Here is a 288358-nt window from a genome sequence, read left to right on the forward strand (position 1 = left end):
TTGTTAGTCTCATAGGCGGATCTCTGTCTCTATAAATGTCACACAAATTAACTTATTCTAAGACTTGTTGGATTGAATATTATAAGGTTTTAATATCTGAGTACATGGAACAGCAAGCGTGGCGTTCGCCAACGTGCTTTTCGCTATAAAGTGCGTTTTACTTGCGGCGGTGTACCATATATTTCTGTAAGTAATTTCAGTGGTGTTCTTTTACACCAGCACAAGTTTATTGCTGATCAGGTTTGAAAAGATATAAAATATATATTTACAACAGATGGCTACTTTTAGCATTACTGGAGAACTTTCCAAAAGACAAGAGAAATGGTTGCCTGGTGCAGACGTTGATTTTCTTACGGTCATAATTTTGACTACCAGCTCAGAGGGAAGCTGGACGCAGGATCTTTTTGAACTTAAACATGTTATGGTCAAACAAACAAAGACATTTTGGAACAAGACTATGTTCACCAACTATGTTAAACAGAGTGTGATCCCTAGAGATCTTAGACCTAAATTTTACCCAGCATTTGAGCTTGTGAATGAAGATCTTAAAAAAGAATGAGAGATTACCCTAACAAAATGCTCGAATGAGTTCATCAATATTCTGATTAGATATGACAAATTATTGTTAGAAAAGTATGACCAAGAGATATCAGTGCTGGGTGATAAACTTAAAAGATTTGAAGGATTGGAATCATTTCAAAAATTGTATAAAAAATTCCAGAATGAACTAGATAGATTTGAGAAAATGATTGTGTAAAAAAAGCATAATAAATTTACCCGCGACAAGAATGATTATTTACATAATAAAGTATTTAAGTGGGATATGAGAAAGCCGAAAAAATCTCCATCTACATATGGCACTTCTGATGTGCATTCATCGCAAGGTCAAATGTCTGATAATTTGAATAGTAATAGAACTGATCCCACACAAATCAGGGATTTTTTAGGAATGGGCACCAGAAACAGGAGAGGTGGAGGCTTGAGAAATACAGGAAGATATGCAGAGGGGAGGGGGGGGGGGGCGGTAATTTAAGAGATAGAAAGAGAAGGCAGATGGAAGTACAAGGGAATCTACAGTCATACAGTTATTTTCCAACAAATGAAGAGAGAAAACATGTCCCATCAACTATAGGGATGTTGCTGTAAAAGAAAATATGACTACCTTAAACACAGAGAAAGAAATTAAGGCACTTACTATACTTGAGGAACTAAAGCAACTTAATCAACTTTCTGATGTGTGTGACAATAGCTCAAATGAAGATATATGTATGACTGAAGATACAGTTAAGATTAAACAAAGATCAAAATTTTTCCCGGATATTTCAATTTGGCCCCAAGTCAAAATCTATAGAGACTTAGGGGTAAATGTATCAATCTCCGGTTTCTTCAACTCGCGGGAGTTTGGCGAGATGACAGCTAAAATTAAAAGCGGCGCTGCCTTGTAAAGGCAAGTTTCCCTTTACAAGGCAGCACCGCTTTAAATTTTAGCTGTCATCTCGCCAAACTCCCGCAAGTTGAAGAAACCGGAGATTGATATATTTACCCCTTAGTACAGTGGATCCCAAACTTTCTTAGTTCGAGGCACCCTTCGGGTCTCCATAATTTTTTCAAGGCACCCCTAAGCCAAAATAATTACCAAGTTGTCACCTGCCTTGCTTTCCACCAGCCCTGGCCACGGCACCCCAGAGAGGTCACCGCGGCACCCCTGGGAGCCACGGCACCCAGTTTGGGAACCACTGCCTTAGTATTAAAGGATTTGGATAAACTTTTCTCAAAAACTAAATATCAGAATTCCTGTACTGGGAATCCAGATAAAAATGAGATACAAGCACAAATTACATCTTGGGACAATATAGTTATCGAGCCCTCTGATAAGGGGGGCAATATTGTCCTTTGGCCACGTCCACTATATTTGAAAGAAGTATACCGTCAGCTAAATAAACGGCCAATTCTGGTCATTATTTGTTTATAATTTTTTAACATTTCGCTACAAGTTTCTTTAAATGTAATATGAAGCATTTTCATATGAATGTTTTGATTTTAATAGATTATAATAAAGACTGAGATTGTATCTATATTTTTGTCATTTGAGTGCCTCCAGAAAAACACACACCATATACAGCTGCACAGCCATTCTCCCACTATCATCATATGTATGTATTTTTACATATCATGCATACATACAGCATCATAAACAGGGTTTAGAAGAAGGGTTAATATGAAATTATAATATTAACTATTATAATAAAACAGGAGTGTAAGGATTAATAATTTATTTATAATTTAATTTAACTGCACGCCTGTCGGCAATACAAGTGCATATCAGACTCAAACTTACGTCTGCCAGTGACTTAGCTAGAGAGACAAAGAAAAAGGCATCTCTACGTGTGTCAATTTTTTTACGTAACATAAGTGACCTTAGTACCCTTTAAAACGCCCTTTAAAGCTTTGTCCTAAAACAGAATTGCCTCTGGTCCCTTCTGTGTGGAAGCATGGGGCACACCTATATGCTCCAGTGTTCCTTTTCCAGCTGCACCTAACCATTTCTGTGCTTGGTCTTTGGAATAATATCCCCTCTTCCTTGGCCACAACAAATAACAATGAAAAGTCAGCTTAATATATTCAGACCCCAGATATGTTAAAGGTCTCAACATTTTCACATATCTAAAGAAAAATGTATACTACAATATGCCTCTATGGCACTTGCAGGAAACAACAGACGCACACAGAGTTCTTACCTGATCACGATCAGTCCACTTACCATTCACACCGAACCCCCAGCATAGCTCTTCATGCACCACTTTGGTCTAGGGGAAACAATTATTCATGTGAAATACAGGAAGGAAGGAAAGAGGGAATATCCGAGTTGATGGGCATGAGTAGAGACATTGCACACTACTCATATTGCCAAGAAAGATGGGCAATAAGTTTTGAATACGGAATGTTTATATGTCCCTTCATCCCATCAGGGGGAGGAGAAATGTTTGAGATCTCCCACTTTGGATAGAAATAGATGCAAGTGGTTTCCTGGGGAGAAGGAAAAAGAAATATCTGTAACAGACTGGGTAGAAGTAAGAAGAAATCATTTTCAGTATAGAAACAGAGGGGGAACTATTTAGAAAACAATATCGTTATCAAGAAGAAAGGTCTTTCAGGAGGCATAGATTGGATTCAGTGGACCGCTTTACACATAAAAATAATTTTGAATGGTAAGATGGCTCATGAAGCAATATGAATGATATTTTGTACAAAGGAAGGAAGCCATTCAGAATGAAAAGATTTTAAAGCGTATTAGCTGGAAGGGAAGAGGGAAAAGAGGAGGGAAGGTTAAGTATCATAGATGTAGAAAGAAAAATAAATGCAAGGTTACAGATAAAAACACTGTAGATCCATCTGTTGAAGAGGTTAAAATCATCAATGTCAGTAAATATGCACTTACAGAAGAAGAAAGATCAGTATTATCAAAAGGACTTAAATTTGCCCCCCACCAATCATATTAATTCCTTCAAGGTTTTCATAGACCTACAGAAATTTTTATGCACTCTATCTCTAAGAAAATTCTTCCTTGAGAAAGAAAAAACAGGTTTCAAAGGAGAGTTTGAAAATGGGGTTAACTACAAAGATATAGATTAAGAAATGAAGACGATTTTTAGGAAAAAGTCAAGTTTTAATCCCATCCATAATAGGAATGTTTTATTGAAAGTTTTGTTAAAATAGTACAGGCAGAGATAGAATTCCTGCAAGGGGCAAAAAATTGGAGATGAAAAAAAGAAAAGGCAGTCTTGAAACAACTTCAGAACAACCCAGAGTTGATAATTAAACCGTCTGATAAGGGGTCGACATTGTCCTTATGGACAAGGAGTTATATATGAAAGAAATTAAAAGGAAATTAAATGATGTTGTAACTTACAGTATTTTGAAAAGTGACCCTACTGAGAACATTAAGGCAAAATTACATTCTTTCTTGGAGAAGCATAGAATAAATGGTGTTTCAGTTGTAGAAGAGGTAGAATATTTAACTATTCTCTACCCTACAATACCAGTTTTGTACATCTTGCCTAAGGTACATAAGGATATTACTAATCCCACTGGATGACCTATAATGGCCAGTACTAAGTCACTAACATCAAATTTATCTGAACTGATAGATTATCATCTACAACCTATGGTGATTAAAAATCACTCGTATCTTAAGAATACGGGAGATTTCATACGAAAGCTTTGGATTATAAAATGAGCAGAAAGGTTTTTTTTGGTCACAGTGGACGTTAAGTCCTTATACACATGTATCGATCGTAAGGACAGCCTAAAGGCAGTAGAATTTTTTCTTGATAGAGAAGAAATATCACCATTGATGAAAGAGTTTATAATTGAAGGAATAGATTTCATTTTGAACAATAATTATTTTTATTTTGAAGGACAATATTATTTACAGTGATTTGGAATGTCCATGGGCACCAGTTTCGCCCCGAGCTATTCCAATCTCTCCCTTGCTTATTGGAGGAGCAGACCATATGGAATGAGCGGAACTCCGGGGCAAACCTGGTGTTCTGGATGAGATATATTGATGATGTGATGTTTATTTGAAGAGGGGACTGTCCCAGTTTGGATTCTTTTTGTAATTCCCTTAATGCCAATACGATCCATGTTTGAAATTAGTAAGAGTTCCACAAATTTTTTGGACCTCACTATTTATATTTCTGAGAACGAGATCTGTGTGAAAACATATAAAAAATTGACAAACTTAAATTCGTATATTGTGGCATCAAGTGCACACCATAATAAATGGCTGGAAAATGTGCTAGTAGGCCAGTTTTTATGGTTCAAAAGAAACTGTATGAAACACGAAATTTGGGAAAAACAGACAATGGTGATGAAAGATCAATTCTTAGCCAAGGGCTTTAAAAATTTTAGACAAAGCCTTGGAAACAGTATATTTTTTAGATAGGGACTCTATTTTAAACATTAGTAAGAAAAAAGTTATGAGGGGTGATTTAGCTTTCATTACTCTATTCAATTCCCAGTTTAGAATTATTTAGAAGATAGTGGTCAAGCATTGGGACATATTGAGAAAGGATCCCGTGTTAGGCTGTTTTATTACTGAGAGACCTAAATGTGTCTATAGGCGTTCCCTGAATTTATATGACAAACTGGTAAAGAGTACCCTACTGGAGCCTAAAAAAATACAAATTACTTCTAGTGGCTTTTTTTAGATGCGGCCTGTGTGTTGCCTGTAGGGCAACTTATGTGGATCAAAAGAATAAATTTCATCTTTTGAAGTGAAAGCAGTAAAGTATGATATTAAGGAATTTGTGAGCTGAAATATTTGCAATGTAGTACTTGAGTGCAGGTGTGGATTGCACTACGTTGGGCGTACTTCACAACCTTTGAAAGGTAGGTTAGTGGAACATCTCCGCAACATTAAAAAGGTATTCGAAAATCATTCTGTCTCAGCCCACTTTAAACTTAGTCATAACTGTTCAGTCAGTTGTCTAAACAAATTTTGGGCTATTGATAAAGTTGAACATAGCAGGAGGAACAGGGATGCTTCTTTGCAAAGAAAGAAAATGTGAAATGGAATGGATTTACTGATTAAAGACCCTGTCTCCAGGGGGACTTAACTTGGATTTTGAACTAAAGTGGTTCATCAGTGAGGGTTTAATGTTGTATATGCTTTAGATTGTGTAGCAGTCAGTCTAGGAGGGATTTATGTAAGAGTGGAGTAATATCAGTTGGGCACTCATTCTACAGAGAAAATCTAGGTGTTTTTTTATTTTGACCACCAGAGAGTATTATCTTAGAAAAAAGGTTGATAATATGAGAGTATTTATTAACACAGGATTTGAGATGTTGAAAGGAGACAATATTGTTCCACATAGGAATAAACGCTTTTTGATGTGAAGTATATACACTACATTAAAACTGTTATTGTTATAATAGCGCATACTTTTTATCATACCTAAGTTGTTTCAGTGTAAGAAGGCATTCCAGGAAGAGTATAAGAATAAGTTTTTAAATATGATACTCAATTTAATGATATTTGTATGTTTTTTTTGCTGTCTTGTTTTAACCTTTAACCTGGGATATGTATGGACTCAATTAAAGGAAATGTATAAAAAAGCATGCATTGCCCCTCCCCTGCATCCCTTTGAAAAAGACTTTACAAGTCGGTGTGCAGCAGGGGAATCTTTTGTTTCATGTGATGTGCGATTTGTGATCTTGGACTCAGTAAAAGAAACCTATTGGGACAGCGGCATCCTGGGTGCTATTTATTTGTCAATTGGAGGCTTTTAACCTTCTTACATCTGGTATGAGTTTATCAGTTCACTAAGCACTGTTTTTAATCTGCTTTATGTAGGAACAAATAAATATGATGCTAGTTGTTTGAAGATACTAGCATTTTGTTATCCTTTTAAAAAATGGGATTGCGCTATGTTTCTATGTATCTCTTTGTTTTCATGCTTATGAGTTTATCAATTGAAGCCTGCATGGAAATTTTTACGTTCTGAACGGGGAGAGAGAAATTCATGGATTGGAAATATTCTGAATGCCTTTAATGATCGAGATGCTTTTTATCTCATGTAATCTGGTATGAGTTTTTACCTTACCGATTTTATATATGAACAAAGTCTTTTCTGAAGATACAGCTATTTTTATGCTCTTTTAAACAAGATTGCACAATGTTTGTATTTCTCTTCATTTTCATATTTCTTAACTGGAGTTTACATAACAGTATGGTACACGGTCTGCGTGGAGAGAGAATAATCATTTAATTAGAGGCACATTCAACGTCCTGGACAAATGGAAACAGGCAGTGTCTCTATCTACCTATGCGTCTCGGCTGGAGGATGGTATTTTGAACATTTGAAGTGCGGTTTAAGAGTATTTTTCATCTAAGTATAACAGCCAGTTCATGAGAAGACTTTTAAGTGGTTGCTGAAAAACGTTTATTGATTGTTGTTTATTTTAGGCTGAAGCACCTCGGTCCTATCAACGCTCTATATGACCGGTATGCTGTGCAACATTAACTTCTAACACTAGGTGTTGTCTACTAACCTTTCTGAATCACCCACAATGCCATACAGCCAATCCACAGAGCAACAGACAGAAAAATAAACAGGATACCAAAAGCCTACCTTTAATGGGGGGCCTCACTAATGAATCCTATCTCTAGGAAACACCTCAAAATTCTAGCTTATTAGTGGCATGACTAATGAGGGTAAGGACACATTACCATAGTTAGTCCAAGGTCTCTAAGATCAAAATAGCCACCAGGGATTTAACAGGCAAATGGGACCAAACTGGGTATGGTCTCTAAAGTGACAGATGATTTCCTATTGGTGACAGGCCTAGCACCTAATATTGTCTCTATAGGCCTAGTGCCTGAATTACCGGTGGCCACAGTATCTTGCATAACTGTATCCCTCAGGCTTTTAAGCCTGAAATTACTGTGCTATTGTGTTATTCCTGAGAAAAATGTGGCCATAGGCTGCTAAATAAGAATGAAAATTGCGCCCAAAGAGTAAAATTCCTACAATACCTTAGGCTGCCACAGGTCTTGTGCCCACTTGTGCCTACTAACTGTTCCACTAGCCTAGTGCCCGAAAATGTGCCAACAGGCCTTGTGTACCTTGTGTACACCATAGGTATCAGTGGGTAAGGGAGCAAACAGACCTTCTTCCCGCCATTTTCATCTTTTTCCATCTCTCCAGCTGGCAGCACCTCTTCTTTTATTCACCTCTTCACTTGATTGAAGAAACTCAGTTTTATTTAATACTCACCAACTTCCTTCTATTTCTTGCAGAGGGCTATTTTCTCTCTTCTACCAGTGTCTCTCTTTTGTCTTCATCACGGTCCTGTACCTCTTGCAGGGGGCAGGGCTTAACAACATGGCGAGCCGCGATTGGTTTGCAGTAATGTCACATTTAAACTGCCAGAGGTGAGCCCGGCCTGGCCACTGATTTGATTGCAGCTAATCTATACATATTCGCTGGCACCAATGCTGGGGATCACTGAAGGAAGAAAAAATTACTGGCATCCTGACATCGACGATCAAGTAAGTAGAATCTTCTTTTCTTATTATTATTGCTGACTCCAGCGCTGTCCTCTGGCTGACTCCTCTTCACCCTCTTCACCCTCGTCATGGGCCGAGGGAAACACTGTCACACCCCTGCAGGCTCTTTTATCAACAACTTCCATTTAAGACATTAAGGTCCCTTACCCACTGGAGTTAAAAACAAGCATTTATCAATAAAAGCATGAAAACAGATATGGGGATGGAATCTATTGCTTTCAATGACCTCATATCCAATTGCTCTTCCATGTGCAGTTGGGACGAGCAGCAATGCACCAACTACTTTAGGAAGCTTCACTAACGCCCTCATCCATTGAACACACCCGACCATAAAACCAAGCACTGGTTACCATCACTTGTTAAAAGCAATGTGTTTCATATGTGGTTGTCTTGCATATGGCATGCTGTGTTACTACCATTTTCTAATACCTGTGGGTACCAAGTCATACAGTAAGACACATACATAAAAAATACAAAATAAACACAGACCTAATATTATAAAATAAATCAAATGAAACAAACTAATTTTGCATTACATATGTAAATAGATTCCGCAGACTTCTAATCTTCTCTGAGATCCATTTACTAAAATTGCTCAGTGGTTTAATAAAGCTCTAAACGCATAACAATAAATCACCTATTAGTTTTTTAGAGCATGTTAGACAATAAAAGCATGTGTGATTAATTATCATGGTGCTACTGTTCATTTGCACCTTTTTAGCAATGTGAGTGAATGACCCTCTCTGATGGGGTCTATTTATTAAGAAGTGGCGATAGGGCTGTTTTCTTTTGCCACTTATCACAGTGGTAGAATCCTCTTATTGCCATGATTTACTATGACAGCTGAGTGATACTATAAATAAATTATAATAAGGAGAAATACTCCTCTTACTAATTCAGTTAAACAATTTATCAGTTTATTAATTGGGTGGGTTTTCTTAAATTCAGGTTGCAAACATGCTGAATTGCACTAATCTAAATTGCAAATACAACAATTAATATGTAAATTTAGACTATTATAAATGATGTAAATTAATATTAACCTTTCATATAATGAGCATGTATTCAAATGGAGTGTGTGTGGCCACCATAGCGAATAAACCAGCCTACCATTTAGTTTTATTTACTCAAATTGGCCATTGTTATCACTGAAGTTTAGGTAATAAAGCTCAGAAAGACAATTCATCTTTGTTGTTTAATGATTATTAGTGTAGAAAACAAGGTGCATTGCTACAAAGATAAGATCAGTTTTGGATACAATAGCCTTGATTAAACCCATACTTGCCAACTTTTAATTATTAAAGTCCGGGCAATCACGATCAGGGGTCATGGTGGGAGGGGTGGGATGCGTCATTTTGGCCCCATCACCAGCATCAAAGCCATAATTGTGTCTCAGGGGGGCAAGGTCAAAATGACTTGAATCGTTTCATTAAGACTCCCATCCTGCCCACTTCCTAGTGCGGGAGAATTCCTGCTCTCCTGGGAGTCCAGGAGACCTACCCACATTTCGAGAGACTCCTGGACATTCCAAAAGAGTTGGCAACTATGATTACACCCGATCTCAAAAGATTACTTACCTGGAGTCTGGCGTTTGGGTGATCCAGTAGCATCACCCAGTAACATTTTGTCTGTATGAATAAAGACCAGGTTGGCAGGAGAGTCCTAGTATGTCTGCTGCACATAGGCATATTGATTTTTCAATTTTGGGTACAGTGATCCTTTAAACAGACCATGAAGATGCAACACCTATATTACCAGGGGAAGGCATTGTAGAACTCTAATCTAAAATTGGATAAGGCAATTGGTTGTCCAGCTGGTATTGATTGCAAAGGAGCTCTGGTGTGATTACACATCATGACAAATTCAATTGACACTGACAGGTGACAATGATGATTGACAAAGTGTCTGCATCAGTCTTAAAGCTACTGTGATTGTCATGCTTGGCTAGAGCATTGTTTGATGTTATAAAATGGACACTGTATATAGGAGGATTACCTGACTGAACTTTGTCAACCACCCTCATCTGCACAACTGATAGAATGTACTGATGTGTAGAAATGTGATATAGAGCCAACTGTTTCCCTTTACCCACACAGGTCACACAGGTCATCTGAATAAAGGGCACACTGTCCACTCCACTACTAATTAACTGATGGCTAATGATGCCATTATGCTGATTGGACTGATGACTGTTGTATAAACCTCTACAAATTTCTACATCTTTAGATTTAATTATTAGAAGTTAATTCAGGAAAGGTTAATAAACCATTAGTTAATTCCAAATGAATTATCTCTCTAACCTTTCTTTACAAGCCTGGTGTCTTACACTGCTTAATAATTCTGTTGCCCATTTTTTCACTTTGAAATTTCCCTAATGTCCTTTTTACAGACTGAAGCCCAAAAATGTTTTAAGTGTTGTTTGTATAAATCTGAAAATGTAATGATTGAAATGCCCTGTTTTCTCCCATTGGCATAAAAACCCTTTGTACTCCATTGGATTGCCGTTTAAAGGTTGTATTAAACAGGCAGTTTTAAAGTTTCATCCACTGGTCAAAATAGTGGCCGATCCACAGGTTTATGTGGTGGGCTAGATGCCCTTTTTTTACCCAATGAAGCTCTAGCGCTGGAAGATTTAGCTGGGTTTGGTTTGTCTTTGACATAATACTGCTGCTTGGGGACTTGGCTATCAGCACTGAGGGTTTAGCTGGGGATGTCCCGGGGTGGATACAATACTGTGACACATATATCAAAAATATGTTTTAACCCCTTTTGACACAAGATTTAGCTGTGCCCCACATACTAAAAATATGTTTTAGCCTCTTTTAGCACAAGATTTATTCTGAAAAAGTTACTGGAGAGCCCTACAAAACATATACAGATTGTACAATGTGCTACCTATAAATATATCTATCTCTCTATCTATATCTATCTATCTATCTATCTATCTATATATATATAAATATATATATAGATAGATAGATAGATAGATATATACATATACATCTGTATCTCTCTCTCTCTCTCTATATATATAGAGATATATATATATATATATATATATATATATATATATATATATATATATATATGTTGCTGTAGCCGGAAATCGCCGTGACATATGTTTGATGCGGACGCCTCATGATTGGCTGCACAAGAGGAGGAGTCATTCCCAAATCCAGATGAGGCATAGACAGAAGACACAGCCTGGGACATCCAGTGGTTTCCAGAACTGAATGTGCTGCTTTCTTCTAACAGGGTTCTGCATGTGAATTTAGGAATGTGAGCTGCCACAGTTTCTGGCCTCTGTGGCTATTTCATCACTAAATCAATTTATTTGTATTGGTCTTCAGTGTTTCACTTTCATACACATATATCTTCAGTGCTCGGGAGGAGTGCATGATGTCACTTCTGTTACACATTTTCATCTCTGTGTACATTTTATGGCTCCAGTAATATAATAATACATTAATTTTTCCCCACCATTCAATAAAAATAATTGCCTTCATAGCCATAAGTCAATGGTGCCTCCGCTAATGTTCTGAATGGCTAGATTGCACAAACAGAATGCTGTTTGAACAATCTCGCTGTCAGGCGCTGTCTCCGCACTGACACTTGGTGCAGGAGACGGACGCCTGCACCTTCCAAGCAACCACGTCCTGTTGCCTAGCAGCGGGACACTATCTCTGCTCACCTGTCTGCAGCCAGCATGTCTTACCGCCAAAATCTCCCTAACCCTATCAGGAGGCACCTTAGGGTATATAAGGCAGCCTCTGACACATGTCTAGTGCCAGAGTATTAGGTCTTCCACCATTGCTCCAGCGTTTATTCCTGTGTTGCTGTTATTTGGATTCTGACCCCGGCTTGTTCCTGACTTCTCCTTGGTTCCTGATTCTGGCTTAGACTGATATTTGGTATTGACCCGGCTTCCTGACCATTCTCCTGCTTCTGATTTTGCTATATCCGTTCCTCTGGTTTTGACCCGGCTTGCTGACTACTCTTCCATCCTGCATCCTGGTGGGCTGTCACCGCTGCCTCAATTGTTACCTCGCCAGCTGACTGATACTGAGGGCCGCGACCTGCACGTCCCTTGCAGCGAAGTCCATACCTCCTTGTGGGGGTTCCTGGTGAAAACCAGGGGCGCGTTAGACTCCGCGCCTCAGTACTTAGTAGCGCCAACTGCTGGCAGGTATCATCAATTCCACCTACTGATTCTGACACTCGCCTCTCATAACCTCTTTTTAACATAGTAACATAGTAACATAGTTGATGAGGTTGAAAAAAGAAACCAGTCCATCAAGTTCAACCTATTTTGGATCTCCTGCGATCCTGCACTTATATTTGAAATTGATCCAGAGTAAGCAACCGCCAATCTGTTTCAATTGTGAAAATCCCCCCAGACTCAATATTGTAGTCCTATTTTTACCCTATATCCACTACTGTCCTTCATTTTAATTAACGGTCGTATCCCTGGATACACCTTTCCGCTAAAAATTTGTCTAACACTTTCTTAAACATATCTATTGAATTTGCCATCATGACCTTCCCTGGCAATGAATTTTATATCTTGACTGCCCTTACTGTAAAGAACCCCTTCCTTTGCTGGTTGTGAAATTTCCTCTCCTCTAAACTTAGGGGATGACCGTGTGTCCTGTGTATGGTCCTTGGGGTAAAAAGTTCCCATGAAAGCTCTCTGTATTGACCCCTAATGTATTTGTACATAGTAATCATATCTCCCCTTAGACGCCTCTTTTCTAAAGTAAACATGCCTAAACTGGCTAATCTTTCCTCATAACCTAATGACTCCATACCCTTTATCAATTTTGTCGCCCTTCTCTGAACCCTTTCTAGTTCCAAATGATCTTTTTTATAAAGTGGTGCCCAGAACTGTACTGCATATTCAAGATGAGGTCTTACCAATGATTTATACAGTGGCAAAATTACACTGTCTTCCCTTGCATCTATGCCCCTTTTTATGCATGCCAATACTTTATTTGCCCTTGCAGCTGCTGCTTGACATTAAGCACTATTGCTAAGTTTACTGTCTACGAGCACTCCCAAATCCTTTTCCATTATAGATTCTCCTAAATTAATTCCATTTAATTTATAGATTGCGTTTTTGTTTTTGATCCCTGAATGCATAACCTTACATTTATCTGTGTTAAACCTCATATTCCATTTGGCCGCCCAATCCTCCAGTTTATTTAAGTCCCTCTGTAGAGAAGCTTTTATTTTAGCTGTTTTTCTGCTAAAAACTCGCTGGTACTGTGTTTTACAATTTTAATTTGACAGCATGGTGATCACTTACAGAATACAGAACCCATTTATCAGCAAACCTTTTTTGAAAAGCTACATACAGACTTATTTTCAATCAGATGACCAGACATAGAACATGCTGCATTAATGGCCCATTTGAGAAAATCTTTGTGTGTGTTCAGGACCCACTTGTCATAGATATCAGTGATCACTTTCATAGCTTTAAACGTTAAAATAACTATAGTAGTGTTTGTATTGTATCATTGGACTATAATGCTTAACCTACAAATGACTACATATAGGATGTGTTCTACTCTCCAGTTTGTGCAACCTATCCTAATGAAGACACAGCCCAATTTAAAATCACATAAATCCCAGTAAAATATGCTAACCTGTGGGCAAATATATATAAATGTGCATTACTCTTTTTTGGCGCTAGATTCAATATACATAATGATTGCCACATATTGTCATTAACTATTAAAACTGAATATGCAAATTGGAATGCAAGTAGAAGTTCTATTTAAAGCTTAAAGCTCATGTGGATAAGTAATTATTACAAAGAGCATTAGCTATTCCACATATTTTCAACAGAGAAAGCTTGAAGTAGTGGAATTTTCAAAATTATTCATCATAATATTTGCACATTTTGCTGATGGAATTTGGCCTTAAGTATTCCCAATTCTACCTGAAACACAGCAGAAAGTAGAATTAAATGATCAACATTGTTCCAGCTCTATTTATTCCATGAAATGCAAACCTGAGAACGGAGTAACAGTATCACTGTCCAATAAGGGGACATTGTAGCTCATTGTAAATATGTATATTGTTTATTGTATCTTGTTGATATTGCATGGAAGCTGTTAGTTGTTGTCCTTCAAGTGAAGCTAGGTGGGTTATGGGAAGGGATCAGATTGCAAGATACTGGTGAGGGGGAACAATGGATTAGTATCCATTGTTCTCACAAGACTACTCCAGACATTTGGTCTACAATCTAGCAGGGGAGTTTCTGTGGAAGTACAGTTCATCTCCACTCCCCTCTTAAACCCCTTAGTCCAGGACTCACCAATGTTTAACAAGAAGAGACCCAGGGGTTTGCCCAGGGAGGGGAAACCACTGTGGAAATTTGACCCTAGATATAAGAAGCCACTTCAGGGGGGGAGGTGATGGTCATTTGGGGAATTGATGGCTGGAAGCTGCAGGGTAGCTGGTAGCTCTATCATTGAAATACATCGGCAGATCCATGGGTCGTCGAGTCTGGACAGCCAGATGACTGTAACTCCTTAAGCTAGTAGGGTAAGGGACAGATGATGTGGTGAATCTGCCTGGCATTTATTTACTGTGTGTACATAATATGTTTTTGTTACAATAAATGTACTGTTGACTTTCTAACTGCATTTGCCTGAGTGACTATATGAATCCTAGAAGGTACTGGGTAGGCTTCCCTGGCATAGTATGGCACCCCTGGGTGGCCAGCCAGCATGAAGTGGGTAGAATTGGGCCAGAAAACCCGGTATTTTCACATGTGCTCATGCTCAGAAGTAAAAAAGTGGATTATATGACAGAAACACAATTTGCGTCCAACTTAATATAAGCTCCATAATTGACAACATTTGAAACCTATATACAGGACAGGAGTATTTTGCAGTTTAGAGGAGTCTTCTGTGTTGTGTGAAAAACAGAGACTGGACAGTTTTCAAGAATTGACATAATTTGAACATTGCACCATGGCCTCCCCATTAGCTGAACTTTCTCTGCAGCTGGTGCTCTCGCCTGTGAGAGGGAAGCTGTCTGTGCCCCTTAATGTAGAGTTCAATAGAAGGGTGTCCATTGAGCTCTATGACAGAGGCATGTTACACTGCTACCTTAATTGTAATCCTTGTGTCCCCATGGATGTGCATGGACTAATTTGTTTTAATATTTTTTTACTGTACTATTCTTCATTACACTACCCAACATAACCTCTTTCTTTCTCTTTTTTGTACATGTGCAAGGAAAGGTTTAAAACAGTATTAAACAGCAACAATCATCATCATCATCATCATTTATTCATATAGCGCCACTAATTCCGCAGCGCTAGGTATTAGAAATAATTAAGATGAGTGAATCTACCCTGGTTTGTGGAACAATATGTGAAATTAAGACAATTTCCTTTTTTAGCAAATCAATTTACAAAATGTCTATTACTGGCTTAAACTTATAAAAGTATCTTAGACATATTTTTAAAGGATAATACAAAGTTACGCTTACCTTCAGTATAACGTTGCTACAATTTGATCTTAATCTGAACTGGTGTTACCCTGAACCAATGGCACGTTACTAATTTTTTTCCTCTGTTTCAAACTAGTTGAGCCTATAAATGTGTAGTTCATGGAGGATTGTCATCGCCTACACTGCTGCCTGTTTGAATCAGTTTGCCTGTTCTTCCTGTGTTCGTGTGAGTTTGCTTTGTGCACTTAATTTTCCTCTCGTGATCAAAAGACATACTGGTATTTATAGTGGCTGTTAACTCAAGTGCATGTGTACAACATGATAAACAAAACACTTGACGGCCCATCCTTAAATAGGAAGGTCATCAGAAGAGTACACAAGGGGAGCCAAAGCTAAAATGAGCCATTGGGAAAGTAGTCACCATACAAGAATAAGTCATGCTATCCCAAATCCAGCAAGATGTAATCCTCTTATCCAATGTGATGGAGGACATCACAGGGGGGAAATGGTTAGTGAGATATGACAAGAAAGTGCATATAGTCATTTTAATTGTCTTATTTACTTCAACAATATCATGATTTTTGCCAGAGAAAAGGAGTGCATAGATTACAAACCTCGCTCAGAGTTTAGTTGACGCCTGCATGATGCCTGAGGTAGGCTATAACATTTGAGGAAACTAATTTGCTATATGTTTTTGCATTTATATTTGGTAAATGTCAGTATGAGTAGCCCACCTCAAATGTTACACCTTTCCAGAAATGTATTTTAATGGTATTCTCTAATATATATAAATGCAAATATCCATGAGTTTATAATTTGTATACTCTATTATTGCCTATGCTGCCAAATTTTACATTCAGAGTAATAGATTAAGGTTCCTTACCAAGAAATGGTGTAATTTTACTGTTAGTAAAGTGACAGAAGATGTTATTCAGAGCATCCACTTGCTGGAAGTCACTTACAGTGAATGAGGAACTATTCTTCCCATCACATAACAGTGTTTAATTTTTTCAGACATTGTTTGTAGAAATCTTCAGAGCGGACGTGTATTTTTATTACTGGAGAAGAACATTTCCTTTTCACTGTAAATATGTGAATGACTTGAGTCATTAAGGAGAGCAATGAAAAAAAAAAAAAGGAGTAACTTTGCACCTTGGCAAAACCATGTTGCGTTGGAGGAGGAGGTAAATTTAAAATGTGGGGACAGATTTATAAATGGGATAGGGCATGTCCTAGATCAACTTTAAATTTCACTGTAAAAATAAAGCTATCAAGTATTTGTGTGCTACATTAAAAAAAAAAACACTATTTTCCTTACATGCAAAACAATAAACTAATTTGCACCCCTTGCATTGTAACATGGTTTGTACATTATCAAATGTATTCCTTTATATGCCTTGCTCTACTTAATGACGCAAACTCTAAGTGTTCAGTGTTTTTTTAAGACACATTTATGAAGAACAGAGAATGACTGACAAACACTTGCACACTTTCTTACGTGTTTCATTAAGAGTCCATACTTGCCTACCGGACTCCCGGAAGAGTAGGCAGCCTCCCGGATGTGATGGAGGCGGGGCTAAATGACACGATTTTGTGTCATTAAGTCCTGCACCCTGCCATAAAATGCCGTGAATTTTCTAGCAGGGGGTGGACCTACGGTAATGCGGTGGCAGTTTGAAAAGTAGGCAGGTATGATTAAGACTTTAATATATTTTGATAAATTCTGAATAATTGAGCTAAACTATTTATTGAATCAGAAGAAATGCAGATTTAATGATCACTATTATTCTGTAATGATGCTAAACGAAAGCTCTGGCCAGGAATTTAATAGTGGACTAAATGCTTTAAGTGGGCTTTACTGCAGATAAAAACAAATAAACTATTAGCAGATGAGCATTAGAGATGAGCGAAACTACTGAGGTATACTTCATTCAATTATTTGCAAAACTGGGCAAAAGTGTTTTTTTTTTTAGCAAATAGATTCACAAATCTTTTGTTACTGGTTAAAACAGTCATTTAAAAAGATGTTTAAGGGCCACACCACATGGACATTTTAATGCACCCACTTAAAAAGGGTAATTTTTCCATTAGTAGATGGATTTTAAAAGAGAAGGTGACACATTAGAAATCATTGATTCTCACGGATGAGAATAGCTCACCAGGAAAAGACATAAAATCGGGTCTGTAAAAAGAAAACATTTTAAAATACAGTTCTACTTTGTATTTGAAGATTGTTTTTAGCATGATTTTTTTATAATGTGCCATGTCTCCAATCAATTGCTGTGCCCTTTTATCATTTTTGAAAAGTGAGAGTTTCTATTATCAATGTTAAAGGCTTCACAAGATTACCTGCGTTACCTTTCATCAGCAGAGGCACAAAAATCTGATTTTCTTCCCTTGCCACTCCAGCTAATAGTTAGTTAATGGATGTATCCCTGTGCTTCACTTACAGATAAAACAAGATTTATGGTGATCTAAGCCATGAAGATTGTATAGTAAAATTTTACACAATGACACAGAAAACTGTCAATATATTGATTTTATAAAAAATAGCACTGCTGATTTCCACAGAAAGTGAAGAGATACAATTGCACAATGTTGGTTACAAGAACAACACACACAGGCCTCAAATACGCTTGCCAGAGTTAAAAATGTGCTACAATACAGAAGCACCAGGCCCAGGATTAGGGTTAAGGCAAAATGTAACACAGATATTTCAATATTACAAAATACTTCCAGCTCTCTCAAGGAGTAGAGAAAATAATCAGCAGGATGAAGGCTAATGATAATCTAACCAGTGGGGTAACTGCGCACTGCTGGGGACGTAATGCAGAGCAGAGGATGCGATTGCAATCTGCTCTAACTGAATATAACTTGTTGTCTTAGATACTAGATTTCAGCAAGCTGTGTGTAGATATGATGCATTTGATAGCTAAATCTTCAACTGTTACATAAAAACTAACACTTATTAGTTCTGAACATTGTTTTCAATTAATGTATAATGAGTGTATATTTAAAAAAATGCTTTTTCAAGCGTTTGAAAATATATATATTTATATATAGAGCACATAATATTTGAATATATATATATATATATATATATATATATATATATATATACACATATACACACGACACTGTCCTATTGCTTTCTGCCTGGCAGCGCTGAGATCACTCATATAGTTTACTTCTGAAAAATGTTGTTAATTCTGTATACTAGTTACTGTTACAAAACTTTAAGTGAAGGTATTAAGTGTTTTAGGAGGATTAAGAAACAAATTCTAAGGGGCAAGTTCACAAAAGTGTGTTGCAAACCTCCAAACATCGGATGTTTCCAAACCACACCCAAAAAACGGGTATTCTTGTCAAAACTCTTTTATGAAGCACCAATTTTTAGTGAGTTCCATGGATTTGAAAAAAGAGGAATTGACCTCTGATGTTTAAAATTCTCTGAGCTTTTCAAGCCCGTTCATTTAAATAGGGTTTCTAGTGTATGTGCTACTGGTAGAAACCCTTGTAAAGGAATGAACATACTGAAATTTATGTGAAAACCACTGTCAATCGAGTTTTCCATTACTAACTAAGCAGCCAAATAGAATAATAAGATATTTGGACACCAAATTAGAGGTGGAAGTTTAATTCCAAATTATCCTGTATTTTGTAGTGTTTAACTGAGTGGTATAGATTCAACTTTGCATCAGGCCTATTGTCTCAATATTCATATTATTTTCTATATGTATCGTTCAGTCAGTATGCATAATCAATAAAATGGAAAGTATTTTCAGAGGATTTCCATTTAGCATGGCAATGACTCTAATGGAACAATTAATAGATATGGATACTAGCCTCTTGATTGGCAGCATGTATCAGATCTGCAAGTTTGCCATGTAGTCAATGCACATATATAACAATGATGGAATATGTTATTTTATTATATGTAAGGACTCATTGTCCTTACCTGAAATCTTCCCTTAAAGATTACACACATAAACTCCAGAGAAACAGTCATTAAGGTCTTAAATACCTATCTATAGCCAGACCCTGTGCTTGGAGTCTATGGCACATAAACTCCAGAGCAACAGTCATTAAGGTATTGTATCCCTATCTATAGCCAGACTGTTTTATCAATAAGTATGCTGAAGTTTTATTTGCTTCATTACCACATCTATATTTAACACAGTTTGTGGACATCAACTACCTTGGGGTTTCCTCTCTATGTACCACCTGCACGTTTTACTCTTTTATGTCCAATTGAAATATTGGCTGCCAGATCGCACGTTCCTATCACAATCACTGACTCCACTGTTATTTTAGTTACATGTTAGCATGTAGCACAATACATAGGGTAATGTGTATTATAAAACACACCATTGGTACTGTTAATCCAGTCCTGCAAGACATCAGCAAAAGTTTTGCCATTATTAGTCTGTAAAATCCCCAAAAATTAATTTAGGCCTGGAAGGCCTATGGGAAATTCTTCTATATTGATGGCACAATCATTTCTAGTACAACAGGATAAGGCATATAGCTTCAGTTTAACCACTGGCATTGCATCTATGGCTGCAGGTTCGGTTTAATGTTAAAGGTATGACTATTGACTAAGATCTTTAGGAACTCCCCACAGACCAAGGATTTGAAGATATCCATTACATAATGTCAATATAAATCTTACAGTTTTGATCCAAACCTCCTGTTTTGTAATGTGCCTGAGAAGCAATAGTTAACCTAAGACTATGTTCTCCCTATAAAGCAAAATGCAAGTGCAGTTGATATAGGTGCTGACTCCTAGTATACATTTTACATTTACTGTAGGACAATTTTTCTAAAAATATATCTGAATGAAAAAAGTCACAGTTTCTATTTTAACAATTAGATAAGCAACAGTACCGGGTCCAGACTGAAGAAACACCAGTGGGAACTGGGTGGTCAAGAAGAACCATATTGAATATTAGAGGACCTTAGCAAAGTTGTAACAGAAGCTCCCTCAGTGCAGCATTTACAACTTGTTTAATTACTAGTGTAGAGGAGGCAATTCATAATAAGAATATCATAATATTCTGGTCTGTAAGGAGATCTCTAAAGATTGGCCACTAACCACTGCCCAGGACAGGTTGACTATATACAACAAATCAGTGTTGATGGAAGGACACAAATAGGACAGTGACACAAAGACATGATCAGGAAGAGACAGATAAGAAATACAAAAATTAGCAAATGGTCAATGGACTGTGGTAGACATTCGTATTACACCGACACACACTAAAGCACAAAAAAAATGAAATAGAGAAAATATAAATAGAAGTATAAATATCCTAGAAAACAGTAAAATTCCCCAGGGGCCTTCTTCAATTTTCTTGCAGCAAAATAAATAAATAAATAAAAGCAGATTGATTTAATAAAGCATGTCCAGAGATCACGTTGTCTTTCTAGATCCTTTAAAATTGTAATGCTGTTTTCTCAAAAGCTATCTTCTTTTGCAGTCCGCAAATTAGTACCACACACTGGTTACTTGCTCATAGTCTCAATACATTAATAGAGTCTGCGTGATTAATAGACCAAATAATTGTCCATCGTTATGACTTATTAGTAGAGGCTGCTCCAGGGTTTAATAATTACGGATAATTAGACCTGCCAGCGAGTTATTCAGTGATATGATAGAGGACTAAGGGGTGGTCCCAGCTTAATAACTCTTTTACTGCTCTTCCTAACTTACTAGCAATGAATGCAATGAATTGCTGGATTGTGGAAAAAGAAAATATGATGAGAAAGATGTTATATCAGAGAATGACCAGATCAGCATTTAATCTGTGAAAATGTAACCTGCTGGTGTGCACTGACCTTGGCTTGCTACATTATTAGCAGTCTACTTAATATATTATATATGTGTAGTTATCATTTAACTCATTAGTGCCATAAAGGCACACTTACCTAACACTTGTTTTTCAAATGTTCAGCTGTTTTAGGCTTAATTTAATCCAAAACCCCACAACTAATAACAGTCAATGCTTAAAGATTAAAAGCATATTTGATATAGACTATAATGTATATAGGATTTTTATGTTCATGTGAACTCTATTAAATACCTATAGCCTGTTACCAAAACATATTACATCTAGTAGACATTTGAACTTCAAACTAAAGCTTCACATATGTTTATCTTTTATTTATTCCTATATTAGTTTTAATTATGCTGGCATTTCTGATATGGGTAGAGGCAGTATAGACAGCAAACTGTCTATCAGTGATCTAAATTGAAAGCACTAGTACACTATAAGAGACAACAAAAATCTGATATCCGATTGGTTGCTATAGCTTACTAGCTTACAGAACATGTATTGCAATTAGCAAATAAGCCTTTATGTATGTCATCTTTAGGGATGCTAGGCCACATGTTGATTTCTTTGATTTGAGTGTCAATTTTCAAGGAGTCTCTATTAATATATTTGTTTTACATCCAGCTGACACATTAAGATAAAAATGACACCTTTTGACTAAGGCATTTCAATTTGACCTAAGTTAAAGGACTTGTACACATAGATATTGACATTGGGCATTCGGCACTCTTTCTTAAAAATTGCCCCCACTGTCCAAAAAATAATGTAAGAATGGTCCTGTCCACATACTTTCTGACAAGCGTGCATTTCTCTTTGCGTCAACTGCAGCAGGCGCGATAATGTTTTAGAAAATATAATAGTGCTCCATGGGAGCACATAGTGCTCTTTTTTTGGAGCACAGCAGTGCATATACCCTGCAGCTCTACTCAGAGGTTACAGAGGATTGCAACACTAGGAGGAGGGAAGGGAGTGGTGCAAGTGAGCACATGGTAATGATCAACCTATCCAAGTTGGCCTCCATGAGTCTCAATTGGGTAAGTGGGCATAAGGGTGTGGGGCTCAGAGAATCGCATAATTTTAGCCTCGCCCCCATGCCAAAATTATGCATGGGGGCATAGTCAAAAATATGCGATTCTCGTAGAATAGCATCATGGAGGTTCAAAGTCTGTCCACTTCACTAGGAAGTGGGCAGATGCGGGAGATTTGTCAGCTCTCCTGGAAGTCCGGAAGACCTGCAAGGAATTCTGGAGTCTCCCGGACATTCTGAGAGAGATGGTAAGTATGATTAGTAAACCTGAGCATTCCTCTGGCCACACCTCCAATGGATGGCTATGTGAAGCAGCCATCTGATGGCAAACAAACAATAAAGAATGGGTATGCACTGCCTAATATGTCAGCGCTTTATAAATAAAAGATAATAATAATAATATTAATAATAAACTTGATACATTGACTCCATACTACAATCTACTCCAGGGAGGCTTGAGAATATGCTTTGAATGCTCTGTTAAAAGCAAGTGCAAAGTACACCGTTTTGTCTTTAGTTTTTAAAAGTATTGTTTTTCAATTTCCATGTGTACAAGGCCTTATATTACTGCTGCAATACAAAACTATGAGCTCATGCCCTTGACACACTGTATATAGTCTTATTTTTGTGGAAAGCAGAAAATGTAGGATATTTGGCATATTTGAACTATATTATTTTCCCTTGTGTGTGATTATTTAGGTTCATTTTTTATCTTTTGTTAGTCATCTTTTCTCACAAATGTATGTAAAAAGGAGCACTGTTTTAATTTCCAATGTTTCTCTGACTCACCATGGAGTACATATGTAATTTGCTTTCTACAGTACACACCACAGAATTTAGGAATAGAATGGCTACAAAATGGCACCACTGCTGAAAATGGTTGCCAGTATGTTTATACTTTAACAATATTTATATTAAAGTGTGACCATTTTATTTCGCAGCTCTGTAAAATGAAAAAAAAAGAGAATTGTATATGATATGGACAAAAAAAAGAAATAGTAAAAAAGTAAGCAAAGTACAGTAAATGAAGAACAGTGTATTAAAAGATGAGCGAGGGACCCTGGGTGAAAGGCAGGTTATGTTGAACTTCAAACATCACTATCCGTCTTAATGATGTGAAAAAGCGTGACATTGAAAAGCACCTGGTGTCCATTGTTCCAGGCATAGAGGGCACGATCCCGGGCATTGTAATCCAGCATGGATATGTGAAAGTACTGATTATGAAATGGGATGTCCATGTACTCATATGAAGAGGACTTGGTTGAGTATGAGTAGTAGACCTTGGCCCCAGTAAGATGGTTGTTGGTGACATACAATGTGCCACAAATCATGAAGGACTCTCCCGCACTCCTCTTGGGGTAATCAGTACTCCAGCTTTTAACTACTTCTAATGTGTCCTGTCGCAGCTGGCTGATAACAATATTGCCAGCATTCTGGTTGGTAGCATAAACAGCCCATAGTCCAAATTCATCAGCCATTAGATCAATGTCAGAGTAGCCACCCCATGTGTAAGGATAGACATTGTTGAAACCAGCGTTGTCCAAGCTACGCTGGGCCAGGATCTTCCCTGTACTAAAGCTGTACTTAATAATGATGTTGCTCTGGTACTTGTTGAAGAAGAGTGACCCATTGTAAACCAGGTGGCTGGTACCAGCCCATTTAACTGGTAATGTGTAAGTCCTGGATTCAGCTCCAGTGACAAAATCTGCCAGTGACTTGTACTCACGCACAATCTTGCTAGTAGTGAATCCTTCCATGTACCAGACCTGGAAATAAAGAAGATGTAATACTCAGTCATTCACGGTTGTAATTATGCGTAATATGCACTTAATCAACATTATGAGTCTATCCCCTTCCATCCATCTATTTATCCAATGACATATGTATAACATTAGCAGTCTATTAGACTGTTATGGAGGTTGGCAGCACAGAGGGCCCTGTCACAGAAGAAAAAATGTTGCTTATAGTACAAATGCAATATGGATTTATATCATATTTATTAAGTCAGTTATATGAATTGGAATGATAAAACAACTGTATATATAATTCAGACTAATGTGCCAGATTGCTACTAATGCATTTAGTACTCCACCCTGTTGGATACTGGCTAGGGATCATAGTGGGTATGATTTTGTGATAGTATGTAGCCCCATCACAATTTTTCCTATGGATCCCAGACATTTATAGCGAAGACTCTAAGGCATCTAAATGTATAGACAGTTCTAAAAATTCAAACTTCTGAGGATAGATTTTGTCACTGGAGCTGAATCCAGGACACATTACCAGAACAGTGGCGCACCAACCAACGGTACTGTACAGCAGCCGCGGCGCTGTCAAAGAAGCGTCCGTGGCAGTGCTGTATTGTAGTATAATACAGCACTGCCGCGGATGCTACTTGACAGCGCCACGGCTGCTGTAGATTTTAGACTCGCATGCGCAGCAGCTCCCAATCGCAATATTATTATTTTTTCCGGGGGGGCAGAAACCCTCCCTTCTAAATCCTGCGTTCGCCCCTGCAGAAACTGCTGATCTCCTGAGATTTTCATGCAGAACAGTATCTAGAGTTTACAAAAAAAAGGTGCACAAGGAAAAAAACATCCAGTGAGCGACAGTTCTGTGGGCGAAAATAACTTGTTAATGAGAGAGGTCAAATGAGAGCGGCCAGACAGCCTGGGGGCACTGTTGTAAACATGCATTACAACAGTGGTATGAAGAAGAACATCGCTGAACGCACAGCACATAAAAACCTTGAAGTGGATGGGTTGCAGCAGAAGAAGATCACACCGTGTTCCACTCCTGTCAGCTAAGAACATAAAACTGAGGCTACAGTGGGCACAGGTTCACAAAAGTTAAAGTTTGGAAAAAAGTTGCCTGGTCTCAATTTCTGCTGCGAGATGCAAATGGTAGTGTCAGAATTTAGCATAAACATCTTGAATCCATGGATCCATCATGCCTTGTGTCAACAGTGCAGGCTGGGAGTGGTGGTGTAATAGTGGTGTGGAGAATATTTTTTTTCACAAATTAGGCCCTTTAATGCCAGTAGAGCATTGTTTATATGCAGCAGCCAACCTAATTATTACTGCAGACCATGTGCATCTCTTTATGTTGACAGTTTACCTATCTTCTAATAGCTACTTCCAGCAGGATAATGCAACCTATCGCAAAGCACACGTCATCTCAAGCTGGGTCCATGAACATGACAGTGAATTCAGTGTACGCCAATGGACTCTGCAGTGACCAGAGCTCTATATAACAGAGAGCCTTTGGGATGCGCTGGAATGCATGTGCAGCTAATAAACTTGTAGCAACTGCCTGATGCTATCATGTCAACATGGACCAGAATCCCAAAGGAATGTGTCCAGCATCTTGTTGAATTCATGTCATTAAGGCCTACAAAAAGCTAGAAGGGTGTACATAACAAAGTGGCCACTGAGTGTTTGTAACATACATATACATTATATATATATATATATATATATATATATATATATATATATATATATATGCACCTCCTGGCATGGTATTGTGATCTTTTATAATTTAGTTTCTAGGGAAAATCACGTACCAGAAATACAATAAAGTTGTGCTCCTTCATACAGTATGATGAACCTCTGTATCTTTTAGCTCCTCAGTTCCACATACCCGCAGATGTTTAAATGAAAATAGAAGTAAAAAAACTTGAATAGTGGTCAATAGTGGTTTTTCGTTTGATACACTACCTGTGCACAGAGTGTACAGGGAGTGTGATGGGACTTATGGTATACATACACATAAAAATATCTAGAAGTGTGCTAAGAAGAGACCTATGGTGGAATCATTCACATTATATTAGTGTTTTGTGCACAGGTAGTGTATCAAAAGAAAAAACAATATTGCACTATTTCAAACTTTTCTACTTTTATTTTTATGTAAACATCTGTGGCTATGTAGAACTGAGGAGCTAAATTATACAGTGGGTCATCATACTGTATGAAGCACAACTTTATTGTATTTCTGGTAGGTGATTTTCTCTAAAGATGAGAGTATAAAAGATGACAATACTGCAATAGCTGAATTTGAGTGCTATTGACTTGTACTGTGTTCATGTACGTATATATATATATATATATATATATATATATATATATACACATACACATACAAGTTAACCCGTGCATGATACTCATGCATTCTAGTCAAATCAAGCTACTTAAGGTGTTAAAAAGGTTCTTGTCATGCATTTGGGGCTTGGCCAGGCCCCCTCGTTGGAAAAGCGTTACTTCCCGACATAAGCGCCCTTTTTTAAAGTGGTTTTATCCACATGTCACCACGTCATCATTTTTCTCCATCACCTCATCCTTCATCTTTATCGCCACATCTATCCAGATGTCTATCCAGACACAGGGATCTCTCTCAGCGGTCCTGAGTATCACACTCCTCTCGCTCTGTCACCCCCGGTAACTACAAACCACTCCCCACTGTCACCCCCGGCAACCACCAACCACTCCCAACTGTCACTTCTCCTTCAAGAAATATATATATATTTTTTTAAAATCTTTATAAAAACTTTTAACAATTAACAAATTAAAAACATCTTAGTATACCAAATTTCAGCCCTTTCTGAGTTTTTTTCCCCCCCACACACTAAGAATTTAGTAGGTCAGTGCATAACTTCGCCCAGCAGGTGGCGCTGCAGCTTGGTTTTTTTCCACACACAGACACACGCCACTAGGCTTTTATATAGTAGATTATATATATATATATATATATATATATATATATATATACACACACATGTATATATACACACACAGAGTAGGAGACCAGGTGGAGCACCTGGTCTCATCAATTAAAGAATCAGCCAGAGCAATGCCTGGCAGGAAGCTTAAAAACCTGGGTTTGAGTTGTGTGTGGGAGACTGGTGCCAACAAGTGGCCAGTGACCAGTTAGGGACCTTAATGTGATAGCCAGCATTTGGGACTGTGCTTATTTCTGTGAATATGTTTGATTTTATAGCTGAAGACACTGCCAAGACTGTTTATCCCTCGTGACAAGTAAATAAATGTCAAAGTGGTTCAGCAGACACCTGTGTGAGGAGCTATCTGTTTGCACGCGTTTCACAAAATATATATATACTACATACGCGATTGTTTTTCTCGGAGGCTACAGGATCTGTCATCCAGGCTCCAAACCTTGGCCCAGATGCCTTCACTGTAAGTGGTCCAGTAATCTTCATTAGTTTTCCGCAAGCTAAAAGAAATTTAATAATAATAAGACTGGTATCAGAAGACATGAAGGAAATCCTACAAACTTAAGACTGTTCAATACAATGAAAATACTCAAATAGTACTATACATTTCATGCATTAATATTCCAATTAGCACAGATGTTATGTTAACATAATTTTAATAATCTTGTTATACATAATAATCTTTTATCCATAGTCATAAATGTGTGCCTTGAACCTCCATTACATCTTCTGCTATAGTAACATAGTTAACAGTACTTGAGCTTTAAATATGAATGATAATGATATACAGCATATCATATGTATTATATACAACTATAATATATAAAAAAGTGTCACTTGTCTTATTAATGTTGCAAATAAGTTTAACAAGTGAGAAACTAGTTTCTATAGCAACCTATTAACAGAAATGTTATATCTTTAAGAACTGGAGGTGTTGAGGAGCTAGGAGGTCATGATACACCCAGGTTTTGAACTTATCTTGCATTTTAAATAGTAGAGAGTGCAAAATATATCAATATGTGAATATCAAGTAGTACTATATTTTCGCATAGAAGCTCTGCATCAGCATAAACAAAGTGGTCAAGAAAAAAGGCACCCCAAACACCAACAGGAACGCTGCACCTCCCATAAGTGCCGTACTTCTTAGCTGCATTTAAAAACTTTGTGCAAATGCCCCTGTCTGGGTTTCTGCAAATGACCCTGTTATTCTTCCATTTGCAAATAAATATGCATACCCCCATTTGGAATTGTTAGGACGCTGGCATTTTGAAGTGACTGACTCACCCATTGATGCTTTCATTTTTATGGTAACCAAATGAGTCATTACTGATGTCATCTTCCTTCACCTATTACCCAATTCTGATCACTAATGGATGTCCATCTCACTTCAACATTGGACATAATGAATTTAAAGGTTATGCATTACTGAGCTGAATACAATAAAAGAAATGCACAGTGTGTATTGGTGGATTCATACACAAGGACAGGGCCAGTGATGTCAAAACAACTGAAACAGCTTCTATACCTGGATCAGATCCGATTAGCAGACTTCAGAGGAGCTTTAGTTGTGTGTAATGAAGTAGGGAAAAAATACTTTACTTTTTCACAAGCTGCACTGCAATGTCACATCAACGACAAACTTTATACTTTACCTTCATGCTTCATATCTTATTTCAATTTTGTAGTATAGTGGTGCCTTAAGTATTAAATTAGAATTGGGTCTTTTCTGACAGGCACAAGATCCACAAACATGCACCTCTCTGTTTCAGCCTCATTCACTGATTATAAATTCAAGGAAAAGTGAATTTACTGATACAGAATAGAGAAGCAGAAAAGCAGAACTCAAGGATTGTATGGCTGGAACTTCGAGTCTCTGCAAAATGGCCTCTTATGCCTCTAAATTCAACGTGCGCTACATTTTGCCTTAACTTCACTACTTTATATTTGTCATGTAGTAGACTCTCCTCAACCCAGATACTGATTATCCTGGAAATATATTCAGAATTAATATCATCCAAGGGTACGGAAGAATCCTGGAAATATGCAGAAAACACTATTCCTATATAACAATAACAACATTCTGGGGTTTATTTAAAAAGTGAAAAAAAATGTAAAAGCGCAGGGAATATTTTTGTGCAAATGCATGTTTTTCTGCCATTTGCATATACCTATGCATGCCCCCATTAGACATTTTTAAATGCTTTTGATGTCTTTTTGCAGTAACGTAGCATTCAGCAAGAAATGTCCTAATGTTTCCAAGCCCTCTCCATCAGAGGGAATAACATTTTATTCACTAACATCTTGAAAACTAACTTGTGTGCTAGGAGCAGTGATTGTGCTTGATGTCACTCGGAGGAGGAAGCTGCATTTCTGCTGCACCTCTGCAGTTTTCTATAATTGTAAATTTGCATTGCTCCTGAGAAGATGTTGCTCCTTGATGGCATAGCTTGTGCCTTTTTTTTCTGTGCCCTTGTGGTAGGCATTAACAGTATAATAGATGCAACCAAAAAGAGCTGACTGGAACAATGAATATTTATTTTTCATTAACAAAGATGGATGTTCCTCTCAGCTGTAATAGCTTTGTTCTTATGATATCTATTACTACTTCTAAGGTTTTGCTGGGGTTTTAAACCCAAGACATTTGTGCTTCAGTGCATGCTCCTTAGCGTCTGGGCTCTTGGAACAGGTGCTGTGCTGTGTCTCTCCCTATATTCTATTGTGTCTATTGTCTCTTCCTTCTGGTTTATCTTCTCCACTATAACACGTCCAGCTGCAGTGAATTCACAGCAATATCCTGCCTTTCTCTAACAGTGGAGATCGCTGGCTAATTTTGTGTCTGTGACCGGGAACAGCATTCTCCATTTGTGGTTTGGGTGACGGTACCTTTCCCATCCTTTTATCTACCTTGATACTGTCTTGTCGTTTGCGCTTTTTTATATCTGTGTCCTGTCTATGTGTTTAGTTTGACTCCTGGGGGTATATTTACTAAACTGCGGGTTTGAAATAGTGGATCGGATTCTAGCTGTCATCTTGTAGAATGTACTAAATAAATAACTAGAATCTGATTGGTTGCTATAAGCAACATCTCCGCTTTTTCAAACCCGGTTTAATAAATATACCCCCTGGTATTGATGTCTGCCTGATTACTCTGGTTTACTCCTTTTATTTGTTTCTGTCAGTTTAATGTTAGCCATCAATAATAAAACTTTCCTAAATAAACTCCCAACCTACCCATCCTGCTGTGGGATTCCGTCCCCCTTGTTGTTGAACAGCAATCCATTACTGATCATTACACTACTTGCACATTATTTGAAAATGGGACTAAGGCTGTGTATGTTTTGAGATATATATATAGTGGTCAAAGGGGAAATTTAGAAGTGGAGGTATAAAAATTTAGAAGTGGCTTTATGGAAAATATAAGCGATTAGAATTTGATAGTTTTATAATCAAAACAGTAGGAGAAGTGGTGGTATGGCATATCATAATATACAAGATCACTTTGACCCCTATATATCTATATTGTTTTATAAATAATATACACAGTCCGTTGCTTACTGTTTGTCCATTTCCCCACATGCCACCAATAAGAGTATAATTAGATAAGACAATACTGATTTTCTTAGTGACTGATTGCACTTATCCAGGAGACTCCCCACAATGCTCCCTGAACACTCATGCAGCTAAAGCATAAGAGCACAAGATTGTAATAGATAAATAGCAGCTCTTTAAAGAAATCATTTTGAACCTAATCAAAATTACATTTGCTTAGAAGAAAGATAGAATGAGAAAATACATACTTCCACGCATTCTCTAATTACTATAAAGTGCTTTCTGCCTTTTGTAACAAAAAAACAAAGATATTTAAATCTGTACCAGGTGATACAATAACTATTAAACAGTCAAGCTCCTGGAGTGCAGGAAATGTAACCAGGCATATCTGCATCATTAGAACAGACCTCCTGCTTCTTTTGGGTCTTTTAATAATGATTAAACTAGGGCGTCAGAGTTTTTAATGCAATTTCTTAGAAGGATAACCATAACTGAGACAATACATTAACTGCTCAGTCACTCTTGTTATTTATGTTAAAATCAAAATAGATTCAAGAACTTGATATTCATAAAAAAGAGTGGGGGAATGTATCAAACTGAGTTTTTTCCATACTTCAATTTAAAAATGTGTATTTTTGCGTGTTTTCCAAACCGTGTGATTTATCCCAGTAAAAACCACAATTCAACCTGCATGTCTTCAACTCGGCAGAATATGAATCACAGTGCCAGATTTGCCTCCAAGGATCCATGTCAAAATGCTGCTGTTTGCAAAACCTGACGGAAAATTGCACAAAAAGGTGCACATTTTATATATGTTCTCATGAGTGATAAGATGAGTCAAGAGTGGTCAGATTATATCATACATGCCAACTCTCCTGGAATGTCCAGGAGACTCCCGAATTTCGGGTAGGTCTCCCGGAATCCCGGGAGAGCTGGCAATTCTCCCACATCTGCCGGCATGGAGGGGTGTATGGGCGGAAGGGGGGCGGACCGCCATTTTGCCAAAATGGTGCGAATCGCGAAGCCCTGCCCCTTCCGCCCTCCCTTCACACCCCTCTTCAGTGATCTCCCAGAGGGAGCCAGTCAAAAGTAGGTAAGTATGATTATATGCATTTTCATCATGATGCCTATAGGCGCTTGATTTACAATCTCTAGAATTCTCCCATAAAAATATGCTTAGACACAAATCTTATGATATGTACAATTGTGGCCAAAAATATTGTCACACTTGCATTTTTTCAAATAATTCACTATTTCCCCTAAACATAAAGTGAAATTAACAACAGTATTTGGTCAATTCTTTCTCTGTTAATATACAGAACTGTTGTTTTTTTTTCCTGAAGTTAGTACTGTATATCCTTATAAATGAGAAAATGAAAAAAAATAGTATTGACAAAATTATTCACACCCTAGTCTTAATATTTGGTAACATAGTCTTTGTTCAAAATAACGGCAATCACCCACTTCCTATCGCTATGGATGAGCATGCACCTCTCTACTGGGAATTTGGTACACTCTTCTTGTGCAGACTGTTCCAGTTCTTCTAAATTTGAGGGCTGCCTTCTCCCAATTGCTGTATTCAGATCCCTCTATAGGTGTTCTATGGGATTTAGATGTGGCCACTTATTCAGTGCAGCACAGCAACACCAAAACATCAGTGAATCTCCTTGTTTGGGTGTAGGGAAGATGTTCTACTCATTTTGTTTTCTGTAAACATAGGGATGATCTGCTTTACCAAAAAGCTCTAATTTATTGTTATCCAGCCCCAGGCTAGTCAGCATGGGGCTGGATTCCCTAGGTAGATGGGGTCCACAGAAAAAATGTGCCCCTCCTACCGGGGTACCCAGCCCCGTGCTGAAAGCACTGTGGTGTAATGGTAATTTAATTGGTGTAAAAAAAAATTGTCCTTGGTAGTCCCAGCAAGCACACACTGCCATTAACAGTTTGAGTATGCTGGTGTTTGTAGTACTACAAGCACCAGCATACCCATTGCTACCAGGTTGATTTTTTAATCGAAAGTTGGAAGACCTTGGAAGATCTTTTTTCTTTTATTTTCTTAACATTGTGGGTTTTTTTAAACCTTGGAAGACGTTGAAAATATTTTATTTTTTTGTTTTGAACAAGCATGTACAATTGGAATTATTACAGATAAAGACCCTTGATTATGATGACTACTTCAGATTTTTTTAAAATTTATTTCAAATAAAGTAGTTTAAAAACGGCTGTGTGTGCTTTATTTACATATTGTCATGGTACATTAGAGGTCCTAGTGGGCACTGGGTGTCAGGGCATGATGGCTCTGAATCTTCCCCGAGTGCCAGCAAGCCCTGGCAGCTATTTATATGCTGGTGCTTGTAGTATTGCAAGCACCATCATGCCCAAACTGTTAATGGCATCCTGCGCTTGCTGTGACCTGTAGAGCACCAGGAACAAAATGGTGTTTTACATTAATTAAATTATTATTACCTGACACCCACCACCTAGGGGTGTGGGAAAAATACTATTGCTTTCAGCACAAAGCTGAGTACATCCTGCATTTTATTTTGCGAACCCCATTTCCCTAGGGAATCCAGTCCAGTGCTGAACAGCCTGGGGATGGTTTGTCATTATGGCAGGGGGACTCCACACTGCTGGTTCCCATGCTATAGTGCACCAGCCCTGGTTGGCAGAGCCTAGTGCTGGTACTAGTAAAATCGTGGGTACGCTACGTTTTTTGGCACTCCAATCTTACCATTACTGACATTTTTTTTTCTTTATTTGTTTTGCAGTTCCGGCAGTAGTATTATGTACTGTTGGCGCTAGTACTGGTGGTAGTGCCAACATTGTCGCTTTCTCACAGTTTAGCTGTTACAACCTGTCGACAGCCACAATGTCGACATTTTAACTGTGGTGACATAATAAATATTTTGCTATTCTGAATGTCGCCATTTTCATTGTCTTCATTTCGACAACATCCAATTTGAACTGTTAAATATACAGTGTCCAAGATTATGTAATTGAAGCTATATGTTGTAACATTGTGCTGTAAAAATATTTTATACATATATATCTGCACTGTAGTTGTATCTTTCTATAGTGTATACAGCCTCTATAAAGAAACTTTAGTGTGATTATAAAGTTGATAGTATTTAAATAATGAAAGACTGGATTAAACGTGGTCTAAATAGCGCAAGGGAAGATGTGAATGTGACTTAACAAAGTGGTATCTGAGGAGGAGTACTAGGGTACTGAGTATATAGTATCATCTTTAATATCCTCTTATTTCTGGAGGTATGGTATAGACTACCAATTACATATTGTGTATGTTTAGTAGCAGTGATTATGCTTTTGGTAATTATTATTATGATGATGTGTAAAACACAGACCCTTTTACACCTGCTCATTATCCCCTTTGCACCAGTATTACTGATCAACCATCTCCATCTGCAAAGGACTCCAGTGTCTTGGTTTCCAAATTTTATTTCCTTTAGTTAAGTGTCTAACATTGCTGAGAACTGAACATTTTGTTCAGAAATTAGGAATCTTCCATACACATTGTTATATGCAAGCTAATTACTAGTCATATAGAACTGCAAATATGTGTTTGTGAGTTAATATAAAGTATTAACTTGATGTGGTTCATAGTTTGTGCCAGCCATGTGTTAAAACTTAAAAGGGGTAGGCTAAATTCATGTATATCTTTGAGCATGCTAAACTCTTCTGTTCTATCTATGAGGTATTTATGGATAGATAGTTCCAGACAGGTAGTTACAGATGAGAGCCCAATATCAGTTTAAGAGATAAAGGTCTTAAACACTTTCTTTAAGGTTATATTACTAGCATCAGTGATAGTCAACATACAGAAGGGGAACTTATCACCTGTTGAGTGTAGGCAATATCATCTTTGTAGAACATTCTGGTAAGATGTTAGTCCAGCGTAAAGAAAACCTAACTTGAAAGGTGTTGAGCAGAGGTCATATTCAACTAATTTGCATTTACACATTCTTTTTAGTTCTGACATCACAGGAAGAGAGGCTGTGGGCACATGAAGCATGATTTTTTCACTTTGGGGATTCAATTTCATATTGAGAAGTGTTCATTTATTCCTGCTTCTCCGAGCAAACAGAAATCAGATCATTCGTGAGATTAACATATCTGTTGATTTATTCCTTTTTATTTTACAAGAAACTGTTTATTATATCTTTGCATGTCATTTTGCTAATTATTTTTCATCTTAAGTATTGTGGATTTATTTTCATATTAAATTATACTTAATAAGTCCATGTCTCTGTATTCTTACGAATTGACGTTTCAGACTTGATTTTAGAACGCTACATAGTTGAAACAGAGGAGATCATTTGGTATATGTTAACTCTGGGTCAGGGGAGATCATTTGGTTTATGATAACTCTGATGAAAGTGAATAGTGATAAATTAGTTTAAATGGAGAATTGAAGGCTTCCTGAGTAAGAGTGTCAGTTCACCACAGAAAACCTTGGTGGTGGCAGAATTGATAAGGCAAAATTAGTATGTGGGACAGATAGGGAGTGTTTTAATAATTTTTAAACAGACCAGGTGGTTGTTTTTAAATAACCCTTTGTCACACACACATCACACAGGCTCAGGTGAGTGCTGGATCGTGACAAACACATTGATTATCTTACCTATATTTTACTTGGGACAACACAAATTTACATTTTATTAAGTTAACTATTGTCTCATAAGTAATGCTCTGGCAAACAATGAAATCAATTCAAAGAACCTTCAAAGAGCTGAAGACTTATGGGTCTATGAACAGGATGTACAGTAAAATACATGAATAGAACATATAAGAAAAGTCTTGTCTTACTGAGTTTTTTCATGCATTCTCTGAGGCGAGTCTCCAGTCCCAGAACCCTCCGGTGCAGTTCCTCATAGTCAAATGCTCCAATCTCTTGTTGGATGGTGGTGAGAATTGCAGTTAGATTTCTGATCTCTTCCTTGAACTGTGTAATGAGGCGAGCATCTGTTTTATACTGCTCCAAAACAGGGATTAATGGCTGCAGCTCATCCATCTTTTCTTTGAGATCCTATAATACACAGATAAATTGTAATGAACCCAATAGGATATGGGGCAAAATATCCATCTTTTATTAAAAAACAATAGTGCATGTTTTTAAATGAACATCGTGAATATACGTATGCAAATATGCACTCGACATTACAGTTATATTTGATACATTTATTATGTATAGCTTATGTCCCTGTACACCCACCAGGTATTATAATTTGGTTAGGAAGTTCCTTGTGACAAAGGGAACTTCAAAAACTTTTAGGCTGTCTTGAGACCTCACTTTCACTTGATCATGGTGAAAAGGGTGTGTGGCAGAGGGTGGTATGATGGTGAGGCTATGGAGGACCAGGTAAGTCAGCATAACAGTAGTAAATTTGTTTCCAATACGGCAGTAATATAGTGGTATATAACAGCATGTCTATCTAGTGGGCAGCATGGTGGCTTAGTGGTTAGCACTTCTGCCTGACACCAGTGGGGTCATGAGTTTGATTCCTGACCATAGCCTTATCTGTGTGGAGTTTGCATGTTCTTCCCATGTGTGCGTGGGTTTCCTCCGGGTGCCTCAGTTTCCTCCCACACTCCAAAAACAGACTAGTAGGTTGGCTGCTATAAATTGACCTTGGTCTCTCTTGGTCTGTGTGTGTATATGTGTTAGTGAATTTAGGCTGTAAGCTCCAATGGGGCAGGGACTGATGTATGGGAGATCATTGTACAGCGCTGCAGAATTTGTGGCTATATATATATATATATATATATATATATATATATATATATAGGATGTGCACCAGCGACTTTTGAGGTCTCGTGTTTTGTGTTTTAGATCCGGATTTTCTCTATGTTTTGGGTTCGGATTTGTTTTGCAAAACACCTGCCGAAACATTTTGGTTCGGATTTAAGGTTTTGGATTCGGATTTTTTTTGAAAAAAAACTAAAAAGTGTAAAAATCAAGTTTTTGGGCTTATTTTCACTCCTACGCTATTATTAACCTCAATAACATTCAATAACAAAAATTTCCACTAATTTAAAGGCTATTCTGAACACCTAACACCTCACAATAATTTTTTTTTTTTAGTACAAAACGTTGCAACGAGGTATCTTTCTGGACTGCGTAGAGGAGTGTTCCCCACAATACAATTAAAAACCCATCAACTGGTCTGAATTACACCCAAAAATAGTATCTGGACTGCGTAGAGGACTGGCCACTGGCCACCACAATATAATATATAGAAAACCTTCAACAGGTCTGAATTACACCCAAAAATAGTATCTGGACTGCGTAGAGTAGTGGGCACTGGGCACCACAATAAAAAATATATAGAAAACCTTCAACAGATCTGCATTACACCCAAAAATAGTATCTGGACTGCGTAGAGGACTGGCCACTGGCCACCACAATATAATATATAGAAAACCTTCAACAGGTCAGAATTACATCCAAAAATAGTATCTGGACTGCGTAGAGTAGTGGGCACTGGGCACCACAATAAAATATATAGAAAACCTTCAACAGGTCAGAATTACACCCAAAAATAGTATCTGGACTGCGTAGAGTAGTGGGCACTGGGCACCACAATAAAATATATAGAAAACCTTCAACAGGTCTGAATTACACCCAAAAATAGTATCTGGACTGCGTAGAGTAGTGGGCACTGGGCACCACAATAAAATATATAGAAAACCTTCAACAGGTCTGAATTACACCCAAAAATAGTATCTGGACTGCGTAGAGTAGTGGGCACTGGGCACCACAATAAAATATATAGAAAACCTTCAACAGGTCTGAATTACACCCAAAAATAGTATCTGGACTGCGTAGAGTAGTGGGCACTGGGCACCACAATAAAATATATAGAAAACCTTCAACAGGTCTGCATTACACTGCACATACGGCTGCTCCTCCATCCTCTCCATCATATACATGTTGGAGTTCCAGCGTGTGAAAACCTCTTGTTTTTGATAATGTCAGTGCATTTTGAATATTTTCAAATTTGCCCCACAACACTGAATGTACTTTATCTATGATACGCATCTATCTATCTTGACTGCGTAGTGTGGTGGCCGCGGTACACAATTTGGTACCGAGGCCACAATATAATTAAAAAACCCTCCACGGGTCATAATTCCACCAAAAAAGGGTATGGACTGCGTAGTGTGGTGTGCCCGGAACACAATTTTTTACAGCGCCAACAATATAATTAAAAAATTGGGCATCAACTGTCATCGTTGTTTAATATCTGATACACCTAAATATGGACTGCACAGTGGAGTGGCCCCGGTAGTAAATTTGGTGCCGGGGCCACAATACCTCCTCCAACTTCCAAGTGTAGTGTTTATAAAGACAGACAGCGTCCAAGTGTTATTAGTTGACTTTCTTAACCCTAAAATTGTCCCTGTTGCAAATATTCGTGCAATGGACAGTTACTTTTTCATTGAAAGACTCAAGCTTTCAAGTGTAGTGTTTATAAAATATAAACAACAATACAGTAGTTTTAGAGCAGGTCAATACCTCTTGTTTTAAATTATGACAGGGCATTTTACTTTTGGTTTAATTTCTTGAATTTGTTTAAATTTGGTTTTACTTTTTGAACATGGCAAACGACTGTTGATTGGTCATATAATGCCAAAAAAAAAGTTCCAAGATGGAATTGTCCTTGGGCCCTCACACCCACCCTTATGTTGTTGAAATAGGACATGCACCCTTTAACAAACCAATCATTTCAGCGACAGGGTCTACCAAACAACTTTGGCTGAAATGATTGGTTTGTTTAGGCCCCCACACCAAAAAAGCTATTCATCTCTCCCAGTACAGACTAAACAGGCTCTACTGAGGCAAGATGTCGTCCTCATCCTCAACCTCTGATTCCTCTCCCCCTACAGTGTGTACTTCCTCCTTATCACACATTATCAATTCGTCCCCGCTGGACTCCACAACCACAGGTCCCTCTGTACTATCTGGAGGGCAGTGCTGTACTTCATTGAGGAATTGATTATTCATTTTTATAAACATCATTTTTTCCACGTTATGAGGAAGCAACCTCCTTCGCCACTCACTGACCAGGTTCCCCGCTGCACTAAAAACTCTTTCCGAGTACACACTGGAGGGGGGACAACTCAGGTAAAATAGAGCCAGTTTGTACAGGGGCTTCCAAACTGTCTTTTTTTCCTGCCAGTAACAATATGGACTGTCTGACATGTCTATTTGGATGGTGTCAGCAAAATAATCCTCCACCATTTTTTCTGAATCAGTGAACTTTGTAATAGCAGTACCACTGGACTTATACTGCTGAATCAGTGAACTTTGTAATGTAGCAGTACCACTGGACTTATACTGCTGGATTGGTTTTGCAAATTTGGTTATAATTACTTTTTTTTTTTAATTTTTTATTTTAATTTTTTTTAAAATAAATTTTTTATTTTTTAAAAAATTGGGAATAATGGGGAAATAACTATGCCCTTAGAAGCACAGAGCACAGGACACAGCACCACTGGACTGAACAGGACACAGCACAGGACCCAGCAGCACTACTGAACTCAGCAGGACAGAGCACAGGACACAGCACCACTGGACTGATACTGCAGAATGTGTGAACTTTGTAATATTGCAGTACCACTGGACTTTTACTGCTGAATGTGTGAACTTGGTAATATTGCAGTACCAATGGGCTTATACTGCTGGATTGGTTTTGCAAATTTGGTTATAATTTATTTATTTTTTAATTTTTAATTTTTATTTTTTTTATAACTTTTTTTTTATTTTTTAAAAACTTGGGAATAATGGGGAAATAATTATGCCCTTAGAAGCACAGAGCACAGGACACAGCACCACTGGACTGAACAGGACACAGCACAGGACCCAGCAGCACTACGGAACTCAGCAGGACAGGGCACAGGACACAGCACCACTGGACTGATACTGCAGAATGTGTGAACTTTGTAATATTGCAGTACCACTGGACTTTTACTGCTGAATGTGTGAACTTGGTAATATTGCAGTATCAATGGGCTTATACTGCAGGATTGGTTGTGCAAATTTTGTGGTAATTAAAAAAAATTTAAATTAGTTTTTGGTATTTTTTTAAATAACTTTATTTTATTTTTTTAAACACAGGGGAATATTGGGGAAATAACTATGCCCTTAGAAGCACAGAGCACAGGACACAGCACCACTGGACTGAACAGGACACAGCACAGGACCCAGCAGCACCACTGACCTCAGAAGGACAGAGCACAGGACACAGCACCACTGGACTGATACTGCAGAACACAGCACAGCACAGCACAGCACAGCACAGCACAGCACAGCACAGCACTGAACTGAACAGCACGAGATATAGCAGGACAGAGGACCACCTAACACACCCTCCCTCTACCCTGATCAATGCCCGAGTGAAGATGGCGGCGACTAGCGGGGAATTTGTAGGATCCGAGTATCGCGAGATCCGACAACGGGATTATGAGTCAGAGCCTCAGTTTCAGATTTGAATTTGGCGCCAATACCCGGATCTGTCTCGGATCCGACTCGGATCGGCAACGTTCGGGTGGGCTCGGATTTCATAAATCCGAGTGCGCTCATCTCTAATATATATATATATATATATATATATATATATATATATATATATATATATACACACACACACAAGTTAACCCCTGCATGACACTCATGCATTCTAGTCAAATCAAGCTACTTAAGGTGTTAAAAAGGTTCTTGTCATGCATTTGGGCCATAGCCCAGGCCTCCTCAGGGGAAGAGCATTACTTCCCGACGTAAGCGCCCTTTTTTAACGTGGTTTTGTCCACATGTCACCACCTCATCATTCTTCTCCATCACCTCATCCTTCATTTTCATCGCCACATCTATCCAGATGTCTATCCAGACACAGGGATCTCTCTCAGCGGTCCTGAGTATCACACTCCTCTCGCTCTGTCATCCCTGGCAACCACCAACCACTCCCCACTGTCACCCCCGGCAACCACCAACCACTCCCAACTGTCACTTCTCCTTCAAGAAATATATATATATTTTTTTTAAATCTTTATAAACACTTTTAACAATTAACAAATTAAATTAACAAATTAAAAACATCTTAGTATACCAAATTTCAGCCCTTTCTGAATTTTTTTTTCCACACACACTAAGAATTTAGTAGGTCATTGTATAACTCCGCCCAGCAGGTGGCGCTGCAGCTTGGTTTTATTTTTTCCACACACACAGACAGACTAACACACGCCACTAGACATTTATATTATAGATATATATATATATATATATATATATATATATATATATATATATATATATATCATCAGGGAAGGTAAAAAGTGGTCTCTATTTTACTAGTCTCTGTAGTAATCATCTGTCTGCACTAATTGCATCCCATATGATTCTTCTGCACACATTTGTATTGAAATTGGACATAATCAGGTCTCTTGGTCCACTCTGGTCTATTATTATTAGAACATCACAGAGCAGCGTGTATTGAAATTGTATGAATGACTTTTACAAGCAGCCCGGTGCCTGGGCAGAGTAACTGAATCTGCCCATGAATGTGCACTTTAATCTAGCTCTAGTCTATATGTACATTAGTAGGCTTTCATACTCAATGGTATAGGCCAGGGTTTCCCAAACCAAGATAATATAATTCACATATTTTTGATGACAGATCACCTTTAAGTACAGTCGGAGCCAGATACATTTAATTAAGTTATTTTCACATTCCTTTATGAATTACTTTAATTTATATATGAGTTAATTGACTACCAAATCATTGCAGCAAATGAGACTCCCACAGTACCAATTGCTATTGTCAACCGTTTCAACATGAACAACTCTTGCCTCAAATGTTCTTAGCAAGAATAGCTATTAACAATTCTGTTCAAGATGACAGACCTTATTAATATCAGTGTTCTCACCTGAAAGTGACGTGTTAGGAGCGTTTTGCGATCTTCCTCAATCTGCCTAAATTTGGACCTCAGACCTTTCATTTGGGTCTCCATCTTCTGCACATACTGGAAATCTCTCTGTGTGCGTAGATTCAACACCTCTATTGATTGTGACATGTTCTGCACCTATATAGGATGTACAGGATATATGGTTATGCAATGCAGATTTTATCAAATCTAATATATATGTATATTATTTTTATTAATTTAGAATGAACAAAAACATACAATATACAGGAAGACAGAATGAACAATACATATTTATTGTACAATTTTTTTTATACATATACATACACATAACGGCCTCATTTATAGTATATATCCACACATATGCAAGTCCATGTAGGTCTGCGTTTGTACCTAGATTTATGTATATGATAGACTTGCCATCCCTTACACAGTACAGGGATGGACAATATTAAGTTGAGTACAGTAAGGGTGGGATCACTTAAGCGTAGCATTCCCCATGGAAGTGCCATATAAATAGACATGGGTACAAGTCCAGATATACCTCTTAGCAACTGTAACTTTTGTGCATACTGGAGGTTTGGTGTAAAGAAACACAGTGATAATGATGACACCAGTACTATCTAACTGCTTCTTACTGGTTGCATGCATTTTGACATCTCCAACACTTTAGTCATTTGCATTGCAGCTATTTTATATCAAGTTGTGAACGTCTATTTACATTTCATATTTGTCATTTCCATTTGTACTACTGCAGGAAAGAAGATTCTAAAGCAGATAAACAACGGAATTGTGGAGGTGGATTCGTTTGTATTTCATGACATTTTATATGTTTATATTGAAATGCAACTTTGGCATTTATTGGTAATGCTGTCATAATACTATTCTCTCTTATTCTCACTAAGTATACACATTTGTACATTTAGGGCCTGATTTATCAAGGAACGTACATGCCGATACGTGCTGTATTTTGTGTAAAATTTCCAGATTAAGTGCTGAGTGATAGTGATGACGATCGTGTAGGCATGACAGAACATGTATTTTCAATCGATAGCCACTGTAGAAATACAGTTTATGTACAGTAAGCATTATTAACATCCTGATATATGTGTTTCATGGGGGGGGGGGGGGGGGAAACAGCACAAAAAAAAAATGTTTTTAATGTATTTCCATTAATGATTATACCAAAAAAATACATATTGGGCCTGATTCATTAAGGAACTTATTCAAGAATTTGAGTAAGTTTTCTTACTTAAGTTTTCTGGACAAAACAATGTTGCAATGCAAGGGGTGTAAATTAGTTTATTATTTTGCACAAAAGTTAAATACTGGCTGTTTTTACATGTAACACACAAATACTTGATAGCTTATTTGTACACTGAAATTTAAAGTTGATATTTGTGTGCAACACGAAAAAAAAGCCAGTATTTTCCATATGTGCAAAATAATAAACTAAAATGCACCCCTTGCATTGTAATATGGTTTTGTCCAGGAGAAAACTTAAGTAAAAAAAAAATGAGTACTTTACTTAAAGAATAATTCATTAAGGAACTTTGGCAATAATTTGAGTAAGTTTTTTTATTTAAGTTTTCTGGACAAAACGATGTTACAATGCAAGGGGTGCAAATTAGTTTTTTCATGTAGCACACAAATATCAACTATATATTAAGTGTACAAATAAGCTATCCAGTATTTGTGTGCTACATGAGAAAACTGTCAGTATTTAACTTATGTGCAAAATAATAAACTAATTTACACCCCTTATATTGCAACATGGTTTTGTCCAGAAAACTTAAAGAAAACTTACTAAAATTCTTGCCTAAGTTCCTTAATTAATCAGTCCCCTTATGTTCACTTTGCACTCCTTAATGATAATCAGGCCCCTAATGTATGCCTGACTCATAAATACTACTGTCTTTGAATTGCACAAATCTTGACATATGTGCAAATCAATATACACACGTAAGTCCCCTTTTCTTGCAACAGAACGTTTCTGAATAGTTTCGAAGGGGAAATGCATTCAACTCTACATGATGCCCAGCATGCATAGATTAGATACTAAGGAGCCAATTCACAAAAGAACATAAAAAGTCAGCTTCAAGCAATTAGGAAGCACCAAGGATGCACCATTAGGTTATTTTTCCCAAACAAAATGAAATCTAGTGATAGTATCTTGTTCAAGTTGTTCAAGAGCAGCTAGAAACATTTATGCATTTTACAATCAATAGCCAGACAATGGACTCGGAGGCAAGGTTTAGCCTGACATCCAAATAGATAAACTGAAGCAGATGATTTGTGTTTGTTCACATTCCAACTCTTTAAACCTAATTAGCTGTGAGGATAACCTATGATCAGATCACGCAGTTAGGAAAAAATCATTGGCCAACTGTATCATTATTAGAGATGGGCGGGTCCGTTCCCTGAGAACCGAATCCATCCAAATATCGCCTATCCGAGCACCGAGTCGAGTAGCTCGGTACTCTTCCGCCCGCTCCCAATCCAAATCGAGGCCAAACGTCATTGTGACATCGTCGATTCTCGGGGCTCGGGTCTCGTGATACTTCAAGATTATAAATACACGCCTCCACAGCAATCCATCGCCATTTGACAGAGGGAGAGAGCAGAATGTAGTCACAGGCTGATTAGAGCAGGGACAGAGAATACAATATTCTTTTTCCAATTGAGCTATCAAAAATCGCTAGAGAAGAGAGGGGGATAGAGGAGTTTGTTTTTTTTTTCAATATTTGGCACTCCCCAGTGCTTTTGGGGTGTCCCCCATAATTGTGCATAAATATTTCTGGCTGTGAAAATTACTATTTGTCAGTAGTATCTACCAAATACTTTTTAGCACTCCCCAGTGCTTTTGGGGTGTCCCCCTTGATTGTGCATAAATATTTCTGGCTGTGAAAATTACTATCTGTCAGCAGTATCTACCAAATACTTTTTAGCACTCCCCAGTGCTTTTGGGGTGTCCCCCATAATTGTGCATAAATATTTCTGGCTGTGAAAATTACTATCTGTCAGCAGTATCTACCAAATAATTTGTAGCACTACAAGTGCTTTGGGCTCAGAATGGATTCAAAGCAGTCCACATATGAGCAGAATGAGCAACCAGGTTCTGTCACCAGTCCTGATGGTAGTGTTCCCAGTACGTCATCGCAAGGCGATGTCAAACTACACAGTCTGTCACGGGCACTAGGAGTTGCTTACCCGAGTTTCACCAGATGGAACTCTGCTAGAGAGGCGGGGTTATGGCACGCACCTCAAAGCAGGCAGGTGAATGATTGGAGCGACACAACAGCAGGAGAGTAGAGATAGTCTGAGGAAGTCAGCGACTTGCAGCTATGGTTAGAGGGAAGTCAGCGACTTGGAGCAGTAAACTGGAGGCTGAAGATAATGTAGACACGAGGAGTGGACGTGGATAGGTGATGGTAGGCAGAGGAGGAGTCAGTGGTCTGCGTACAGCAAGTTGTACCACTGTAGTGATGGGAAGAATAGTACTGGTGCAGGTAGGTAGCAGGGTAGTCGGTGGTCTGCGTGCAGCAAGTTGTACCACTGCTGTGAGAAGGAATGAGGACTTGTCCAGGTGCAGGAGAGTGAAGTTGAAAGGCAAACTGTGGCTGTATGGAAACAGCGCGAGTAGAGCAATGTCTTGTGAGGCAGAGATGGAAGGCACAATGAATAGTCTGTATGGAGTAGATGCTTTGCAGAGAGGAGAAGCTGGTCACAGCAGATATGCACAATAACGCTAAGTAGTAGCGTGAGGAGATATGGTAGCTTGAGTGAAAGCTAGTCCTAAATGAAGCAATGCAGTAACACAGTCTATATGGGTACTTGTACCCTGTGCAGCAATCAATGGATACAACTGGTATGCGAGCAATAGGCAATAGTCAATAGTCAGTAGAGCATACCCAGTTGTGTAGATCTGGAATCAACTGAGAAGTGAAGCGTTGTAGCGGTATGGGAACCGCCACTGAGTTGAGCAGGGAGCAGCGTGGAAGCTGAAGCACGAGTAGAGCTGGAAGCAGTTTGGAAACTGCACACAGGAGTAGAGCTGGAAGCAGTTTGGAAACTGCACACAGGAGTAGAGCTGGAAGCAGTTTGGAAACTGCACACAGGAGTAGACCTGGAAGCAGCTTGAAAACTGCACACAGGAATAGAGCTGGAAGCAGTTTGGAAACTGCACACAGGAGTAGAGCTGGAAGCAGTTTGGAAACTGCACACAGGAGTAGACCTGGAAGCAGCTTGGAAACTGCACACAGGAGTAGACCTGGAAGCAGCTTGGAAACTGCACACAGGAGTAGACCTGGAAGCAGCTTGGAAACTGCACACAGGAGTAGAGCTGGAAGCAGCTTGAAAACTGCACACAGGAGTAGAGCTGGAAGCAGTTTGGAAACTGCACACAGGAGTAGAGCTGGAAGCAGTTTGGAAACTGCACACACCTATAGAAGTTCACTGGGAGTGAGACTTCAAGATCAGGCCCCTACCTAAGGCTGCAGGTGCCTTAAGTAGGGAGGGGTGATTGATCCATCAATCACATTAGTGGTCAGGTGTAGTTGTCAAAGGGACCTGCGCATGCCCAGTGCGAAAGGATGGCGGACGGCCGCGGTTCCACACAGGTGTGAGCGGGAAAGATGGAGAACCACGTACCAGAGTGGAGGCACTCACACTCCAGTGAGTGACACAGTCTTTTGAAATCAGTCCAAAAAACACACACCAAAAAGAAGTGTAACTGAGCAAAAGTTAAGTGCCGATCAAAAAAAACCAGGCAGTGGCAAAGAGAGAATGAGGCCTTTGCCTTAGTGTCAGATCCAAAAATGTTACTGAGCCTACAAGTGGTGCACAACTACTGTTACGCGTCTGCACAACTACTGTTACGCGTCAAAGCCGAGCTGCAAGATAACAGTAAGGCATTAGAGGATATTGTTTGCTCAGAATCACAAATGACACCAATCCCTGTGGAGAGTCCATCCAACAGTGGGATGTCTAATCGTGAGCATTCTGTTAGTGTACCCATAAAGAAGGGCCCTTTCAGCAGTTCTGCTGATGTGTGCCTGAACAGCCCGAGTGCAGCCGGTGATACACCAAGTGAGGATGACACTTTGTCTTTAGAAGAGGATGTGGTGGAGATTTGGGTATCCGACGATGAAGATGCGGTTGATTGTGTAAGTCCTGCAGCAGTGTGGCACCAGTGGGAGCAGTTCTGGCACGTGAGGTTATGGCACCAATATGCACTTTCCAAACACAAGCAGGGATGACGCAGGGGGCAGAGCACAACAGATCAACATCTGGGCTTGTTAGATTTTTTTACAAAAAAGTGTGACCTTGACCATAACTCCAAACAATCCTACTATTAACATGCAAAGGATGGTGGAGGGCCTATCAGGGATTAAACTGTATTTTTACTAATTTACAGTCATAAGGTTTGGGTGTAATATACACCCAAAGAGGAGTGCTCAATTGCTAAGTCATTGATGAAGAGGAAGAAAAGCAGGCTTGTCTATAGAATTTGCAAGACCAAGTAATTTGAATTCCAAAAGTGGTGCACAACTACTGTTACGTGTGAAAGCCGAGCTGCAAGAAAACACTAAGGGCAATCCCTGTGGAGAGTCCATCCAACAGTGGAATGTCAGTGAGCATTCTGACAATGTACCCATAAAGAAGGGCCCTTTCAGCAGTTCTGCTGATGTGTGCCCGAACAGCCCGAATGTAGCCGGTGATACACAAATTGAGGATGCCACTTTGGAATTAGAAGAGGATGAGATTTGTGTAGGCGACGAGGGCGCTAATGATGATGTGGATGATTAGGATGCAGACAGATACCAAACTGCCTTTGTCCATTTCTTTTAATAATCTAATTCTACAGTCTATGCAGGCTGCTTCTTTTCTATTTTAATACAAGTGGATGGGGGGGGGGGTCTGATGCAGACAGATACCAAACTGCCTTGGTCCATTTATATTTTATATAGTTCAGTCTATCCAGGCTGCTTTTTTTCTATTTTACTCCTAGTGGAGAGGGGATCTGATGCAGACAGATACTAAACTACCTTGGTCCATTTATTTTTTATATTGTTCAGTCTATGAGGGGGGGGGTCATAGACAGCCACCAAACTACCTTGGTCCATTTATTTTTTATATTGTGGAGGGCGGGGGGAGGGGCTATAGAGACAGAAACCAAACTGCCTTTGTCCATTTCTTTAGATATTTAACTATAAGTGTAGGGTGTAATATACACCCAAAGATGATGGCTGCATTGCCATTATGCATAGATGGAGAGGAAGACAATCTGGTTTGTGTGTAGAATTAATGAAGGCCATTCCTACCAGGAATTAAACTGTTTTTTTGGATAATTTATTAGCTTTACAATTACATTACTTATCCAAGAAACAGGTGGAACACGAAATTTGGTTATTTTAGGCCCAAAAACATTGATTTTGCAACAAAATAGCAAAACAAAACCAAACAAAACCCAAACCAAAACCAAAACACACAATGGCGGTTTAGCAAAACCAAAACCAAAACACGACGATAATCCAGATCCAAAACCGAATACAACACCAAAGCACGGGGGTCAGTGACCATCTCTAATTATTATTGACCAAATTTAGGGACTGATGTGAGTGAGTAAGAAACATGAAACATGTACACATCCCTGACCACCATCTCGCATACCCAATCCCAACTAAGGCATACTTGGATCCTAAACATTATAAACCATACCTTCCCGAACAATTCTCATGGGGCAAGAGTCGCCATAAAAGTCTGCAAAATACTAAAAGTGCAATAGAAAACTAAAGATGAGAAAAAGGAATTGTAGTTGGCCGTAATGTCATGGTCTTTCTGTCCAAATATGGAAGACAGTGGACAGGATGTTATTTAGAGATGGATTCCATTATAGTAAACCAAATATAAACAAGTAATCGCAACAGAAAACAGTAAACCCAGAATACAGTAAGTATGAGAGATAAATAACATACCTTATCAAAACTGAGGAGCAGGCATATATAATACAATACCCAGAATGTGTCAAGTTAGCAAGGCTTTTCTGGTGTATAGTGAGTGAGAGGCGGTCCAGAGCAGATTCTAAGATGAATATTGTGGTCCAGCCAGGTAACTGTATCTTGTGGAGAATCAAAGAACTGAGTAGTGCCATTCACAACCACCCTCAATATCGCAGGTAACAACATGGCAACGGGTAGTTGAAGATCTCTCATGTGCCGTTTAACTGGCAGGAACCAAGCCCTGATGTTTTGAAAGTCCATGCTGAAATCTGGAAAGACCGCCACACACATATTCTGGTATAATGTAGTATCCTTTAACAGAGTAAGTCTCAGGATAGCATCTCTATCTCTACAATGGAGGTGTCAAGGGACTAGAATTTTTTTCAGGTGGGGGTGATTTAGCATAGCCAAGCACCTTCCTAATTCTGATTGGTTGGCCCCGGCTGATCCTATTCCTCCTTCACTTTGATCGGATCTCTCACCCCCAATTCAAAGGTATGTAGAGGGCTGCTATGGGGGGCGATTGCCCCCATCAACCCCCTCTGGATCCGCCAAAGTGAGGCATCGTGCAATGAAGGTCAGCAGAGGTGCAACAAAAAGGGCACTCTTTCAATTGCAAACTGGTCCGAGAATTCATCCCTATCAAACAGTTGGATCAGCCAATTTTCCAAGAAAGTCTCATGACTGTCACCATTCAACTTTTCAGGAAGACCCACAAATCTGATGTTATTGCTGCGTAGTCATGCTTTGATATTCGACATCTTCTGTTTGCAATAAAGTAATCGCTACAAATTAGCAATTTGTCGCTTCATCAGGGAAGTAGTTTCTTTAGGAGTGGATATGAGAGTCTGTGCCTCACAAATCATTAGAGATGCTCAGGCTCGGTTCCTCGAGAACCGAACACACCTGAACTTAAGGGATCCGAGTACCGAGCCAAGCTCTCGCGCGCCCTCGGAATTGAAAACGAGGCAAAACGTCATTGTGACATCGTCGGATCTCGCGAGTTTTGGATTCCTTTTTAAGATCCCTCCCTGGAATTGACCCAAGGACAATTTCAGGGAGGGAGGGAGGGCCCAAGGACAATTCCATCTTGCACCATTTTACTTTTCTGCCACTGCTGTGTGTCAATGTGTCCTAGATGTGCTAGGAACTGCTATGTGTTTGTGTCATTGCTCTGTCGCTTACCATCCAGCCAAGTCGCTGCAGTATTTGTCCGAAAGTGTATAAAAATCATATTGTGACCTGTGAGGTTGTCAAAATTGACTGCAAATGTTTTGAAATTAGTGTTATTGAGGCTAAAAATAATGTAGGAACAAAAAAATATGTGATTTTAGCAAAACCAAAACCAAAACACACGAGGGTGGTTTTGCCAAAACCAAAACCATAACCCAAAGCTAATCCAGATCCAAAACCAAAACCACTTCACGGGGGTCAGTGAGCATCTCTACAAATCATTCCCTGGTCTTCTCTATATTTTGAGGCAAGAGGGAGAAATCCATCTGCACCTCCCCTATTTTGTTAGTCACCTACTTCTCAGAAGAATTGATGACAAGTAAATCCTCTTGCAATATAATCGTGGGTGCTTGTTTCACATACAGACTGTGGCCCTTGAGAGGAGAATTGCACACCATATCCCGGTGCTGAAGAGGTAATAGAATGGGTGAAATGATTCAATCTGCCTGCAGCAGCAGCTTGGGAAGTCAAGCCCATTGTGTATATTAGGTAAGGAAAAGCAGTACAATGCATGTGCTATATCTAGAGTCTGAACAAAGCTGTGTTGTTTTTTTAACCACAAAGAATAGTGGGAAACAGGACAAATGGTCCAACCAGCCTGACAGTAATAATAGTTGTTAGGGGCACTGTAATGGAAGTTATAAGTGTGTAGAAAACTAAGCATCAAATTGCTGAGGAAATGATCTGAGAAGATCTAGAAAAATGTCTTTCTGCAGTCAGCACAGTATCCAGGGTGAAAAGTGCATTTATAATAACACCAGGGCAGTGTATGTGCAGGATAGAGCTAAAGAATTAATTACAGGGCGCCTCACCATCTGGGTCTCAAATGCTACCTGATAGCCCAAGTTCAGTCCCAAACAATTTTAAATGAGAACAGGTAATTTGCCAGTTCACAGGGAGGGATAGGGCTCCAGTGCACCAGGTGTACAGCTATGCAGCAGCATCCTAGGGCTCCAGAGAAAACGGATGAAGACATGTGCAGACAAGATGGCATCTGGAACAAGCGCCAGTGGGAACTCACTGCCAAAATCCCAAGCCACACACCGGAGCTGCAGTTTAGGAGGTAAGACCCACAGGAGGCATTCTTTAAGCAGATGAGGAACCGCTCACTTCCAGTGCGGAGCTCAACACAGAAGTGGTGAGTGGGGGCTGGGTGGCTGCACACACCAGGGCACAGCACAGAGGGACTACAGAGCTCCATCGAACACCTCACTGCGGGCAGTAACAACAGGGTAGATTGTTCCTCGTAGCAGGTAAGTCAGAGACACACAGTTCACCGCTCCAGGATGTCTTTTTGGATTTTTGAAAATATGCTACTCCATGGACAACCAGGCCACACACCCCTCTTCCCGATATACTCTAATATTTAGAATACATTTATACAGTGGACAAACCATCACTGCAAATTCAACTGTGTCATCATGCAAGATGTGCTTCTTGCTTATTTAATTTATGCAGTAAGCAATGGTCACAGTTTTATTTATTTATTTATTTCTAATATTAACACTATATTACCACTTTTTATTTTTTATATATAAATATGCTAATACCTTTAATAGGAGCTGTTAGGAAACCCTTGTTCCCAGTCAGGGGGCTTTAGATATAGAAGGATACCTTACTATGGGTGTAGTTGGGTTCTGCAGCTACAGTTTTCATTGCATTTAGATGATATTTAGCAATAGATGGTGAAAAGAGTGCCAGTCACTTTATTGGAATTTTGAGTACATTATTAAAGTAAACCCTTAGAGGGTGTTATGTGGAGGGAACAGGTTCTTCATGTTACTTCAAAATTATGTTAACTTTTTTGATGTCAGGAGAGGAGGAACAAAATGTTACTTGTTACACAATCTGGACTTCTAAACAGCTTTTTTTTGCCAACCTAATTAGTGGGAGTGTAGGATTCCCTACCAATCTTTGCACTTTAATATACCCCACCATCAATAAATGTCACCATGTGTTCTCACCAAGGGTTTGACAATAAAAGAGATGGGCAAAGTGTTTTGACAAATTCAGAAATGTGGCTGAATTTTAAAAATATGCCATTTGCAAATTAATTTGCTTTGATTAGCATCAGGAAGCATCAAAAACTATCATGTCTATACACTTATAAAAGAAGTTGACAGTTCATTGCACTCTCTATAATTATTATTATTTTTATCTATAACTTATAAGGCGCCACAAAGGGTCCGCAGCGCCGTACATTACATATACAGAAAACAGAGAACCAAGACACAACATGATACAGAAAGAACAAAAATATATACAAACACAGGTAACAGGGTAAAGCAAATCAGATTATTATTGGGACAGATAGTGAAGAGGATGGTAGAAATCAGCGAGAAGTAGGCCGAAGCTTAAGACAACAGGAAAAACAGGGCTAGCAAAGCAGGCCAAGTGGTACAGAGGGTGATGGAATAGTAGAATAGTAGAAGGAGCACACAATGAAAGAGGGCCCTGCTCCTGAGAGCTTACATCCTAAAGGGAAGGGGGAGACACAAATAGGGTGGTACTAACTGGGGGAGAGACCAGGACAAGAAAGTTAGGAAGACAACTGATAGACTTGAATAAAGAAATGAGTCTTAAGGGCACGCTTGAAGCCTTTGAGAGTAGATGCTAACCTGATGGAATGTGGAAGATTGTTCCACAGCAGGGGAGCAGCCCCGGCAAAGTCCTGAAAACGAGAGTGAGAGGAGGTGATCAGTGAAGTAGTAAGTCGGTGGTCACAGGCAGAGCGGAGGGGGTGGGTAGGAGTGTAGGTAGATATGAGATTGGAGATGTAGGGAGGGGAGGATTGACTAAGAACTTTAAAGGTGAGGGTGAGGAGTTTAAATTTAATTTTGTAGGGTATGGGGAGCCAATGTAGTGACTGTTGGAGGGAGACTGCAGAGACAGAGCGGCGGGAGAGAAAAACGAGGCGGGCAGCAGCATTGAGAATAGACTTAAGAGGGTCAAGGCGAGAATCAGGTAGGCCATACTGGATTGTACTAGCGGAAAACACAAGAATTCTGTATACTTGTGCGTGCACTGCATTTGCTACAAGTATTGCAGTATTGCCTACCTAATTTATCGTTACCTTTTTTTTAGAGAAGGACAAGGCTCCAGATTCTGATCCTGGTTTGAAGTTTGTGAGATTCTTATTTCTGGTGTTCAAGTAGAAACTATAGTACATAAGATATTAAACTATTGAATATAAATCCAATGAGAGCCATAGAGAGCCTCAAGTAGACAAACTAAATACTGACCCTTTAATGGCAAAAATAGATTTATTTGAAAATGTATTTTAAGGAAGCATCTGCATAAATAAAAAATGGCAGACTAGCATTTGCACAAATATATCCAAAAGTAGGGAGTGGAGAAAATATTTATATGCAGAATGATGTCATTTTCACCAGCAGTTTTAACCAGAAATCATTGTGCATGGACAAACTAAATACCATAAACTGCTTTTTTTTTTTTAGTACCCTTCTGACAAGTTTGAAAAGTGGAGGGAGTCAACAATGTAAATGTTAGAGAAATGTATTTACTTAGAGATTCAGAAAAGCCTACCAAAAGGCACTCAATAGGAGTCACCTGCAGGTTCATGAGCGCACGAGTCTGTCGTAGGCAGGGGAGATGTTGTTGGTTAAAATGGAGGTGGACGAGATTCCCCAGCTAGAAGACCATATGGCGTTTGGAAGCCTGACATAGGCGCTCACCTTTTTCTCTTTTCAGCAAGTGGGTGGTCTAGGTAACAACACCAAGCCCACCCACTTCGGAGTTTAGGTTGGGTTAGAAGATGGTATATTTATTGAATTTTTACAGTTGTCTATATTGTATAATGTTATGTGATTTTTATCTTTATTTTTGTTTTTTAAAAAAAGAAGAAATAGAAGGAGATGAAACGAGATATCAATTGTTAGAAAAAAAAAAGAGAGAAACAATCTATATTAAATAATGGACATATCGAAACTTGACTTTATTAAGTTTCTGTGTCACAGACTGTGTTGTGGTTATGGAGAGGGGGTTGTCCCTGAAAAAAGGCATACTGTATGGTTATTTTTGGAGGAAATCCGATAACTGGCCTGTTGAAGGTCCTGAAGGTTTGGTAGGGTTTTTTACACCCTAGTTTTATGACACTGACACAGGGGGTCAGATTGCCTGCTGGCGTTCACATGGCTTACATGATCCATGGCATTTGATTATTGAGAGGTACTGGATTTAAGTAATGCCTTTTTGGTGGCAATTGGTTGCCTGGTTCCACTCCTCGCTATAGAAATATGAATTAGAAATTAAAGGTTGTGGCCATATTTTCTCCACTGTCTGTTTGATGTTGTGTCAATTATTATGGATGTCATTATGGTGTGGAGTGAGGGACAGAGAGACAAATAGCTTCCCAGTCTAAGGTAATTAATATTCAGCTATATAAAGGGCTCACCCTGTGAGGTATCTCCTATAGATTACATTGCTGCTTTGAAAAAGACATATCGATTCTGCAATTTTTATTATTGGCTAGGTCTACTCCAGAATATGAGATAGAAAACAAATTTTCTTTCAGTTCTTTGGATGTCTGAACCACATGTTTTAAAAAATTGGTCTCTAGAAACATAATCACTATTGAGGGAATTGAAGATCATTGTAGAAACCATTTAAAGTTTACAATGCTACCTGGACTCCCAGCTGTTGGAGATCAAAGTATGGCTTTACACACTAGCACTCATTCTACTTTTCATGAGCAGATGTCTAAAGTAAAGGAAAAGAAAGCTGAAATACTCTCCACCAATGTTTGTATCTGAGAATCTTAACTTGTTGCATCAAAGGCGCTTTTCAAATATAAGGTGGAAGCTGCAGTATTTAACAGGAATGAACAGTATGTTGCAGGTGCTGGATATTCTCAATTCAATCCTCCTTCTGTAAGTTTCCTCTGTTTTGAGTGTTGTGAGACAAGTCACTTCATCTCTCCATGCCCAGTAAGAAATTACAAAATGTCAGAATGTTGGCCATACTTGCCACTAAGTAGTAGAAACCACCATGGTAGATCACAAGTATATTTTCAAACTGTTTGCAAGGAGTATTGTACATCAGACCACCATCTGAAGGCAGTATTCCAGTTTACACTATTGTTGGTTCCAAAGTACAAGTTGTAAAAATAGCATTTCTGAAGTTTCTTCAACAGTAAAGTGATTCTCCTATATCTGCCTTGGCACTGCTCATGAAATTAAGCAGATGTTCCAGTTATTTGCAAAATAGTACATAAGGATGGGTTGCAAATTACCTGGAGTCCCTTTAGAGATTATAATAGAATGAATGTTGGAGACTCCCAGATTGAATCAACTCTAGATATATTCAAATGTAGGTGGGAAGCTATGCAAGAGAGAACATATTTACATCAATGATGTCCTCTCATTGATTGGATTACATCAATTGGAGGACATCATCTTTTACCCAAAAAAGGGATGAGGCAAAAGTGTCCAACATATCACAGTATCTGTCTGTGAAATGCTACAACATTTGGGGTGAGATCTCCCAGGAATGCCACCTTAAATATTCTATAAGGTCCTTAAAAATATGACAGATCAGCAGATTATAACCAATCTAAAAGTATTCATGCTTCACCAATTGTAGTTCTATGCAAAAATAATAAATCAGAACATCTGTGGGTTGACTGTAGAACTCTTAAGGATCATATTGAGGAACTTCTTGATGTCTTGAGTGGGAGTGGCTATTTCACAGTTTGGGATCTGCAATATAACTGTTATTAAGTAACCATGAGTTCAGAGGATTACGTGAAAAGAGCCTCGGGAAATATCTGGAACTTCAGCTACCTTCTAAAGTCTTATGGAACATGCTTTAGAACATTTAATTTGAGCTTTACCTTACAGCTCCTGACAAAGAATTAGATGCAATAACTTGCACTGGTATGACTGCTCAATAAATTTATAAATGGTAAAAAGTGTGACTGTGCAAGATATCCTTATCTTTGATACTCTCTGACATCACCAATCAAAGATAAGTCACTAGTCACAGATAATACTACAGTACACATTATCAAGTGGTGAGGATGCACCTTTTGACATCAGAATGTGTAGAATATACTCTACACAAGCTTCACTTATGGGGGAGTTCAATTCAGTGTTTGGTCCCATAGGAGCTTGGCACAAGTTATTTCCGTAGTGATGTCTGGTCTGAAATGTCTGCTCATTTTTACTTACACCTCTCACACTGCGCAAGGCTCCTATGAAACCTATTTAACCATATTTTGCATGTCTTTATACATTGGCTAGATTTACTAAACTGCGGGTTTGAGAAAGTGGAGATGTTGCCTATAGCAACCAATCAGATTCTAGCTGTCATTTATTTAGTACATGCTACAAAATGACAGCTACAATCTGATTTGGTTGCTATAGGCAACATCTCCACTTTCTCAAACCCGCAGTTTAGTTAATATACCTCTGGGTCTTTAAAAAGTGGAAAATGTCAAGATGCAGAGTAAAACTCTCTTTGGCATTGTTGAATACTTCGATTTGTAATGTTGCTCTTTTATGTCTGCCAAAATTCATTGGTTTGAGGAGCAAGATGGTGGCATATGAAGAGGAGCAGTATTTTGTACAGATCTATGGGAATAGCATGGCAGAGCAAGGGCATTTGTTGCTAAAGGGTCTATGTACTAAGGAAAATATGGTGGAATGAGAAACTCATATCCAGTCTTTCCTCCTTATTTGTGTTTATGGTTTTTCATGGCCATCTTCTAGGGGAAAATGTCCTAAGGAGTGCGAGTAGAGCAGCACTATGCACATATGGTAATAAAGAAATTATTCTTACATATGGTTCCAAAAACAGAACTGCAGAATCTTATGGGCTTTAAGTACATTAGCACATAGAGCCCTAAGTATGTCATATGTGCACCTAAGTTTAAAGAGCAGTGCAAAAATTATTTCATTTTGTAGATTAGTAGATTAATAAAATGATACAAATCGGTTATGAGGATGCATTTTTGAGTGGTGATCTTTACTGCATAGAGAAGCACATAGCCATTTCAACACAGCAACAGTATCTGAATTTTGCAGTAGCTCAGAGCTGGTGGTCTTCGGGTCTTGTCTTATAGTTTTAATGGGACACATTTGGAGACTCCAAGTTGTACTATTGCAGAAAAGTATATTTCTAGGTGCACATCAAACAATGAAAAGATACATACACATAAAATAAAGTCAGTTTCGATGTTCCATTACTATCAAGATTAATTAGACCCATAAAAGAGGATAAACTGTGCAGTGTTTTAGAAGAGCAACTGAAAAGTTTAATTTAAGGAAAGGGGTGGTTCTAAAGTGGTTTGAGTTGGACTTCGATATTTACACTCATCCACAGTCCAGCTCTTCATAATTTTCAACCTCTCTCCACACCTGGATGCACTTCTACTATGGTGGTGTATCACAAGAGCCAACAGTAGGCATGCACATTAAAGTGCATTGGGTGGACCATCCAGATGCACCAATGCAAAAGTTTGATAATTAAATGTCAACAATGAATATGTTGATATTCAGAATATTTACACCATAATGTTGACAGTCAGAATGGCGACACAGTTAAAAAGACAACATTCAGAATGTCGACATGTTCATTAGGTTGATAGGGTTAAAGTGTCAACATTGTGAATGTTAACAGGTTGTAAAGTTGACATTTACAATGTCGACATAAAGCATTAAAGTTATACTGGCAATGCCGCCGCCAGCAATACCACTGGCAACAGTGTAATTTTTTTTAAAAAATAACTTAAATTTTAAAAGAACAAAACCCATTCTGAATGTTGACCTTTTAACTATGTCAACATTATGACTGTTGACATTAAGGTGTCAACATGGGCAGCACAGTGGCTAAGTGGTTAACACTTCTGCCTCACAGCAGTGAGGTCATGAGTTCAATTCCCGACCATGGCCTTATCTGTGTGGAGTTTGTATGTTTTCCCCATGTTTGCGTGGGTTTCTTCTGGGTGCTCCGGTTTCCTCCCAAACTCCAAACAAAAACATACTAGTAGGTTAATTGGCTGCTATCAAAAATTTACCCTAGTCTCTCTCTAAGTTAGGGAATTTAGACTGTAAGCTCCAATGGGGCAGGGACTGATGTGAATGAGTTCTCTGTACAGCGCTGCGGAATCAGTGGCGCTATATAAATAAATGGTGATGATGAGGATGAACATTCTGAATGTCCAAATGGTCATTGTCGACATTCCAACTACCACCCAATGTAAAATCAAGGCATTTTGCACTGAATGTGCTTCATAAATTAGGCCCTTTGTTTGAGCTGCTAGAAAGACTCGCTATGTTGAACACCAACTCCAATTTGTGAGTCTGGGTTAAGCTGGGTACACACTACAGAAATTTCAACCAACTTTTTATGCCGAGCGATTTTACATGCGATCGATGGTCCGATCGCTCGGTCCATGGACTGCATACACACTAGCCTTTTTTAGGACGATAAAGGGAAGAGCGAATGTCCCTTTAGCGACTTTTTACAGCCATGTTGTCGAGAGCAATGACTGTAATTTCGTACTCACTGTTGTGGATTGGTCGGAAGTTACTACACAACGGAAACGAGATTGGAACGAAAATATTAAGTGACACGACCAACCAAATGAGGCAACAATCGTCCATTTGGGCAGACTTTCGACCATCGTGTCACTGCACACGCTGACCTGACTTTTGAACGAGCGGTCGTATGTCTGCTGATTGAGCCGATTATTGGACGAAAACCGTGTAGTGTGTACCCAGCTTTAGCTGGCTCTTTGTTCAATTGATAATTCACCCTAGATGTTGGAGTGTTTCGAAGACAAACTGTAAGTGATGTTAACAGTGGGATCTTTATCTTGTTTTGAACAGCTGTCTAGGAGGGGTCTTGATCTTGCTTTAATCAGCTGTTCAGTTATGCCCTGATTTCTGAAAAACACAGCATTTACCTACTAAGATCTTAATAAAGAGAGAGGTAACGGAAATATGCCAAAGGGCAGTGCACTAAACAGATGAATCTGTAACTTAATGCTGCTCTCAAGAATCTGTGATTGTCGGTCATGTAAATATACATTTTTGTAAATCTACTACTATCCAATCTCCCAGGTCTAGAATAAGTATAGTGGACATTATTGACTCCATGTTGAAATGGAACATTTGGACGAAAGTGGCTAAGAACTTTAAATCTATAATTGTCCCTAGTTCTCCTGAAGATTTGTGGATTAGAGAAGGAAGTCCTGAAGATTTGTGGATTAGAAAAGGAAGATGAAAATGTCCCCTAATACTTCACAATGGGAATAACTGGAACTAAGACCTGGACTGTTTCTTGAGGATGCCTTCCACACTATGCCAAGTTGTCAGAAATAATTGCTTCTGGAATCCATTTGATCTCAAGATCCTCCACCACGCCCACATTTGCTAGGTTAGGTCTAGAGGTCTATTTGTGGATTTCATCTGTGAGTTCTTCTTACATCGGTTTGCTATTTAAACCGAGGCAGGTGTCTAGAGACTGGAATTTTCCCTGTCTTGTCAAATGAGAACTTGACGACAAAATTTAAAGTTGCCATCAAATAGCATAGTGTAAAGCCTTGCTGATTTTGTCAAGCTGCGCTTCTCCAAGCACTCTTTTGAGACCTCAGAGGTTATGGCCTCTTCAAATGCCCTGACTCAAACCCTGGATAATCAAGCTATATATGTGGCTGAAACTGAAGTTCTAATAAGACCACCTGAAATCTTTCATGTCCTACACAGCGACCCATGTTCTCTTCTGTCCAGGGTGTCTGACACAAACTGTGGGAGGTGCAATGGACCCACAGCACTGGCATACCAGAGGCTCCAAGTCTAAAGTGCGATTGGTCTTCATCTGTAATCCCAAGGAAATGATGGTCTTCTAGGCCCTGGTTTGCCTCTCCAGTCAACAGATGACTATGGACAGATGGGTAGGTATAAAACAAGCTAAAAACATGGTGAGAGGCATGTCAATAATCAGGGTCAAAATCTGGCAAGTGTAAGGTCTGTATTGAGATTCAAACAAGCAAACAGATATCAGACACAAAGTTAAAGGACAAGCTGGGTTATAAATGGTAATAACAATATAAAAAGCAAAGACAAGCATCAAAGGCTCAAAATACCTGTTGCTCACATGCTCACTTATGTGCACTGAGCTGGCCTTTTAAATCTGGTGTCTGCTAGTATCAACCTCAATCCCACAGGTAATGAAGAAGCAAGAGGGAGCACATCCATATGTTTGGAACAGATATTTGTTCTACAATTATAAATGGAAAAGTACCTGGATTTTTTCAAAGTACATTTAAATGCCATCTCTGGTGGAAATAGCCAGACATTTATTTTTATTCTCCACCTCAGCTGAATCATCTCCTCTGACTCACAAATAGAGATATTCAAACTAACCACATTCCAATTCTTAATCCAATTTGACAAATCTGTTCTAAAATTTACTGGAAATTTTTGCATTTTAAAACCATTAAAATTGAAAAAAGTCTAACAGGTACAACAATGTTTGAACCAGTTTGACCATTATCAAGCCTGTTATACAGTGTTCAAACTGGTTAAGTAAATAAATTAAAACAAAAATAAGCAAACAAGTCAAAAACAGTAGTATTTATTATACAGTAGTGTTATTATAATACATTTAAGACCTTGCATACAGGAATTTAAATGACAAATGTAAACATGTGATAATATGATTTAGCCATTTAGGAAATAATTGTAATTGGTGACATCGAACAAATTTCAAAAATATTTGACATCTTTGAGCATGTCTCCTCACAAAGAATTTTATTCTGCCCTGGGAATAATAGGCAATAATTAAATGGCTGCTGGCTATTGGGCTTATAAGTGATCAAAGGTAGTTTGCATCATCTTCTTAGTCATCGTAGGAAATTTCCAATTGTTGCTATACTCTCGTTTGAGGGCTCTGAGCAGACCCCACAGGTGAACCCTGAATGGCCACTTGGAAATGGGATACTACATTCCCTGAAGGTAACAGGCTTCATCTTCCCCTTATGTTTAGCAGGACTAGGGGAAGCTAGGCACTGGTTAAGAACAAGAAAAGACAATAGAGCAGGAACAAAAACTGATGCCTAAGTGCTATGATATTGCTCAGGCAGTGGACGCTTTCCAGGCTCTACAGAATCCATAACAGATTAGCCACAAGGTACAGGACTGGGGGCAGCAACTCCCGTAAAAATACTGTCAGTTTTACGTAAAATCATAACCCAAGTGACTCCTAAGCGCCAATTGGCAATGACAACCCATCTGCTGACACCTACAGTGGGTACAACAGCGAGAAGGAGTAACATTATTTTACAAATTGTTAGAACCAGATGTAGGAATCCACCAACTGCCAACCACTAATGACAAATGGTGATTAGAGACAACATGTCACTTAAACCCTCAGCTTACATTAGATAAGGAGCAGGGATCAAGAAAATCCAGCAAAGATGAAAATAGTTGTATATTTATAAAATGTTATACAATATTAATGAGCAAATAATAATGAGGGTACCCACATAACAAAATAGGGCAAAAGACACATTTGCTCTGTTTAGTTTATTTTCATACTCAGCATGCAATGTCTAATAGAATAATCTATTAGCGTTCTGCAAGCAAAAGATAATCTAGCTGGAGTCTGTACTAGTTTGTGCAAAAATCTCAAACCGGCCTTTTTATTTGGATTAGTTTGTGTGCAAGTTTTGTTTTCTACTACTGATTCATAAATGGTAGAGGGCTGGATTCACAATGGTTCACACATATCTACACTCTCTAGAGAGAATATTTATACTGTGCTAATATTAGCGCTTGATATAATCATCTCTGCTCTATTCTCATTCATCTGCTGTAAATAATGTGATATTTCCTCACCTATTCTCTAATTTTTAAGGTCAGACAATTTCCAAATTATTTCATCAAATTGTATGTACAGCAGCTGAGCCAGAAATTAATGAAACACCTGAGCTGCAAAGAAGTTATTTCATCACTTTATCACCAGATGATCTCTGTTTCTTTCTGGAATCATTTTCATTTGTTCTAGTATTGTCTTTGGGGTGGTTTTGCATCTTTTGGTAACATACTGAAGTCTGAAGTAAATATGTGTTTTAGTCTATTATGTAGGGAAAGGAAGCCCTTTTTCAAGATTCTGTTTTGTTTTGCAATTTTTACACTGTGCAAGCCTATTATTTTACCTAGAGATGTTGGCCCAATTCATTAAGGAACTTAAATGAAGAAATTTCTTATTTAAGGCTCCTGGACAAAACCAGGGACAATGCAAGGGGTGAAAATTAGTTTTTTGATTTGCACATAAGTTAAATACTGACTGTTTTTTCATGTAGCACACAAATATCAACTTTAAATTTCAGTGTACAAATAAGCTATCAAGTATTTGTGTGCTACATGAAAAAACAGTCAGTATTTAACTTATGTGCAAAACAGAAAACTAATTTTCACCCCTTGCATTGTAACATGGTTTTGTCCAGGAGACTTAAATAACAAATTTCTTAATTTAAGTTCCTTAATGAATCAGGCCCGATATCTGCTGACTCTTCTCAGTATAGTGATAACAAATATTTCAATTTATGTTTTTATTATTTTTATTATCAGCTTGGAGAGTCACTGGATTGTATAATATTTATCTCCATTTGCCAGCACTAAGTTATTCAGTGCAAACTGTATCTTATAGAGCTGCTTCTATAAGAACTAGGGGTAAATTTATCAATCTGAGGGTTTGAAACAGGGGAGATGTTGCCTATAGGAACCAATTAGATTCTAGCTGCCATAGACAGCTAGACAGCTGTCAAGCTGTAGTAGAATGTACTAAATAAATGATAACTAGAAACTGATTGGTTGCTATAGGCAGCATTTCCACTTTTTCAAACCTGTAGCTTGATAAATTTACATCCTAGTCTACACAGATCTAATAGCACTAATATTGGGAAACTGTTCTGCACTGACACGACTCCTTTTACAGGAAGAGTAGGGAGATATGTCCTACTGCACTCTGTTCTGCTCATGAATAGGGAGAGCTGCGTACCCAATAAGCCCCTGCACGCAGCAAAGCTTGACAGTGCTACACGTGAAAATAGCATATTTATGTGGGCAGCATGGTGGCTAAGTAGTTAGCACTTCTGCCTCACAACACTTGGGTCATGAATTCAATTCCCGACCATGGCCTTATCTGTATGTTCTCCCTGTGTTTGCATGAGTTTCCTCCGGGTGCTCCGGTTTCCTCCCATACTCCCAAAACATACTAGTAGGTTAATTGGTTGCTAACAAAATTGACCCTAGTCTCTCTCTCTCTCTCTCTCTCTGTATGTTAGGGAATGTATATTGTAAGCTCCAATGGGACAGGGACTGATGTGAATGAGTACTCTGTACAGCGCTGCGGAATTAGTGGCCCTATATAAATAAATTATGATGAATATTCAGAGGTTAGGGCAAAGAGGACAGTATAAAGAGTTAAAATGACCTTCTCCAAAGTGAGTGTCAGCTCTTGTTTAGAACTTATGAGACAATGTTGATTTATTTATTTGCACCTAGAATGTGTGTGCTGGATGAGTTCAATAAAGGAGTGCACTTTATTGAAAAAAGGCATGGCAATTTAATATAGTCTTAGCCAGTGGTCAAATTCTAAATTTAAAGTCATGCTATAAAAAATGGAATTGAATGGAATTTGATAGTTTTACAATGAAGGCTGTAGGAGAAGTTGTGGTATGGAATACCTCCGTATATACCCCCAACTTTGACCACTGGTCTTAGCACAGACAAGCAATCAAGGCTAGTAAAGCTGCACTCCCATCTATCAGTTATATTATACTAGGCTCTACCCTTCCCTAGCTGAAGCCCCAGCATTTTACCATACAGGTGTTTTTCTCAGCTGAGAGGGAGTTTGAGCTGGAGGAGCAATCACTACGCGCCTTTCCTTGATTTAGGCTTGTGTTTGGTCTGAATATGTGAACTTTACTGTATGCCTGTTTCATTAGTAACGTGGCTAGTTATCACACTTGCATGAGCCACTTTCCACTTTTTCAACCCAAAGACCCTAGGAATAGCAGCGATTGAGTTAGCTTGGAGAGACCCAGAGCGAAAAGGAGGTGCAAGGGGGGCGAGCATCTACAGTACTCACAGGTGAGAAAGGGGCTACAAAACTGTTGCCTAATATCTGCTGAAGTGTACCATGCAGAATTAGGAAGTATGACTTTTTATGTGCTGTAAGTTCAGACAGATGCAATTGTGTATAATCATCTTTTTATATTTGTCTTTTTCACTGTTCTGGCAGTGGAGGTGTTACATGTTCCTGTGTAGCTTCATTACACTGATTGTTGTTGATCAGCTGCTCTCAGTGAGAAGAGTCTGTCTGCTATGAGCACAGACAGTGGTCTCTTTTCTATGATAGAGGTGTCTGAAGGGATGTAATATGAGAGCTCTAGCTAACTGATGGTTTAATAGGTCGATGGATTTTTTTGTTCGGCTCTTACACCATTATTTTTGAAGCTTCACTTGCATTCACTGTAGTAGGACTAAAAATATATTAATACACTTGCTCGGTTATAGATTTGCAAAAATGAAACATAAATCAAAACTCCATGAAAGATATCCTTTAAAGCAGTAAATGGATAATAAACACAGACTTACAGAATTTCCTTAACCCCTTTATGACCAAAGGAGTTTTACATATTAAAGTGTATTGGTGACTACCCATAATGAAATATGCCATTGTTCTTAAGAATGCATCTTATCAATTGATTAATTCCCAGGACATTATTTTGAACATTGGTTCACAGTGGCATAAAGAGCTAAAGGGCTCTGGTGGAAAATCTGAGTTTTACTTCACATCTTAACCTCAATAACACAGACTCACACAAATGCTTTATTAGTACTGCCTGTCTGCTTTGAGTTTCCAATATTGTAATGTCTCATATAACTGCTAAACCGGACATGTTGTCTTCCATATCCATAGTAAAAACAGACAGCTAATGCAGCATATGGGAGTTATAGATGGGCCTCCAGGGCCTTTGGGTACAGTTGCTACCTCTTTTACTACCAGGGGCGGATCTAGAAAATGGTTGTACCCGGGGCGATTTAGGGGGGGGGGGGGGGGGGGGGGCGATTTAGGCCCCGCCCCATTTCTGACTTCTGAGGCTGGCGGCGGCTGCACGCTATGTGCAGGTCCGCTCGGCAGTGACAATGTGCTGCCCAACTTCTCTGATGGTGTTTAAAACACAATCAGAGCAGCCGGGCAGCACACTGTTACTGCCGAACGGACCTGCACATAGCGTGCAGCTGTCGGCAGTAAGCCCAAGCTGGGAGGGGGGGGGGCAATTGCCTTGATCGCCCCCCCCCCCCCCTGGATCCACCACTGTTTACTGCATCACTATTGCTTTAGCTCCAACAATGGCTGCTTCCAGTATGTACAGGTGGTAAGTGCAATTTAATGACCATAATTCTTTAATGCAGTCTGAGGGGTATATTTACTAAACTGCAGGTTTGAAAAAGTGGAGATGTTGCCCATAGTAACCAATCAGATTCTAGCTTTCAGTTATTTAATACATTCTACAAAATCACAGCTAGAATCTGATTGGTTGCTATAGGCATCATCTGCATTTTTTCAAGCTCGCAGTTTAGTAAATATACCCCTGAGAGTCTGACAGTACAGCATATGTAAATGAAAAACTAGATCTAAAGACATATTTTCCAGTATCTACTTTTAGCACTATTTGAAAAACATAATTTCTCATTGTACATCACTACAGAATGTAATGTTATGTATTTGGCTATAATTGTTTTAAAGGGATAAACAATGGAGACACAGATGACAGAACTCACTGACCTTTTCTAAAAGTTGGCGCAGCTGCTTGCTTTTGGCATCTCGGGAGCACAGGTTCTGCTCTGGAGCCACCACGGTGCAGATACAGCGGCCATCAGGGTCCTGAGCTGAGCTGTAAACCTGCCAACCTTCCCGAGGGCTTATTTGTGTCTGTAATAGGAAAAAGTCACAACATTAGAATAAGGTGTTTTAACACAGGTCTAAAAAAATATTTAGTCTATTAGTTAAACTATGTAACTTAACACAAGTTGTTTTATTTTGTTTGTTTTTTATTTCCCTTTGTTTCCAATGACAGAGTTCATCCTGCCTGTCAGATAAACGTAAATAAGGGATGCAGATTCTTTTATTTCTAAATAGTTTCTGATCTGGTTTTGTAATTTGAAACATACCCACTAATTAAAAATAACAAATCCTACTACTGTAATTACATATAGACTTGGCACAGGAAAGCATTAGAAAGACTATTAGCGGGGAATTCAATTCCCTCCAGATAATCGCCGCGCTAAACCTATTACCGTTATTATGGTAAATTTAACTGGCTTTATGCTCACAGTTCAGGGAGCATTGTGACAATTAGCGTCACAATGCAGCGCCGACATCTAGCCTCTTCGGATTTTACAGCAGTCGCAGAGCAGCGCCTCCGGCAATGTCCGGCGTCGGGGAGAAGGTAAGTGTATATTATAATAAGTTCGTTCATTACACGCTTCGGTCTTGTTTTGTAGGACTATTGGGTGTCGGTATCCCCAGCATCGGTAACAAGAACTGCTCTACTAGAGCTCTATTAGATTAAGGGGTTGTAACACCATACAGCATGCCTTACATATATTTATATGCAAGGCATTTATGCTTTACACACACATATATATATATATATATATATATATATATATATATATATATATATATATATATTATATATATTTATATTTATAACACATACACATGCAAACCTCAATAACAACTCTCATTAGTCTCTCATTAGCACATGTTTAGTGGCTCTTATGAGCAGATGCTGAGTTTTATTCTGTACTATTTTCAAAGTGTGGTTGTCACTAAATAACAGTGTGCATCCCTGTTTCAAAAAGCATAATGCTGTGCATCCCTAAAACACAGAACAGTTGCAAAGTTCCGTGTACGCTTAACTCGCAACCCCATTTTCCAGTCTGGTCTTGGCACAGATGAATATCAAATTCACAGGCAGCAGGTGGTACCTGACACTTGTAGATTGAGAATTTAGTACTACACTACAATAATAATCATATGATTGAGGATCACAGAACATTTGAGCGGATGTTATTATTAATAACAGCTTGTAATGATGAACCCAGTCTTACTCAAGAGACGGCTCAGTATCTCCTAGACCACTTACTGTCTGATTAAATGATGACTAATGAGGGTACAGCACGTTATAGAGCTGTTCCCAGCATAGAGATAACCAAGCTGGACCGGAGAGCAGATCAGACAGATGGTGGTCACAAGTTAAATAATTTTCTTGTATTACAGAGTAGTGGGAAATATTGAGCCCCTGTTACTGGCAGAAAATGCTGAGAAATGGCATTCGATAATTTATAAAAAATGCAGCAAGCAGTCATCTTTGACATAATACTCAAGTGGACAACAATTTTGACATATTAACCAACAGATATTAATTTCAAAGGTTTACAAAAAAGATATACAGACTAAAAATTGACAGGCCGGAGCAAAAGCAGGAATATATCAACATGTAATACATTAGCACAATATAAATAAATGAAAGTAATAAACCTCACATGGTTATATTTCCTTCCTAGCCCTCATTATTCTGTTATTAAATCCTATGAACTTGTAATTCATTTTAGCATATGTTATGAGAGGATTCATATGGGAATCGTCTTTTTCTTGTGGTTTCTGCATATGTCAGAACACAAGGCTCCCTCAGGCTACACACAGGCTCATAATGCTTCAAAGAGAGTCCAGGGTATACCACATCCTCACTAACCGATAGGCACTAGGAAACATACTGTGATTTTCTCACAAAATTACAGACGTCCTCTTACTATATCCCATAGCTCTTTGTTTTTCAGACTGTTAGAAAGGAAGCTTGGAAACGATAAAGTGTTCAGTTATTAGTGGTGTGATAGATCTACCAGGCCTTATTTAATTAAAAACTTCCTTTCATTGTGTATTTTTTGTTAACAGATTTTTAGCATTATAATGCACTAATGATACAAATGCTGGTGTAAACATTATCATATACTAATGTTGGAGTGAAAGGTCTCCTCATAACGCTACAGAAATAAATATAAAGGATTAGAAATTGTATGTAATCTCTATGTATAATGCATGTAGGGGTGTTCTATAAACTTGCATAATACAAAGTTGGAGGTATGAACTGTGCTTCATACAAAGGTATGTTTCACGCCACAATCTTCCTGCATCATTTTGACAATTGCAGCGCACCACTGCTCTGTGCTGTTGAGGGGCTCTGCTTCCTCCTCTATCTTTCCTGCTTTCATCTCCCACCTCATATGAACACACTGCTCATATCATAGCCGTATCACAGCCATGCCCTAACTAATACCCCATTCATACTGCACCAAAATCCCGGGTTTTTCCCGGGGCGAGCTCAAACGACCCGGGTCTTGGTGCAGTATGAATGGTACAAGTGAAAAATCCCGGGTCTAAAAACCCGGGTCTTCAACCCGGGATTTATCGAGGGGTAATTCCCAGGTCGGACCCGGGTTGCCTGCACTATGAATGGTGCAACCCGGGTTTTTGCATAGGAGAGAGAGAGAGAGAGAGATTTTTATTTTTTTTTTCATATTCCAGCTTTCAGCCAATGAAAAGTGCTCTGGTAATGACTCCCACAAATTGCCAGGGCACAGACTTGTGCAGTATGAATGGGGTCAGCCCGGGAAATTCCCGGGTCCGAGGTGCAGTATGAATGGTGTTTCTGAGCTGGGACGCTCCGAGCCCCTGCAAAAACCCGGCTTCAAAAACCCGGGATATTGCCGGGGTGGCAGTATGAAAGTGGTATAACAGAATCACATGAGTGGATAGATCACCGGTGCACAAAAGATAAGCTTCACTCAGCTCCTAAAACAATATATGCTGATATGAACATTCTGATTCACTGTAACATGTTCTACCCCACCCACTTTAAACTTGGTTCACATGAACAAGCAGGTGATGGTAAAATAGTGATATGACCCTACTCAAACACATCTTAAAAGGATAACCCTCCAGATCACAAGTTATTACTTGACAAAGGAGTAGAGATTTTGTCAAGTTTTAAATAAGAAATCCCTTTGCTAAATTTTTGGTGACAGAAATTTAGAATATATATGGTGCATTAGCTTCTCTCACTGTCCCATTGGTAATTATCCCCTGTTTCTCTGTTTGTTAGTTACATTTTGTATTGTTATCATGCCGGATAAAAAGTCCAAAGTAGTCTACAAAGCTTGCAACGTAAATCTATTGAGTTAGCCAATAGATATTACTTGAACTCCTCTTTTTTCTGGCTAGGATGGTACAACACCTAGGGGTATATTTACAAAACTGCGGGTTTGAAAAGATGGAGATGTTGCCTATAGCAACCAATCAGATTCTAATTATCATTTATTTAGTACATTCTACAAAATGACAGCTAGAATCTGATTGGTAGCTATAGGCAACATCTCCACTTTTCCAAACCCGCAGTTTAATAGATATACCCCCCCTAGATGCATATAATATTATTATATAATAAATGTTAATTATTTCATTGCCTTGGGGACACATTGATTGTAATATCCAAAATGAAATATTTACATGCAAGGGCTTTAGTTTGTGAGCGAACACATAAATATCTATTAATAAAACTACAGCATTGGCGACGGACAACCAGATTGCTCAGAAAAGCTGAGCTTACACTCAGACCCGGCTACAGGGCTTTCACACAATAAAGGTTACAAATCTTCTCAAGAGAGAACTCTTACCTAATGTCTTCATGCTGAGCAATTGCAATTTAAATTGATGAAAATATATTTTAAATGCAATTCTCATTAATCCCAAAATCAAAAGTTAAAAATGCTTTTCTGTTTTTTTTGTTTTTATTTCAAATAATTGTCTTTATTGCTATGTCTTTGGGAGTGTATTTCACAGACCCTTGTGTTTTTGCACACAACATAGACAAACTGGCACTGAATGAGTTCGATATACAATATTTCTGGTGTGAAGTCTTGTTGCATTTCAACAATCCCTCCTAGAATTCTCTACATCCTGAACATTCCTTTCAAGGCCAGATGCCAGAAGCAAATTGTAGATGTTGTCACTTATGTCGTAAAAATCTTTCACATTTTTTTCTTACAAGTTCTCGCTTTCATGCAAGAAAAAAAAGTAATAACATCCAAGCAAAATATCAGCTTCAGGGAGAATTTTAAATTACATTTGAATAGTTGATAAAAATCATGCTTAAAGAGTGAAATATTGAGAATCATGTTAACCCTTCAAATGTTTTCCTGCTCAGAAATGTATAAATAATGAATATAATTTAGAGATGAGCGGGCATTCCGGGATTCCGCTAATCCGAGCCCACCCGAACAGTGCGGATCCGAACGGGATCCGAGCACTGTTCGGATATTTCCGGCGGGCAAAAAAATGAAAACGAGGCTCTGTCGTCCAAGTCTCGCGTCGAATCACGCGAGGGGTGGGAGGGAGGGCCCAGAACAATTCCATCTTGTACCTCTTTTTTTGGCATTATGTGCTCAAGCTACCTTGGTGCAACCTTTTGGCCTAAAAACAATATTGTGAGGGTGTTCAGAATAGACTGGAAGTTAGTGGAAATGATTGTTATTGAATGTTAATGAGGTTAATAATAGCGTAGAAGTGAAAAAAAAACCCCACAAAACTGGTTTTTAGCACTTTTTATGTTTTTTTTCAAAATAAATCCGAATCCAAAACCTTAATCCGAACCAAAACCTTTCGTCGGGTGTTTTGCGAAACAAATCCGAACCCAAAACCTCAAGCAAATCCGAATCCAAAACACAAAACACGAGACACCAAAAGTGGCCGGTGCACATCCCTAATATAATTATCTGATGAAACACAATTAAATTGATAATGATAATTGTTAATGTGCTTATGAATAAGGTTGACTAATAAACTTAATGCTTATGATGATCTGCTATGTGTCAGAACCAGGAAACTTATTTTTATTTGTGAAAAATTCAAATAGCAAGGATTAAGCAAAACAGAATTTTAAATTTAAATGAATGTTCTGCACCTAAAATGTTGATGATTTTGCAGGTATTGCAATAAACCAGAGTGTGTGTAGCTGCACATCACGCAGGGCCCCTACATGATCTCATGCTGAATTGAATTCTCTGCTTAACTTAAATAACATTACTAATAGCCCCCTAAATGTGAAAGCTGGATAATTCTACTGTCTCCCACATGCTTTTGCAGTGTTAAAATGAACCAGTAAAACCCTTACCTAAAATTATTCTAAACTAAATGCAGCCAGTGTGGAAATGTTATCATGATTTCATGTAGACCTGCAGCATGGAATCACCATTAATCATAGTAGCTAAATACCATTAAAAATGTTTTAGTAGACGCAATGTGCAGAGGGAAAATATAGCATTAATTTCCTTTTGCACTAAAGACAAACCTACTGAAGCATGGACAATTGAAGGTGCTCTGGTGCCTGTGGTTGCTAAGATACTTAATAATGCCCCAAGAGGTTGTGTATTATGCAAACTTCATATGGCTCCTGTGTAACATTGTGTCACACTTAACATAGCAGCCAAACCAAAAGTCTGTTTGTAAAGGGCAGATTCCTTTTAGCATCGGGAGAACCAAAAAATCATTTCCCCCAAATCTACATTTTAAAGACAACAGGTTCCAGCACAGAAAAGGAAATGTACTACTTGATGTGGTGAAAAATCACCAATATCTCCCTGCATACCAATTTTCAACCAGCCGCTAACAATCACCCAGCAGGTCATGACCGCAGGGTCCCACTGGTGTACCTATTGTTGAATGATTGATTGATTATTGATTGTGGAACAGAGGGGCAGATAGTGTCCATGTCTAAGGTCATGCAACATATTAGTAATATTTACAAGTTATTGTCATCTGAAAATAGGGGGTCATTCTGGGGAAACATGGGTAAAAAAATATAAGTAGCATAATATGTATATTTGTTGAATTTTACAACCTGTGAAATGTGAAGCTGTGAATAAAAAAATCAAGAGAGATATTTTTGAAGCAAAGAGGATTGGTTCCAGATAGCAATGTTGGTCACATTTTATTAAACAACTGAAATTGTAAAGAAAGAATTAAAATGTAGAAATATGACACATGTAATAAAGACTGTCTCAATGCCCACTTACTATCATGACTTTTTGAACAAGTAGTATTTAGGAGAGAAAGAAGAACAAATATGGACATTTGAGTAAAACTAAAATTAATGCACATAGTCTGTACCTAGGAAATAAAAGTTGGCATATAAGAAACAATTGGAGGCTGATAATAATAGCCACAAGAATCTAAGCAGACTGAAAAGAGACAAAGAGCAGACTATAGACAAAGGAGCAGATTTTTGAGAGCCAGTACTACATGTGAAGGGTCAGTGAATAAAGTACTTGTGATGTGTAAATCATTTGTGTGTTTGGTTGGCGTTATTAGGGGTGTTGGTATTGGTGTTAAGGGAAAGAGAGGGCGATCTTGGCTCCGCTTTTACACCAGTGCCCAGGGCCTTTTAGCTATGCAACTCAACTGTTTGGCTGTGTGGTTTATCAATCTTTTATTATATAACATCTGCCCATTTTGTAACACATTTATCAAATTCTATTTCAGGTTTCCTTCCATCTAAAGCTCTAAGCATACTGTGATAAATAAGCTGTGCTGTGTCTGTTTAGATATGTTTTCTCACAGCTATTTCTCTGAAACTGTCTCTTGCATTCGAATAACAGGTCTACAAGAGGGTTGTCCGATAAATTTTGTCTAGAATAGGTTATTTATAATAGTAATGAAAAACTGCAATTTCCTCCTTGTGGACAGTGTTGCTTTAGTAGATATTGACCTATGGTGAGACAGAGGCCTATTTATCATTAAGTGATTTTAATTTGTTATCGCCGTCCTGAGATGGCGATAACAGAATATGTATTATAAGCTACTTGTTATATAGGCTTCCTAATTCAGGAAGAAGCCTTCATCAGCAGGGTTACTGCCATGATAACAGTCTTATCACTGATGGTAACCCTTGTATGTCTTAGGCAAAATGAAAAAAAATCATCTGATAAATCTGTCCCTTACTCACTGTCACATTCTTTTGCCGCTGGAGATCACTGGATTGCCGTTGAAATCTCAGTGCACTCTCTTGTCAAGAACAGGTGCACAGCTGACCTCTCAATGTTCTCGACACAAGAGATGGACCACTGGTGTATTACCATTTTTTTTTTTTTTAAACTCTTTATTTGAAGAGGAAACAGGAACAGTACATACAACATTTTTGACAAGAAAAATCTTAATAATCAAGGTGTTTCCTCTGAGTTTTTATACTTTTATATCGGTGGGGAGGGAAGGGGGGAGGGGGTAGAGAGGCACAAATATTGTCAACAAAATAGCTAATAAATAGATAGGCGCGTAAACTTGGAACAATGCTAAGAAAAGCTGGAACACACAGTTACAGTTGTTACGTGACAGAGAGGTAGCGTATAGACATTACTCACCCACCGCGCACCATATCCAGCCTGGGGGGTCCAGAGGCGGCCCAAAAGCTATGTTCCAGCTGTCGGGGGAGAAGCCGTATTGGATAGGCAGCTACGGCTTTCTAGTAAGTACCACGGGGCCCACACCTTATCAAAGTTATATGATTTATCATGAAGGTAGCACGTTATACTCTCCATGCTTGCGACATGACCTATGTACGACCGTAACTCCTGCATAGAAGGAGCCCTAGGGTCTTTCCAGTGCTTTGCTATTAGGGATTTAGCGGCTGCCAGAATATGGGAGATAAGCTTGTTAGAAGGCGCGCTTTCATCAGGTATAGGGCGAGAGAGAAGGAATGACCAGGGGTCTTTACTTATCTGTTGTTCTGACACAGAGTTTATGAGTGTAAAAACCATGTTCCAGAAAGGGACTATACGAGGGCAGGTCCACCATATGTGTAGCATCGTACCTCTCTGGCCACATTCCCGCCAGCAGCTCGGAGTGGCCGTAGGAAACATTTGAGACAGCTTATCGGGAGTATAGTACCACCTATAGTACACTTTGTAGGCAGTTTCCTTAATCAAAGTAGAGATTGAGCTCTTGGCAATCACCTCCCTGACTTCCTCCCAGCATAAGTCGTCTGGGGGAGGGCCTAAGTCATTTTCCCATTCCCGCTCATGTCGTCCTGGAGTATCGAAAGTATAATCTATGAGCCAATTATAGATCTGGGAGATCATCCCTTTGGTGAGAGGTGAATGTAAACACATGTACTCAAAGGAGGTCGGGGCCCGGAGAGCCTCCTGGGGGGGCAAAGACATGGCGAAGTGTCGAACCTGGAAGTACTCAAAAAAGAGCTGACGAAACGGTTCAAATTTATGATTAAGTTCTGACATAGAAGCCCAAGTTCGATTAACCACCAGGTCCGAAACCACCCGTAATCCCGCCTTTATCCAGAGTTTAAATTGCTGGGTCGAATTGCCAGGAGGGAAGTGTGGGTTGCCCCAGAGGGGGGTCAGAGGTGAAATAGGGGAGGACAATTTATATTTGACCCGGCATGAGTCCCAGAGGGATAAGCAGAATTTAAGAGATTGAAGAGAGGAGGCCGCTGGTGGTCTATCCATGTTGGCCAACCCCCAGAGTGAAGCCATGGAGGGGACCCCCACATAGTGGGTCTCCAAGTCCACCCAAGCTATGGACTGGTAAGGCGCATAAGTTACCGCCACCTGGGTCAGATGGGATGCTAAATAGTAAAATTTAATGTCAGGAAAACCCCTGCCTCCCCGAGCCCTGGGCTTCTTAAGCACTGCTATCGAAATTCTAGGGGGCTTGGCACGCCATATAAACTTTAGAAAGGAGGAATGCAGATCCCTAAACACAGAGTCGGGAACCCTCACTGGGAGAGTCTGGAAAAGATACAGAAGTTTAGGGACCAAGTTCATCTTAATAGCAATAATCCTCCCCAGCCACGATATAATATAGCTCTTCCAAGTCTCCAAATCCTGTTTGATTTTTGACAGAAGGGGGGGGAAGTTTTCCCGATACAATCTCTCATAGGACGAGGTGATATAAACTCCAAGATATTTGATCTTATTTACCTGCCAACGTAGCGTAAAATTTGTCTGTAAGCTGGACCTAAGGGAAGGGGAAGCGTGGAGGAGCATGGCCTCTGATTTAACAAAATTAATTTTATAGCCAGACAGGAGGCCATATTCATCGATAAGTTTAAATAAGGCGGGTAAAGACTCCTAAGGATTCGTCAGAGAAAGAAGTATGTCATCCGCGAAGAGAGATATCTTGAAATCCCGCGGCCCCACTGTCACACCCGAGATCAATGTCGACTGTCTGATCATCGCCGCCAGGGGTTCTATCACTAGAGCAAAGATTAAGGGCGAAAGGGGGCATCCCTGTCTCGTCCCGTTGGAGAGGAAAAGAGGGTCGGAAAGAGACCCATTAACCAGGACCCTAGCTGAGGGAGAATTATAGAGGGCAGACACCCCAGTCAGAAATTCAGCCGTGAAGCCGTACGCCTTCAGCGCTAGGGTCATAAAATCCCAAGAAATCCGATCGAACGCCTTCTCGGCATCTAGTGAGAGCATCATGGCCGGGAGGTGCCTGTGATTAATAATTTGAACAAGGTCAATCGCGCGGCGAGTGTTATCCCTCGCCTGGCGACCCGGGATGAAACCCACTTGATCATGATGAATTAGACCCGGAAGGACTTCATTCAGCCGGGTAGCCAGGATCTTTGCATATAACTTAATGTCAACATTGAGAAGGGAGATGGGACGGTAGCTTGCACAGTCGCTAGGGTCTTTTCCCTCCTTATGTATAACTACAATCCGCGCCTCTAGCATTGTTTTCGGGAAGGGTTCACCATGTAAGACAGCATTGAACAGGGAGCGGAGGTGAGGAACCAAGGTCTGGGAAAATCTTTTATAGTAGGCTGCGGAGAAGCCGTCAGGCCCTGGGGTCTTGGAGGTCTTTTGGGCTTTGATGACTGCCAGTATTTCCTCCGAAGTAATCTCCTCATTTAGTTGTTGGATTAGGCTACTGGAAAGGGTAGGGAGGTTCGCTTGCCGCAAAAAAGCTGCTATTGTGTCCGCAGGGGGGGCACTCCCGGGATTCAGAGCATCCAAGTTATACAGTGAAGAATAAAATTTCTGAAACTCTCGCCCTATCTGATCGGGACGGTAAATAGGTAGGCCGGAAGGAGACTTCAGGGCCATGACGTTGTTTTGAGATCTCTGGGCCCTTAGACGGGAAGCTAGTATTCTGTCAGCTTTATCTCCCTTTTCGTAGAACGTCTGCTTCAGCCGTTTCAAGGCCGAGGCAGTGGATTCGGAGAGTAGGAGGTTCAAATCAGATCTCACCTTTAGGAGTTTGGTCAGTATCTCGTCATTTGGGGAGAGTTTATGCTGTCTCTCCAGAGTCTGGAGTTGAATGGTTAGTGACGCACGTTTGGAGGTAGCCAGCTTCTTACGGCGCGAGGCCATGCTGATAAGATGGCCGCGCACCACTGCCTTATGGGCTTCCCAGAGGGTCATGGGGGAAGTATCAGGGAGATCATTAAAGAGAAAATACTCGTCAAGAAGGGTCCGGAGCTCTAAGATAAGTAACTGATCATGGAGAATGGAGTCATTGATACGCCACGAGGCGGGGCGAGGACGGGGTACGATATCTGATAGGTCAGCTGATATAGGAGAGTGGTCCGACCAAACCATCGGGTGTATGTGAGCCGCCCTGAGTCTTAAAGACAAATCGTGGCTGAGGAAGACCATGTCTATTCGTGAGTAGGTACCATGAACCGGGGAGTAGAATGTGTAATCTCGGGATGAGGGTTCCCTGAGCCTCCAGGAGTCAAAGAGGAGATGATGGGAAAGAAGGGAAACCAAGGCCTTAGATTTACGGGACTCCGAGCCACAAACGGGGGGAGGCAAGGTGGACGATCTGTCTATGGTAACATCTACTACAACATTAAAGTCCCCTGCCATAATCACTTCTCCCTGGCGTACCTGAGAAAGCAAAGAATCTAGGGCAGCCAGGAATGAACGCTGGTTTTGGTTTGGGCCATAAACATTAACTAGGGTGCATATAGTATTATTAAGTTTGCCCACTAGGATTAGAAATCGACCTTCAGGGTCAGAATGAGATGTCAAGAGCTCAAATGTTATGTGAGATGCAAAAAGTGTAGCTACTCCTCGCTTTTTCTGTCTGGGGTCACAAGCATGGAAAGCAGAAGGGTACTGTTTAGATTTCAGTTCTGGGTGTGAATGGCGGGTGAAATGTGTTTCCTGAAGAAAAACTATATCTGCTCTATGTTGTTTAAGTGTGAGATAAAGGGTTGTACGCTTTTGTGGGCTGTTCAAACCTTTGACATTTAATGAGAAGATCCTAAGAGCCATCTGAAGATGAAGACAGGGCCGCCTCAGGTCCCCCAGCGAGGACCGGTCGCACTACAAAAAAATAAAAAAACAGTTCCAAGTTAACACAAATGCAATAAGGACAAAAAAGATATAAAAGTGCCTGAGGTAAAAAAGGAGAGGAGGGAAAGGAAAAGGGGGGAGTAGGGTAGTGGACAGGGCCAGCGTGTGAAGACACACCTGGTCCATGGAGCCGGCCAGGGAAGGTACAGGGCAGTGCCAGTGGCAAGGGAGGGCCGGGCAAGGGCAATATGCCCATCATGGGAACGTGGCCAGGAAAATGGGCACCAGGAAGGTCTGGGAGAACCAACTGAAAAATGTGGACAACCACACTACCTCCCCGCCAGGGTCAGAGGAGCGATAAAGCAAGCTAGATGGGAAAGGACTGTCGTGGGGGAAGAGGAGCAAACCACTACCCAAAGTCAATAAAATGGCCAAACGTATAGAAAATCAACTAAGGGTAGTAGATGAGAAGCATAATAAAACAATTAGAAAATAATACAGTAAAGTAATTACACAGAAAGTTAACTAACAGATTAACCCAATAACTGGGGCGAGTAGCCCCTGCTACCTCCCAATCTACATGAGGGAGACCGAAAACCAGCGATCAGTCATGTAGAGAGGAGGAACGAGAAACCGGGTGGTTTCAGAAATAAAAAGAAAACAAGGCAACACTGAGAACATATATCAAGGCGGTGGAATATTAACAGATGGTTTAACGGCTCTTGTCACAGTCGTCCACTCTGTAGTTGGAAGCTTCCGAGAGGCAGGGGCGGATCCCGTAGAGCCGGACTGCGATCCCGATGCCGCCGTGGGAGGATGAGAAGACGGGGCCGGGAGACCCAGAGTCCCAAGGAGCTGGACTGCTTCCGTCATGGAACGAGCAGAATGAAGCTTGTTATTATGCCAGACCAAAAGGCGGAACGGAAAGCCCCATCGGTAGCGAATGTTACTGTCCCTGAGAATAGAAGTCGCCGGCTTCAATTCACGCCTCTTGAGAAGCGTAAGTGGAGCAATGTCCTGGAAGATCTGCAAGGAGGCATCTTCAAACGTAATTGAGTCAGTCTTACGAGATTCCCGCAAGATCGCTTCCTTGGTGGTATAATAGTGACAACGGAGAATGACATCCCGAGGTTGAGAGGGCTCTTGAGAACGAGGGCGGAGAGCTCTGTGGGCCCTGTCCAAGAGAAGCTGATCCTCTGGGGTAGCAGGAGCTAGGCCGGCAAAGAGTCTTTTAAGATATTGGTCTAGGAGGGATTGATCCACCTCCTCGGGGATACCCCTAATGCGTAGATTATTACGCCTGGCCCTGTTCTCTTGATCCTCTTGTTGTTCTTGCATATGAAGCATATCTTGTTTCAATTGTTGGATGTCGGTCACCGTGTCCTTGTGGGAAGAAGCAGCTTCATCCATTTTAGTTTCCAGGTGGTCCGTCCTATTCCCGAGGTCCTGAACCTCCGCCCTTAGGGAGCCAATGGCTTTCTGTACTTCTGACTGGACAGCCTGCACTGATTTTCTTGTCTCCTTAATCTCCCGAAACAGGGATTGTAGATCCTTGCGTGTCAATGGCGAGGAATCCGAGTCGTCAGAGTCGGAATGAGCTTCACGTTGTGGAGAGGAGGTGCTTGGGGTCTTAGCCTCTGAAAACCCAAATTTCTTGAGGTTCTGAGAGAGATCCGGACCACCCGTCTTCCTGCCACCCTTTAGCATGGTACACTCGGGGGGCCAATCGAAAAATAGATCAACTAGCGAAAGCTGTTATGAAGGTTTCTGTGTTTAGATTAGAAGAAAAGACATCCCCACGGCTTTCCAAGCGAGGGCCCTGGCGCAGTGGCCATGCGGGTCGTCGTAACTTACTCCATATCGCGGCTTATATTAAAGCAAAGCAAAGTCCGACCAGGTAGTTGTAAGTATGAGGAAAGGTGTCCGGGGACTGTCGCGACTCGAGCTCTTGGATGGGATTGACACCCAGAGATATGCACTCTTTCTTGATAAAGACAATAGATAGATGATGTAGAGTAGCCAACTCTGGTGAAATGCTCAGGCCCTCTTTGTGGAAACTCTTCAGGAAGAGCGCAGGAGGATAGATGGGTACTAATATTTTAGATCCTGTTATCTCTTGCAGCTACAGAACCTCTCTCTGTAGTTGGGGATCTGCAGCTTTAGTAATAGAGATTGTAGTACCGATTATCGGCCACTGGAGGGCAGCAAAGAGATATTAGACACAGCTTGCAGCCAACACTATATAGTGAGACTGCACAGCAGGAACAGAACGCAGGAGAGCAATCAACACCTTAGACTGAATCAGCCACTCTTGATTCCTGCATGGGTTTTCTCAGGGGGGAGGCTCCGGATAGACCGTGGAACAAAGCCAGATGTTTAAGCAACACAGGGGGGTCCAGGTCGCCGGATCGATGGAGCGCCGCAGAAACGCCCCCACCGGATGTATATCTCCTGGGAGGCAGCTACCACCCAGCTCCGGGGACCGCTAACCGGAAGTAGGCCTCTTCACAGCCAGGCCGCTTCAGGGCAGCCCCACACAGCGCCGCAGCCTCGAGTGCAGGCACCCACACGAAGGTCGGCGCCTTCAGCTACAAGGTGAGTGCTAAGATGGAGGGGGGGCTGAGCGGGTAGCGGGAGAAGCGGGACTCACTCAGGGCGATCAAGGGGTGACCGCAGGGGGGTAATCAGCGGGGGCCACTTATGCGGGCTGCACAAAGTCACTGCTGATCAAAGCTTTACAGAAGGGCATTTAAGGAGCAGGCAGCAACAGGGTGCCACAGTCGCGCCAAACGGGCCGCACCTCCAGCCAGACACCTCCCGCGCCGAAACCGGAGATCCCTCCGGCAGTCTCATAGGCTCCTCTGCCTTCCAGATGTGATGAGAAGAATGCGGGGACTGGATTTTGGGGCTAGTTCTTAGTTTTTGGAGCTTTTCCAAGCTCGTTGTCGGGAGCCCCTGTGAAGCGTGTCTGTCTAGTATGGCGTCCTGGCCACGCCCCCTATGGCGTCCTGGCCACGCCCCCAGGTGTATTACCATTTTTAAAGATTCTGATGGTATACCATTTTTTTCATTGACACATTATTTTTTAACAATTATTAACTTCCTTTGTCATGAAAAAAAACTTTTGTGATGAATATATATATTCCATATCTTCCAGCTGGTCCTTTTTTGAGGAGACAGAAAATTGCTGTGGATAAATCCATATCATGTCTTATTGCTTGGTGGTGTTTTTAACTGTAACTTGTGTTTTATGTGATTTCATATCTGGAAGTCTGAAGAGGTGCATCTATGAATTATGAACTTTTTATAAAAATCCTTACGTATCCCTATTGGGCAATTACAAATATTATGAGCTACAGTATTTCTGCTTAAATTTAAAGGAGTAAGCAATATACCTCTATATAAGTTATCTCATTTTGAATTTCTTTGTGATTCTGAATACATCCCCCAATCAATATGACCTACTAGTATGCTGACGTCTCTTACTTTTTCTCAAGATGCAGACATATGGACAGATGTGATCATTTGGCCTGAATGCCAAATGACCAGAACGATATGCAATTTTGACACAAATGCGGATGGCCAAATTAGAGTGATCCAATAATTTGAAGGTCAGTATAATGAATGAATCACATAGGACTCTGAGTGTGGTTGACTGATAGCACCCCACATATACAAATCTCAGATATTCTTCGTCAGAAGTCATGAATACTATAGCTAACTAAAGTCCCTGACATACATACTCAAAATCCACTTGATATACCTAGATTGGCCATATAATTGTTCTGCATGTGCCTTATATATGTTGTGTTATTAGAAATTACTAGTGTTATTATCTGATATTTTAAAAAAAAATCTTGACAGATTGGTATTTGCTGACCCTATACACTGTTATGATTTTGTGCTTTCCAGTTGGGTGGTCATTTTTACAGATGAGGTTTTCTTTATTGAAGAATTTAACTCACCTGACTCACTGAGTAGCACCGATGAGAGAGGTCATTATCATACTTTTCCATTAAAATTAATTAGTTGTAAATTCCGTGACACATGTATAGTGTACACCCCAGAATAAACAATAATTGTACTGCAGCTGTACATCTGCATTGCAGTGTTTTATATTAAGAGAGGCAAGTGGTGAAGCTGTGGAAGATGCATGCTGTCAACCATGGCATTCTCTATTTACCCTGGCATTGCACCACTTTGATATTCTACAGTTCAGATCAAGGGCTAATTCAGGATTTTTAAGCTCTAAAAGTTTCATATATATTACTTAACTCCTGGGAATTCCATCTGTATGGCCAAAACAACATCAGAATTAGAAAACAGCTAGTGTTGGGAGCATACAAAATTACTCACCAGGTCCAACTGGTGTAATTGCCCACTTCTTATTAGAAGAGCAACTGGTAGATCTCCTGCTCACCAATGCTTCTCTTCAGAAGTGCCTAGAGGAACCATAGGTGGCACCTATATACTTTCAAGATGCTTAATTAGAAATGTAAGCTTCTCCTTCATCAGCAACTCTAAAAAGCATTGGGCCAAATCACACTTGACCTGACACTGGAAATCAGGCAACTAGGTAAGTTCACTGAGGCCATTTAGACCAACATGGACAAGACAATCTACTGAATCAATCACCATGTTAATTTGTTTACTGACTTGAATTGCAATTATTCGAAGCCCACTAAAATATCTAGGACTTACAACATCAGTGCAAGTGTCATTCCCAAATTTGCTTTGGACCTTGAATCAAAAACCTTATTCAGGGATATCTCTAGAAATCCTTCTTGGAAATAGATCACATACATAAAACACTGCTCCCCCAATCCACACACACACACCCAGAAGATCCCCTAAAGATTTCATAGTTAAGTTACACAACTATGATGACAGAAGCTTTCATACTGGTAACAAGAAACTTACCCTAAATTTAATTTCAATATCCAACTGTTTACTGTTTAAGCCCTGTCTACCATTCCCATTTCTACTGCTTCTCCCTTTACAAAATAAAGCAAAATGTATTTGCTAGCTCTGAGAGGGAGAAAAAGCTCTAAAGACACTTGGATTATTGACACTCTAGCACCTCGACCTCCTTTGAACAAATCCTATCAAAATGGACATGCACTGGCACCAAAACTACTTCACAAGGATCATTACTAATTACCTGGCATATGCACTTGGACATTTTCACTGAAATAGCTATTGTCCTCCCACTGTTATTTTTATTTTTTGTTTGTAGTACTGCCTCTCAGACAAATTTATTTGCTGCTCCACTGTTCATTATAGTGCGCAACAAGGTGATATACATTTGAGTACAGTCAGTAGTTTATGATCTGAGAACTATTTCTGAATGCTGAAGTAACATTACTGCAAGCTTCGCTACCAGGGCTACTGGCTTCCACTGTGTTTCTACCCTTTCATTTTAAACTTTCTCCTCTTGACTTCTGATTTTTCATTCTCTCTTATTGTTTATGTGATACCTTGGCTTATAATAATTATTTTGTTTACTAATACCACTCCTTGATGGACACATCCTCTACTTTGGGAAAATACAACTCTGCTGAATGTGATATTTCTTTGCACTACCGCTTAGAATTTCTTTGCTTATCTGTTCTGATGGCCAGCCTTTGCTAGATGTAAACCCCTATACCTGGGAGGAAAAGGACAATCAGTCCCTGGAGTACTGCCCTGACCTATCTCTCCAGGTCTTGAGGAGCTGTGTGTCCGCGGAAAGCGGAGTGACGGTTACTTTGGGCCACTACGTTTGCTGGTAGTCTTAAAGGAGAGAGGCAACAGTCCCTGAAAGTAACAAGGATACTGAATCATTTGACCAGACCTGAACATCAGTTGATATAAGTATTACCTTTTGTTCTTTATGCTTAAAATAGATACTCTACTAGTTCTGGTTTTGGGAAACCATAGCGCAGAACAGTGATTTTATTTTATTATTTTATTATTTTATTTTTTTTATATAATAATAATTAACATAATTCACCTTGTGCCAATAGAGGGTGAGATTGTGATATTACAATTATTATACTTGTTTTTTCAATACTTTATGCCTTTGGATAATGATGTTGTCAAAAGGATCTTTGGATGTTATTGAACCTTATTCATCAGTCATTCAACCTGTATTGACTTATAGATGTCTACATTACTGGTTTAACATTAATTTAGATCCATTAGGAATACTCCCATGTAAAGGACCCTTCATATTTGCTTACTTCAAGTTCACCTTTTTTTAAGAGGTTCATAGTTATGTAATGGAATACATTTGGAAAAGGTGTTTGTTGGATTGCAGTGCTATAATAATTATAATATTATAATCCAACTTTTCACCTGTTGGCAATGGTGTTGTCAAAGTGAAATTTGCAGATTATCGATTTACCCCTTTGCCCATTATTCAACCTATTAGGATAAATAGATTACTAAATTAACAGTTGGATTTTACTTTATATCTGTTAGGAAATTTTCCATGAAAGGGATCTTTTATTTCCTTATCCCACGTTGATTTTTGTATACAAACATTTCTGATTAGATTATGAACATGGGAAATATTCTATATACACCTATTTGATAAGACTTTTTTGCGGCACTGAGTATGTCTATTCAAACATACCTATAGAAACACAGGCTGGATGAATCCTGTGAGCTATGTAGCCAATATGCCTAAAATATACAGCAACCTCTTAGGAACTCATTTGCTGTAACATCAATCCATACACAACATCGATTATATATATATATATATATATTATAATATATACATATATATACATATATATATATATATATATATATATATATATATATATATATATATATATATATACATACACACACACAAAATACAGCTACTTCATTCATATCTCTCCTTCATACACTTGCTCAATTTACACTCTCCCCTATTTACTAATTTATTATCGCCACACTTCTCTTCAAACTTTTCTTTCTCTGTCATACTATTTCTCCCTCCCCTATTACGATTTCCCCTTCACTATTTCCCTCCTCACTAGTCTGTACACATGAACTGTATTGTCTCCTGCACCTACCACACTCACCAGCCTGCATAAATAGAAATAAAGCTCACACCCACAAATCCTCCTAGCATGTCCTCTACCTCACCCTGCTCCTTCTCATGGCTGCTGGTGACATCTCACCTAACCATGGTCCCCATACAGTCCCCATCCTCTGCTCACACTCCTAGCTCTATCCCAAACCTTTCCATCCACCCTGTACTTGCAATCCCGCCAACCTTATCCACATATCTATGCTATCCTCTCTTCCCTTCCCTTGTAACAAACTTAAATTCATTATCTATTAATTTGTAAATCCCTCAACCTCCTTATCCTTACTGAAACTTGGCTCACCTCTTCTGACACTACATACCCTGCAGCTCTGTCCTATGGGGGACTCTCCCTCAGCCATATTTCCAAACCCTCTATACAGACAAGGTGTGAATTCTACTTTCTCCAAGTTGCACCTTCCAAGTCATACCCTCTGAACCCTCACTCTTATTTTCTTCCTTTAAAGTTGACACTATCCATCTATTTTATCCTCTTCACCTTAATGTTGCTGTAATTTATCACCCCCACCCCCAGGTCCAGTTTTCCAATTTCTTGACAACTTTGCAGCCTGGCTCACTTATTTCCTATCCTTTAGCATGCCTATACTCATACTAGGTGTATACACTACACTACACAAAACACCACCAGTACACTTTCAAGTCACCTCTGGGCCATGTCCTCTGGAGGCACAGGCATCTTAGGCTCCAAACACCATCGGCTTTCTGGTATCAGACCAAGATGATCCGCCCATTCAGGGAATCCCGAAACAATCATAATAGGTCAGATACTACACTTGAGATTAGCCAAAAGGACGAATCAAGATTGACATTTTAACCTCAAACTGTACATTAGGGTATAGATATACATGGTAACTGGTAAATATATCAGAGTCTCCTTGTTTCATTCACAAAGACAATGTTATGGCACATATTACTATTCAGTCTACCTTACTCGTAGCATAAACAACCACTGATCAGTAAAACAAGTAATTTCAAAACTCCACTCTTGGCTCCCAATGTATGCTCTGCCTATCAAGAAGTGCATAGTAGTAGTCTTTTAGTATGGGTGAAGGCCAGCTTCATTCATCATCATCATCAAGAACAACATTTATTTATTTATTTATTGCCAGCAAATTCTGTAGCACTTTACAATTGAGGTCAAACACAGTAATATGCAATACTGGGCAAAACAAGTAAAGAGGTAAGAGATTCCTGCTTGCAAGCTTACAATCTTTAGGTCTATTTACATTTATAAATGTCTAACTCTATTTATGCATACCACTGTCCATCCAATGACCTCTGCCTATTTCTGTAGCATCAGTGTCTATGATGGAAATCCTATTATGTTCTAAAATTATTGTTTGCCTAGTGTTTGAATTTTTTTTTTAGTATGGGTGCAGGCCATCATTGTCATTTTACTTTTAAAAAGTCTAACTCTATTCATTCATACCGCTTTCCATCCAATGACCCCTGCCTTTAATGTGGCTTTATTGTCTATGATGGATGCCCTGTAACATTCAAAACGTATTGCATTTTTATTATTATTAATATTATTGTTATTATTAATGGTAACATATTACAATTCAGTCAGATCTACCTTACTCATAGCACAACAACCACTTATAAACAAAACAAGGTATTTGAAAGCTCTGCTTTTGGCTCCTGACATATGCTCTACCCATCGAGAAATGCATAGTATTAGTCTTTGAATTTTTTAGTAGGGATGCAGGCCACCTTCGTCTATTTAGTTTTATAAATTTCTAACTCTATTCATTTATAACATTGTCCATCCAATGACCTCTGCCTGTTTCTATAGTATCACTGTCTATGATGAATGCCCTGTAACGTTTAAAATGTATTGTGTGTTTAGTTTTTGATGTTTTTTAGTATGGGTGCAGGCCACCTTCGTCTATGATCATCAACATTTATTTACATAGTGCCTGCAAATTGTGTAACACTTTACAATGGGGTATCTACTTGAACTCTTCTTTTTGCCTCTTCATGTGCGTAGTGTTTCAAATTTTTTCATCTCTTGCACCTTACAGTCCCTACATTACAGTTTTTTTGTTTAATTTATCTAATGCTTGCTTTAGTTGGTGGCATGGCTGATGACATTTTTTGCAGCAGCTATAATGTTCTACATGCAGTCACTGAATGTTGAAATTCCTCATAAGCAAACACCTTTTTTCCCACTTAATATAGATGTCACTAAATGATCACAAGTACTGAAAAATAGAAAAAAGTTTAGAATATAGTAGTTTTTTTTGGAGGGGTTCTACTGCTGACCCTCACACACAAACACTTGGTTTGTTTCACACTTAATATAGATTTCATTGCCCGACACAGCATTACTTTCACTAGATAAACTTAAAATTTTGAAAGAAATGAATCTACTTGTTTTTTGGGTTCTGCTGCTAATAGTCAAACAGCAAAAGCACACTTTTTTTTACAATACATACTAGTTCGTTCAGAATGATGTCTGACTCATATAGTACTATATATGGAAAGATTGATCTGCAAAGTATTCTACCTTACTGATCTCAGGAGAACTAAACTGCATTAAAATAAATTATAACCAATCACAGCCATTCTATTCTTTCCTCTGTCCCTTGCACCATGTCTAACACTGAAATCTACTTTAAATGTGATTTTCACAGCAGAGCACTGCAGCTGACATTCCCCCTACATGCTGTCTCTTGCAAAATGGCAGATGAGAACACAAGGGAGGGCTGTATATAGAAGATAGCCATCCAAAATATGCGAGATCCGTCATTTTTCCAGAAATGACATTTGCCTCATTTTCAGATCCAATTTTGGTGACTCTGAACCCCAAATTTCAGATCTCTCAGATTTCTCTGACTCCAAACTGCTTTGCTTTGCCTCTCTCTCCCTCTCCCTCTCCCTCTCCCCTGTGTGTGTGTGTGTGTATCTATAATATAAATGTCTAGTGGCGTGTGTTAGTCTGTCTGTGCGTGTGTGGAAAAAATAAAACCAAGCTGCTTAGATGTTTTTAATTTGTTAATTTAATTTGTTAATTGTTAAAAGTGTTTATAAAGATTTTAAAAAAATATATATATATTTCTTGAAGGAGAAGTGACAGTTGGGAGTGGTTGGTGGTTGCCGGGGGTGACAGTGGGGAGTGGTTGGTGGTTGAGGCCTGGGCTATGGCCCAAATGCATGACAAGAACCTTTTTAACACCTTAAGTAGCTTGATTTGACTAGAATGCATGAGTATCATGCACGGGTTAACATATATATATATATAGCGAGTTTAAAACAAAGAGATGGGCGCCTCTTATTATGCAGCATCCGGGACAATCACACATATAAGCATACCAGAGGAATGAAGAACATGCGCACATCAATAAATTATGGTGCTGTACCGATCGGATCAACCTCTTGAATGTATGGATCCTCTCATGGAACAGGGAGACAGAAAAAAATCACACATAGTGTAATCAATTAATAATTTGTGGGTCCCTCCACCACACAGCACACTCCGTATGTGAATATGAGTACCAGAGAATAAGTAAAAGCAGGCTTATCTGTATCACTTGTTGTTATTCTTCATCAGGGTCCCTCTAGAAATTGTTTGGAATGTTGCTTGCAGGTATCTGGTTACACTGCTGACCCATATCTTGTGTTATTATAGACTGTCTGCAGGCTCTTACAGTTTGTGGGCAGTAGTCAATCAAAGGTAGAATAGACACTGGAACTATGGTTTGAATGAAATGTCTTTCTCACAGCAAACAGACAGGGTGTGTTTGTATCAGTGCAAAATTATATAATAAATATATATATATCACTAAAAGTCACTACTTGGTGAAATTCCTCACTCATAGTAATTGTGATTTCTGATCTTTCATTGATTTTAAATTATCAAAGAAAAATTCTGCTTCCTCTTTAAGCAAATTTATTCACAGAGACCAAGTTGGCCTTGTCCACAGACAAAGCTTCTGACCACACCAGAAATATCTTATGTTATCATTTTAGTTCAGCTCAATGCTGAATAATGATCATATGACTACATTTAGATAAATATTTTGACACTATATCAGTGGCAGATCCATGGGGGGAGGGGCGATCGAGGCGATCGCCCCCCCTAGCAGGGGCTTGCTGCCGGCGGCTGCAACTATGTGCAGGTCCGTTCGGCAGTGACAGGCAGGGACAATGTGCTGCCCGGCCGCTCTGATTGTGTTTTTAACACAATCAGAGCATTCGGGCAGCACACTGTCCCTGCCTGTCACTGCTGAACGGAACTGCACATAGTATGCAGCCGCCGGCAGCCTCAGATGTCAAAAAGGGGTGGGGCCTAAATCGCCCCCCCCCCCCCCCCTAAATCGCCCCGGGTATAAGTATTCTCTAGATCCACCCCTGCACTATATCCTGGGACAATGTTTTAAATGTATTATGGTGCTTGGGGTTCAGGGACACATTTTTGAAACTATTGAAAACCTTTTGGAATTTCCGCTGGGCTACTTGACACCAGGCCAGCGTCCAAAAGTCTTTACCTCACTGTGCAAGCAGATGCACTCACACTTGCCTGCTGCCATTCCTGAGCAAGCTCTGCACTGGTGGTGCCCGATCCTGCAGCTGAATCAACTTTAGGAAACGGTCCTGGCGCGGGACATTTTTGGGTCCCCTTTTTCACAACTATTGAACCTCTCTTCTCGGTGATCCGATAAATGGTTGATTTAGGTGCAATCTTACTAGCAGCAATACCCTTGCCTGTGAAGCCCTTTTTTTGCAAAGCAATGATGACTGCACATGTTTCCTTGCAGAAAACGATGGTTAACAGAGGAACAACAATAATTTCAAGCACCACCCTCCTTTTAAAGTTTCCAGTCTGTTATTCTAACTCAATCAACATGAAAAAGTGATCTCCAGCCTTGTCCTCGTCAACACTTTCAATGTGTTAACAAGAGAATCACTGACCTGATGTCATCTGATTCTTTTGTGGCAGGGCTGAAATGCAGTGGAAATGTTGTTTTTGGGTTAAAGTTCATTGTCATGGTAAAGAGGGACTTTGAAATTATTTGCAATTCATCTGATCACTCTTCATGACATTCTGGAGTATATGCAATCTGCCATCATAAAAACTGAGGCAGCAGATTTTGTGAAAACCAGTATTTGTGTTATTCTCAACACTTTTGGCCATGACTGTATTGTAATTGATTGTGGTATCCTCAATAAGAACTACCAATGCCGGCAACGCATTTCGTCTCCCTGTTGTAAAATTTTTCACAGCCAGTTCTGGAAATCTGGAGGGTTCTTTAAATATATATATCAAAGGACTGGCAGGATCTGCAATGACTTTCCTCTCTGAATGACAATGCAGATGTGGTAACCGCAACATGAAGACCCTAGAACAATACCTAAAACAATGGCAAACTATTTCCAACTTTGAACCATCTCTAGCATCAGACCCTTTCTCACCCTGGAGGCCACCATTCACACACTTTTCATCTCTCGATTGGACTACTGCAACATCTTTCTTACTGGCCTTCCTTCCTCCCATCTTTCCCCACTTCAATTCATCCTTAACTCTGCCCCTAGTCACATTTTTCTTTCCTACCACTATGTTCTGTTAACAACTGCCAACTACTGCCACCTCTCGAAATCAGGCTCTCTTCTCTCTCCAAAGCTTCATATGTGTTCTCAAAACCAATTTTCTCATCAAAGCCTACCACCTCTCCTCCTTTCCAACTCCACACTGCCCTCTACACAGTTACACTTTACCTCTGTGTCACCCACATTTGTCTGTTCCTCTCTAGACTTTTACAAGCATGTTCCCCACACCTCAAGTTATAGTGAGAAGCTTTATCCCATCTTGCACCGCATTGACACTGGTCCAGCTATTCATTGATGTGGATTGTACTATCTTGTTTTATTGTTTTGCATTGTACTATTGTAATGTTGTGTTCTATTGTTTTACTGTTTGCTCTGTGTATGGTGCTGTGGACATTTTGTGGTATCCTATAAATAAAAGATAATAAGAATTATAGCTACTTACATGAATTGTGTAGAACTGTCTTTTCCACTTTCTGTACTCACTCCATTCTTGACTCCCTGCATTCAGGCTTTAGTGTCCAACATTCTACAGATTCTGCGCTCACAAAAGTGATCAATGTTCTACTTACAGCAAAGTCTAAAGGTCACTTCACACTCATCCTCCTGGACCTCTCTGCCGCTTTCAACACTGTTGCTCACCCTCTTCTGTTGCACATCCTTCCCTCCAATAGCCTTTGTGACACTTCAAGTTCTTTTTTGGTTTACTTCCTACTTATCAAAATGTTCCTTAGTGTCTCTGTCTATGACACATCTTCCCCTCCACTCCCACTATCTGCTGGGGTTCCACAAGGCTCTATTATCTGCCCTCTGCTTTTCTGCCTTTACACCTCATCTCTTAAGAAACTAATTTGTTTATTCTGCCTCCAATAGCTCTACCATGATGACATCCAAAATGATTTCTCCTCCAATGTCCTCTCCCATTCTGTATTATCTTATATTAACAGCTATCTGTTTCAATCCATTTTTAATGCTGCACCACTCTGCAAATCCCTACCCTGACTCCCCATGTTCTCCAGAATCCAATTCAAATTGCTCATCCTTAGCTACAAAGTCCTCAACACCACTACCCCTTAATGAAATTTAATCTCTGAATACTCTTTTTCTCACCCTTTTATGTTTACCTCTGACCTGCATCTTACTTCGTCTCTGGTAACTACCTATTTCTCCCACACCATTCCTCTGGACTGGACCTGGACTACTTCTGTTTCTTTGGCAGCTTGTATAGGATTCCTGGCAACTTGGGGGTATATTTACTAAACTGCGGATTTGAAAAAAGTGGAGATGTTGTCTATAGCAACCAATCAGATTCTAGTTTTTTATTTAGTACATTCTACAAAATGACAGTTAGAATCTGATTGGTTTCTATAGGCAACATCTCCACTTTTTCAAACCTGCAGTTTAGTAAATATACCCCTTAGTGTCTGACAGTGATCGACTATCCTCTGGGATTGGTAACTTTGCAACTTTTTTTGTTAAAACTGCAGCTTGCCTCATGAACTTTGTAGATCTGTCCGAGCGATGGATTGTCCTTCTCATCTCCTATAGTCTCTGTATGCAGTGAGATCCCTCTGCCTCTCTGCCTGACTCTTGACTGCATGCACTCACAGTACTCACTCATTCTGTGTAGTCTTTCTGCTCTTGCGGATTCAACAGCTGTAGCTATTGTAGCTGCATGCCACACTTTTGCAGCTCTTCAGGGTATGGTGACAATCCTCCTCCTCTGTCATTCAACTCTGAAGACCCCTACCCCCTATACACAGGTAAGTGTTGGGTCTGGGGGTTACACTTGAAAGCAATATTTAAAATTGCAGAACTTGTTAAAAATTTCATTCCCATGAAATAAATTATATAAGCTGGTGAAGTTGCAAAAACCTTGTGTTATTTTTTTATGCAACACAGCATGTTAATTTTACTTGTATCCTTAAAAATATATCATAATCATCATCATTATATATATATATATATATATATATATATATATATATATATATATATATATATATATATATATGTGTGTGTGTGTGTTGAATGATCTCCTGTAACACCAATGAGCTCTAACATCTACTGTAAGGCATGTTACAGCGATACCAAAATTTATTTTCATTTTAGAGCACGTCTCAAAACTATAATAAATGTATAGTGGATATGTACAATTAATATTTGCAGTTGAACTTAATAGCATTTATAACTCATTCCTGTTTACATAATTTATGCTAAAACATTTCCCAGACACTGTGTGGGTCCAGCTAATGGTTTAATGCACAATCAGGGTGTGCATTGTCTCAGCTAGCTAATCCATGTGGAAGAGTCCGTTACTGTGAGAGATCCAATCTCCAGTCACCAGTAATAAAATCAGAAAATTCCTGGAGTGAATTAGAAAATATACCACTTCTGACCTAAATCACCCCTTGTGACCGGATGAGCTTACTTCGCCATCTGGTGTGTTGTGGGAGAAAGCATGAGGTGATGTTCTTGGGATGTTCTTCTTGCACAGTTTATCTGGGTCTCTTTCACACCGTCAGTAACCAACTGTTACTGACCAGTTCTACTGGTGTCACTTTGTCTCCAGACACTCGCCAAATGTGAATACTAGCTGCGCAATAGGTGTAGTAGAATCTCGCTGCCACCACTAGGCTAATTCTTGGCACCAAGAACCGCTCACTTCTAGGATAGCTAAAATAGCTGCTACAGCGAATCTTTGCTCTGGGTTGGTTGTTACCTGCTGACCGCTTACTATGGATCTAGACTGCCTGGTAATGGGTAGAGCGTTGAAACAGAGATGCTGGGTTCAACACAGGACAGCCAGGGAATGGATTATGATGTAAACTCATATCTGTTGGTCACAGGATACAGCAGGCAATAGGCATCAGACAGAACTTTCAAGCAGTGATATTTATATACACAAGGAGTTCTTACAAGGACCATTACACATGAATTCGAGATAAAAGTAATCACTTAGAAGTACAGAAAGTATAATACAGGGCTCTTTTTATGCAATTTTACAGCCATAAACTGGCAGGAGGTAATCCAGCCTCCTGCCCCTTTAACCAGTCCAGGCTGATTCCTGCAGCCTGCACACGAATCAGCCTGGAGGGGTTAACACCTTTTACATTGATTCTAGTAGCAGGGGGAGTGTACATCCCCCTATCCACGGGCTGCCGGGAGACAGAGCTATGCCTCCTCTCCTGCCCTGGTGCCAGAGAGTCTATGGTGGTTAATTTATCTTTAAATTTCCCACCTAAAACCAATTACAGGGACCCTGCATCAGGGTCTGGCTCTCCCTCCTGGCTGAAAATTGTACCAGGGGGAAGACAGCCAGATCCTGGACCAGCAGTATCCAGCTGCCACTACCTGGAACTCTCTGAGCTCCAGTAAGCATCCAGCCTGCTGGGTCCCCCAGGAGGCACTGCATTTCCTGGATTCTTGTGATTTCAGGAGGCTACTCTGCAAAAACCACTGGCAGCCACTACAAGCTGGCTGCCAGGGGGGGATCCACTCTGCGGTGAACCCCTTGGCCACCCGCTGGACCTCCAGGGTACAGGTAAATAGTTAATTTCTTTTAATTAAACATATTACATTTTAATATAAATGTTTACACTCCTGAGCTTAGCACCAGTGATTTAATGCCAGTGATTTAATGCCGTGATTTAACTCCTCCGGCGCCAGGATTTAAAGATGAACCTGGACCCGGCCACACTCCTACATTACACCAATAAGCGATAGACATTCTGACAATAACCAAAGATTGTGTCTCATGTGAATCATCCTTTTAGAGTTATTGGAATGTTGCTTGTAACTGAAAGAGTTATATCAATTAGAATTGCATAGTAATATCTATATCTGACCCAGCGACTTCCAAGAAGCTTCTTAAGAGGCAGTTTACCCTGGAGTCCGATGTTAAAAGAGCAATTCTATAAAACCTTCTAAAGTGTTTCCCTTACTGAACACTTATATGTACATTTACCTCCTTACCACAAAAGCTCATTTGGAGCTGTAAAAGCAGATACAAATAGACATATATTAGCAGTCCAGGAACAGTGCATTGCCAAATTTGGATGCATCCCCCTGTTGAGATCAAAACTTCCCTTTCAAATAAAATTAATAAAAATAATATTAGCACAAAAATAAAACTACTAGTTTTAGGCAGCATTATCTCTAACAGTGGAACTATAAAATATATATATTTTTCTTTTCACTTGTACTGTGTGAAGATAATCCATACACTGTAATTTTGAGATGCAGGTGAAACTAATGCATTGTGTTTTATAAAGGGGAATATGGAGGGAGCACTAATAGTAATTTAGGATTCCACTTTTAGACAACCCCTTTTCCAAGCAAGGTATTTGTAACTAACCCTCCCCCCGTAACTACTTAATTCCTGTGTGAATGGGGGTGATTGCTTTGAGAAGGGATTGTCCAAAAGTGGACAAACCCTTTAAAGGGGTGTGGTAGGAGTTTGTGAACACAATAATCCTGACAGCATTTACAGTAAAATTCCGAATGCTGGAAATCCGAGCTGCAGTCCATTCCGACTTGCTGAAAAACTGACTTTGAAGAATTACGGCATTACAACATCGCGTCAGTGAGATTCCTGTCATTTTGAATCACGACGGGTGTGTAATGTGTTTTAGGAAGGACTAGACAGTAGACACCTGCCGGGTCCTCCCATTGCCCCCTTAATAGCCTAAATGTAAAAGTTGCGATTCTGAGTTTTACAGTCGCTGTAAGTGCTGTCGGGATTATCGTGACTACCACCACTATAAAACACCTCTGGATTTATGATTGCCAAATGTAATCTCTCATAAGTGAAAAAAATTGGTTGCTGTAAAAGGGGTTAACCAGGAAGGTCTGTCCAAAATGTTGATCAAAGAGACCTTTATGTCTGCTTAGGGTTGTTTTGTGCACATACCCCAGACTATGTTACAGACATTGCACAGTACATTCAACTGCTGGTTTTCTTTTCAGAAGAAAAAAGTGTTTCAAGACAAAATAAACATTTTGCAAAACTGTATTGCAATTTAGAAGGTTGAAATATTGCAAGCATCGTCATTCAATTTTAGCTTTATTGCAAGTTTAGCAACATTTACAAGTCACAAAGTAGAGCAGGTATAGACACACTAGTTGCTAAACTACATCACCCATGATGTTTATTCAACAGGGGACATATTTTGAATAGACAAGATTACTTTAGCTTTATCTCAACTTCTGATTTAATACAAATACAGCTAAAGGGTGCAAATCTGAACCTTGACAAACCCTGTTGTAAATCAATAGGTGCAAATGCAATTTTCATTTGTATGCAGCGGAAATGCTATATGCTTTTACACGTAGAACACAAATACTGGGCAGCTTTGCTTTAAAATTGTGAATTAGAGTTGAGCTAGGATGTACCGCCCTTCCTAACTCTAAATCTTTCTGAAAATTTTAAATCCCTGACCCCTCCCCTGCAGCACATAAATGAAACCATCTAGCTGGATTTAATCTTAATTCTAGATTTGGCACTGAACATGCAAATGTAAACAGCAACACTGCATGATATGCTAATATTTGAGACATATGGTACACCTAAAATGTATAGTTATATCCAATGAAGGGCTGCACTTGAGGTCTTAGCTTGTGACTAACGTTTTTGAAGTAGGTAGCAGGGATATGCAAATGATTTGAAGAAGTTTTCTCAAGCTATGTTTGCCACCCTTTGATGCTAAGTGCTATAAAAGAGCTGCAAGACTATTCCTATTAATACAGATGCATTATATATGTGAAGGTATAGCACAGTAAACAATTTTATTTAAACCTATCCAGTGCACAAAACTGTACCATCCTCGGGAAACCAAGACACATGGGAGCCCTTTATAGGGCCTTAGGCGCTAACTCTCTCTAGGGTACAACTAAATGCCTCTTCACCTCTTCAACTTCAAGTTTTAGCTCTTTAGGATCCAATATGTTCCTTTAGTACGCCAGGTTACATAAAATAACAATATACTGTATATTCCTCCGTCTATTCTAGAGAGATTTGGAAATATTCTCACTGCACTCCCAACAGCTGAAACATATCCGCCGCTGAAACATCCATCGTTAAATACTTAATGAAGCTACTTTAAAATCTCACATTGAGAAATTGGAGCCGCTGTTCCATCTTTAATTTGGCAATCATATGCATGAATTAACCCCTTCACTGCCCTGCAGCACAGAATCTTTGCAAGGAGTTTCATAAACTGTGCCACAAAATGTACAGACCAGAAATCACTGCAGTGCAAACGGCACAAGGTATATCAAACAAAATGATCTAAGATTACCACTATGAATGTCCATACCAATATATACAAATGTCAAATATTTACCACTGGAGAATAGTGTTTTACCATTTTAATCAACACAATGTTCGCTATTAACTTAGCCTGTGTTATAGCTGAATGGTTCTAACTTGTAAAGCAAATTCCTTTTTTAAAAAAAAAATTAAAAACGGAATACCTTATATCTACTGAAAAGTATTTAGCATCAGAAATAATTATATTAAAGCTAATTATTAGTGCTATTTCGTGAGACGGTTTGAAGCACATCTTTTCAAGTAATGAACGGGTTAATGATTACACAACTAAAGGTACTATAGAGGGTGTGGGATGGTACAGCCATGCTGTGTGTGCACTTACCAGGGAGTTGCTGGTGGGAATACGTGTTGTATTTAACCCAGCCAGGGAGGGGAGGGTCTGGGACATCCAGTTAGAGATCATTGCCATAGTGCTGAGAAGAGCACCCAGTGTGAGGAGAGGAGAGTCCATCCTGGGGAAACTAATGAGTTTTCATAGTGACTGATCAGCACCAGAGATGGAAAGAAGAGGGAGGAGTAACTGCAGAGAGGCACAAACAGCATCCAACAGGAGAGTCTGCTTGGGATTCTGCACTCTCCTTGTAAGCTCAACGCACACTCATACTGAACATTTGTCAGTAAACATTCTAGAATACTTCCTAATACAGCCCACAGCACACAGTTTACTGTCTGGCAAAAGCGTAACACACACATTTAGAAATATAAATGTCATGTATCATACATTAGCTTACAAATGGTCATCTTTTGGACAAATAGTGCCTTTTGGGATCCAAATTGCTCTGTTTCTTTTGCTTTGCCTTCTGCAGCAATTCTGTGTTACCGTACGTGCACTTAATGATCTTATAAGGTGAGTATACTAGGAGATTCCAGTGGATACAACAACTATACTGTATAGCATCTGTTTATTCTTTGCAGATTTTTCTTATGCATTGTAGTCTTTATGGATTTTCTCTTTTTCAGCCTCTTAAACTGTGTGACTGACAGATTCTACTCCTCTTACACTTCAGCATTTTAAATGTAAACAAGCTGTGCATATTGTTTATTCATTTATACCCTAACATTGATAATAAGATGATTGTCAAATCTTTTAGTGATTTATCTGATGTATTACTACATAGGAAGCGGAATTTAGTCAAGTTATCAAGTGAGATTGAAAAGAGAGAAGCAAAGTGTGGGCTTTGAAAGTACCTTTCCACCCTCTCCCCTTTTCTCTCTCCCCTAAATCTGACTTATAAACCACAATAGGCCATGGTGGAGAGTCAGCTCTCATGAGTTTGGCCCTCTCTTCTCTTATCTCCTAGTCCTCTTTATCCATTGTCATTTGATCTAGTTGTGTCTTCTAATGTAGTTACTTTCTCTATTGTCTCTTCTTGTACTGAGTTTTACGGATTCTATTGTTTCTCTTGCCTCTTACTTATCTGCTTATATTTTGTTGATTTGTGTGGTTCTGAGGATTCTGTGGCACCTTTTAAATAAACTTAGATGATGAATTGAAGATGATATAACTCTGGGTGCTCCAACACCACCTGGATTAATAATCCCCCATTAATAATGGCTATAACTTTATTACTGTTTGCTCTATACTGCTCATTGCTTTCCTCAACCCTCATCACTGCTTTCCTTTCTCAACAATTGAACCTCCATTAGTAATTCATGGTAATGACAAAGGAAGTTGCTCTTGGAATGAATACTTGCTAAGCACATGGTGAGCATTCCCATAGACCTTCATTGTAGTTTTAGCATGTGTTAAACACTTCTAAACACTGAAAGCAAACATTGAAATGGACATGACTTAAACACTTGTCAGAACTTGTGTGTGTGTATAGGTTCATTCTCTTGCATCATATTTTGGACTATAAGTTTCAAAGTGTGTTTAATGGTCTTTAAGCATGCATGATAAATGCTTAAAAACCTTGCCTGTGTACGAACACACAACAGTAGTCTGACAAGGAGAGGGTTGAGTTCAAGACAGATGTCACAGCCATCTAGTCCAAAGGGCAACAGGGTTCAGACACATCCAAATTTTGAGAAGTTGTAGTTCTTAAGATGCTACGTGGAGATGAAGCAGTAAGTATATCTAATATCAAAATATATATATTTTGTGAGATTTGTTTTTTTCAGTTGCTTAATAATGTTTCCCTTTTAGATCCTTAGTAACAGAGATTAACTTGAGGACACAGAAAAGCAGCATGAACAACTGTAAAGTTCTGCTGTCTCATCAACACGATTTATGGACCTGCCTGCACAGAGGCGGAAAGCCACCAGCTACCTAAGAGTTATGCAGGAGCAGCTAACCTGCATCAAGAATAGCAACTGCTGAAGCAGAGGATGAAGAGATCTCACATTTTTTAAGTTTAATTAATTACTTGCAAAACAGCCTGTCTGAATGTCTGATTAATTAAACAAAATGTTAAATTTAAAGTTAAACTGTTTGTCTAATGTATCCACCACATACACCAACATAATCCAGTAATCTAAGATTTGGGCCTATACCACCATCTATTCTCACACCTGCACCGTACTTACATCCACCTACAGCTGCACTACAACATACGCACAGTCCACAATAATAGCATACTGCAGACAACCCACACAAAGCCCAACATACGTCTCCTTCCACTTACACATCAAAGGTCTCAAAAACCTTTACAGTTGCTTATTTGTAAATAGAAACTGTCAGTTGTTTTGGCTGCTAATTCTGGCTTCTTGATGTTAATTATATTTGGTAATTGTTAATTAATTTATATATATAATAAATACAATTTATTTACAAACCTTGATTTATGTTAATTAAAAAATCCAAATTAGCACAATTTTTTACACAGTTTTTACTTTTAATTTTTATAACAACCATTTACTTTATAACAACATTTACACTAATGTAAGTTCTGTGGCATTACAGAAACCTCTATAGAATAAATGCCACAGGCACATTCCACTAAACCATGTGCATGACTTAGCTAGTAAATGAAAGCTTTCTTAGATATAGCTGTATTATATGGTATCGAACAAAAAGCTTTTTCGATAACAAACAAGGGTATTCCTGTGGCACCCCCATGTAGTTTTGGGTTTGGAATTTGCACCTTCCCTTCCATTTTTCCACCACTGATTACTCTCCACATATCCTCACTAGGCTCTGGCATCGCTCTGCTTTTCATGTAGCTGCAGAGGACTTTGCAAATCTTACGAACAATTTCACAAATTGCCATCTTTCCAAGTAAGTGGATATGGTGGGAAACAATATTATGTCCAATTGCCAAATACCTAAATTAAAAATAGGTTTTTTTAAAAAATTAGTAAAGGATGAAACATTTTCATATTTAAAAAAATAATTTACATAACTTCTTAACCCTCAACCCACCCATTTTTTATATTGTGAAATATTGACTCTTTCTCATGTGTCTAGTATACAAAGACAGACCAAGGCAGATATAAAATTTGTATACTTACTATCAATACACACTCGTAAAGGTACAAGCAATTTAGAGAAATATCTACATTTTATTTAGAGTAAAATATTCACGGAACTGTAGCAAATTTAAGTAAAAAATTCCACCTAAATTCAATGCTATTATAGAACACTCAAAGTCATAACGGGGATAAAATAGCACTGATAAACGCAGCATTTTAGTTTTAAATTCGAAACTACTGTGATAGTAGGAATAATTAACCACCTATGGAGAAAAAAAAAAAAAAAAAAAAATATATCAGAGCCAGTGGTAAGTCCCTTGGCCTGTATAAAAAACACTTCTTATGATGGGATACGGTTTTGGTTTTTTTTTATTGAAAGCCCGTGAACAGTGCTATCGTGTACTAAGTGCAAGAATTAGGTGAAAAAACAAAAAAACAAAGGGTGCGGAAATGGCCCTCCTCTGAAGAGGAAAAGCCCTAATCCCCGACCTCGAAACCAAAAAGTCCCTTAGGGGGCAAGGGTCTTCAGACCCCCTTCACTGCAAGGCTAGGGGGGCCCTTTTGTCTCTGGGATCTGCCGAAGCTTCACTGAGGGCATGACAACTATCCCACTGCCGAAAGGGAGGGCAGCAATGGGGTTCATGGGGACCGGTAATCTCAGGGCAACATAGCCCCCCTAGATCTTCATGGAAGATCGGAGCCCATAAGGGCTTAGCAGCACCCCTAAAATCTGCGAAACAAAAAACACAAAAGTGAAAGTGACATACAAAAAAGTGTATTACTATAAAAATAAAAAGTGCTGAGTGGGTAAAGCTATTATAAAAATGTTCTCGCCCAGCCAAAAGGATAGGGCAACGAATAGAGGTGGTACATAAAAGAAAGTGGTATAAGGCATCAACAAAATCACGTGATTTAAGGTTCATGACCTGTGATTTATTGCCCCCCAAATCGCCACTCCTGGGGCACATTAGTCCAAGGCTTTCAATGCCCCTTACCCGGCCCCTGGCCAGAGGACCAAGCACAGCTCTGCCGCAACTGCACTTGATCTTAGCCAAAAGGCTGCTGTTAGGCTACCTATACACCGTCAGGGGCAGACTAGGCTGAGGGGCAGGGGGGCATCTGCTCCCCAGGCCGGTCCCTTAGTGAGCTACCTTGGGCTGGGTCATTGGGCCACCTGCATTTTTTTCCATTAAAATAGGCTGCTGAGTCGAGTCTTGCCCCCCCGGGCCAAAATTTGCCAGCCCTCCCCTGTACACCGGCATTAAAATTCTGCAGTTCAGATGCATATCTAGCACAAGGTAGACACATGGATGTAAAGGTAATAATAATTTAACTGGTAAAGCTTTTTTATTAAAATCGTCATTTAATTTCTGTACACCTTATGTGCATCAGTGAGTTTCAGAAACTTACATTCATTTCAATGGGAGCAGATTGTAAACACAATGAGATGCAGTCAAGAAGTGTTTACATATGCGTTTTTTTAACAACATAACAACTGATGCATGTGTCAAAAAATGAGCATATTTGTAGGAGTATCCAATGATGTTTATATGCATTTTTACTTGCAATTTAACATGCAATAAAAATGAATTGTACATGCCAATTTGTACGGAACCTTATACAGGTAAGACACTGCGAGTGGTTTCTAGTATCCTTTCTTTACCTGTAGAGGGTTCATTACAATGTAAAGGGTGTTTGAAAAAGTTGGAACCAATTTGAAATGGCTATATCTCTGCAATCACGAGCTGCCCATGAATAAAACTCTTAACACTTAAAAGACAGAGTTTCAAATCACTACCACTAGATGCCTCTCCCAGCACACCAACAGCCCCTAGCCTCAGTCATTCGCAAGATGGTGACCCTACAACAAAAGGCATTTTGCGTTCTGCAGTTCAGCAAAACTGAATCCGTAATTGCGGTGCAGCATGCGTTTCAACGGCATGTTGGCATTGATCCGCCAATGCCAAGGAGCATTCGTCGTTGGTTCTGACACTTTGAGGAAACAGGTTGTTTATGTTAGGGGAAGAGCACAGGTTGACCATGCAATTCAGTGGGAAATGTTAGAAGAATTCAAGAGAGTTTTCTGTGTAGTCCCCTCGTCGTGTCAGCCGAGGACTTGTGATCCCTCACACAGCTATCTGGCGTGTGTTAAAGCGACGTTTAATCATGAGGCCGTACCATTTGCAATTGGTACAGACTCTTAATGCAGATGACAAAGGGAAGTGTGTAGAATTCAGTGATGCGATGTTAAAGAACATGGAAGACAACAGCTTCTTACCGCTTTTGATTTTTAGTGATGAAGCAATTTTTAATGGTAAGTGGTAAAATTAACAGTCACATATGGGGATCTCAATCTTGAAATGCTGCAGAACTAGCTCCTTCCACAACTTAATAAAGAATGTGATGACTTCACTTTTCAGCAAGATGGAGCACCACCGCATTGGCACCTGCAGGTTCAACGTTTTCTAAATGACACACTGCATCAACGCTGCATAGGTCGCACGGGACCCCAAGACTTGGCACTATACTCTTGACCCCCAAGATACATTACAGCCTGTGACATTTTCTTGTCGGGATACTTCAAAAAACGTGTGTTTGTGCAACCATTAGCGACTGATCTGAATGACCTCAAAAACAAAATCACAGCGGTGAATTCACTGGATGAAGACACTTTGAGAAGCGTTTTGGAAGAATTCAACTATAGTCTCGATGTTGTATGTACAGCAGGTGGAGGGAACATAGAATATTTATAAAATGGTTACTAAAATTTGATAACTCATTAAACGTTTTTACTTTTTGTGTAATTATAACAATCGTGAAATATATTGCTTTGAAATTGGGTCCATGTTGGGAAATACTAGTTATAATAATAAATTACCTTAAAAGGTGTCTAGCATCTTATATAGATATATTAGTCCTCATGTTGCTGTCAAGGTTTGGCATTACAATCCCCAGCAGTGAGAGTAGTCATCCTGGTATAATCATGACATTTTTGTGGATGCTTCTACAATTCCATGAGAAGAGTGTAGAGTGCTCCTTGCTGAGACATCAATGAGTTACCTCTCTGACATCTTAGCTGATAAATGCACTTTTCTGTTCATTACTACTTCCAGGGCACCCAACATTATCATTAGCACCATCATGGTGTAAAAATTAATCTTGGAATGAGCATAAACACATGAAAAATGTTTAAAATCCTGCAGCAACAATTTGTACACACTCTACCAACAAACCATTTCCTACAATTTCATATGCTGCATTTTGGAGGAAAGTATATAATTAACATCCTCTGACATAGTTGTATGTCAGAGGATGTTGTGATATATGTTTACCTTCCAATACTCTATCTACACAGTGCTAGATGCATTAATGACCGTGTTTTGCCATTGTTATAAACACACATCGAGCATTCTATTAAGGTGAGAATTTTCCATGCTTTAACTAGCATTTATCTTGCAATGTTTTTCAATTCCTGTGTGTACAAGTGAGATTGCTGCAGACGTTTTAATAAGATTAGATACTGTTTGTGTTAACTGTTTCATTGTTAAATGTTGAATACATAGAAACTAAAAAAATTAAAGGAAATATAAAGAGAAAATCATAATAACTATGATTTGCAAATCATTTCAGTACCGGTTGCATACTATCACTTTAGGACCTTCCTCTTTATTCATTTCAATTGTTCAATGATTCTCCTAAACTTCTGCTCAGTCAATCCTCATTTAAATCTTAAATTAAAGATGGGAGTGAGGGGACATTGAGCCTATCTCAGTAATGCCTTTTAAATGTAATCATTTAAATATTTCCCACAAAATAAAATCTTATTTCGCATGTGTGACCCAATGAAGAAAGCAGGAGTTTCAGGACAGGTAAGTGCTACTATAAAATGAATATCAGTGGTTGCAGACAGTGGAGTATCTAGAAATATCAGGACCACACAATGACATTTTAAAGGTGCCCCCATGTTCTAGGGATAGACACCATTGCCTCCTCTTGCTGTCTGCAGCGCTGCTGCTCCCCACTCTGCAATTCCTGCACGGAGAGGAAGGGAACATTTGCGTTCCCTTTCTCTAAGCAGAATTTACTTGCTGAATCAGCACTTCATAATAAATAAATTGGAAATGAACCCATCTAAACAAAATAGAAGACAACTAAAAAAATGTCTATTTTCCTAAGAAAGCACTGTAACAAAATAGACTTTTTTAAAAACATTTTAAAAAAGGACATTGTGTAAAAATGTTGTTGTTCCATCAAATGTATTTTTTAGACCTTTCAGATTGATTCGCTAAGTGCTTTTTTTCCTTTAACTGTTGGATTTTTGTAAGACTTACAGGATTTTTTAGCTTGATTGGGAACTGTCAATATATATGAAATACATTAAGTATACAATAGGCAATGTGAAAGTCAATGGCAGAGAATGCATTGATGTATAATTAGGAGAAGTCCCCCGAAAACTGCCATCTTCAGAATATTACCAAAACTTAAAGTATCATACCTAGTTATTATTAGAGGATTGCAGCAGACATAGGAAATAGCTGCTGCAGTCCCAGCATCTTCGATCACAGATGTAGACCCCATAGATGTCCTTATTTATCAAACTCTGAATTCGGAGCTTGACTCTGATACCCAACGCCATCTGAAAATGGCCTTAGCCATTCTATCATATGGGGAGAGTATCACAGGAGAGGGATCTTTGGATCCCTCCCTGAGAGGCTTCGTGTTTCTCCCCTCCTTCCTATCGCAAATTGTGCAAAGCTCACGTCAGAACCTAGAAGTAATATTATTACTTTTGATCATATTACTATAGACTATGCACCTGGACAGGCTCCTATCGAAGCTGCTGTCCTGGCTGAACAAATGTAATAAATGGGCATATTAAATTATTTCTTATCATTATGTTTAAAAAATTATAATTAACATAAGGAAAATATGATGGGTCATAAATAGACCCCCTATATGAGATAAGAATGTAATTGTTTAGGCGGTATTTCTAGTGCACACCTAATTTACTCTCTGAGGGTGGTATTACACATATTCAATTAGCCACGTTACTCGCAAAAATAACGCAGTGTTAAAAGTATTACCGTACCGCAGAAATCCGGTGTTAAAGGTACCGTAATAACGGTAATTACGCGCACTATTACCGTAATAACGGTAATAGTGCACAAGCCGCGTTACTTTTGACAGTAACGGGGCCAATTGAATTTGCCCCAAAAGGTTTTATTGTTGCATTTTTTTCCTCCATGTCTTCCCTAGGCTATGTCACACAATCAGATTCATATCTCTGACAGCTTTTAAAAAACTGCATGCAGAGTTTAGGGCCAGTATATAATGGGCATCGGTACTTGATGTGATTGTGGTGGGCATAAGGCTAGTATGCTGGCCATAGAACACTATATAATGGACAATGGGGTCTGTATGTGTCGAGCATGAGGCTGTTACGATGGTCACAGAATAGTGTACACTGTTGTACTGGCCATTAGATAACTGTATGTAAAAGGCTCAGATATATAATATTAGATGAGATCTTGATTTAAGAATAGTTAACATTTCTGAAAGCTAGGTGATATTGCCAGATGACATCACGTGGAAGCAGTAAGCAGAAACAGTCAAAAATCTAGGTATATAAATTTTAACTTTTATGAGAGTTCAATTAATAATATAACAAGCTAGTTGTCTTTGGATTATACCCATGCTGCAAGTCCCAGTTCAGTTTGGGAGTGCTAGAATTTTATATACCTGTAATAAAAGTTATATTTTATAAATTATTGGATTTTTTTAGTGTTCCTTATTTCAGCTTTGACTTGCTTTTAAAGGATCAGTAATATTATAGTATTACTAAACTCTAACTTATGTCATGTTCATTTTTTCTTTATAAAGACCATGACCTCTACGCCTATAGCTAAATGTGACTCTTGTGCTGCATGATGTCAGCTACAGAACTATTGCACTACTGTACTTCCTGACCGCATCATGTCTTCTGAAGGAGTGGTACAAATATAAATAAGGCCATATTTGCAAACCTTTAAAAATAATTTCAGTTTGCTGCTGAATACAATATGCAGATGAACACTGTCGGACCTATTTATTAAAAATCAGTGATAATGATACCTGTCCATCGGCCCTTGCTGCAGCAATAGAAAATCACAGGCATTTATTAAGTAAATATCGGCCAGGCAGCTGAGGGAAACTCAGCTTTCATTGTGACACCAACCCGGAGCTGCATGGCTTAACATACTACTTTCCAGGGCCAATCTCAGCTGGGTTAGAGCATGTGGGACCCATGTATTCAGTTCATGCATGCACAGTGGATATGAAAGCCCATACTTGCGTTTTCAGTTCCACTAATAACATTTTTTTTAATAGAATAGTGTAAAAATAACTAAAAATATTTTACAAAACTAAGTAACTCTTTGACAGATAGACCGTAGGGGTTTTCATCCTTTAATAAACAGCCACGTGCAACTCTTAAAGGAAGTGGGGGCTACCTTGGGGATCTTTCTGTTTGTGCAAGAGCCAGGGGGAGCAGATGGGCAGCAGAGCCATACGTCCACTCTGATCACCTCATCCCACTTCAGAAATCAAGACTTTTCCCGAGCTGCCCCCCTGCATTGAAATGACCTTCCACGCTCCATCCGTTTGTCCCCTAACCTGTGCTCCTTCAAACGGGCACTCAAAACCCATCTCTTCCTTAAAGCCTACCAGCCTTCCACCTAACCCTCTCTCTATGCTTGATCTCATCTCCTAGCTCCTCCTCTGTAGAGTTAAGCGCTTGTTCCCCTCCTCTGACTCCCTTTGTGTCGGCTGTCTGTTTCCCCTCCCTTTAGGATGTAAGCTCTTATAAGCAGGGCCCTTCTCCCTCCTGTCTCTCTACCTTCTCTTCTGCTCCAACTCCATTATATTTGCTTTACCTGGAGTCTCTGAAGTCTTGGTATTACTCATTTATTGTTCTGTACTGTTATTCCCTGTACTGTCCATTGTTTATACTGTGTTCGGCGCTGCGGAAACCTTGTGGCGCCTTATAAATAAATAATAATAATAATAATACTTGTGAACACTGGCCTCCCTTCCTCTTCCAGGAGGAGAAATTGACTTTTTGCCGTAAGGGTGGGGCCAGATTGACGCGATTCACAGCGAATTGCATCATTGAGGCTCCTATCCTGCCAACTTCACTCGGAAATGGGCAGAAGGTGGGAGAATTGCCTGCTGTCCCGGGAGTCCAGGAGACCTACCTGGAATTCGGGAGTCTCCCGGATATTCCGGGAGAGTGGGTAAGTATGGGCAGAGTAGAGTGAAGGATGAAGTCAGGGAAGCTTGTTAGCTGCTGCTAGATATATATATATATTACAATCTACACAATAATTGCATAAAGGTCAGACACGAGTCATGTAAGTGAAATCAAGAAGGAAAGAGACAGTGAGGAGGCGTGATGATGTAATGGAGGAGAAGCCAACCCCAGCTTATATAGAACTCACAGCAAGCACGGCTAACATTTCCTTTTCATTGTGGCCAAAATAACTGTAAACATAACATTACCAAAGAATATACTATATAATATAAGCCTAGTGGCGTGTGTTAGTCTGTGTGTGAAAAAAAAAACAAAACAAGCTGCAGCGCCATCTGCTGGGCAGAGTTATACACTGACCTACTAAATTCTTAGCATTATCTAATATTATAAAAGTAAAAGCCTAGCGGTGTGTGTTAGTGTGTGTGTGTGTGTGTGTGTGTGTGTGTGTGGAAAAAACTATTTTCTCAGAAAGGGCTCATCCAATTGACCTGAAATTTGGTATACTGACATTATTTGACAAAAAAATTAGAATAGTGAAGTCAGTTTACTACCCCTCCCACGGGGGGAAGGGGGGATGATGGAAGTTAAGGCTAAATTTACGAGTTGAGGGATCAAACTCATTTTCGTGAGGTAATTTTACCTCATGAACACACATTAAAAAGGGCGCTTGCGTCGGGAAGTAACGCTCTTCCCCTGAGGAGGCCTGGGCTAGGCCCAAATGCATGACAAGAACCTTTTTAGACCTTAAGTAGCTTGATTTGACTAGAATGCATGAGTATCATGCACGGGTTAACTTGTCTACTATATAAAAGCCTAGTGGCGTGTGTCTGTGTGTGGAAAAAAACACCAAGCTGCAGCGCCACCTGCTGGGCAAAGTTATACACTGACCTACTAAATTCTTACTGTGTGTTGAAAAAAAAAACTCAGAAAGGGCTGGAATTTGGTATACTAAGACGTTTTTAATTTGTTAATTTAATTTGTTAAAAGTGTTTATAAAGATTTTAAAAATATATATATATATTTCTTGAAGGAGAAGTGACAGTTGGGAGTGGTTGGTGGTTGCCAGGGGTGACAGAGCGAGAGGAGTGTGATACTCAGGACCGCTGAGAGAGATCCCTGTGTCTGGATAGACATCTGGATAGATGTGGCGATAAAGATGAAGGATGAGGTGATGGAGAAAAATGATGAGGTGGTGACATGTGGACAAAACCACGTTAAAAAAGGGCGCTTACGTTGGGAAGTAACAGTCTTCCCCTGAGGAGGCCTGGGCTATGGCCCAAATGCATGACAAGAACCTTTTTAACACCTTAAGTAGCTTGATTTGACTAGAATGCATGAGTATCATGCACGGGTTAACTAGTAGAAAAATATACAGCTATTCATATGTAATATATACTCATCCCTAAACTGATGCATATTCAGTATGAAAATGCTTTGTATAACATTTGTAAATATACACTATTATAAAGTTTTCGTAACCAGGATTGTAACACTATTAAACAGCAGGTAAAAGGATCTATTGATCTCTATGATGTGCCGTGCATGCTGTCCACACAGACCGCAATGCAATATGCAGCATGGAAATGCCCATGAGAAAATTCTGTTTGAATCAGTTAATTGCACTTCAACAGAAAAACTGTTCATCTGAACAAGCCCAAAAGGCTCCCCGCTCCATCCGTCACCATAATGTATACAGGAAGTATGAATGCATAAAATATTGCTACATAATGGAACAATTGTTTTCTCAAATATCCTGTGTTCTGATAAGCTCTAGAAACTCAATTTGTAATTTATGTTCTGTGAACCTCTAATACACCTATCATCAGTGTATGAACAGGTACTTCCATGTAAGATATAGAACAAGAGTAAAATTTAGAAGAATCAATAAATTGTGATGGAAAAACTCAAGGGAGAAGATTTACTAAATTCTAAAAAGGAAAAATGGAGGTGTTCCCCATCAACCATTCAGATTCTAGCTATCATGTTTTAGGAGCTATTAGGTAAATTTACCTCTAGTACAGCGAATGGGCTTTGTATTTTGAGTAAAAATTTAAATGAACAAAATACAGACATAAATGCTACTCTAGTAAAATAATAAAGAGAATTCTTTGAAAAACAGAAACAAGGCCCTGGGGGTAAATTTATCAATCTGCAGGTTTGTGTGAATTTATTAAGACTGCTATAGACCCACCAGATTCTAATTATCATTCATTTAGTACATTCTACAAAATGACAGCTAGAATCTGATTGGTTGCTCTAGGCAACATCTCCACCTTTTCAAAGCTGCAGCTTGATAAATTTTCCCCTACTGCTAGTGCTTCCATAGAAGGACCGAAACTTCTGTACGAGAATCAGTGCTGTATTTTTAATTAACATACGTAAAAAGCAATAATAATAAAAAAGACTTTTTCTATTGAAAAATAGCACTCAGGATTCACCAATTTAGCAATAGGGAAAGATTTACAGTCATTCCCTTCCTTCCCCAATTTGCTACTAACATTGTCATGGACTTCTTAATGTGGGGCTGGTTGCTTTTGAGATGTGAGCAAAAAGTTGTGGCCAGGTGGAAGCTCTAGTGGTCCCCTAAGCAGCGCTGCCTTCATCCTCAACAGGAAGTATGGCGGCAACAGCTCCTGCTCCCTTTGGTCTGGAAGAGTGGTATTGTGCAGTGACAAAGGTCCAAGTCCACTTTCCAAGCCATCATGGCATTGAGATGAAGAAGCCGACAGCCTCACGAGTAAGAAGCTGTTAGCTGCTTCTCCTCCATGTCAGGGGCAGATACTCTGTGTTGGGGCGCCATGGGGACATTAAACACACTGGATGAGTAACAGCTCCTGCTCCCTTTGGTCTGGAAGAATGGCATTGGGCAGTGACATAAAAGCCCAAGTCCACTCTCCTAGCCATCATGACACTGAGAAGCAGGCACTCTGTGTTGGGGCACCATGGGGACATTAAAAACACCGGATGAGTACATTCTAGGCTTCTAACCATTGCCATCCTATGTAACAGCCTAGGTTTGCCTAATGGCAGTGCCAGCCCTGACAATCACAGGGGCCCTTCCATGCCTCTTATGCTCTGCAATATAAAGACAGGACCCAATGAATTGCAAGTGACGCTCCTTACACCAGGGTCTCTATTAAAACTATTTTTTTATTTTTTTTTAAAAGTCATTATCTGGACTTGACGTATTTTTCACCCTGGATCCAAATCATGACCCAAAGTATTCTTCCACAGTCAGGACAAATTTGAGACAAAATACAAAAGAATCAGCAGCTGAAAGATGCCAAAAAGGCCTAAAATTACCAAAATACCAAATTGGCATATTTACCATTAATTATAGCAACTCATTTATTAACAAAATACTTACAAATGAATTGTTAAAATCATAATTTCAGGTGAGTAACAAGTTGTCTTATGAATGGGGAGAATAGTTAAGACAACTAAACTCTGGGAGATCTGCTAATTTCTACCATGGTCAAACAGTTCAAAATCTGGTACATTACCTAGAAGTCAGGATCAGCTGCTATTATATGAAGCAGCACATGATTTGCTACACTATCTGCATAGACCATATCCACTAGGGTAGATGGATCCTAGAACAGTCTTGCTCACTGTACCCAGGTACTTTGAAGTAGGGGTAATTATTGAAAGTCAAGATAGAGGCCAGTGCTACAGTTTAGAACCATAAGTGGTCGTCCAGTTTTGGAAGACCCTTGCTTCAATAGTTTAGTGCACCATTAGTACATCGGCATGTCGCTGCAGCCATTTTTATAAAAAGGAATAAAGCCTTCTTTTCGTAACAGCCATGTCTGGGTAAGTAATTTAAACCTGATTAGGCTAGAAGTGTAAAACTAATGTGACATCTGAATGAACCACAGCAACTAATCTAATCATGTGCCGCATTAGTTACATTTTTTCTAGACTGCTATGGATGGCCATGATGCTCCTTCAGTGACTGGAGAAAGACAATTGGCTGTCCAAATTTGACATGACCGTAAGACTAGAATATAAACAAGTGATATGATGAAATAATTGTTTACCATATTATAAAGAACTACACAAGAATAACAATTGACCATAGGAGATAAGAAGAGGGTCCGACCTACTGTATAAATGCATGTATCTTATTTTTCTGCCTATTTATTTCTATAACAGATGTATCACTTGCGCCTGTATTTTCCGGAAACCATAAAAGTTGGTAAAACTTTCTGCAGTCCCCTGAGGTGTTCGTACTCATGATGCTCTGTTAAACTAGTTAGTTAGGTATTTAGGGCAGTAATCAACTTTACAAGTATAAGCAGAACCGCTAGCTGTGCCTGGCAGGCCTATAGCTGTGAAATTACCTTCTACAGAGCCCCCACCGCATGGGGAAGATATGAGATTCTCAGCAAGTTACACAGGCAGCTTATTGATTTAGCAAAAGAAACACAGAAAGTTATAAATCCGAGAGTCTTATTGGCTCTGACTTTTGCCAGAGGGCCTGGAGCAGGAGGAATAAATTTCACAGCATTGTATGTATCCCGCTCAGGGTGAATAATAATAAGAGAAAGCCCTCTCACTTTTTATACTGATGGACTTGCAAATTACAATTGACACAAATTATCTATTCATGCTATACTTTCATTTGTGATTTAAAGGGGGGGAAATCATGCCAGAAACCTGTCAAATTGAAGCCTTTCCTCCAAGGATAAATTCAATAAAATAAGTTTAACTGTGATGATTCTCTAACCATAATAGTGATATTTTTTTATGTGCCTTTTTTGCTGCAAACTTGAAAGATGTGAAGATGATTTTTCATAAGTTAGACCCTGCTTTATCTAGTTTCAGGAAAATTGCCAGTCTGGAGGAATCCGTTCTCCAGCATGGACATAAATCTGATATACAGGATAACAGGGTACAGACTATGTAATGTAGGCCTTTGTGGCCCCTTGGTACACTAAAGAAATACTACTAGGGGCCTACAAAAAATCATGAATTATTTGTATTAATAATACAAATGAATAGATTACCCCACTCACACACAATATAACCATGATATGTTAAATATTAACCCATAGTCCATATATTATAATTTAGAGAAGGGACCTATATTACACCTTGAACCCCCCCCCCAACTTTCACCTCACTGTAGTATAAATTAGATCCTCCAATAGTGCAATGATACATTGCAATCCAACTTAAATTTAATTTAACACACTCCAGTAAGTTTTCTATTTTGCATGTATGGCAGCCATGTTATCAGTGTTATCCTACACAGAATGCTAAAAGCCTCTCCAAAATGAGAAAGCGGTTCTGGATTTTCCATTTACATGTCAGCCCTAGATGTCAATACCCCACCCACTGGGTTTATAGAGTATGACACGGGCTTGTGCTGACAGTAAACATCCACCTACAGATAGACTGTTTCAAACCTGTTTGGCCGATCTGTGCAGCATAGGTTGATATATATTCTGGAAATAGTACAGCCTGGATGCCTAATTATTCTCAGTTCTACTGATCATATACAGAAAATGTAAGAATCGGTTTAACCCACGCATACCTCTCCTATCTTATCTAAACTAGGTTTCATACATACATTACATTGTGATTTTAAATCAGCTTCTACTGACCCTATTCTATAATTATATGCAAATGATTCACATTAACATACATAGCAATGTTCCAAGCCTGACCATGGGGAACAGAACACAGCATCACCGGGCCGCATAGTAAAATTATGCCAACTTGTAAAACCAGATGGTGGCACCTACTGACCATTTTTCAGGCACTGCTCTAGATCCAACTATGAGAGGTGCCATCTTAATGATGTGACCACCTTGTACATAGATATTTAATTAATTACCTGACAGACATGTCATCAAATCTTGGGCTTGCTCACTGTAATTATCATTAGAATAAAACACATGGAATAGGAAACAAAACTTTTTTTGTGTATCCTGAGAGCAAGGCAAATTCTAAAATATTATACTCTGAAGTATTGTTTAAAGACTACAATGTAATCAAATAATGACTTTTGGACACGACTGTCACTTCTATAAATTATTTGGTTAGTAGAGATGCACACGTATACCTAGGACCTATTAGATCATCCATGCGTAGGGCAGTTTTAGACACTAAAATTAACAAAATGCTGATAGGGGTGAATCATGGGCATACAGCTGACTTTCCCCATGGGGATTTAATGCACTGAGGTTTTAATGTGACTTCACTAGTGGGTTGAGGTCTGGCATAGGTGTAAATATTGATAACGAGATTGGTTTAGGATGGATCACTTGTATTGGTTTAGGATCATTGGGTTAGCTACATGTTTTCTGACCTGAGCATCATTGTTTGTCAGCAAAGAAATCTGAAACACACTCATACTTTAATAAATCTAAAATACAATATGTATCATATTGTACCTGCTGTTGTATTTGTATTATGAAGTCTGAAATAAAACTTGTGAACGTAGAGAAAATACTAAACGTGCGGACGATGAGACGTGATAATGTTCACTTCCTTGCAACAAGTGCTCACAGATATGTTGCTTGCTTCTCTTATTAAAAATACCGTATGGCATAGTAATTTTTGAACATAGTAGTTTTGTCTTTCAAACTGAAAAATGTTGTATTTGCATTGTTAATTTGAATATCTTTTACTTTTGAATCAGGACAAACACTTTATGATTGACAGCGCATCAATTGCCTAGACACCTGTGTATCACCTGAGAACTGCTGACCCCAGAGAAATCCCAATCTCAAACAAGTAAATACAATGGACTATGAAGTGTCCAGTGCTCAATCAGGATGAAATAGTAAATATAACAAACATGTAATAAATTGTAACCAGGAATCAGAGTACTGCAGTAGTAAAGAGAAGTAACTGTGTAATTCCAAGCTGATGTGCAGACAACATATGGGATAACGTTATGTTCTTAATAATTGACCCTTTACACAAAGAAATGTCCAGTGAACCCTAACTTAATGGAACTCTCATTGAGTTCAATCAGCATCGATCAATGAAGAAAGGTATAAAGATATATAAGTACTAGCATCCAGTTCCAATAGTATGGATAAGGAATCTACGTGTGCATACAACCAGTATGAAATAAGTGTCCTGAAATATGGAGCGGAGTTTAAGTGTAATAGGTAATCCATGTAAAGTGTGATAGTGATGCGAGCCTCTCCTTTGGCGTACCGATTACACCTATATTTATGATCTCCCAACGTGAATGTATCCTGTTCCCCTCATTGTTAATTCTCAGAAGTCCAGCTCCCTACTTGGATCACGGATTGTTGAATACACTAAATAAATGAAAACTAGATAGATAGAGGCAAACACAGGATTTGTAGAGGGGGGTTCCACACCACGCCGCCAGTGGGCGTGACCATCATGCATGGGGGCGTGGCTATAATTTTAGCCAGTGCTTGGCTGCTTTCCAACTCTTCCTATCCCCATAATATACATGGGCAATGCTGTGTGGACTACTGTTAGGTGCACACAGCTCTCCTTTTTCAAGCAGAGCCGTGTGAAGCAGGGAGCAGGGTCCAGCCACCTCAATTATACAGTGCCCCAGACTTTGAGGGAGGTTTACAGGCACTAGGAACCCCCCCTCGATTTGCCTATGATAGGCAACATCTCCACTTTTTCAAACCCGCAATTTAGTATATATACCCCTTAAACATTTCATACAGGTTAAAATCCAATGTTTATTTCCAGTCATTTTAAATTGAATTGTAAAAAATCAAAACATGTGTGAGCAACAATAGATTGAATACAATCACATGATGCTACAAAATTCTAAATCATGTTATGTGAAACAATGGCATACATTTTCCAAACATACGAGTGCAACATGTTTTCCTAAATTAAAAATGTTTCTAATCATATTTTAAAGACAATTGGTAATTCTAAAATGTTAACAATTGTTGTGTCTATGGAGTCAGTCTTAGTGGTTACTAGAAAGTGAAAAACAAATTACATTATCTCTCCTGTGATAATACTGCTCATAAAATTGTTGTTTAATCAGTGAGACAGAACCATTTGGCTTATACGACACATTACACATTTTTTTCGTCTTTCTCACTTTAGATAATGTTGTTGATATGTGTAATCTCCACCTAGCTGTTCATAGATGCAAGATAATGAAATGGCTGCAAGTGTGAATCTCATTTTGGCAATTTTTCAAACTAGTTTGCTATTCTTCCAGCAATGCGTTAAAAAGTGCTAAATCTTGCTTGAATCTTGTTTAGGCTTGTTAAATCTTGTTTAAAAGTAATTCAATCTACCAGAATATAACAATCTAATTTCCTTATGCCCTAGAAAAGTAATGTAATATTGCATATTGTTAAAAATTATTATATTAAAACATTCCATGGAGATCTCTGTGCCCAGACTACTGAATATTTACAGTAAAGTGAAGGATCTCCCTACAATTAAAATACCTACTACTTTGTTGCTCAACGGAATGCCCAGAATTCTAACAGAAAAAACCGGCACAAAATACATCACTTCCCCAATCCACTTAAGGCATACAGTGCCAATGGTAATGAGAAAAAGTTAAATAAAATGTAAAACTCTCAAAGGTATGGAAATGTAGGGTATGAAGAAATGAAGCAACACTGCACTATTTTAAAAGTACATTGAGTGGACTCTATTACTGTTCTAGCCTAAAGCTGGGTACACACTACAGAATTTTCCACCAACTTTTTATGCCGATCGATTTTAAATGCGACCGATGGTCCAATCGCTCGGTCCATGGACTGCATATACACTAGCCTTGTTTTAGAAGATAAGGGGAAGAGCGGACTTCTCTTTAGCGACTTTTTCCAGCCATGTTGTCGTGAGCAATGATTGCAATTTTGTACAAATCGGAAGTTTATACACACTACACAACGGAAACGAGATTGGAACCAAAATATTAAACGGTATGACCAACCAAATGAGGCGACAATCGTCCATTTGGGCAGACTTTCGACTATCGTGTCACTACACACACTAACCCGACTTTTGAACGAGCGGTCGTATGTCGGCTGATTGAGCAGATTATTGGACGAAAACCGTGTAGTGTGTACCTAGCTTTAGAATGTGCTAAAACAAATGGTTTGCTTATTTAAAACTACCAGCTTTTAAAAAGATCAACTCACTGATAGTTATATAGAACAGGCAAAAGCAACCTCAAAATGTCCTTTTTCTTTTGCCCTGTGCATAACAGTTGTGAATTTGTAATATAAATTGAACCAGTCTACTTCTCCAATAATGACCTGATTTTCTATGTTACAGTATAATGACCACTTCTGTAAATTAGCACAGTGTGTCCTTAGGGTTGCCAGCATACTATGTGGCATGGGGGCCTGAGCAACCAATAGGCTGACCAGGCTGCATCCTAAGGCGCGGGATTCTAGGGGTCGCATTGCTGATGGAATTACATTTTTTGTCTCCCACATATTTTCCTTCTTTACATTTCGGTGGCTAGGCTAGCTTGAATGATTGGGGCTGTCACTGGTCTTGAGGGGGCAACACCGACAATCATTATTGCCGACAGGCAGCAAATCCGACTTCTCTTAACTGCCTGTCAGTGCACCTGCAGTGTTTAGTATGGCGAGATAAGAATAACCGCATCTCACGAGGACTGTCCGTAGCCACGTTCACAGGCAGCTAGGAGCAATTGGATTTCCTACCAGGCTGCCTGTCCCAAGCAAAGATAGCTGCAGTGCTGGAACTTGAGAAGAGAGCAGAGCATAGCGTCACAGGGCCTGATCAGCCAGATGAAGGTATCCAACATGATGGGGGGCTGATTAAGTGACATATAGGGGGATTATTAAGGGGCTGATTAAGTGATATGAAGGGGGTTAATTAAGTAACATGAAGGGGGCTGATTAAGTGACATCAAGGGAGCTGATTAAGTGACATCAAGGGAGATGATTGACATAGAGGGGGCTGGTTAAGTGACTTGAAGGGGGCTGATAAAGTATCGTGAAGGAGTATACTTAAGTGGCTGATTAAGTGTCTGAAAGGAGAAACTTTGTGGAGGGTGGACATGAACTCTGCATTGTGTGGTGGTCACAATGATGTTCTCTATATTGTGTGGCGATCCCAAGAATGTTCTCCGTACTGTCTGGCGGTCACAAGAATGCTCTCCGTGCTGTGTGGTGGTCACAAGGATGTTCTGCGCATTGTGTTACAGGCGCAAGGATAATCTCTGCAGTCACTAGAATGCTAAACACTAGATAGATGGAGCTGGTAGATGTTTGTATTTGATTATAGCTCTTTGAAAACAATTATTGGCTATATATGCCTGTGTGATGGGTTAGTTTTTGCTGCCCGTAATGGTGTATTGTGCTTGAACTAAAGAACCTAATCATTCAGGGTTTGTTAACATTTTGCATTAGAATACATTGTTTGCATGTTGCTGAATAGGAATGTAACCATGGGGGGGGGGAAGACTACGTGTGTATTAGCCTAAGGGGGCTGAAACCCTCCATTGGGTTAATACACACATAGTTAGGTCCTGCTGGCCTGGCTAAGGCCTGAACCGACAAGTGCAGCATCACCACAGCAAGCAAGGTTTAAATTTTGCTATGGCAAAAGGAATATACAGTTACTTAATGCACCATGCATCATACACTACAGTGAACAGTCATATACTTTTGATGTAATATGTTAAAAATGGATATATTTATTAGGCTGTAAAAGTGGATAATGTAGCTTGTGCGATATGGTTAAAAACATATACTCCATATACATACATAGCATGGAACATAACATAGCAAATTACTAAATTGTTTGCATAGTAAGTACCGTAACAAGCCTGTAGTCTAGTGACCACATACAATAAAGAGCCTACAATCTAGTGACCACAATATAATTCCGAACCCATATTCTGATGAACCCACTATAATGAAAAGCCCATATGCTGGTGACCACGATGTAAAGCAATGGGCATGGTGTATGGAACCAGTGTTACAAACCATTAAATCAAATCCATACCTGAACTGCACTTTTTAGCCATGTTGTTATCAGGAAGTATCAGTGATGGAACTATAACATCTCCTTGGAAAAGTACTTTATGGGTTAAATTCCACCTCCACAGGGAACACTCAGGAGTTGACTGAATTAGGCTACCATTGTTATTTCTGTTTGCTTCCTATTGTCCACTAGTGAACTCTACAGACAGCCTGGAGCCAGAACCAGCAGGGGTCACCTGAGGGAAAAACCTGGGGATGTAGGGCAGGGGGCTGGATAGTGGGAGAAGCCCACCGATCGAGACCTTTTGCAACTCCCCTGGGCAGGCAGTTCCCAAGGTGGGATTATGAGGTGATGAAAGAGGCTACCCTGGGAGTTGGACATGTATGTGACTGACTTTGGTAATGCTCTGCCAGAGATGTGCTGTGGAACCTATCTCACTGGATTTATTTAAACTGATTTCCTCACTTGTTGGACCTGCTATCGTTAAAGGGGCCGTACTGTATTTAATCCTGTTCTGCAGAATAAATCATCCTTCTATTTTTCCTCTAATATTGTGTCTTAGTGATTTGGGAGCCACATATCTTCACACACGATAACATTACAGTGTGGAATATTTTGTACATACAGGTGCTAGAAAAAATGTATATGGTGCAGTTCAGAAGGATTTCTTTGCTGCACTGCCAAGTAAACCCACCTCTGATTGGCTCTCTGCATAAATGCCTATACATTGAGATGGAGCAGGGACTATATTACTATGTTATTAGTATTTACATGTACAATTTCTAGAACTCCTGAAATTCAGACTGGTTGTTCTAATGTGAACAAAGCCCCCTAAAGCTGAATTATTCTGGTAAAAATCAGATCGCTGGCTAAATTTAGGTGCCATGCCTATTTGACTATGCCAGTAAAACATCCCTGTGCCTTATGCCTGCCTTCAAATGCATAAATGTACTCCATTCTGGGTAGGATTGCAGTTTATTTGCATGCCATAACTGTGTACAAGCAAAATCCATATGTACACACTGTTTATCATTATTCCTATAGCCTATCCTCCCATATTAAATATATTTTACTAAATTACTGTTGTTTAGCTGCTGGTTTAACTCTCATATGGTGATTAAACAACTCGGACGTGAGAACACAAAGAAATTATATGTAATTCAAGTGTCTGGTCTGTCAGTTTTGGACTGTAATTACATTGCCTCGAGCCATGCATGGCCCACAATATTAAGTTTGGATGTTCATATTCTGAGAGCAGGGTTGCAAAACCAGCTTTCCATGCTGTGAAACAGCTCTATGTCCCATGCAAGTAAAAGGCATAGCTCCCAATTTACCCAGGCAATTCTTTTGGCTGGTTTAAAGATGAGGCTTGCAAATACACCGTGTTATTCATGAATGTAGGTGGAAAAATGTCTATAGCATAACAGTACAGTAAGTAGCCTAATCTACTTTGTATATTTCATGGGAATTTAATTGGAGTCAATGAGGAATGGTTATAAAAACTTGTTCCTAGGTGAGTGTGCAAAAATGGGATGTAACCAATAGCAACCAATCATATTCTGGAATGTTTCTAGTTCAGTTATGATAATAAAATGAACATTTGGTTGCTTGCAATAAATTGATAGTATTGACTGAATAAATGCCCCATTATATGTAAAATAATACCACCAGTTGAATAAGATCATGGAATTTAGTTTTTGGGGTTTTTTTGCTTGAAAAAAATAAATAAAAATTTGTACTTTTTATTTATTTATTGGGCTATATGCTTGATAGGATTATTCCTTGAATATACATTGGATTGTGGCACAGTTAACAAGCTCTGGTTCTTGAAATATAAAGTGGATTCCTCACAAATAATATATATTGTCTAAATCTGTTAAATCAGACTATAGTCTGCGCATGCAGGGCCTGAGTCATTAATGAGAGCAAGGCAAAAAAAAAAGAGGAGTAAATTTGATCCTGAACAAACCATGGTTACCAGCGATGCAAATTAGTTTATTATTTTGCATGTAAGGACAATATTGGCTGGTTTTTCATGTAGCACACAAATACTTGTTAGCTTTATTTTTACACTGAAATTTAAAGTTGATCTAGGACATGCCACATCCCAACTATAAATCTGTCTCCACATTTTAAATATACACCACCACCCCACCCCTAATGCAACATAGTTTTGCCAATGTGCAAAGTTACTCCTGTTTCTTGCTTTGCTCTGCTTAATAACTCAGGACCCCCATGTTTACAGAGCTTGGCAAAAGAAAAAACAAATGCTGACGAGAGGTCATGTACACATCCTTGGAATTCAATGGTGATGGTTGTCTTTTACAGGGATTGGAATAGGAGACATTTGGAAGAGGTAGGGGCATATTCAATTATTGGCGTTCTAGCCAAAAATCTCACGTCGCGTGCACTATTACCGTCATTATGGTAATAGTGCACATAAATACAGTTATTACGGTAGTTTTTTCGCTGGATTTCAGCTCGCGGCTCCCTAAGCCACGAGCTAAAATCCAGCTTACTATTACTGTATTAATGGTAAAAGTTTTAACGCCGAATTGAATATGCCCCGTAGTGTCCAATAGCAAAGAGACAGGCATCAGAATGGTTGTTTGCTTGAGATTATTACATTTGATTGGTAGCTTCAATCCACAACCAAGCTTATGCTGTCCTCTCCTACACTGAATGCTCTCCACTCTTTGAAGCCTCTCATTGTCAAAAGAAGCCATCAGCGATTAATACAAGGGCTAAAGACAACCCTTTTAAGTAGATGAAGTTACCAGTATATACACTGTATATCTTTGTGTAATCATTTATTTTTCTTTTAAAGCTCAACTAGTCCTGTTTCTGATTACAACATCTCTACCCTCATATTTGTAGTGAAAATTTCAGCACCTAGCAACATCTATCCGAGATAAGAATACTGTTAAATGGAAACCAGGAAAAAACAGGATCAATTTATGCCAACAATTTCCTCAAGCCCATAAGAGAGCATTGGGTGTACTCTTGAGGGCTGTGAATTTACAGAGTGGTGCCTTATGTCAGGGATAGTGTGTCACACAAATGAAGTGTAGAGTGGAGATATTCTCGGTGGGGCAGTTTGAAGAGTTAAGATTTGTAGGTTAGCTAATAGCATTTCACCTACTTGTCGCAGATACACAAAAAATGACACATAGAGGAACAATTTAACAATTCCATATGAATTGTAAGGTGAGTTTTTTCTTAATATTTCAGGGCTGTTGGGAAAGGTATGTGCGCCTGAGCACTCATCAAGGACACACTTCATCTTAAATGCCTGTGACTGTATCAAATAAAATATCTGTTCAGTCAGATGACATACTCTGCAATAGTACAAATGTGATATCCGTAGGGTAATAATTAGGCTAGAAGTAAAGAGTTCTACTATTTTGTATTGTATTGAGAGGTTTATCTTTCTCTAGGTAGTTATTTAAGATAATCAGTATTAGTTGAGAAATGGGTCCATGGATGGAGGGAAGTGAGGAATTGTTGAAAGAGAAAATATGGAGCAAAGCAGAGATTTATGGGAAATAAGAAGTGATACACAAAATGAAGAAACAGTATGCTATAGGGAAATATAACAGAAGGAACCAGGAGAGGAAACAGTTTACAGGACACAGATGAACTGAACAGAAGAAATAGAACCTGTTTCATTGCATTACTTTCTTCTCAAGCATGTTTCTTTCTATTCTGTTTATACATTGCATGTATATATGCTCAAATACATTATATGATAGTGATTACGTGAGTTTGGTGTATCGGAGTATATATCACATACATCTTCTGCCCAGCCAAGAACTGCAACATGAAGAGCTGTCTACCTTTTCAATTGGTGGACACTGTGGTTTTCCACTGATAGCCTTTAACTATCTCATCACTATTATAGGTAATGATCACTTTCTCAAAACTTTAAGCTTTGGAGCCCACCCAAGGATAATAAACTTTTTTTAATATACATAAAAGCTTGGCTTCGTCTGATGCTTCTTTTCATTGCCTGTTGTATTACTACAAAGATATGGAGTGTGTGCAGCACAGGGTGTAATGAACCAACAACCCAGCAAGCTCTATTAATGATTCCTATAGCTCTTCCAACCTTCTCACAGAGCACAAAGTGTCACAAATATATAAAGTACGCTTGTGGTGAAGCTCTTTTATATAGTACATGACAATTTCCTCAAAGACATGTGACCATGCATTGTATGATCCATGTAATGTAATAGATTCTACCCATCATTATTTTTTTACATTTACACATTTGCCACAATTGGACATGTATATACTCTATATTGGAAACCATATTTATATATATATATATATATATATATATATATATATATATATATATATATTTATATATATATATATATATATATATATATATATATAACATTATATAACATTTAAACTGACCTTGATGGATTGAATTGAACACGGATGTACAGTGCTGACCATCAAAATCCTTTTACAATTGGAAACCAAAGCTGCATTTTACTTTATCTGACTAAAGGCTTTTTATGAAATAAATAAATCATAAAATGGACTGCTGAGGATAATTATAGGATACCGTCTCAGAAACACCTTTAATGTTCACAGAGATGGACAGAGGTGGCTTAGAATAACACAATCAGCTCTAATAAAACATTGGATTGCATATTAACGGGCATTCATCTATGCATCCATAATGACATTATAAGTAGACTGCTTGATGAAGGACCCACAAGAAGGACCTTCGGGTCAACCAGCTGAATCATTTCCTAGCTGCCAGGAATTCACCTCATCTAAACAGCTTTCTCCTGCATGATGTTCATCATTCCTGAGTGAGGAACATCCATTATCACTGCATTATGTGCCTTCACAATCTCAGGTGGCCCTGGGCACCTATTCATAATGCCCTGGCACCCCTGGCTGGAGATGTGGCAGATGATGAATAGAAATAAGTCTCATCACATCACAATGACAAACTGACTGCACCATGTATCAAATACACTGTGCAGACTTTACCTCTTCACTGCCAGACAAACCAGCAGAGATAAAATTATTATAGTCCAAACTTCAGACCAAAGCAATTATTCTTCTATATATTATGCTTGCTGACAGCTCATTGTACATTATGCTGCTGGGAAGAATAATTTATAAATACCACGTTATGTACTCTAGGACAAAGAATACTGAATACCAAGGGCAAGTGTTCTGGTTTCCACAGAACAGTTCACATTTCTGCTGCTGGAAATCTATGAAGGAGACTTTCGTGCAAATAAAATAAAACAAGTTGGATGTATTTGACAGGAGCCTCACATCACTGCTCTGTGCTGTTTTGCTCTGTTCTGGTAGAGTATTCCTTCTACTATCTCTCGACCTGGGGCTTCCCGCTTGCCTAAATTACACTCCTCACAACATATGTACTTTATTTGTCAAAAACAAGTTTCCAACCTTTTAGCTAAAATTAATTAATGGAAAAATTCACTTTGGCTGATTTCTATTTAGGTGTTAAACGCTCCAATTATAATGCCTATTCTATGTACTCTTAATAGATACAACCTCTAACAGAGAGTGCTATTATTATTATTGTTGTCTTAGATTTGTAAGGCACCACAGTGCTCCACAAAACTGCACAGTAGGGAAAACGAGCATACAAAAAACTAGACATGCTCGGGCTCGGTTTACTGAAAACCGATCCCACTCGAACTTAGGGGATCCGAGTAGGCTCGCGAGCCGGCTCGGTATTTTTGCACATCCTTGGAACTGAATCGAGGCAAAACGTCATTGTTGCGTTGTCGGATCTTACAGGTTTTGGATTCCATAAGTACTTCCCTCCCCAGGAGATCTAGCCCCATTGCTCACACAGAAACAGGGGTAGCAATGTTCTTGTCACTCTCCAGTCTCCAGTGCCATTGCTCATACAAAAACAGGAGGAGTAACAGTGTTCTTGTTACTTGACAAAAATTGACTGTAAATGACTGGAAATTATTGCTATTGAGGTTAATAAGGTAGGAACAACAAAAAAAAACCATTATGTGATTTTAGCAAAAGAAAATAGGGATTTATTTTTTTTTAAAAAAATGGGGATCCAAAACCAAAACACACGAGAGCGGTTTTGCCAAACCCAAAACCAAAACACAAGGTTAATCTAGATCCAAAACCAAAACACAGGGGACAGTGAACATCTCTACAAAAACAAGGACATACAAGATAGACAAAATAAAATGCAGACATGAAAACAAAGAATACGGTGGGCCCTGCTCATGAGAGAGCTTACATTCAAAGTGGAAGAGGGTACAGCTGAAACAAAAGGAGTGTGTGTGGTTCAGAGTGGAGATTGGGACAGTTGTGAGGGTGCATTAGTGTAAGTAGTATCATCGGGGATAAAGTAATGTCTAATAATTCAATTTTTTTTATAGAGCATCTAAAGATTTGAAGTCTGTGGAATAGCTTGATTGGGCATGGTAGGGAATTCCATAAATAGGTAGCAGCATGGGAGAAGTCTTTTAGGCAGGAGTGAGAGGTAGTTATCAGGGACAAGACAAGGGCGGGTCAGAGGTAAATCTAACAGGGCAAGTAATTTGATATGAGATGTATGAAGGGGTGGTGTTGTTGAGGGCTTTATAGATAAGAGTGAGTAATTTGCATTGAATTCCAGAGAGCACAAGGAGCCAGTATAGGAATTTTGAAAGTGGTACAGCAGATGTGGAATGGTGTGAGTCAGATCAGTCTTACAACAGTATTTAGGATGAATTAAAGTCAGTTTACATGGGTAAGGGCAACACCAGAAAGCAGGAGGTTGCAGTAGTCAAGACAGAAGAGGACGAGAGAATGAATAAGAGTTTAGGTAGCATAATGGGTAAGAAAAGCAAATGCCATAAAGGTATGGTTCACTAGATTCATCTGTTATCTAGCTATATTTAATAAACTTAAGAAAAGGGCATATTCTGGCAATGTTTCCAAGGTGAGTTGATAAGACCGGGAGAGAGTCTGGGTGTCAAGAATAAAAAGGGGGTGAAGTCAAGTGTGACACTAAGGCAGCAGGCTTGGTAGACTGAGGAAAAATGTGTATTATTGACAAGGAGGGATACTTGAGGGAAATTGGTGATTCGGGAGGAGGAAAGATGATAAGTTCTGATTTTGGACAGGACATGTGGAGCTTTAGGTAGCATTGGGACATCCATATGAAGATAGCAGAAAGACAGTCGATTAAATAAAATAGTACAGAAGGGGAGAGGCAGGTCAAGAGATGTATTGGGTTTCGTCAGCCTAGAGGTGCTACTGGAGGCCAAATGAGAAAATGAGTTTCCCAAGAGAAGGTGTACAGTAAGAAAAGTAAAGGACAAAGAACAGACCCCTGTGAGACCCCAACAGATAGTGGGAGTGGAAGGGAGGATGTGTCAGAGGTAGTAAGCTAAAGGAGCAGTTTGAATGGTAGGAAGTTATCCAAGAAAGAACTGTGTCACAAAGGCCAATGGAGTGAAGGGTGTGTAGGATAAGAGGGTGATCGACATTGTCAAAAGCAGTAGAGATGAGTTTGGAGAAATGACCCTTAGAAAATTGATCAATAATCTACTTACAACAAAGTTTGAGTGCAGTCATAGGTAAATATTGGGGCTTGTAACAGGGGAGAGAGACAGACTGAAGAGATGAGATAGAGGTGGGCATGCAGTGCTGGAGAAGGAGCAAAGAAGTTGGGAGAGGAATAGGATCGAGGGGACGGGATGTAGGGTGAGGTGATGAGATAAGTGCACTGACTTTGCCTTCTGTTACTGGAGAAAATGAATTGAGATTGTATTGGGGAGTGTAGGAGGAGGTGGAATTTATTTCTAAAGTATCTTGAAACTGTATATGAAATCTTTTCTTTACAGGTGTCTACTAACAGCATTTCACAAACCTCACTGTGATTCAAATGACTGCAGGATGGGTCTATTTTGCACATTTAGCACCTAAAAAAGTCCATAAAGCTTTATATAATTGTTTTCTTTTTTTTTACAAGAAAGCAAAGGTAGACTTTTTGGACTGAACACTCTGTGTGTCATCGAGCTATGCCAGTTCTGTAAACAAGAGGTGGGAGATCTGCGCTTCCCAGAGTGGATGTATGTGCAGCCAGGTGAAAAGGTTGGAGGGGGAATAGTCCCAAACCCTATTAGTTATTAAAAGAAGGGTTCACCAGCGCAGTAAGGTTGAAGGGGAAAGGGAACAGGGGATGGGATAGGGTGATAAAGATGGTGACACAAAACGGGTATAAGGAGTGTATTGTAAAGATATATAACAGTTACAAATTACACAGGAGTGATCACTCTAATATACCAAACATAGTAGTTATATGCACAATAACAAATAACAGATGAGCCAGCCAGCTCCAGATCTATAGTGTAAAGTATAATGTATCCCAGGATCGCCAGTGGTGATAGGCCCTCAGGATTTTATATAAGGCAAAAATATTCAGTAAATGATATCACAATCTGGAGAGGAAGTTCTTTCTTACAGATAATTGTCACTATCTTAACTGCTATTAGGTATAGTTAATGGGCAGTATAGAATTTCAAACAATGTGTAATGGAAGCTGACTTGGAGTTCATAGATCAACAGTCCAGGCTGGTATGTGATAATCACACTGGAGAACCTTGCTGGTATGTATTGGCACAGGTTGGGGATAGTCTTATGGCCGGAGTCGAGGTGGCAGAGGCGAAGAATGACAGTCCGTGGACAGCAGTCGGAGGAGTGGGTAATGGACTTACCCCTCTCACAGGTGGATTATCCGGATGCTCCGGTCCTGGAGTTAATACTCTAGTCGGTGCCGCACGCTGTTTCTCCTCTTCCAAGAAGTATTACTGGCAGCAAAAAGGTGGTCGGGTGCGCATGCCGAAGTTTTCAAGCCAAGTATGCAGGCAATGATATCGATATAAAAAAAAGGGGGTAATAAATGGAAACTTACGCATTTCGCCTCAGGGAAGGTTAATCAGCAAATGTCTAGCACCAAGACAACTGTGCCTATAAGTAGTAGGGCTTCATTAATCAAACAGTTTCCGATTGATAGTGGTTTTTGAGTGACATGTGGAGGACACATCCTTGAGTCTCTTTGGATTTATGAATGAATGATAGTAAGAATGCATAGAGGCACACTGAAGCCCCATGTAGTATCTGTTAACAAATAAATAAACAGCTTGTGCAGAATCAAGTATACGTACGATGAACATAAGGTGAAGGTATTAGTGGAATACCTTGTAGAAACAGATATACCAGATGTGGGGCATGGGAAAGACATGCAGGTATCAAAATTAAATAACAATATATACAGACATATATGAATATATGTATAAATGTATACATAAATATGCAGGTAGTACAGGTATGTACTGGCGGAGGGGGAAGGTTACAAAAAGGTGTTGAGGTCAAAATCAATATTGAGACCACTTGGAGTAAGGGTTTTGAGGGTAAAAATAAATCTGCCAGTTCTGTGTCAAAATGATGGGAGCATTATAAATACCCAGATATATAATAATGGGCATAATATTATTACAATCAATTGTATTTTAAATGATTGTCTTAAGTGAATAACAAATTATACATTATGGAAGTGTCACAAATCGGGATCTTAGCCGCACTTACCTCATCCGCCGCTGTCATATCACGGCTACCTGGGTCCCTTCTGGTCATCTGCAGCATTCCCGTTCTCCACACCTTCATTTGTAAACAAACACATACTGTCTGTCCTGCTGCATGGGCGCGGCCATCTTGGATGCAGTCAGGTGATCAGTCCAAACCAACCAGATTCAGAAGCTGTGATCACATGAACTGATCAGCCAATAGTTGTTTGGGACATCCTATTTAAACCTGCTGCTGTGATCTGTTCATTGCCAGAACAACACACTTCTCTCCAGAGGATAGTTCTTGGCTCCAGTGTTCCTGACTGCATTACAAGTGCAGTAATCCTGTCTGCACTCCTAAGTGCAGTGTTCCTGACTGCATTACAAGTGCAGTGTTCCTGACTGCATTACAAGTGCAGTGTTCCTGTCTACATTTCCAGACTGCTAATTCCCCTGCTATATTCTACAATCAACACGAACATGAGCAAGAAGTTCATCCAGGCTGCTAAGTTCTGTTTCACTCCTGCTCCAGCTAGTCCCAAGGGTCCCGAATCGGATCAAGAAATTCAGACGACCGTGACAGTTTGTTCTGGCCTAATGGTTCCGCTAGGGGTACATACCCCGAGGGAGGACTCTGTCCAAATATTAGCTGAACGCATTGAGAGACAAGAAACTAACCAGGGGCAAATTTTGAGATTGCTGCAGGATGTTTCTACACGTATGGATACCTTGCAGTTATTCCGCAGTCAACCATCCCATACTCCGCCTGAGCCAGTACTACCTGCTTCACTACTTACTTCATCCAGACTCCATCTTCCCACGCCAGCTAAATACAATGGCGATCCGAAGAATTGCCGCGGGTTTCTCAACCAGTGTAGTATACTCTTTGAATTACAAGCCGGAAATTTCCCCACTGCACGTACCAAAACTGCTTATATTGTTTCGCTACTATCAGGGCAAGCTCTGGCATGGGCATCACCGCTCTGGGAAAAATCTGACCCAATTTTATTTGACATTGATAGCTTCCTGTCTACCTTCCGCAGAATATTCGACGAGCCTGGAAGAACAACATCAGCCGCTTTAGATATTCTGCGCCTTCGGCAAGGGCAGCAGTCTGTGGGCCAATATGCCGTTCAATTTCAAACACTTTTCTCTGAACTATCTTGGAATAACGATGCTCTTGTTGCGGTTTTCTGGCAGGGCCTGTCTGACCACATTAAGGATGTATTAGCGTCTCGGGACTTACCTACAACGCTAGACCAATTGATTACCACCTGCAATCGGGTTGATCTTCGGTTCAGAGAAAGAGCTCTAGAAAAGAGGAAGCTGAAACACCCCAAGTTCCACCCTATTCAACGGGTCTGTGTACCGTCTCCTTTCCCTGAAGGACCCATGCAATTAGGCAAAGCACGTCTTTTACCCACCGAGCGAGAACGGCGAGTTAGAGAGAAACTTTGCTTATACTGTGCCAGTTCCGGACATCTGTTACATCATTGTCCTCGTAAGCCGGGTAAACACAACCTCCTAGCTGACGATGAGGAAGTGAGCCTAGGAGTGGCTCTTCGCTCCCCACAAGGCAAGGACTGTATTATCCCAGTCACTCTGAAACACGCTCAAGGCTCCCAATACATTTCAGCCCTGCTGGATTATGGAGCAGCTGGGAATTTCATGTCTGCCAGATTAGCTGCTGAACTAGCCATTCCACTAGAGAAAATTCCAGTGACCATCTTTCTCTCTGCGGTTGACGGTAGCCATATTCCAGGGGGTACCATTACGCATCAGACTTCTCCAGTGACGCTCCAAATAGGAGTTCTGCATTCCGAGTCTCTTACCTTTTTGGTCATCCCAGAAGCCACTAGCCCTGTGGTTCTCGGGTTTCCATGGCTTCAAACGCATAACCCCCATATTGACTGGTCGACTCCACAAATCCTGGCGTGGGCTCCAACTTGTTTCGGGTCCTGTTTACAACGTGTTCTTCCACATTGCTCCACCTCTGATAAGGAAGTTTTGCCAGTTCCTTCTGCCTACCAAGAGTTCACAGACGTTTTCAGTAAGCAGGCCGCTGAAACTCTACCACCTCATCGGGATTGGGACTGTCCCATTGATCTTGTTCCGGGTAAAACCCCACCGCGTGGCAGAGTCTACCCTCTTTCTATCCCCGAGACAAAATCTATGTCTGAATATGTAAAAGAGAACTTGGAAAGGGGCTTTATTCGCCCATCCTCTTCACCGGCAGGAGCCGGGTTCTTTTTTGTAAAAAAAAAAAGATGGTGGATTACGTCCCTGCATCGATTACCGAGGTCTCAACGACATTACCATCAAGAACCGGTATCCTCTGCCCCTCATCACAGAGTTATTTGACAGAGTCAAAGGTGCGCAAATATTTACAAAGTTGGATCTCCGCGGGGCCTACAATTTGATCCGTATCAGGCGTGGCGATGAATGGAAAACCGCCTTTAACACCAGGGATGGGCACTACGAATATCTTGTCATGCCATTCGGTCTGAGCAATGCCCCAGCGGTTTTTCAGAATTTCATAAACGAAATCTTTCGGGACTTACTGTACCATACTATTGTGGTATATTTGGACGATATCCTCGTTTTCTCCTCTGATATCCAGTCCCATCGCAGACATGTTAAAGAGGTCCTCAGCCGTCTCAGAAGGAATAAACTGTATTGCAAGCTTGAAAAATGCACCTTCGAAGTTGAATCCATTCCATTCTTGGGGTATATCATCTCGGGCACCGGTCTCCGTATGGACCCAGAGAAGGTGCAAGCTATTCTTAACTGGCCTCAACCATCTACACTAAAGGCAGTACAGCGATTTCTGGGATTTGCTAACTACTATCGAAAATTTACTCGTGGCTACTCTACTGTAGTAGCACCACTCACCGCCCTCACCAAAAAAGGAGCTAATCCTGCCAAGTGGTCTGAAGAAGCCCAATCGGCTTTTCAACTTCTGAAACAAGCATTTATTTCTGCTCCCATACTGAGGCAACCAGATTTAACCTGTCCATTCTACTTGGAAGTTGATGCCTCATCTGTCGGAGTAGGGGCAGTTCTCTCCCAAAAACCAGCTGATGAGCAATGGCATCCCTGCGGGTTCTTCTCCCGAAAATTTTTACCAGCTGAACGAAATTATGCCATAGGGGACAAAGAGCTGCTTGCCATCAAATTGGCGCTTGAAGAGTGGAGACATTTACTTGAGGGAGCTCGTTATCCTGTCACAATATACACGGATCACAAGAATCTGCTCTACCTTAAAACTGCACAGTGCATGAATCCACGTCAGGCCCGATGGAAACTAATCTTTTCTCGATTTGATATCCATGTCACCTTCCGTCCCGGTTCCAAAAATCGCAAGGCCGATGCTCTGTCACGTTCTATGGTAAAAGAAGAAGATTCCATCATTGTGGATCCACGGCCTATTATCAGCCCACTCAGCATCGCAGTCAGTAGACCCGACAATACACCTCCCCAGGGGAAAACTTTTGTTCCTGAGAATCTGCGTAAAAAATTGCTCCAATGGGCACATTGTTCCAGATTTGCCGGTCATGCTGGCATCCGCAAAACTCAATCTTTCATATTGAGAAGCTACTGGTGGCCTACGCTTCATCAGGATGTTCAGCAATTTGTTTCCGCATGTGACAGCTGTGCCCAACATAAAAGTTCAAGACAATCTTCAGCTGGTCAACTTTTGCCTCTGCCTATTCCCACCAAACCCTGGACCCATATTTCTATGGACTTTGTTTCCGATTTGCCCAATTCTAATAATTTCAATACCATCTGGGTCATCGTTGACCGATTCTCTAAAATGGCGCATTTTGTTTCTCTCCGTGGACTCCCATCAGCACCTATCCTGGCTCAGCAATTTATAAAGGAGATCTTCCGTTTGCATGGGTGTCCTGAAGAAATCGTCTCAGATAGAGGAGTTCAGTTTGTGGCGAAATTCTGGAGATCCTTGTGCCAAGCACTACAGATCAAACTAAACTTCTCTTCGGCCTATCATCCCCAATCCAACGGGCAAACGGAAAGAGTTAATCAAGACCTAGAAACATTTCTCCGTTTGTACATATCCTCTTCTCAAGACGACTGGGTAGATCTGCTTCCTTGGGCAGAATTTGCTCATAATAATCATTATCACGAATCCTCTGCTTCCACTCCATTTCATACGGTCTATGGCCTACACCCCAGGGTACCCTTGTTTACTCCACTTCCTACAGCCTCAGTACCTGCCTCTGAAGTTTTCCTAAAGAATTTTTCAGGCCACTGGCGCCAGGTACGGGAATCTCTACTTAAAGCATCCCAACGCTACAAAATTCAGGCCGACAAAAAGCGACGAGCCATTCCAAGCTTGAAACCCGGAGACAGAGTCTGGCTGTCTACTCGCAATCTACGCCTCAGAGTTCCATCTATGAAATTCGCTCCTCGCTTTATTGGACCGCTTAACATCTCCCGAGTCATCAATCCAGTGTCCTACAAATTACATCTACCATCTTACCTCAGGGTACCCAACACCTTTCATATCTCTCTCTTGAAACCACTGGTGCTAAATCGGTTTTATACACCCAAACTGGTTTCTCCTGAAGTGCAGACTGAACATGGTGACGAATATGAAATTAAAGAGATCTTGGACTCTCGGTTTCGACATAAAACCTTACAATATCTAGTCGACTGGAAAGGCTATGGTCCAGAAGAGAGGGCCTGGATCAAAGCTTCTGATGTTCACGCTCCATCTCTCATCAAAAAATTTCACCGCAAGTTTCCAACTAAGCCCCAATCTAAGTGTCCAGTGGCCACTCGTAAGGGAGGTGGTACTGTCACAAATCGGGATCTTAGCCGCACTTACCTCATCCGCCGCTGTCATATCACGGCTACCTGGGTCCCTTCTGGTCATCTGCAGCATTCCCGTTCTCCACACCTTCATTTGTAAACAAACACATACTGTCTGTCCTGCTGCATGGGCGCGGCCATCTTGGATGCAGTCAGGTGATCAGTCCAAACCAACCAGATTCAGAAGCTGTGATCACATGAACTGATCAGCCAATAGTTGTTTGGGACATCCTATTTAAACCTGCTGCTGTGATCTGTTCATTGCCAGAACAACACACTTCTCTCCAGAGGATAGTTCTTGGCTCCAGTGTTCCTGACTGCATTACAAGTGCAGTAATCCTGTCTGCACTCCTAAGTGCAGTGTTCCTGACTGCATTACAAGTGCAGTGTTCCTGACTGCATTACAAGTGCAGTAATCCTGTCTGCACTCCTAAGTGCAGTGTTCCTGACTGCATTACAAGTGCAGTGTTCCTGACTGCATTACAAGTGCAGTGTTCCTGACTGCATTACAAGTGCAGTGTTCCTGACTGCATTACAAGTGCAGTGTTCCTGACTGCATTACAAGTGCAGTGTTCCTGACTGCATTACAAGTGCAGTGTTCCTGACTGCATTACAAGTGCAGTGTTCCTGACTGCATTACAAGTGCAGTGTTCCTGTCTACATTTCCAGACTGCTAATTCCCCTGCTATATTCTACAATCAGCACGAACATGAGCAAGAAGTTCATCCAGGCTGCTAAGTTCTGTTTCACTCCTGCTCCAGCTAGTCCCAAGGGTCCCGAATCGGATCAAGAAATTCAGACGACCGTGACAGGAAGATTAGAACAAATACAGAGTACTGCATTAAGAATTGGGAGAGTGGCAGCATGCCATTGGTTCAGTTGACATGTGTCTTATGAATGGCGTGTTTTACAATTTTGCTAAGAATGTAGAATATAGCCACTCAAACTATGATATAAATTAGGCAAAGTAATTTGTCTACTGCCCTCCAAGCAGGTCCAGTGCTGGGAGTTATGGCGCCCCCTACCTGTAGTTGACATATGAGCTGTAAAGCCCCTTTAACACGCTACAGTGCATACATGCAAGTGGCTTCAGTACACACACGCTGCATCCCCATGCACCAGTTCTTGTTCAGATACCTGCACTGTTTATTCACAGAGCATGGACTTGAAATTTCAAAGAGCTACAACACCTGTGCCGAAAAAAAATTTTTTTGCCACAGGCAGGCTGGCAAGGCACCCAGATAAGTGTAGTTCACAAGATTCATCTGTCATCCAGCTATATTTAATAAAATTAAGAACACTCTTAGAATAAGTAAGCAAACACTTAAAATATCATTTATTTTGTCCTTGAGAACAGCAAGAATTAAACTTCAAAAGAGTGACTCCAATAAACTGAATCTGCAAATGGAAATCTGTCACCCACAGAGCATTGAGGAATAGAGAGATTCTAATCTCCCCATGAGGACAGGGATTAGCGGCTTTAGGTCCCAAAATGAAGATTCTGATTCAATCGATAAGTCAGCATGAGTCTTTGCCCTCTAGGAATCAAGGACCTTGCTTTGGTCGACATGCTGCACATACAAATGTAAGTACAGTACACAGCCTATATATGAAGTCCAAAAGCTTATTGCTAGTATAATGCAGTTTGCTAATGGCACACAAAGGTTCTGCTATTGTCCAAACTCTGATTTTCTATAATAAATGATCATTATCAAGAAGTCTGTTATAGTATCGTATAACTAAAAGATTTATTATAAATATCTTACAAAATGAAATCTTTAGTAGTTTGTTTAAAAAGGTTATGTGGTATATTTACTAAACTGCAGTCATTTTATAGAATGTACTTAATCAATGACAGCTAGAATCTGATTGGTTGCTATAGGCAACATCTCTACTTTTTCAAACCTGTAGATTAGTATATATACCACTATGTCTCTATTTTGAATACATGCACCTATGTTGTAGATCTATTCCTAAAAGTGCTACCACACATCTCTCAATAGTCCCAGTTTTGGCTGGACTGCCCTTATTTGTGGATCCCTAAGGGGTCATCGGAAATTGGCCACAATATTTCGGAATGTGAATATGGTTTTGACCTATGTTGGCTTGACTTTGCTTTTTCCAACATTGTGAGGTATGCTGTTAGCACTGTGTGAAACATCCTTCAAACATTCACAGTACATCAATAAAATCTTTTTAAATCACTTTTAGATGTCACTGTTTCCATTGCTGTACTGTATGTAGAAATATCTAACTATTGGCCTAATTCCTTAGATAATTAATGGCAAAAATGACCTCTTCAGACTAAAAGAAGATATTGCATCGGCCAGCACTACAACTTGGTAACCTAAGTCAGTGGCTTAGCGCACAAAGGTTTAGGGGGCACCAGAAATATTGAATGACCGACATAAAGTCACCCACTATCACTCAGTTTTTTTACTTTTACCGTGGTATCCCAACACTGGTTGCTGACATTGGAGGAGCAGCAGCCAGCAGCTTCCTTCACTCCATGTCAGTAATAGAGTGGAGGTGTGTTGCTGGGCTATGATGTCACAGCCTAGTAGCACCTTCCAAGTCTGACACAGAGGAGCAGATGATGCTGCCCCACGCCTGCAGCACACAAGAAGTGAAGTTGAGGCAGGGACGGTAGAGGCATCCAGGGCCCTTGCACCTGCCCTGGATATTACATTACATTAAAATCATGCTGCAAGGAAACAAAACAATAACTCTAATCAATATTATGTATTATTGTCTAATGATACACAGATGATATTGATACAGATCAGACTGATTTATTATGAATAAATAAAAGGGAAGGTTAAATGGAGTAAATTCAGCCATTATGAAGATAATGACAAATTTATAAGGACCATAATGAAACAAGTGCCAGGGGCGGACCCAGACATTTGTCCTACCCCGGGCGATTTTAGGGGGGGCGATTTAGGCCCCGCCCCCTTTCTGTGTTCTAAGGCTGCTGACGGCTGCACAGTATGTGCAGGTCCGTTCAGCAGTGACAGTGTGCTGTCCCGCTGCTCTGATTGTGTTTAAAACACAATCAGATCAGCCGTCAGCAGCAAGCCCTTGGTAGGGGGGGGGGGCGATCGCCCCGATCGCCCACCCTCCCCCCTGGATCCGCCACTGACAAGTGCTTTACCACTTCTTACGCAGGACGGGATTCTGCAGAGGGCAAAAATGACATTTTACCTGCAGCCCATGCACTTGTGGGCATCTGTCTTGTTTAGTGTTTTACTGTTATGCTCCAAGTCTCTGCATGATCAATGGGAACAGCACAGGAATTCTGCAGTGTGAACTAGTCATATCACTTCCCTTGTATGCTGGGTATAAGTTTAAATATTTGTTCTTGTCTGTATGTCAGAATATTTGCACAGTTCATTTTCTCTTTGTATTGCATGCTGGCTATATCTATATATAATCTAGTATTATAATAATCTTGGTCAATAGGATGTGCACTACATTCAAAATACTGGTTGACTTAATTTTGAAGATGGTGTTAAAAACAGGCTTTATAGGTCATTTAGTAACCACAAAATAAGTGAAGTGAATAGCATTCCATGATGTGCAAATGTGCCCATTTCTTTCAGCGCATACATAGGCACAAACCAACATTCTGCTTTTGGGGACTGTCCCTGTAAATCAGTCATTTCAAGGTTGTGCCTATTAGCACTGCCAGACCAGAATTATTCATGACTTCCTATTTTTCTCCTAAACCACTGCAAATTTGAGCCACATATATGTCTTCATGAGAATGTAGGGATGATCGTAGATTTACGAAGGATTATTACATAGGTATTTTTGTGCCTGTAAATACACTTTCCTTCACCAAATGCACCTGGTTGCTGCATAAATTGGTATAGAATGAATCCCAATTACTGCCACCTCCAAAGCCCCAGTATTGCAGGGGATGTGGCCGCTACCCAGTAATGGTAGGTCACTCTCCCCAGGCCTACACTCTGCTCTGAAAGCTGGGGCCTTGTTTGTATATGTGAGAGTCCAGCTTAGACACAGGAAAGCTCCTAATGAAGGGGTCCCCACTCTGCAATGCCCGGCCCTCTCCCAAATTATACTAGGGCGCTTGGCGATGCACTGCATTGCCCCTGTATCCACCCTTTGAATTTCATTTAAGTACAATGTTGTACAAAGTGTAATCTGGTTTGTGAAATATCCAGCCTATTCCACTTTTAGCCAGTAACTCCACAACCCATCGATCTCATCTCACCCCATCAGAAGATGCAGAATTTGCAGCTCTTCCCACAGACATCACCATCTCACTCCATTAGTCTATGTGCTTTACCTGTAAACCGGTTAATTTCTGCGAAAATTGGCACAGAATGCCACAAAATGACATTTGCACAGCAGATCACATTTTTCACTTTCAGAAATGATTATTTTAAAGTTGTGTAAACCCATCCATGTTTGGCCTCTCCTCAACTTTTTAGCTTATTTAAAAATCAAGGTTGTACTGACAAAATCTTTGTTCTTTACATACAGTACTTCACTGAAGTCAATCTCATGCAAATCCACAAATGCTTCCATTGGCACCTGGCAATAAGGTACAAAGTAAGTGCATAGGAGCAAAGAAAGACTCACAACGTAACAAGTGATATAAAATTTACAAAGACACACACCTTGCTCTGAAAACACAGTGCTCTGACAGATAAAATACAAGCTCTCCCTGCTGCATTTGATAGGGAAGCAGGGGCAGGCTGGGCTGGGGAGCAGGGGGACATCTGATCCCCTGGTCAGTCCCATAAAGGGCTATCTTGGGCTGAGTCACCTGCATTTTTTCCCTGTCAAATAGGCTGAGTCGAGTCCTGCCACCCCCCCACCACCTCCCAGCTGAAATGTGCCAGCCCTCCCCTGTAGTGAAGTCAGAGCAAATCCACATTTGTGCTGTGCATTAGTGGTGATGGACCATTTGTGTTTATTGCCTGAGAGATGTTGCTCAGATAATGTGTCTGTAGACTACACCTTAATGAGCATTTTACGGCACTGCTCCAAGTACTCCAGACATAATGAGGTAACATCCCAATAAAAAAAAAACATTATCACATGGCCTGGAAAATTGTGCATAGTGACCTGTATTAACCCACTTTATGCCAATGACGACATAATGAATTGTATATTAAACTAAGAAGCAGAACATTAAATATGTGCACAAATGAAGAGAATTTTACAGGGACACATGGGGCTTATGAAAAGCATGGGCTAGATTGACATTTTTTTACATACATTAGTATCTTAACATAGTATTGTACAGCACTGTCATTCATGTACAATGACAAACATAACACACGGTAACCAGAACAGAAAAGAATGCTACTTTATTGCTGTAAATAAGTTATGAAAATAAAAGGGATTGTTTGTTTTAGGGCAAGAACTGCATGCTTATGTAATAAGTCACCATTAAAATGAAATACATTCTTCCTTCCCCCAATGAAAACCATTCAAAATTAATTTAAAGAATGTTCAAATATTATTAGAATCATAATTCAGAGTATCCCACATTTATAATACTCTCCCTAAATAAATTTAAACCCACAAATTTGTTCTCATACTTAAAATAAATATATTTTCCCAATTCCTTTAAAACTGCAATAGTCAATGGTCAACACTGTGCAGGTTCTGTACTCTGTGTATGTGTCTGAAAGTGCAGAGTAGGTTATAGCATAGTGTGGGTGTCTGTATTATGTGGCAGTGTAGCGTAGATAGTAACACAGTATTGGGTGTTTGTGTTGTATGTGGTGGCAGTGTTTTGTAGGTTTTACCATTCAGTAATTTGTATTACAAAGTAGGGAAGTATTTTAGTGTAATATGTAACATAATGTGGGTGTCACTGTAATACCCTGCAAATCTCAGGTATATTACTTCATTCATTCAGAAATCTTCATTGCCCAGATTGCTTCTGGGAGGTTCAGTGGCAATTGTGTTGGCCATTTTGTTGGACACACTGCAAACTACAGCCCTGTGGTGTACTAGAAGCATGCAGAGACAGTTAGACACTGTAACAAGCAGCAAATAGAACTGCAAAAAAGGCATTTTTGGCAGCAGAATGTACTAGAAGTAGAAGGCTTCAAGAGATACTTGGAGGAAAGGGGAGGAGCCAAAAACAGACTGGTGAAAGCTTGTGAGTTGTGATGTGTGACTGCTGGCTGGGATAATGAGGTATCCACAAAGAACCATTGAGAGATGTTGCTGTACTATTGCCATAGGGATGTTTTCAGCTTAAGTATGTAAAAGCCATCCAAGAAGGAAACATGTTTAGAGTACAGGAAAAGACCTAGCTTGCCACTGCCCATGAGAAGTTAGCAGAACTTGTATGAAGACTGTTAAGGGCAAAGTAGCGCAAGATTCTCAACTGCTAGTACCACTTTGCGAGATGTTCACCTTTAGCAGCCCCCTTTCTGAGGAACTTGTTATGTTCAACAGTAACTGGTTGCTCCCAGGACTTAGACTCAGGTAGTCACAGTTGTTGATCTAGCACCTGTCCAGTGGAGAAGAAAGAACACAGTAGGAGGTAATGAGCAATCAGGATATATTAGCAGAACTCTGAGCCAGATAGGCAAGGATTAATGTAGATTAGTCTGGCACTTGTCTGATGGAGTAGACAGCGCACAGTAATAGGTAGTGAGCAGCCAGAATTTATATGACAGAACTCAGAGTGAGACCAGCAGGGATCAGAAATAGAGAAGACAGCAGAATCCTGTAAACAAGCCAGGGGTCGGGGCAGGTAGACATACGAGAGCAAATACATTTAACAAAGCCAAGAGCAGAGAAAACAGCTATTCCTATAAACAATCCAGGTCAAACACTGATAGATGAACAGGTCAAGATACAAGGCACTCTAGGTCAAGCATGAACTATCATCAGCATTGGCATGCTGCCAGGAAGAGGTTTATAAAGACAGCAGCACCAAGCAGAACTGCAGGGTGATTAGCTGCATAAGTGCAGTAGTTGATTGCACACCTGAGGCTGCCAGACTGAGAGCTGAATGAAGCTTTTAACCATTTGCCTGGCAACTAGCTGAATCAGTGATATGCAGGAATGATCCTACACATAGTAGTAGCAGTAATTACACAAATGATAGATCAAACAAACAGGAGAGCTCCTAATTTCTTAACAAAGACAGATAAGTTTATGGTTATTTTGCTTTGATATGTTCAAGTTATTTAAGCGAGATATCAATCTATATTATTAAAACCTCTGACCGGGACTGTAATATTGCTATTGAGAGGTTATGGTTCTGTCTGAAAGAAGAGTTTATTCCAGCCAAATCTGCTGTATTTAAAGTTATCTGCAACCTAACACAGTGAGCAAGCGACATATATAGAAATCATTTGTCTCAAGAGTTTGTCTATGTTGCATCAGAAGTTTAATTCTATTGTAAAACTGCATAAAATGGTTGCTGAGGAGAGAATTTCAAGTTGTTTAACTCTATTATTGCTGGGAGAGATGGATTATTGCTTTAATCTTGTACAAGTAATTAGGTATCATGTGTCCAGCTGAAACTTCGCTTTAACCTGTGGATTACAATTTACCACTCTATTGTAATGTGACCCTAATCTATAGTAATTTCTGTTAAAGCATCTAACTTGAACAAGCTGTATTAATCATTGTTGCATCCCTACTGAATTTGTGTGATAAGTATTGTATAATTGTACTAAAAGTCTACTATGATTGGTTTGTTAAATAATCTACTGAAGCATCATTTAGTGTAATTGTCTAAATTACCTGTTTGCAACCGGTTGTCTCTCAAAGTAATTATCCAATAAAACCCCATTTCACTGAAGCACAGTGCCTAACTTCGAAGTGAGATACATTTATTCAGTGACCTATGTGTTGTAGTAATCTATGTTTGCATATTGCTGATATTATTAAAACAAAATTCCTAAAATGTTATTTATTGTGCAACATCTTGAATAACCTAGCATATTGAAGGTCTCGTGGTATTACTTTCCCACACTACTACTCCTAGTCTGTCATGGTGATAAAACCGTACGCCGCAAGAAAAAGAGAATAAACCCACAAGTTTATTCAGTTATAGCACTGTGTCCTTTGTTTCATTCCAACACTACTGGAGGTACATTTGCCTCTCTACCATACCACCGGGCCTGTGGAATCCTTTCTTATACTACTTGTGGGGCGTCAACCATCCGCACCGTTACATCACTACTGAGTGGCATGCAAAGTAGATTAGATTGCAGGATTGTATGAGTGTTAGTGTTAGCAGGTGGAGATGGGAGTGTAGTATAGGTGATACGGTAGTATGAGTTATACAAAATGATCCACAACTCAGATGAAGAAACAAGATCTCCTGTAGAAGTAGTTTTATTCCAAGACAGCAAGAGTATACTAAAAGACTCTGCCCCTTTCTCAGGTATAAGTGGTATTTACAAGTGCATTCTTGCGGTTTCTTAGTTTTGTATAGTTGATAACATTGGAACCAAGGGAGGAGGTTCTAAAATAAACCTGCACCAGTGGTCATATGTGTTAAACTCAATGAATTTGAGGATATTCCATTGGTCTCTGCTTGCTGTCAGTAGTATAGGTGTCAATTATGTGTGTGCATGGCAGTTTAGTTTATTTTTTCCCTTTCTTTCTTGCTTGAAAACACCCCCATGTCTTATATGCACACCGCTGCCATATTCTACACTGACCATTCACCTGGCCCCCCTTCACTCTCTTCAATCTCTCTCACTAAACTTATAGCAGTTCATCAGTAACCTGTCTGTGAACAACCCTTTTTGCATAGACTTCATTAGTTTTCACTGCTGTGCAACGTCTTAATGCTGTTAAAGCTGCTCATCTCTTATGTCCATGCTTCCACTTCTCCAACCTACTTGTTGATGGTGAAGCCATGCAGACTGTAGGTGGTTATGGAGATATCTGTCCGGTTCCTGCAATATATAGCTTCACCTGGGCAGTAGTGGAGAAAGTCACTGGAGCGGAAGCTGAAAAAGATGAGTAAATTAAACTACCTAAGGGCGCAAAGTGACAGTGTCTAAAAAGCGTATATACTCACTGTCATTTGAGATGTTTTATTAATGCTAGTAAAAATGCATATCAAGCGCAAATGTATTTGACATACCATTGATATTTGTTTTACTAGCATTCTTCAAATATGTTGAAACATGAACACATTGATCAAATAGGGTTATGAAAAAACAGTACTGCAATGCAATACATGTAAAAAGGCAAATGGATGTGTCCTCAGTTGGAACAATAATATTAAGTGTCATCTCCATTTACTGTAACGGCAATAGGGTTTCTGGAATCCGTCTCGGAAACCCTGGGACTAGCTGTGGCAGGATGGTAGTGTAAACTGGAAGGAGGAACCACACAGAAAATAATAGCTGGAATCTGTACACAAGCAGTTGGAATGAAGGTGAATCCACACGACGAATAAATAATCAAAATATTTATTTCAGCAGGCAGATTCAAGCTGAATTTACACAAGGGTTAATGGTTTGCAGTTCATATAACAGCAACTAGATGAAGCAGCTGAATTCACATAGAGGGTTATTGGTTTGCAGTTCATATAACAGCAACTAGATGAAGCAGCTGAATTCACACGGAGGATTATTGGTTTGCAGTTCATATAACAGCAACTAGTTGAAGCAGCTGAATTCACATAGAGGGTTATTGGTTTGCAGTTCATATAACAGCAACTAGTTGAAGCAGCTGAATTCACAAGAGGGTTATTGGTTTGCAGTTCATATAACAGTACCTAGATGAACCAGCTGAATTCACACACAGGGTTATAGGTTTAGCAAGATTAAGTTGAACTCACATAGAGAAGTACATAACACAGCTGCAGGATCTGGCTGAATTCCCTTAGGGGATAAATGGTGGAGATCTGTATACAGCAGGAGGTTTGAAGCAGCAACCAGGATGAAGCTGAATTCACATGGAGGGTTAAGACCTGTATACAGCAGGCAGCAAAACAGACAGCAACTGTGGAGATCAGGTACCAGGAACTAGGAAAGTGTTGCATTGGCAATTTTCTGAGTGTAGGAGGAGACTCTTATAGTCTGCAGATGAAGCCAATTGGTGAATGAGATCAGGTGTTCAGACCCAGCAGGATGTTTAGCAAATGTCTCACCCAAGATAGCAGCCTCCAATACTGTAGACAGAAGTCATGCTTGTTCTAGGATAGAATGCTGCATTTGACCAAGAGGGAGATGTATGGTGATATGGTACCGCTGAGTGGTATAAACAGGACTAAGACCCGATTTGTGACATTTACATGTGTTTGCATACATAAAAACCCATGTAAATCACATAATTTAACTGCCAGTGGGTATGTAGCCTAATAGACTTTGTAGTGTAGTAGGTTTATAGGGAGAATAGGGAGGATGAAAAGAAACCAGGGGAGTGAATGGATAAGGGGATCCTGATGAGTGACCAGTGATTGCATATGGAAGCAGTATACAGCTGAACTGTAGGGAAAGGGAAGGAAAAACCGCAACGCCTAATCATGAAGAGTACTGCAGTTGATGGTAGAGTCTAGTGGCTGATGGTAGCCTTGTAGTGAGCACTTGTTACTTCAAACAAATGTTGCTGGTGTGAGGGAGAGATGCGGTGTGTTTGCAAGAGTTATGTGTTGTTTCTTTTCCAACATGAACTTACAATTAGCTGTGCCACACTTGCAACATTTTAGAAACAATTTCACATAGATATTTAAAAAAATGTTGTACATTCTTTCAGCTATCTATTCAATTTCTTGCAACACATGCAGGGCCTGAGTCATTAAGGAGAACAAGGCAAAAAGGAGTAACTTTGCATCTCAGCAAAACCATGTTGCATTGGAGTGGGTAGTAAATTTAAAATGTGGGGACAGATTTATAGCTGTGGTAAAGCATGTCCTAGATCATTGTTGGCTAACCTATGACATTCCAGGTGTTGTGAAACTACAAGTCCCAGCATGCTTTGCCAATATATAGCAGCTTATTGCTGGAAGGGTATGCTGGGCCTTCTAGTTTCACAACACCTGGAGTGTCACAGGTTAGCCAACACTGTCCTAGATCAACTTTAAATTTCACAGTAAGTATAAAGTTATCAAGTATTTGTGTTCTACATGACAAAACAGTCAGTATTTTCTTTATGTGCAAAATAATAAACCAATTTTCACCCCTTGCATTATAACATGGTTTTGTCCAGGATCAAATTTACTCCTTTTTCTGCCTTGCTCTCCTTAATGACTCTGGGCTGCAATCTCGTTGGATTTACTATTCGTGCTATAGTTTAGAATCCAAATATTTCATATGTACTTGTTGTTATTGCAACATTTATTATTGAAAAAAAAGTCATGTTTATGATTGATATCCACTGCCATTGCATTAAATTCAGTGACACCATATGTCAAATGCAATTTAACATTGGCAAAGAGCTTGTGGTTGAGGGGGTCAATGAAGGATATCTCATTGACCCCAATGTATTCACTTGTGGTAAATGCAAATAAATGGAGCATGAAGTGTCCATAAAATGACACTGCAACAGAAACACTCCATACGCAAGCTCAATCGCTAGTAAGTGGTCATTGGAACCAATGGGTTCCACTCCAAAACCGCTAAAAAAATGCTAGTTAAACAATGTATTTTGAAATTTGTGGGTATGGGGACTACAATGTTCTAGTTGTAGGAAAATTACAATATAAAGAAATACAGAATTTCGACAATCGCTCCACTATCCACTGCAGCTAGATACAACCAGAACAACTATACACCAGTTGTGAAAAAGTGAGTTTTGCAATAAGTATGGTACTCTCCAGCACTGTTTTATGTCCCATATAGATACATGAAGTGAAAAAAATGATTGACAATTAATAAAATAGATTGTTGTTACTGTGTCACACTATGTATATTTTCTTGTTTTTTATGATTGAACACTGTTCAACGTTGGAGTAAGGAGGAAAGACGTATATCTGAATATATGTATTACTTTATACAATTTTATTTATCACGTGCACAATATATTTTTATCACTTCATGTATCTATATGGGAGATAAAACAATGCTGGATAGTACCATACTTATTTCGGAAAACTGCAATATGTTTCAAAGGAAATTATTTTTTTTAAAGAGGCAGAGGTGACATTGTGTATTGCAAATCTGCTGCAGCAAGATTATGTTCTGACACAGGAAATTATAACTACTGAATAGACTGTCATCATCTAATTATGAAATATTCAGATTGATGTTAAATACTCAAGTGAGGAATCACAAGAACAAAAACGCATATCCTCTTAATACAATTTTAATCTGATTGGTTGATTTTAATATTGAAAAGAGCATGTTTGTAAATATTTTATTGTTGAGTAATACAAAGTTATTTCCCATTGTAAAAAAGGAATTAAAGGATGGAGAGGGTGATGCACAGCCATTTCCACTCTACCAAAGGACTTGAATCTTGTACCAGCTCAGAGGAAAATATTGGGTTACTTTCAACCTTTACCTTTCATGGAATCTGTTTTATCACCCCATGTGCACTTCAGTGGAGAAATATATTTCCAGAACCACTCCTAACAATGTAATAAACCATTTCACACACACAAAATTGCCACCTCTAATTAAGGTAGCTACATGGTCCTAAACCCTCATAACATAAGTCTTAAACTTAGTAGTGTTTTATGATAAAAACCTCAAACTGAAAAGTTTACTTGATTAAAAGGGATGCTACTAAAAGGTTAATAGGATTGATTTTGATGTGCATTTCAATAGTGCATGTCACGGTCATCTGTATTTCTTGATCCTATTCGGGACCCTTGGGCCTAGCTGGAGCAGGACTGAAACAGAACCTAGCAGCCTGGATGATCTTCCTGCTCATGTTCTTGCTGAATGTAGAATATAGCAGGGGAATGAGCAGTCTAGAAATGCTGACAGGAACAGAGCACTTGGTAATGCTGACAGGAACAGAGCACTTGGAAATGCTGACAGGAACACTGGAACCTGGAGCCAAGAACTATCCTCCAAAGAGAAGTGTGTTGTTCTGGCAATGAACAGATCACAGCAGCAGGTTTAAATAGGGTGTCCCAAACAACTATTGGCTGTACAGTTCATGTGATCACAGCTACTGAATCTGGTTGGTCTGGAATGATCACCTGACTGCATCCAAGATGGCCGCACCCATGCAGCAGAACAATCGATAGTGTTTGTTTACAAACGGAGGTGTGGAGGACAGGAATGCTGCAGACGACCAGAAGGGACCCAGGTAGCCGTGATATGACAGTGGCGGATGAGGTAAGTGCGGCTAAGATCCTGATGTATTAGAGTATTGTCCACCTCTCCACACAGCAAAAAGTGGAAATTATATTTAAATGGTTTCATCTTGTAAAGTATATTCTTAAGATTTGGTTTCAAATTGATATTATTATTTATTTTTATAGTGCCCACATACAAGCTTTACAACTGGGAACAAACATGGTAATAAAACAAACATACACAAAGGTAAAAAGGCTTTACTTACAAGCTTAAAATCCTATAAATCCATAAATGTGTGTTGTCACTGATCTCCACCATTACTTTTAGTTTACCTATATTAGACAACTAGGGAATGGATTTCTATCTTGGACAACATTGAGGATTTCACAAAGGTCCCTCCACGACAGACTATAAAAGGAAAAATATAAAAGCTATTCCAATACCCCTGCGCCACCTTCTATATCGGAATGAATCAGTTTGGTAGATATTGTAATGTAAGACTATATTTATTAATCAATTCACGGCAGTATTATAAACTGTCCTTATTAGAACAAAGACATGTGGTATTCCACATCTTGTGTCTAAAAACAATGGCATACAATATGCAATTCACACTTCCTAATCAGTTCTCAGTTCGTTGTCCATTCGTCAGTGATACAATCTGCACATCTTTAAATATTAGTGTGCACACATATTAGGTCATATAGTCAGTTGTGTGAGTACTCATGTTACTCTTGAGCTGACTAACGTTCCTCTGAGGTATAAAAGATGTTGCTTTCTGTAGTGCAGTGTTCCTCCCTGGACCTGGTGTCCTTTTTAGTGCGTCTTTCTTGGTAGCCGGGCACAGGAGACCGCTTCCTACACGCGGAATTGACTTCCGGGTTCCTTGGAATGCACGTGCGTTCCAAAAGCCGAACTTCCGGTTTCAGCAGTTGGTATCAGTGCGCATGCACGTCTATGCGTTCCACCACAGCACATACAGTCTTTAATGTGGTCTGATTGAATAAGTATATGTTCCCGTTCTCCTCCTACACCTTTCACCTATACAGACTTCCTCAGGAATCTGCTGAAAATGGAAATTCGGCTTTTGGAATGCACAGCTGGTTACTACATCACTAGGGAAGTGCTGTTCTTTATCTTTATCTTCTATAAAAGGAAAAATGTATAACACATGTATAACTGAAGCTAGATTGCAATCTATTCATAAGAATATTAATCTATAATCTGTAGATATAGTTGCTCATTACAAATACATTTCTATCATATATTTAGTGCTAGTGCATTTTTTTTAGATAGATGGGCGCTGCATGCTATCTGTAATGGGCAGGTACCAAACCGTCGTCTGGGGTGTTTACTGTGCGTGCGCAATACAGTCTGCCAAAAAGTCTACTGCACATGAACAATGTTAGTTCTTTACTGTTTATGACTACTGTAGTGCTGCATGGACGTGCAGCACTTAATTCCTTGTCTATTATCCTGATTTCACAAGCTTGTTCACTATATATACAAACCTGTATTCTGTATTCAATCATTTTGGTTAAGGGAAAATGTGTGGATTAACATCCTTACTCATATCTGCTGACACCAGTTGCAATCTAATAGGCATCTGTCTGCCAATAGGTTATGGGCCCAGGTCTATAAGGTTGAAGAACATGCTGAAGAGGAGATCCAACTTAAAACAAAGGAAATCACAAGTATAGCAAATACTTTATTTGTACAGAACCAAGTTAAATGAGTGCAAAGACATGAATGAATAAATCAATAAGATGTTACCTATTTCACAGCAGTTATTATCCTTTGGAGTCCAAGTGAAGGATGGAGAGGTGGCCATGGCTATGGTACATAATTTGACTCATGAATACCATTTCCTTGTAGTGGCATTGGATTCCTGTGCAACCATCTGAACTACAGAGTTTGTAGGGACAAAATTGTTACAATTCCAAGAGTGGTACCGAAGTACAAGAGCTTTATTGGTCACAGAATTGGACATAAGGCCTTGGAGTACAGACTGAAAATGCAGAATGGCACGAAAAGCAACCATGATAAAAACAACAAGTCAGCAATGAGAAAGGACTGTTGGTACATGGATTCAAGCACTGGTTTACTTTGTTGAGCCAGTGTGATTCTATCACATTCAGAGGGATCAGAGACAAGATCTAACAGCAACAGAAGTTGGAACAATTACAGTCTGCCTGAAAATAAAAGGTAAAACTGTGATTACAGATATTGAAGAAGTTTTATTAGTACCAGATATATGAACTACTCTGAATGCCATAATTTATTAGAAAACAAAGTTTATAAAGTAAATTCTCAAAAGGCAAATGCATTGCACAAACTAAGAGAGAGTCTTTAATAGTGACAGCTACCAGTTGCCAGCGATTGTATGTCTTGGATACTGAGGAGTGTAGAACTGTAGTACAAGCATTTAGGACATCTTGGGTGTAATAATGTGCAGAAACTTCTAAATAGAATTGTCACGAACACGCTCCCAGCTGCCGTGACTTTGGGGCGTTCGCTGTTTGAGGTCACACACGATTTCACCCCGCAGTCTCTCTCTACCTATCACACAGGTTATAGACCTACGGAATCACCCTCAAACACAGCGCTCTCACACCCCCAGACACTTCAGGTCTGCCACCACCTATTGAATACGGGCAATAGGACCCCAATATACTGTCCCACACTGGCACACAGGCTTCTAGCTATCCACAGACTAGCAAGACCCACACTAGCAAGCACAGGGTTAACTCTTCACACCTCCAGACTGTTAAACAAATGTAAATGCAAGCACACACAGCTTATTAATCAAATGTATCAACAAATTGTACACTGGCATTCCAAGGGTTAACTTGGTCGAGCTTTCTCTTCTAACAGGCTAATGGATTTTTTAGAGTATCAAGGAAGCAACATATTAAATTATAGATTTAATATACAAAAATACAGGGCATACAGATAAAAAAATAATGAATAACCATTAATAGATTGACATAACAAGCAAAGCAGTTTAAAATAAAAGTGGTTACATTCAGGTTCACACTTACATGAATTGCATTCTGGCCAAGGGAAATTTGGCTTGGAAGATGGACAGCTTATCAATGTGAATTGATTTCCCAAAAAGTCTGACAATTTTCTGTGTCTCATCTCAGCATTTTAAAGACCTGTCCCTGCCCCCAGGGGTTGTGGCCTGCAACACTTTTTCCAATCACCATTTGCATGTTGCCTGATTTACTAACCAATTCTACTATGTGATCTAACTGTCCTATAAAGCATCACATCTATCCAAATTTATCATTAATAAATCCCCTATGATTCTGTCCATCTTTTGATACCAAACATGAGGACATTTTGACAATGTGAAATACCTTTTCCAAAGATATGTGATTTTAGCTGTTCCCGAATTACCCCCCCGTACCTGTCATTCACAACCCTGGTGTGATTTCTACTCCTCAGTATGTAGTACCACCTGGATTCCCCAAAATATGAACTATGAAACATTTTCCTTTGAAGCTCATATTTCCATATATCTGTATAAGCCTGCACAATGCTGCCTTGGGCTGCAAGGATTTCCAGCTGTGACTGGTCCCACAATGTCTATTCAGGAGTCCAAGACTCCCAGGAAGAGCTCTTTGAAGCTGCTACAGGTGACATGGTTATCTTCTCACACTGGGATGTGCAAAGCCATAAAATACCTTTACATTAGACTTTAACAGCTCAATCTATACAATAATTCATTTGATATAACCTATTTACACTGCAGTTATGATTTATCCCTTATAAATAACTGCAAGCTCTCTATGTTCACGACAAGAATGGTAACAGGAATGGCTTTAAATAATCCTGATAAACTGATATGTGAAACTTGCATCAAAGGCAAAGAAATCCAACATCCGTTCCCGAAGTTAAGAGTAAGAGCTGAGGTGCCATTGTCATTGGCGGACACGGATGTATGTGGTCCCATGGAGACTGAATCAATTAGTGGTTACCGTTACTTGATGACAATCATCATCACCATTTATTTATTGCGCAGCACTGTACAGAGAACTCATTCACATCAGTCCCTGCCCCACTAGAGCTTACAGTCTAAATTCCCTAACATACACACACAGACAGACAGAGAGAGAGAGAGAGACTAGGGTCAATTTTTTGATAGCAGCCAATCAACCTGCTAGTATGTTTTTGGAGTGTGGGAGGAAACTGGAGCACCAGGAGGAAACCCACGCAAATACGGGGAGAACATACAAACTCCACACAGATAAGGCCATGGTCAGGAATTGAACTCATGACCCCAGCGCTGTGTGGCAGAAGTGCTAAACACTTAGCCACCGTGCTGCCTAATAATTGATGACTATACAAGGATGACTCAAATGTATTTTCTTCAAGCAAAAAAGTGAAATTATATACAAGATCAAGGAATACAAAACTTTTTGTGGAAAATCAAATGGGGTATACGCTAAACATTTTGAGATCTGATAACAGAGGAGACTACCTGAATAAGAACTTTGTTGACTTGATGAGAAATCATGGAATCCAATATCAGTTGACAATCTCGCACACGTCTGATCAAAATGGTGTAAATGAATGTGCAAATCATAAGATAGCTGAAAGAGCACATAAGATGTTAAGTGACGCTTGCCTAGAAAATAAGTTTGGGGCTGAAGCAATAGAAACAGCAGTTTATTTAAAAAACTATGCACCCAGTGTTGCAATAAAGGGCAAAACACCAATTGAAGCATGGGTTGGAGGAAAGTCTAATGTCAGTCATATTAGGATGTTTGGATTAAATGAACTCCTAAAGAAAGTACCATAAATTGGATTTTAAATCACAAGACTGTATTTTACTTGGATATTGTCTTGAGAGTGAAGGTTACAGGCGTTGGGACATTGTAAACGTGAAATTTATTAGGTCCAGAGACGTCATATTTCAAGAAACAGCATCACCTACTGAAAAAATTGAACATGAATTTCAAGAAGAGAGAGTAATACCTGATACACTTACATCCTCTAGTACATGCCAGAAACTTTAAATCTTGGCAATCAGCAGCAGAAAAGAAGTTCTGTGAGACGCTTTAAAGGGAAACCTCCAAGGAGATATAGTGAGGAATATGCCAACATTGCATTCTCAGAACCACAATAATTATAGGAAGAAAAATTCAGTGATGAATGGGAATAGTGGAAATCAGCTGTAGCTAAAGAGATGACATCTTTAGATGAAAACAAAACCTGGACTGTTGTCAATAAGCCAAGCCAACGTAAAACAATTAAAAACAAATGGGTTTTCTGTAATAACTTAAATACAGTAGGATCAATTGCCTGTTACAAAGCCCGTCTTGATGCAAAGGGTTTTATTGAAAGGTCCAGAATTGATTACAGGAAAATCTTCTTGCCTGTGGCAAGATTCAGCGCACTTCGTTTACTTATTTCCATATCTACACTACATGATTTGTTGCTCTACCAATTACATTTTGACTCTATGTTCCGGAAATGGGGAAATAGTTGAGGATATCTATATGAAGCCTCCACAGCATTATAATGAAAACATGATTCCAGAAGGAAAAGAGTGCTTGTTAAAAAAATCTTTGTACGGCTTGAAACAAAGTGGTCGATTTTGGTAAATCAATCTAGACACTTTTTTGATTGACATGAACTTGGTACGATCAGCAACTCATTACTGTATATACCATAAAATATAAGATGGAAAGCTGTTCATCATTGTTGTATATGTGGCTGACTTGTTGCTTGCAGATCAGAGAAATCACACAGACAGTGTAAAAAGCCTGTTGGGAGAAAAGTCCAGATTGAAGACTTAAAAGTTAACCAGAAGTGAAGAGAATCCTGAGATACCTGAATAGTACCAGTTCATTAAAATTAAAGTTTGCAAAAATCAAGTCTTCAGAACTACTCTGTTAGATGCAGATTGGGGAGCAGACAAAGATGATCGTTGTTCATATACTGGTTACCTGTTTGTATTAGCGGTCAGCTGGGCAACCAACAGTTGCTCTTCTAATACCGAAGCAGAGAATATTGCTTTGAATGAAGCAGCTAAAGAAGCTCTATGGATTAATGGGAATTTGTGTGAACTACATCTTTTAAGTATAGCTGAGAACATTAACCTCAAATATGACAACAAAGGTGCCCTTAATATGTCAGCTAGTACCAACCATCATGGCAGGTCTAAGCTTATTGCTATTAGACATCATTACATTTGAGAACTTGTTGAAAGTCAATCAGTGTAAGCTATATTACTAGTGAGCAAAATGCAGCAGATATGCTTATGAAAGGACTTACATCACAAGTGTTTATTGCATTTCGTATAAAATTTGGTTTGGAATGTCATGAATACTGGTGTTTTTGCTGACATTATCTGTTGCATTAACCCCATGTTTAAGTTACAGGTGAACCACGTGAAAGTTTAATGATAAGGTCAATACTTCTGTTCTTTGACATCTCTAAGCGAGGAGGGTTGTTGAGATAGTTAGACGCTGCATGCTGTCCCCAGTGGTCGGGTACTGGACCAGCGGCGCCATCCGATCCATCTGGGGTGTTTACTGCGCATGCGCAATGCAGTCTACCAAAATTTCTACTGCGCATGCGCAACGCTATTTCATTACTACATATGAGTTCCATAGTACTGCACGGAAGTGCAGTACTTAACTCCTTCTCTATAATCCTGATTCCACAAGTTTGTTTGCTATATATACAAACCTGTAACCTGTATTCAACAAACCAACATTCTGGTTAAGAGACAACATATGGATTAACCTCCTTACTCAAGTCTGCAGACACCTGTTAGAATCTAATAGGCATCTGTCAAAACGTTTAACAGTATATGTCACACAATAGTGGTGAGCATGAAATTATGTGCAGCACTAGTTGGCCACAGATTAAAAAGGATATTTTTAAAATAAATTAATGATATATACTAATACATCAACAGAAGTCAGAAGTAAAATAATATGGTGTGTTGCTTAGAAAACATGTGAATTTAATATTATTTAATAATGAATGCTTAATATTTGTTACCGACAAAAGTCACATGAAACAACAGCCTGACTTACATTAATTTTAACACAGTAAAGCTTAAGAATACATTTCATTGAGATGTAAGTCAGAATATCAAGAGCCTTGGCACATAATTATTCACTTCTAGCGCTTAGTTTCTTGCAATGATTTGTGTAGATCTTCTTGCAAGTTTCCTATTTCTTCTTAAGAAGTCTGTTTACTCTTAGATTTGATTAACTTTCAGAATTGAGCTATACATTTTCTCACCACTAATTGACTGATCATACCGCTGCACCTTTTTTTCTCATTTTGGGGGCCACATAGATTCATTACTGGATACTAGAATTGTAAAAAGAATAACCCAAAGAAATGCAGGTCAACTCTACTGAGTGGAGATACACCCATATGCCACATTGTGCAATAAGGTTGATATGTAATAGAAGAAAAACGAGGGACATACATTGGTGATTATAATAGGGGCATTTGAGTCAGTTGCCTAGGGCTATAAAGGTTGCTTAAATTTCCACTATTCAAACACAGTGATATGAGCACATTGACAAGAGGTGAGGTTGGGTTGAGAGATATTTTAAATATTTCTACTGAATAAATTAAAAACATGTTTGCAGGAAATATAAAAGAAATATTGATGTTTCAGTGGGTAATCAATCACGAAATGTACATGCAATGGGGCCCAGGTTTTGAGAACCACCATAAATTCAGTTTAATCCATCACTGGGCAAAACAATATATGTAGTATTATAAATAACGGAATCCGTCTACTCATACATGTACTTCTCATGCATGTTGGTATGCTGAGAAGGATTCCATTTGTGAATTGAATGACATGTCTGAAATGAAGTCCCTTAAAGCATGAAAAAACATATCCATGTGCACTGCAGTTCAAAGGACATAACTGACCTGAAATTTAATGCAATAATGCTGACGGGCTGGTGTAACTAACCTGTCAACACACAGTTGTTCCACCTCCACTGCATACAGAAGAAACAGACGTATAAAGCTGGCCAAACACACTAGGGAAATAAACTAAGCGGAGAAGTAGACGCATGTTCACATAAACGGATTGGGAATCTGCATTTGTTACTGTATATTAAAAAAAAGCCTCAGTGGCTTGACAATGTCAAACCCACTGTATGGGAAGAAAGGGAGGTGTGATTTTTATTTTTTAATGAAAAAAAATGATAGTGTTGCTTTAAACAATATGGGTAATTTTTGACAGATTATGAGATGCTCTGATAAACTGTTTTGAATCACAATGTTAAAAAAAACCTTATAAAACAATATATGGTATATGTGTAATGTATGTATTTTTACCTGATGCTAGTTCTAACACTTTCAATTCTGCAAAATACAGTAGACATCCTTTCCAAGAAAACAAATAAAACTCCCCAAACCATATAAAATGTATGGATTACAATATTCCTAGTAGCAGGCTTAGGCAGTCTGTGGCTCTCTTGTTACTGTGGAACAAGAAGTCTTAGCTGTGCAAGGCATGCTGGGACTTTTATTTCCCCAACAGCTGGAAAGACACTGGTTGCTTAACTCTGCCTAAGAGATACTTAGGAAACAGATGACAGAAATAAATCTACTAGTGTCTAGATTGAAATATATCATGGATGCATCATTTCCTGCTGGGAACTGAATTTACTTGAATAATGCCACAAAATGTGTAATTCTGGGTGATGAATCCTTTTTCTGTGAGGTCCCATCAGCCATACATCCCGTATGGTCACTACCGTATTTCTCAACTCTTACTGCATGACTGCCCAATTCCTAAACAGTTACAAAACCCTGGCAAGATCCATTTTGCTCTGGATCTTCGCCAGCTCAGTCTCGCGTCTCCAGTCCTGTAGGGCTCTTTGTCAGTTGCTTTGGCTGTCCACCCGCTCTGAGTGTCTATTGTGTATGCATGAAAGGCTCCATAAATTGAGCATCTAGCCACCTGTTCAACATTGCGCAGAGCTTGTCAATGTAATTGAATTATTAGAAAGAACTAACAAATTAACCCATACTCTTCTCTGGTCCAGCAACAATGTATTGAATTGAGTGAATAATCTTAATATGCCTGGGTATTAAATCAGAGCATCTTCTAAAATAATATCCTGCACACCTGTATAATAATATATTCATAAATAGTTATAGTGCTTGAGGTGTGTTCTTTTCTGTCATATAATTATTTTAAAACTCGTTGGGTAAGTAATTAAAATTCATAAACCAGGCAAAAATAATGAGCTATTATTTTACTTAATGCAGTTTACCTGTTATTGTTCTTATTTTGTGAATTTGTGGTCAAACGAAAAGACGAATTGCAAAATGGGTACAGAAGTTTGAAAATTGCATTTGTCGTTTATTCCTATATTTGGTCATCATTTAAAGACACACTTATATACATTTTCTCTTTTTATAAATTTACATATATATTTGCATAAACTTTAAACATGCACTTTCACGGCATCAACAGAAAATAGTCCATATACTGTGCCCTGTTGTGTGTGCCATTTTTTGTTTGTCTTTTTCAGGGTTTTTTTTGTGGGGGTGGGCTAGGCTTTTGTTTTATCATAATTTTTCTATGCATCTTAACAATAGCAACACAAATTTTACTGTTTCCGCCCATATCACAACGGCTGGGAAATTATGTCATGGATGTATCACCCTTTCAGTGTTCTTCTTTCATTCTTCCTCCTTCAGTGTTACTTTTCAGTCTTCCTCCTTCAGTGTTACCTTTCAGTCTTCCTCCTTCAGTGTTACCTTTCAGTCTTCCTCCTTCAGTGTTACCTTTCAGTCTTCCTCCTTCAGTGTTACCTTTCAGTTTTCCTCCTTCCAATTTCAAAGTGTATTTGCTTGGTCCGTAAATCATTTTCTATTTAAATAGTGCCTTGCTGTACTTTATTAATAATTTTGATATATTTGAATGTTTCTGTCACCTCTTTCCCTTCTCTCCTCTAAGCTCTACATGTTTGGCTCCTAAAGTCCTACCTTATACGTTGTATAATGTACCATGCACCATTTATGGACCTAATAAGTTTTATTATGCACAATGCACCTGTAAAGCAGAACTATAACCTCTCTCTTCCTGTTACTAATACCTATTCCTATACAACATACTTGCCAACTCTCCCAGAATGTTCATGAGACTCCCGAATTCCAGGTAGGTTTCCCAGACTCCCGGGATAGCAGGGCATTCTCCTGCAAGTGGGCAGATTTTGAGCCTCCATGATGCAATTCTCGTGGAATCACTTTATTTTGGCGCGCCCCCGAAGTAAACTGACACGTTTGCGTCATTATGTTACGGTGGTAGTCCAAAATGACGCGATTCATCGAACCCCATCCTCTCACCCCCACCTTTTACCCTGCTCTCTTGGAGGCCAACCTGGAAAAGTTGGCAACTTTGCTATACAACCAATTATTTTATTGATTTTTCCTTCGTCATGACTACACAATTAGTTTACCTTCATATTATCTCAACGTATGTGGCGTATTTACTGTTAGTATTCCAATTGCAGCAAAATAATATATAATAATATAATATTTTATCTTCGCTTATCACAACCATAAAAAAAGATCACTTATCACTGGCATGTATAGCATTACTCAGCTGCTATGGTGTCACTGGCCTAGAATGGTAAGAGTTGGAAGAGATCTGACTATTTGGAAGACAGACAGAGCAGACATTTCTCTTGTGGTCTTGCAAGGGCCTCTTAGTGAGCATAGACAGCCTATTATATAAGCTATCACCTTTTGATCACGTTTATCAACATGTCGAACACTGACCGCTCACTTTTGAGGGGATTGTTACAAGGCAGGGGATCAGATGCTGCGACATCAGGCCAAATTCCAGATATAGCGCCATATATTGTAAGGTTTAATTATTCAGCCAGACATCACCGCAAATGTACAGTGGTTCACTGTACTAAACACATACAGCGGATTGAGGCTTTAATTTGAAACTGCTCGAGGTTTAGAAAAGAAAAGGAAAAAAATACAATCACTGCAGCACTGAGGAATTATTCCAGTGCTTATCTATTGTATTCCTGCATACATCTGTAGCAAGTTGGGAACTGTTTTAGAACAAAGTACATATTGATGGTAAAATTACTGTGTGCATTTGGTATTCACATTTGTTTTCTGTATGCATGTCATACATGTCTGATTATTCACAGACAACAAGGCAGTCTTTGAGAATTTACAGTGAAAACCACCAAGAAAATTCTGCGCTTGTCCTTTAGAGTATATGTAACACAGGCGATAATGGCATGTTTTGAGTGGCAGAACTAGATTTGTGACTTTTACAAAAGAGCATACTTACCAACCTTCTGTTCTTCAAATCTGGGAGCCTGCGGAGGAGGTGGGCGTAATGGGGGGCGGGGCTCCAAAATGTGCGTCATGCGACAGTGGGGGGCGGGGCCAAACTCCGCGATTCACCGGGAATCGCTGCATTTGGGATTTAATTCTGCCCACTTCCCTAGGAAGTGGGCAGAATTATCCAGATGCGGGAGATTGCCACGCTCGCCCGGGAGTCCGGGAGACTCTCGCAAAATGCGGGAGTCTCCCGGACATTCCGGGAGAGTTGGCAAGTATGCAAAACAGTACTTCATGTATATTTTTTCTTTAATTTTACTGTAAGTAATATACAAAAAGTGTATGGTAATAGTATGAATGTGAATAAAGTAATGCTAGAATAATTGCAATGCGAATGTTCTAATTTACATAAGTCTTAACTGTTTATTTTAAAACAGTGCAAAATAAATTGTTGCTTCCTTTTCAATAACATATGATAAACATTGCCATTTGTTTAGACTGCAATACCCTATGCAGAGCCCATTATCACCTTCAAAGTTGTTTCTAAGGATCTCACAGAGACCTATTTAGTTCTTTCTGTGTATCAGTCAGAGAATCGCAGATGTGAGAAGTATCTGTCTATTGAGCTGGGAGATGATCTGTCTCCCAGATGCAAATGGAAATGGTAAACGACACGAATGTTTGGATTGCTTATGTGCAGTCAGGGCTGCTTGTGCATATACTGTATATAGTATCATCCATCTGCCTTTATGAATATATCCCCCATTTATTTAATAAATGTATTTCATAGATTTACAGATTAAGCAGTCAATACATTGTAACCAAGATAAACACAACTAGGAGCAGCAGTTCTTAGGTCTGGTTCAAACATTTAAAGCTTTGTTGAACTTCCCTTGAATGTCTTCTCAACATTTTTATTTTAGTCATGCAAAATTTTTTCTTGTATCTATTCAGACATACCTAGCAGATAGTAATTAGGTTCAGCCTACTGTATATATACCATACATGTAGGGTCTTCCCTGCAGCAATTTTCCTTACCTCCCACCCTTCATCCATTCCCACCTCACCCTGCAACAACTTTTCTCATTCCTTCCCCCTGCAGTTATTTTCTTCACTTCCTCCCTTACAGCCATACCCCCAACCCACTCACTCACTCACTTACCTCATTACAGAAGTTCATCTTCTAAGACAGGCAGACTGCAGGAAATCTGCTTGCCTGTCAGTGCAGGTGCAGAGAATGCTTAGTGAAGTCTCGTGAGATGTTGTAATCTTATGAGACTTGACTAGGAGCTGAGTGATAGGCAGCTAACAGCTGTCAGGCTGCCTGTCTGCACAGTGACAGTTGAGGCCGCCCCCCAGACAGCCACGTAGAAATTAAATGACAACAGTGCTGCCCCCCCCCCCCTCACCTGGTGACACAGCACCCGAGGCTGCAACTTGATCAGCCTGATGGTTGATCATGCCCTGAATACATGACACATGCCATACAAGGTACCTATTCAAATTCCTGCTCAAATTTTAGTTTCTCTGTTGTATGGCTGTAGCTACTGCACCATCCTGACTTGCAGATCTCCATTGCTCTTTACAACCGTACATTGTATATCCCAAGGCTAATCCTGCAACATCATATCAGAGAGACCAGTAGAGGAATGGATATCTCCATTTTCGTTTAGAGGATGGGGGATTATCCGATAAAGTTTAACCATTATGATCACGAAACAATTTAAAATATTTCTTCTCACAATGCGTATGTTGGTGAGTATCCTTATTAGTTGATTCTCCTGAAGAAATAACAATTAAACAATCACCCATGTCTCTCTTTGAAGATTGGAAGCAGAAAAGAAAAGTGTTCAGTCAATTTGCTAGTGAAAATCTAAAACCATCCTGCATATAAAGTAAAGATATGTGACCTATTATTTTTATTACTTGGCATTTAGTTAAAGATTTTGTTATTTAATTTGGAGTACAATACATAAAGTACACAAATTTATATTACAAAATTACCCCTGTGATTCCATGCACATTCCCTATCATACCCCCCCCTCCTTATTAAACTGCTTAGCAGTGTTCCTCGCAGTGACTGTAAAAATATATATAATGAGCACCTGTCTGCATTGTAACTATTGTACACAGGAGCAAAATGCTAAACATACAAGCACATTCTTAATACATGGAGTGCAGCTAAAATGGGCAGAGGCTAAGAATAATATATCTAAAAAGTTCAGTGTACATCGAAATACAGCAAATATGTCTATTATTTACATTACTGCAATCCTTCATGCATGACTAATGAATAAATTAAAGCATTGATCATACACCGATCAGCCACAACATTCAAACCACTGTCAAGCGAAGAGAATTACATTGATCATCTTGTTACAAAGGCTCCTGTCAAGCGGTGGGATAAATTAGGCAGCAAGTGAATAGTCAGTTCTTGAAGTTGATGTGTTGGAAGCAGGAAAAATAGGCCAGCGTAAGGATCTGAGCAACCTTGACAAGGGCCAAATTGTGGTATGCAGTGGTTTGTACATAACAAAAGTGTGCCAAGGAAGGACAACAGTTGAACCTGCGACAGGGTCATGGGCACCCAAGGCTCACTGATGCGTATGTGGAGAAACGGCTAGTCCACCGGGTCCAATACCACAGAAGAGTTACTGAGGAAGAAAAGCTCATCGCAGCTTGCTGCGTATGGGGCTGCATAGCCGCAGACTGTTCCTGTATGACTACAATGGGCATGTGAGAACCAGAACTGGGCCATGGTGCACCGTTTATCTGGGGAAAAGATGGCACCCGGATGCACATGATTTTTCCTACATTGGTTTAAAAGAGCAGTCACCTTTCTGTAAGTGATGCACAGGAAGAAGGCAAGCCGGCGGAGGCAGTGTAAAACCTTGGGTCCTGGTATTCATATGGATTTTACTTTTACACATACCACCTAACTAAACATTGTTGCAGACCAAGTACACCCCTTCATTTCTGATGCAATGATAGAACTCATTGCATTATAAATTTTAATATGTGGCTAAGAAAGTGGCGAGGAAAGATGTGGATTAACAGATTATAGTCATGTCATCTGGCAAGATAGGGGCCAATACAATAGTGACGGCCTACACCCATCTTTAATGGGAAGCAGAATATTAAGAGATCAGTTTGGAAGCTTCACCATTAAACTAGTAGAGGGGAGCAGTAAACTAAATAGTAATAAAGCAATCTGCTACCCCAAAAGGAATTGTTTCTGCAGGCTAATGAAACATTAAACATATCCACAGCAACAGAAGACAATGCAGATCAAAACAAAATAAACATAGGCAGAGAGATGAACATAGCTAGGAATAAGAGATGCACAAATAAAACTCTTAGAGCTATATGTGCAAATGCTAGGAGTTTAGGAACTAAAATCCCAGAACTAAATGTGATAATGACAAGAAATGATCTGGATATTGTAGCTATTACGGAGTCATGGTGCAATCAAAATCATGACTTTGACATAGCTATACTGAGATATACTTTATTTAGGAATAACAGAGGGGGAACAATCGGAGAAGGAGTAGCAATGTATGTGATAAAAAGTATATTTACTACTTTAATGCAAAGAATTAAAAGAAAGGCCCATTGGGTGAACATAGAAACAGGGGACAAGGCTATTCTTCATACTGGAGTGATCTATAGACCACCAGGTCAGGAAGAGGAACTGGGCAGGAACCTATTCATAGGAAAACCAATGGGGGTTTCCTAGTGCCTGGAAACCCCCTGCAAGCCTGGGGCACTGTATAATTAAGGTGTCTGGACCCTGCCCCGCTTCACACTGCTCTGCTCGAAAAGAGAGAGCTGCATTCACCTAACAGTAGTGCATGCAACATTGCCATGTATATTATGGGGATAGGAAGAGTTGGAGAGCAGCCAAGCACTCTCTAAAATTATAGCCACACCCCCATGCATGCTGGTCACATCTACTGGGGGTGTGGTGTGGAAACCCCCCCTCTACAAATCCTGCGCTTGCACCTGCTATTGCAGGACATCCCTAAAATGACATTAAAATAAGATAATCATGTGAGATTTTAATCTACCTGATGTGGTCTGGGAGAGGTGTTTCGCAATTTCCACTAGAAATAGGGACATTCTGAAATCTTCAAGCAAATAGTGAAAAACCTCACTCGCAAAGACACAATATTAGACTCAATTCTTGCAAAGAGTGATAAAATATCTCATGTAAATATGGGTTAGTATCCAGTGACCATCAAGCGGTACGGTTTAGTGTAAGAATAGGTGACCAACTCATACCACACAAAAACAAAGGTGCCAGATTTTAGGAAGGCTGATTTTGTAAAGATGGGGAAATGTTTAAATGACTGTTTGGCAAAGTGGAAGAACTTCAAAGGCGTGCAGGAGAGGTGGGTAAACTTAACGAGTGCAACAGACTTTTGTATCAATAAGGTTAGGAAAAGGACAAGGAAAGGGAAGCCAGTGTGGTTTGGAAAACAAGTAACAAGTATTTTGACAGCAAGAAAGCTGGCCTTTAGGAAATATAAGCTCAGAATATGAAGACAAAGAGGTATATTTTGTTAGATAGAAGGAGGTAGTCAGATGTGCAAAGGTACAAGCTGAAGAGAAAATGGCCCAGTCAGTAGGTATATGGGAAAAACTTGTTTTAGGTATATAAGTGACAGGAGAAAAACAAAAGGAGGAATAATAAGACAGAGAGTGAAAGTGTTGTTGAGGAAGACAAGCTAATAGCAGATCATCTTAACAATTATTTTTGCTCAGTGTTCACTACAGAAAGAGCGGGGAAGGGGCCACTGTTAAGTTGCAAGTATATTTATAAAAATGAGTTAGATACAAACGGTGGAAGTCACTTTAACGGTGCTGATAAAACCGACAGTGACTACCACGAGGGGACCAAAACAAAAATGACTTCCCTGACTTAGAAGAAAGGAGGACTGACCTTAAGAATGACAGAACAAGTGCCCGGCAGTGTGGTAAAAAATCACAATCCTCAGTAACAACAGCATGTTACTGGGGATTGTGATTTCTTACCACACTGCCGGGCACTTGTTCTGTCATTCTTAAGGTCAGTCCTCCTTTCTTCTAAGTCGGGAAAGTCATTTTCGTTTTGGTCCCTTTGTGGTAGTCACTGTCGGTGACACCACCACCTAAATTTCGTACCCCACCCAGATACAAGTACATTTACGGAGGAAAAGGTCCTAACAGATCTCTCAAAACTGAGAGTGGATAGATCAATGGGGCCACATGGGATACATCCAAGGATACTAAAAGAGTTTAATGGGGTGCTGGTAAAACCATTAACAGAATTATTCAGTCACTAGCCTCAGGAGTAATTCCAGAGGACTGGAAAAGAGTGAACAAGCAACTACAGACCAGTAAGCCTTACAGCAGTAGTAGGGACATTGATGGAAACACTCTTAAAAAAAAGAGTTGTAGAATATCTCAAATCCAGTAACTTACAGGATCCCAAACAGCATGGATTTACTGGGCGAGATCATGTCAAACAAATCTTATTGACTTTTTTGAATGGGTGACTACAGTAATAGATCAAGGGGGGCACAGATGTAGCTTGTCTGGATTTCAGTAAGGTTTTTGACAATGTCCCACATCGTAGACTGTTAAATAAACTTGAAAGCTTGAGATTGGATTCTGGATGGTTGAATGGATAAGATCTTGGTCGCAGGATAGAAAACAGAGAGTTGTAGTAAATGGAGTACATTCACATGAGGGAAAGGTTACCAGTGGAGTACCCCAATGATCTGTACTTGGAACAGTGCTTTTTAATATCTTTATTGGTGACATTGCAAATGGTATTGAAGGGAAAGTATGTTTTTATGCAGATGACACAAAGATATGCAAAAGAGCAGAAACACCAGGAGGAATAAAACAAATGATTGATGACCTAGATAGACTAGAGGAAAGGTCAAGAGGGTGGCAACTACACTATAATGCCAAAAATGCAAAATCATGCACAAGAGTGTCAAAAAACCCAAAGGCTAAACATAGTAATGGCACCATGATGGAAACTACTTAGGGGGAAAGGGATCTAGGATTTGCTATTTCAAGTAACTTAAAGGCAGATAAGCAATGTAACAAAGCAATGAAAAAGGCAAATCAGATGCTTGGTTGAATAGGGAGAAAAATCAGTAGCAGAAAGAAAGAAGTAATAATGCCACTGTATAGGTCATTGGTACGGCCTCATCTAGAATTCTGTGTTCAATTTTGGAGGCCATATCTGTAGAAGGATATAAATACACTAGACTGTACAAAGAAGGCCATTGGCCATTGGGTGTAGTCTGTGTACAGCAGTGGCCTTGCTCAGCATGTTCTGAATTAAAAAATGTTGGTAGTATGCGATTCCCCCACTTTTAGTTTGGAGACTTTGACCATCAGTATTTTATTACCAACAAACCACCAACCACTTGTATTGTGGTTTATATGACTATAATAGTAAAGAGGGCCTATGTATTTTTGCTTGAGTATATTTATGGGTATTTGAAAATATGTTGTTATAAAATATTGACAAATCCCAAAATAAATAAAACAATCATTAAATGAATTACATAAGTACATGTATTTGTCCTGCACTCATACTCTATTTACCATTTTACCTACATACAGATGGAGCTAATTAAATTCAGACAAATGGTACAATAATATGAGTACTGGTGTGGAAAGAATATACCATGTACTATGTTGTTAGAAAATCCAAGAATTGCTTTAGCCCTATAATTAGCTCACGTACATAATAAATGTACATGTTGCCAATACTGGTGCATAATGAACTTGTCAAACCAAGGAATGTCCATCATACAGTAGCATTTATATGTATCTCTAAATCGAAGATTCAATTATAGCAGATGGCATCAATACATTCTCTTATCAATGCAGCATAATGTAAACCAAATTATCGCAGAATGTTACTTATATTAAATAAAAATTATATACGGCCCCTATTTTTTCTATCAGAATCAACAATTAAACTTTCATTGTTTTATTATTAATATTATTCATATTTTTATTTATTTACTTTAACTTTTATGTATAATGATAAGAATAATAAAATTATAAATAACTAAAGAAAGAGCAATACATTTTGTACACTTAGTTTATTAGGTACAAAGCACCAGGTGCATTGAGAAGTACCATTAACATACTGTCAGCCAAGCTTGAAGCAAATCTGGAAATACTTTAAAGAGGCAATTAATTTTCAATGTTAAACTGCTTCTGATAAATTATTCTCTGGATGTATTTGGAAAAACATTTGGAAATTGGTTCCAAGGAAGTAAATACTAAACTTTAGAGACAGAAGAAATCATTGAAAGATCCAACACTAGGAAAATGCACAAATATCACCTAAGTATAAAGAATAGACTAAATCCTTTGAGTTGTAAACCAAAAACACGGAATGATCTGAATGTAAATGCAGTCTGGTTTTATCGCCTCATTAAGTTGTTTATCTTCATTTTGCCTTACATCTAAGTTGTGCACACTGCAAAATGGCTTTGACTGTTTTTGTTTACAATGCATGTAATTTTCTTTATGATATTAATATTTAGTAAAGTTTATGTTTTTATTGCACTATATCTCATACTAGGACCAGGAAAAAGAATAGAGAGTAGAGACTGTTGGCAGGGCAGTAAAAAAGGATGGTGGGAGCAAATCCATTTTTTTTAGCACACCCACTTTTTCCCCTGCTTAAGACAAAGCAATAGACCTGTGTCTTTGATGTGCTCTTGACAGAGTGATTTCCACCTAGTTCATGCCTTGTTAAATTCCTATATAGTCATTGAAGTTGGGGTACATAGCATTATTAATTACACAACAACAGGGCCTGATCAACCAATAGGCTGGGGTGCTGGGGCCTGGGAAGGGGGGGGGGGGGGCAGGGGCGAGCAAAAAAAAAAAACCCAAAAAAAACCACGAGAGAGAGCTGTTGCGCATGCGCTGTCCTATACAGCAGCCGCAGTGCTGCCAAAGAAGCGTCCGTGGCGATGCTGTATACAATACAACACCGCCGCGGACGCCTCTTTGACAGCGCCCTGGCTGCTGTATAAGAAAGTGCCGATATGGTGGGCACTGAGTTAGCGCAGGGGGGGGTTTCTGGAGACTCAGAAACCCCCCCTGCGTGCGCCACTGGGTGGGGGTGGGGGGCACAACACCTGCAGCATTTAAGATTTTTGTTTTACTCTTTTTTTTACTATTGATTATGTGCACACACAGCCGGCCCTCCCCCCTCCTCCACACGGTCGCTCCCTCCTTCCATCTCCTCCCTCCTCCCCTCTCCTCCTACCCACTCCTCCTGCTACTCCCCCCTCAGTGACTGTTGGGCATGATGTCATCATCACGTCCCGAATTTGTCAGGGAAGAGCTGCAGTGAGAAGAGCTGACTGCTGGTGGAATAGAAGAAGACAGGTAATCAGATTTATGTTTTGAAGGGGGACAGAGTGTGTGTGTGTGTGTGTGTGTTATGCAGGGGGACACAGTGTGTGTGTGTGTGTGTGTGTTATGCAGGGGGACAAAGTGTGTGTGTGTGTGTGTGTGTGTGTTACGCAGGGGGACAGAGTGTGTGTGTGTTATGCAGGGGGACAAAGTGTGTGTGTATGTGTGTGTGTTACGCAGGGAGACAGACTGTGTGTGTTATGCAGGGGGACAGAGTGTGTGTGTGTTATGCAGGGTGACAGTGTGTGTGTGTGTGTGTGTGTGTGTGTGTGTGTGTGTGTGTGTGTGTGTTATGCAGGGGAACAGAGTGTGTGTGTTATGCAGGGGGACAGAGTGTGTGTTATGCATGGGGACAGAGTGTGTGTGTGTTATGCAGGGGGACAAAGTGTGTGTGTGTGTTACGCAGGGGGACAGAGTGTGTGTGTTTTACGCAGGGGGACAGAGTGTGTGTGTTATGCAGGGGGACAGAGTGTGTGTGTGTTACGCAGGATGACAGAGTGTGTGTGTGTGTTACGCAGGGGGACAGAGTGTGTGTGTTATGCAGGGGGACAGAGTGTGTGTGTGTTACGCAGGGAGACAGAGTGTGTGTGTTATGCAGGGGGACAGATTGTGTGTGTGTTACGCAGGGTGACAGAGTGTGTGTGTGTGTGTGTGTTATGCAGGGGGACAGAGTGTGTGTGTTATGCAGGGGGACAGAGTGTGTGTGTTATGCAGGGGGACAGAGTGTGTGTGTGTGTGTGTGTGTGTGTGTGTGTGTGTGTGTGTGTGTGTTATGCAGGGGGACAGAGTGTGTGTGTGTTATGCAGGGGGACAAAGTGTGTGTGTGTGTTACACAGGGGGACAGAGTGTGTGTGTTACGCAGGGGGACAGAGTGTGTGTATTTTACGCAGGGGGCCAGAGTGTGTGTGTTATGCAGGGGGACAGAGTGTGTGTGTGTTACGCAGGATGACAGAGTGTGTGTGTGTGTTACGCAGGGGGACAGAGTGTGTGTGTTATGCAGGGGGACAGAGTGTGTGTGTGTTACGCAGGGGGACAAAGTGTGTGTGTGTGTGTTATGCAGGGGGACAGAGTGTGTGTGTGTGTTATGCAGGGGGACAAAGTGTGTGTGTGTTACGCAGGGGGACAGAGTGTGTGTGTTATGCAGGGGGACAGAGTGTGTGGGTTTTACGCAGGGGGACAGAGTGTGTATGTTATGCAGGGGGACAGAGTGTGTGTGTGTGTGTTACGCAGGATGACAGAGTGTGTGTGTGTTACGCAGGGGGACAGAGTGTGTGTGTTATGCAGGGGGACAGAGTGTGTGTGTGTTAAGCAGGGTGACAGAGTGTGTGTGTGTGTGTGTGTGTGTGTGTGTGTGTGTGTGTTACGCAGGGGGACAGAGTGTGTGTGTTATGCAGGGGGGCAGAGTGTGTGTGTGTGTGTATGTTATGCAGGGGGACAGAGTGTGTGTGTTATGCAGGGGGACAGAGTGTGTGTGTTATGCAGGGGGGCAGAGTGTGTGTGTGTGTTACGCAGGGGTTCAGAGTGTGTGTGTGTTATGCAGGGGGACAGAGTATGTGTGTTATGCAGGGGGACAGAATGTGTGTGTGTATTACACAGGGGGACAGAGTGTGTGTGTTATGCAGGGGGACAGAGTGTGTGTGTGTTTTGAAGGGGGACAGAGGGTGTGTGTGTATTTTGAAGGGGACAGAGTGTGTGTTTTGAAGGGGGAAAGCAGAAGGAGGACAGAGTGTGTTCTGAGGAGAACATTGTGCAGGGTAGTCATGAATTGGCCCCTGCAGTGTGATGACATGGCTGGGGGGTCATGAATTGGCCGCTCCGCTGTGATGAAATTGCTGGGGGGTCATGAATTGGCCACTTGTGGGGGTATGATCTCTGCATTGTGTGGCGTTCATGAGGATGCTGTCTAAAGATCCTAATCATTGAGGGTTTGTAATGTTTGAACATTTTCAAAACAGAACCATATCTTCATCATCATCACCATTTATTTATATAGCGCCACTGCTTCCGCTGCGCTGTACAGAGAACTCATTCACATCTGTCCCTGCCCCACTGGAGCTCACAGTCTAAATTCCCTAATATAGACACACACTCACACACACACAAACAGAGAGGGAGACAGACAGACAGGTAGAGACTAGGGTCAATTTTGATAGTAGCCAATTAACCTACTAGTATGTTTTTGGAGTGTGGGAGGAAACCGGAGCACCTGGAGGAAACCCACGCAAACACGGGGAGAACATACAAACTCCACACAGATAAGGCCATGGTCGGGAATTGAACTCCTGACCCCAGTTCTGTGAGGCAGAAATGCTATAAGAACAAGCAAGAAAGAACAGCAAGAACAGGTAAGAGAATCTGTCTAAATCTGTTTGCTGGAAAACTCTCCTGAATTTTCCATTAATGATATTGGGGGGAAGAGGGGATATGGGTGCATTAGCTTAGGGCAGCCAGAACCCTTAATCAAGCCCTGGAAAGCAAATAGTAGATATGTATGTCTGTAAAAGTCAGTAGGGATAAGCACAGTTTGGAATCTTTGCCTTAACTGCTACAGCACCTTGTTGCACTTGTGTGATGAACTAAAATACAAGAATATCCTATATTAAATGTTATCATTGAAACATTTGGAAATGCCATGTATATGCAAATGATACTAAATATTTTAAATTGTTTACACTGAAGCCAAAGGAAAACTATACATTATTTAGCAATAGGGTTTATTTTCATTTTATTTTTCTATACGTTTTCAGCAATATCAGAACATTCTTTGCCTGCATATTTACATGAATTATTGTATGAACTACATTAGTTGTGCTGCTGAGTTAGGTTTAACTTTTTTTGCACAGGCACCAAATAAATGCTGCTGCGACTGTCAACTCATAGCTGACAAGTGTACAGATGAATAGAGGATTCTATGCTGGACAACCAATGCATGATAATTTTCTCTGTGGAGTTGTTAATGTTAAGGTATATAATAAGTAGATTGAACATCCCCTTTTAATAGTATTGTGGAAAAGGGGCAATTTACCACGGCCTGGTAAACAGAACAGGACCTGTACTCCAGGGAAAGGTACAGACAGGGTTATGGATCCTGCTGTTACCTTAAGGAAGGATTTTACTCATAGTTGCCTACTCTCCCTGAATGTCCGGGAGACTCCTGGACTCCCTAGAGAGCAGGCAAAAATCCCAGATCCAGCTGTCCCCGTTGTTCAAGATGGTGGGGGCGGGGCTAAATGCGCCATTGTGGCCCCACCCCATGCTGTGATTGCCTAGAATTGCCTAAATGACAGGGGTGGAGCCTAATGGCGCATCACGCCTGCCCACGCCCCCCTCAACAGACCCCCCCCTCGCGGACAGCTGCCTTCAAAAGTAGGTAAGCATGATTTTACTCACAGATGCACAACATGGTTATGATTGCTGAGGCGTGCTGTTTGAAAATAAAAAGACCATTGGATCCGGTGGGCTGGGCATCCAATGCTGAATAGCAGATGGACGACAGCTAGGGCTGGTGGGTTTAGTTAGCGCCAGGAAGCCGGGGAATATTTCATGATTATGTTACAGTGTTGTTGTGATGAAATAAAATAGCAACTTGTTAAGAAGACGAGAGTAAGGAGTCACTCATTTGGTAATTCCTACCAGGGCTGCCGAGATGGGGGGGAGCAGGTACTAATCTTCCGGGCCCGGGCATACCAGGGGGCACGGCCCGGGCACTCGCGCCGACGTTTTGTTTTCTTTGTTTTTTTATCAAAATTAAAAAAAAATTGTTGTCTTTCTATTTTTTGCGGCCGGGGGGGGGGGGGGGGGTGGCTTGGTCGTTGGTGGGGGGAGCAGGGTAGTTAATAAAAAAGTAAACATACTCACATGATCGCGGCGCCGGCGTCCCTCCTCTCTGCTCCATTCAGACTGAATGCCGGGTGTGACGTCGTCATGTCACGCCCAGCATTCAGTCAGAATAGAGCAGAGAGGAGCAGAGAGGACAAAGAAAGAAGAGAGAAGAAAAGGAAAAGGTAAGTAAAGGGAGGAAAATGGGGGGGGGGCATGGCACAGGGGGGTTAAAAAACGGGGGTGGCAGCATGACACAGAGGGGTTAAAAAACGGGGGAGGCATGGCACAGAGGGGTTAAAAAATGAGGGGGGGCATGGCACAGAGGGGGTAAAAATGAGGGGGGGGAGGCAAGGCACAAAGGGGTTAGAAAACGAGGGGGGCATAGCACGGAGGGGTTAAAAAACGGGGGGGGGGAATGGCACAGAGGGGTTAAAAAAACAGGGCAGCATGGCACAGAGGGGTTAAAAAATGTGGGGGGGCATGGCACAGAGGGGTTAAAAAATGGGGGGGACATGGCACAGAGGGGTTTAAAAACAGAGGGCAGCATGACACAGTGGGGTTACAAAATGGGGGGCAGCATGGCACAGTGGGGTTAAAAAGGGGGAGGCATGGCACAGTGGGATTGAAAAAGGGGGGGAGCAGCATAGTATAGTGTGATGAAGGGGAGCCAGGTGAAGGGGGCAAAAGCAGCATGGAGGGCGCAGTGTGATCATAAGGCATGGTGATGATGAAGGGGCACATTATTGTAATGCTGGAGCTGGAGGAAGGCCTAATTATTAATCGTGGGTGGTATTGATTTAACGCCAGGGTCGTTTGGAATTATCTAAATGTAGCCATTTTTTCCCAAATAGGACCCCCAGCATTCCAGGATCCAGACAAGCTGCAACTAAAGAAACCTGCAGCCCCAGGTGGTGAAAGTGAGAAGAACAGGTAGGAGAGAGCAGTACAGTATGTGAAATGTTGTGATTCTAGTAGGGACAATGCCAATTTTTGGTGAGTGTTCTGCCCAATGTAAGGTGCAAGCCAAGACTGAACTCTTTGTGTACACACTGCATTCTTACTATACTACACTGTGGTGCTAGATGTCCTGAAAGTCAGATTTTTTTTTAGCATACTCGACTGTAAGAGGGGCCCCATAATTTGATGTCCCGGGGTCCTGAATTCCTCTTGGCAGCCCTGATTCCTACAGTATATATTAAATTAATGAAAACATTTGCACAATTGAAAAAACATTGAGCTATGTCTCTCTCTCTCTCTCTCTCTCTCTCTCTCTCTCACTCACAGCTTTCCAATTTTTCCCTGCTACTATATACTATCTCTTGCACTTTGTTCACTATTTTATTTCAATTTTTTTTGTGTAAAATTCCTATCAAAACTTTTAAAAGCACTGTATGTTTTAGGCAGACAGACGCCTGTGTTAGTAATCTGTTTCCTGTGACAAATAATCAAAAAATGATATAACTGTGAATGCAGTGTGCTTGTTCTATTATTAATAACTATCCTATATAAAGTGCATGTTCTCAGCCATCCCTGAATATTACTTCTCACTCTGCCCTTGTACAATAAAATAATCACTGTGAATGAGTCACTGCTGCCCTTGCACTTAATCAGATCCATTAAACTTATTTATCTACAGCCAGGAATATGTTTTTATTTTGCTTTCCTTTTAATGGATTGTATTCCAAAGGTGGTTCATAAGCTTTCACCGGATGAACAAAGTAAATAAGCTAAATCATATAAACTCAGCCCATTGGGAAGAATAGAAGCATTTTTACACCATGGATTAATATTTTGTTATTCAATGAAATAACGATCCAACTCAAGTTCAGAAAAGTATTGTCCAGTACAATATTCTCAATGTTCCTGAATTCAAAGTTTTTGGTTCATAGGATAATAATATGTGTCTCAGTATTATGTTCTCCACTGATGAACATCGGTGGAGAACATAATACCGGGACACATATTATTACCCTATGAACCAAAAACTTTGAATTCAGGAACATTGAGAATATTGTACTGGACAATACTTTTCTGGACTTGAGTTGGATCGATATCGATAGTTTTATAGTGACTACCTGCTTTTAAATTTGTTCATCTGTTAGAGTATAAGCGCCATACTTGTCTATCAATTTTATATGTTTTTATCCATATACATACATAGATGGGTTGTATGTTAATAGACAGGGGGCAGCTAAGTACTAGTCAGCGCAGACATATCCATAATTTTATATAATTCAATGAAATAGACCTGTTAAATGTGTTTAGAAATCTGATCTAGTTGTATTTTATTGTGATAATAGGTCAACATTTTAGTTTTTTACCTTATATTTTATAGATTTTTGAACATGTTCTCTTATTTATATTAGATTTGCTTAAGTTGTCCTCAAAAATGCCACAACGGTGTGACTGGCAGTGCAACCTATTCACATCCATGTTATGCTGAGCAAGCGTATTTTCCATGTATCCTGGCTTTAGAAGGCTGAGGACCCTTGGGAAAGATAATCACAGCATTCTAAAATTCCCATGTGACCTTGTCCTTACCGTTACTCCAATTTTATTCCTTTTTAATTTTTAATTCAATACTTGAAAAGGAAATATACCCTATATTTATATGAGGTATAGCCTACTCAATGGAATGGGTATAGCTGTGTCGTTCCGACACCAGCTTCCTTACTTTACTGTAATGCTTCCTGCTAGTCTATGATCTAGAGGAGGGGAGGTAGTCCTGCCTCACTGAAAGGTATAATATAAAATAAAGGTCATATCCGAAACTGTAGTTCAGCAACATAAATGCCCCTTTGTGAAGTTATGCACCTATTATTGAGCGTCTGTTTCACGTATGGCTTAGAATGTCAAAAAGACCTCAAGAGCATGGGTAGAGAGAAACTGGGCTGAATGTTGATTACGGGCAGGAAATTGCCTCACATTCAACCAGCGTGTAAAAACAAGTTTTTATTTTGTGGTATGAGATATTTAAACAAGTTTCAACCAGTAGAAATTGTGCATTTAAGGAGGTGTTCCTTCTGTAAAGGAAAGACAGCGTTGTGATTTATAACACCTTGAAGGCACACAGAGATCAGATCCACATTAAATAGCAAATGCATTTATATGCACCAGAAAGCAACGTAATAAAAGTGTGACACATATAATAAAGACAGATCTGGGGGTAAATGTATCAAGCTGAGACTTTTCCGGCGGGTTTGAAAAGTGGAGATGTTGCCTATAGCAACCAATCAGATTCTAGCTTTCATTTTGTAGAATGTACTAGATAAATGATAGCTAGAATCTGACTGGAATCTGACCGGAAAACTCTCAGCTTGATACATTTACCCCCTGATGTCATGTTATTCTAATAATGTATTAAAGACATGCACAGTATTTTTAAAGAACATTTTTGCAGTTAATTAAAACAATGGCATACGTCTTTCTGACACTGTAAATGCCAGCACTTAACCTGCCGACATGAAAATGTCGGCAGGCTAAATGCCGACACTTACATTGTGTGGCAAGTGGACAATATCTTCAGTGTGAAACTTATAAAATCAAAGGTTCCCAATTATAGCGCTCCCTGCTTAATGACAGCCTAGATACACAATATAATGCCACTGCATTAACCATACAAATAAGTAAATCAAAGTACAAAAGGCGCATCAAACAGATAAATACATAGTTCTCAACAGCTTGCAGAAAAGGAATTAAAAGTCCATCAAAAAATGTTTCTTTTTCCTTCCTTTCTCTTATCAATAGAATAATTGCTCAATGGTAATTGCTTAATGATGAAAGTTACTGTCTGGGAAGATTTTTTGATGGACTTTTAATATCTTCAGTGTGATTGATGACATTCACAATGTCGCCAATCACATTGCTAACATCAAAAAACAAGTGCCACCAGGTCCGGTGGCTATACCCCAGACACGGTGGCATTGGTCTTTTAATGTCAGCAATGTGATTGGCAACATTGAGTATGTTGCCAATCACACTGACAACATTGTCAACTTGTCACACAATGCAGATGTCAGCATTTAGTATGCTGACATCTTTGTGTCAACATTTACAGTGTTGGAAAGACGTACAGAACCCAATTAAGGTAAGGGTCCAAAATTTATGGTAAGCCACATCTGGACCCACAATCCTGTGCTGTGTTCGGCAGAGAAATATGCTCATTAGTGGAAAATAATGCTAAGCATCTACATTTTTCACTTTCATAAAAAAGAACCTTAGAGTATATTAAAGGTTTAGAGGAGTGGTCAGGTGTGGAGGAACATTATGATGCAATCAGGCCATCATGGCCTTGTCTCGTAAACTGGCAGAATTGTGCGGTGGGGGGCAGAGCCATGGTGATGCAGTTCGATCCTCCTAGTGACAGGTCCACTTTATTTGTAAAGAAATAGTAAAGAATATGGAATAATTTAGTCTGGACAATATTTACTGCATTGTATTTGTGAACATGTTTGAGCAGACATTAGAGTACAATTCAAGTAGATGAGACTGACAATTCTTTCAATATTTAGTGGGAACAATGAAAATAATTAATGTAATAAAGAGACTCACTAAGGATCTCAGTTTTTAGTTTTACAGCAAAGAGAAAAATAGCTGTGTGAGCCAGACAGTATCTATACAAGAAATTAGCACCTGTGGTGACTTTCACCCCATAGGGTTAATGTGATGTTACCAGCTTGTATGAAGAGTCCCACAGCACTTAATTACAAAATGATATCTGAAAACGTAATTAACTTTTGTAACAGAATGTAATTGAATCAGATAAATGTACTGGCTGAATACTAAGTCAGGGATTGAGATGGTAGAGAGAGAGAACTTATTACTCAGTTTGTGGAATTACTCAGCTGAAATAATTTTACATTGGCATTTATAGCAAAAAATTACTATTTTGTTATTTAAATTTAGAGTGCTTGATAAGTTGTTTTCTTTTTCGAAACATGAAACAGTCATACAGATTTTATCAATATAATCATATTAAATCAGGGAACATGGGAGAGGTATGAGGAGTAGATCAAATGGATATTATTATAAGCCTTCACTAAATAAACCCTGAAAAGTTATAATTCTAAAGTAGAGGACAATATTCAAAGAAATTTTAACATATCAATGAAATAGTTCTTCTGGCATCCATAATGAAGCACTTTATTGTGTACAGGTTTCTCTGTGACTTCAATCCCGTGTCAATCCTATAAACAGTACCATTGCACATTTACCCACTCCCATCCTGTTACACCCAGTTTGTGACAGTATTAAACCACAGAAAGCTCCCTCACCAGCAAAAAAAACAAAACAAAATAAAAATCACAAGCACTGGGTCCATTCAACTATAGATAGTGGCATGGTCCATTCAACTATAGGGGCATATTCAATTCCGATCCCGATTCGCGGGATCGCGCCGGAACGGCCGCGAACCTAATCCGCGGTACCGCAATAACGAGGATTTTCGTTCGCAGCCCGTAGGGCTGCGTATGAAAATCTGCGTTATTGCGATACCGTATTACCGGCAGTAGTGCGCATTTTCGATCGGATCGGAATTGAATATGCCCCATAGTGTCTGAAAAGCTCTTTCTGCTTCAGAACTCCACTTAATCACAACTGACTTCTTACTCTTGATGAGGTCAGTCAATGGGACAACAATAGTGGCAAAAACTTTTTAGAGTAGACTGTGATTTCCAGAAATGTTCACACCTGCTTCTCACTTAAGGATTGTGGCCATTTTTGTATTGCCACAATTTTATTAAGTTGAGGCTTTATCAGACTTCTGCTTATAGTGTACTCCAGAAACTTCACCTCCTCCACTCCTAAGTAACACTTTTTTTTGGTTGACTCTTAAACAATGCCTCATGGATGAAGCCCAACACTGCTTGTAACCTACCCTGGGTAGGTGAGATTGCCATACAAAACTATGGATGACTACACCATCAAGGTAAGCAGCAGCATATTGTCTGTGGGGCCAATTTTACCCATAATTCGCTGAAAGGTAGCGGGTGCCCCATGTAACCCAAATGTTAACCTCTTGTATTGGAACAGCCCCTCTGGTACAGAAAAAGCAGTCTTTTCTTTTGCCCTGTTTGTCAATGGCACTTTCCAATACCCTTTCATTAAATCTAAAGTGGTTAAATACTGTGAAGCTCCCAGCCTTTCAATTAGCGAATGCATACAAGACATTGGGTAGGCATCAAACTTAGACATATTGTCATGAGATACAGGGACTGAAGGCCACTTGCTGATATTTGCACTGCTAAGCTAGGAGGTGCGGAGTCTAAACACCCCCCCTGAAAGGGAGTTTGGAGTTTGCTGCAAGGGACATGCAGGTTGTGGCCCTCCAAGATATCAGCGAAGTGGATGGTGAACAAATGTGGGCGTGCAGGCAGAGGTCAAACTTCATGCAAACAAGGTACCAAAGGAGTAGGCAAATAGGAGTCAGCAAACCAAAGGTTAGGTACAGCAGGAGCAATCAGGCCAAAGGGAGATCCCGGAGCAGAACCAGAGGAATCCGGGTCGGTACACAGGAGGTCAGTGAGAGAGCAGGAAGACAGGCTGGAATGCTGGAGCATAGGAAGACCTAGATACTCTGATGTCTGTCTGGTGTTAGGTGTAGGTTTAAATAAAGGAGCCAATTCCCTGTGGAGCCGACGGTATGAACAGCTGAGTGCACAGAAGCATCCTGTTGTTTGGCAATGGAGATGCAAGCAAACTGCACAAGCGCACCGGAAAAGAGAGAGAGACCCGAAAAGAGAATACGGTGTCCCGTTGCCTAGCAACAGTATGAGCTGCTGGCAAAGGAAGCCGTCTGACCCTGGCACCGATGGTGAGTGCGGGGAAGGCGCCTGACACATATTATTTCGTTTTCGGAAGTCATTGCAGAAGTGCAAGCTCCCGTCGGGTTTGAAACTGCTATGGGACTTGACCTTTCCCTTTGTGACTCTTCAATTACACCTACTCCAACATTTATTAAATTTCTTTAGACACTGGTTCTTGTTGAGCTCCTGGTATTCAATAAGGTTTTAACTTAACCTTAATCCCTGGTTCAGGGACTATGCCACATTTAATAACTGTTGTTTCAGCTGGTATATCTACAAACAAATGTCTATTTCTTATGAGAAACTCTTTAGCCTCATGCTTTTTAAATGGCTGAGACTCTGACTTTTTTGACCATTCCTGGAAAATTGGGTGTCTGGAATCCGCCCTTAAAGGAGGGGGTACTGTCACAACCTGCATCCTGTCTGCAGGTACTTTGTTGGACTTTTCTATATATTTGTATCCTGCCTGTAGTACCACTGTCCACCAAAGGGGCCACTGTGGTACTTAGTCTGCTTTTACCTGCCTCGTTATTGCTGGAAGCTTAAACACCTGCTTCTGGCCTATATAAGCCTGCCTGTCCCAAGCAACCTTTACCAGATCATCTGTTGCATTTACCTGTGTTGCTGTGCCTGTTCCCTGGCTCCTGTTTGCTGCCTGTTCTCTGAGTTTCCAGCACATCTATCCGCAGATCATCTCAGCCACTATGTCTACTCCAGTATCCTTTGGTGATGCTCTGCAGATTATTGATACTTGTTCTCTGAGTTTCCAGCACATCTATCCACAGATCATCTCAGGCACTGTTTCTACTTCAGTATCCTGTGGTAACGCTCAGCAAATTATGTTCTCTGAGCTTCCAGCACATCTATCCGCAGATCCTGTCAGCCACTGTGTCTACTCCAGTATCCTTCGGTAACGCTCTGCAGATTATTGCTACCTGTTCTCTGAATCTTCAGTGGCTTGCTCCACACTCCGTCGCACCTTGTGTGCCATCTCCCTACTTCGTGGTAAAGTCCTGCGGATCACCGCATTCTACATCTGTTATCCACTGTGTTGTTTAGCTATTTCTGCCATACCCTACCGTATTGCAACCTGAAACCTGTGTAACCGGTGAAAAAACAGTCAGTATTTAACTTATGTGCAAAACAGAAAACTAGTTTGCACCCCTTGCATTGTAACATGGTTTTGTCCAGGAGACTGAAATAAGATACCTCTTCATTTAAGATCCTTAATGAATCAGGCCCTAGATCCCTAAGTATCCCTAAGTAATATCTCACTGTAACATCTCTATGGTGCACTGACTGCATACTATGCCAGGTATCTTTGTATTTATTAATATTCCTTTTTATAGCACCAGCATATTCCGCATCACTTTCCTTAATTGCATATGTGCTCACAGATACAGTTTTATCAGCTTGTCCAGGGAATATTTTATCATCATATTTTTCAATAGTAACTAACTACACAATATAATTCCACTTTAATTAATTGTCTTTCTCACTATCTAGCCTTAAAATCATTATATTTTACTTTCCCGGAGATAAACAATATTGGGGTCATTTATAAATGAAACAGAATTTGCATAATTTCTGTGCCAATGCTGATTCCTGCTTTTGGACATGGTGAAGACTGTGTGAGGAAAGAAATTCTGCTCCCTATGCTCAGCGGAGCTAGCTGCAGAAGAATAGAAATGAGCTGCAGAAAAAGATCTGATACTATGCACAGATTTAATGAAGATTATGTTTTGCTGGGCAAAATATGCAGAGGAACTTCATGGGATGGAAATTGGGCTCGGTGAATTGCATCATTTTGGCCCAGCCCTCGTGATGTAATGACGCAAACTCATTATTTTACAAGGGGGGGGGGGTGATGCGATTTCCTGAGAATCGCATAATTTTGGCTTTAATTCTGCTCACTTCACTACTCTCCCGGGAGTCTGGGAGACCTATCCGGAATTCAGGAGTTTCCCGAACATTCTGGGAGAGATGACAATTATGGTTTATAGCAAGGAGAGGTGTAAACCTGGAAATAATTCATTTAAGTAGTTTCATAATGACCATAGAAAGCAAAATCCATATCACAAAAACACATATTTGCATTAAGCTGATTACTGAATGGTTACTGTTCTGTTCAATAACATGAATCCTATTCTATTATTTTATTAGAATTTGCACAAGGTTTTATTATTTTACCATTCACCCAATGCTATTTTTTTTGTAACTTGCATGTAGAAAACCCACCATATAACCTGACCACTGATCCTCAGGCAAGTAAACTTTAGAGACCAGGGGGTAAATGTATCAAGTTGAGGGTTTGGGTTTTCCGGTGCGTTTGAAAAGTGGAGATGTTGCCTATAGCAACCAATCAGATTCTAGCTGTCATTTTGTAGAATGTACTAAATAAATGATAGCTAGAATCTGATTGGTTTTTCAAACCCGTCGGAAAAGTCTCAGCTTGATACATTTAGCTCCAGGTTGTAATTAGGATTTTCACCTAAAAGTTTTCAATTGGGGGTGGAATTATACACTCAATGTTTTATGAAAACCAATTTATGATGACATATTCACTTTAATGCTTTATATTGGCAAACGGCACTATTAGCTTTCCAGGTTTGGTAAAACAGCTTTCATTATAACAACCACAATCATAGTAAGACAAAGAGATACGAGGTGAATTATAAGAAGCAAGATGTGTTGGAAATGATAAAATGATTGATTAAACTCTGTGGCTCTTTCACCACCTATGTCATTTTCTAGCAGTCCTCCCCCCACCAAACAATCTGTGTCAAAGTTAAGAGATTTGATAGATGAGTTTCCAAAATTTGTCTCAGCTGCTAGTTGTATTTTGTCAATGACTATATCTCTGCAGGGAAGATGCTTGTGATGTCCATGCACTCTGCTTTGGAAATGGGCCTCTGTCATCATAGCCTATGGTAAATTATGCGCTGATTAAAATGAGGCTATACACAGGTGGGAATACCAAGCAGCTGTTTATTTATCCACATGGGGTGAATATGAGCGATGGATACAACAAAGTCAAATCCTCCACTGCACGTCTTCCCACAATCCCACAACAATTAAGCTGTTGATCTCCCCCCCGCAATACTCTCACACACATGTTTGCTGTCACTCATGTGACAGCCAGTGCAAATGTTTAGTGACAAGAATCAATGCAGAGAAAAGACAGCAATGAATAGTAGATCAAACCCTGGGGACGGTCAACTTATCGGTTAAGGTAATAAGAATGTTTGTAAGATTTCAAAAGCCACATTAGTAAGAATCGAATATGTTACTAATTTGTAACAAAATGTCATAAAAGAGATAAGCTATTTACTGTAAATAATATTTTAAATAATTGGGTATTACAAAGGACTATATTTGGTAGCTGCATACTGTGTATCCCATTGTCAACAGACAGAAAACCATTTTGCTCTTTTGTATAGCTTAATTGTAGAACATTGGAATCTAGTCCATGACTGTGATATGTACTTATGCCTCCCAAAGGTGGTAGAACTGCGCTATAAGTGCTGAGTAGCCAGTTTGTTAGGTACAACTGCCATTACCGTGTGCTATAATTGACTGCTCAACCAGTGACAAATGCAAACAGTACCATTTAAAGCAGCAAACAACATATGCTGACTGTGCAATTCAGTCAGAAGAAGTGCAATACAAAAAGATATAAAATAAATCTCCACCAAAGTAAAGAAAACATTTTTTAAATGAATTGTTCTTAATAATATGATAACTTTCTCAAACACATTTTTACCTTTCACTCTTATATTTCCTTTTTTTGTGTAGTATATGGTCCTCTCTGTACTATTCGACATCTGCACTGCACTTGCAAACTCAATATGCCAATTGCTGACACCTTTCTTGCAACACTGATGATTGATGGCATGAGAACAATAGCTGTAAAATATCCAAAAGTCAGTCATGCACTTTTTTTTTACCATGCAATAGCACACATAGGCTGTTGAAACTGAACAGAGACACACGGTGGCAGAACTGTCTATTTTAAGACCTGTAAGAAATATGTAGGGTACAGACTCTACTATGCATCCAATACTGCCCACATGCTTAGTTGTTATGCTTATGTTTGCTGATCCAACTTGTTAATAATATGTTGCTGTGGCAGGAGATGCCTAAAGGAGAACCAGTTTGAACTGAATAGAGAGCCAAATGACCATCACACACTTCCCCAAACCTCCTGAAAAAGGTAAATAATTCATGCTTTATAAAAATTATAATAATTATAAATATGTAACAGTACTTCTCAAAGCTAAGTATTTATAAATTTACAAAACTCTAATTGAAATTCTCCTTTCATTGACCTTGAATGCAACTTGGCAATGGATGTTGGATATTCTAACATGAGAACATCATGAGCTGCAAGACTGGAGTTTTCAGTAAGGTGTACTGAGAGTAGACCATCACCCAAATAACATCTAGCCAACATCGCCTGGTCTGATGTTCCTGCTGTTTCATATAAATTCATATATTCATCCTGCTGGGTGCCATTAATGCAGGGTGATGGTGGTGTCATAGTGTGTTTTCATTACACAAACTGGGCCTCTAATAATATTTTGATGCCACAGGATATTAAAAAATTGCCTCCATTCAGGACCATCTCATCCTGGCAGCAGTGTACACCTCTGTTTCTTGTTTTAGTCTCCAGGCTAGAAAAAAATCTGATATGGTTTAAGGGCACATTTAATCTCATATCTGTGGGAAGATATGGTCCAAGTCCCATAGAAGTCCATCTCTCCTAAAGGCCAGCAGGGGAGCAATTCCTTATTTAGGGAGATACAGAGCAAAGCTAATTCTGCAATATTTTTAAAAAACTATTTTCTTACCCAGTCCGCTATAGAAAACACGTCTTCTAACAGGGTAATTTATAAACTTATCCAAGCCATTGACATTAAATGTGGGATTAAGGTATTCTTAAACATTTTTTCTTAGGAGATAGCATCTGAAATGGAGCCATCATCATCCCTCACGTAACTTAACGTATCCATTTTTTCACTATAAGGACAAATAGTACCACTTTCATTATTATGTAATCTTCCAAAAGACTAAAGACATAAATCACATAAATCACCTTGCATGGATACAGATCTGAGTGGGAGCCACCTTCCCTCTCACAGACCCATATGTCTGTGAGTTTTTCATCAGACCTTTACCAAATTTGTTCTATGGGGCCTACACATATTTGGTGCACAGCTGAGTAGGAATACTAGTTGTGTTTCTAATTATAAGCCCCAGTTAGTTAATAAAAATAGGAGTTCTAGAGGCTTAGATAACAGGAAAGATTGCTGTGACTCCGTGTAGAGAGACTCTAGGGAACATTGAAATTTAAGATTTTTTTTTCTCTCCTTAATTCATTGCCTGGTTGGTTAAAATACATCAGCTGAGCCTGTTGGAATATTTAGGTGTAGGTGTAGGTATGAGGTGTTGTAACAAAAAGCATGGGGCCCGCACAAATACCAGTCCAGCACTAGGTTATGCCAGCGAGAGCTGGTAGCACTATAGCAGGGAAACCCACAGAGTGGTTTCCCCTTGTCATAGCGCCAAACCAGTCTTAGTCCAATCAGTGCAAAGCTGAGTTACCTAAAGGTATGTGCCTATCAAAAAAATGTGGGCCCCACCCCTAAGTTTAATAAGTCCCAAGCTGAATAGCAACTGGTCTATTCCCACACCCCTGAGTAGTGAATGTGGGTTAATTTGATAAAAATAATAATTAACCATTTTGTCTGTGGTGTACTACAGGTCCCAGCATGCCTAGGCTGTCAATAAGTGTTTGGGCATGCCTAGGCTCACACATTAATGATTATATATAAGGACTGGCATTCTGCTTTATAAAGACTTTTGTACAGAGAACAGTCTGCAGGATAAGGACATATTTGAAAAGTATTGGGACATTTTTATATTTGATATATTATTTTTAATATATCCATTTTATTGGAATTGAGACATTATTTGAAAAAAGCAGATAACCTTCTTAGAATTTATTATAGGTTTGATTGATGTGGCCATGTTGTGTTTATGTATTTCTTATTTTTAGAATTGTTAATTGTTAGTTCTTTTGGATACATTTTGATTAATTAATCGCTGATCTAAAGTGGACAAGCTTTTAAGACAAATTTTGTGGATGATTTTTGCCACTGCGTTGAACACCGATCAGAAGGCACTGCATTGTGTTTCTGCATAACTTCCAACTGTCTCGAGTTAGGTGGGTTATTATAGCTTTGCCCCGATTAGAACGGAATGTTTGGAGATTTCTCCCATTCACTGCTGCTCTGCTAAGTAGAGCAGCAGTGAACAGATGTTACACACACCCGCTACTGGTGCGTATGGCAATGAAAGGGTATTTTGTGGTGAGGGGAGAGGGTCATGGTGCAGTTTAGTGCTATCAAAGTCTCCCATTTGTAATGTGAGCACGCCCCTGAGAAGATGCAGCCAGGCTCCTCTGATGATGAAACCACACCCATATTAGACAAAGCACTCCCATAGGATGTGTTGCAGCTTGCTGCTTTGTATTTGACCCTCAAGCCAAAAGTTGGCAGCTAACCACTTGAAAGGGCAGACTTATCATCTCACAAATGTCTCTTTTGTACTTATTCCATCCTTGTTTTAACATATGCAATGTACATATAATAAAATTATAATTAACTGTATTTCTTGTTTTATGATTTAAACTCTTGTAAGCAGGGCCCTCGCCATAATGTGTGTACATCTAGATATGTGCGTGATAATTACATTCTTATTACTCCCCCGTTGTACAGCATTGTGGAAAACATCTGTTAGCAAAAGTCACAGCTATGTGAGGAACTGCATATTTATACCAAAATCACCTAGTCCTTTTAGAAAGTCAGCTGCTAGCCAGAATGTAAAGTTTTATAGCTAACTGCTGCCACCTGCCAGTAGAGTGCTGCATGGTTACTCACACGGAGGAATGGGTGCTTTGGCTGGAACACATAAAATCTAAATGTGAATCTATGTGAATATAGAAGACCAGGCTCATGTAGTAACAGCTAGCAGAAGTTGAGCATTTCTGCCAGTATATTATTTCAACTGCAGTCCTGCATTGTGGAATTTTCATAAACGTGTCATTGGGGATTTCCAATAAATATTTATATATAAAACACCCTTGTTTCAATCATATTTACTGGTAATCTCTAAAATGAAACAATAGTTCAATGTTGATACATTCTGTGCATTTTATTTGTATGTCTTTGTTTAACTAACTGCAGTATAAAGATTTGTCAATAAGATAATTAATTAAGATTAATAATTTATTTTTAACTGTATAATTTATTAATTTAACACCTAGGAATGAATAACAATGACATTGAATCTCTATAAAAAGCGTTACAATTTGTAGGATAACAAGGCCAAGAGGGTTGGCAGGTCAGTCATTTAAATCCCCCTCCATATGAAATATGTATGATGCATGGCTGGTTTGGAATTGCATTTGCAACCATTTCAGACACCTGAACTAGTTTAATGCAAGTAGCATTTGCTTAGCATACTGTATTTGACTAGTCTCTAAAGGCTGATCACATGACTCATCTAGAAATCCAACCACCCCCTTGGGCTGTGTTGAAATAGGTTGTAAAATATCTGTAAGATGTAACTTTTCAATTGCCAGACAATTTTGCACCAATACTGAAATATGGTAATTTTAATCTTAATGAATATATATGAAAATATTTGAATTAAAAAATCAGGCAGCAACATCATACCTTAAAGTAGATTGTAATGATCACAGTCCGCATCGCAGAAAAAAAAGAACTTATCAATATTCTAGACCTGTGTACTAACAGGAAAAAAAACTGCATTTTTATTGTGATCATATTTTGGATTTATTACCGCTACCAAATGCAAAGAAGATGTGTAATCAGGAGGCGTGAGACTAATATTACTATGATACTGACAGACAGAGTTCTGAGCTCAGGCTGAATGAGCAGTTATATGAAGTGAAGACACTTAAAACTTCACCAGCTGACGCATAAATATCCATAAGATACATATCTCAGAAGCAGGATGATAACGAGATGCATAATTTCTTCTGTACTCTTGTTCCTCTTATCAATACATAATGCTTCTGGTGCAGATGCACAAAGTAGTAAGAATAAGACTACATAGAAACAAAGCAACAATGAAGTCAGGTCAGGATTTACTATATGGTGGGGTGTTTAAAAGGTACTGTTCTTGTTTTGCCTTTTTACTAGGAAATATGATTTCATCATTAGCATAGAAAGTGGTTCTTTATTATAAGAGTATTCAGACTATTTTTCTATCAAGGGACATAGCAATGAGCAGTTTTATTAAAACATATATTAGATGCCATTCTTACAAGGAATGGTATCTCTAGTTAACTATTACATTTCATTATTTGGGTGGAAAAGACAGTGAATTCATCCAACTGTTATGTATGGGGTCAGGATTTGTTTTGTTTTTTTACCCCATTGTACGGTTACATTGTCAACTGCCTTGCTATGGTCTTGCGTATATACCTTCATTTGGATCAAAACAGCAAGAACTTATAATTAGTTGAACTTAATGGACTTGGTGCTACTCAGTTCAAACCCAGTGACATTCACAAGATAACATGCTGGTGAAGGCAGGGTCATGGATGGAGGATGACAGAAACTGCAGGAGAGGCAAGTGCTATATACATTTTACTAGAGAGTAGTTCAGAATTGCCTCCTCTCCTGGAATGTCCGGGAGAGTACCAAATTTTTAGTCCTTCCAGACTTCCAGAAAAGCCGGGCAAGCTTACGGTTCCCGGCCTCTGCAATAGTTATGTGTCAGGGGCGGGGTTTAGTGACGTGAATTGTGCATCATCGTGGCCTCACCCCCTGCTGTAATAGGCCAGGAAATGTGATGACAGTTTAGGGGGCGGGGCCAAATGGTGCAATTCGCTGAACCTCACCCCGACATGCCCCCCCCCACCCCAGATCTCCCAGGGCGGAACTTGCCAAAGTTGGCAAATATGGAGTATATAGATGAATACTGCTGATAACTTTGAGGTTACATTTGCAAAAGAGACCCTTTCGAGTGTATATAACTATCATATGCTCAGAATGTAAATTATAGGACTTGAAGGTTTAGACTAGTGCCAAAAATCATCTTCTAATAGTAAAACAATTTTAATTAGTTAATATTCTTTTAAAAGCAGAACATTTCTTTTCATAAATAGGCACCATTTCAAAAGGATGCAACAATAAACAAAAAAAAAACAGGCAGTATTTGAATATTTCTACTTCAGAGAAAGTGAATAAGCCTGTGGATTAGGCCTTCTAACTGACTCACTGCAGGTAACCTGACCTATCATCAACCCTTGAGAACTGAATCAATATAACCCTGTTTTATGCCTATTCATTTTGAATTCTGTACCAGCACAACTGGGAATCTGTTCCATGACTTTGCCAAGCTTATTGCAAAGTCGTGCGGTCTTGCATTTTCCTGAGCCAAAACAAGCACTTCCTTGTAATGTAAAGGCGTTGCTAGTAAATGCTGAAGGGTATGTGGTAAAATGTCACATTAGACCTTATTTACAGAAAGTGCTGTAAATTCACAGCAGACATAATACAGGATAATGGAGTAAGTGGATTAAATATGCTTGGGCTGTAAAAACTATGAGTGAAATCTCGAGATAAAATAGAATCTGAGGTTTGAAGCAGATGTGAAAAACGCAGACTTGCTCAGACATGCTAAAAATTCGAGGTGGCTCCCCACCGCTAATAACTGCTTGATTTACACCCCCATGAAGAGGGGAAAAGAAAATACAATTTTCAGCAATGTATTTTAAGCAGTAGTTTGATAAGAATTATTGTTACAATACTATCTGTATATGCATTTTAGGCTGTACCCTGATTTATTAACTATCTCTGGATTTATCACATAGCTCAAACTGGGCTAGTCATTCAGAGTATATTACCACCTGCCACTGCTTTCAATATACATATACACATATATATATATACATATATATATATATATATATCTTGTGTACAGGTTTCACTAAACCTAATAAGGAGCTATTCATTCTGCAGGCGGGAGGTCATAGCAGCAGTACAAACGCAATTTATAATCATTTAGATGCTAGTTTCATAATTCTCTACCCAGAGAGAACACTGTACTGATTTCTATTGTAACATCTACAGTGGCTGATGCAAAAATAGCATCAATTTCTACATACCTGGGAAAATGTTGACAAATTACTCTTGACAAGCTATTATAAAATTAGTCCTGCACAATCAGTGGCCAAAGGGGCCTGCCATATATTGTTTGAAAACTCCGTCTTATATGAATGGTTAACACCCACATGTGAAGTGAAAGTTCAGTATAACGTTGTACAGACATATAAAGTTGTTTTAATATATATATATATATATATATATATATATATATATAAATATATATATATATATATATATATAATATATGTGTGTGTGTGTGTGATTCAGTGTTGATTCTAAAAGATGCCAATTTGTGTATATGCTAACATGCATCTACACGCTTACAGTTCCTCATCTGTTTTTCGAGTTACATGCATCTCAAGATATGTGGGGGCAGAAGAGTGAAGTCCTGTAGGAACCAAGGTGATAGTGTGCTCAGTGCCAGCAATTATGGTGACAAAATCTTCACTCATTTTTGAACGCACTGGTATGAGGTGCGAGCAAAAGTAAGCTAAGGATTTCACCATGAGCATTCCATGAAGGAACCTCATGTAAGGTTCCTACAAGAAACCTTGAATCTGCCCCGCTGAGTCTTAAATCTAGGTTATAGCTGCGACCAGAAGAACTAAGCATCATAACCAGTTCATAAACTGCGCTCATATTGTATTGACACATAATTTATGCTTAGTAAATAACATATTTTAAAGATATGTGCAATCAAAATTAAGATGCATTTCAAAGAGGCAGGGTTAACTTTCATCTGCATGACTTCGCTGTACTCCTCTTCCTTGTGAATGCTCATGATCACGCATCTCCAAGCTCAAGGGACTGCAAGTGTCAGATACAAGTAGCTGGAAGTACCAGGCAAGTCGTGCACATGCGCACTGTAACTAAATTCACGTGAAGCTCAAACATTATATTTTGCAAACATTATATATTCCCCAGAGAAAGATGTCAAGACCCTTTGTTTCTTGCTAAGAATTTGTGTTAATAAAGTCAGGGTAACTAGTCCTCAAAAGCAGTACTAAGCATGTTCATTATAATGCAACCATGCAACATACATGATTCAGATGTTTAAATGACTGTACTTGGTGAATTTGCTTGTACAGTAAAGTACCCATCAAATGTCAAGTTAAAAGTGTTAAAACATTTGATGATATAATATAAGAATGGAGTACACAATTAAAACTATTTATCTATTTGGAGATGAGATTCCAGAACAAAAAGTTGGGTGCCCCAATATTCATCATGATTAAATTATTATTTAAAAAAAACAAAGAAAACAATCTTTATTTAATCAGTAAAACTAGAGTGACGGCTATATTTAAATTTAGTAATTTTGAGTGAATATGTCCTAGATTTACAATTGTGCAGGATTAATTAAAATAAAACTATAAAACTATTTATATGCTGTCCTCCTTAACAGTGCTGTATCAGGTATGCGCCTTTAGAGCAAACACAGCTCTGACTTCTTTACTGTGTCTCAAAAGTGGTGCACTTTGACCATATAAAAAAAGAACTCAAAAACAGTTGCTACAGTATGAATGATAGAGAAGGAGCTTCATATTGGGCTCACTGAAATATTAAACAAATGTTGCCATTTGCACAATTCACTAAGTAGATTTTAAGGTACAATGAAGGTGAGCAGATAAAATGCACCATGTAACATATTTATTCTCATTGATATTTTGTATAAATTACCAATAAGATTACACACATAGATAACAAAATGCACTCTGCTTGAAGAACTACACTGCATGATAAAGGATATATTTATGTCTTGTGAACATAATACAATGCTTCAAGGATATCTCTTCCCTGATGGGACATTTTATGAAAATTTTCATTTATAATTAGGCTAGCACAACTGAACATGTGCCCACAGCTCATATCTGGAGTTGCTTATTCTGCACCAATGGCATTACGATCTAGGCTGTCAAATGTTAGTGAAAAATAGCATGTTTCTATTCCTTTCATAAAGAGACAAATTTACTTCCAGGGTGGCAATGAGGATTGTATTTAGCAGTGATCAGTCATTGGTAAGTTGAGGTGGAAGTGGAAGAGGTGCAGTATATTCAATGAGACTGACCAAACATGTACCCTCTCCGTAGTTACCTTTACACTGCATAGTTTTTCACTAATAAACTTCAGAAATGCATTGTTATGATTGTATGTGTGCAATGCCATGTGGGATTTCAGTCCATTTTTTACTTAATGAAGTATCAGCAGGCAAATGTATTGTAATGTGATCTATAAAATAGGACACATTATACAAAGAGCGGGTAAAGAGCACAGGTAAAATGTGTGACCTTTTATATCTTCTAAGCACCTTGCTGATGAACTCTTTACCTTCAATCTTTCTGTCTATCAAAAGAGTAAAGAGAAAACAAGAATGGCAGTGGTACTCTAAGCCACATTGGTCCATGATTCCTGGTGCCTGATATGGTTTTTGAACAGACATCGTTTGTGATTACAATGCAACCAGTGGGACAGCTATACAGGCACTCTGAACAAACATTGTCCAACATTTTACAGACAGCAGACATATTTTTTGTGGATATGAAAAATAAATACAACATATAAAATAAAATGTAATATTGGTTTAAACAAAAAATAGATGCATGCATGATATTATTAAAAGATACATATAAACTTCGGCAAGCAAAGCTCTTTGTTATTTATTGGTGTTCAGGCTGTCTATTAAGTACATCAATTAAGTGCTGTTTTTCTTATTATTCATGTGTCTGTCAGTTAACCATTGTGTATGTGTGAGAGTAAATACTATATATATATATATATATATATATATATATATATATATATATATACATACAGTATCTAAATGCACATGGACATTTACATATATAGATAAATGTGACAACAGGCACGTCTTCACATTAAACAACCTTATACATATATTAAGCTGTCTAGAAAACAATGCCTGCTAGCACATGATATTCATGTATTCGTCTAAAATATGGTGCGCTGGAGTCTAATTGGATTTCACATGCACTAGAGGCAGGAACTAGCTGTTTATCCAAATGCTGCATTACTTTGATTTCAAAGTAATTTCAGTAAAATAAACTGGTACATATTGCTGATCACATTCCCATGACCATCATGCATTTACTTAGACATTAAGGAGAGAATCCTTGACTTCAAATGCCAAGCCCATTACACTTCATTAAGATATAATTATACTTGCACATCACAAGTCAGATTTGCGCATATTTATACCTTTTCAGCATCCCCTCAGAGGTTTGCTTCCTCTATGAAACGAATAGCATGCCTACTATAGCTCAAACAACACTAACATCGGGGTTTGTCTAAAGTCTAAACAAGCTGAGAGCAAGGATTAGTTGGCATTCTGCTTTGGTGTGAAATTCAGCAAGGTCTGGCCAGCCTCCAGCCTGGAGCTGTAAACAGATTAGAGAATGGTAATGCTGCTGTCAGGAGCAGTTTTCCTCTGCTATCTATTGCTTTCAGAGGGAAGTTATTTTGGTTGTACAGTCTAGCTTTCCTACAATGCAAAGCATAATAAATAAAGTTCTTATAGCCTCCTTGGATGACTCCCTCCTCGGTTTTCTCTGCAGTCAGCACTGACCAGTTACACAGATACACAATGACTGATCACAGACCATTCTTCTCCCCAGTGCATACTATACAAACAGAAGCACAGAGACACCTCTGCCCCAAACTGAAGCCAGATTCAGACTGAGCCCTGTGCCTGTCACACGAACACATGCAACGATCTGTATAACATGGACGTCTTCCCAGAACAGAGAATGGATGGACCATGACATTACCAACATCGCATGCACAATCAAATATAGGGTGACCTGCCAACAAAGAGGAACATTGAGCTACAAGGGAGTTTACTGTACCTTGCAAGGCTCCAGCAGAGCCAGAATGGTAATGATGAGAAGCCTTTGAGGAGTCTGCATGATGCTGCTCCCCTGTCTGGCCAGCACATCAGCACTGATCTCTGATGTACATCCTGCGCTGTCCCTGGTGCTGATCCAGCAGCCAAAGTTTGGAGCCCAGCAGAAGGCGAGAATCGGGTAAGGGGACGGAGAAAAGGAGGAGGAGAGCTTCTAGGAGAGGTGCTCAGACCTGGGCAACGGATGTGACATCACACAAGCTCTGGGGGACCTGCTTACATTGATTTTGGGGTGTATCTTCAAAAGTAGGTGCCCCAAAATAAGGGTAGTATAATGACGAAAATCTTACGCTCGTATCATCTTTTTGTTAAAAAAAAGCTGCCCCTGAAAGATCCATTTTACACTCTCTGGACTGCTTGTTTAGTCCTTAGTTCTCTTACACCCTAAGCAATACTCCACCGCCCGATTTCCACCTCGTCACACGATACAGTGCATTACTGCTCAGTGACAGCCTCTAACAGTCTGCAGAGACGCGCTCACGTTGGCTCTGTGCCTTGTGCTGGGGGATCATCTCAAGCCTCTATAGTCCACTAAGGTACTTAACAGACCTCACTGCATTTCACTTTGGGGAGGGAGAAAGTCTCCTGGGTGTCGCTACTGCACTAAAAACATTTCTATTGCCAGAGGGGGCAGCAAATCATTGGCTGGTCCTTTTAGCGCTGAAAGAGTTAAAACGCGTTTGTCAAAACATTTATCCGACGGGCAGTAGAAATGTGTAATTTGTATGCACAGGCTAGGTGTTTTTTTGGTGCCTGTGCCCATAAAGGCAGGTGAGGGAGAGAATCAGAACACAATGAAAAACCTGGCTAAGGGAAGACACCCCGAAGAGAGAGAATGATTTAACAAACGTACAACCTGTTACCTTATTTTCGACTGCTGCTGTAATGACAGAAAGAAGAAGCACAGATGTTTCATTCATGTAGTTGAACACACCTGAGATATTTCAGTCCCAAACATGGGAAGAAGATAATTTAAGAGGCTGAATTTTGAGAGGCACACACATACTTACAGACCCACTCCATCATCATCATCATTAATCATCATCATCAACATAAACACACCCACTGAAAATTGTCTTTTACCACATTTTTAAGGAGATCGCTAACTTTTCTTGGTTTTGGTATATAGAGAATCTTGGCCTCCTATGCTCTAACCCTGCTCAGTTGTGTTCACTATAAACTAGTGATCATTGAACCTATCCTGAGACCACTATCATCCCTGACAGTTTTAGGGTCACTTGGGAGACAGGTTACATTAACCACAAAACCACTTTCATTTCAGCCGAGCCACTATAATGAGTCTCTGAGTCATGGTCAGACTAATTTGAACATCCAGCTAGTATTTTTATTTTGTACTAAGGAACTATCTACCTAATGATTAAATGTCAGCTAGACAGTAAAATGTTTGAAAATATTCAGAACATGGTAGATGGTTTGTGGCTCCCAAATTGTTGTCCAACTGCCAAGCAAGGCAATTTATGAAGGGTATTTGTCTCAATCACTGTTTAATAAGTAGCAGTACTATTTTCAATAAATTCAGATGTGAGGAAGAAGTGAACACTGAAAGAACGCGAGAATGAAAAAATCTCTATAGATTTAACCTCGTCTTTTTATATCCAATGTCAACACTTTTTATTGCATCTTTCTGAGTTACAAGAACCACATAGGACCTCAAGAGCATGATAACTGAGAGTCAATCAAAAGTAGTCTATGGTCAAAGGAGTGAGGGGTTTGAAGCCTTTTGTCAAACTAATATTATATACAAAAGGGTTTTGAGGCGCTTTTGTCGATAATATAGGAAGACAATGATAGACAATGTTTTTTTCTTGTGAATGCTAGTATCATTATTTTAAAAATGCTACTTACAATATAGTCTAGGAACATATGTGGCATTCAGATAACTGTTAGAGATGGCTGCATTTTACACCAGCTTTATTGACTACCTTCAATATAATCATCTTCTCACAAATGTAAAACAGTTACAAATGTGTGATTACATTGGGAAATTACAAGGTGGCACCAATGAGAGTCATTACACCAAGGACATGGTTGTTTTGAATATCTTCTGGAATACCATGTCAGTTCAACATTGGTCTCCATGGCCTTGTTTGTGACAGCAGCTGCCACCACTACTTCTGCGAACATGTAGAACAAGTGTCCTGGCTCTATATACAGCAGCGAGCATAATGCCAAAGAAAAATCCTGGGCACACAGCTACTCTGAGCTGGAAGATGACCACATGAGTGCCCAAGCAGCATAAGAGCGAAAGCCTTTTCCAGAACCAGAAGAGGATGAAAGTTTATTTCAGAAAAATGGGGACAGTCCCGGTTGTCAGCAGCTGACTGTTTTAGATTATATTTCACATCCCTACCTTGCACTGTCTCTCGGTACAACCATATCACAACACCGGTCACTGCACAGTAATGCCAGTCGCCAGTGATAATATTGGTGTCTGACAATGCTTCTGCCTTACAGTATCCACACATACTTTAACTACCTCTAGCTGCAATTGTTTATCCACTATCTTATGTATCAGTTGTTCCCAACACCTCTTTGGTTGCGAACTCATTTCAGGCAGGCCCATATTTACCTTCTCTTTTATGTTGTTGTATGTTATTAGCTTGTGTCATGATTCTCTCAATGTACAGTGCTACGTAATATGTTGGAGATGTATAAATAAAGGATAATAATAATTATAATGCGTAAATGATGCAGAAATGATTTTCTATGCAGAAAATAAAAGTCTGTTGTAGAAAATTGCATATTTATATATATTTACCTTTTAAATTTCACAAATATCTATGAGAATATTCTTAGTCATGGTTCATTAGCATGTTAACGTTGTCTTGTATCCCCCTAAAATGATAAGATCACGATTCCTACAGTGTAAATATTCGCAATTGTGCAAAATCTCTGCTGCCATCTTGAAGGGAAAAAGGACCATCCATTGCTTCTAGCTTTAAAAACACTGACATTTGTGCAGTGTATCTATAAAGAAGGCAAATTGCTCTAATCCTGTGATTTGAATATAATTAAGAAAACCTCTTTTGGGCCTCCACACACTTGTATGATGCAGGACACACATGAAATATAAATGATACTATGCACATTTCACATTAGGGTATGTTAATACTGATTTAAACCCTCTAATGACACACAGTAAACACTTAAAAAAGACAATATTTAATTATCCCCAGCCAAATCAGAATATTTTTTTCCACACAGCAACGGAGAAAACCCTCATAAAACCACTTATGATTGTTCTAGTAGACAATTGTTAAGTAAAACTGTTTTATTAATAAGACAAACACATTTTAATATTGTTCACTTTTTTTGTGTAGAAATTAGAAAAACAAGTCAACAAATATGGGTTTTTTCAGAGATTTTCATCAGGAAATTTAGTTTGCATTTGGGAAAAGATTTTGAGTTAAGAAAAAAGCAAATCAGAATGCAGGACTCATATGGACTCAGTCGTCATTAACTTCTTCTTCTCCTAGTGCTTCTGTTAAAAGCTACACTAAGTGGCACTGGCAAATAGAAACATAGAAACATAGAATTTGACGGCAGATAAGAACCGCTTGGCCCATCTAGTCTGCCCATTGTTTTATTGACCGATGGTAACCTTAAACCCTATTTGATCCCTTATTCTTTATAAGGATATTCTTACATCTGTATCAAGCATGTTTAAACTGCTCTACTGTATTAGCCTGTACCACATCTGATGGGAGGCTATTCCTCTTATCCATTACCCTTTCTGTGAAGTAGTTTTTCCTCAAATTTTCTCTGAACCTACTTCCCTCCAGTTTCATGTCCTCGTATTCTAGTACTTCTCTTCCTTTGAAGAATGTTTCCCTCATGTACCTTCAATCATTTGTTTACCCCTCCTGGTGTGTCTACCCTATTGCATGTCTTTGTGGCATCTGCAAAAAGGTATACTTTCCCTTCAATACCATTTTCAATTTCTCCAATAAAGATATTAAAAAGCACTGGTCCAAGTATAGATCCTTGGGGTACTCCACTGGTAACCTATACCTCCTGTGAATGTACTCCATATACTATAACTCTCTGTTTTCTATCCTGCAACCAAGATCTTATCCATTCCACCATCTTTGTATCCAATTCCAAGATTTCAAGGTTATTTAACTGTCTGCGGTGTGGGACACTGTCAAAACTCTTACTAAAATCTAGATAAGCGATATCTACAGCCCCTTCTTGATCTATTACTTTAGTCACCCAGTCAAAAAAGTCAGTAAGATATATTTGACATTGTCTTCCCCCCAGTAAATCCATGCTGTTTGGGATCCTGTATAGTTACTGGTTTTGAGATATTCTACAACTTTTTCTTTTAAGAGTGTTTCCATGAATTTTCCTACTACTGATGTAAGGCTCACTGGTCTGTAATTGCTTGCCTCTTCCTTGCTTCCACTTTTGTGTAGTGGCACTACATTCACTCTTTTCCAGTCCTCTGAAATTATTCCTCTAACTAGTGACTGAATTCTGTTAATGGTGTTACCAACACCCCATTAAGCTCTTTTAGTATCCTTGGATGTATCCCATTTGGCCCCATTGATTTATCCACTTTCATTTTTGAGAGCCCTGTTAGGACCTTCTCCTCTGTAAATGTACTTGTATCTACCTCATTTTTATGAGTATACTTGCAACTTAACTGTGGTCCTTTCCCCGCTCTTTTTATAGTGAGCACTCACAAAAATAATTATTAGGATGATCTGCTATTACCTTGTCTCCCTCAACAAGACTCTCACTCTCTGTCTTTAGTCTTAATATTCCTCCTTTTGTTTTTCCTCTTTCACTTATATACCGCAAACAAGTTTTGCCCCCTTTACCTACTTACTGGGCCATATTCTTTTCAGCTTGTGCCTTTGCACATCCGATTACCTTCTTAGCCTCCTTCTGTATAGCAAGATACACTTCTTTGTTATATCTTGTAAACACCATCTATTTTTCTTTCACAATACTTGCTACTTCTTTTGCAAACCACACTGGTTTCCTTTTCCTTGTACTTTTCTTAACCCTTTTGATACAAAGATCTGTTGCTTTAAGTATTGCACTTGTTAATTTTTCCCACCTTACTCCTTTCAAGTTCTTCCACTCTGCCAAAGAGTCACTTACACATTTTCCCATCTCTACAAAATCAGCCTTCCTAAAATCTAACACCTTTGTTTTTGTATGATGTGAGTCGGTCTCTGTCTTTATACTAAACCATACTGCTAGATGATCACTGGATCCTAGGTTCTCATCCACATTTACATCAGATGTTCTGTCACCATTTGTAAGAATTAAGTCTAATATTGCGTCTTTGTGAGTGGCCTCCCTCACCATCTGCTTGAGGGATGCTCCTTGCAAGGAATTCAGAATGTGCCTACTTCTAGTGGAACTTGCAGAAGGCTCCTCCCAGTTCACATCAGGTAGATTAAAGTCTCCCATGATTATTACCTCTCCTTTTAAATCCATTTTATTGATGTCCTGCAGTAAGTTCCTGTCCAGTTCCTCTTCCTGACCTGGTGGTCTATAGATCACCCCAGTATGAAGAATAGTTTTGTCCCCCGTTTCTATTGTCACCAAAAGGGCCTCAGTTTTTTCTTCCATACTTTGTATTAAAGTAGTCTTTATGCTTTTTTTCACGTATATTGCTACCCCTTCTCCAACTCTTCCCACTCTGCCCTTCCTAAATAAAGTATATCCCCGTATAGTTATGTCCCAGTCATGATTTTCATTGCACCATGACTCTGTAATAGTCACAATATCCAAATCATTGCTTGTCATTAAAGAAATTAGTTCTGGAATTTTATATCCTAAGCTTCTAGCATTCGCACACATAGCTCTAAGAATTTTGTGTGTGCATCTTCTGTTCCTATCTTCTATGTTTATCTCTCTCTCAATGTTTATTTTGTTTTGATCTGCATTGACTTCTGTTGCTGTGGATATGTTTTCTGTACTATAAGCCTGCAGAAACGATACCTCTTGGTTGGGGGAGCACATTGTTTTATTCTTGTTTAGTTCACTCTCCCCCTCTGCTAGTTTAAGTATTCCTGATGAAGCTTTCAAACGGCTCACTTAGTATTCTGGTTCCCCTTGAAAATGGGTGCAGGCCGTCACTTTTGTACAGTCCCCTATCTTGCCAGATGGCATGACTGTGGTCTATTAATACAAATCTCTCCTAATAACACTGCTTCTTTAGCCACATATTGAAGTTTCTGATACAGTGAGTTCTGTCCTCACCTCTATGTACTGGCAATACTGCTGACCAAGTTACAGTGGCTGCCACCTGTTTTATTGCAGTCTCTAACTTCATCTTTTACTGCCATTACTTGAGCATTATCCAGGTCATTTGTCCCTAGGTGGACAATGACATCCACCTCCCCATCATTTATTGCTGCTTTCACAATTCTTAATATGCATTCTTTATCCCTTGGAGCTGTGGCTCCAGGTAAGCACCTTACTTGTTTCTCTACATCAGTAGCTTTTCCCAGATGTTTGAGTCTCGTAATGGAATCCCCAAGAGAAGTGTAGTTCTTTTTGGAGATTTTATTTTCCTGTTCCTATAGCTAGTAGAAGTCCCCATATCCTCATGTTGTGTATTTCCTATCTTATTTGTACATTCCAGCCTTGCAAGTGTAGCATATGAGTTTTGCAATTTCACAGTTTGTGGGATATATCTGTGTCCATCTGGATATTTCCCCCTTTCAGAGCTTACAGTAGTCCAGGCAGAATGTCTTCTGAGGGCTCTCTGAGGCAGTGGTGGTCTCAAGGATACAGACATCCTACACACCTCAGCTTGCAGTTTGGCTATTTCCTCCTGCAACAAAGAAAATTGCCTACAGATCGGACAGTAGTTGAGTTTCCAGAATGTTTCCTGCAAAAAAAATGCATTACACCCACTGCACTGCACTAGTCCAAACATTGTATCAGATGTTAATTGTAGCGTCAATATTTGTGCACCTGCCTCTGTATTCTAACTAACCTAATTCTGTTTCAAACTCACAGTTCACTTAAGTTTGCAAGCTGTTTCACTTTAGGATGCAAGTTACTACAATGAGCAAGCGCCAATGAGTCTTTTGCCTATTTATGTAGAATCGCAGACAGCTGATTACAATAGACTCTGCCCCACCTCCTAGTTTATGTTCACACCTAGTTTTAAACAACTAGCAAGAATGCACAACACAAATACAAAACAAAAAGATTCACACTCAGATAGATATACTGTAGGCAGATAGAGAATAGTCACCTGATTCTATTTCAAACTCACAGTTCACTTAAGTTTGCAAGCTGTAAACAGGGCCGCAGAGAGGGGGGGAAGAGCAGCCCCCTGGCATGCCCCGGCCCGGGCCCTCACTGCCCACGTTTTTTTTTTGTATTGTTTAAACTTTTTTTTTTTCAGCTTTTTTTTTTTTTGGTGGTGGTGGGCGGGTTCAGGTGAGTTCGGGCGGGTTCGGGTCTCAACCATTTCATTGGTGGGGGGAGCAGGGTAGTAAAAAAACAAAAAAGACTAAACAAAAACATCTACTCATGTGAACGTGGCACCGGCATCCCTCCTCCTTCCTCTGTGCTCTGTTTACATTGAATGCCGGGCGTGACGTAATCAAGTCACACCTGACATTCAGTGGGACCAAGAAAGAGGCAAGAAGAGAGAAGAGAAGAGAAGAGAAGAGAAGAAAGAAGCTAAGAGAAAGTTAAGTATAAAAAGGGAGAAAAGCAGAAAAGCACAGTAAAAAAAAAGGGGGGGATATAGAGACACAGTATGAGGGAAAAGGGGAGGAGGGAGAGAGGCACAGTATAAGGAAAAAAGGGGAAGAGAGAGAGAGGCATAGTATGAGGGAAAAGGGGGGGGAGGCACAGTATGAGGAAAATGGGGGGAGAGAGGCACATGCAGGAAAAGGGGGGAGGCACAGCATGTGAAAAAAAGGGGGGGAAAGGCACAGCATGAGAAAAAAGGGGGGAGAGAGGCACAGCATGAGGAAAAGGGGGGAGAGAGGCACAGTATGAGCAAAAGGAGGGTGAGGAACAGCATGAGAAAAAAGGGTGGAGAGAGGCATAGTATGAGGAAAAGCGGGGAGAGAGGCACAGTGTGAGGAAAAAGGGAGGGAGAGGCACAGTATGAGGAAAAAAAGGGGGAGAGAAGCACAATAGTGGGGACTATTAATTTAAGATTGGGGCTACTGAATGTAGCCCAAATTGTATGAGCACACTTATTAGCAATTTTGCGCTGCCGCTACGTGGTGGCGCAATTTTTTTTTACATTCTCAACTATAAGGAAGCCCCATGAAGTTGTTGTACCGGGGCCCTGAATTCCTCTTGGCAGCCCTGGCTGTAAATATCTGTTCCTTAGCTCATTAGTCTACATGGGTAAGGTGGACTGAAGGACAACGGAACATTGGCAAGTTGGGGGTTGAGGGCTTCTCTTTGCAGCCAACATTACAAATAACTGGTGATATATTGAAATAGTACATCATTTTTAATGGATTGAAAAGTCAAAGTCATATTAGAACTCAAGCTTTCAGTCTGCTATTCCCCATATTAGCAGGTATAAGCTGTTAGAAAAAAAGAGAGAGGAGTGCAAAATAATACAGTTGATTACTTTTATTCTTGCTTAGAAAATCACCAAAATCACCATAATTCGATACAAAGAACATTCTAAGTCAGGAAGTTCCAGTTCTAAGTCTCATCTTTAGCACCACTTACTGCGCATGTGCCGGACTCATCATATTCCAAATGTGTTTCATCCAAATGGATATTAGGATTTAATTCGCAGGTTCAAAAAAGTTTATGTGAAATTCCAACCCTAATTATCATCTTACCAACTGTATACAATTAGGCCAGTAACTAAAAACAATTGCTTGAGTATATATGGCAACCACAAAGAACAGTAATTGCAATGCCAACCCAGACCCTTCTGTATTCGACACAACGAGTTAGCAAAGTAGAGAGTGACTGAAACAAAATCCAGTGGTGTGACTGAATGTATATTTACTAGTCTACTGTACATTTGCTGTTGTCTTTGTCTCTCACCTTGCAAATAATCTTTTGAGAGCTGGTGAAAATCATGATAAAGAGCACCCTGTTTTGTGAATGGGTGGTCATAAAACACAAGGCATTATGACAGTAACTCCATAGCGTGTGATCAGTGTTACTGCTTAGATCTGATTTTTCTGTCTGTAGTCTGTGTTTCATAACCTATAACTAACTCAGTTTATCCTTATATCAGCATTTTAAAAGGGGCAAGTAAGCTACCCCTGTTCAACAGGATAGACTTCTAGGAAGCACCGTTTACATGGCAATCCTTTAACAAAATGCTCTCCAGCACTGAGAAATCTAATATGGTGGATATCTGTAGGGATATATTTTGTGTCAGCACAAGCCAGTCTCATGATGTCCAATCCAGTGTATGAGCCATTGACTCACAAGGCTTCCATGTGTATTTCTCAGAAATCAAATCTCCTGTTTAGGTGTGACTTATTTGAAGATTTTTTATCAGTGCTTTATTTGTATATTTGCATACTGAGTAGCTTAAACATAATATTAACTATTCTCACAGTGAGGCTAAAACATGCTATATAGTTTAAGTTAAAAATTTATATTATCAAAACAAGGGAAAGGCGCTGGAGAAAACATAAAAGAAAGCCAAATAGAAAAAATGAGAAAGGTTTTGGATCTATAAAATAATAAATTATATTCACTTACAATTGTGCTAAATCAAGTGTATTTGCAGATATAGAGCACTTTTGGGGCTTATGGTAGCCCTGAACCATGTAGAATACAGGTGACCTGTATCCAAGTATGCACCTGGTGACTAGTTTTGAAGTGTAATACTTCTTAATTTGGCAGCAGATACATAAGCTAAAAATATGGATAAGTTTAACCTTAAGTACCCATATTTTAGATGATAACATTTGAATCTTGATTTTGAATAATGGATTGATTTTACTAGTTATAAAAAAAAAATATCTGAAAAAAAGCTTACTGGATTGACATAAGTTGACCTGCTTGCAGGGATGTAAATAAACTTACATTACCAAGGTTGCCTCACACCTTCTCTTTTCTGCCACTCGGCTGCCTGCCATTCTTCATTTCCTGCTCCGAGATAAAAGGAGACATCAGAGTTTCCTTTATTGGAAGAAAACTATTATCAGGGCACTTGTGTTGTTATATGTAATAGGTGTCAGTGGCTTTGGTGGTAGATGTTAGACCACAAGACTTAACCAGTTTGTTGGTTTTATTTCAGAACTTGTTGTAACATATGATATATACATATATACAGTTGCTCACAGTTGATACTGACTGTAACAGACAGAAAATATGACAAAATTAATATATGCAGATGGTAAGTTTATATTTTGGGGAATGTCAGAGAACAGGTTGCTCATATATATTTTGTGTCTCTGCTCACTTTATGGGGCATATTCAATTAGGTCCCGGGATCGCGGTAACGTTCCTGAAAAGGGGTGCAAATGTAATTTGCAGCACCACGATAAGGCTGATTTTCCTTAGCACCCCATAGTGTTGCAAAGGAAAAGCCGCATTATTGTGGTACCGTACTACCTTTGGTAATGCACACTCCGCGCATTACAACGATCACAGACCTAATTGAATATGCCCCTATAGATCTTTATATAAGTAAGTTTTACACAAAAGGGATGCAGCTCTAGTTATGATGTATTTTACAGTTCAACTGTCACTAGAAGAACCTGCTGAGAACTCAACTTCCTGACTGTGCATGCTCAGTAGAGCGATGCGAACGGCTGGAGGCTGCTCCATTTCCAGTCTTCACTAGATCACAGGGGACAACACTACCAGGGTGGGAGGGAGAGAGTAGAGCTCCATATTAACATCCTTCATTGAGCCAAATTTAATTCTATATTATATTGGCAGACACAACACATTCTGGGCTTCAGTTGCCTTACGGGGAAGCTCATTGATCTCTATGGTAACTGTATATACAACACTATTGTTCTCTGACTACAATGCTCAGGTGAGGTAATAGAGGGGAGCAGGGTGGCAGCAACAAAGAGCCCTATGGCTGCTGTTACCCCTACCACTACAGTAGTTATGGCCATGCCTGCATTGATTTCAAACTGCATATGTTCCTTTACGACCCCAAATTTGGAACTGCAGTGGTAATTTTTACTTTAATGGGATATTATACCTAGGGCAGTGTTGAAGGGATGGAGATCAAAATGATGGTCTGCAAAGTTATCACATATATTACATGCAAGCTGGAAGCAGAAAACTGATGTGCAGTGTCTTTGGGCCTGATTCATCTTTGGACGTAAGTCCTGTTGTGTGCTGTATTTGAAAGCGGAATGGGGGAGGGAATCGGTGTATGCACTTAGACAATTTACAGTAAGGGTGTGCTGAGGTCGAGCGCACACACATTCATCTGATTCAAGTTCTGGGCATCTTCGAGTGAGTGGTTTTTAGTTGTATCACAAGCACCAGCTACAGGGCAGGTGTAAGTGCTGACTGATATTGATAACAGACTAGTATGTTTGCCAAAACATGTGTTTTCAATTAATAAAAACTCTAAAAATGCATTTTATGTGCAGTAGGCATTAATAACATCCTGAAATATGTATGTAGTTTTCAGAGTCTTAAATATATTTAATTTAATAATGTGTTCTGATGGGACTTTGCATTGCAGATATGTATTGTGCGTATCCTGCAGTGTTTTCTGTCTGTCTGCATATGGCAAATATCATATAGTCAGAGTGTACATATACTCATATTCAAATGGAAATGTTTTTTGAGATTCTCTTGTACTTGAATACAGATGTACATGTGTGCAATTTCCATCCGATTTAAAAAAACGCAAATTGCGTTCACTTTGCATTCCTTAATGAATCAGGCCGTTTATGTGAATACATGACTGGGTTAGAAGAAGTAACACATTATTTTACTGGCTATTGAAAAATATTGTATAAGGATGCATAAAGTTATTTAGGAGTTCTCTGCCCATATAAAATCACAAGGCCACAAGCCAAGTGTATTTAAACAGGGCACAGAACTCAGAGACTTACTGTTTTACCATTATTAAAATGTATCTCACTAGAGTCAGAGCACGTTTTGTAATCATCTCTTATGTCCTGCACTTCTGTGTATACCCTGCTTTCAAGTGGTTGGGGACAGAATAAACTGTAGGTAATCAGATCTTCAAAATGCTGACAGCAGCACAGATTTTTTCATGAAATAAGCATGGTACTCTTGCATGAGGCGGTGACTTGTATACTTGTGTGATAGTGTTACTGTGGACAGGGCTAATTGCTACAGGCATTGGTGGAATACCATTGGTGTGGTAGGTGCCATGCACCAGGGACCATGGAGATAGTGGGGCCTGCTGCATGGCACATGCAGAGTGTAGGGGGCTCCGGTTATCTCCTCTCTGCCTCCCTGCACCCCAGATTACTAGCAGGATTAAGCGGGGGCAGAGGTGGAACATGCCCCGGGCCCCCCTCTCTCCGAGGGCCCCCCGCCACCCGCAAGAACTCACCTGCTGTCAGTTGCTACCTGACAGAAACCGGTCCGGGCCCCCCCTCTCCGCGGCATCTTCATATTTTCTTTTTTTTTTTTTGCAGCTTTTTTATATTTATTTGTTTGTGGCAGTGGCGGCGGGGGGTTTGCGGGCAGGTTCGGGCTCCGCCCCTTCATTGGTGGGGGGAAGCAGGGTAATAAAAAAAGATATACTCACCTGATCGCGGCGCCGGTGTCCCTCCTCCTTCCTCTCTGCTCTGTTTACACTGAATGTCAGGTGTGACGTCATTAAGTCATGCCTGACATTTAGTGAGGAGCAGCACAGGGAGGGCCAAGAAAGAAGCAAGAAGAGAGAAGAGAAGAGAGAGAAGAAAAGAAAGAAGCTAATAGAAAGGTAAGTAAAAAAAAAGGGAATAAAGCAGAAAAGCACACTATGAGGAAAGGAGGGGGGAGAGAGGCACAGTAAGGAAAAAGGGTGCAAGGAAGCACAGTGTGAGGAGAAAGGGGGAGAGAGGCACAGTATTAGGAAAAAGGGGGAGAGAGGCACAGTATGAGGAAAAGGGGGAGACAGGCACAGTATGAAGAAAAAGGGGGGGGAGACACAGTATGAGGAAAAAGGGAGGAGAGAGGCAAAATAGTGGGGACTATTAATTTAAGATGGGGTGGTTTGGGCGCTACTGAATGTGGGTGTGAGTTTGGGAAGAATGTGCCTATGAATTATTTAATGGCAGTGACGGATTCGGGATATAGGTATATTTATGAAATGTAAATACTATTAATTTATTTCTGGGGCTGTTTGTAGGGAGGGAAATAGGTTTATTTATTATATGTGAATAATATTTTTTTAATGTTGGGGCTGGAGGAAGGCCTAATTATTAATTGTGGGTGGTATTGATTTAACGCCAGGGCTGGCTGTAATTTTCTAAATGTACCCATTTTTTTTTTCCACATATGGCCCCCAACATTCCAGGAACCAGACAAGCCGCAACTAAAGAAACCTGCAGCACAGGTGTTGAAAGTGAGAAGAACAGGTAGGAGAGAGTCTGTGAAATGTTGTGATTCTAGTGCGACAATCCCAATTTTTGGTGACCGTTCAATGGTGTACACAACAATGCAGGTTTTTCTGTCTGTAGGAGGGTGGCCTGGCCATGCCCAATGATGAATAGCCACGCCCCCAATTGTATCAACACACCAATTAGCAATTTTGAATAAATATTGAATAAAATTGTAGTACATATTATATATATATCTAATATATATAAGCCTAGCGGCGTGTGTTAGTGTGTGTGTGGTAAAAACTATTTGCTCAGAAAGGGCTCATCCAATTGACCTGAAATTTGGTATACTGACATTATTTGACAAAAAAATTATAATAGTGAAGTCAGTTAACTTCCATCATCATCCCCCCTTCCCCCCCGTGGGAGGGGTAGTAAAGGCTAAATTTACCAGTTGAGGGCTCAAACTCTTGACCGTGTGGGTATTTATTTACCAGTGCCTGTGTTTGGTCATGGACAATTGTATGTCGCATTTTCACGAGTATAGAGAAGCAGTGATGTGAAAGTGCAGGTTATGAATACTGCCCTTCAAGGAAGACTGATTGAGCACAGCCATAAGGTGTTTAGCAGAAACGTTGTGTATCGAGAGGTTTTAGAACAGTAAGACGATGGAGATTAAGTATGTGGCGATGAAGATGAAGGATGAGGTGATGGAGAAGAAATGATGAGGTGGTGACATGTGGACAAAACCACGTTAAAAAAGGGCGCTTAAGTTGGGAAGTAACGCTCTTCCCCTGAGGAGGCCTGGCCTAGCCCCAAATGCATGACAAGAACCTTTTTAACACCTTAAGTAGCTTGATTTGACTAGAATGCATGAGTATCATGCACGGGTTAACTTGTGTGTGTATAGTCAAAATTGGTATTATGTTATCAATGTTTATTTTTTATGTTAGTTTGGTATGTGCGGTATCTTTGTCCCTTTTTCATATTTCTGTACTGCTCAGAAATTCTTTTGTGTAGACTTCTGATAGGCCTTTCTACGTACTGTCTGCCACATGGACATTCAAGTAAGTAAATGACTCCTTTACTGTCATATTTGAGTTTACTTCTGATCTTATATGTTTCACTTGTTGTGTTAGACGTAAAGGTTTTGACTGGTTTGGTACTCTTATTGGGGGTAATTTTACAGATGTGGCTTCTATTACAGTGGTAGAAGCCACTGTTGTTTTCCCCTAGCCAGCTGCTCATTAGACTTTGGGTGTCAACCGGAATGCTACTGTTAACCAATCTATTTTTAAGGGTGTGTGCTCTTTTGTATACAAATTTGGGTTTCCTTGGCAGAAGTCCCTTTAGTTTGTCATCACATAGTAGAACCCCCCAATTTTTGTTTATGATATATTAGACTTCTTTAAATCCCTACTGAAGCTAGTAATAAATGGAAGATTTATGGAAATGTTTTGAGGTTCAGTTTTCTTCTTCAGAAAAAGGTTCTCTCTGTTAACTCCCATATTTCAGTGTAAACTTGCTCTATCAATTGTGTTTGTCACAATCTGGACGGTATTGTGTCTAGTTGGAGTGAACTTGGAGGAAAAGATGAATGAAGAAGAGAAGTTGTAAGTATTGTTCACAATATTCAAGCAAATGTGAAACATTTGTCACATTTTAGCATGGATAGAGTAGTTCCTAGGTGAACATAGTTAAAGATGTGGGGCCTGATTCATATTCAAACATAAGTCTTCATGCCGTATCTTGCGTGAAATCGCTCTGTGCATGCTCAGCTTCAGACCTTACATCAATGAACGCAATCGCATGCAATTCATGTCCAAACACAAATAACACTTATGGCTTCCTATGACTTGAAGGGTGAAACAGGGCGGGAAGGGACGGACAGACATAGATAATGTGCAGTAATGGTGTGCAAAGAGCCAATTCACGTCCTGGGTTTCTCTTAAGTACACTTGTTTCAGCCATATCATTTGCACAAGCTACTGGGCAGGTGTACGTACTGACTGACAGTGATAACTGACAGTGATGACTGGGATAGTCTTTCTTTGAAAAAGTACATGTATGCATGTCATGAGCTAGTACACCATATAAGACACCATATAAACGCATTGAATGTACAATATGCATTAAAACCATCTTGATGTATGTACTTTAAAAAAATATATATAAAAAATATTTTTTATACTAAACATATATTGTATTAATGATTATACTGGGGCAGCACAGTGGCCTCGTGGTTAGCACTTCTGCCTCACAGCACTGGGGTCATGAGTTCAATTCCTGACCATGGCCTTATCTGTGTGGAGTTTGTATGTTCTCCCTGTGTTTGTGTGGGTTTCCTCCGGGTGCTCCGGTTTCCTCCCACACTCCATAAACATACTGGTAGGTTAATTGGCTGCTATAAAAATTGACCCTAGTCTCTCCCTCTCTGTCCCCCTCTCTGTCTGTGTGTGAGTGTGTGTCTATATTAGGGAATTTAGACTGTAAGCTCCAATGGGGCAGGGACTGATGTGAATGAGTTCTCTGTACAGCGCTGCGGAATTAGTGGCGCTATATAAATAAATGATGATAATAATGATGTTGATACTGTTTAGAGTTGTTCATTTATTTTATTCTATAAATGTTTTTTGTATGCATTCTGAAGTGACCTTATATTGCACAGTCGCTTGAGCATATATTGCACTCTGTTCTGCTAACATATGACAAGTAATGCTTAGGCAAACCGTACTTACACCCAGATTCAAATTGAAGTGTATCTTGAGATCGCTTGGAGCTACTTTCAAGTTCTGTGCTCTTTCTTAAACCGCAACTTGTGTGCACGTTGCATTAGTCATCTGATTAATAAATCCCCAAATGAAAGAAAATAAATCTAGTAGCATTCTTGCGTGATTTTTGCCATATATTTATGTCATGAAGCAACTTTGATTCCATTGTTTTGGGACGGAATCAGTGGTCGAAGTGGTGGTGGTGTATATGGTGGTGTGCCATACTGCCACTTCTCGTACTGCCTTCATTGTAAAGCTATTAAATTCCATTCACTCCCATTCCCATTAAATTTTTCATACTGCCACTTCTACATTTCCACTTAGACCACTGAATTGAATCGTATCTAAAAAGGTTTGTAGATATTTCAGGATAGTGAAAATATATAACTGTACCTAATGGTATTTAAACAGTGGTAAAAAAAAAATCCTGTAATGTATTTTGTAAAAGTTACAGTGCATGTACAAGCCGATAAATTGAAGTCCTCTGAAGGTGGAAGCACACTTTAATATAAAATGAGTTTGAACTATTTATTGTCCATTCCAATAATTCAATGCATCAAAAGAAAATACACACTGTTGGATAGTAATTCAATGCACAAATAAATTTCATAAACACACAATAGACAAACATAATTCAGACTGCACTTCACTGATAAAATGTTATTATGTTAGAGCTGAAATGTTCTGACAAGTTCTATCGAAATTCATAATTGCTACGTACGATAAGAACTGAAAGTGCTCTCTAAATGAGGGGATTTCTACAAATCTGTTGTATCTTTCTGTTCATTCTGCTAGTTTTGTATATTAAATATACTGTATATACAATACATGGCTTGTTATAATTAATTAATAGTAGGTACAAGACAATCAATAGTGAATTGCGAAATTGAAGAACTTTTGCCTTTATAAAAACAGTAGAAAAGTACCATAATATGAAACAAGAAGATCCGATTTAAAGGTGTATCATATATATGCTTTATGGCCCATCTTTTGTACATCATTTTATTTGTGCTTATTAATGTATCTGGAATTGAATATATACCGTATATTATTTGCTATACAATTGTATCCCACTGAATGAACACATTTGAATGCTCGATAATCACATAGCAGATCATTTATGTGAAAGTGGCCAGCAAGTGACATAGTGATATCACAAAACTGTATTTGCAGGTAATAGAAACTTTTTTGTTTTTATAAAAATATGAATGGATTTTTGTACATGCAAAGTGAGCAAATGCTGTACATGCAGAGTAAGCAAATTTGCATGTGATGATTGCTGGACCTTGGCCAACCAGGGGCATTCCTCCTGGTTGTGGAAGATAGAAAATGCAATGGACTATGTTCTTGATACACAAAAAAATATTTTGTTTTGCAGACGGGGATATATAAATGGTAGAGACTACATATTTGAAGGCCTTCCCATGTTTGCTCCCTGAAGTAGCAGTTCTTTTGAGCCACACAAATAGACTAGAGACTTACACCACCTTCAAGATGGCAGAAAAGGGCTGGCTGGCAGATTTTAGCCTGGGGGTGGCAAGCACACAGAAATTAACACTATTTCAACTCCCTCCAAACAACCTCAGCAATAAATTAACCGTTTCTCACAAACATCACTGGTATTAAATAATTCATACTAATATTTAATAAATACCATGCCTCCCCAAACTCAGCCCCACATTCAATGAATAGCCCCAAACCACCTCAGCATTAAATTAATGGTCCTTTCAACTCACCTTAAATGAATAGGCCCCACTATTAAATTAAATAGCCCCGCCATTGCATCACAAATAAAGTAATATTACCCACCATTAAATAATTTGCTCAGATCCACAGTCCACCATTGAAGTAATAGCCTACCTCCCATCCAAATTCCAGTAGAGACCCCGCCACACTGGAAATAAATAAATAGAATTTACGTCTATTAAATAAATCTATTTCTGGCAACCATCACTGACATTAAATAATTCTTATTCACTTTTAATAAATAGACCTCAACAGCCCTAGATTCAACTAATAGCTCCCAATCACCCCAGCATTATATTAAATAATTAAATGTTCCATCGCTCCATTTTAAATTGATAGCCCCACTATTAAATGAAAATGCACCACCTGTAATTTAAATTGCCCCGCAAATAAATTAAATTGCCTCACCATCACCTCACAAATAAAATAGCACCCGTTAAATAATTAGCCCCAATTACAATTCACCATTTAATAAATAACCTCCCACATTATATTAAGACCTCCTACTCACTTCCATCACACATTATATTAAGACCCCCCCACTCCCTCCCCTCACACATTATATTAAGATCTCCCCTCCCTTCCCTTACATGTTACATTAACATACACCCATTCCTTCCCTCACACATTATATTAACATTCCCGCGCCCCCCTCCCTCCATCCCTCGCTCCTTTCCTCCCTCCTTCCCTCGCTTTTTCCCTCCCTCCATCCGCGCTGTGTTGGAGAGGTAGACTCCTCTTCCTCTCTTGCTGCTTTGCACACATGGGATGGCTTCTGTCACATGGTACGTGTCCCATGTGACATCTACTCTTATGGCAATAGAGAAGGGAGAGAGGGAAGGGTGGACCATAAGTTCCACGGTCTAATGAAGGACATGTCTCTCACTTTGCCTAAAGTTTCAAAGATCCTTAACCAAAATGGCTTGACAACTAAAGTTTAAATATGTTGTTTATGTACTTTATTGTAATTTATAATTATTTTTAAAATGTATTTTTTTATAATCAACTGTTTTTTTCAGAGATTCGCTGTATAATGGTGTTTAGAATAGTTTAACATACTGAAGTGTATCTGAAACAGAATTATCAGTCTCTATTTCAATGAACAAAATTGGCTGTTATGATATGATGCAAGATACTTTACTGTAATTTACAATTATTTTTAATTTTTTTTTACAATAATTAACTGTTTGTTTCAGGAATTCACTCCATAATGGTGGTCATAATAGTTTAATATACTGAAGTGTAACTGAAACAGAATTTCCAGTATTACCAGTATCTTTTTCAATGAAAACATTTGGTTACTGTGGTGACAGAATTTAACAAAGTAAAAGAAATGTCCAGAGAGCGTTTCAATGCAATCCCTGCAGCCCTGCCTTAACAGTAGGATTACCACTAATCCAAAAAAACAGAATAAATAGACAAACAGGTTTAGTAAAAGGCGCTGGATAGAGTCAAACAGAGAAGTGTATCACAATAAATCATATACAATACCCATGGAATAGTCCAAGTCTAAGATATAATCTTCTTTCTTCCCTTGTACACACCACTTCAAAGGCGAGGCAGTCGATCCACATAAAAGAAAAGATGTCACATATAGTGAAGTACATCTACCATAGTGTGACATGCACCTTATGGAGAATAACACCTTCCAAGTGGGTGTATACACTGGGAAGGTGTTATTCTCCATAACGTGCAAGTCTCACTATGGTAGATGTACGTCACTATATGTGACATCTTTTCTTTTATGTGGATCTAAATTAAATTCTTTGTTTCTAACAACTGGAACATAAGTCAAATGTAATTATATGACCTTTGTTTGACCCTAAACTACTGTAATGCTACAGCCAGTCCTAATCTTATATAAACTTTAAAAGTAGGCCGAACCCCTACCCAGTATGTAAGGATGGGTACACACTACAGAATTTTCCGACAAATGTGTTATCTACAATGATTGCACCAACTACTGAGAAAGAAAAAAGTCACGCATCAGTATGTGGATTTATGCGTACACACTATACATGTTTTAAAAGATTTACCCTCAGATCTGTTATATTCAATTGTCATAACCATCGACTGAAAGGTCATGGGGTAAATTTATCAAGCTGTGGATTTGAAAAAGTGGAGATGTTGCTTATAGCAACCAATCAGATTCTAGCTGTCATTTTGTAGAATGTACTAAGTAAATGATAACTAGAATCTGATTGCTTGCTATAGGCAACATCTCCACTTTTTCAAATCCGTAGCTTGGTAAGTTTACCCCCATAATTCTGCAAACTCTATGGAGATCCTGATCATGAGTGCATACACACTGCAGGATTGGAAGGACGTCATTCCATAGCTGAACAAGATTTTTAGTTTTGCTGAACAGTCAATCAAGCAATGATCTTTGGAATGATTCACGTTCATCACTGGAGTGTACACTCTTATGCCATATTGGGCAGAATAGTTGTTATTTATTGACCCAATACTCAGCTAAAAGCACAGTAGTATGTACCCAGCCTAAACCTATTCCTAATCTAGGCCTAGCAATAGTCAAGTGTAACACATAGATAACTGAGAGTGAACAGCTTCATTTTAATTGCAACATTCAGTATACAATGAAATGCCCATAAATATATGCAATCTTTATCAATACACTAGACCAGATTTAGAAAACAGAATATTCCTGATTTAACAAAACAAAACACAGTTGGCAGTTCACCAGGAAATGAAATGCCTCCCGTAGATAATTCTATGATTATCTGGTCTTTCCGGTACTCGGAAACTTCATTTAGACATGCAGACTGATTTACAAAGTCTTTGTGAGAAAATAAAAGCATGTGTTTTTCGTTAGTTATCTTACAAAAATAAATGTAAATTGCAGATCTAAGAAATACGATGGAAATTTAAAGTTCAGGCTGATTGCAATGCTTTAAAAAAATAATTATAACAAAATCAACTCATGTAAGCACTACTTGTAACCAGTCCACTGGCAACCATCTGGTTACATTCATCTCCTTAAGGGAGATCCCCCCTTTTGGTCAACTCCCCTTAATATAACTTAAATATAACTTATACCCTTGTGTAGAAAACATGCAGAATCCCCCACCAGGACCGTTTCATTGCCTAAACCTTGGCGCTGGCTCACATCGCTCCACATGGCACTGGAAAAAAATTGGTCTAGGCCAGGATTTGTGGAAATACCACATAGGTCTAGACCTAGTGTGGCAAAAATGCAGAGGGGGCAGGTTGCACCACATCATTTGTTTCTAATGCATACTGCCAACATAACAGAATCAGTGATACTTTTTATTTTGTCGTAAAGTACATTTATTTATTTTATACACATGGTGGAGATTGGTGTCATGGAGCTTTACTGTAATTTTGAGCAAAAATAATCTTATAGGAGCACTGTGGGGTTGTGTTTTCACTGCCACCAGGCCTCATAGCTAATCCAAGGACCCGCCAGAGAAAATATGGTAAAAGTTATGTCAACTACTAGGGTTAGGAAAACATTGAGCAGAAATAGGCCCAAGGTAACATAAATGCCGAGTGTAAAATATGAAGAAAAATAATTGAGCTTGGCAAAAGTTAACTTTACATAAATTTGTTATGAATTATTAGCCAATGAGTATAGGAGTCTAGGAAGAGGCTGAGTTTTGGAAGGCTTATAAGGAAGAGAGGAGTCTGGTTGCTTTCTCTTGCCTTCTGAAAAGTTCTCCGCCTGCCCACCTAGGCCCTGATGTCATTTATGTAGGTTTTGCTGTTTGTTTTTCTCTGCTTTTTCTTCCATGAAGGGTCTAAGTTGTAATGGGTGAATAGGGAGACAAGGGCAACACTCACCGTAAACCTCTTCCTGACAACCAAGGTACTCACTCTATCCTGAGGGATGACTATGAAATGCAATGTACAATTCTCAACAGAGATCTTGATGTCAACAGGTGCTCTCCCTAGCACTTCAGCCTAGGGAGGAAAGCAGACAAATTAATGGAAGGCAGTGGCGCAGCTGGAAGAAGAGGGGGGTGTATGAGGTGCAAGCCAGTAGTAGAGATTTTTCACTCTGATTCGCTTGCCAATACCTCGACTTACTCTAGGCCTAGGCTTGGGGCTACAGATATCATTATCATCATCATCACCATTTATTTATATAGCGCCACTAATTCCGCAGCGCTGTACAGAGAACTCACTCACATCAGTCCCTGCCCCATTGGGGCTTACAGTCTAAATTCCCACATACACACACACAGACAGACAGACTAGGGTCAATTTGTTAGCAGCCAATTAACCTACCAGTATGTTTTTGGAGTGTGGGAGGAAACTGGAGCACCTGAAGTAAACCCACGCAAACACGGGGAGAACATAAAAACTCCTTACAGATAAGCTATGGTCAGGAATTGAACTCATGACCCCAGCGCTGTAAGGCAGAAGGGCTAACCACTAGGCCACGGTGGTTAAGAAGCCCACTGCAATACCCTACTCACCATGGTACGGGTGAGGGCCTTACCAAGAAAGAGATGAAAACGGAAAATGTTACTCACCGGGGAAAACAGTCACCTCAACTTGAAAGGTGTCTGCATGCTGCCATCTAGAGCTGGGGGACTTAACAACAACCACCCTCAGAGAGCTAGCTCCTTAGCTCTAATGTGCCTCCCACACCAGTGTTATTCTACAACTTAATAACAGCAAGCAAGCAGCCCCTGATTCTATCAACAGTCTAAGTGATCAGCTGCTACATAACTCTAAGAGAGGTAGACAAGTTATAGACAAACCAACAGCATACAGTACAGTATAATACCTTAACTGTGATCACTACCTCACAAATGGACACAGAGCCAGTGTATCTCTCAATAAAGGTAGACCACAAATGGCTGCTATACACAATATCAATCAGCACTACACCTATAGTACTATTTTTACTGGTGTCTAGGTTACTGACATCAATAAATGCAAATGTTAGGAAGTAACTCCTTTTTATTGAAAATGATATTCAAGTGTGTCCATATAAATATGGCACACTGTATTTTAAAAGCAATGATGTTGGTCTCTTTTCACGTGATTGCTATCACATTACATATTTGGAAGATATCGTAATCACTCTACAGTACATCTAACTTCAATGTCTGTATTGTCCAGCTGACAATACAGGTGCTCCAGGCATGTATTGTCTATGACAACGGCTTCACATGTCAATAAAATACAATTGATACATAATTGTTATGTGTTCCAATTGATGGGCTCAATGATTTTTGATTGCTAATAATACCAATATTAATGGTGACGGTACAAAGTCACTAAGTTATGCGTAGCCAGGACATATGTGAGGATTGTACCTTACTCACAATTAGGAGACTCTGTCCTCCAATTTCCTGGCTTCCTTCTGTTGTTCTGTTTTTTTAATCCAACCTCTCAAGATATGATAGGTAGTCTCGGCAATCGTGATGGTATACGTTGTGCAAGCGAGAATTGTCTAGCTCCAAATCAGTCAGTGCTGTCAAACCAATAAAAAGTTATGATCCAATGTAGATGGTGAAAATAGGTATTAACCAACGCATTTCAGCTCCAATTTGGGAAGCCTTCCTCAAGTATATACTGAATGTCCAGCTTCCAAATGTGAGGGTTGACATAGTGTCAAGAACCCTTCCACTTGCATCCTACGGGATAGTTCTGCTGTCAATCAAAATTGCATCACTCGGGACTCTATTTTACCATTAAAGTGTAATTTCTAATTGTGTACTTTCCTCGCTGTTTAATTAGCATGTTGCTAGATAGTACCTGCATTCGTCATTTATAAGATATATGATGTCCATAAATCTGCAGATTTACACTAGCACTGACTGTAATTCCACATCTATGTTCAAACCCCTAGGGGCGTGTGTTTTCATTAAATAAATCCACTTTAATTCTTCTTTGTTTATAATCTTTATGTAATCACCTCCCCTCCAATTTTTTTCTTCTTTTTTATAGCTGTAAAGATCATTCCTTTTGGATTGCAGTCAGGTGCGGGCTGGCTGATGTCAGCCCGGGGGGTGCACAGACGGCCGCTTCACATGACACGGGATGCTGCCGAATAACATTTATCGCCGGTTTATATTGCTTCCGGGGGGCAGCCGGCCGCCCCCCAGAAGAGAGAGCAACCTACCAGCTGAGTTTCTGAGCGGCCTGGGGGGGGGCGATGCCCCCCTGCTCCCTGGCCCAGCCCGCCCCTGATTGCAGTCCTCAATCTCATAGTCCTTATTTTACTTCCTATAGACTGCAATCCACATGGACACTCTATCAAATACATCAATCCCTTAATGTCACATGTGAGGCTTTGAGTGATCTTATATTCCTGATCTGTTTGTTTGGATCTAAAGGTCCATCTGGGTTTGGTGCTTCTCTGATTTAAAATTTGACAATTACAAAACCGACCACAGGGGTAGAATCCTCCCTCTTCCTTTAAGTTGTCTAAATGGCTTTGTGAAACTAAACAACATAGAAGTAGAGATTCAAGAATTAGACAAGTCATTGGAACATTTCAAAATGCAAGGGGCGTTTGTAGAATTAGAAAAACTATCTAGTCAAAGGATTAGGCAAGAAGAGAACCATATAATTTCGACCAAGAAAACCAAGATCCTAAGGGATAAATTTGGAATTAAAGGGAAATACCTCAAACCTACAAATAGATTGCATAAAAATAAACATAACAAGGACAAGTCAACAAGTCAAAAAATCAAACAAAAACAGAAGAACCCCAATTTATACTAAGTTGAACCTAACGTACCAAAAATAGAAGACTAATATCCATTGCAAGGAAAACCCTATTATAAAATCGATACCAGTACAACACAATGATAATTTAAGCATTGACATCTTATTTTCTATTCATGAAGTTGATGATGAATTCAATTGTGATTACAACAATATAGCCATACTGTCCTTCGAGAAAAGCTAAATAGATCAAACACAACGGAGTGTGTTGGAGAGGAATACTGACAAACCGTCAACACAGGTTAGTACAACATCAACAAAAGCTAATGGACCAAACATAGATAACCCTCTCAATGAATCACAAGGAGGACAAGCTTTTTTAGATCTAGAGATAGGGAAGAAGTCCTGCCATACACCGATCGTGACTCCACCCACCAGTACAAACAAAAGAAAAATACTAGAGCTAGGATATAGAGGTGGCCAAAAAGACAAAATTCACCATCTAGAAAAAGACCACTCACTTCCTATTGGCATTTTCAATCTAAGCCAATTTCCATTAGCTGAAACACAAATTAAATTAATAAATAAAGGCTTAAAATTTGCGCCAAATAGTCAAATTCAAGTTCGAAGTATTTGTAGATTTACAGAAATTCTTTAAGAAGCTCACACTCAAGAAATATTTTTCAAACAAATCCTATAACCAGACAAATGGACGGTACTAGTACATACAGACACACTGATTTGAGAGCAAAATCGTTTATCTATTCTAGCCATTTGAAAGGGAGTCACATCAATACATTGAAAGGATGGTTTTGGATGATATAGAACTATTGGGAGCAAATAAATAAAAAAACACAGAATTTAACTCCAGCTGAGGAAGCAGCCCTGAAAGAATTGAGTAATAATCACAACATAACAATAAAACCGGCAGACAAGGGTGGAGGGATAGTGGTCATGGACAGATCCAAATATAATCAGGAATTCATCAATATCTTGGGGGATGTCAATACATATCAGAAACTCCATATCAGACTCCACAGATAGTTCAATACTCAATTACAGAAATTACTTCAAGAATGTTTAAGGAAAGGAATACTCAACAAACAGGAACATGATTACATAAAGAACAAATACCCTGCTATACCCGTTTTCTACCATTTATCAAAAATACACAAAGATTTGGTAAATCCACCAGGACAACCCATTATATTGAAAATTAATTCATAAACCTCAAATCTTTCCCAATACATTGTTCACAATCTTCAAAGTAATGTTAGTATGTAGAGATCTTATTTGAAAGGCACCACCCAAATACTAAATATTATTGACACATTAGAATGGGATTTAGAACACTGGTTAGTTACGAGTGATTGCGCCACTATATACTGTGATACAACACCAACAAGGCCTTGATAGTGTATTTTTTAGAGCAAGATAATGCTTTACATACATAACAGATCCATTTCATCTTGCAAGGCATACAATTCATTCTTGCGCACAACTATGCATGATTTGAAGAGGAATATTATCTGCAAATTAGAGGTACAGCTGTGGGGACAAAGTTCACTCCTAGTTATGCTAATCTTTTCATGAGCCAATTTGAAAATGAGAACATGTGGACCAATCATGATTTCGGAGCGAACCTGTCCCTGTGGAAGAGATATATATATGACATTTTTTTCATCTGGAAAGGGTCCGAGGACACTTTACTTAAATTTATTGCACACATGAACAACAATAACCGCAATTTAAAATTTACGACACATTATAGTAAGTGCAAGGTTGAGTTTCTCGATCTAGAAATATTTCATACACAACAATAGAGTAGAGACAAGAACATTTAAAAACAGGTAGAAGTAAATAGCTACATATTGGCAAACAGTGGACACCATCCCACATGGCTACGAAATATACCACATAGACAGTTTAAGAGAATCAGACATTATTGTTCAAAATTAGAGAACTATGAAATACAAGGGGAACAACTTGTAGACAAATTTATAGAGAAGCAATATGATCCTGAGCTAGTGAGAAAGGCTTTTACAGATACCATCAGTACGAGTAGAAAAGAACTTTTGGATTACAATGATAAATCTCAGTCTAACGAGAGCACTGATAAGATATGTTTTACTACCAAATACAACAGTTCAGCTAATCAGATTAAACGAATAGAGCATAGTCTGGGCACTATTGTGCCCAAAACTCCAGAGATAGTGTATCGAAAAGCACGTGATTTGAAGACCAATTTAGTGAAGAATCATATCAAATAAAAAAAACAACAACAAAGCCATTTAGACAACTTTAAGGAAGAGGGAGGACTCTACCCCTGTGGTCAGTTTTGTAATTGTCAAAGTGTAAATCAGAGAAGCACCAAACCCAGACGGACCTTTAGATCCAAACACACAGGTCAGGAATATAAGATCACTCAGAGCTTCACATGTGACAGTAACGGATTGATTTATTTGATAGAGTGTCCATGTGGATTGCAGTATATAGGAAGGACAATAAGGACTATAAGGTTGAGGACCATTGAACATATTAGGACAATAAAAAGGAGATTTGAGAAACACAGCCTTTCTGCACACTTTAAAGGTAAGCATGACTGCAATCCAAAAGGAATGATCTATACCAGTGTTGCCTAACCTGTGACACTCCAGGTGTTGTGAAACTACAACTCCCAACATACCCTTCCAGCAATAAGCTGCTATATATTTGCAAAGCATCCTGGGACTTGTATTTTCACAACACCTGGAGTGTCACAGGTTAGCCAACATTGATATATACAGCTATAAAAAAGTAGAAAAAATTGGAGGGGAGGTGATTACATAAGGATTATAAGCAAAGAAGAATTAAAATGGATTTATTTAATGAAACCCCCCGCCCCCCCAGGTGTTTGAACGTAGATGTGGAATTACAGTCAGTGCTAGTGTAAATCTGCAGATTTATAGACATCGGATATCTTATAAATGCCGAATACAAGTACTATCTAGCAACATGCTAATTAGTAAATGAGAAAAGTACACAATTAGAAATTACACTTTAATGGTGAAAAAGTCCAGAGTGATGCAATTTTAGTTGACAGCAGAACTATCCCATAGGACGCAAGTGGGAGGGTTCTTGACACTATGTCAACCCTCACATTTGGAAGCTGGACATTCAGTATATACTTGAGGAAGGCTTACCAAATTGGAGCTGAAATGCGTTGGACTAATACCTATTTTCACCATCTATATTGGATCATAACTTTTCATTGGTTTATCAGTGCATCAACTAATGGCACTGACTGATTTGAAGCTAGACAATTCTTGCATGCGCATGTGCAACGTATACAATCACGATTGCCGAGACTACCTAGCCTTTCTTGAGAGGTGGATTAAACACACAGAACAACTGAAGGAAGCCAGGAAATTGGAGGACAGAGTCTCCTAATTGTGAGTAAGGTAGAATCCTTACATATGTTCTGGCTACGCATAACTTTGTGACTGTGTACTGTCACCACGGATATTGGTATTATTAGCAATCAAAATTCATCGAGCCAATCAATTGGAACACATAACAATTATGTATCAATTGTATTTTATTGACATTTGAAGCTTTTTTCATAAACAACACATGCCTGGAGCACCTGTATTGTCAGCTGGACAATATAGACATTGAAGTTAGATGTAATTTAGAGTGATTACGATATCTTTCACATATGTAATGTGATAACAATCACGTGAAAAGAGACCAACATCATTGCTTTTAAAATACAGGGTGCCATATTTATATGGACACACCTTAACATCATTTTCAATTAAAAGGAGTTACTTCCTAACATTTGCATTTATTGATGTCAGGAACCTAGACACCAGTAAAAATAGTACTATAGGTGTTTGCTGATAGATATTGTGCATTGTATAGTCAACAAAGTTTGGGAACTCTATTTTCAGCAGCTTCCTAAGTACTCAGCCTTTTTATAAACACTGTTTTTAAGATTACCTGAGCGTGAGTTTCTTTACTATACAAATGTCTGCCTACACATACAATAGGAACAGACCGGAACCGGTCTCACTATGGGGATTTATTACTTAGTTGCTGGCCTCATGCCACTTATAACTCACAGGCCTCACTCAAGAACTTGTCCACAGGCCTATAGCCTAGTACTGTGTCCCCCTTCAGGCCTCCGCTTGCAGCCTGGAACCTCAGGCCTTTAAATCTGTCACAATTTGGGGACTTAGGCGACAATTTGTTTTATTATGCCGGCGGACAGAGGGGGATGGCAAGCAGAGGAGAGCGCTCCTCCGCCTTGACTACCCCGCTCACTGCCGGCCATGGGAGGGCCCTCTGGGGACCCCTTGGCCCTAGGCAGTTGTCTTTTTGCCTAGCAGTAAACTGGCTCTGTGGAATGAGTGTGAATATTTTTCCAAGGTCTTCTTTTTAAATCATTGAGCTCCAATCAAATCATAGTATTAATTATTGCTTCAAGTTCCAGATTCTCTAATAAGTAAATAATAGAACATAAATCACCTTTGTACACATCATTATGAGTCACTCTGCCGCCAGATTTAGCACCGGCCAATCGTGTAGGACTTTGGTCCTGGGACCAGTGATTAGTGCCATAAGGCCATACGCTGATTGGTTATATATATTGGTTGTGCCGTCTCGCAACTTGCTTTCTCCACCACCATTTAAGTTCATTTATTCTCAATAAACTGTGACCTATTTTTTTCGCCAAAACTCTTGTCTTGTGTCGTTATTTTAAGATTTAGCAAATAGATCTTAAGTGTGTGTAAGCTGTAGCAGCAGTAAATGTCATGGCTTCCATCTGCAGTGTTAGCATTTTAGTACTGTGGAAAACACTTTGAGACACTCCACAATATCAAGATTACATTCAGGTCTGTGATGTGCACATAATAAAAGCTTGTTTTAGTGATTTAAGCATGCAAACATGAGCATAATGTGAATAAATAGTTATGCATAAGGAATGTCCATCTAATCCAGCAAAAATTGACACCTTAGTAAAAGGGAACATAATGCCAAGCAATTGCTTGGCACAATCTCGTCTTTTGCATTTGGTAAACATTTGGAAAATGCTGAGTGAAACCAGAAGCAATATGCACAAGAGCAAGGATGTCACAACAGGGGAAAAGGCAGTTGCACTTCAGCACACTGTTTTTGTGCTTTGTAAGCAGCCTTCTAGATGTCAATAAAATAACTTTCTTGATGCTTCAGCTACTTTATCAATACTGGTTAAAGCAAAAATATCATCAATATTATCATACACACAGATGTGGAATATGGGTGGGAAGAACAAAGAAAATATATAAATATATAAGTATAATAATAAATATATATATATATATATATATATATATATATATATATATATACAAGTTAACCCGTGCATGATACTCATGCATTCTAGTCAAATCAAGCTACTTAAGGTGTTAAAAAGGTTCTTGTCATGCATTTGGGCCATAGCCCAGGCCTCCTCAGGGGAAGAGCGTTACTTCCCGATGCAAGCGCCCTTTTTTAACGTGGTGTTGTCCACATGTCACCACCTCATCATTTTTCTCCATCACCTCATCCTTCATCTTCATCGCCACATCTATCCAGATGTCTATCCAGACACAGGGATCTCTCTCAGCGGTCCTGAGTATCACACTCCTCTCGCTGTCACCCCTGGCAACCACCAACCACTCCCCACTGTCACCCCCGGCAACCACCAACCACTCCCAACTGTCACTTCTCCTTCAAGAAATATATATATATTTTTAAAATCTTTATAAACACTTTTAACAATTAACAAATTAAATTAACAAATTAAAAACATCTTAGCATACCAAATTTCAGCCCTTTCTGAGTTTTTCTTTTCACACACACTAAGAATTTAGTAGGTCAGTGTATAACTCCGCCCAGCAGGTGGCGCTGCAGCAAATTTCAGCCCTTTCTGAGTTTTTTTCCCACACACACTAAGAATTTAGTAGGTCAGTGTATAACTTCACCCAGCAGGTGGTGCTGCAGCTTGGTTTTTTTTTTTTTCACACACAGACACACGCCACTAGGCTTTTATATAGTAGATATATATATATATATACACATATATATTCAATTTCTTTCAGAAAAAAAACTAACTGCATTTTCTATGCAATGCCATGATGGTTAAATGTTGGTCTCGCAGGTCAAATGATACTACATATAGATTGGAAGATCTCTGCCCTGGCGAGTAGTTAGAACAGGTAAATACAATCAACTCCCTGCAGAGCTATTGGCTTCAAAGACAGATTGTTTCTAATATTATAATGTATACTACCCAGAGCTGTGGTTTAAGATGTAAATAGGTTAATTCTTACTTGTGGTATGATGTCACCATAACACTACCCAGTGGAAGTACAGATACAATAAAAGCGAACCTTGTTGGTGTCTGGCCTGCAAAAATTTAGTGGCATAAACGTGTTAAACACAAGCTACCAAAAGCAGTTACACATATCACAATGCATGTGCAGAAATCCCCAGTCACAGGTACAGCCTCTATGTAATGTATTCTATTTCTTTAGTTCTCTCACTTCCCTGTCCCTTGTGGGCAGCAAGAAACTGAACGGGACTTTTTGGGAAGAAATACAGGCTAATCAGGGCTTTTACATACTTTTGATAAATGATGGGCTGTCAATTAAAATTTCTGTGAATCCACAAAGAAGCATTATCTTACTAACAATGCACTCAAGGACAAGTACCATCAATTTAAATGACACTTTTATATCGGTAGCACTTGCATTTTATTATACCTAAGTATTTCACAGTAAAAGCTTTACTTTGTGTTACGATTTGGAATTTCGGTGTAAAATTCACAAATCCTGTCAACTGTATAATTTCTTCAATTCTACCAGTAAATCGGTGACCTAGTTTATGATTTGAGCTGTCCAGTTTTCAACCCAGGTCTTCCTTTCTATTATTTTACAATTGAATGGAGCAGCAGGCAGCAGCATGTCACTGAGAGTTTGCAAGTAAAGGCGATGTTAGACGGATGCTTTTAATCCTAACACTTTTCCAGTTAATACAGCTCAATCACTCCTATGCTGACACATTACCGTAAAGGGAAGACACCACGTCTTCAGAGTGTAATCTCTTCCTTGTAATCACTCACTTCAGTGTGCCAGCACAGTAAAAATTGAGCACTATTAGCACTAACGCTTTTCCAACTGGACAAGTTGTAGTGTTAAAATAATCGTCTGTATGACAACACTGTAACTGACAGGTGATACAAGTAGAAGGGATACTAGATAGGGCTCTAATAAGGGAGGAAGGGCATATTGACTAGTGGTTAATACATCATAAAAGTGTGTTTTGCAGCAAATGTACTGGTTCATTTCACCATTTAATTTCTGTGTTTTTCTACACTTAGGATCTGATTCATGTCTGAATGCAACTTGCATGTTTGGTGCGTTTTAAAGAGCACGAAACTTGTGCGCATTTCCGACCATATTCAAACCGAAGTGTATCTCAAGATACATTTTGATTTGAATCTGGGTGTATATATGCTCTGCCTAAGCAGTACATACCATCTGTAGACACAGAACAGACTGTAGTATACTCAATATTATTGTTTTTTAACAGAAAATTAAGCAAGAACTTCTAATAGTATAATCATTTATAGAAATATTTATTTAGAAAAATTATTATTTTATTATTTACATAAATATAATTTCAAAACGCAATGTACATATAATATATTTTCACTGTCGTTAATCACACTGTCGGTATTTTATCCATGTCAGTATTTTGCACATGTAGGTATTTAGACTGTTGGAACTTTCTCCATGTTGGTAATTACTCCATTAGATATTTTCTCCATGTCAGTATTTACAGTGACAGGATTTTTTCCGTTTGTATTTTCACTGTCGGAAAAATGACTACCCCCGATTCTGTGACAGCTACTGACACACATAAGTGTACTTTTTAATTCAAACTCTATCATTATCAGCCTGCATTTTAACCTGCTGTATAGAGGATGCAAATGATACGGGTGAAGCCAAGTTTATTTACGAGAAACACAGGACTTGAACCTACCGCATCTGTGTCATTTGTGTTCAGACATGAATTGCATGCAATTGCGTTCATTAGTATAATGTCTATTTCTAGGCATGCAAATAGCAATTTCATGCAATATATGCTGTACAAATGGATGGACATCCGAACATGAATCAGGCCCTTACTGTGTATAATTGATTGCGCTATTAACAAATACAGGAAAACATTATTTTGTGGCAGACATGGTACACATGTGGTACTTGCATAGCCTGTTTATTTTTATAATTTTTAGCTAAAGACAGCAATTACAAATACAGAAACAAACAGTGCTTTCTGTCATGTGTCATTATCGCAAATGGCGATAATGACACATGCAGAAAAAAATGGTTCTGCCCCAGTCAGTGCAGTTTAAAACTATACAGCTGTTGAGACAACAAGTAATATTTTTCCTGGTTTAATTTGATACCTAAGTAGATGGTCAGCACAGTAAAATTTGAGGAGTTTGCTAAATTCTCATGATTGGGAGATGCATTCGTAAACCAGAAGTGATCCTAGTTTTGCTGAAAAATCTGTACTGCGCGTATCTCATCAAAGTTCGACCTCCTATCATGTTAAAACAGCCAATTTCATTATTTTTTTCTCAAAAAATATTGCTTTGTTTAACCCAATTCAAGGATAAATCAATCATAAGCATATGGATACTTAGTGGCCATGGAAAAAAATTTGAACGTAGCCTCACATAGGTGGTGCCAAATCAACAGTAGAGAGCACCAGCATAAAAGTAAGTGTGGTTAGCACACCATTATCCCTAGCCATATCAATGGTAGGTGCGGCTAATGTAACACGCAATGGTAGAAGAGTCACAGCAACACCAGTCAGAGCCTGTTAAAGCAGGCAGACCTATCACAGGTAGGCAAAGCTTTGGTGTCGTAGGTGGAGCAAATATAAGTCGGCAGATTCAGACTGTGCTGTTCTCTTTTCCTTGTTCTTGCAGCTTTGAATACCTGCTGTTCTCTATTATTTGTTCTTGCACTTTGACTACTTCCTGTTCTACGTCAACTGTTCTTTAACTTTGTTACTGTTTGGTCGGATCCTGGAAAGTCAGGGTCCTTTTTTGAAAAATTACCAAAATTGTAATATAATAAAATATTTTGTAGAATTATAACATAGACTATATTATAATGTAGTCAACACTCCAGTAACTCCTGTGCAGTACAGAGAGAATTATATTGCCTTATATACAATGCAGACAGCATCCTAGTGACCAATACGTAATATAGAGAACATCCTAGTGATGACCATATAATACAAAGAGCATCTTTGTGACCACCATACAATGCAAAGAACATTCTAGTATCACCTATACAAAGCAGAGATCATCCTAGTGATTATCATACGATATAGAGAGTAACCTAGTGACTTTTATAAAATACAAACACCATTTTAGTGACTGCCATACAATACAGAGAGCATGCTAGTGTCAGCCATTCAATACAAGGAACATTTTAGTAACAACTATACTTTGTCTCCTGATGGGTTTTCTCTCTAGAATAGATAGCACAAGTTTGGAAAGTATAAGCAAGTCCACATATAGAGCTGCTGGTCTGTCTTTGTTTTCAGAGCTGTCTTCTATCCACCTCTATCCCTTTTAACATGATATCACTGAGCTGTCCCAGCAGTTTCTCGTTAGTTTTACGTGAATGAGTGCTTGTAATGTTGGAACATACTTTGTGTTTAATTAGTCATTTAGGCAATGAGAAAAGTTGATGGCTAAATATTGTGGGACATGTGCTTGGTGATTTTGCTACATTTACTCTGTAAATGGGCTTGAGATGGAGCTTGTAGTCTAAGCATATAGCATGAAGGGTATTAAAAGGGGTGGAAGATGGAGCGATCAACTTGCACCTGCTTTTTGTACCTTTATTAAACTGAATTAAATTTAAACTACAGTTCACTGCTGGTTCCTGCATTATTTCCCGATTTCAGTTTGTCAGGCGCCATCCCGCGATCTCCCCGGGACGGCTGCCTGTGTAGTCTTGCAGTGCATCTGGTTGCCTAGCAACCTGACGTGTCACTTCCGCCCGCTCGGTCGCCCAGCTACAGCATATACACGCCAGCAGTATTATATCCTGGCGCTATTTATGACAGCTCTACTGGGCCTGCTCCTATTGGTCCACACTACTATATAAACCATTTCCTGGCCCTTCACCTGTGCCAGAGTATCAGGTCCCTACCTGCCTCCAGCATTTCCTATAGTGTTCCAGTATCTTTGCCTGTTTCCTGATTATTGCCTGCCTGCCTGTGACCTTTGTGACCCGGACTGCCTTTGACTACCCCTTTTGGATCTCCCTCTGTACCGCGCTTCTAGAATGCTACTGAACCGGCTTGGCTCACCTTGCCTTCGGATTCTCCTTGTGCACCTTCATTGCCCAAACCGTTACCGACCCGGCTTGTCTGACAATTCTTCTCTCGTGCTTCGCTATCCGACTCGTGGAAGAACCGCGACCTGCGTGTCTTTTGCAGCTGAGTCCATACCTCCTTGCGGGGGTCCCTGGTGAACACCAGGGGCACGTTAGACTCCGCACCTTCCGTATTACAGTCAAGAATCGGTATCCCTTACCCCTTATCTCCGATCTCTTTGACAGGATCACTGGGGCTCGAATTTTCACTAAATTAGACCTTCGAGGTGCTTACAACCTGATTCGCATTAAAAATGGCGATGTGTGGAATACCATGGAGGGCCATTTCGAATACCTGGTAATGCCCTTCGGCCTTTGAAACGCCCCTGCCATCTTTCAGACTTTTGTCAACGATATCTTTCAAGATCTCCATAGTAGTCTATTTGGACGATATTCTAGTGTTCTCTAAAGACCTAAATTCTCTCCAGGAACAAGTGAGGGAAGTCTTACAGAGACTGCGCAAATACCATCTTTATTACAAACTGGAAAAATGTGTCTTCGAGGTTTCCCAAGTACCCTTATTGTATCTGGTTCAGGATTACAGATTCATCGGTTTTGCTAAATATTATCGGCAGTTCATCCAAGATTTTTCCTCCATTATTGCTCCTATTACAGCACTAACCAGAAGATCTGCCAGCCCTAAGATCTGGTCTCCAGAAGCTATCTCTGCCTTTGCTACCCTAAATAAAGCATTTTCTTTGGCCTCTGTTCTCTCCCAGCCGGACCAGGAACGACCTTTCATTGTGGAATGCTTCTTCGGTGGGTATTGGAGCTGTGTTATTCCAAGAGACACCATCAGGTACTCATTCTCCATGCGAGTTCTTCTCCAGAGGGTTCATCCAAGTGATATCAACTATGGAATTGGAGACAAAGAACTCCTCACTATTAAAGCTGCACTGGAATAATAGCATCATTTACTGGAGGGCGCCTTATACCCTGTTACCATATTCACGGACCATCGGAATTTGATATTCATTCGTGAACCCCGCTTTTTAAATTCTCGGCAGGCCCGCTCGGCATCCTTCTTTGCTCGCTTCAATATGATTCTTACATTCTGTCCAGGTGCTAAAAATGGACGAGCAGGCGCTTTATCTTGCTCTTTTGATGATTCTGACCGCCTAAATCCACTGGTTCCTCAATGCATCATCGATTCCTCTAATATTGTGGCATTGACCAGAACCGACACATCCATTCCTCCACCCGGACGATCTTTTGTGGAACCACATCTACAACTTAAGACTTTACAGTGGGCTCACTACTCCCGCATCGCGGGCCACACCGAAGTAAAAAAGACCAAAGTGCTGCTCTGTTGCCGTTTCTGGTGGCCTTCTATACGTACTGACATTCGTGAGTTCATTGCAGCCTGCTCCATCTGTGCCCAACACAAAACATCCTGGATGGCCCCAGCTGGGTTACTTCGCCCACTTCCTATACCTAATGTTCCGTGGGAAAGTATAGCAATGGACTTCATTACTGACCTTCCTTGCAGTTCCGGATTCAATACTATCTGGGTTGTCATCGACCGGTTTTCTAAGATGGCTCACTTCATCCCTCTCATCGGTCTACCTTCGGCCAGTCGACTAGTTGATATTTTCATTAAAGAAATCTTCAGATTGCACGGCTGCCCCAAAGAGATCATCTCCGATCGAGGAGTCCAGTTTACCTCACGATTCTTCTGTAAAAAACTGGGTACAGAATTAAAATTCTCTTCGGGATATCATCCCAAGACCAATGGCCAGACGGAACAAATCAATCAGGACCTGGAGACCTTCCTTTGTTGCTTTACCGCAGATAATCAGAGCAAATGGTCACAATTTCTTCCCTGGGCAGAGTTTTCGCACAACCAACACATCCATGAATCCACCAGCTTCTCTCCATTCTTCATTGTGACTGGGATACATTTCACTGTGCCTGACCCCTTTCCCTTACTCTACCTCCTCAGTTCCAGCAGTGAATACCCTTTATCGTGAATTTGCCCTCATTTGGCCTAAAACCAAGACTGCCTTGCAGAAAGCTACACAGCACCACAAGACTTTTGCTGATCGTCACCAAAGACCTACTCCACTATTAAAAGTAGGGGACCAAGTATGGCTGTCTACTAAGGACTTGAAATTTAAAGTTCCTTCTATGAAGATGGCTCCACGTCATTGGTCCCTATACCATCACACAGGTCATCAATCCTGTCTGCGTCAAACTAAAGTTACCTGCTTCTTTACGATGCCACAACACTTTTCATGTATCATTATTGCGACCAATGGTGCTTAACAAATTCTTCCTACCTCCATCTTGACCCCCTGCGGTTCAATCTTCCTCAGGAACGGAATTCGAAATAAGCCAAATCCTGGATTCCCGTGTTCGTTATGGCCGACAGCAGTTCCTTGTTCATTGGAGGGGATTTGGTCCTGAGGAGAGATCTTGGGTGGACAAACGGGATCTCCATGCCCCCCTTCTACTCAAAAGATTTTTTCAACAGGGAGGAAGAGGAGGAGGGTATGCTGTCAGGCGCCGTCCAGCGATCTCCCCTAGACGGCCGCCTGTGTAGTCTTGCTCGGCCGCCTGGCTACAGCATATACACGAGTCCTGTTGCTAGGCAACGGGACGCCAGCAGTTTTATATCCTGGCGCTAGTTATGACAGCGCCACTGAGCCTGCTCCTATTGGTCCACACTACTATATAAACCATTTCCTGGTCCTTCACCTGTGCCAGAGTATCAGGTCCCTACCTGCCTCCAGCATTTCCTATAGTGTTCCAGTATCTTTGCCTGTTTCCTGATTATTGCCTGCCTGCCTGTGACCTTTGTGACCTGGACTGCCTTTGACTACCCTTTTTGGATCTCCCTCTGTACCGCGCTTCCAGTACGCTACCGACTCGCCTTGGCTCACCTTCCCTTCGGATTCTCCTTGTGTACCTTCATTGCCCGCACCGTTACTGACCCGGCTTGTCTGACAATTCTTCTCTCGTGTTTTGCTATCCGACTCGTGGAAGGACCTGCAGCTGAGTCCAATACCTCCTTGCGGGGGTCCCTGGTGAACACCAGGGGCACGTTAGGCTCCGCACCTTCCCTCGAATAGTGCCAACGATAGCAGGTACGCAGCAAATAGTCGTGACACAGTTTACAACAAACTATAATTAGTAGGTTAAAAGTCACAAACTACAGTGCATCGAGTATGAAATGAGTTATTTGATGGTGATAGTGGTAGCCTGTTACATATAGTATATACAGTTTATACCATATAAAGTAAAAATATTTGAGACTGAGATATTGCCATACTTTAATTTAGGGATGTTCACTGACCCCTGTGTTTTGGTTTTGGATCTGTATTAACTTTGTGTTTTGGGTTTGGTTTTGGCAAAACCGCACTCGTGTTTTTTGGTTTTGGTCTTGGTTTTGGTTTTGGATCATTTTTTTTTAAAATAATTGTTAAAAAATGCTAAAATCACCTTATTTTACTCTTTTTTGGTTCCTACATTATTATTAACCTCAATAACATTTATTTACAGTCATATCCAGTAAATTTTTGTCAAGTAACAAGAACACTGCCACACCTCCTGTTTCTGTATGAGCAATGGCACTGAGCAATGACACTGGAGAATGACAAGAACACTGCTACCCTTGTTTCTGTGTTAAAAATAGCGCTGGATCTCCTGGGGAGGTACTATTGGAATTCAAAACCCACAAGATCGGACAACGCAACAATGACATTTTGTCTCGATTCAAATCCGAGGAAGCGGAAAAGTGCAGAGGTCGGATTGGCGATGTTTGGGGGGGGTTCGGTTTTTCGAAAACTGAACCTGAGCATCTTTACTAGAAATATAGAAATGCTAGCTATAGTATAACATATATAGAGACCAGAACATGCATAGGTTATTTAAGAACGATTGTGAATATGCCAACAAAATATATAGTAAAATGGTAATAAATTATATTTAATAAACTTACCCTATCTCTCCCTATTCCTTGTGGTGGTGGTGGTGGTGGTGGTGAGCCAGGGGATTTTCAAATCTGTATTACTAAAAGTTGGAGGCAGGTAAGTCTGGCAATTAGAATGTGCCACTGTCTCTTCCGGGTATGGGAGCCTGGGATGCTCAATTAGGGAACTATAACAAAAGTCTTTGGTGCAATAAGGAGTGTAGATACAGATGGATCCAACTTGTTTTGTCCGATACACGATCAATGTGCACGTACTGTCTATGTGGGGTCTGAACATTCTCTCTTCAATAGTAGCGCAGTGCCTCCACCTCAGTAAAATTACACCAGGGTTTTCATTGTGTAGTGTCCTGGATTAAGCAACACCAAAGGGAGACTAAGGAACCCTCCGCCCCTCTTTTCTGGACCACAGGCACACACATAAAATATAGTCACACTGAATTTAATTTATAAGCCACATTGGCATATTTATTGCTGAGGTGCAAGCTTCGAAAAGGTTTTTTTTATATTTCATATAAAATTAGACTATTATAATGTGAACAATGCAATTGCATACACTTAACAAAAAGCACACTACAACATTTAGTATATAACATGTGAAACAGATCTATTATAAAGTAGAGCTCTATTACCACTTATATAATACTTGCTAGAATAAATTATTGATATAAAACTCTACTTAGATATCTGTCTTTAAACATCTATAAATCAAACAAGCGCCTTGGAATTCCATATGTAACTATGTATTCTTGAGGATTAGAGATCACCTCTATTTTTCATATTGGCAGCTCCTTTTCTTTATTTATCTCATTGTGTAGGGAGCACAGACAACACTCGATCAGCACAGTCACCAAAAAATTCCCTTATTGGAGCGTGCTGGAATAGAAGTCAGTTCTTGTATATCAATGAGTTGTATCCATAGCAATGCATATCTGTTTGTGTATATTAAGGAATTTAGACTGTTAGCTCCAATGGGGCAGGGAATGATGTGAAAGAGTTCTCTGTACAGCGCTGTGGAATCAGTGGCGCTATAGAATTAAATGGAGATGATGGTGATGATGAATATATACCATCTTGAAAAAGGGAGAATCCGTTTATACCAGTTCTTAAAGGAAGGATGAATGCTAGGACAAATATGAATGGTCATTTATAAAAATGCAGAAAAACTGCACATTGTGTTATGTTCAAATGGGCCTATTTTTGCACATACTGGGCCTAGTTGATGTTTGGATGTAAGCCCCTTTATATGCCATATCTTGGATGAAATAGCTCTGCATATGCTCAGAAACAAACCTTACGCCAATGAATGCATTTGCATGCAATTCATGTCTGAACGCAAATGACATTCATGACTGCCTATGACAGGAAGGGCGGTATGGGGTAGGAAAGAAGCGGATGAACATAGGCAATGTACATTACGACGAGCGAGTGTGTCAAGGGTGTCTCTAAAGTACGTTTTTATAGTTGTATCATTTGCATTACTAGAGGGCAGGTGTAAGTGCCAATTGATAGTGATAACTGGCATGGGATAGTCTTTCTTTGGAAAATTACATGTATGCATGCCACTAGCTAGCACAGAGCATGTTTATGCAAGTAAGATACACAATAAAAACACATTGTATGAACATCTAGACGTATATACTTTAATAAAGATATCTATTTTTAAACCAACCATAGAATAGTCTGTGTATTAATGAAAAGAGAGTCCCATATGGACAAAAGCACTTAAACGCATACATGGGGAATGTAAATGAAGTTAAATTTACCTGCAGGAGTTAAAATGCCACATTCAATGCTGACCAATGAGGGACAAGGGGGAGTGCCTGGAATTTTGTTTATATAAGTCCTAGCATGTCACATGCCCTTTCTCATTCACTGCTCAAGATCCCGTATAAAGTCGAGTATAAGCCGAGTTTTTCAGCACATTTTTTGTGCTGGAAAAGCTCCCCCTCGGCTTATACTCGAGTGAAGCTCCAGGACCACAATGCACGGCCGTAACGAGGGTGGTGCCTGCCTCCATAGCTTCAGCCCTGACAGGCGGCGATTGCAACTGGAGATCTGTCCGGCACTGCAGTGTGACTTGGGCGCGACTTACTTGAATGGTAATTTAAAGTGGCAATGTCCGAACCTCGCAGGCTAACTGCTTCAACACTTAGCCTGCTGGTTCTGGACATTGACGCTTTAAATTACCATTTAAGTGGCCATCGGACATCTCCCTCGTCATCTTTCAGGTAAGTCTGCTTCTATTTCAGTCATCTTCTTCTGCTATCAGGGTTTTTATGTAGGAATCACACTGTTCGGAATAGTGGTAATCGGTAATCTGATTACCACCGAACCTTAAAAGGATGGCTCAGCCTTTACCCCCATAAAGAGAAGGCTTCCTTTTTATGGCAGGGATTCAGTTTGGGTAATAGACTTCCAATTCAAGGTACTTTATGTCCAGCATTCCCTGTAATTTAAATTGGCTTGAAGTTTACTCGTTATATTGTCCGAGAAAATAGCAGAAGAATTTAGCTTGGGCAGTATGTTGGACCCATTTGTAAAACCCCCCATAACTGACCTGACAGTGTCCCCCATAGGAGTGGCTCCAAAAAAAACAACCTGGGAAGTTTAGACTTATCCAACACCTGTCTTGCCCTTTTGGCCAATCAGTAAATGATGCCATAGACCCTGCCCACAGTATGGTTAATTATCAATTGTTTGAATAAGTGTTATCGTTAGTACAAACATTTGGCTTCAGTTCATTATTAGCCAAGCTGAATATAGAATCAGCCTTTAGATTATTAACCTTGCATCCCAAATCATTTAAATGTATGGCTTTTAGACATGTAGATGGATTTTACGCTGACCGCTGCCTGCTCATGGGGTGCTCCATTTCATGCGCTTACTTCGAGAGGTTCAGCTCTTTCCTGCACTGGAGGTTTCAAGCGGGTACGGGTCATCATGGCATTGCGCACTATCTGGACGATTTCCTCCTCATCGGTCCCCCTAGTTTCCCTCATTGTGGTGACATCTTACATGCAGCCCAGGCCTTGTTTATGGTATTGGGGGTGCCCATAGCTCACAATAAAACTGAAGGTCCCATCTCCTGTCTGTCCTTCTTAGGAATAGAAATTGATACAGCAGTGGATTGCTGTCATCTCCCTCAGGACAAAATTCAGAGATTGGTGACATTCAAAGTGTACATGCCAGCCAGCTAAAGAAAGTACAATCTCTTTTAGGCCTTTTTGATTCTGCATGCAGGGTCATCCCCATGGGCAAAGTTTTTTGTAAGAAGCTTCAGAGAGCCATAGCAGGGAAGACCAGACCTCATACCCTTGTCCGCTTGTCAGCAGAGATTAAAGATGATCTGAACACTTGGGTTAGATTCCTACATAACTTTAATGGTATACGTATTTGGTCAACTCCTCCAGTTTCCAATGCGCAGCTTGACCTATATACAGATGCGGTGGGCTCCCTAGGTTTTGTCCTATATTTGAATGGAGACTGGTGTGCGGCCTGCTGGCCGGAAGTGTGGAATCACCTCCAACATGTTAGTTTTGGAACTCTTCCCAATCATTGTGGCAGTTGAGCTTTGGGCCCCTATCCTGAGTGATGAGCACATAGCTTTTTGGTTTGATAATCTGAGAATTGTACAGGCCATTAACAAGCAGAGCGCTTCCTCCCCACATGCTATTTGTCTTCTTTGCCACCTCATTCTCCGTTGTCTAGAGTTTGACATCTCGTTTACGTCTCAACATGTTCCAGGGGTGAAAAATAGTATTGCTAACGCCCTGTCCTGCTTCCAATGGCGTCGTTTTAGGGCACTAGTGCCCTATGGGCACAACGTGTCCCTCATATGTTTGGCAGATTATCAGGCCTGCATAACAGGACGATCCAAAAGAGCTCTGGCCCCCTCCACAAGGCGTGCATACCAGACGGCATGGTATCAATGGTCCAATTTCCTGAACGCGAGGGAGATCCAGCAGTCAGGTCAGGAAGATGCCATTTTGGCTTTCATGTGGGACCGATATAGCACAGGCGCGTCCAAGGCATCCAAGGTTTTTATAACATCCCGGACGTGAAAAAAAGTTTTATAGTGGTAAAAGCCCTGAAAGGCTGGGTGCGGGAAAGACTGGACCCCGGAGATCTGAGGCGATCTGTAGATCTCCAGCTGTTATGACAGCTGATGATGTCACTTCAAGCGGTAACAGAGAACCCTTATGAATGCTTGTTGTTCAGGACAGCTTTTGCACTGGCGTATTTTGGCGCATTTAGAATTTCAGAGCTGATTGCGCAGTTCAAGCTTCATTTCCTTTCAGGTCTATTGACCCAGCATGTAGTCATTCAAGACGCCAAAGTTTTATGCAAGATAATAAGGTCCAAAACAGAAAAAACAGAACAGGCCGGTAAAGGTTCACGGTTACACATGTATCCGCACACTCACACAGAGATTTGTCCAGTGGAGTTGACTAAGCATTTTTCTAGTATTAGGCCTGCCCACTCCCCCATTTTTCTAGTTCACTCAGATACCACCCCGCTCACTAGGGTTCAATTTCAGTCAATCTTTAAGAGGGCCCTGAGTTCTAGGGGTTTGGACCCAACACAGTATGGCACCCATTCCTTCCGGATAGGGGCGGGCACATCAGCAGCCTTAAGTGGGGCATCAGTAGAGGCCATAAAAACATTGGGGAGATGGAAGTCGTTGTCCTATAAGAAATACATTAGGCCAAACAATCATATTGTGTTTTGTTTTTCTGATTACTGGCCTGCTTTCCTTCAATTTCTATCATCAATTCCGGTGACCCTTGGCTCTGCTGCTTGTTGCTTTTATGCGAGGGTGTGAGGGGATTTTTCAAGTTTTTTTCCCCAGGCCAAATCCTGATTAGTGGTGTGCCTCCAGGGTTTTTTCGGGTTTTTTACCTTCACAGGGGCTGCCAACTGCTCTCATCCCCTCCTCCTCCCTCCTCTCCACCACCGTTTCTTCTCCTTCTTTCATTTGCAACTGATTTTCCGATTTCCGTGATCTGACTCCAGATGGTTCGGATCAAGGACGGATGCCTCCATTTGCTGTTGCATTAATCCCGTTGACGGTGACGTGACCATGACAATTTTTTTTACAGGTGTCCCAACTCAGTATAATTGTATTTGGATTGTGGGCCACTCATACATGTTCTGGGCGATCAGGCACAAAGAAGCTAGCAATTTTAGTCAATTCACCACCCCTATTGACATCAGTTGGTTGGGCAGATGGGCTCTCTGCTGGCCCAACCTGATCCCCAGGCTAACTCAGCTCATTAACCAACATGGCCCGCCTGATATCCTGGTTATACATTTAGGAGGCAACGATCTCGGAAAAAGGCAGAAGTTTAATTGAGGAGTGAGAGTTCACGTTCAGTAATCAAGTCAGACTCAGTTATTTTGCAGGGATGGGGTTCACCTGTCGGACGAGGGCTTAGTTATTTTTATTCAGCCGATTTATAGTCATTTAGCGGGTTTATGCATTGTTTAGGCGGACTGCCAGTCCCCTAAGGACAACCAGCGTTGTAGGAAGTCACTGTGGGCAGCGGTTGATCGTTACAGCGTTATCGCTGATTGACTGCAGGTGCTACCTACTTTGAGGAAAGTGACTTTTTGGTGAGGATCCCTTGTCCCGCTTCTGAGGGCGCTCATTGTGTAGTCGGGAGGGGGCGTAGATTTAGCGCTGGCCAGGCAGTTAAGGATTTGTCCCGTTAAGTGGAGTAGGCTGTTAGCCATCCATGCTTGGTTCCAAATATCAGTTTGATTTAGCTGCCTCACAGTGCACTTTTACCGCCACTTATTCAATTAATGTATCAATAAACTTAAATAAACTTTAGATAAGTTATGTAAGTGGTATATGTCTAGGAGGTTATGGTTAAGAGATTGAATCACATCCATGTTATGCAATTTAAGACTACACATGAGTGCCACCGGATAGCAAAGACAATGTGTATGCAAGGAAGATTAGTTATATAAACTCATTGTATGTACATTAAACATTAAAAGCCTCATGATTTATGTATTATATATATATATATATATATATATATATATAGTAAAAAAAAATACACCCATTTTTTATTCATAATTATACTGCTAAGAATTATTATTTTATTTTATGTATTCCGATGTGACCTTTTAGTGAACTAATGCTTTTACATGTACTGCAGTCTGTTCTGTCTGTCTACATACAGCAAGTAAAGTTTAGGCAGAGCGTACTTCCACTCAGATTCAAATTGAAACATATCTTGAGATCTGCTTGGCTTTGACTAGTGAATACTGAACTACGCACAAGTTCCCTGCTCTTTCTTAACAGGCCATTAATGTGCTGGTTGCGTCCGAACATGAATCAGGTGCATTATACGCAGCTGCACAATGAAATGTGCATCGTAAAAAGTGTAAAAACCTCACTAAAAGTCCAGTGTATTATTAGTTTATAATCACACTATTCATTAATTATAGTTTTTACATTTTTATCCTAAAATACTATTTGTACAAAGTTTGCTTATGTCTTAAATCACTCATAAGCAAACAATTCTGTTTGTTTTTACAGATGTCACATTTGTAATTTTTATAATGATTATTCCATAGATCTATACATATATGGGATATCTGCATGCCTCTAAATATGCTAACATGCATAAAATGTGCTTGAACAGTACAAAAGAACAAAAATGATGTGTCCCATTGAAAGTATTGAATGACTCCCAATTACCAGCACCACTAACAAAACACAAGTAAAAAGCTAGCAACCACCTTCTAAACTGGTAGCTCTCACCAAATGTTCCCTCTCCTTCATAGTATCTGAGACCGTTCTTCAAAATTGATGAATTATAACTGCTGTAAAAGATCATTTTCTATGTTTGTTTTGATAGGAACTTACCTTCAATGAGCATATTGTATTTTACAATACATGTATTGTACTAGAACAGTTTTCAGCAATAACTAGTCTTGGGACCTCACAGGCTCTTAAGAGGCTCACCTGTGGTTCCCCTGATCAATAGATTTATAAACTGACAGCATGGTCTGACCAGTATTACTAGTCAATCATACACCAATCTAGTCCCTTGAAATCTGCAAGGCAATGCCTCTCTGTAATATGAAGCCTCCTAGGGCTAGATTTACTAAGCTGCGGGATTGAAAAAGTGGGGATGTTGCCTATAGCAACCAATCATATTCTAGCTGTCATTTTGTAGAAGGTACTAAATAAATGAAAGCTAGAATCTGATTGGTTGCTATAGGCAACATCCCCACTTTTTCAAACCCGCAGCTTAGTAAATCTAGCCCCTAGAATGACTATAGGTACCATGTAAAGCCCTTATAACTAATGTTGCCCATAATTGTGTCAGTGTTTGATTCACCATCACTAGAATTCATAATGAAAACAAAGCAAGACATGTAATATTTACCCAGTCTCTGGATAAATGATAAAAGGGAAAGGGATCCACAACATAGGGATATTTTGCATTTCCTGTGGGCAAGCTGTAATTATGGCCATACCCTTGCCAATTCTGAGAACAAATTTACATTCATTAAGAGGAAAAGAAATCAGTATAATCTATTTAGTATGTAATTTGTGCATCAGTTTAATTGGCTGCAAAATATATGAGATGTCAACTCCATGGGAATTTGGTACCAAGGGCAGAATTGCCATTAATTTAATTCAAATAATGCTATTGTGATATACTTCTCCTATCATCGATTAATCAAAGTTCTTGGCCCTACCTTGAACTATGCATTTCACAGGTTCAGTACACACGCATTGCCATTATTCATTTGTCATGAAATGGCAGACCAGTGCATCTAATTTATATACCAGGAAGCCGCATAAGTCAGGAAACAATAGCTTGGATTTGTAGTTATCATACAGTAATTCACTGTAGCAAATATGTCAGAAGTGATTTTTTTTCAACACCCACATAAAAGTGTTAGAAGATAGAACGAGGGAAACGTATAGAATAGTGAAAGACTAATGAGATTTTAAAAACAAGCATTGCACCATGTTGAACTTAAACATTAGATTATCTGGCTGCTTGGTAAGAACCCTCTCTTACTATAAAACCACTGGATCTCCTCCTGTACTGTCATTTTTGAGAAACTGACCATCACTTTTCCATTATTCCACTTGAATAACACCAGACTAAACCTGGTTGATCCTGCTTATAAAGGAAAACCGATATTCATATTCTAGCTGATACAAAATCTTCACATTCTTCTCTCATAGTTATCATCTGCTCTGTAAAAACACATGACTTATCCCTCAGCATCTCTAGCTCGGATATACGAACCATATATGTTCATATCTCTCCATCTTGGCATGTCACTCTAACCTCTCAACTCTCACCAGCCTAGGAACATCTCTCTCGTTGTTTGCTCCCGACCTCTCCTCACACCAAACTTCTCAAAGAAACATGCACCATCTATAAACTTGTTTTCTGTATTTTTCTTCTCATATAATCACAGATGATACACAGTTAAAAATCCCTTAGTTTTGCAACACTAATTCTAGAAGTTCTGCACAGTGTGTTTCAAAGTACTGGTCTCCACATTTGGGAGATGCCTCTGCAAACCAGAAGTGCACCTAGGTTTGCTGGAAGGGGAAAAATCTAAAGTAGTGCAGTGTGCAAAAGTTCAAATGTCTTATTGGAAGTACCACCTCCTAATACTTTAGAAGCACCCTTATTATTAAATATACCTTTACAGTTTTTCTCCTAAACTGCTCAATTTCGTTTCAATTATGGATTAAGTAAGTTAATCATGGGAATAAAGACTGCCTTGCATTAGATAAAGTGGGCCTGATTTATCAAAGAATGCAAAGTGAATGCAATTTGCGTTTTTTAAAATTGGAAGGAAATGCACCTGTATTTAAGTGCAAGAGGCTCTCAAGAAACGTTTACAATTGAATATGGGTATAGGGACACTCTGGATATACAGTATTGCCGTATGCACACAGAGAGAACACACTACAGGATAAGGATATTGATGAGTTTGGTGTTTTGTGTGTAGTTTGCAGGCATCGGGATCAAGCTGAGAGAAGGGACCTAGATGGACTGCTTGTTGTTATTTTTTAGCATAAGTTTTTGATTTTCCCAACAGCTATCCATGAACTCGCTTCAAATGGCATAACATGGATGAGGTTCCTAGAGGGTTAACTGACTGTGGCTTTACAAACGCTACAACTGTTGTGAGGATTTGGGTAAAAATAATTCCACACACAAGAGGTGGAATTTTTGGTCTTATGCCCAGGCATGACAATGGCCTTCTTCTTATTACATGCAAGAACTGCTTCCATTGGTGCAGAACTTACACAAACAACATCATCCTCATCAACATCCTCATTAGCGCCCTCGTCAGCTACACAAATATCCCCCTCATCCTGTTGCAATTCCAACGTGGCTTCCTTTAGTTGTGTATCGCTGGCTACATGTGGGCTGTTCGTGCACATATCTGCAGAAATTCTGAAAGGGGCCTTCTTTATGGGTACACTATCAGATAGTCAGGATTACACATAGCACTCGTGGATAGACTCTCCTCAGGGATTTGTGTCATTTCTGAATCAGAACATACATTTTCCTCTAATGCCTTACTGTTTTCTTCCAGCTCGGCTTTTACACGTAAAAGTAGTTGGACACAACTTTTGGAGTCCGAATGACAAGGTCTTGCTTGGTCATGAATGACATTACAAGAAGATGCCTCAGTGACAGTTGCAGAACTAGCACTCATAGAGAAAGGGGAAGGACAATTTGCAATGGAGCAATGGAGCTCTCCTCTTTGTATGTTACCTATATAACACAGTATAATGTGACTTCAGATTTAGAACACCAAGCCTACCTATTATTTCTGTTTCAGCAATGACAATTAGCAATGGAGCAATGGAGCTCTCATGAATGTCACTGGAGACTTTGAAGAACACTGCTACCCCTCCTCTTTCTTTTCTACCTATGACGCTGCCCAACTACACTAGAGAGTGCCAAGAACTGTGCTACTCCTTCTGTGTCCCTCTATGAAATAACATTGGATCGCCGTTGAGGTCGGTACTCATAGAATCTAAATCTTGCGAGATCCGAGAATGGTACTCGGATCTGCTAAGTTCGGGTGTGTTCAGTTCTCGGGGAACCGAGCCTGAGTATCTCTAGTAAACATACGCATTCGTCATTTGTCATGCCTTGTAGCAGATGCAAGTCATATGGCTAAAATACCGCATACCTCAGAGATGCCCAGAGCTTGAATCGCAGAAATGTGCATGTGCTTAACATTGACACGCCTTACTGTATATTGCCTTTGTGTACGCACCTTCTTGCCCCTGTTCTGCCCCTCAAATCATAGGCAGTTGGAAGTGTCATTTGTATTTGATCTTGAATTGCATGCATTTGCATACACAGACATAAAGTCCGTTTCTGAGCATGTGCAAAGCAATTCGGCTCTAAATACTGCACACAACTGGACCTCCGTCCAAAGATGAACCAGGCCCAGTATGCCTAAAAATTTACTTCTCTATAGAGATTAGAGTAAGGACTCAAAATGCATCCCACCAATTAGAAACCTTGGGCATGATTCAACTTTCAAAAGTTTGTGTAGCATAAATTATAAACATTTGCGATGTGGATGCCCACATGCAGAGCAATGCACATTTGACACTTGTGCCAACTTACAACTGGAGAATTGGGATGAGGGAGTGTGAAGTGGGGGTGCAGTGTGCACGGGCATGAAGAGCGTGCGCACACGTACAATGTTCAACTGTGCATGCGCCAGTTGTGCATGCACAGTACATTGCACACGTCGATTTTGGTGCGTGCACGGCCACACTGAAACTGCACACAGTAGCCGATGGCGCATGTACAGTTACATAACAGAATCCCACTGTGTGGAGGGACGCCAGGAGTGATGACATCATCACCCCTGGCCCACACACACATTGTCCACGTGTGTGTGGTGAATGACCACACACACCTGGCCGCTGGGGAAGCTGGGAGTTTCCGGGTCTGAACTATAAAAGCAAAACCCGGGACTCCCCCTCTCTTTCTGCTGCCTGCCTGCCCCTGGACAACGAGCATACACTACATTACAGAAAATATACACTACACTACAGAAAAGGACTTTATGCTACAGGAACGTTCCCTACATTGAATTGGATCTAGGATACAACGATTTGATAAGTATCATTGATAATAATATATATCTATAAAGCTATATGTGTTTGTAATGTTGATTTGAATGTTTATATACATATAACTGTGTAGCAATTGTTTGATATCTGTGATAGTTAAATCAATATTATAAATACTAATTCTTATTAAAGATACATATGTAATGAAAATAGTGCAAAAAAAGTGTAAGGAATAAAGGTGGTGGACCTAGGGTTAATTTTATATTGATATACTATGTTATGTTGAACAATGTTATGATATATGTGTGAACTTTGAATGCAGGGTTTTCTGAGTTAACAGTAAAATACTTTGATGGGAACACATACATCTGTTGTGAGTATTGGTTATTTATAACAAATATATATTGTGAAGTACTGCTGAGATACAGTGGTTATTGGAGAAATAATTCTGTAAAGCTTGAATGTTATTTAGTGTGGTTAAACGACTGAGTAAGGCAACATTGTTTAAGGAAAAGTGCATAAAAGTGCAAGTTTTATAACTAGTGTATCTGAGAGCAGAGTAAGAGAATAGCGTGCACAACGAAGCCGTAAATACGGGTACTTTTACAGGGAGAGAAGGGGCATTCTAACATGTGTAGTGTGAGTTATCGGTGCTGTAAACACTGACACTGTTTACTCCTACATAATTATTCCGATAATGAACAGAGCGACATACAAAAAATAACTACTTACCAATAAAAAGACACAGAGGAAATTCAATGAGAGGACATTGCGACACTTCCAAATGATGTAGGAGAAAACAGTGTCACTGTTTACAGCACTGATAACTCGATTACCACCGTCTAACATATGCCATCTACAACAAGGGCATGGTCACACAAATATAGGTATACACCCCTGTCAGGAGCCGTATCTTTTGCACCTGGTAGAGTGCAGATTTACTTTAACTTACACCCAGATTATAATCATGTTTGCCAGCAGTAGCTAGCCTCTTTTGATTGACTGGTTGCAAATTCACCTATGAAGATGAAAGGTGCTTTCTGCATTGATCGTGCATATATTTCAGAATTTTTTTTTGGTGTATGTATAAAAATATTTTTTTTATACTTTCGTTTGTACGCAAGAAGGAATTTTATATATGCTGTATTATATTAAGCCTAATAGCAAATGTGTTTTTTGTTAGCAAAAGAAATGGTAACAAATCCTTCTTGCACCTGACGTAAACCTGATGCATCATGAGATGCCTATGGCTTAGCATATGGAGGTAAATACTCTGGAACTGAATCATTAAGGCATACAAAAGGAATGTATTGTGCGTTTTTCATACGTACTTCTGTATTCAACAAGGAGCAGATGTAAAGTTACATTTGTTGAAGAATAAGGGTCTAGGTCTTCTCTGCTGGAATAGACAATACTCTGCAGGATATGTCTAATACATATGTGGTATATAAAGTCCCAATAGAACACACAGAAAAAAATATATATTGTCACCTGTTAACAATAATAATAATAATAATAATAGTAATAATATTTTTTCATATTTGCCCCCCATAAAAAAACATATGTTAGGACTTTTTGAATATCTACTGTACATGAAATGCATTTTTACAGTTGCTTTTGACCACAAACACATGTTGTAGCTTGCATATGCCACCGTCATCACTAGTAATCTGCACTTACACCAGACCAGTAACTGGTGCAAGTGATATGACTGAAAAACACGTACCTTTGAAATGCTCATAACTTGAATCAGACGTTGCTGCGCATGCTTGAGCATGCAATGCCTTTCCTGTACATTGACTATGTGCATAAGCCCATTCCCTTCTTTGTTTCTCCCATGAAATTGTAGGTGGTAGAAAGGGTCCTTTGCACTCAAAGATGAAATGGATGTTGCTGTGTTCTCTGGTGCATGGTTTGTTTCTGGGCATGCGCAGAGCGATTGTACCCAAAATTCAGCACATATCAACATTTATGTGCTGTCATCTGTAAGCATATTACTAACCAAATAAAACTGCAAATATGTGTTTGTAAATTAGTTCATAGTATTAGCTTGATATGGCTCAGATGAACTCTTTATGCAGCCATCGGTTAAAACCTGAGGAGGAGGATGAATTACTTTATCTCTTTAGGTTAATTTGGTTTCTAAAATCTTCTGCTCTACCCATGAGGTTTTTATGGATAGAGAGCTGCAGACATGTGGTTACAGATGAACTAATTTATGGCACGGAAAGCTAAGGTTTTTGGAATCTTTCTTTAAGGTTGCATAAGTGATATGCAACAAACAGACCCCTCACATTCTCTGATGTCTCAACTCTCGACTGGGGGGCCAGAGCAGCTGCGATAAGTGTGAATGAAGGGAAATAAGGACAGAGGAAAATCTAATTTTTTCTCAAATGTCATACTTACAGGAGTCAAGTTTGGTATGCAATTGAAGTGGAGCTTATGACCTGCTGTGTGGAGGTAATATCATTGTAGTTCATTCTGGTAAAAAGTTAAGACTTGAGGTTGAAAGGTGCTTGAACAGAGGTCATAAACAAAAAATAAAATAATGTACACAGACTTTCTAGTTCTGACATAACAGGAAGGTGGGCTGTGGGCACCTGAAGCATGTTAAAATGTTCTGCAAAATCTAACAGATTTGTTCACTTTTGGGAGTCCCTTTACTACTGCTTATCCCAGAAAGCAGAAACTGATCATTCGTAAGTGTATAATGTCTGTTATTTATTCCTTTTTATTTTACAAGAAACTATTGTATTACATCATTATATATCATTGTGTTAATTGTTTTCATCTTAAGCATTGTGGATTTATTTTTCATATTTAATTACACTTAATTAGTTTAGCTCTCTGTGTTCTTACGAACCTAATTGTCAGACTTAGCTTGGTATTAGAATGCTACATAGTTAAAACAGAGGAAATAATTTGGTATATGATAACTCTGTGTCAGGGGAGATCATTTAGTTTCTGATAACTCTGATGAAAGTAAATTGTGATAGATTAGTTTAAAGGGAGAACTGAAGGCTACCTGACAAGAGTGGCAGTTCTTCACAAAAATCCTTGGTGGTGGTATAATTGGCAATGCAAAGTTAGTATGATTGACAGACAGGGAAAGTTTTAATCTTTTTTTAACAGACCAGGGGGTAAATGTATCAAGCTGAGAGTTTTCCAGTGGGTTTGAAAAACCAATCAGGTTCTAACTATCATTTATTTTGTACATTCTACAAAATGATAGCTAGAATCTGATTGGTTGCTATAGGCAACATCTCCACTTTTCAAACCCGCCGGAAAACTCTCAGCTTGATACATTTACCCCCAGGAGGTTGTTTTAGATCAATCCTTTGTCACACACACGTTGCGCAGGCTCAGGCGAGTGCTGGATCATGACATGTGCCTTAATTAATCAGGCCCTCTATATTTCCCTTCAAATTTTCTAGTACAATTTATGCCCAGGAGGCATCCAACACAACATCATGCCACTTGCTGTTGGATGACATCAATTAGCCAGTGTTTCCCAAAACCTGTCCTCAGATCCCCATAATAGTGCAGATTTTCCAGGTGACGAGTGAAGTAATTACTATCACTTGTGGATCTGTTACAATGTGTCAGTCAGTAATGAATACACCTGTGTTCCAGCAAGGAGATATGGAAAACCTGCACACTGTAAGGGGGGTTGAGGACTGGGCTTGGGAAACACTGAATTAGACTATCAACATGTTATAATTTCCCAGCTCACCAATCCCAGTATCACATGATTTCTTTCCTTCTTGGATTTGCTTTTTTTTTTTTCTAGTTACACTTATCTTCCAAATAGATTTAACTGTAATTACTAAGTAGTAGTATTGATTCTAAATTATATTTGTTTTGTTTTAAATGATTGCATTCAAATTGAACTCTATGTTGTAATTCATTCTGAGTCCATTAGTTCTTATTAGTTCTTATTAGCTGACTATGATCTATATGTTAATGGTTTGATAATTTACAACATCACTAATTGACTTTGGGATTATATTGATTTTTAACTGTTTGCAATAATGTATTTCAGCAACTTTCTTTGTTTACATTGTGGCCATGTTCCAACCTCGTTCTGAGTAAACCCAGCCTTCATTCAGTAATCAATACAATTCTTACCCAGAATTATTATAGTTAAAATAGGTAAACATTCACAGTCTGTTTATGACCCAAGGAAGAGGGTTATCCTGAAGCATAATGGCCTCCAGTCCATCTATTTATGCTTTATTCATCTCAATGCTAATTATTGTTTTATTATAAGATTTATTTCAACAAATCTTTAAATTCACCCATATCTCAGAGTGCAGTGTCCAGTGTTTACCAAAGAAAATCAGGGAATTGCTACACAATTCCCCAAGATTCTTCTCTGTTTGATGCGGCCATCCTGTTAACTCGTCAGAGGACTTGGCAAAAATAAGGGCAAATAAATATTTTATTAAATAAGAAATATCCTCTAATTATAGTATATATATATATATATATATATATATATATATATATATATATATATATATATATATATTAATATAAAATATATTATAATATATTAAATCTCAGAAACAATATTATTTTATTAAGAGCTATTTTAACAAATGTGTTAATTATTAATTTTGATTCTAATGTGTTATTTATCCTTCAAGGAAAAATGTTGTTTTCTCTATACATATATGTGCCCTCAAAATTTTGAGCTACTGGGATTCGTTTTAAGAGAACTGAGTCGCCAAATGGTTAGTTTTTCCAATTGACTATAGTCTTGACCTTATCCAAAAGAGCATTCTTTCTACCCTATGTGGTCATATAGTGTGCCAAAAACCGAAGGTATATAATATTTGTATTATTACTGTATAGTAAGCTATAACATCACTGCTGAATGAATAGATTATTTCAATAAATATTTGATATTTAAGTGATACCTATATAATCAATTTCCTTATCAAAATATAGAAACTGAAGTTTATGTTCTAAAACAGGCTAGGGAACAACTGACCATTCCTTATAGATGAACTGTCAAAAGGCTAATAAATATACGGGGGATGTTTTTCCTAACCTTGTCCTTGTATAGTGTGGAAACAGCAAATTATAGTGAATCAGTCTGTCTTTAATATATATTTAGAGGATTAAGAACAAATTCATAGCTAACCATGTAAGACTCAAAGGAATATATAGAAATAAAAATGTTGCATAGCTTTAAAAAATACTAAATCATATGCTTAGAGTACTACAAATGACTTGTGGTGTTTATAAACCATCCTTAGGCGAATAAGTCAATTACTTGATAATATAATGTCTTATCAGAGGATTTTGAAACAGCTATTTTCCTGGAGCATCATTTGTTGTCTGGAGCAAGTCAAAAAGAGAGTATTTTACCCTTTGAAATAACATTCTGTGCTCGGCAAAGATGATTATATATCCATATTTCAGCTGTAGATCTAGACCAATAGAGGAAGCTTTATTCTGAAAATAAGAACTAGTCAGTCCAGTTATTTTCATTTTATGACTGTTGTGTGTTACGATTCAAGATAAATTTTTTTTATAATAATATTAATATTTGATGTTTAAATGGGATTCTCTAAAAAAATTTTTTACTTACATCAGTGTTTTTTCTACTCAGCATTTGTTGCCCTTTTATTATACTTCAGTGAGGACTGGGCTGATTTGTTTATGTTGGCCTACTTAGCATGGTTATGCATTCTATATAGATATAAGCAGTGTACTGACGCTAGGCTTCAGAAGTACTAACTTGCATTCCTGCAAAACACTCTGTTTAAAAGTATAAAAATAACTCCTAGGGGTATATTTACTAAACTGCGAGTTTAAAAAAAGTGGAGATGTTGCATATAGCAACCAAACAGATTTTAGTTATCATTTGTTTAGCACAGTCTACAAAATGACAGCTAGTATATGATTGGTTGCTAAAGGCAACATCACTTTTTCAAACCCGTAGTTTGATAAATATACCCCCTAATTTCTTTGCTTGTACAAGTTCCTATTAATATTTTTATACTAAAAAGCAGTGGTAATATGATTACTATAAAATGGATGTGTTTTTAAAAGGTTGTGGTATAGATTATAAGAAATTATTTGATATAATACATTCCAGAACCAACAAGGAATTTGCTTCCATCAATTTAGTGCAAGTTAGCCAATGAAAACGAATGTGTACCTGATTACTACAGGTTTGAGTACATTTACACTTAATTAATAAACAACTCATATTGCAGGTTTTTTTTTAGTTCTTATGGAACTATTGTCACAATGTGAATTGTACAGCCAAATGGAACAAAATTACCAATTCTATGACCTCCGTTACCTGCAATTAGTGTTCTAAAAATAATTTATTATTTTTATGTCTATGTGTAAATATTTTTACACACCCTTTTTCTTGGGCATACAGATATTGGTGGGGAATTAGCATATCTGCATACTTAACAACATGCTGGATTAGGCAAATTGGCACAAATAAGACAATGTCCCCAACCCACCATGCCTTAATCTGTTTCTTAATCTGAAGTAACACCCCTCCACCTGGCTTCTGAAAATCTGGTACCCCACAAAAATCAGGACCACATCTGGACAGAGGGGTTGACACTTTAGGCAGTGTTAGCTTTGAATGTGAGACTCACTTTGTGTGAAATTTTGATCTTCTCTAGTTAGAGCACAATTACATATAATTCAAAACCCAACTGTCAACAACCATACCATATAGTGGAATTTCATATAACGACAATGGTAGATCATTCATATATGTTAGCGGAGCATTGAACGTTTCAGGGCAAGTACATATGATATAACGACAGAACACTCAATGTTAGGTAGGCAAATCAATTGTTCTATGGTAAATGGCACCTTGGGAGAGAGGATTTACATGTTTTCTTTAGGCAAATCTGCTCTTTACTATTGTGATATTTCAAAATATTTTTTAAATTCATGTCTACTAAATGTAGTATTGCTTTGTAATAACTTTTGCAAACAATTACAGGAAAAATACAAAGCTAGATCAAAGGAGAAGTTTGTTGGTTGCAGTGGGGAATCTCTTTAAGCTGACTTTAAGGGGTAAGCTGTGGGTTTGAAAGTGGAGATGTTGCCTACATTCTACAAAATGACAGCTAGAATCTGATTGGTTGCTATAGGCAACATCTCCCCCTTATCAAAAAGTGGTCCCCTTGTCATAATGTGATACCGATCTTAGCCTGTCAACATCAAAAGTTAATGATGATGTCTGTCTATATTTACTACTTACGCCGTATCTTGATGCAGCCACATTCTTACACATTATTTTGTGCTGCATGATTCCAATGAGACATGCAGTTAAAAATACATGTTAGGCAGCAATTTTACTTATGCTGCAAAATTGTAGATTGCTCAAAATAATAAATTAACAGCTATTTATAAAGTATCTGAAGAGCATATAACTATTCGGTGCTTTATAGAAAATATATAACCATTCCCATCAGTCCCTGTCCCTAGTGGAGCTTTGCATTTAGCTTTCTTAACAACATGTCTTTGGAGTGTGAGGGGAGGCTTTGCAAACATGGGGAGAGCATGCAAACTCTATGAAGATAGGGCATAGTTGCCTACTCTCCCAGAATGTCTCCCGATTCTATGGGAGTTCTCCCAGACTCCCGGGAAAGCAGGGCAACCTCTCATATCCTGCCCTCTTCATTGGTGAAGTGGGTGGGGGCAGGGCTAAATGCGTCATCCTGGCTCCTGCTGTGATAGGCCGGAATTGGCAAATGTTTGACAGGGATGGGGCCTAACACAACGATTAACGTGGCCACTCCCCCATGATGGAGCCCATTCCTGGAGAGCTCGCTGCCAAAGTTGGCAAGTATGAGATAGGGCCCTGATTGGAATTAAACTCACAATCCCAGGACTGTAAGGCAGCAAGGCTAAGCACTGTGCTGCCCTAAGTTAGGCCCACAAAATTTAATTTTATGTAATATATTATAATATTATTTATTTTAACAAGATGTGTTCCCTTTGTTTGCATTTTTCAGTCCACCAAGAGAACTCTCCACTGGTTTTCTTGGTCAATATATGCACAACCGGAGGATATGTTTATACAGACAACATAAATTTAACCAGCCCCATCTAAAAATCCTCAGCTTTATGGAAAACAGACAGAACAGCTTTGGTAATGGTGTTAAAATTACTTCTTTATAAACCAACACTATCTTTTCAAGGAAGTCTTATCAATATCCCAGCAAAATGCCCTCACAAAATGTGACTGAAATACAGAAAAAAAGCAATATAGTTTAACAAGTGTACATTGTCAATCTGCAATAGGACATTACACTCCTTCTTAAATAGAAATATATTGTTTTGTTGAGTAGATTTTACTCTCACTTTATTTTACTATAAATGTTTAGTGCAACATACACAATAATCTGCACAGTGAACCGTTTTCTGTTCATCTTTGTTTTCATACCGAGTAGGAGCTGTCAGATGACTTTAGTTAAAATTAAATACAATGCGCACGCAAAACAGGCACACTGCTACCCAAGTTTTTATCAGGCATTTTCATGAACGTTGGTGGAATTATTGCTGGAAATTGCTAAGATATAACTGAAAATAATCATTTTCTGAAGTATATGGTTTTTGCTTTTTAATTAAATAAGAAATATATAATATTTATATATTAAGTCAAGGAATGTTATTTAGGTTTGTTTTGTGCTGAGATGCTTAGTTTTATAGAGCAAGATTACAGCATTTGTGGAAAGGTAACAGTTTGTAGAGACAGAGGTGAGGAGTTGGGCAGAGTGGAGGTATTTCATTTAGAGAGTATAGTAGCTGCACCGATGCACCTTGCTTTGTAACACATGCAGAAGCAAGATATCATTTTGGAGGAACGAGATTATTATAATGAGACAAAGGAAGAAGGCTAAGATGGGAGGAAGTTGAACTTTGATCGGACCTTTTAGAATGCCTCTTCAGAATTTTCTGCCTCTCTGCACATGAGAGACGCCTCCTGAGTATAAAGGGTAGGCATGCACCTTGAAATTGACTGAGTGGACCATAAAGGAGTGCTTTTGCTCAGTGATTTGCAGTGTGCATTGTGTGCTTTTTTGTAAATAACCTTGTTTGACTATGTATAGTACATCATAATGCAATTTCTGTTTTACAAGTTATGCCTGTACTGAAACACAGTTGATGGGATTTATTTTGCTGCCACTGTCTACTTAAAGCAGAGGAAAAACTTACCATTACACTTCCATGTCATTCCATACCCGTTAGGTCAGAAACAGACTGGCATTACATTAGCGTTATTTAAAGCTAGCAAAAACATCTATGAAAACTGTAAAATACAAGTATTTGACAAGCATTCCTCTGTACTACACTTTGCAATGCAAGAGATCCTAACCCTTTATTGCATAGTTGCCGACTTTGTGACTGTCCACTGGGAGGACAGGGGTAGAAAGGGGCGGTGGTGTCGTCTTTGCGTCACACCATAGCCGTGCCTTACTATAAAATGGCTAAATTCACTGCATTGGATAGCGGGGGGCAGAGTATAATGAAACGACTAAGCTCTGCCCCCGCTATTCAATGCTGTGAATTTCTGCATTTTTTAGGATCCGGGAGGGTTGCCTACTTTTCTGGGAATCAGGAAGGACCCCCCAAAATTCAGGGGCCTCTCGGAAATTCCGGGAGAGTAGGCAAGTATGCTTTATTGTAACATCCCTAGTCAATGTATTACAGCCCTGTAGTACCTTTTAGCATTTTAACACATCATTTCTAATCCTGCCATTTTTCTTCCAGATTTGTGTTTTTTTTTATTAAGGTGTTTTAGTATTTTTTATCTACTCTACTTTTTCATTTTATCTTTTTGTGAGTATTTTTTTGCATATTCACTTTCAGTTTGTTTTTTCTTAACTACATTGTTTACACATTGTTTCATTTTGCAATGATATATTTGAATACTCTATAGTTTGTTTATTTTGGTTATTATACTTTTGCATCCTATATGTGTGTTATTGATATTTTTATGGTGTCTTAAATTTATGCATTTAGATACAATAATATTAATTGTGACATATTTTTTTTTATTTAGTATTTATTTCAGTTTGTATTATTTAGCAGTTCACTTTGTCCTACTTCTTTTTACATATTGTCCCCCTTGATTTGAAGGGCCTTTGGTGGTTATTTGCCCCTGTTTCATGTTTATAAACCGATTAGCCACAACATATAAACAACCTGCCTAATATTGCATAGGTCCGCCAAACCAGTTCTGACCCATCAAGGCATGGACTACACAAGACCCAAGACCTCTGAAGGTGTCCTGTGGTATCTGGCTCCAAGATATCAGCAGCAGATTCCTTCAGGCGTGTAAGTTTTCTGACTTGTTTTTCAGAACATCCCACAGATGCTCGATCGGATTGAGATCGGAGGAATTTGTTGGCCAAGTCAACACCTTGAACTCTTTGTCATGTTCCTCAAACCATTCCTTAACAATTTTTCTGCTTAAAGAGGTCACTCCCATCAGGGAATAATTGTCCAGATCATCACACTGCTCTACCGTATTGCCGTCTTCAATTCCCCAGGTAAACAATGCTCATGGACCCAGACGTCCCCATGATGTAAAAGGAAACATGATTCATCAAACCAGGCCACCTTCTTCCATAGCTCCATGGTCCAGTTCTGGTGCTCACATACCAATTATAGGCATTTCGGTGGTGGATGGGGGTTATCATGGGCATTTTGACTGGTCTGCGGCTACGCAGCTCCATATGCAGCAAGTTGCTATGCACTGTATGTTCTGACACATTTCTATCATATTAACTGTAACAGTTGTACCCAACCACATTAAGTAAATCACAATCACAGAATTTCCTTATGATAATAATGGTCTATTTCACATATCCAATTTGATTTTGGGGGTGTAACCATACATATACAGTCAAGTCCATAAATATTGGGAAATCGACACAATTCTCATATTTTGGGCTCTATACACCACCACAATGGATTTGAAATGAAACTATCAAGATGTGCTTTAACTGCACACTTTCAGCTTTAATTTGATGGTATTTACATCCAAATCAGGTGAATGGTGTAGGAATTACAACGGTTTTTATATGTGCCTCCCACTTTTTATGAGAATTGTATTGATGTCCCAATATTTATGGACTTGACTGTAAATTGATACAATCTTAAGGCAAAAAGGAAGATAAAATTATATGTTATTTGTGGCACTCTGTGATATTTCTTTAAATAATATCTCAAACTTTATTAGTATTTTTTTTTAAAAAAAACTTTTTTATATGTTGTTTCCAAGTCACAATTACGTAGAGAATTATTTAAAAACAATGTGATTAAGCTACGTGTTTGTGTAATAAAGTGCAATTAAAATTGCAGCTGGAAATTGCTTTGCCTCGTTATATGTTTGTGTAATTGATAGATATAGCACTATTTGTTATAATTATAGTCTCCTGATTTTATTTCATCGAAGATATTAGCCTAGAGTTTTGCATCTGATTTAGGGAATAACAAATTGCATCTGATGTAGGGAATAACAAATTCATCTTTATCAAGATAATCAATAACAGAGATTATTGATAATATGCAACTATATTTCCTCCTGGTAAGGGGGATGTAAGTCTCTATATATTCAAAGCAATTATACTGGTTCAATGACACAGGATGATTCTTAGCCTCCTAGTATAGTTCAGTGCTTTTATATTTTATGTTACCTTGTTTCATACATATCCAATGTTCACTAAGGAGATATATCCATTCTGATTGTAATTGGACTAACATATCCTCAAATCACTGATTAATTGTATATGTTAATACTAGAAGGTTATAAATCTATCTTTAACTCTTATCCATAGGAATATCCTGTAGGGACCTGTGTGTTGTACTGATTTCCCATTCATTCATAATGTCTCACACCTATTTAATTTATATAACGGTTCCAAATATAGTTTGTAGCTAAGTATTGTAACCTATTATAACCCCACTTAACTCAAGTGCCGAAAGCGTATTAACCACATCTTAAGAGGAGCATTCACATAGCGAGGCGAACACCAACGCGTGTTTTGCTACAATCATTTTTTCAAGCTTCAGACAATCAGTTTTTTTACAATCACTTTTTCTCTTCCTTTTTTGCCTTTCTATCACAGCTAGAATTAACTGTTTTAGCATTTTGTGCTAAAGTAGTTCTTCTGTGGGATTGAACCAGTCAGGCTAGCCTGTGCTCTCCATGCGCATCATAAAGTCTTGAACATTTATGACTCTGTCGCTGATTCACCAGTTCTCCGTCCTTGGATCTCTTTTGGTAGGTACTAAACTATTCACACTAGACAAGTGAGATGGGTGAATTGATAAAAGGTTAGCCAGTTTAGGAATGTTTACTTTAGAAAAAACAAAGGTAGTAAGCACTTTCTTTTCCTCGGTATTTACTAGAGAGGAACAAATGGTATGAATAATACATAAAAACGGAAATTAAACCGTGCCATTAATTAACACTTGGCTGACAAAGGAAGAAGTCCAAAAGAAGAATATTAAAATAAAATCTCCAGGTCCATATGACATATACCCAAGGGTTCTTATGGAGCTAAACTCAGAAATAGCTAGACTGCTATTCTTAATTTTCATAGATTCAATCTCATCAGGCTCAGTACCAAGGGATTGGCGAATAGCTGATGTTAATAGCTGATGCCGTTGTTAAAAAGGGGACGAGATCACAAACAGGGAATTATAGACCTGTAAGCCTGACATCAATAGTGAAGAAACAACTGGAAGGTATATTAAGGGATAGTATGCAGAATTACAGAACTGAGCCACTCACTGTAATGCTTAACAAGGTTGAACACTTACGGTTAGTTGATATAATAGTAGGAAGTTCCCTTAGCGCACAGAGTGTAAAAGTTAGAGAATTGAAAGAGGAGGGTGGTAGCAGTGTTAAAGAAAATAATCAGTGACATTCAGGAGAGCTCCATAGCTCCAGTGTTAAATCTCATTGCAGAAAAATACAAAGACTATTGCTGCTGTCAGGATTGGTGTAATTCTGCAGTCCAATTCTACAGTGTTGTAAAGGTAACACACAGATAGGAGAACTCCTGTGTTAAATCTCATTGCAGAAAAATACAAATAACAGTTTACAGGGTTAATGTAATTCTGCAGTCCAATTCTACTGTGTTATATAGGTAACACAAAAAGGAGAGCTGCGTTGGAAATTCTCATTGTATAAAAATAAAAAAAACTAGTGCTGTCAGTGTTTGTGTAATTTTGCAATAAAATTATACAGTGTTATACAGGTAACATAAAAAGGAGAGCTGCATTGCTAATTCTCATTGCTGAAATACAAATACTAGTCCTTGCAGGCTTTCCTTCTGATTTTTTACCAAAAAGTGTAGGGTGTTATATACACCCATAGACAAGAGCACCATTGCTAATTGTCATTAGTGAAATACAAATATACTAGTCCTTGCAGGCTTTTCTTCTGAATTTGCACCAAAAAGTGTAGCGTGTTATATACACCCAAAGACAAGAGCTCCATTGCTAATTGTCATTGATGAAATACAAATATACTAGTCCTTACAGGCTTTTCTTCTGAATTTACACCAAAAAGTGTACAGTGTTATATACACCAAAACACAAGCGCTCCATTGATAATTGCCATTGCTGAAATACAAATATCATCATCACCATTTATTTATATAGTGCCACTGATTCCGCAGCGCTGTACAGAGAACTCACTCACATCAGTCCCTACCCCATTGGAGCTTACAGTCTAAATTCCCCAACATACACACAGACAGACACACAGACTAGGGTCAATTTGTTAGCAGCCAATTAACCTATCAGTATGTTTTTGGAGTGGGGGAGGAAACTGGAGCACCGGGAGGAAACCCACGCAAACACGGGGAGAACATACAAACTCCTCACAGATAAGGTCATGATTGATTGAACTCATGAACCCAGTGCTTTAAGGCAGAAGTGCTAACCACTTAGCCACCGTGCCAAATATACTAGTCCTTGCAGGCTTTTCTTCTGAATTTGGAGGTACATTTAGAAGTGTTATATAGGTAACAGACAAAGAGGAGTGCTCCATTGCTGAAAGTCATTGCTGAAATAGAAATTATAGGGCTGGCTGGCTTGGTCTAAATCTGCAGTTACATTTTACTGTATCATAGCTCATTCAGAAACAGGAGAGGTGGCAGAATTCAGTGCTGAAAGAGAAATTGTAATAATAATAGGGTTGTCAGTGTTCTTTAAAGTCTCCAGTGGCATTGTATTATGCCATAGCTCATACAGAAACAGGAGGGGTGACATTGTTGTTGTCACTCTCCAGTCTCAGTCATGATGATACTAATCCCTCTACCTCATGTGCTAAAGCCTATGTTAAAGTGCATAGTGGTTTTAAGTCAGGGAAACAAAAATGTAAATAAAAAGCTTGTACCTTTTTTTAAAAAAAAAAAGCTGTATAAAAAAGGTGAAAGTTTACTGTGGAAAAACATAAACTTGCCAAGACACCATTCTACCCAAAATATTACCAGGCATACCAGCATCAAGTAGCACCCTCCTCTTAGCTAGATTTCAGCATCTGCAATCTCACTGTGATCATATTCACCCTTGTCATTGTGTACATCTTCCTCAAACAATAGTACTTCATCCCCGCTGGAATCCACCATCACAGAAGTCTGTGTACTTTGATGTAATTGCCAATAAAGGCCTTCCTCATGGAATTTGTAGTTAATTTTATGGCAGAGCTGTCACGATTTTTGGGCAATTCTTTTAGAGCAGAGCAAATGTCAAAATGTTGTGCTGACTCATCTGCATCACCACTGGGTGTCTTGGGAAAACTAAGTTTTTTCCGAGAAGCAGTTGCCAGAGAAACTGAAGGAGGAGACATCATTGCAACATGTTGATAGTTCTTGGATCCTGGTGAAGCGAATTAAGTCCTAGATCTACAATTACAATATAGTTAGCAGATTTGCTTAGTTTAATTTCATCCTTCAATTTCTCTAGCTGCTTCTCAAAAAGTATAATTAAGGCAATCACTTGACTCAAGCTAACCATGTCTGCACTCTCTTCACAGGTGATTTCTTCGCTGAACTAAAGTACATTGCCACTCAAATTCTAGTCTTCTTGCAGCTGTTGCATTCTCCCACATGTTGTTGCAGAATCTCAAAAATGACCCTAAGTTTTTCAGGACACAGACAGCATCTCCTGCATGTCAATGTCATTTTTGAAAAAGTTTGGTACCACCAAGTTGATTGTGTGAGCAAAACATGTGAATGGAATTCCCCCCACTGTAATGCTCTAACAATATTGGTGGCGTTTTCAGAAATCACATATCCTCAGGAGAGTCCAAGCAGGATAAGCCTTGTTGCAATGACATCCCTTAGTTTTTGTAACAGATTGTCAGCTATATGCCTCTTAGTGAAGCTGCTGATACACAGAGTAGCCTACTTCTGAAAAATGTGACATACTTGGGTACATGCTGCTGCTGTTCCTGCTGGTGAAAGCGAATCACCAACCCAGTGGGCTGCCACAGTCATATAATCTTTAGCTTGCTCAGTTCTACTTGTCCCCATATCTGTGGTTAAGTGTCCAGTGGGTAGAATGGCATTATGTAGCCCAATGATTACATTTTTACGAACCTTCTGGTAGAGGTGAGGAATAGCTTTTCTACTAAAATGGTGTCGTGATGGAATTTTGTAACAGGGACACAAGACCTCAAGTAATTGTCTAACACCAGCTGCTTTAATAGTGGATATTGTACGCAGATCTATTACTAGCATAGTCCCCATGACGTCTGTGATCCTGTCTGGGTGACAGCTTTCTTACTTTCTTCTTCTAGCAAAGGATCGTTTAACAGTCAATTGTTGTAAACTACTAGCAGTTTATAACAATTAGTCTACTTCTTCTGGGTTAAAAATTCACCCCCAGCAGCGGGAATAACGCTCAATAATTCTTCAGAGGAATCATGGTTAATGGAGGCGTCATCTAGCATTAGTAACTTGAATGCAGGACTAACTCCCATCACTTGTGAGGATATTGATGAGGAAGGTGTTGGGGGTGTAGATTGCTGGTGCTGGGATCTACATGAGAGAAGGGAGGTAAATGATGCTGGACTGCTTGTTGTTATTTTTTTAACATAAGTTTCTGATTTTCACAGCAGCTTTCCATGAACTTGTTTCAAATACAGTAACATGGATGAGGATCCTAGATGGTTAAGGTCCCTACCTCTACTGAGTGTGGCTTTACAAACGCTATAAATGGCTAGACAACTGTTGTCAGGATTTGTGTAAAAATAATTGCACACATAAGAGGTGGATTTTTGGTCTTATGCCCAGGCATGACAATGGCCTTTTTCTTAACACTGGCAAGAACTGCTGCAATCTTCGTTTGAAAGTGTATGAAAATAATATTGTGACCAGTGAGGTGGTCAAACTTGACTGCAAATTACTTTAAATTAGTGTTAGTGAGGATAATAATAATGTAGGATCAAATAAAGAGCAGCATTATGCAATTTTAGCATATTTTAGCAATTTTTCTTAAAAAATACAGGTCTAAAACCAAAACCAAAACACAAAGCTAATCCAGATCCAAAACCAAAACCAAAAGCACTTCACGGGGGTCAGTGAGCATCTCTAGTCTAGTTACGGCACTGATCGGATGCATGCGATTGCGTTCACATACGCAAGTTTGGTTTCTGGCCATGAGCAGTGTGAAATCACGCAAGATACACTACGTAAACTGTTGAATGCCCAGACCTGAAATAGGCCCACAGTATGCAAACATATCTACCAAAACTAGTTAATGTATATTTTTTCACAAAGACATTCCACAAGAGCAGAAAATAATGAATATCTTAGCAGATGTAATTCTTCATGTTTACTGCAGAAAGTAATATAAAATGTTATTTGAGGAGTAGTACAACTGTACATTATTCTATCATAAAACTGTTTTTCTTTCTACCGAGTAGAACTATGTGAATTTGTTTTCTCAAATAATAATCCCTTTGTTTTTCTATTCATATGTAATTTCTGCTTATTTTCAAATTAGCACATAATAATGAGAAACCAACACACTGCATAGAATTCTGCAGGGTAAGATAATAGCAACAATAATCTAATAATAATAATAAGAAAAAAAGCATATTGCTCCTCATTAGAAACTAGTTTTGAAGCAAAATATTTAATATAGCACACATGTATATGTTATACATTAACATTTATCCAAACTGGATAATCCATCCATAGGGTTTTTTTTCATCTTGGCCTATACAACTAAAGGTTGCCAGCAATAACACTGCTATCAGCGGTATCATCCTTCCTAGTGATAAGGTTTGCCAGATTTTGCCAGTGACGGCTTTTCATTGCGAATATAACAAGTATTATGAAGGTACTTGTGTTAAGTTGGACTTGCCCGATACTGTGAAGGAAATTTTGAGAGGCTACAAGAAAGCTCACCAATCACAGCTCACTAAATGACATGAGTTTTCTTGTAGTGCTTCAATGGGAGAGCCACTGCAGCATCACACGTTCAGGTGCATTCACAAATCATGAGATATCAATGTGTACTTAGGGAGAGGATCCTGTACTCAAAGGTTGCTGGGTGTTGAAAGCTAATATATTTCTTTTATGTGAAAGAGTGACTCTGTATTTTATTCCCAGAAACACCAAGCACTGCATGTGTGCCAAAGGGGAGAGCTGTGAGGTTCAGGCAGTAGCAGCAGAACAGATCTTGTGCTGAGTGTATCCCTAATGACCACCAGCACAGAACGATGGGATGTGGAAAATCTGTAGCTGCCCAAAGCACAGTGTTACATTCACCTTTTCCTCGCTTCCATGCTGCAATCGCTACATCACCTCTTTCTTCCGGGTCCTGGCTGTCGGCTGGTCACATGATCACGGCCGGCAGGGAATTCAAAACTGGCCTCTATGTAAACCCTGCTCTGACGCCTGGGCAGCCTCAGAGCAACTTCCTCCGTCCCTGACTAAGTGTTCTCAGTGAAGTCCTTCCTGTGTTCCAGACCTGTTGTATTTCTTCGGTTCTCACTCCAGTGTACCAGACCCAGGCTTCCTGACTTTGTTTCTTCCACTGCCCTTATGTACCGACCCGGGTATCCTGACCACGCACTTCTCTGACATTCCTGTGTACTGACCCGGCAATCCTGACCACGTATATTCTGGCATTCCTGTGTACCGACCCGGCTATCCTGACCACGCATATCTCTAGCATTCCTGTGTACCGACCCGGCTATCCTGATCACGTATATTCTGGCATTCCTGTGTGCCGACCCGGCTATCCTGACAACGCAAATCTCTGGCATTCCTGTGTACCGACCAGGCTTCCCTGACCACGGTGTTGTCTATATCCAGTTCCTGGCTCCAGTGTTCCCTTCGGTTCCTCCCGCATCCTTACCTCTAGAGGCAGACCAGCGGCCTGCAATCCTCCGCAGCGAAGCCCATCCTTGCGGCGGTTCTTGGTGAACACCAGGGGGTTCTTTAGACTCCGCACCACCGGCCAGCCAGCGCTGATCTAGATCCATAGTATATTACTTTCATGTTACATTACTGTTACACACAGGTTAAAGAGGGGAATTAGTGTCAATGTGTCTGTCCTCTCAGTATGTCTCCAAATCTTGTCTGTGAGTCTATCCCCCAGTCGTTTCTGTGAGTCTGTCCCTGAGTCCTGTCTGTGAATCTATCTCCCAGTTATGTCTGTGAGCCTCCCTCCAGTACTTTCTGATAGTCTGTCCCCCAGTCCTACCTCTGAGTCTACCTCCCAGCCATGTCTGTGAGTCTGCCGTTTGATTTAGTGATTAATATTGACTGTGAATGGAGTTCAACTTGCAAATAGGATACGATTATATTAATTTAGTTTACCTTAACTCTACCTTAACTTGTTATTTAATTGGCTTGGAGTGTTATTATATGTTTACAGTATTTACTCTAAGGGCTCAAACACACAAATTAACTGTAAAACAATAAAATAAAAGCCTTTTACCTCAGTCCAGTCAGCTGCATCAACCACTTGAAGGTCACAGCAAGAACTCCTGTCTCTAAGCTAACTTAATCTTCCATACTTAATACAATACAGTACATACCTAAAATACACACTGTGTGATGGATGCAGCTAACTTCACTGCAGGAAATATTATGTTATATAGTGTATAAAACCCATTTAAATATGCTGTTAATATAAGCAATATTTTGTGACTCAAGCATACGTATAATTTACATGAAGACTTATTGCAGAAAGTTTTATTTGTTTTTTTCTGAAATCAGAATACAGACTAGTGCCAGTTCATTTGTCTCTACTGCTGGTTTCTGTGATGCTCCTATTTGGATCCTGCTTTCTCTTGGCATTTGACTCCTGCTTTATTCTGTTGTCCTGCACCTCCTCTTGTAACCCAGATACTGGCTTCGTTTGACCTTGCTCTTGCTTACTTCCTGGTATTTTGTGGATCTACCACTATGCTTTCCATTAACCATGGACTGCACTTATTTGCTTCATATGTAAACTCTGTTTATAATAAATACATTTTTGGTTCAAGTATAATCATTCTCTGTGGATTTATACTGGGAATCCTAACAATACATAGCAGATAGGATAAATAACACAGTCACAGTAAATTGAATCTCCCTAATTTGAAATAGATTGCTTTGAAAGAGATGAGCACTTTGCCTAATTCAATACAATGCTAGTGACAGCTTAGGAGTGGTATGGGAATATTGTAATTGTATTTTTGTGTAACGCCCCATCCAGAGTGTTTAAATCATGACCCCCATTGGTGGCATGCAGAGGTCATCGGAATTAACCTCCCAGACATTGGAGTTATCAGTGAGCCCTGTTGTGTAAAGTCAGGCTTTGGTCCATTATCTATCTGAGTATGTTTGTATGTTAGGGAATTTAGACTGTAAGCTACAATGGGCAGGGACTGTTGTGAGTGAGTTCTCTGTGCAGCACAGCGGAATTAGTGGCGCTATATAAAAAGCTGCTGCTGCTGATGGTTAATGATAGAGAGAAAGAAATGTGGAGCCTGGCAGATCAGAGGTGGTACAAAGTGGTCTGATATTGGAAGCAGTGATTCCAGATGTATATCATTAGGCACCCGCTGGATAGAGAAGCCATACTGTCATATGGTGAGAGACCATGACCTCAAAGATCAGTGAATGAACAGTATTTCATCAAATATTTACTTCAGGAAGAGGCAGCATTGTCTGTATTGAAGGGCCTGAGAGCTGCACTTAAGGAATTGTCAGAGCCCAGGTAAATGAAGAAGTCACCCCAACAGAAGAGGGGTGAATTACAGCTTAGAGTGTACCAGAGTTAGTGCCAGTATAATGGAAACAGATTGCAGCGCTAAAAATCAGCCGGCTAATCATAAAAAGTAATAAAAAATAATATAATGTGGTTACGAATCACCATATATAAATACATTTATTCATATCATTAAACCATATAAAAAAGCAATTAGAACACATAAAAGTATCCAGTACATAACATCCAAAACAATATCAAAAGTATGACCAAGTATATGTGTCCACCTAATAGAAATGGATCACAATATGTTCCGAACGAAGTCCAGATATGATATCTGAATATGTATATTAATTAGTGTCAGCTCTTAGCGCTACAAGAGCTCAATATATATCTGACCATAAATAAAAATAATATTATGATTGGCCAATCAAGTAACTAAAAGTCTCATATGGATGTAAAATAGGTCATATAAAAAAATTATAAAAAAGCTTATGATTTAGAACCATTAACGAGGATACGGCTGACTGCGATTAATATACTGATGATATTGCGGACTAAGATCAGAGTTTTGTTTAGCAACAACTGAAAGTTCCGATGTGCATGCAGATTTATATGTACACACCTACTGTACTTTCAGATCTGTGCTCTCTCATAACCATCAGCTGGTAAGATTGTGACACTGCACATTCTATAGAGATCTGTCTACACTGCCAGTTGTGAGTGCATACACACTTCCACATTTGCCTGACCTCATTCCATCATTGCCCATGATTTTTAGTAAGTTTATAAAGCCAAATCAAATGATACGGTGTGCTTTGGTACGATAAAACATGATTGTGGGAGCGTACACACCAATGCGATCGACACGATAATTGGATAAAAAACCTGTAGTGTGTACCCAGCTTTAAACAAATTGTTAGTATTATATTAGCAATTTACTATTAATACAAACTATTAATAAGACATTGTCAATAAAGTTAATATATTGTATAATTCTTTTTCTACCTCTCCTTGTTTTAGTCAGTGATATCAAAGTCTAATCCACTAAGGATATGTATCTCAATAAACATAGTCTTTGCTTACAATCTGAATTCAAAGAAATGGACTAAATACATCTATTGATTAAACTGTATCTATAGGCTACTACAGTTGATGAGGTGATTATCTAGGTTGTAAATTGTTAAATTACACATGGGTTAAATCATCCATGGTAAGTATGACCTTGATTCAACAAATTGTCATGAGTGCTAAATTCAGTCACACAAACTTATACTCTAGTCACTAGAGTCTAATGGGTTAATAGTTTTCCCATTTCTAGGAATCAGATTGATGAGGGCCAAAGGGTAGTGAGTAGATTCAGACTAGTTGTTCAGCATACACTGTCATAAAGTGTATTGCTGTCTCTGGGTCTTGCTGATGCGAGTAATTGTGTAAGTCACCCATCTTTACAAATAAAAAGCTGAACTAAAAACACTGCCCAAGTTCTATATATAATTGATGAGGTGAATATATAGGTTGTAAATTCTTAAATCGCACAAGGATTCAATTACCCAAGGTAAGTATAATCTTTTTTCAGCAAATTGTCTTGAACACTAAACCTGTTCAAACAAATACACATAATAATGATTTTAATAAATATATTCCTTGCTTCTAGGAATCAGATTAATAAGATTTAAAGGGTAGTAAAATGATGGTCGGTCCTGTCTGATGCGAGATTTAGGTTAGTTTTCAGCATGTTAATTCATGTCTTTATATATGGAGTTTTATATATTCGATTGCTCAGCGGTGCCTTGGAAATATTGATCAGACCTAATATAATTGTTTGGTGGCATAAGATTAACCACAATATCCTCTAGTGTGCACTATTAGAAAGGTGTATTGCTGTCTCGGGTCTCGTATCTGGTGATTTAAATACATATACGTATTTAAATATATAAGTCTTAGGGCCTGAGTCATTAAGGAGAGCAAGGCAAAAAAAAGGAGTACATTTTCTCCTAAACAAACCATAATACAATGCAAGGTGTGTAAATTAGTTTTTTATTTTGCATGTAAGGAATAGACTGGCTGTTTTTTCATGTAGCACACACATACTTAATAACTTTATTTTTACACTGACATTTAAAGTTGATATAAGATATGTCCTGCCCTAAATATAAATATGTCCACACAATTTAAAATTACCTCCCCCTCCAATGAAAAATGGTTTTGCCAAGGTGCAAAGTTACTCCTTTTTTTCCCTTTGCTCTCCTTAGTGACTCAGGCGCTTAGTTGCAACCAGACGAGCTGGGCGAGAGGACAGGCGGCCGTCCCGGAGAGATCGCAGGACGGCGCCTGACAACCTGATCCTACTATCAACTATCAACATCCAAAGAATGGTGAAGGATTATTTTTCATTTTTTTGAACGGTATAAAGACAACAATTTTATTAACAAATAACAACGTTGCTTGCAAAATAATGTAAGCATGGATGTCTAAATAGACGTGTATATGTGTTCTTCAAACCTTCCACTTTGCTGCTCTTTTATCAGTATTGCACAAAGTGTTTGTAATCTGCACTTTGCGTCAAAGGTACCTACCTATATTATAATTTTTTTTAATTGGGGCTAATTCGAAGCTCGATGATGAACTTGGTTTTTACTGTGAATTTCAATGGCTCTTTTTAGTGCATTTTCTGTCACCCTGGATTGGTCTGGGTCTGATAAATGCACGCATCCAGGGTGGTCAGCGCTCGTCGCCATGTATTAGCTGTAGAATTACCACAGTTATCCAAGGAACGGGTGGAGCGATCAAATGAACCAAAACTGATTTCATGATTCATTCTCACTTTCACTGTACCTGCAATGTGCTCAGGGTGACGGCGATCTCCTCATCTTCATCTTCCAAAGCTTAGTCTCTAAGGGCCAGGGACACACCCATTTGTTTTTTCAGGTCTCTTAGCTGTTTATTAACCTTTAAACTGTTTCCTCCTGCCTCAGTGCCTCCTCTGTATTATTCTTCTGAGTGTATTTCACGTGTACAAGATCTCATTCGGTGGGTTACAATTTAACTTAAGTATGGCCTCCTCAACTGCGTCTATATATTGGTTTAAATCTCTGTTCAATATAGCGTATTACAACATGACAGATTCCATGCTGCCCACATATTCTGTGTCACAGTCTGTCTGAAGCAGATCTAATGGCACTCCAGTTGTAATATCCATTCCTGTGTCTACATAAGTTTGTCAGTTCTTCAAGGATAAGAGGGAGGTATTCACAGAGGAGAAGGAGATTAAAGATGCAGCATGAGCAGACATGGTTTAATGCTGTAGAGTTCATTGACAGCACTGTTAGGTGTAAGGCAGCTAAGCTATTGGTAGCTTGTTTTGTGGGGGCCCGAACAAACCAAGCACTTTAGCCACAAAAGTGGCACTGCTTATCACTGGAGTACATGCTTTGGTAAACTGTACATGTCCTTTTCAGTATCTTACATAAGGGTGGTTGTGAGGGCCCAGGACAATTCCATCTTCCTAGATGTGCTATGAACTGCTATGCGTTTGTGTCATTGCAAGCTTTGTTTGAAAGTATATGAAAATAATATTGTGACCTGTGAGGTGGTCAAAATTGACTGCAAATGACTTGAAATTAGTGTTATTGAGGTTAATAATAATGTTGGACAAAAAAGCAAAAAAAAATAGGAGATTTTAGCAAAAAATAGGGATCCAAAACCAAAACACGCAAGGTCGGGTTTGCCGAAACCAAAACCAAAACACGAAGTTAATCAAGATCCAAAACCAAAACCAAAACACAGGGGACAGTAAACATCTCTAGTCATTATATATATTATAAACACCACCTGTAACAGAAAAGTAGAAGTAACTTTGATCATCTGATTACATTTCAGGAGAATGAAGTTGTACCGTCTAATATTAAGCCAATTGGCTATTTTAGACTTGTTTACTGCATAGCCACATGACGGAGACGGTATTACTAGAATTCATGTTATTGCTAAAAAGACCTGTTGAGCGGCAAGTTCACAAGCCTGTACTAAGTAGCTTAGCTGACAAGGTGAAATTGATTTTCCAAAACCAAGACTTGCTGGGAACAACAGTCATGGCTAAGTCTAATTGTCATATTGGAGGATGTGGCACAAACAACCTTTGAAAGGGAAAGCAGAGAAGCATATTTATTTAGATCTCAAGTTAGTCTTTGACACAGTACAGCTAAGAGAGCTAATCTCCATGATTACAAAACACAGATGGAGTAAGTTTTCACAGTGCTGCATATCTGTTTAATCAATAGCAGCAGAGACAGAGAAACTAAAGGAAAAGCAAATGCTGTTCCTCAGGGGACACAAATTGGTCAATGCAATTTTGTCTGTATGCTACAAAGAACTGGCCTAGTTACTATTCAACTTTCCAGACCTCCCACTTAGCTAAAATCAATATTTTTTCACTCAGGAAATAATAAAAAATCTTTCTGACTCTTTGACTACTGATTAAAATATGGTAAAGATTCAACCGAAATGGTTTTAACCTCCTCCCAACACTTTTTCTTATGTAAAGATATTAGGAGCAGTTATTTTTTATAATAATTTACATGTGTAGAGCCAACATTGTCCTTGCCTAGTCTAGTGAATTTCAGATAATTCTCCTGGACCTATGGGAGAACAGGCCTTTCTCCTAGATCCCACCCACTTCACTTTTTGGATGATGATTGCTTCATTTCACTGTGGGGGCAGGGCCAAAATGATGCACTTGACCCCCCCAATAGGGGTGAATGGGTTGCCAAGTTACTATGGTGGCTAAGGCATGCCGTGTGCCAATGATGACTCAACACCCACATCATTAAAGGTCTAATAACTGCCGGCAGCCTGGACCCACCACAACCTCCAACTGCACCACAGCCTGAAAGCCAACATAGAGATAGTATGTAAGTTATACTTGCCAGATTATGTTTTGCAAAACTCATTTTAAGAGCAAAGGTAACTTTGGACTGACAGGCAGAATTAGGCACAACTGAAGTTGGAGTTCAGAATGTCTCGCAGCTCTAGCCTGTTCGGCACCGGGATACATTCCATAGAGCTATATGGTCTGTAAAAAATGGGCCTCTTCCCCCTCCCATGCCTGGTAGGTTTTGGGGTAATAAAAATTAAATAAGATACATAAAACCTTATTTGCTGGTACACTTCTGCTTTGGACCTGCATACCCAATGATTGCCAGAGCATGCTGGCACCTGTAGAACTGCAAGGGCCAACTTTATTTTGCATTCACGGCCCACTAGGACTTGAAGTGCACCTGCAAGTAAATACTGCAAAATAAACACATGCTGTGAAAAAAAATACTTTATTTAAAATAAAACCTCCCCACACACCCTCATTCTCCACTTTATCAGCTAAATCCTGGGGAGGGGTTGGGTGGTCCTCATCTTGCTTCCTACTTGCTATTGGGAAAAGTAAAATACTCTGTGGGGCGATGAGAACATGCTCCGCTAGGAGCCGTGATGAAACTAACAGGTAGCCTCTCAGCTTCTAGTCATACAAGAAGTTTTGCTCTGATTGGTCAGAGCATGGGAAAGCCGCTCTGTATTAGCTCATTTTTGCAAAATATCTGACTGCACTTTTCTGTGACCCCTGGCAACACTTAATACATGTGCTCATAATACACTAGAACATGGGCAGGAAAACTTAGAGCAAATTTGAATAAATCCTTAAAAACAACAGTTTTCCCTGGATTTTTGGCTCATTGCAGCTTCATAAATAGACCCTTAAGAGAGTTACCATTTCATGAGCGCAATGCTTCTGGAATGGTTGTGAAGGCATTTCATGATGATGTAACATCACAGCTTTTTCCTTATAACCAATATAGGTTCACAGGAAAATCTGTGATGTTTGAGTATCATAGTACCAGGACATGAGCGCAGCTAGACATTGCAGTTCATTGAAGGGAATTGAATTCTCCCCTATGTTGACAACAAAATTATTATTATTATTTTATTATTAATTTTTTTATTTATAGGGCGCCACAAGGTGTCCGTAGCGCCGTAAAAAATTGGCATAAAAAAGGGTGCAGCTTTACTTGAAAAATAATAACTACTAGGTACCAGGTAGCCAGCTCAGTTCTGCACAAGACATCAATCCCTGAAATGACACTGATCCAACAATTTTGAAAGGCCCCATTTCTGTAGCTATCATTATTGATAAGTACATATTTATAGAGAGTGCTCTGTGATGGGCACGCTACTTAAAAGTATGTACTTAATAGCTGTGTCCAATACTTACAGAGAAATGTTTTCCACCCCTTACTTTTTCTAATCCAAAATTGGAAGAACATTGTACCTTGTACAATATACTTAACAATGCAGGATTGTCTGAACACATTTGGCCTTTGTTGCCTGTGCCAGATTTAAGCTTATCACTTGGAGGTAAATTTTCATCCACATCTGATCACTTTTCAAAATTGAAGGAAAGTAAATATTCATCCTTATCATCCCTCTGAGGATGACTATCACATGGCAGTACTATTGTTTCATGATGCTCATCTTCTAACTGCTGCAAATAGTCACTGGCATTTAATTGTAATTTCCAATGTACTTTGTTTTCACCTCCGCTAAGACCTGACATATTATCCAAAGAGTCTGCAAAGGTGTGACTTACTAAATAAAGCTATGTGTCATGATTTGATAAATGGTATGATAGAGATTCACAAGTTTCATTAATCTTATCTGAATTGCCAGCATAGGCCAGCCAGTCCACAAATCCATGTGTTATAATTATATCTTCAAAACTACCATTGTGACTTAAAGGAATTTGTCAAATTTTTGGGGGTTACTTTTATTTTCATCATGAAAGTCTTCAATCTCTATAAACTTAAAGACAGCCTTTAACTTTAAAAGGACGTAACACAGCTTTGTGTTACGCCCTTTTGCATTGTGTCTATAGCTCTTAGTTAATAGCTGAAATGTAATTGACTCGATTACTAATCTGATTTTATAGTTTACAGTAGAGATGCTCAGGCTCGGTTCCTCGGAAACCGAACACACCCGAACTTAGGGGATCCCTCGGTACTTTCGCGCTTTTTCGGATTCCAAAATGAGGCAAAATGTCATTGTGACATTATCGGATCTCGGATCTAGCGAGTTTTGGAAACTATAAATACCGCCCTCCACGGCGATCTAGCCCCATTTGAGAGAGGGATACAGAAGGGTAAGATAGAGTGTAGAGCAATTGGGCAGGCAAACTTAGAGAATTGAAAGATGAGGGTGGTAGCAGTGTTAAAGAATGCTCCATTGCTAATTGTCATTGCTGAAATACAAATATACTAGTCCTTGCAGGCCTTTCTTCTGAATTTGCACCAAAAAGTGTGCGGTGTTATATACACCCAACGATAAGAGGGCCATTGCTAATTGTCATTGCTGAAATACAAATACTAGTCCTTGCTTGTTTTTCTTCTGAATTTGCACCAAAAAGTGTAGGGTGTTACAAACACCCAAAGTCAAGCGCTCCATTGCTAATTGTCATTACTGAAATACAAATACTAGTACTTGCAGGCATTACTTCTGAATTTGCACCAAAAGTGTAGGGTGTTATATACACCCAAAGACAAGAGCTCCATTGCTAATTGTCAATGCAGAAATAAAAATATACTAGTCATTGTAGACTTTTCTTCTGAATTTTCACCAAAAAGTTTAGGGTGTTATATACACCCAAATACAAGAGTTTGATTGCTAATTGTCATTGCTGAAATACAAATATACTAGTCCTTGCAGGCTTTTCTTCTAAATTTGCACCAAAAAGTGTAGGGTGTTATATACACCCAAAGACAAGAGCTCCATTGCTAATTGTCATTGCTGAAATACAAATATACTAGTCCTTGCAGGCTTTTCTTCTGAATTTGCACCAAAAAGTGTAGTGTGTTATATACACCCAAAGATAAGAGCGCCATTGCTAATTGTCATTGCTGAAATACAAATACTAGTCCTTGCTTGTTTTTCTTTAGAATTTTCCGCTAAAGTGTAGGGTGTTATATACACCCAAAGACAAGAGCTCCATTGCTCCATTGCTAATTGTCTTGCTGAAATACAAATGCTAGTCCTTGCAGGCTTTTCTTCTGAATTTGCACCACAAAGTGTAGGGTGTTATCCAAATGGATTCACAGCAGTACACAAAAGAGCAAGAGCAGCAAGCAGCTGCTGCCACCAGTCCTGATGATAGTAATCCCTATACGTCATCTGGTAAAGCCTATGTAAAAGTACAAAGTCTTTTTAAGTCAGGGAAAATAACATTAGAAAAACACCTTTTACCGTGGTAAAGAAAAAAGGAGCTGTAATCTAGGAAAAGTTATCTGCCGGAAAAAAAATTGCCAACATGCCATTCTACGCACGCAGTGGCAAAGAAAGAATAAGGCCTTCGCCTTTCTCTGTGAGTGCGAGATCTAAAATTGTTACTGAGGCATCTTCTTGTAAGGTCACTCGTGACCAAGCAAGACCAAGTAATTCGGATTCTAAAAGTGGTGCACAAATACTTTTACGTGTAAAAGCTGAACTGGAAGTAAACAGTAAGGCATTAGAGGAAAATTTATGCTCAGATTCAGAAATGACGCCAATCCCTGAGGAGAGTCCATCCACAAATGCTCAGATTCAGAAATGACGCCAATCCCTGAGTAGAGTCCATCCACAAGTGCTATGTGTAATCTTGACCATTCTGATAGTGTAGCCATTAAGAAGGCCCCTTTCAGCATTTTTGCTGATGTGTGCCTGAACAGCCCGAGTGTAGCCGGTGATACACCAATTGAGGATGCCACTTTGGAATTGGAACAGGATGAGGGGGAGATTTGTGTAGCCGACGAGGGCGCTAATGAGGTTGTTGATGAGGATGATGTTGTTTGTGTAAGTATTGCACCAGTGGAAGCAGTTCTGGCACGTGATAAGAAGAAGGCCATTGTTATGCCCGGACATAAGACCAAAAAACACAACACCGTCCTCATCAATATCCTCAGTAGCGATCGAAGTTAGTCCTGCATCCAAGTTGCTAAGGCTAGATGACACCTTCACTATCCTGGATTCCTCAGAAGAATTCTTCAGCGTTAGTCCCACTGCTGCTGCTGTTGCTGCTGCTGGGAGTGAAGCAGACCAAGAAGAAGACTACTAGTAGTTTACAACAATTGATTGTTAAACAATCCTTTGTAAGAGGAAGCAAGTATGAAAGCTGTCACCCAGTCGCAAAGTGGATCACAGTCGCCATGGCGACTATGCTCGTATTAGATCTGCGTCCAATATCCACTATTAATGCAGCCGGTTTTAGACAGTTACTTGAGGTCTTGTGTCCCCGTTACCAAATTCCATCACAACACCATTTCAGTAGAAAAGCTATTCCTCACCTCTACCAGAAGGTTCGTAAAAATATAATTATTGGGCTGCAAAATGCCATTCTACCCACTGTACACTTCAGCACAGATATGTGTACAAGTAGAACTGTGCAAACTAAAAATTATATGACTGTGACAGCCTACTGGCTTTGTGATTCGCCTTCACCAGCAGGAACAGCAGCAGCATGTACACCACTAACATTTGTCACAGCCAGGCCACTCTTTGTATCACCGGCTTTACTAACAGGCATGCAGCTGATAATTTGTTATGAAAACTAAGGGATGTCATTGATACATGGCTTATACCACTTGGACTCTCCCCAGGATATGTTATTTCTGATAACGCCAACAATATTGTGCAAGCATAACAGCTAGGTGAATTCCATCACATTCCCTGTTTTGCTCACACAATAAACTTGGTGGTGCAGCAGCATGTACACAAGTGCGTCACATTTTTCAGAGACAGGCTATTCTGTGTATCACCGGCTTCACTAAGAGGCATACAGCTGACAAAAACGAAAGGATGTCATTGCAACATGGCTTATCCCGTTTGGACTCTCCTCAGGATATGTCATTTCTGATAAAGCCACTAGTGCATTAAAGCTGTGTGAATTCCATCACATTACCTGTTTTGCTCACACAATAAACTTGGTGGTGCAGAGCTTTTAAAAAAATTCGAGGGACATGCAGGAGATGCTGTCTGTGGCCCGCAAAATATCTGAACATTTCCAGCATTCGGCAACAGCATGTAGGAGATTGCAGCAGCTACATGAGCAATTTAATTTGCCTTGCCACCAACTGAAGCAAGAGGTGGTGACAAGGTGGAATTCCACCATGTATATGCTTCTGTGAATGGATGAACAGCGAAAAGCCATCCACACTTACTCCACAAGCCATGACATTAGGAAAGGAGGGGGATGTATTTTAGTCAAGCGCAGTGGAGAATACTTTCCGTGTTGTGCAAGGTGCTGAAACCATTTGAAGTAGTCACCTGTGCAGCGAGTTCAGACACTGCAAGCTTGAGTCAAGTTATTTCCTTAATTTGAATTTTGGAAAAAGCAGCTTGAGAAACTGATGGAGGAGATTAAACAAAGCAATTCCTCTAAGTATATCGGACTTGTAGATCAAGTACTTTATTCGCTTCGTCAGGATCCAAGAGTTATCAAACTCTTAAAATCAGATCACTACATTTTGGCGACTATGCTTGATCCTCGGTTTAAGACCTATGTCTTCTCTTTGTTTCCAACTTACCCAGAACTGAAGAGGTGCAAGGAGCTCCTGGTGAGCAAGATGACAGCTCAAGTGTTGCGTGACAGGCCGGCATCTCCTCCTTCAGTTTCTCACTCAACTGCTGCCAGGAAAAAATGTAGCTTTCCCAAGACACCCAGGGATGATGCAGATGATTCTGCACCAAATTTTGACATCTGATCTGGTCTAAAAGAATTGACCAAAAAACGTGAAACCTCTGCTGTAACTCCACCTGATCCTGCTATCAACATCCAAAGGATGAAGGAGGATTATTTTCATGACAGCATAGAAATAGACACATCAGACAGTCCTTTTACATACTGGGAGGAACAAAAGGGGAATTTGGAGACCCATGTACCAACTCGCTTTGCACTGCCTAAGCTGCCCACCCTCCAGTGTGTACTCGGAAATAGTTTTTAGCACAGCCGGGAACCTTGTCAGCGATCTGCGTAGGAGGGTACTTCCTCAAAATGTGGAAAAGATGATGTTCATAAAAATGAATTTCAAGTTCCACGAGGATGGCCTTTCCCCCCAATTACATAAAAATACTGAGACTTCTGTAACAGTGGATTCCAGCTGTGATGAATTTATAATGTGTGAGGATGATGTACACACTGAGGGTGAGGATGTGGCTGAGGCTGATGACAACAACATCTTGCCACAGTAGAGTTCATTAACACCACTCTTACGTTAGGTGGCTTAAATCCATTGTTATCTTGTTTTGTGGGGGCCCAAACAAGTGGAGTGGCAGTTTTGTGGCTGAAGTGCTTTGTTTGTTAAAGTGTGCATGTCCTTTTTAAGATCCAACATAAGGGTGGGTGGGAGGGCCCAAGGACAATTCCATCTTGCACCACTTTTCTTTTCTGCCACTGGTGTGTGCCAATGTGTCCTAGATGTGCTAGGAACTGCTGTGTGTTTGAGTCATTGTTCTGTCGCTTAGCATCCAGCTAGGTCGCTGCAGTTTTTGTCGGAAAGTGTATAAAACTAATAGTGTGACCTGTGAGGTAGTCAAAATTGACTGCAAATGACTTGAAATTAGTGTTAGTGAGGTTAATAATAATGTAGGATCAAAAAAGAGCAAAATTATGTGATTTTAACATATTTTAGCATATTTTAGCAATTTGTCTAAAGAAATACAGATCCAAAACCAAAACCAAAACCAAAACACACAAGGGTGGTTTTGCCAAAACCAAAACCAAAACATGAAGCTAATCCAGATCCAAAACCAAAACTACTTCACGGGGTCAGTGAGCATCTAGTTTATAGCCATTTGTGGTTTAAGCTCTCCTAGGTATGTTGGCTGTGATCGTTGGTGTCTATTGGGTAGGTGGGTGGGCGCGGTGTCTTTGTTTAACTGATGTTGTTGTTATTTGTGTAATTTCATTTATTTTATGGGTGGTTATTTTGCTGTGTGTGTGGCGAGTGTGTATGTAAGAGTTAGGTAGTGGATATTCAGTATAATTATGTATTAGGTGAAAGGTAGTAGGTTATATTGATAATATGTCATAAGGTTGCTCCTTTAAGTGCAGTTTTATGAGTGATTAAGATAAAAAGTTGAGCATGAGGAAGCTTTGTTGAATCTTTCAGGTCTTCCCTTGTTGTTGGAACTCAATGTACATTCCAAAGGTAGAACTTCCGGTTTTGGCTCAACAAGTGGAATGCACACATAGCAGTGTGTTCCACTGCAGGCTGTGGGTTTGCAGCCAGGCTTGTTTGATTGAGGAAAAAGATTTGGTGGAGTGGTTGATTCGTTTGCTGTTATTCTGCTTCTGTCTAATGTGTTTCGTCTTAGCTGACTTCCTCAGGAATGTATTAGCGGGTTGTGGAATGTTTATATGGAGGCTCCATGGAGGGGGCCAATGGGATTAGGTGGGTGTGTTTTGGGATTAGGTGTTGTTTGGTGGGTTAGAAAGTGGGTGGTTAGTTTTGTTTGGTTATAGTGTAACCATATCGTAGTTTATGCTGGTTGCCACTTTTCCCCTAATTTAGCAGTAACCGGCCCTGGCTATATCACTGGAGCTGATAATCTATGTTTTGTTTTGTTAGGGAGGGGCCACTTTTTTATAAAAAAAAAATGGTATCTTCTTCTTGTAGAGTGTAGATAAAAGTCATCATTATCAAGCTGATGATGACTGCAATATCTTTATTCTAACTACATCTATATGCTCTGCACTTATCTTGATTTTGTCACATTTATTTACTCTTGTTTGCGTTACACATATGCTGAGTATAGATGATAGCTTATCCTGTACAGAAGATGTTAATATCATGGAAAGGAAACATCATGGGCCAGTTTTGGAGTGTAGTTGTTATTGACATGTATGAGAAAGAAACTAGGTCATAGTTAACTTCTATCATATTTAATTTCTATGATATTTAATAACTGCCTAGTGAATGCAGTGCAATATAATTATCTATCTAGCTGCGGTCACACGTCCGCAATTCTTTAATGAGGAGGGGAAATCAGATTCCAAAATAACACATATAAAATTTGTTTTGGGAACCAAACATTGGTGTGATTTCTCTTTATTTTGTAATATGTGTGAAAGGTAAGAGATTGAGTGTGAAAGTGAGCAAAGCTGGGTACACACTACAGTATTTTCCACCAACTTTTTATGCCGATCTATTTTACATCTGATCGATGGTCCGATCGCTCGGTCCATGGACTGCATACACACTAGCCTTGTTTTAGACGATAAAGAGAAGAGTGGTTGTCCCGTTAGCGACTTTTTACAGTCATGTTGTCGTGAGCAATGATTTTAATTTTGTACACACTGAAGCAACATTTGAGGGGCATGTACCGATATACCAAAGACATTAGCATAAAGGGGCAGAGCTTTCACTGTAGTTAACAGCAAAAACCGCATAAAAAGAAAAGACAACACTTGTCTCTTCATTCATTCCTATTTTTTAATCAACAATGGATACAGTAAAATAAGAAAAAGCAACGTCATTTTTCCTGCTTGCTGTGGCAAGAAGACTGCAGGTTCGGAACCAAAGAGAAATAAGGAGAAAGAATAGATCTTGTTGGAGCAAAGATTGGTTCAAGAGGAGAGACACATTTTCTCATATGCCCCTTCTACAGGAGATATAGGACAACAACCCAGATGACTTTAAGAATTTCCTTCGTATAATTGATGCCACTTTTCAGGAACTGCTCCAACTAGTAACCCCTCTCATCCAAAGGGAGAATACCCATTTAAGGAGATCCATACCGCCAGAGCAATGACTGGTGGCAACGCTAAGATTTTTGGCAATAGGGAGGATACTGGCAGATCTGAAATACAGCACAGCTATTTCACCTCAAGCTCTTGGTATGATCATACCTGACACATGTGATTCTATCATTGAAGTTCTCTGTGATCAGTGTATGAAGGTTGATAAAAAGCAATAGTATTCATTATAAAAAAAATAGGTTTATTACCATAGATAAAATGTAAAAAATACATTTAATTAGTAAAGTGCAATGCAATAATTATTTGTACCAGAGCAACAGTTTATAATTGTTGGTAGTGCACAATTTCGCTTGTGTCCATTCCATATGTATCCTCCGTGTACTGTGGCATCCTTCCTGATGCTATTGGTGTGGATGTCATACACGGTTGAGACATTAGACTTTGTCCGCCCATGGTAGCATGCTGCAACTGTGCTGTATGAAATGTGTATGATTGTTTGTGTCTGCGGTTAGGTGGGAAAATAACTGTGTCCTACCACAAATCTTCAGCGGTAGCCCTACACATGAGGTTGCACAGCAGCCGCACCATTTCATCTTGTATGCGCTTGCTACTACTCCTTTTGCTAGCTATTGTTGCTCCCAAGAAATCAAATGTGTCCTGTTCCTTTCTTTTTGTCATCAAAGTGTTAGCGCAATCAAGCATCTTTTCTGTTAGTGCATCACTTTCTTGTATTTCCCTTATTCTACGTCTCTTTCACTTCTGAATGTATTTTGATAGTGTACCAGCTTCGGTCACGTCCTGGCTATCAGCAGTAAGCTGGCTTTCACGTGCAGTGATATTACTTGTTGTATCTTCCTGGTCTGCAGCATCCAGCAAGAGGCCTTCAGACAGGAGTGCAGGCTGAAAAATAGCAAAATAAAAATAATGAGAGTATGCAATTGCATGCATGTTCAAATGTAAACTATTTACACGTCTTTATGTTTCAGCTTCCATCACCAGAGAAGGACTGGAAAGTGATAGCCGAAGACTTTGAGAGACTATGGAATTTTCCAAATTGCGGCGGTGCCATTGATGGCGAACATGTCAGAATTATGCCACCATCAAACAGAGGATCTTTCTACTTCAATTATAAAGGATTTTTTTTAGCATTATTTTAATGGCCATAGTGAATGCGAACAATGATTTCTTATTTGTGGACATTGGAAAAAATAAATGAGTCCCAGATGGATGTGCATTGGAGCATACCACCTTCCATAACAAACTACAAAACAATGCCCTTAGCATGCTATCTCTGAGTAGCACATAATATGGACTAACCTTTGTGTTTGTGGAAAATGACGCCTTTGCATTGCACAACAATGTATTAAAACCGTACCCAAAAAGAAATCTGAGCATTGAAAGGCGTATATTTAATTACAGACTGTCACATGCTCGGCGTGTAGTTGAAAATGACTTTGGGATTCTAAGAAACAGGTTCCGAGTTTTTCATTCTGCCATAAGTCTGCGTTTGGACAAATTGACAAAGTAGTGATGGCCTGTTGTGTTCTGCGTAACTATCTACGGTGTAAAAGCAACAGTGGATGTACCACTCAGGTCTATGTGGACACTAATGGTGAGGACATGGAGGTAATGGGCTTGACACTATTAGAGTGTGGACACTCTAGAAATAGTAGTACATTGGCTAAATTAAATTGGGAGGCGTACCTTGCATATTTCAAAGGGGATGGTGTCATGCAATGGCAGAATGATTGATTATGACAAGTGTTCATATACATGTTATGTATTTGCATTGTTTTGTTGATTCTTTTAACATGAATAAACCTGTTACATGGCAGCATCATAATGTACTGTACTTACTGTGCCGCTTGCAGGTATATCATATGCTTGCTCTACCTCTGTGGATGAACTGCTGTCTGTGGACATGCTGCTAGTGGATGCACTTGGGGGTAAATGTATCAAGCTGAGAGTTTTCCGGCGGGTTTGAAAAACCAATCAGATTGTAGCTATCATTTAATTAGTACATTGTATAAAATGACAGCTAGAATCTGATTGGTTGCTATAGGCAACATCTCCACTTTTCAAACCCGCCGGAAAACTCTCAGCTTAATACATTTACATCCCCGGTGTTTCTTGGTCCCTCGCAAAGTGTAAAACATCAAAGTACCATAACTTTGGCTCATACACGTCTTCAACTGCAGCTCCTGATTTTTTGGTGGCATCAACCTTATTTAATTTTTTTTTATACGCAGTCCTAAGGTTTCTTGCTTTTTACCAATTCCACAGTTGCTCCAGGGTGACATGGCAGACATGCTTTTACAAGCTCTTGCATCGCCACGTCACGCATCACTCTGTTTCAATAATCTTTGAATATGGCTTTCCACAAACATGGGTGAGCCCTGTAGGCAGGGGCGGATTTAGAGAATACTTCTACCCGGGGCGATTTAGGGGGGGGGCGATTTAGGCCCCCCCCCCTTTTGACATCTGAAGCTGCCGGCGGCTGCATACTATGTGCAGTTCCGTTCAGCAGTGACAGGTAGGGACAGTGTGCTGCCCGGATGCTCTGATTGTGTTTAAAACACAATCAGAGTGGCCGGGCAGCACACTGTCCCTGCCTGTCCCCCCTGGATCCGCCATTGTCTGTAGGTCTCAATAAAATCCTTCATTAGGCCAGCATTTCTTTCGCAAGCCATTGTGTTCTGTTTAGTTACAATAAAAAGAAACATATTTTACATCTGTGGTGTTCAGGAAAGCAATGCAAGTACACATGTATACACCTATCAGAAAGAACTTACCGTATATGTGAACGAATGTACAGCGTAAAATCCCTTGGTATGTAATGGTCCTGTACGGGTTAAAGTTATAGCAATAAATCTCCATACATGAGGTACACAAATAGGCATCACCCACAATGCTCCATTCTCTGCGGGCATCATCGCTGATTGGTCCACAGCAGAAACGAACGCCTATGTCTGAGTATATAAAATTACAGAAGAGCATGTCTGGTACCGAGGAACGTGAGAAGATGGCGGGTGAGGAGAAGGTGTCAGTGGGGGTTGCAGCTATGGAGACGAGAGACCCAGTCAGAGATGGGCCAAAACATTTTTGAAAAAGTTAAGGTGGGGGATGGAAATGTTCAAGAAGACGAAGAAATAAAATTTACTGCAGTTAAAATAGCAAAGTCAATGAGCCCAAAAGAGTTGGAGATGATGGTAAAGGTGCTGGACCAGTACTACTACGACTGTCAAAAGCGAAAGTACAGAAAAGTTAATAATAGAAAGGAACTGATAATGCAAAAACTACTGCGATTACTGAAGGAAAAACTTGGAAAGAAAATAAATAAATTCCAAGTCCAGAAGAGGTGGTCGGACCTTAAAAATAAAGAGGAAAGGAGACTGGAGCAATTCATTGAAACATTAAAAAAAATGAGTAGCACGTGTAGTGTACCTGTTTGGAGGACTTTATGTATTTCATTCTAGTTTCACATAAAGCAATGCAAACGCCTGATTTGTAACATAGATTTTTTTTTTCTCAGAACGAAGAATTAATAGTGAGATAGCTTGTTTAGATACCACTGATACCACTAATGGTTGAATACCAAGATATGAAAGAAGTTAAGATTTGTTAATTTAGTTTCTAAAAAATGTTTTATGCATATGTCCCGATAGGACTTTATATTGCACATAGACATGTGCATATTCTGCACTCTGTACTGTCTACATACCCAGATTCAAATGGAAGTGTTTCTTGAGATACGCTTAAATCCGAATACAGTCAGACCTACGCTCAAGTTTTGTGCTCGTTTTTCAGATTTCATGCAGGCCCACAATGTTTACTTCTATTAAAATCCAATGACGATTCCTTAAGTAATCCAAATGGAAATGACAAATAAGTAATGTAAATAGAAGACTGTAGAGCTAAATACTCAAGTAGCCAATCAGAAGCGATTATATGTTACTGCTGATGATCATTATCATTATTGCGTACCTTTGCGCCAACCCTCCAGCATCTAAAGGCATACCTGGGGACACATCCATGTCTAATTATGTTGCAATTATGTGAACACAACCTTACTGTGCTCAGCTTACGCTTGCTTGATGGCCCTGTTCTGTCTCTCCAGGATGCCAATGTTTATCATATGCAAATATATACTTATGCATCCATTTTTTGTATACATGTGCGGTACGGAAATGCGTACCGCACACAAAAAAATAATGGCTGCCATCCAAGTCTAAATAAGGACCAGCATCAACTATAGCTACCAGCCTCCAGGTCTAAAATCATTATCCCCACAGTCAAAACAAATCATGCCTACAGTTGTAGCATATTATCCCTGCCTGCCCTATCAAGCTACTCTCAGGATTGTAGTGTGGCCAAGACTTCCTATTGCTTTATAGTTTAGTTGCATCCTCTCCATTCTGCAGCAACAACAGATTCATTATTCTCTGACAAACTGGATATAATATAATAAGGATTAGGATTAAGTCTATTACATAGATGCCAACATTTTAAAATATTTTCCAGTGACACTTTGCTGCTGAACTTGTATTTCCCACTGTCTCTGTGGACCTTGGAACACTACAATCCCCATCATACCATGTTTACAGAATATGAAATATTGTACACTTTTTACATTTCAAATACTTAATATTTATTGAAAATAAGTTATAAGAACAAGAATAGGTGGTGTTTGTACATGTATTTATTTTTTAATAGCAACCGCATCTAACATGCAGAAAAAGAGGAATGCTATTGTGCAGTGGGTTAATACTGAAAATAGGGACATTTCCAGTGACACATCTTTCACACTGTGATTGTTCTTAGAAATTAGGGACAGTTGGCAAATATTTTCCCAGCTTACAGGTATTTCTTTTACATTTTTTATTTAACCCAGGAGATATTAGGATTACCATGATGAAACACCTTGGTTAAATCAAAAGATAACTCAATCTTAAAAAAGCCTTTCTATTACCAAGGCACCACAGGGGCGACAAAGATGTATTTTTTATGGTGTCTTTTATCTAGATTTCTTTTGCTCCTGTACTACAACAGACCATTTTATCCTGAACTATAGATTGAGTATCCAAACATGTCTCAGAACTCTTAGGCTACCTACTTTCCTGTTTGACTCTAGTGTGTAACACACCTGAACAACTATGCTGCCATCCACATTCCACATAAACTATATCCGCTCAACTCCTCAATACGTCCTTATGTACGGGTCCAACCATAACCTCTCCTGCACCACGAACAAAAGCAACCATATACATCTGCTACATCCAGTAACTGCACTTGCCATCTCACTGCCATGCACAATACATCTTCCGGACCAGAAAAATGAAACCAGACAAAAGGTGTGATGAGTTCCCAAAAGGAGTGGATGGCTTCAATTACTATATTGCACTCACAGATATGTAAATGTTCATTTCAGGATCTTGCAAATTGCATATTGTTCTCATGGTAGAAAAAAAGTCATACAAAATCCTTATGGAATGGAAATAAACTGCAGCTCAAAAACATAAATGTAGACCTTTATCGGTACCATTGTGCGTTACAGGCTGTGGTCAGCTGAGTAATAGGTTTAAAGCGTTTCTGGAAGGCTTTTTCATTCCTTATAAACTCAAAATTGCAGTCTGTGAGCATGTCCCTTTAAGGGTCTAAAGGGTCATGCTCACACACTGATTGGTCATGTTCTCTCTGGTAACCAAACCCACACGTTGGGGTTTGCTTTCATTAAACTGTCATTTTAAATCCTGATGGGAAAATCAGGGATTTTATAACTCTGCTGATTAATTAATTTACCTCCAAAACTCAGATGAACCTTAGATTTCAGCTGCTTTTTATCATTATATGTTGTGCTTTATATTGTTATTCACTGTTTTTCATATTTGCCTTTATGCTCTCAAGAAACTCAAGGATGTTTCAAAAATCAAGAACATTGGCAGAATAACAAAGGCAATTAAAACAAGTGTAACAATCTATAGGGACACCTGCACCAGGGATACTTGCATGTACAGTACATTTTCAGCACAAAATCGACAAATTCACTACCAAACAGTTAACAGATGAGTAGCACAGGGTTTATTTAAATAAAACCAAATGTCTCCTACAAGTCTCTGAATGCAGCTGACCTTGTACAGTAATGGAATGAGATCATTTGCTAGCACTATTGAATGCAGAAAAAAAAATGGATTTTTTAAAGCTTTTTATCGGACAACTAGGAGATTATACAAATGGCAAAGAAGCCAATAATTTACCCGTCAATTTTTATTAGATAGTTGCAACGTAAAATTTTTTAGAATATAAATGTCTGCAGTTATAGTTAATTACCATTGTTCGATATAGGCCCATTTTATGCGAATCTATGAATCAGAGTGTTTGTTTCCATTTTTGATCAACAATGAGCAATATTGTTTCATCCATATCAGTGGGTACTCCATTTTATTACATACTAGCTTGGCAGTCAACTCTACTTCCCTGCATTTGATCAGCTGACCTATTGCCTCACTTGGGCTTGCTATTCTAAAATGTTACACTATATCTTGAAAGCCAGCCTATGGGGGGATGCATTTCATGGGTGAGTATGCAATTCTGATTCTCTGTCTAAGTGACTTACTTACAAAGTAATGGGAATTCACAGTTAAACAAGACAGTGATTTAGTTGCAACATTATGATAATTCACTGTTAAACAAGACAGCTGAACAGGGACTGAATAACAACTGAGAACCACAAGCAACCATATGTATCTGCAACATCCAGAAACTATGTTCTATTATTTATTTACCTTAGTCCCTTGCCCTTCAGTCTAAAACCACAAACACACCCCATAATACGTACATACTGTCTTTCTTACTATCCCATTATGGCACTGTCCTTAAACTTACATCATCATCATCACCATTTATTTATATAGCGCCACCAATTCCGCAGAATATTTGTCATTCACATCAGTCTCTGACCCAATGGAGCTTACAGTCTAAATTCCCTAACACATACATACTGACTACGGTTAATTTTGTCAGCAGTCAATTAACTTACTAGTATGTTTTTGGAGTCCTTCAAACCCCCTACATTACACCCCTTTATTCATATTGTCCCCTCATGAATTCACTCCCATTAACAGTTGCAAAGTTATTTTCTGTTTTTGTTTCTTATTTGATATATGTTCTATCTGCTGGCACAAAATAAGACCTTTTATATATTACCATCTGTCACAATATAATGGGTCTCCTGGAGTCCTGCTGCCTGCTTGGGTTAGCACTACCTACAGTGAGACGCAGAGTCTAATGAGGCAAATGGTGTTTGCCAGTGACTTTTGAAAGGAAGTATGGACTTTGTGGCTTCCAACCCACAGGCCGCGGTTCTCCATGTAGGCCCTAAGAGAGGACAGGTGGTCAGGGCCGGATAAAGGGAATGGAGGCCCCCCATGAGGCCCCCCCTGGGAGCCCCCCCCCCCGAGTTCTTACCTCCTATTCCTGATCCATCTTTTCTTCACTTCAGTAAGGAGATTATTGCATACCGCAAATGCACTACAGTGTCAGCAGGCAGCTAACAGCATAACATTTACTGTTAGCTTACTGTCATTCTCCTTGACCAGCTGACAGTTGGAGCTGGGGGTGGGGACGCCCCCGACCCGATGAATGCTGGCAGGTCCCCCAGATGCCTGAGGCCCCTGGTCTCTAGCCCAGTTAGACCTCGGGTTAATCCGGCCCTACAGGTGGTGAGACTGGAGAAGTGGGAGATTAGAAAGATGGAGTAATAGTTTACAGGTGGAATACACTGAGGCCCATGTAAAGCTGGCAGCTCTGGGTCTGGATCAGAGATGGTGTGTAATAGTCTGCAAGTGGAATACACAGAGGTCCAGGTAAACTGGCAGCTCAAGGATTAGATCAGAGATAGAGTAATAGTCTGCAGGTGGAATCCATGGAGGTCCAAGTAAGGGCCTGGTGTCTTAAATAGTTAGAGGACTAACACTCATTAACCAATTAGTGTAGGAAAGAGTTAACATAAGGGTGGGTCTGCGCATGCACAGACCCAAAAACAAGATGTGAGCTGCCACAAGTGTCTGCGGCGCCCAGCACCAAAATGGAGCCCTTGTGCAGCAAGCAGGTAACTGCACCGGACCCCGGCCATGTAGTCTGCGTGTCCGGTGTGTGATACCATCATCTTCTCTCCCTCTTAAACCTTCTCTCTCTAGCAGCCAATGCCATTTCCAAACCACCCATCCCAGATTCCCCATACACTTTATTTGTATCCTGCACACTATAACAATCCAGCAAACACATCACCTGTAACCTGGCGCTTTTCTGCTTGATCAATGTTGTCATAGTTTTTTTTAAACTTGAGGTTCTGGAGGAATACAGATAATTTCTAATTTTCCCAAACAAACCTGTCACCATTCCAGGATTTTTTTGTTATTGCTAATTTATAGTTGTTTAATTAGGGGAGTGAGGGGAATTCAGGACTTTTTATTACATTGCTCAGAAGGGGCCTGATTTATTAAGGATCGTAAATGCCGATATATGCCGCATTTTGCACAAAATCGCACTGTGCATGTCCATAACTGGACCATGCACCAGTGAACGCAGCTACATCCAACTCATCTTCAAGCGCAAAGGACCCTTTCTATAATCTATGATTTCAGGGGCAGAATAGAGAGGGGACTGGGCGCATGCACGTAGTCAATATACAGTAATGGTGGGCCAAGCACTAGCGCACACAGCAACATCTGATTCAAACTTTGGGCATCTCAAAGGTACGTGCACCAGCTACAGGTTATATGTAAGTGCTGATTATTAGTGAAGATGGTCACATATGTTTGCTGGAACATGTGTTTGCAATCAGAAGCAACTGTAAAAATGCATTAGATGTACAGTGGACATTAATAACATCATGATAAATGTATTTTATGGAAAACCTTTTTTATGCTTTGTCATTAATGACTACATTATTAACAGGTGACAATTGAATATTTTTTTTTATATGTGTGTTCTTTTGACACTTTATATTCTACATATGTATTGTACGTATCTTGCAGTTTATTGTTTGTCAGAGAAGAGCGTACCTAGACCTTTATTCAACAGTAGGCATATCAGATACGCTCCTTGTTGGAGTGTATCACCAACAAGGAGCGTATCTCCTTTGTACGTATGTGTGTATGTCTGATTTTTGTCGTTTTAAAAAAGTTTGCTTTGTGTGTCTTAATAATTTAGGCCCAAGGTGTCTAAAACTGTACTTCTCTGCCAAAATGCAACACATACTTGCCCACTCTCCTGGAATGTTCGAGTAGGTCTCCTTGAATCCTGGGAGAGCAGACAATTCTCCCACATCCTGCCCGATTGGAGCCTAAATGGTGCATTTTATGGTGAATTGCGTCATTTTGGCTCTACCCTTGTGACAAACAGCAGTTTTGTGATGGGGGAAGGGCCAAAATGACACAATTTGCCATGTCATACCCCCAGCTGCCCTCCCACCACATCCCCCTTCAGGGATCTCCCTCAGGCCAACAATACAACGTTGGCAAGTATGGTGCAACATTGGGCACAAAATGGGATTATAAATAGGAAAGGGAAATGTATGAAGCTGTCCTAATTTATACACAGTAAAACAATATGTACTGAAGATGAAGGAAGCAGTGGATTTATAACCCTCTGCAATCCCACCATAAAGAAAAAGGCCAAATATAGAGGTGGCTCTGACAGGCTAGGTGGTTTGAGCTAACTTTCCTGTCAGCATTTTAAAAAAAAGTTAAATGTTAACAAAAAACCTTCCCCTCCCCATCCTTACAAGGACATACTACTTAGTATTGGTCCAGGTTCTCTACGGGTGGGTCCTCTAAGTAGCATTGGGCCCCTCCTGGTACCACTTACCAATAAAAGTAACAGTGATCCTATAGTTTATAAATTAATAAATCATGCTCCTATGATTATATAAACAAATAATAATGCCTCTGAAACACTGTCTTTAATATATTGTGCCCCCAAAATATTGACATACATAGATATATAGATCATATAAATAGCTAATAAATTGATATTCCCAATATATTACAACAAAGATTTCCCTTTATGATGCAAACAAAAATTCTGAGTAAATATTTTTCTCTAGTGTAGAGTCCTTAACACTCACTATCTTTTTTTTCTTGATCTGCCATAATCAATTACCGTATTTCCCCATGTATAAGACGCACCCATGTATAAGACGCACCTAAATTTTGGGTCCCAAAATCTGAAAAAAAAATGAATTACATAAAGTTATTGAACTCGACTTTTATTCATCATAAAACTGCTCATCACTGTCAAAACTCTCACCCATTAGCTTGTCCTCATCTGTGTTTGATGACGAATCGCTGTCTTCATATATTGCCTCGTCCTCAGTACCATCTATGACATTTGAAATGCCACACTTCTTAAATGACTTGACAACGATCTCAATCTTGATATTATCCCAGGATCTTTTCACCAAGGTACAAACTTCTCCTATAGTTGTTTTTTTCACTCTTCCTGCTGGTGTCAAATTGTCCCCTGAATACTTCATTCATTGGTTCCATTTCTCTCTCATGGTAGCTTTGAAGGGTTTGTTAATGCTGACATCAAGTGGTTGGAGATGGGATGTCAAGCCTCCAGGTATGACGGCAAGTTTTGATTTTTTTTCTTTGCAGCAATCTTCTTTGTGTTTGGTGTTATGTGTGCCCTAAACTGATTAAGCACCAATAGGGCAGGTTTGAGCAAGAGCCCACCTGGTCTCCTGCTCCAAACTTTCTCAAACCAGATCTTCATCCCATTCTGATCCATCCAACCCTTGTCATGAACGTGGGCATTAACTCCTCGAGGAATGACTTCTATTCGCATTGTTTTGCGTTTGAAAATCAGCATAGAAGGCAGCTTGGTTCCATCGACACAACAAGCTAGAACAACTGTATAAGGGCTCTTTTCATGTCCACTTGTCTTCACAATTACAGTTTTCACCCCCTTCTTATTAACAGTTCTGTTACTTAGGACATCAAATTGAAGGGGGACTTCGTCCATATTTGCTAGAGATAGGCGGGCTCGGTTCCCCGAGATCCGAATCCACCAAAGTTTGCCAATCTGAGTACCGAGCTGAGCAGGCTCGGTACTCTCCCACCCGTTCGGAATCGAAATCAAGGCAAAACGTCATTGTGATGTATTCTGATTTCAGAGCTCGGTTCTCGCGAGATTTGAAAAGCATAAATACCCACCTACACAGCAATCCATTGCCATTTCACAGAGGGAGAGAGCAGGGTAAGGTCACAGGCTGTATCAGAGCAGGAACAGAGCAATAATTGTACACCTTATTCTTTGTATTATTATTTCAATTCTAATCTATTCAATTCTATTATTATTACCAATTATAATAGCAATTGTTAGAGCAGGAAGAGAGGAGGATAGAGGAGGCTTTTTTTTCAATAATTTGCACTACAAGTGCTTTTGGGTGTCCCATATTCCCCAGTGTGAAACACTAATTTTCCTGGCTGTCAAAAGTGATATTTATCAGCAGTATCTATACAATGTTTTTCACTACAAGTGCTTTTGGGTGTCCCATATTCTCCGGTGTGAAACACTCATTTTTCTGGCTGTCAAAAGTCATATTTAGCAGTATCTATCTATACAATATTTTGCACTACAAGTGCTTTGGGCTGTCCCATATTTCCCAGTGTGAAACACTCATTTTTCTGGCTGTCAAAACTCATATTTAGCAACAGTATTTATACAGTATTTTGCACTACAGGTGCATTGGGGTGTCCCATATTCCCCAGTGTGAAACAAGAATTTTTCTGGCTGTCAAAATTCATATTTAGCAGCAGTATTTATACAATATTTTGAATTACAAGTGCATTGGGGTGTCCCATATTCCCCAGTGTGATACAAGAATTTTTCTGGTTGCCAAAAGTCATATTTACCAGTATCTATCTATGCAATATTTTGCACTACAAGTGCATTGGGGTGTCCCATATTCCCCAGTGTGAAACACTAATTTTTCTGGCTGCCAAAAGTCATATTTAGCAGCAGTATTTATACAATAGTTTTCACTACAAGTGCTTTGTGGTGTCCCATATTCCCCAGTGTTAAACACTAATTTTTCTAGCTGCGAAAAGTCATATTTAGCAGCAGTATTTATACAATATTTTGCACTACAAGTGCATTGGGGTGTCCCATATTCCCCAGTGTGAAACAAGAATTTTTCTGGCTGCCAAAAGTCATATTTAGCAGTATCTATCTAGGCAATATTTTGTACTACAAGTGCTTTGGGGTGTCCCATTTTCCCCAGTGTGAAACACTAATTTTTCTGGCTGCGAAGTCATATTTAGCAGCAGTATTTATACAATACTTTGCACTACAACTGCTTTGGGGTGTCCCATATTCCCCAGTGTGAAACACTAATTTTTCTGGTTGCCAAAAGTCATATTTAGCAGCAGTATTTATACAAAAGTTTGCACTACAAGTGCTTTGGGGTGTCCCATATTCCCCAGTGGGAAACAATAATTTTTCTGGCTGCCAAAAGTCATATTTAGCAGCATTATCTATCTATACAATATTTTGCACTACAAGTGTTTTGGGCTCATTAAAATGGATTCAAAGCAGTCCACATATGAGCAGAATCAGCAAGCAGGTGCTGGCACCAGTCCTGATGGTAGTGTTCCCAGTATATCATCTGGTAAAGCCTATATAAAAGTACATAGTCTTTTTAAATCAGGGAAAAAAACACACATCCAAAAAAAATTTACAGTGTTGAAGCGAAAAAGAAGTGTAACTGAGGAAAAAATAACTGCCGATAAAAAAAAATTGCCAACATGCCATTCTACACATGCAAAGAAAGAATGAGGCCTTCGCCTTTCTCTATCACTGGCAGATCAAAAAATGTTGCTGATACGGTCACTCGTGACCAAGCAAGACCAAGTCATTTGGAGTCTAAAAGTGGTGCACAACTACTGTTACACGGGAAAGCCGAGCTGCAAGAAAACAGTAAGGCATTAGAGGATAATGTATGGTCTGAATCAGAAATGACACCCTGTGGAGAGTCCATCAACCAGTGGTATGTCTAATCGTGAGCATTCTGTTAGTGTACCCATAAAGACCGGCCCTTTCAGCAGTTCTGCTGATGTGTGCCTGAACAGCCCGAGTGTAGCGGTGATACACAAATTGAGGATGCCATTTTGGAATTAGAAGAGGATGGGGGGGAGATTTGTGTTGCTGACGAGGGCGCTAATGATGATGTTGATGAGGATGATGCAGACAGATACCAAATTGCCTTTCTCAATTTCTATTTATATTCTAGATTCTATAACGGCTGAATAGTTTTCTATTTTACTCCTAGTGGAGAGGGGGTCTGATGCAGACAGATACCAAACTGCCTTTGTCCATTTCAAGTTATATTGTACAGTCTATAACGGCTGAATTTTTTAGTATTTTCTACAAGTGGAGGGGGGCCTAGAGAGACAGAAACCAAACTGTCTTTGTCCATTTCTTTAGATATTTAACTAGAAGTGTAGGGTGTAATATACACCAAAAGACGATGGCTGCAATGCCAATATGCATAGATGGAGAGGAAGACAATCTGGTGTGTGTGTGTAGAATTAATGATGGCCTACCAGGAATTAAACTGTTTTTTCCATAATTATATAGCTTTACAATTACATTACTTATCCAAGAAACAGGTGGAGCACTAAATTTGGTTATTTTATGCCCAATAATATTGATTTTTAAACAAAATTGCAAAACAAAACCAAAACTAAAACCAAAACCAAAACACGCAAGAGCGGTTTGGCAAAACAAAAACCAAAAAACGACGGTAATCCAGATCCAAAACCAAAACACCGGGGTCAATGAGAATCTCTAATATTTGCAATGTGTCCCAACTCAAACTGATGTGGCTTCCGACATTGAGTGACAAAACGATGAAATTCAAGGACCTTCTGCTCATAGCTTTCAGGCATCTTTTGGCCAAGTCTGGTGCGTGTACGCATGCTTAGTCCATTTCGTTTCATGAATCCGAAGTACCAATTTTTTCCTCCTTCGAAATCAGTAACTTCTTTTTAATCAGCAATTCTATTTGCCTCATGCTGAACCATCTTTGTGGACACAGGAATTCCAATTGCCCTTTGCTCTTCAATCCATAACTTCAATTCTCTCTCTAAATCAGGCCATTTGGCTGACTTGCCTC

The 288358-nt window shown here is 39.4% G+C and overlaps 1 protein-coding gene across 2 annotated transcripts; it reads right to left on the minus strand.

Moving 5' to 3' along the window:
• Positions 1-18059: 18059 nt before the first annotated feature.
• Positions 18060-190058, minus strand: OLFM3 (olfactomedin 3). 2 transcript variants are annotated; one of them, XM_075182560.1, is made up of 6 exons: positions 189965-190058; positions 65675-65821; positions 41622-41777; positions 35505-35724; positions 27522-27628; positions 18060-24165 (listed from the first exon to the last, which is right to left on the minus strand). In XM_075182560.1, exons 1-6 carry the CDS (start codon positions 190022-190024, stop codon positions 23488-23490), a joined length of 1368 nt encoding a protein of 455 aa, XP_075038661.1. In that variant the 5' UTR covers positions 190025-190058; the 3' UTR covers positions 18060-23487. The 2 variants fall into 2 exon arrangements, with proteins under 2 accessions (XP_075038661.1, XP_075038660.1); XM_075182559.1 differs by lacking the exon at positions 189965-190058 and adding an exon at positions 96553-96712.
• Positions 190059-288358: the final 98300 nt, after the last annotated feature.

This window comes from Mixophyes fleayi, chromosome 8, assembly GCF_038048845.1.
Source record: "Mixophyes fleayi isolate aMixFle1 chromosome 8, aMixFle1.hap1, whole genome shotgun sequence".
Lineage (NCBI taxonomy): Eukaryota > Metazoa > Chordata > Amphibia > Anura > Limnodynastidae > Mixophyes > Mixophyes fleayi.

Excerpts from the sequence above, each read along its gene's own strand:
- OLFM3 (XM_075182559.1), bottom strand. The coding sequence starts at position 96,681 with ATGGACTCTCCTCTCCTCACACTGGGTGCTCTTCTCAGCACTATGGCA. Across the intron at positions 41,778-65,674 it reads TGCGCCAACTTTTAGAAAAG|GTGCAGAACATGTCACAATC; the intron begins GTCAGTGAGTTC and ends CATCCTATATAG. Across the intron at positions 27,629-35,504 it reads AGAATGCATGAAAAAACTCA|CTTGCGGAAAACTAATGAAG; the intron begins GTAAGACAAGAC and ends AATTTCTTTTAG.